The sequence below is a fragment of the Vulpes vulpes genome, chromosome 2 (assembly GCF_048418805.1).
Source record: "Vulpes vulpes isolate BD-2025 chromosome 2, VulVul3, whole genome shotgun sequence".
NCBI classification, from domain to species: Eukaryota; Metazoa; Chordata; class Mammalia; order Carnivora; family Canidae; genus Vulpes; species Vulpes vulpes.
The window spans coordinates 104,938,734-105,155,703 of NC_132781.1; the positions used below are offsets into that span (position 1 = coordinate 104,938,734).

General features: G+C 40.7%; 1 protein-coding gene and 1 pseudogene across 2 annotated transcripts; one reads left to right on the top strand and one right to left on the bottom strand.

The window, feature by feature from the left end:
• The first annotated feature begins 1,010 nt into the window (after positions 1-1,010).
• On the top strand, positions 1,011-198,851 carry RSU1 (Ras suppressor protein 1). 2 transcript variants are annotated; one of them, XM_026016013.2, is made up of 9 exons: positions 1,011-1,275; positions 1,426-1,537; positions 41,598-41,648; positions 59,295-59,415; positions 66,499-66,617; positions 68,271-68,353; positions 68,628-68,742; positions 114,309-114,441; positions 198,283-198,851. In XM_026016013.2, the coding sequence occupies exons 2-9, from the start codon at positions 1,429-1,431 to the stop codon at positions 198,383-198,385; spliced, it is 834 nt and encodes a 277-aa protein (XP_025871798.1). In that variant the 5' UTR covers positions 1,011-1,275; positions 1,426-1,428; the 3' UTR covers positions 198,386-198,851. The 2 variants fall into 2 exon arrangements, with proteins under 2 accessions (XP_025871798.1, XP_025871807.1); XM_026016022.2 differs by lacking the exon at positions 41,598-41,648 and having other exon boundaries at positions 1,102-1,275.
• Positions 17,615-17,953, bottom strand: LOC112933006 (cytochrome c oxidase subunit 7C, mitochondrial pseudogene; annotated as a pseudogene).
• Positions 198,852-216,970: the final 18,119 nt, after the last annotated feature.

The following is a 216,970-nucleotide window of genomic DNA, read 5'->3' on the forward strand; positions in this document are numbered from 1 at the left end:
GGTGCTGGCAATCTCTAACTGGGTGCTAGGAATCCCTAGCTGGGTGTTGACAATTCACAGCTGGGTGCTAGAAATCCAGCTGGGTGCCAGGAATCTACCTGAGTGGTAGCCATCCCCAGCTAGGTGCTAGGAATCCCTAGTAGGGTGCTAGCAATCCCTAGCTGGGTGCTGGCAATCCCTAGCTGGGTGCTAGAAATCCAGCTGGGTGCTAGGAATCTAGCTGGGTGCTAGAAATCCAGCTGGGTGCTAGGAATCCCCAGCTGGGTGCTGGCAATCCCTAGCTGGGTGCTGGCAATCCCTAGCTGGGTGCTAGGAATCTAGCTGGGTGCTAGCAATCCCCAGATGGGTGCTAGGAATCTCCAGCTGGGTGCTGGCAATCCCTAGCTGGGTGCTAGGAATCCCCAGCTGGGTGCTAGGAATCTAGCTGGGTGCTAGCAATCCCCAGCTGGGTGCTGGCAATCCCTAGCTGGGTGCTAGAAATCCAGCTGGGTGCTAGGAATCTAGCTGGGTGCTAGCAATCCCTAGCTGGGTGCTAGGAATCCCCAGCTGGGTGCTGGGAATCCAGCTGGGTGCTAGGAATCTAGCTGCGTGCCGGGAACACAGACCACTGTGCCGTTCTTGCATTCGAGCAGCTCATGATACAGCCTAAGGAACGACTGTGGGGAAGGGATCAGCATAGTGACCTCTGAACACTGAACCACAACTAAAGAGGCAGGACAACCAGGAGCACCTAAGTTCTCGCTTCCCGGGTTCCCAAGTTGAGCGACCACCCTCTCCCCACGGTCCCGCCCCCAGGTTCCCGTTTCCGCCCACAGCTGTCCGCGCTTCGGCGCGCAAACTGCGCCTGCGCCGACGCTGTTGCGCGTGCGCCCAGCCCGGTCCTCTCTGAACGGCAGCCCCGGGCGCATTCCAGGGGGACGGGCTAACCGCGGGGCGGGGCGGAGCCTCGAGGCCAGGCGGCGGACGTGATTGGCCGGCCGCGGTACACGTTCCTTTGTGGGCGGGGCCTCACCCTGGAGCCCCGTCTAGCGAACTGGTCTCCTAATTTGGGAACCGCCAGGCGCGGGCGGGGCGTGGAGCGCAGGGCGGCGGGCTGTGCGCCTGCGCGGAGCTCCGGGACAGGGCGCGGTCCCGGTTCCCGTTCCCGTCCGCGGTCGCTCCGAGCGGGCGCATCTGTTGCTGCTGCAGCGCGCGGGGCGGACGCCTGTGCTTCCCTCCCTCGCCCGCCGGGTCGGCGCCGCGCTCCGCGCTCCGCGCTCCGCGCTCCGCTCCGCGGTGAGTGTGCGGCGTGGCACCCGGGCTCGCCTCCCGGAGCGCCCGGAGCGGTGCGGACGCCCCCCCCCGCCAACCGCCCAGCCCCCGGCCCCCCCAACCCAACCCCCGCCCCCGGCCGTCGCCCACCTACTCTGTTGTCGTTTGCTCCAGAACATGTCCAAGTCCCTGAAAAAGTTGGTGGAGGAGAGTCGGGAGAAGAACCAGCCGGAAGTGGACATGAGTGACCGGGGCATCTCCAACATGCTGGACGTCAACGGCCTGTGTAAGTGCGGGGCCGCGCCCTCCCTGGGCCTGCAGCCTGTGCGCGCTTCCCGGGGAGCCGCCGGCCGCCGGGCTCCACAGCTTCCAGGGCTCTGCACCCCTGCGTGCAACCCTCGCCTGCCGAGAGCTTAGCTCAGAAAGTTTGCAGCCGGGGACCTGGCCCGGCCCGGCCCGGCTGGAAGACGAGCCTCAGAGCCCGGGGTAGGAGTCACCCAGGCAGTAGCTGGTATTTGAGAAGATTTCCCGCGCAGTTTACTGAACACCCACTTTTAAATCGAAAATCGCTTTTGCATCAGGCTTGTTTTCTCCTAATATAGTCACTGACCCTTGAGCAATCGCCACACAGAAGTTCCATGATTAACTCCTCTTATGGCTGGAGTTTGTTAAGCGCATCTCCACTCCTTGCCCTTTCCTGGCTCTTTATTCTTAGTTGAGGCTTTTGTTACCTCCTCGTGCTACTGTGATGTATCCCCTAACTTTTAGCTTCTTGCCTTCAGGTTTGCTGACCCTGTGCTTCAGTCACTGTGTTGCTTTCTAAGGTTATTTTTCTGCAACATATCTTAGCCTGTGACTCACTCCGTTAAACCAGAGATTGCAAACTCAGATGTCTTTTGGGGCAGCTGAGGATGGTCATGAACTTCATCGTGGGTATCCCATCTGAAGAGGGGCAGCTGCCGGACCTGCTGCGCACATGCACACGGTTGTCACCACCTGGGGATGTTGGCCTAGTGTTGCCATAGTTGTTTTCAGGAAGGCAAGAGTTTAGGTTTTTACGTGAAATTTCTTAATTTTTTAGACATTGGCAACTAATTCCAGTACTGAAAAGTGCAGGTGAAATAAAACACTTCTTCAGGCCGAGTGTGGCTTCAGTTTGGACCTTCTCCCTTAAACACTTCTGGTTGTTCATTAGCAACAGTGATGCTCCAAGTTCTTTGGCGTGACATGCGGAGCCTTTGCGAATCTGGCCAAAGCCTACCTTAGTTCCTATCTCATCCGTGCATTTGTTCTTCCCGCCATACTGAACGGATTGCCCTTCTTGAACCAGGGCAGTGTCTTTCAGGTCTTTGTGCCTTAGAAGTATTGTTTTCTTCCTCTCTTTTTCCCCCAGATCCTTTTACTTATCTGTCAAGAATCAGCCCAGATGCCATCGCCCGTGTGAAAACTTCTCTGTTGGTGTCAAGCAAATAGTCACTCCCTCCTCTGTCAAGGTGGACACATGCCTTGCTTCATGGCTCTGCTTACCCAGGATTGTGATCCGTTCTTAATCCAGATGTCTCTCACCCGCATTGGAGACTGGGGGGGAATGTTGCTGTGCATTACTCATAAATGCCTTCTTGGTAGTGGGCCTGGCATACAGTAGGTGCTCAGAAATGTTGGATGGATGGAGTTGCTGAGATTCAGACCAGGATGTGACATTGGAGGAGGAGGAGAGATGTTCAGGAGATCCTAAAAGGTGATGCATTGCTTGTTTGGCATGGAGAGAGCAGAGTCAAATTTACTGTGAATCCGTGGTTTGTGCCCAGGACAAATTGGGTTGGGGCTCTTGATGCATCTCTGCAAAAGGAAAGGGGCTTAGAAATCCTAGACAGTTCGCATTCGGTAACCCTTAGGAAGGTTCCTGCCGTGGAGCTTTAGCTTTTGAACCAATTAGCATGTTACCTTCTTGAGATGAGTTGGCCTCTCTCAAGTGGTGATGGCTTCTTGGTGGCAGCAGCAGAGCTGCGGGCTCTGGGGGCTGGGTTGGCAGCTGCCAACCAGGCTGGATGTGTGCTTGCGCTGCCACTTCTGGCTCTGCCTAGGTTGTGGGGATCATGGGGCGCTCTGCTGTAATGAAGGATGGTGAGTGCAAGCAGGAGGCCTGGCTCCACTGTACTTTTGGCCCCATGGCTTTCTGCTCCTCATCTCTGCAGAGGAACTTCATAGCCTTTGGCTTTGAAAAGAATTCTTTATGTAATATTTATAAGTAAGGATTGTGGCCTCACTATTTTGGTTCACTTGCATTATCTCTTTGAAGCCTTGGCTTTTACTGAAGGAGAAAAGATAGCCACTTGCTTCCTGAGAAAGATGTTTCCGGTGTAATAGTAGGTGGTAAAAAACAAGATCTTTCTTGTGTTCTCCTGGAGAAGTAGCATAAGGAAGAACAAGCCTTCTTCCTGGGTAGTTAGGAGATTGGACCTTCTGCAGCTTCTGTGGTGTGCGTAGACTCAAAGAGTGGCTGCTTTCTGCTGAAATTCCCTCTCTTCTGGACTTCTGGAGCCTGGAAGGTTCCAGGATGCCTTCTGAAGGCCATTCCTCAACTGGGGCTCATTTATTGGTAGTGCACAGAATGCTTACTCTATATATTTTAATATCTCATATGTTGAAATATTTGATGTGATTACATAAACTAGAGCATAAGAATTCCCTCAGTGAATTCTTTACTAGTGAAGTTTTAGCTGTAACCATCAGGTTTTGTGTCTTAGTATGAAGGTGAAACGCAGGGATCAGTCCACTTGCATGGATAGAGAATGGTTATCGTGTCTCAAGCTTTCTCTCCATTATCCTTACTTTGTTTAGAGTCTCAAAAGATAAGAATTAAGTTTTGAAAAGAATATTAGAAGTTTTGTTCTTATTCTAAGCACGTGAATGGTCTTTTTGCTTGGGAGAATTGTGTCATATAAATGCAGCGCTTCACTTTCTCTGAGACAGTAAATGGCCTTTAAAAAATGTTTTCAGGAGTTCAGGTACCAGAAGCTTTCAGATGGGGAAACTTCACAGGCTGGAGATGGATATCAGACCAATTCTACAGTTTTCCATCCAGCCCCACCCCAAGGGGCAGAAGAGTACAGTATTTACCAGCGGGGGTAGCTTTAGAGAAGCTGCTTAACCTTTCTGAGCCTTGAGTCCTCATCGTCAAGGGGAAACGGGAAACCTGAGTACCCACTCCGTAGGATTGGGTTAGCGCTAAGGGCATGTCAAGTGCCCAGCACTGTGCCTGCTACTGGGTGGGCATGTCGTGAGCATTAACTTTACTAGGAACATCCAGACACAGCCCGCCCAGGAAGCCTCAGATGTAACCAGTTCCGACAGTTGATGGTCTGGACCAAGGAGAGCATGGTAATGAGACCGGGTCAGGCACTCGTGTCCTGTGTTGGTGTTTTCTGCGGTGGCTTAATGGATCCTGGCGCGTTTGGCCCTTTGGCCTAGGATTCCTAAAGGTGTAGATTGCTGTAGCTTTGACATTAACCCCTCACTTTATTTTCTTTCCTATTTTTTCCCCCGACACGGCATGACATCTGCCCACACGTTCTCCTTAACGGTTCCAAGAGTGATGGTAGCAATTTTGTTCTCCTTATTGAAGCGATCTCACGGCGGAACTGTGCCACGCTGCAGCTGTCCTCACCTGGGTGATAAAGCTGCTTCTGAAGGGTCTTGTAATCAGCTTCCGTGGGAGCCGAGAATCCCATTAGTAGCCAGGGAGACTTTTTTCATTTCTTTTATTTAAGTCTTTTGTGACTTTTTTTTTTTTTTAATCTCTTCAAGTTTATTGCTCTCTGGATAGTCAAACCTTTATCAGTCTTTTTTTCCCCCTTCAGGTTGGACTAAAATATCTTTCAGATAAATTATAAAAAAAGGAAAAATAAACTACCTTTGAGGCAGCAGTCCTTCTAAAGGACCGGGCAAAATAATCAACAGATGTAATCATGGGTTTTCTGGAAGGGCTGTTTCAAAAGGCCTGTTCAACCTGCAAGTCGTCATCCTGTTAGGAATATACATATATATTAAGGAATTTTTATCAAGATAGACTGTCTTTGAGGAAAGATAAAGGAGCTGCAAGACCCTGTCATGTTGGTGCTGATCTTTAGTAAGACCTTTCCTTTTTTATTTTCCTAAGTTGCACGGATATGCCTGCTTTTGTGCTTTTGAACCTGTAGTATTACCTTGGTCCAGGAAGTGCTTTCTCCTTTCCTCCCCAGACAGTCTCCTCCACCCCTTGTGAATTAGTGGCTGTTGAAGGATGGAATGGCTTACCCAGCCAGGGCTCCGTTCTTGTGTCCCCTCCTCTGAGAAGCTCCCCCAGTGCTAACTGTAACCCACCATCCCATGCAGCCTGGTTTAAGTATCTTTTCGGGAGTGGTGTGCGCACCTCTGTTCCCTCTGGGCTTGGTACAGTGCTTGGAGAATGTTCACTGAAGGAGGATTGCTTGCACTTAGGAGTTGTGGGGAGCTAGGGTGGGGGTGGGAGGCATAGTGGAGAGGACTCCCCCGACCCCACTTCACGGATGCACCCCACCCTCCGCAGAGGGAAGGCCCATGACAATCAGCAGGAACATGATACAAACTGCTCCGCGTTCTAGTTTTGATTTTAGGACCGTATAAACACTGAAAATGTCTCATCTAGATAGGAAATAAAATTAAGAATTGCTGTGCCCCCTTTGGTGTGACCGAACTACTAAATGAGCTTTTATTGTTTTTTAGTCATTTGACATTTCAGCCATGATAGGACATCTCAGCCATGGCCTCTTTTTTTGTAAGCAGCCTTTTTTTTTTTTTTTTTTTTCACTAGGTATGTAACCTTGGGCTGGTCACTTAACTTTTCAGTGCCTTCTGGTCCTCATCTATAAACTGGCAATGATAAATTTATCTGTCAGGCAGCTAGTATGGCATCTGGCATGTCTCAGTCCGCTTGGGCTGCTGTAACAACCATAGACCGGGTGGCTGATAAGCAACAGAAATGTATTCGTTATTGTTCTGGAGGCTAGAAGTCGAAGATCCAAGCACAGGCAGATTCAGTATTTGGTGAGGATTTGCTTCCTTGCTCATGGACCACCGTGTCTTCAGTGTCCTCACAGGGTGAAAGCGGTAAGGGACCCTGCTCAGGTGTCTTTTATGGGATGCTAATTCCATTCCCTGTCCCATTCCCTTATGACCTAGTCACCCCCAAGGGCCCCACCTCATACCATCCCAGATGGGTGGTAGGTTTCAATATATGAATTTTAGGGGGACACAAACTTTCAGTACCATGGCACATATTATTAGTCTTAATATACACTATTACTTGTGTTTTAAAAATCTGTTTTATCAGGACGCCTGGGTGGCTCAGCGGTTGCACATCTGCTTTTAGCTTAGGGTGTGATCCCAGGGTCCTGGGATCAAGTCCTGCATTAGGCTTCCTGCAGGGAGCCTGCTTCTCCCTCTGCCTGTCTCTGCCTCTCTCTCTCTGTGTCTCTCATGAATAAATAAATAAAATCTTTAAATAAAAGTAAAAATCTGTTTTATCTGTGTAAAAAAATGCAAAACAGGATCTCTTTAATTTTTAGAATTCTTGGTAATGCTGCTTCTCCAGTGGCTTTTGCCTGCTCTCTCTCTATTTCATTATGTCTGGGTACCCAGCTCTTCATTCCTCACCTCATTGAGGATCCCTGGGAAGTTAGAAGGGCATGTCTGACGTGACAGGGCCAGGAGGAAGAACAGGGGCCTCACGTGGCAAATTCTGAGCCCTGGACAATGCGGGAGGTGGCTGGGACATTTCATAGGATTTTAGTTGTATGCTTGTGGTTGTTGAGAAGGACAGCCATTAAAAAATGTTGGCCAGGGGATCCTTGGGTGGCTCAGTAGTTTAGCACCTGCCTTTGGCCCAGGGCATGATCCTGGAGTCCCGGGATTGAGTCCCACATGGGGCTCCTTGCGTGGAGCCTGCTTCTCCCTCTGCCTGTATCTCTGCCTCTCTCTCCCTCCCTCCCTCCCTCCCTCCCTCTCTCTCTCTCTCTCTCTCTCTCTCTGTGTCTCTTATGAATAAATAAATAAAATCTTAAAAAAAATGTTGGCCATTTTTCAGTTATTAAGTACAATACCGTATATCCTCCAAAAGCTATTTGTTGTAATTATTATCGTTTGTTTTCAGGATGGGTGCTGTCCAAGCCAAGTCTCTTTGGGAGTTTCCTACATACTGAATCTTTAGATTGTCCATTGATAAATTAGTATTTGCTATGTTAAGAAAACCTATAAGCTGTCTAATGAATCTGAAGTCGTTAGATTTTTATCATCAGAAACTGTAACACCCACTGCTTTGCCATTTACCCAGCTCTTAATTGTGGTAATCAGCGCTAGAATTGGTATGGATATTACGGATAATAATCCTGCTGCCTCTTTCCCTAAATTTACATAAAGCTGGTTCAAAGAAATTTGAACTAGATATATGAAATCTATTACCAAGAAAAAGCTAGGGATGATTTCTTTGCATCACCTTCGCTTCCTTGAATAGCAGGTTTGCACGGGTTGGTTTATTTTTTAATTTTTTAAAAGCAAAAGAACATAAAGGTGTTTGCGAGGAGCAGTCTGTGTAGGTCAGGTACCTGGCCGGCAGGGGTCGGTGTTGAGCCCGTGTGGTTTGCTCGGAGCTTCCTAGGGAGCCTGCGCACCCCATCCCGCCCCACTCTCCCCTCTGCGGCTGCCTGGGCAGTTTTGCTTCCTTTTTCCTCAGGCTCCTCCTTTGGGTGCAGATACCCCGTTTTATGGCACTTCGTGCATGAAGCTCACAAAGACACCTCACCTTTAGGGGCGCCTGGATGGCTCAGAGGCTGAGCATCTGCCTTTGGCTCAGGGCCTGATCCCAGGTCCCTGGATCAAGTCTTGCATTGGGCTCCCCGCAGGGAGCTGCTTCTCCCTCTGCCTGGACTCTCTCTCTCTTTCTCTGTCTCTCATGAATAAAGAAAATCTTAAGAAGAAAGAAAAAAAAAGAAACCTCACCTTTGTTAGGTTCTGTCTGGTTCAGAGTATCTTTAACGTTGGCCTGTATTTTGGGTGTGAGGTATTGGGGAGGCCAGGAAGACACGCAAGGGTAAAGCACTCTCTGCCTTATTAGTGGGCTGGGGGCTTCCTACAAAATACCACAGAGGGGGTGGGAAGGTGGCCTAGGGTTTACTTCTCCCAGCTGGGGCAGGCCTGGACCCCGGGCCCCCTCCCCGGCCTGCAGCCGCCCGCCCTCGTGTGTCCTCGCAGCCTGTGGGCCTTCCCCGCAGCTCCACTCCCCTCTTCTCAGAGGGATGCCAGTTGCTTGGACCACAGTCCACTCTAAGGGCCTCATTTTAACTCCCCCCCCCCCTTAGAAGTCTTGTCCCCGCACACAGTCACATTCTGAGAAGGGGGGGGTTAGGGCTTCTGCATACAGATTATAGGGGCCGGCAGTTCAGCTCTTAACACCTGCCTGAGAGGTTCTGAAGGATACACGGGCGAGTGCGTGTCTGCCCCACGGGTGCTTGTGCTTTTGTAATATGACTGTCTGATGTAGCCGATCACTGTCCGTGTTTTACAGATGGGAAAGCAGAAAGTTCCTTAGAGCCCCAGGGCCCCACAGTTAGCTCAGGAGCTAGTTCAGGGGTTCACATTGAAGTCTGTTTGAGGCTTCTTTTATGTAACCGGGTGCCACGTCGGTTTGCACTCCTAGGGTGCAGCAGGGGGCTGGCTCCCCTGGTAAAGAGTGGTGGTTTTCTTTCGGGGCTGCCTGGGTCCATGGGCCTGACCTCAAGGCCTTCAGTTTGAGGGTTCTTTACAAACCCTGTGCCAAGCAAATAATCGTGTCATTCAGCCAGCCCTGCCAGCTTGGAAACAGGTTTATCATACTGTTGCAGAACTTCTTAATGGTTGAAGAAAGCACTAGAAGCAGCTTACTGTTTTACCTGGTTAGTGTGACCCTCCCCCTTTCTTTATGGTTTTCTGAAAAATCATTAATCATAACTGAATTTAATGATAAGATGTAAGATCTTTTTATACTGTGTACAAGTTCATTTTTTCTGTCCTCAAACAGAGCATTAGCTTAAAATACTTTGAAGTATGGTACGGGAGAGATTGTGTTGGGGGAAACATTGGTTCTCATAATAGAATAAACCTGAATTATGTGAAATGTTAACTTTAGTTATGATCTATCTGTACTTCAGAAAGAACCTTTACATTTACTATATGTCTCTTCCTATTTGTTAATTATTTCTCTGAAGTCAGAATAGTTTAAATTTTATAGCTAAACGGAGTCAGATGAAAGACAAACATCACACCAGGTAATTGGGAAGGGGTCTTGGCCTCGCAGACCAGAGGATGGTAATATGCTTTGCAACCACAGTACACAAAGGATTGTTTTGCAAATGTTCATATGTAAATTGATTTTTTTTCAGAGCTGTAAATATTTAGGCCCTCAGGTTATGAAGAAGATACCTATTTAACCTGTTATATGTTTGTATCCTTCCAATTGGTCATTCTTTATTAGAAGCATTAAAAATAATAATATAATTAAAATATGCTGTATGTACGTAGCATATTAATACACACACAGATGCACAAACACATTCCTTATTGTGTGCCAGGTTATTGTACTAAGCTTTCCTTGTGGATTATTTATTTTTTTTAAGATTATTTTATTTTTGAGGGAGACAGCATGTGCAAGCAGGGGAGGGGCAGCAGGAGAGGGGGAGAGGTAATCTCAAGCAGATTTACCACCAAGCATGGATCCCACAGTTTTGTTATGATTGTTGTCATCATCCTCATTGTACAGTTTATAGCTGAACTTAAGTTAACTGGCTTCCAGTCACACAACTAATAAGAAACAGAGCCAGGATTTGAACTGAGGCAGTCAGACTTTGGGAACTCTGTTCTTAGCTTGCGCTGTCTTGCCCCATGTCTCTAACATTTTTGATGGGCACATGTACAAAGATGAAACAGCTAATTCAGCAAGAGTACACTGAGTGACTACTGACAGTCCAGTCCTGTTCTAGAAGCCATGGTACCTGCTGCCTGTGGGCTAATAATTCTATATTGACATAGGAATGCATTTGGGAATGCTGACATGTCCATGCTCATGCTGATTGGGCCGAGGAAATAGGAACCTTTTTCTTCAAACACTTAGACATTTAAAAAAAAATCCTTTTCAAAAACACTTTATTGAAGCATTCATTTGGATAAGTGCGTATGTCACAGTATAGCGTGGCACATTTTTAAACCGAGAAACAACATGATCAACACCCGGGAAGCCTTGCACCTCCCAGCCATTATCCCCTCAAGGATGAGTGCCGTCCTGATTCTGAAAGCATAGTTTTGCCTGTTTTTTACATCATTAAATGAAAGAGGATTATGTGTGCACACTCTTGAGTGTCTAATTCTCATCATGTGAGATTCATTCATGCTGTAAAGTTGGCTTTCGATCCTAGTGCGTGAGTCCTGCCTCAGTTCCTTCCTTTACTCTGCTGTTGATGGACATTTGGGTCATTTCCAGACAAGGGCGGCTGTGAATAGTGCTGCGCTGAACCTCCGAACTTGTGTCTTTGGGGGAACATACGTGATCATTTCTGTTGGTTACAGACCCAGGAGTGGAATTGTTGGGTCTGGAACATGCTCTTAATGTACTTTTAAAAACGGAAGGCAAGAATCACCAAAATAGGCAAGATACTTGAAACTTCTGTGACAGGCAAAGGGATAATGTTAATGTGTAATGAGCTCTCACAGACCATCCTGGCCAGGCGCTTGGTCCTTCCCAGAAGGCTTGCTCGTACCTCAAACCCCGTCTCTGAGAAGTAGCTTGTTTGTTGAGCAATACCTTCTATCCTACTACCTTGCAAACTTGGCTGCAGATTAGACCCACCTAGGGAACTTCTAAACTTTCTAATGCTTGGGCCACACCCCAGATTCATTAAGTAAGAAGCTCGGAGTGTGGAAACAGGTATCAGAAATTTTGCTTTTTAAAACCTTGTGTTTGCTCCTTGCGCACATAGCTGTGCTGTCATTGTCATTCAATCTCCTACTGTTCATTTCTGGCCTATGGGAGCCTCTTCTAGCTGGCTCTCCCATCCACTTGATGTGGTCTTTCCATTTGAGAGATTGTCGCTGACATCTTCCTTGCCATCAGCAGGACCAGGCAGTTCCCATGTGTCTGTAAATTCCTACCCCAGACATAAATCAGCTCGTCCTCTAAGAAACACTGTTTTTGTTTATCTGTCTTAAGTGGGAAATATTTTAGGTCCCAATCTGGGCTCCAGTGGTACTCCTTACTGCTGTGCTGTTTGTGGTTTTTAGGACTTTTTAAATGGACAGGGCTAAGAAAACCATGTTTTTAAAGATAAAATATCTAATGAGTTCCAGTTCAAATATAGGAACGCAAGGCTTCTCCTTCTTCCACATTACATGTCTGTTGCCTTTCTTCCATGCTGAGATCCTGGTTCTCAGGAATACAGAAAATGATGGAACTAGAATATCTTAGGGTTTCTGATTGACACAGTTGTCAATCCTAAGATTACCACAGATACTGCTGAAAACCGTTGTTTTGTGTATATGCTTGTCCCTTTCCGTTTTTGTTTTTATTAGACTATTTCTTAAGGCAGTCTCCCCTATCATTAACATCTAGCATAAATGTGGTGCTTTATTAAAATTGATGGACCAGTGTCCATATTTATATTAACTGTAGTCCATAGTTTTCTCCGTGTTATAACATTCTATGGGTTTTAACAAATGTATCATGTCATACACGATGGTTTCACTGCCCTAAATATCCCCTGTGCTCTACTTATTTCTCTCTCTCCCTCATTACCTCCCTGCAAACTCTAGGCAACCACTGAAATTTTATGTCTCCGTGTTTTTGTTTTTTTTTCCAGAATGTTATACAGTTGAAATCAGAAAGTATGTAACCTTTACAGAAAGCCTTATTTCCCTCAACGATGTACATTTAAGGTTCCTCTGTGTCTTTTCTTGGCTTGATGGCTCATATCCTTTTATTATCTAAAAAAAATTGAATATAGTTGACATACAATGTTATGTTAGTTTCAGGTGTACACCATGGTGATGCAACTTCTGTGTTCCTTACGCTGTGCTCACCACAAGCATAGCTACCGTCTGTCACCATACACCACTCTTAGGGTATCATGGACTATATTCCCTGTGCTGTACTTTTATTAATTAATTTTATTAATGTTTACTTTATTAATTAATTTTATTAATGTTTACCTTTCTCTGTTCATGTAAGCAATAAACTTAAAAGCTTCTTTCTTTCTTTTGAGAGTGGGAATGGGGTGGGGGAGGGGCAAAGGGAGGGAGATAGAGAGACACACACACACACAATCTTAAGCAGGCTGCACAATCAGCACAGAGCCCGATGTGGGGCTCGATCTCATGACCCTAAGATCATGACCTGAGCCAAAATCAAGAGTCGGATGTTCAAGCGACTGAGTGCTCCCCCTACCCCCCGCCGGTGCCCACCCCCTGTACTGTATCTTTTATCCCTGTGACTTTATTCCATAACTGAGAGGCTGTATCTCCCACTCCCCTGCCCACCCCCTGTACTGTATCTTTTATCCCTGTGACTTTATTCCATAACTGAGAGGCTGTATCTCCCACTCCCCTGCAACTGTCAGTTTATTCTCTATATTTATGGGACTGATCTGCTTTTTGGTTTTTATTCATTTGTTTTTTTACATCTCTTTGTATTATTGGATAATGCTCCATTGTCTACATGTGCCACAGTTTGCTTATCTGTTCACCCACTGAGGGGCATCTTGATTGTTCCAAGTCTGGGCAGTAATGAATAAAGCTGCTCTAAACATCCATGTACAGATTTTCATGTGTTTATAGTTTTTTTAAGTTGTTTGGGTAAATACCAAGGAAGTTGTTCCATCATATGGGAAGAAAGAGTATATTTAGTTTAATAAGAAACTGTGACAAGGTGTTTTCCGAGGTGGCTATACCAGTTTGTGTTCCCTCAAGTGATGTGTGAGAGTTTTTTTCTGTTTCTCCTTGCCAGAATTTGGTGATGTCAGTGATGTGGATTTTAACCATTCTAATAAGTGTGTAGTTTTAATTTCTGATACCGTAATGGCATCTGTTGTAGACAGTATGCTTATTTGCCATTTGTATTATCTTCTTCAATGAGGTGTCTGTTAAGTTCTTTGGCCCTTTTTTAAATTGGATTGTTGTTGTTGAATTTTAAAAGTCATTTGTGCATATTAGATAAGAGTCTTAGATATTTATTTTGTGAGACTTTGGTCCCAGTCTGTGGCTTTTCTTTTCATTTTCTTACCATTATGTTTCACAAAGGAGAAGTTCTAAATTTCAGTGAAGTCTAGCTACCTTTTTGTTTTTGGATAGTGAGTTTAGCATTGTATCTAAAAAGCCATTTCCAAATCTAGGGCCACCTTGATTTTCTCCTATGTTGTATTCTAGAAGTCTTAAGGTTTTGCACTTTACATTTAGATCTGTGATACATTTCGAGTTAACTTTTGTGAAGGTTTAAGTTCTGCGGCTAGATTCCTTTTGATTTTTGCATATGAATGTCTAGTTCTTCAAGCACAGGTGGAAAAAGGATACTTTTTTCCCACTGAATTGCCTTTACTCTTTTGTGAAAGGTTGGTTGACTGTATTTGTGTGGATCTATTTCTGGGCACTCTTCTGCTCCATTGATCCATCTGTTCTTTCACCAATACCACACTGTCTTTATTGCAGTGACTTTATAATACATTTTGAAGTTGGGGAGTGTCAATTTTCTGAGCTTGTTTTTCTTCTTCAGTATTTTATTGGCTATTCTGGTCTTTTGCCTTTCTGTACAAACTTCAGTTGATTTATATCCACAGAATAAACTTGCGGTGATTTTAATTGGGATTACATTGCATCTGTAGATTGGGGATATAGAGTTCTTCATAGTCCTTTATTATTCCTTTTAACATTAATGGGATCAGTAGTGATGACCTTCCTTTAATTTCTGATATTAGTAATTTGTGCTTCTGTGTCTTTTTTCTTTTTTTCCTGGCTAACTTGGCTGGAGGTTTATCAGCAGTATTGATCTTTCAACTCTTGGTCCCAGTGATTTTATCTATTGATGTGTTTTCAGTTTCTTGGTTCCTGCTCTAGTATTTATTTATTTATTTTTTATCTCTTTTCTTCTGTGTGCTTTGGATTTAATTTGTGCTCCTTTTTCTAGTTTCCTAAAATGGAAGCTTAGATTACTTGTTTTAGATGTTCATTCTTTTCTGATATATGCATCAATGCCATAAGCTTCCCAAAAGTGCTGCTTTTGGTGGATTCCACATGTTTTACTAAGTAGTAGTTCATTTTCATTTGTTCAAAATACTTTAAATTTCCCCTGAGATTTCTTCTTTGACCCATGTGTTATTTAGAAGTATGTTGTTAATCTCCACATATTTTAGGATTTTCTGGGTATTTTTCTATTACCATTTTTTTAGTTCAACTTCATTGTGGTCCAAGAGCATACATCATATGATTTCTGTTTTTGTGTTTTTTTGATCTGTGTGTGGAGGGTTGATTGTTTTTTGTTTTTCCTTTCTTATTTTATATATTTATTTTTTATTTATTTATAAAGATTTTTATTTATTTATTCATGAGAGACACATAGAGAGAGAGAGAGAAAGAGGCAGAGTCACAGGCAGAGGGAGAAGCAGGCTCCATGCAGGGAGCCCGACGTGGGACTCAATCCTGGGTCTCCAGGATCAGGCCCTAGGCTGGAAACAGCGCTAAACTGCTGAGCCACCTAGGCTGCCCTTTGTTGTATTTTTTAATTTTATTTTATTAAGTAGGGTTCAGGTCCAGCATGGAGCCCAACTTGGGGCTTGAACTAATAACCCAGAGCTCGAGACCCAATTTTAACCAAGAACCAGACCCTTATCTGACTAACCCAGATGCCCGTGATTTCTTGTTACTTAAAATTTTTAAGAAAGATTTATTATTTTAGAGCACGTGAGCTTGAGTGGGGGAAGGGGGCAGAGGGAGAGAGAATCTGAGAATCCTCAAGCAGACTCCCTGCTGAGTGCAGAGCCCAACACAGGGCTTGATCCCAGGACCCTGAGTGTCCTGAGCCAAAGGTAAGAGCCAGCTGCTTACCTGACTAAGCCAATGAGGTGCCTCTCTCCTTTTTTTGTTAAGGTGTGTTGTATGCTCCAGAAAGGGGTCTGTCATGGTACATGTTCCGTGTGAGCCTAAGAAGAATGTGTATTCTCTTGATGTATTCTACAAATGTCAGGGAGGGTTGATCGATGTTGCTTAGTGTTTCTGCCTGTTGGACCTGTCAGTTACTGATTTGTCCAAGTACCATAGTTGATTCGCCTGTTTCTCCTTGCAGCTCTGTTAGCTTTTACATTATGCATTTTGATGCTCTGTTGTTGGATGCATGCACAATACACTTTAGGTTCCTTCATGTTTTCTCAAATGACATAGCATCATCCTTTTTTATGGCTGTGTAATGATTCATGGGTGTAGGTGTATATATATATGTGTGTGTGTGTGTGTGTGTGTGTGTGTGTATGTGTATGTACACCATGTCTTCCACATCCATTTGTCTATTGATGGGCACTTGGACTGCTTCCATATCTTGACTATTGTAAATAATGCTGCAGTAAACATAGGGGTGCATATATCTTTTTAAATTAGTGAATAGTATCCTCATTCCTCTTTTGTCACTTAGTATATTGCTGTCATTCATTTTATATATCCATAAGCAATAATCAGCCAATACATTGCTGTAATTATAAACAAACTGTTAAAATTAGTCAAGTACCTTGTAAGTGTTCCTACCAGTTGCTGTCTCTAGTGGCTGTTTCTGCTGCTGGGAAGCTGTGATTCTTGACCACCTGTCTCTGCAGTTTTCCATATGGTGGTTTGCCCTCTGACCTCAGTTCTCTAATGTATTGAAGAAGGGTCGCTTATTTTCTGTTTAATCAATGTTTTTCTTGTTGTGAAGATGGAAGTGATGACTTCCAAGTTCTTTATGTGCTGGACTGGATACAGATACAACCAGATACAACTCTGTCATAATTCTTATAATATGGCTCCCTATTTTTAAATTCATGGGCATATCTAAACTTTTAGTGCATATATCCATTATTATACACTCTTTGTTAAACTGTCATCTGCCCTTAGGTATACAGATACCTAGGTATTTTATACTTGTATACATTTACACCACTTCTCAGGCCAGTCTCTCTTGCTATTTTGATTGTCTGAGCCTCATCCCCTCATAGATTTTATAGGAAGGGCCAAAAAATGAATATTTCCAGGGCATTTTGCCTGTTCATGATAGATAAATGTTTGTATCCTTCTTATTTATTTAAAGGTAAGTCAAATTGGATATTAAGACTCACAGTTTCTTTACTGGAGGTTTTTTTTTTTGTGTGTGTGTGTGTTTTTGTTTTGTTTTTGTTTGTTAAGATTTTATTTAGTTGAGAGAGAGAGAGAGAGCAAGAGAGAGAGCAAACACACAAGCAGTGGGGAGGAGCAGAGGGAGAAGCAGGGAGCCTGACTGCGGGCTTGATCCCATGACTCTGGGATCATGACCTCATTGAGCCAAAGGCTCACTCCTCCACTGACTGAGCCACTTCAGGAGCTCCTTTCCTGAAGTATTTCAAATGCATTCTGTTTTCTTCTAGCATAAACTATTACTGTCCAAAAGTCTGATGATAACCTCATTTTATTTCCTATGTAAATAATAGCTCCTTTTTCCAAGATGATGAAAAGAATTTTTATTTCTCCTGTTAAGTCCAGTAATTTTATTTATACCCTATTATGGGTCTTTGTGGGTTATTTCCCAGGTATATGGTGTGTTCTTTATATTTGCACTTTGGAAGTTTTAATCTTTTTATTTCAGGGATTTTTTTTTCAAATCATGGTTTTTAATATATATTTATTTATCTTTTCCTTTTGTGTTTTCTTTAGGCTTTTTTCATGTGTGTTGATCTTGCCTATTTTTAGTGTTTATTATTTTCTCTCAGATCCTCTTTATCTCTTTGTTTTTGGAAATTTCCACTTTCTATTTCTTATAAGCTGTTACCTGTTTTATTTGTTCTTATGTGCCTTTGAATTTCTTCTTTTTAGAGCTCATTTTAATTTAATTTTAATTGAAGTATATAGATATACAATATTAGTTTCAAGTGTACAACATAGTGATTCAACATCTATGTGTATTTCAAAATGATCATGGTAAGTCTAGTTACCATCTGTCACCATACAAAACTGTTACAATCTTACTGACTATATTGTCTATGCTGTACTTTACATCCTTGTGACTTATTTATTTTATAACTGAAAGTTTACACCCTTACTTCCCTTTTTATTTTTAAGATTCATGCCATAAGTTTATTTACAAACATGATGAGTATGTTGAATTCAAGAGTTTGATCCATTTTTCAGAGACTGCACCTCTTAAAATGTTCCTTTTCACATCTGTTTAGTGGATCAATTAAAACATCCTTATTTCTTAAGCAGTTGGTGTCTTACTATAAAAAAAGGTGCAGCAAATCCAGATCCAAAATACAAAGTCATCATAAGTAGTAGCCTCCACTTGTTTTCCACTGAAAATGGCAAATTCTTCCCAGGGCCCTCCTCATAGTGGCTCCTACGGACCACAGAGGTCATGAACCTCCGGATGCTCTGTCCCAACATAGCGCCGCTGAAGGTCCTGCGAGGGACCATTATTGAAGGTCAATAATGCCCATCAGGCAACCACCAATTTGTTCTCTGTATTCGTAACAAGTTTGTTTCTGTTCTGTTGGTTCATTTGTTTCTTAGATTTCATATTTGCAATTGTATGGTATTTAGCCTTCTCTGTCTGACTGATACCCCCCCTTAGCATAATATCCTCTAGGCTCATCCATGTTGATGTAAATGGCACAATTTCATTCTTTTTTTTTTTTTTTTACAATTTCATTTTTTAAAAAAAATTTATTTAGTTGAGAGAGCGAGCGAGCATGAGTTGAGGAAGGGGCAGAGAGAGGAGAAGCCAACTCTCCTGCTAAGCAGGGAACCTGACATGGGGTTTGATCCCAGGACCCCAGGATCATGACCTGAGCTGAAGGCAGATACTTAATCAACTGAGCCACACAGACACCCCTAAAATTCATTTTCTTTATGGGTAAATAATATTCTCTTATATATATTTAGGTCACATCTTCTTTACCATACAATTGCAAATTTATCTGTTGGATACTTAGGTTGCTTTCAAGTCTTGGCTGTTGCACATAATGCTATAATAAACATGGGGGTGCATATACCTTAGTGTTTTAGTTTTTGTTTGGGTAAATACCTGGAATTGGAATTGCTGGGTCATATGATATTTCTATTTTTTATTTTTTGAGAAATTCCTGTACACTTTACTGTAGCAGCTGCATCAGTTTACATTCCCACGGACAGTGAAAGGGGGTTCTCTTTCCTCCACATCCTTGCCTTGCTGTTTTTTTGTCTTCTTGATACTAGCCATTCTGTCAGTTGTGAGGTGATACTTCATTATGGTTTTCATTTGCTTTTCTCTAATGATCAGTAATGTTGAGCATCTTCTCATATGTCTGTTTGCTATCCATATGTCTTATTTCGTGAAAGGTCTATTGTGGACCTCTATCCATTTTTTAAACAGATTGTTTTTAGTATTGAGTTGTAGGAGTTCTCTAATTTGAATATTAACCCTCTATTGAATATATCATTTGCAAATATCTTCTTCCATTCAGTAGCTTACCTTTTTGTTTTGTTGTTTTGTTGATGGCTTCCTTCTTTCTGCAAAAGCCTTTTAGTTTGATGTAGTCCCAATAGCTTATTGTTGCTTTCATTGCCTTTGCCTAGGAAGACAGATCCAGAAGTTGACCGTGTTTTATTTTAGGAGTTTTATGGTTTCATGTCTTATATTTAGGCCTTTAATTATTTTGAATCTATCTTTTTTTTTAATTTTTTTTTTATTATTACTTATGATAGTCACACATAGAGAGAGAGAGGCAGAGACACAGGCAGAGGGAGAAGCAGGCTCCACGCACCAGGAGCCCGACGTGGGATTCGATCCCGGGTCTCCAGGATCGCGCCCTGGGCCAAAGGCAGGTGCTAAACCTCTGCGCCACCCAGGGATCCCTGAATCTATCTTTTATATGGTAAAAAAGTGGTTCAGTTTAATTTTTTTTTGCATGTAGTTCAGTTTTTCCTAATAGCAGTTATTGAAAAGACTGTCTTCCTCGTTGTATATTCTTGTCTACTTCATTGTAAATTATTTGACCATAGAAGCATAAGTTTATTCCTTGGCTTTCTGTTCTGTTTCATTGCTCATTGTGTCTGTTTTCATGCCAGGATCATTCTGTTTTAATCACTATAGCTTTGTAATATAGTGTGAGATCTGGGAGAATGATGACTCCAGCCTTGTTTCTCCTTTTCACGATTGCTTTGGCTCTTTGAAGCCTTTTGTGGCGCCATACAAATTTTTGGATTCTTTGTTTTAGTTCTGATAAAAATGCTATTCTATTTTCATATGGAGTGCATTTGAATCTGTAGATTACCTTGGGTAGAACGGACATTTTAACAATATTCTTCCGGTGCGTGAACAGGGTCTGTTGTTCCATTTATTTGTATTCATTGATGCCTTATAGTTTTTAGAGTACAGGTCTTTCAGCTTCTTGGTGAAATTTATTTCTATGTATTCTGTTTGATGGAATTATAAATGGGATTGTTTTTAAAATTTCGGTTTCTGATCATTATCAGTGTATAGAAATGTAACAGATATATGTATATTAATTTTGTATTCTGCAGCATTGCTAAACCTATTTATTCTAATAGTTTTTTTGGTGTAGTCTTTAGAGTTCTCTATGTTGTGTTATCTGCAAGTAGTGACAGTTTTACTTTTTCTTCACCAAATTTGAATGCCCTTTGTTTTTTCTTACATGATTATTGTAGCTAGGACTTTCCAATACTATGTTAAATAAAAGTGATGAGAGTGGGCATCTTTGTCTTGCTCCAGATCTTTGAAGAAAAGCTTTCAGATTTTCACCTTTGAGTATGATGTTATTTGTGGATTTGTCATATTTGGCCTCTGTTATGCCTTTATTTCCATTTTGTTGAGTTTTTATCATGAATGGGTGTTGAATTTTGGTAAATGATTTTTCTTCCTCTGTTGAGATGATAGGGTTTTTATCCTTTGTTAATGTATTTCAATTAATTTGTAAATAATGAGCCATCCTTGCATGGCTGGAATAAATCTCACTTGATCATTGTGTACAATTTATTTATTGTATTTTGAATTTGTTTTGGTAACACTTTGTTGGGAATTTTGGATCTATGTTCATCAGTTATTGGTACTGATTTCCTTTTTCTGTAGTGTCTTTGGTTTGGTTACGGGAATACTGGCTTTGTAAAGTGAACTTGCAACCATTTCTTCTCTCTCTCTCTCTCTCTCTCTCTCTCTTTTTTGGGAATAGTTTGAGATGGATAGCTACTAACTCTTCTTTAAATAAATGTTTGGTAGAATTTTCCTGAGAAGCTCTTTGTTCCTAAACTTTTGTTTTTGGGAGTTTTTTTGATTACCAATATGATTTTGTTATGAGTTATTGGTTTATTTAGATTTTCTATTTTTTTAATTAAGTGTTTGAATATTGTATAGTTCTAGGAATTTATCCATTTCTTCTATGTTGATTAATTTGTGGGCATATATCAGTTCATAGTAGACTTTTATAATCCTTTGTATTTCTGTGGTGTTGGTTTTAACTTTTTTTCACTTCTGATTTTATTTATTTGGAGCCTCTCTTTTTTTCTTTTTTCTTTTTCTTTTTTGACTCTGGGAAAAGGTTTAACAGATTTTTTAAATCTTTTCAAAAACCAGCTCTTAGATTTACTCATCTTTTCTTTTCTTTTCTTTTTTTTTTTTTTTTTGCTTCCTATTTCCTTTATTTCCACTCTGGCCTTTATAATTTTATTCCTTCCATTAACTTTGGGCTTTGTTGTTTGTTCTTCTAGTTCCTTTAGGTGTAAGGTTATATTGTTTATTTAAAATTTTTCTTGTTTCTTGAGGTACATCTGTATTACTGTGAACTTCCTTCTTAGAACTGCTTTTGTTATGTTCCATAGATTTTTGAATGTTTCCATTTTGTATGTGTCAAGGTATTTTTGGATTTCCTTTTTGATAACTTTGTTGACCTGTTGTTTCTTTAGTAACATATTTAGCTTCCAGTTGTTTGGCTTTTTCCAGTTCTTTTCTTGTAATTGATTTCTTTTCTTTTTTTTTCTTTTTTTGTATATTTTTAAATTGAACTTCGATTTGCCAGCATATAGTATAAATACCCAGTGCCCATCCCATCAAGTGCCCCCCTCAGGGCCCGTCACCTAGTCACCCGAACCCCCCACCCACCACCCTTCCACCCCCCCTTGTTCGTTTCCCAGAGTTAGGACTCTGTCATGTTCTGTCACCCTCTCTGATATTTCCCTCTCATTTTCTCTCCTTTCCCCTATAATCCTTTTCATTATCTTTTATATTCCCTGTATGAACGAAACCATATAATGTTTGTCCTTCTCTGATTGACTTACTTTACTCAGCATCCATACCCTCTAGTTCCATCCATGTCGAAGCAAATGGTGGGTATTTGTCATTTCTAATGGCTGAGTAATATTCCATTGTATACATAGACCACATCTTCTTTATCCACTATCTTTCGATGGACTCCAAGGCTCCTTCCACAGTTTGGCTATTGTGGACATTGCTGCTAGAAACATTGGGGTGCAGGTGTCTCGGTTTTTCACTGCATCTGTATCTTTGGGGTAAATCCCCAGCAGTGCAATTGTTGGGTCGTAGGGCAGTTCTATTTTTAACTCTGAGGAACCTCCATACAGTTTTCCAGAGTGGCTGCACCAGTTCATATTCCCACCAACAGTGCAAGAGGGTTCCCCTTTCTCCACATCCTCTCCAACATTTGTTGTTTCCTGTCTTGTTAATTTTCCCCATTCTCACTGGTGTGAGGTGGTATCTCATTGTGGTTTTGATTTGTATTTCCCTGATGGCCAGTGATGTGCAGCATGTTTCTCATGTGCTTGTTTTGGCCATGTGTGTGTCTTCTTTGGTGAAATTTCTGTTCATGTCTTTTGCCCGTTTCATGATTGGATTGTTTGTTTCTTTGCTATTGAGTTTAATAAGTTCTTTATAGATCTTGGATATTAGCCCTTTATCTGATATGTCATTTGCAAATATCTTTCCCCATTCTGTAGGTTGTCTTTTAGTTTTGTTGACTGTTTCTTTGGCTGCGCAGAAGCTTTTTATCTTGATTAAGTCCTAATAGTTCATTTTTGCTTTTGTTTCCCTTGCCTTACTAGGTATATCTTGCAAGAAGTTGCTGTGGCCAAGTTCAAAAAGGGTGTTGCCTGTGTTCTCTTCTAGGATTTTGATTTCCATCAAAATTGATTTCCATCAAAATTGTCTCACATTTAGATCTTTCATCCATTTTGAGTTTATCTTTGTGTATGGTGTAAGAGAATGGTCTAATTTCATTCTTCTGCACGTGGCTGTCCAATTTTCCCAGCACCCTTTACTGAAGAGACTGTCCTTTTTCCTGCGGATAGTCTTTCCTGCTTTGTTGAATATTAGTTGACCATAGATTGAAGGCCCATTTCTCAGTTCTATATTCTGTTCCATTGATCTATGTGTCTGTTTTTGTGCTAGTACCACACTGTCTTGATGATCGCACCTTTGTAGTACAACTTGAAATCCAGCATTGTGATGCCCCTGGCTTTGGTTGTCTTTTTCAATATTCCCCTGGCTATTCGGGGTCTTTTCTGATTCCACACAAATCTTAAGATTATTTGTTCCAACTCTCTGAAGAAAGTTCAGGGTATTTTGATAGGGATTGCATTGAATGTGTAAATTGCCCTGGGTAGCATAGACATTTTCACAAAATTAATTCTTCCAATCCATGAGCACAGAATATTTTTCCATCCCTTTGTGTCTTCCTCAATTTCTTTCAGAAGTGTTCTGTAGTTTTTAGGGTATAGATCCTTTACCTCTTTAGTTAGGTTTATTCCTAGGTATCTTATGCTTTTGGGTGCAATTGTAAATGGGATTGACTTCTTATTTTCTCTTTCTTCAGTCTCGTTGTTAGTGTATAGAAATGCCACTGACTTCTGGACACTGATTTTGTATCCTGCCACACTGCTGAATTGCTGTATGAGTTCTAGCAGTCTTGGGGTGGATTTTCTTGGGGTGGGTTTTCTAGGTACAGTATCATGTCATCTGTGAAGAGGGTAAGTTTGACAACTTCTTTGCCAATTTGAATGCCTTTTATTTCTTTTTGTTGTCTGATTGCTGAGGCTAGGACGTCCAGTACTATGATGAATAGCAGTGGTGAGAGTGGACATCCCTGTTGTGTTCCTGGTCTTAGGGGAAAGGCTCCCAGTGTTTCCCCATTGAGAATGGTATTTGCTGTGGGCTTTTCATAGGTGGCTTTTAAGGTGCTGAAGAATGTTCCCTCTATCCCTACACTCTGAAGAGTTTTGATCAGGAATGAATGCTGTATTTTGTCAAATGCTTTCTCTGCATCTAATGAGAGGATCATATGGTTCTTGTTTTTTTCTCTTGTTGATATGATCTGTCACGTTGATTGCTTTACGAGTGTTGAACCAACCTTGTATCCCGGGGATAAATCCCACTTGGTCATGGTGAAAAATCTTATTAATGTACTGTTGGATCCTATTGGCTAGTATCTTGTTGAGAATTTTTGCATCTATGTTCATGAGGGATATTGGTCTATAATTCTCCTTTTTGGTGGGGTCTTTGTCTGGTTTTGGAATTAAGGTGATGCTGGCCTCATAGAACGAGTTTGGAAGCATTCCATCCCTTTCTATCTTTCGGAACAGCTTTAGTAGAATACGTATTGTTTCTTCATTAAACGTTTGATAGAATCCCCCTGGGAAACCATCTGGCCCTGGACTTTTATGTCTTGGGAGGTTTTTGATGACTGCTTCAATTTCCTCTCTGGTTATTGGCTTGTTCGGGTTTTCTATTTCTTCCTGTTCCAGTTTTGGTAATTTGTGGTTTTTCAGAAATGCATCCATTTCTTCTAGATTGCCTAATTTATTGGCATGTAGCTGCTCATAGTACGTTTTTAAAATCGTTTGCATTTCCTTGGTATTGGTTGTGATCTCTCCTTTTTCACTCATGATTTGATTAATTTGAGTCTTTTTTCTTTTTAATAAGGCTGACTAATGATTCATGTATCTTATTAATTCTTTCAAAGAACCAACTCCTGGTTTTGTTGATCTGTTCTACAGTTCTTTTGGTCTTTATTTCATTGAGTTCTGCTCAAATCTTCATTAACTTTCTTTTTCTCGTTGGTGTGGGTTTTATTTGCTGTTCTTTTTCCAGTTCCTTTAGGTGTGAGGTTAGCTTGTGTATTTGAGTTTTTTCCAATTTTTTTGAGGGATGCTTGTATTGCGATGTATTTCCCTCTTTTAGGACTGCTTTTGCTGTATCCCAAAGATTTTGAACGGTTATATCTTCATTTTCATTAGTTTCCATGAATCTTTTTAGTTCTTCTCTAATTTCCCGGTTGACCCTTTCATCTTTTAGCAGGATACTCTTTAATCTCTACATGTTTGAATTTCTTCCAAATTTCTTCTTGTGAATGAGTTCAAGTTTCAAAGCATTGGTGGTCTGAGAATATTCAGGGGACAATCCCAATCTTTTGGTATCGGTTAAGACCTGATTTGTGACCCAGTATGTGTTCTATTTTGGAGAAAGTTCCATGTGCACTTGAGAAGAATGTGTATTCAGTTGTGTTTGGATGCAAAGTTCTGTATTTATCTTGAAATCTATCTTGTCCAGTGTATCATTTAAAGCTCTTGTTTCTTTGGTGATGTTGTGCTTAGAAGATCTGTCATTTGTAGAAAGTGCTATTTTGAAGTCTCCTACTATTAGTGTATTATTATCTAAGTATGTCTTTATTTTGGTTGTTAATTGATATATTTGACTGCTCCTACATTAGCGGCATAAATATTCATGATTGTTAGGTCCTCTTGTTGGATGGACCCTTTAAGTGTGATATATTGTCCCTCTTCATCTCTTACTATAGTCTTTGGGATAAACTTTAATTTATCTGATATGAGGATTGCTACCCCAGCTTTCTTGTGAGGACCATTTGAATGGTAAATGGTTCTCCAACCTTTTATTTTCAGGTAGGAGGTGTTCTTAGGTCTCAAATGAGTCTGTTGTAGACAGCAAATAGATGAGTCTTGCTTTTTTATCCAGTCTGAAACCCTGTGTTGATGGGATCATTAAGCCCATTCATGTTCAGAGTAACTATTGAAATATGTGAATTTAGTGTCATCCTAATACCTTTTCAGTCCTCGTTTTTGTGGATTATTTCTTTGGGCTTCCTCTTTCTTATACAGGTTCCCCCTTAATATTTCTTGCAGAGCTGGTTTGGTGGTCACATAATCTTTTAGTTTCTGCCTATCTTGGAACCTCTTTATCTCTCCTCCTATTCTGAATGAGAGCTTTGCTGGATAGAGTATTCTTGGCTGCATGGTCTTCTCATTTAGTACACTGAATATACCCTGCCAGCCCTTTCTGGATATATTCTTCTGTGGAGAAGTCTGCTGTTAATCTACTATTTTTACCCATATAAATTAGGGGTCTCTTGTCTCTCGCTGCTTTAAGGATTTTCTGTTTAACTTTGGAATTTGCAGGATTCACTATTAAATGTCTAGGTGTTGAATGGTTTTTATTGATTTTGGGGGACCTCTCTATCTCCTGGATCTGAATATCTGTTTCCCTCCCCACATGAGGGAAGTTCTCAGCTATGATTTGTTGAAATATGCTTTCTGGTCCTCTGTCCCTCTCAGTGCTCTCTGGAACCCCAATGATATGTAGATTTTTCCTTCTGAAGCTACCATTTATTTCCCTTAACCTTTCCTCATGGTCTTTTAATTGTTTTTCTCTTTTATCCTCTGCTTCCTTCCTTGCCATCAACTGGTCTTCTATGTTGCTCACTCTTTCTTCCACCTTATTAACCCTCATTGTTAGGACCTTCAATTTGGATTGCATCTCATTTAATTGATTTTTAATTTTGGCCTGATGAGATCTAAATTCTGCAGTCATGAAGTCTCTTGAACCCTTTATGCTTTTTTCCAGAGCCACCAGTAGCTTTATAACTGTGCTTCTGAATTGGCTTTCTGACATCAAATTGTAATCCAAATTCTGTAACTCTGTGGCAGAGAGTACTGTTTCTGATTCTTTCTTTGTGGTGAGTTCTTCCTTCTAGTCATTTTGCTCAGTGCAGAGTGGCTGTATAAGGGGGCTGAGTCAAGAATACCAACGACCTGAGTAAATACAACCTAAGTAAATTTCACACAAGATGATTCTGCCAAGGTCAGAGACCAGAAATTGAAAACAAAGATCAGAACGAGATAAAACAAAAGGACCACTAAAGTGAAAAACAATTTTCAAACTAAGTAGTAAAAAATAAAAGGCCAAGAATCCTAAAGAAGAAAAGAGAAAAAAATGAGAAAAAAGCAAAAGTAAAGAGGAAAAAAATGAGAAGAAAAAGAAGGGAGGTGGAGTGGGAGTTGGTGGTGGTGATGAAGTTATAGTGGAGGGAGAATGTAGTCTACCTGAGGGGTCCTAGAGGGTGATCCTCTTGGTTCTGAGTATATGAAGTTCTGTATGTTAGAAGATGCTTGTCCCAAATTTATATAAATCGGAAATACTTGTAGAGAGCCCCACATTGACCACCAAAGCATAAGTGAGATAAAAGGAGCAGAATGGGAATGAAGAGAGAATATAATTTCACAGAATGAATCAGCATGGTATACCACTTAGTTCTGGGTGATGCTGGTCATATTTTAGAAGGTATTAGCTTGTGCCATTGTAGAACAAAATGAGGCAGAGAAAACAAAACACACACACACACACACACACACACACACACACACACACAAAACGTATCTCGTATATCTCCCAAAATTAAGTTGAGTACGTTGAAGGGAATCCAGAAGTGGAAAATGTATCTAGGACCTGTAATTGTAGAAATATGAAAGTCTAAAAGGAAGAAACTTAAAAATGAAGAGGAGGTAAAATATTATAGTTAAGGTGGGAAAAGAGATAAAAAAAAGGAAATTAATAGTCTGATACAAAAACGTGTTATACTGGAAAAAGGAAAAAAGAGGGGGAGGGGTACCCTCTGGTTCTATATACTATAAATCCCTTGACTTCCCCTGGAGCTTTCCAGTGCTGCTCCCTCAAGAACTTGCTCTTGCCCTATCCTTCCACCTTCTGGGGTCTTCTGGGGGAGGGGCTGCTGTGCTGACTCTCAGGTGTGTTCACCTGGGGAGCTGCCCCACCCCCTGCCGGGTGTAGGGCTCAGGGGGAGCTGTTGACCCGGCGAGGCCCCTGTCCCCTGGCAGCCCCTCCTCTCCCAGGCACAGGGTGACACCAGGAGGGACAACCCCACAGGCGGCGGCCAGGTCTCCCCAGCCCTGGAGTCCGCTCCCGCAGTGACCACCGCGGCTCCCAGTCCGCAAGGGCCTGGGTGCTCCCGGGGCGGGGGGGCGCCGATCTGCACAGGTCGGGGCGCTGGAGCATCCTCGCTGTCCTGGGCCCTCCCCACCTCGGCCTGTCCCGGGGGCAGCGCAGGATCCCGGCTGTGTCCCCCGGCGCCCTGGGGTCCGGGGCCTGCGCTGCTGGAGTCGCGCTCCCGGGGAGCCCCCTCCTCCCGGAGCCCCACCTGACCCTCCGGCTGCTCCCCCAGGCCCCGGCGGGGTGCTTGCTCCAGCCCTTTACGGAGATGGGCGGGTGTGGGGGGTGCTCTCCCCTGGTGCCCTGTCCATGACCCCGGAGACTGGAGGCCCCACGGCCCTCCCGCGACCCTCCCCGAGTTCCCTGCTGAGCGCCTTTCCATCCGGGAAGAGTCATGGGGATTGTCAACCTTCCCGCTTCCCAGGGCGGGGCGCCCTGTCCCGAGGCTCTCCCCGGCCTTGGCGGCTCCTGGCGGGCCCTCCCCCACTGGATTCTTTTTTATTTTATTTTTTTCCTCCTTCCTGCTTTGTCAGAAGTGAAAATCCTTCTCTCTGTAGCTGTTCTCTCTTTCAACCTCAGGTCGAATTTGAGGTGTTCAGGATGGTTTGAAAGTTATCTAGGGGAGTTGGTGGGGCCTGGTGCACTGAGGACCCTACTCCTCTGCCATCGTGCCCTGCCTCTGTGTAATTGATTTCTAGTTTTATACTGTTGTGGTTTAAAAAGATGCTTGATACAATTTCATTTTTCTTAAATGTATTGGGACATTTTTTGTGGCTTTACATGTGATCTGTCCTGGAGAATGTGCCATGTGCACGTGTTTTCTGCTGTTTTTGGCTAGATTATTCTATACATACCTGGTAAGTCCATCTGATCTAATGTGTTGTGTAAGGCCAACCTTGTCATTTCTATCTGGATAATCTATCCACTGATGAAGTGGGGTGTTAAAGTCCTCTACAACCATTACTACATATTTGCTTTGTATATTTAGGTGCTGTTGTGTTGGGTGCCTAGATATTTACAGTTGTTATATTCTTGTTTTATTCATCCCTTTTTCTTAACATATTATCCTTTTTGTGTGTCGTGTTGCACTCTATTTTAAAGTCTGTTTTGTCTCGGTATTGTTACCCATGCTTTTCTTTGCATTTCCATTTGCATGGAATATCTTTTTCCATCCTTTTTAGTCTGTGTGTGTCTCCAGGTCTTAAATCAATCTTTTGTTAGCAGCTTATCAATGGGCCATTAAAAAAAAATATCTATTCGGTCACTTTGTCTTTTGACTGGAGCATTTAGTTTATTTACATTTAAAGCAGTTTCTGATAGGTATGTACTTATTGCCATCTTGTTCATTGTTTTCTAATTGTTTTTCTAGTTCTCTTCCTTTTTCCTTTTCTTACTCTCCCTTTGTGATTTGATGACTTTCTTTAGCATTATGTTTGGATTCTTTTCTATTTATTTGTGTACCTAGTATAGGTTTTGGTTTGTGATTACAATGAGGTCTATATGTAACACCCTGTGTATACACCTCATATATTTTAAGTTGATGGTTGTATAACTTTGAACACAGTCTAAAGCACAATGTTTTTTATACTTCCCTTCTAGATTTTATTTTTATTTCATTTTACATGTAAAAATTTTGTGTACTCTTAACTAATTATTGCAGATATAGTTGATCTTACAACTTCTGTGTTTTACCATAAGCTTTATAAGTGGTTGATGCACTGCTTTTATTATATGTTTGCTTTTACCAGTGAGATTTGTTCTTTCATCATTTTCTTAATTCTATTTATAGCCTTTTCTTTTCTGCTTAATGAAGTTCCTTTAACGTTTCTTGTAAAACTAGTTTAGTGGCAATGAAATCCTTTAACTTTTATTTTTGTGGGCTATTCTTTACCTCTGTTTCAATTCTGAATGATAACCTTGTCAAGTATAGTATTCTTAGTTACAGGTTTATTCCTTTCAGCACTGTGATCACATCATGCCACTTTCTTCTGGCCTGCATAGTTTCTCCTGAAAAATCAGCTGAGGGCATAATAAGCTTTCCTTTTTAACTTTTTGCTTCTCTCTTGCAACTCTTAAAATTCTCTCTTTACCTTTATTCATGACATTTTAATTATATGTCTTGGTCTGAGTCTCTTTGGGTTTATCTTGTTTGTGGCTGTCTCTGATACCTGGACCTGGATACCTGTTTCCTTTCCTAGGTTAGGGAAGTTTTCAGCTATTATTTCTTTAGATAACTTTCCTTTTTCTTTCTCACTGTTTCTTCTGGGACCCTTAAAATGGAATGTGTGTATGTACTTCTGTACTGAGAAGTCTCTTAAACTGTTCTGCTTATTTTTTTTTTCTTTTTCTTGGTCAGCTTGGGTGATTTCCAATATTCTCCTTTCTAGGTTACTGATCTGTTTTTTTGCATCCTCTCTTCTGCTGTTGATTCCCCTGAATGTATCTTTCATTTTAGTGATTGTATTCTTCAGCTCAGGATGGTTCTTTTTTATATTTTCTGTCTTAAAGTTTTCACTGTAGTGTTCCTTTTTCTCCAGAGTTTGATGGTTTTCTTTATGACCATTATTTTTAACTCTTTATGGGATAGATTGCTTATCTTCTTTTTGTGCAGTTCTTTTTCTAAGATTTTGTCTTATTCTTTAATTTGGAACATATTCCTCTGCCTTCTCATTTTGTCTATCTCTTGACTGTTTCCCTGAATTAGGTTGATCACTTACATCTCCCTGTCTTGGAGAGAGGCCTTACACAGAAGATGTCATGTTGGGCACAGAAGTGTAATCTCCCTCATTACCAGAATCAGGATTTCCTAGGATATCCCCTTTGGGGGCTGTCTGTGCTCTTCTGTTACCCCTGGACCATCACTGTTGTGGGCATGCTGTTTAGGAGTTTGCTCCCACTGTGGCTGGCTGTGAGGCCACTGGTGGGTGTGGTTGGGATCCCTGCCCCAAGTGGCAGCCACTTTGGCTGGGTCATTGGTTCAGACAGAGGCCATTTGCTGGATGGGTGTAGCAGGTCGGGAACCATTTTGAAGGGGCATCTACAGGGGCAGGTGGGTTGGGTGGGGCTGGTCTGTAGGGAATGCCAAAGCAGAGTAAATTGTGCTAGTTAGGTAGATGGGTAGTATCAGAAATGATGCCCACCAGTGCTGGGCCAGTTTGGCAGGTGGGTAAGAAAAATAGCAACCACAAGTGCTTCCATTTCTTCAAGAACGTTCCTTTAAAAAAAAAAAAAAGTTCCTTTAGCTCCCTGTTTTTCCAGGATACCCCATAAAATTAGTCATAAGTCTTCACATTTGGCCTAGGTACTTTTCCAACTGCTGCTCCTCTGGATCTTGGAGCGAGTGGGTCTGTGTGTGGCTCATTTAAGACCCATGTCTCCAGCTCTCCCATAGTTGAGCTCTCCTGATTTGCAAAGCCAGACATTAAGGGGACCTGTTTTCCTAGTGCAGATGCCCAGAGAGGGGCTGCCTGATGTGGATCTTGAACTTCTCACTCCTCAGGGCGGATCTGTCTGTGATAGTCCCGTGCCAGGGCTGTAGGTCCCAACCAGACTGAGTCCCTGCCTCTCCCTCCATTCTTGATATCATTAGCTATGGATTGGCTGTTGTCATAATCTTCATGTCATTCTCAGAGTTGCTCTGTATTTGTTGGAGAAATGTCATTGGAAGCAGAGAACTACTGCCCAACTAGAGAAATGAGGAATCAGAGAGGTTTCTACCATTGACCCTAGGAAGGAGAAAAATACCTCTGCCTTACCTACCTGTTTATTTGTATGGATAGGTGAAAGTTGAGAATGCACCGTGTTGTCTGAAAAGAAAACCATGCACATTTAATACTGTCCATGTCTTCATTTTTAAAAAGTTTTTGTTTAAATTCCAGTTAACGCACAGTATAATATTAGTTTCAGGTGTACAATATAGTGATTTAGCACTTCCATACACCGCTCAGTGCTGATTATGACAAGTGCATTCCTTAACCCTTGTCACCTGTTTCACCCATCTCCCCCTCCCCCCAGTAACCATCAGTTTGTTCTCTAGAGTCAAGAGTCTGTTTCTTGGTTTGCTTCTCTTTTTTTCCCCTTTGCTGGTTTGTTTTGTTTCTTAAATTCCACATATTATTGAGATTGTATGGTATTTGTTGTTCTCTGACTTACTGTGTTTAGCATTATATTCTCTAGATCCATCTGTCATTCCAAATGGCAAAAATTTCATTCTTTTTTATAGCTGAGTAATATTCCATTATATATGTATATGTGTATTATATATATATGTGTGTGTGTATGTATACCAAACATCTTTATTCATTCATCAGTTGGTGGACGTTTGGCCTGTTTCCATAATTTGGCTATTATAGATAATGCTGCTATAACCATCAGGGTACATTTATTCCTTTGAATTAATGGAATTTTTTTTTTTTTTTTTTTTTTTTTTTTTTTTTTTTGGTATTTTCGAGTAAATACCTAGAAATGCAATTGCTGGATCACAGAGTAATTCTATCTTTAACTTCTTAAGGAACCTCCATACTGTTATCCAGAGTGGTCGAACCAGTTTGCATTCCCACAAATAGTGCAGGAGGGTTCCCCTTTCTCCACATCCTTGCCAACACCTATTATGTTTTGTGTTGTTGATTTTAGCCATTCTTCATTTTGGTAAAAAATAAACTTATGGATTAAACCTCTTTTTTTTTTTTTATCTTTTGGGTGTCTTAAAATGTTGTACAGTTGGCTTCTTGTTGACATGTGTTGGCTTTATCTGGCCAATAAAAACCAGAGTGAGAATTAATCAGCTTTTTCAGGGCACCTGGGTGGTTCAGTCAGTTAAGCGGCTGCCTTTGGCTCAGGTCATGGTCTTGGGGTCTGAGGATCAAGCCCCGCATCAGGCTCTCCTCCTCTCAGCAGGGATCTGCTTCTCCCTCTCTCCATCTGTGCTCGCTCTCTCTCAAATAAATGAATAATTTTTTTTTTAAAGAATTAATCAGCTTTTAGTCTGGAAACAACTTTTAAAGGGGTGTCTTGCTGACTTGCTCTGAATCCATGGCAAGGTTACTTAATCTCCTTGTAACTAATTTTTCTGATCTACAATCAGGAGGGAGGTGGTTGATAGGAGTACTACTCTGCATGGTCACTGTGAGGAATGGATAAGGTGATAAAGTTCCTTTTTTAGTGCTAGACACGTCTTATGCATTTGGGAAACATTTTTGTTATTACCTTATTTTAACAGTTTTGATTATAGTGAATGGCTATAAAGTGCGCAGCAGAGCACATTGATGTACTAGGCATTACGTAAATACTAGTTCATTCGTATATTTTATTTTTGTTTCACAGAATCAAATAATTTAATTCAGCCTTTCATTTTCAAGAAGAGAAGTTGTGTGCTCCAGAACATTCCAGTGATTTACTCAGGATCTCATGGGATTGTGATCTGAATCTCAAACTGCTTAAATCTGGATATTCTTTGCTTTGAGTTGCTTTATATAACTGTCATATTTTATTCAAATAGAATTAAGTCTTCCATTCAGGTTTATACTTCTTATGATGACTGGAATTTCCACCATCTTGAAAAGAATGCTCCATCCAGGGGTGAACATTATTTTCCTAGTTTGGAAAGAGGAAGCTCAAGTTGAAATCTGGAAAACTCATTTGTAGTCTCATTTCTGACTCTAGTTGTCTGTAGAGCTTCAGAAAAACCACTTTACTGCTCTGCGCCATAGTTTCCTTATCTATAAAATGAGAGGCTTCAGTGTTTTGATTTCTAGGATTCTATAACTGATTTCTAAAAATATGCCTTTTTCATATTAAACACATAGCATAGTTTATGCTGGAAAAGCAAAACAAAAGATGGTAGGTAGGTAGGTGGATACAGAGTAAAATTGAGTCTGGACCTTGAAGATTTTACTAGGCCTGAAAAAACTTTCAAGCATTTCCCTTCTCATGGGAGTTTCAAATCAGCTTCTCTCCTGTATATGGCACTTATATTTTGTAATGTGTCAGAGTGTTTTATTGCACGCCCTGATTATTGCAGAGTAATCTTGTTGAGGGTAGTAACTGTGTCTCACTCATACTCTATCCCTGTCCCAGTGCTTCTGTTCAGTCTTGCAAAACAGCCCTAACTATGCGTTTGTCAGTACTGTTCTCCTTGCACCTCAGGAGCGATTAATGACTGCGTGCCACAGGTGGATGGCTGTATTTTTCTCTCTGATTCTCTTGGGCATCTTCACAGATATCATTTTTCTTGGTCTTTTTTCCTGAGGGAGAAACTGTGACGTGATACATTTGAACAGTAATGATGTGGGCTGCATGTTTTTAATAAGCAGTAGGTTGGGTCTGGTACCTTTTGACTTAATGTTTTGGTGGGCACAATAACCCAGCCAGTGACCAGCTCATGGGGTTCTCAATACATGTGAATTCTCTGCTCTTACTTATGTATCAGAAGAGGTATCCCATTTGTTTCAGTGGTCACATAAATTAAATTGCTTTCCATTGAATGAAAGAGAAGGTAATTATGGTTATTAGACTCTTCATCTGCAAATAGTATAATTTAGTCAAATAAACTGATTTCAAAAACTTGCTACTACAGAGTTTTTAACTCACTGCAATAATTAGTTGTGAAGTGAAGGAAAGCTTTCATATCATGGTGACTTTCTTTAAATTATGAACAATTTCGAAAGAAAAAATGTTTTTATGATTCTGGGTGTGTTGATGAATATGATATTTGTATTGTATCTTAGTATCGAACATTTTATTTTCTGTCTTCATGTTGATATATTGGCAAAAGCTGCATATTTAAGAAGATCTGAATCTATGTCTTAATACCAAGGGTGAAATAATTTCAGCCATGCGACACAGGCAGGCATTTTAATCATGCATCATGGAGACGCAAAACCCAAATTGTTGGTCAGCATTACTTTTGGATGCTGACATCTGGATGGCTTCCACATCCCTGTGGAGTCTCTGAATCAGGGTTATTTAGGGCTGTGGCTGTTGCTAGCCTACTGGGGAGCCAGAGTGGAAAAACCATTTGAACCATCCTATACTTCAAGTTCAAATCAATTCTTCTTTTTGGTCTATAACTTTGGGAGGAACTGAATTAGTAGAAGATACTGTTTGTGATGTAGTCCATCGTTGCCCAGAATTTGACTCATGCGCTTGGAGTTGCCAAACAAGGCAGCCCTCCTTGAACATACAGAGGTATAGTGGTTCTTCTAACGCGACAATCTTTGCTACCACAAGAACTGGTGGAAAGGGGTAAACCGTTTGCCTTCTGTTGGTAATGGTGTTTCTCTGCTTGCATTTGGGGCTTGGTCTATGAAATGAACTGGAAGTTACAGTCCAGTTTCTGTGACTAGTTACACAACCTTTGCTTTGGTGCTCAGAGATTGCCAGTTCTGACCTATGGAAAGATTACAGACACCTTCATGTCCTGTGTCATGTTGTGTGTTTTCAGACCTCGTTCTTCTTGGTTCACTCTGGCTGTGTTTCTCCCCCCACCCCACCCCCCAGATGGAAATGTCATTCTGCAAAGCTAGAATTTTTTTTTTTTTTTTTTACCTTCTCTGAAGTACTACCAGAGGAATCATTTGCTTTCTCATTTGCCAAATAGGAAATGGTAGAGACAGTTTCCAGTGTGCCACATCATCGTGATAGATTAGGTTATTTTGAAAAACAAGTCTATAATGTCATTTTAGGGCGCTGTGGATCTCATCATGCATTTTTTTTCTTATGTTGCCTACTTTATGCCGAAAAGAAGGACAAAACCCGAGCTGATTTTAAATAATATCTGCTTCTGTGTGTTATCTAGAAATGATGATTCGTTTTTGTAGGGATGTTTAGTTAGTCCTTTGAGTTCTCTGGATTTATTCCATTAAAATACTGGCTGCCCCCTGCAGTCCTGTACTTTATGTGTTTTCCATCTGTTTGTTCAGGGAAGCCTGGAATTGCCTCCATAACTTCTCGTTTCCATGTCCTGCAGGTCTAGCAGTACTGTATGGTGTACCCTCTGCCCTGAGGCATTTTTGGATGTGTCACTGCATAATAAGTAACGTCTACTGAAGTACCATTACCCTTTCTGATACACTCCTCTTGCGTTCATGGTTCTTTCATACTTTGTGTTTTGGCATTTTTGTGCATGTTCTGTGTTCCCTAAATGAGTGACCATGTAATTTCCCATTCAAACCAGGACATTTTTGAGAGGGACATTCCACATAATCCAATATTTTCCCAGGCTCCCCGGGATGTACAGTAGATATTACTTCATAGAGAATTTCCAGGGTTGAGCCTCTTGGCATTCTGAGTGTGGTGAGTGCCCGAATGAGTCCTTGATTATGTTTCTCGTGAAATGATTCAACTGGCCAGTTCCCCAGTTCCTTCTTTGAGCATTTTCCTGCTGATTCCCTTCTTCGCTGGAGAACAAACAGTCATAAATCATGTGTTACGGTGCCAGCAACCTCACCCTGTCCCTCCTTCCCCGACCAACACCTCCTGTCCAACAGTTTTGTTTCCCACTCTTTATTCTGGCCTGAAACAGTGTTCACCCAGTGACCCTTTCTAAAGACTAGAGGCAGAATGATGGCCAAGGCCCTGTAACCTTTAACTGTGTGTGTCAACACACTTCTGAGTTCTCTGGTTGATTTTTGAAATATATTCTATTTGGAAAATGCCTACGCAAAGCATAGTTTAATATTGCTTTAGGAATTTTAATAACGGTTTGTTCACACTGTTCTGGTGCTGCTCATTCCTGACAGTTTCTGGTGCTGCTCGTTCTTGAAAGTATGTTATTCACATGCTGGAAGATCTCCCAGTGTGTGATGAAGGTTTGCAAGGCGGGTCAGTGGGTACAGCCTGCTTCCATTCTCCCCAACATGTTTGACCATGGCAGCTTTTGTGCTTTTAAATAATCCATTTCTATTTTGGTAGGCACTTTCTCCCTTCTTTTTTAACAGCACGGTTTCCATACAAGACTCACAATGAACTCACCATTGCCAAGTGGAGGGGAGTGGCGGGTTTTATAAATATGATTGTTGCAACTCAGTCTCTGCCTGTACCAGGCTTTGTGATTGATTCTGTGATTTCTGATTCTGTCCAACTGAACTGCCCTCCCCACAGACCCAGCCTGGACTCCTTTGTTGCCCTAAATATTTTCTCAAAGATCTTTTATTAACTTTTTCTTTACTGCTCTAATTTTTCTGCCTCTTACCTACTTTATCATGTAGCTCTGTAACAATAGTGAGAAAGAAAAATACATTCTGGTGGTGTTATCAGGTGAAGCAACAGCTGTGTTTCTCTTTATTCAAACAGAAAAAGAACTTTAAACTTTGTCACTTTCTCTCCTGCTAAATGCTTGCTGAAGGGAACACAAGGAAATGATGGAAAATAACTGGCTTTCCCTAATTAAATCTTTCATCGTGCATGGTAGCTGGAAGAGAGAACAAAAAAAAAAATTTGTTCTAATGAGTTAGTTGTGATATTTTAGGAAGAATTAAGGCAGAGCTGGGAGGATTGTTCATTTTCTCTTGTCATCAGGATTGATTTCTGTGACGCTCTGATGGAGGTCTGTGCCAGTGTGTGAGGCTGCTTGTTGTCTGCCACTTTCAGTTTGCTCCATTTGTTGGTTGTAAAACCCCTGATTAGCTGGCACTTGGGCACCTGGAATATAGACTGCATTTCCCTGCCTCGCTTGCAGAGAGGCCTCATTGTATTCTAAAACTGTGATCCATTGATTGCAAGTACAAGTACCATGTGCAGCTTCTTGGAACTATCCTGAAGGAGGAAGACTTCTTTTTTCAGTCTTCTTGAGAGAAATGCAGATGTGATGGCTAAACTCAGGCAGCCATCTTGAAGCATGAAGTAGGAGCCATGTAATGGTGATGGTTGAGCAACAAAGATATCAGAAGCCTCTGGATCACCTGTGTGTGAGTGAGAGACAGACTCTTACTGTGTGCACCTCTGTTACTGGTTGCTTGCTCTCACATGAAAGGGACCATAATGTTTACACATCTGTGAACCTTTTTCATCTGGTTTGGTATGAGGGTAGCTCTTTGAGATATTTTCCCCCCATATCAGACTGTATTCTTCAGAGATAAAGGAATACTTAGTTGGTGGACAAGAAATCTTAACTCTTACAAATAAAAATGTGCAAGATGTTGTACAGTGTTTAAAATCTTAAACATCATGTGAGAAGCCACCATTGCGACTCTGTCAGAAACCACAAGAATGCTCTCCTCCTTCCCCCTTGCTTTGCGCTTCACCTTCCCTAACAGTTCAGTCCTCAGGCCAGTGAGTGGGACATAAAAGGAGAGATGGTCAGGGTTGGGAGAGCCTGGTGGTCTAGAATGGTGGAATGGGACCCGAGTGGAGTGAGTTGAGCATCTGTACAGTTTGGGGAACCTGGCCTGCAAGGTCCAGCCCAAGCAGGATGAGGAGGGTGTCTCCATGGAGGGGCGGGTGAGCAGGGTAGTCTGAGCAGTATGAAGGTGTCCCAGCTGGAGGGAGGGGCGTGTGTGTGTGGGAGATTGGTTACCACATTGATTCTAAAGCTGGGTGGTTGAAAGGACTCAAGTTCCACAGAGCCTGCTCGCTTAAGGAGTTAATAAAGGCATAGGATCTGGCTTAGCAGGCATAGGAAAGCATGGGTGAGCTTTGGGGGCATCAGAGGCTCAGTGGGGCTGCTCCCCAGAGTCATTTCTCAGTTGCTCAGGACATGTTTATTCTCCAGTTTATGAACTATCAAGATTGTATAAGGAATCTGGGTTTCAGGATAGCCTGGGCAAAAATGTCCACCAGTGTCTTTTATGCCCAACTGGTCGTGTACCTCATAGCTAGGTGTAAGCCGTCAGTCTACACATCCCTAGCCAGTGTAAAACACTCTGACCCTGGAGATTTCCTGGATGTATTCAACTTTAAGCTGAACATCACACATCTCTAGCTAGCTTCCTCATCTTGATCTTGACCAAGAATGAGTACCGAACTTCCAGGTGCCCCTGCAAAGAAGCATAGAGCTATCTCAGTCTAGCTGTAAGAGAACTCTATTTCATGCAGTTATATATAGGGTTATTGATTACATAGTAAGTAGGTTAGAGATAATGCGAGCCAGAATTTTCACTGTTAGAGAAGGGAATTACAAACACAGAGAGGTAAGAAACTGGAGTGAACTGTGTGATGTTGTATTAGAGTTGGATATATTGTTGTGAGCTCAGAGTTTTCAGTAATATAGTGAAATCAGCATAGTGTGTGTGTGTGTGTGTGTGTGTGTGTGTGTATTCTCAAGCTCTGTCCACTGAAAGGAGCTGAGAATACTGAGCCCCAAATAGCAATGAACACATCTGGTGCTCAGATTTTGTCTTATAAATACCATTTTCCACAAAAAGGAACCAGAACTCATTAGAGAAATGGTGATTTCAGGGCTGTGGCTGAAAAAGGACAAGATGAGCTTGAATATCTTGTGCCAGAAAGCAGGGAGGTGTTCAGGGAGCAGTGGGGACCTGTCAGAGGGATAGCATCCGGCTTAGATGGGCTCCCTCTGGCCAGATCAGACCATTTGAACACCAGCATAAATAATAACAGTAGATAATAATCCACTGACTAAAATAGGAAACCACTAAACAATACAGATATAAAGAAAGAATTTGCAATTTCTCAACGGCAACACTGTTGACATTTTGGACCTGATGAACCTGAGTAGCTAAAGCTATGTTTTGCCCAGCTATTCTTACAGAAGCACCAGACTGTTTCTGGGTTTGGAGATAGTTGCAGAGGAGTGAGTGGGCTGTGTCCTGCATTGTAGGATGTGAGGCAGCATCCCTGGCGCCTGCCCCCAGGATGCCTCTGCTCTAGACCAGTGTCGTCTAATGCCTATAGTGTGAGCCACATAGGAAAGTTTCGGTTCTTAGTGGCCATCATTGTTAGACTCAAAAATGTTTCCAGACATTGCCAAATGTATCGAGAGGGTAAAGGTTGCCCTGGGTGGGGATCATGAGACACTTGGCACAGGATCTTTACATAGCTCTGAAATACCCTTCCTTTCTTAACCCCCCTCCTCCCCAAGTGCTTATTAATTACAAAAGGGAAAAGAAGAAATTTGCAGTGGAGAAGCCTGGCAGACATAAACGATCAAGGGAAGATCGTCAGTGACAAGACAAACCGAACTTGTCTGCCACCTGATAGGATGCATTGAGAAGAGTGCCGCATTTTCTTGACATTCCTTCCAAAGATGCTATTTTTTTTTAAGATTTTATTTATTAATTCATGAGAGACATGGAGAGAAAGGCAGAGACACAGGCAGACGGAGAAGCAGGCTCCCCATGGGGAGCCCGATGTGGGACTTGATCCCAGGACCCTGGGATCATGACACGAGCCAAAGGCAGATGCTCAACCACTGAGCCACCCAGGTGCCCACTCCCAAAGATGCTTAACCTCAGTCTAATCATGAATAAACAAATTGACAAATCTGCATGGAGGTCATAATATAGAATAATTTGGCCTGCAGGCAGGCTTCACAGTTACCAAGGTCATGAAAGTCAAGGAAAGAGAAATGCAGACAAGAGGTGACCTAAGAGATCCACTAGCTGCATGTAATGCGGTTCTGAACCAGTTTGTTTTTTTTCTAAAAGAAATGCTTGGGACATTCAGTAAAACTGGGGTGAGGGCTATGAGGATTAGGTGGTAGTGATGTATGTTGAGAAGCTTTTGGCTTGGGTGACTGTGCTGTGGTTCTGTTGGGGGATGCCATCCTCAGAATACCCTGAGTTTATGGGGGCATCAGGCCAGCAGCATGATCTCTCATGGTTCAGGGCAGGAAAACAGGTCTCTGTACTGCATTTTGAATTTTCTATAACTTTGTGATGGTTGGGGGAAAAAAGAAAAGAAACCTACTCAAAAGTAATGGTCAGGAGTGATACACTCATTTTCTTCCCAGCTCACTGGGGTCCAACATGAAGATCCTTCTTGAGAAAAAATTTTGTCTTCTTACTTCTTAGGGAAAAAACTGCTGCATTAATATAATGTTCTTAGAGAAAGAATATTAGAAAAATGTCAGAATCTGTTCAATATGCAAAATGGATATTTGAAACATATTGTTTGAAACAATATGCTGATCATTCTGTGAAGTTTTAGAACCCAAAAAGGGAGACCGGTCACTTTTTTCTCAGACTTTTTTTTTCCTCTTGTGGATCTGTGTATATTTTCTTTCTTTAGAGTTGGAAAAACCATCTTTTAAGCAAGCCTGATCTTGTGCAACTTAAACCTCCATGATATTGTTTGAAACTGGTGAGCAATCTGCAGGTGCTTTGAAATATCAACCAAAATTATTTTAGAGGAAAATTCTTCCCTTTTAGTCACTCAGTAGCATGTAAAAGAATTTCTGGGCTGCCAGTGGACGACACAGGTGAAGCAGTGTGCTGCCTGTTTATGTGATGTGGTCTTTTCTGTCTTCATATGATGTTCTTCTGGTGCAGGTGAGGCATCAGGCCTCTCCACATCCCAGGCCACTTCTGACGGGCACACCTTAATTGAGATGGATCGCTCAGGCTAGGCCAGCGGAGCAGGTCACAGAGCAAAGCTAACTGGCCCTTGTCATATTTGATCCTGCGACATTAATCTCATTAGCTCTAACTTGCTGTGCTAATTGCATAACTTTTCTTAATTTGGCTTAACATTTAACAGATAGTGTTACATGAAACCTTGCTTCTATTTTTGTGAGCGGTAACACTTCAACCTGTGAAGATAATTTAACACTGTACCTTGTAGGAGTGTGGGGATAATTTGGGTACACTTACTGACTGTGTGTGTGTTTTTTTTTCTTTTTCTTTTACAGTCTCCTTATCCCACATCACACAACTGGTCCTCAGCCACAACAAGCTAACAAGTGAGTTAACTTTACCGTTTGTTACAGTTTCTGACTTTTAGGTAATATGGTGATACTGCTGAGTCTTTTGTTTCCTTTAAAGATGCTAATGACGGAAGTTATGTGGGGAAAACCTAGAATGATTTTTGGTGACAGTACAATACATGAGCATATTGTCCTGTATTTTGTACTTTGCTCTGTTTTGAAGATTCTTTCCTCACGTATGTAAGCTGCAGAATGAACGTGATATTGCTTCTCAGGAAATGGTTCCTTTTGGGGGTGGTAAGGGCTCCATTCACCTGAACTACCAGGTGATTTACTAGTGTTTCATGGTAAACAAATAAAACAAAACAAAACTTACTAAAGAATATTGGGAGTAAGCGTCCTTGGCTTTCTTTGTACTTCCTCCTCAAAAGGAGAATATTTAACTGTCGTTATACTTCACTGATTGATGGAGGGGGGGAGCCCTACAAAACTGTGTAAGTTATATAAATCTGCACCTGCATTTTTCACATTTTTTGATTCTGGCTCCCAAGAAGACTTCTCTGGGGTGTGGGTGGTGTCACGGCATGGTTAACATATAGAATTGATAGCTGTTTTTATGAAGATACCTCCTGTGAGTGATAATGGGCCATCTGATTCTTAGAGCTGTGACTTTAAAGATTTTAATAACAGGGACTCACTCTCCTTTCTTATTCCTAATTGACTGTCACTTCTTTGTGCTTGCCATATTTCCTGCAGACTTGAATGATTTTCTAATCATGTGGCAAGAATTTGTTAAGGAGCTTTCTGAGTCCCATGAAATTGAGCTGAATGTCATGTTGAGGGATTTGTCTCGTAAATTTATGTGTGTATGTGCATTATATACAGCTTGAGGCAATGTCACAGAGCTGCTGATTATTGAGAATTAAGAGGGCAGTTAGGGCCTCTGGCGTGCAGGAAACAGGCAGATTTAGTTCATTCTTAGCAAAAAGCACATATTTGTAAGACCAAGGCAGAGTGGCATGATTGTCACATTTGCATAACGGTGGTTACAGAAGCTGAAAGGAAGGGCTCCAAGTCACATGTGATCATTTTTGTAGCAGGTAATATGCCGCCAGTTTCATGGTTTTCATAGCAAATGATCCTATGGTCCACTGAGACCGTAGTCCCAATATAGAGGAGATTTGTAGTTTGTCTTGAAAGCCAGACAGCATAATCCCTGAATTCCCCAAGATTTTGTGATCAGAAGTTCCTGAAACTGTTGCACAGTTCATGAAAATACTTAATTGCCAAGCTTCCCATGGTTAGATTTGCATCATCAGTAGAGCAAAAAAAGCAAAAACAAGAAGCAAAACCTGCTGTATTCCTATTACATCATTAATCGGTCTGTTCTTTTAAAAAAATATATATATATGTAATATTTCAAATTTTTCAACTGTAGTTTATTTCTTTTTACGTGTCCACAAAGATAGAAATCTTAGGGTTGAGTGGATCAGTTTCTTTCTCCAGGCATATAATACTAGATTAATTTAGAGTGGCATAAAAATTGAGTTAAATTGTATCTGCTATTGTTAAAGAGGTTGACTGTGAATGGATTTAAACTTCAAATTTCTCTCTTCCCTGTTTTTTTTCTTTTTCTTTATTTTTCCATTTGAGACACTCTTGACCTAATCCAGTAAACTCTAATTAATCGTCTTGGTAAGTTCTGTTTCAAGCCATGGTGAGTAGTGTCAGTGACATTCGATCTGTTCCACTAAGGTCAAATTAGCATCTTTTACTATTTTTCTGGCATTTAAATGAATGACTTCGCTATGGTTTTTCAAGTATTTATAGTAAATATGTCCATTTGATGGAAATATAAATATGCATTAAATGTAAGTGGCTGAGCACACCCTCCTGTCACTTTGTATTGTAATCAGTGTCTTTCACTTCCTGTTGCTTTTAATAAGGCCTGGCTGACAATGCTGCATTAAAACCAGTGGCACTCAGAAGATAAACCCCTCAGCCCTGTTTTATCTTGCAAAAGTATTTGTGTTTTTCTCATAGTCTGCCAATTACACTGTTGTTTGACGTTTCCACTTGTGTACTTACTGAACGAATGACTAGCGGGCTCAGACGGGGACCTTGATTTGGGGACACCATGTGACTACACATGGAACCAGTATCTGCAGAGCCATTGGGACCGTGTGTCAGCGATTGGACTTCCTTTCCCTGCTGGTGGTTTTGATGTGGGCCGGTCCTCTCAACGTACGAGGGGTAGTTGAGTGAGGCCACAGGAAGCTGGAAGTGGGCAGATGACCCTAAATTCCCCCAAGATTTTGTGAGCAGAAATTCTTAAAGCTTTCTTTATTGGAGTTCATAAAAAATATTTCAAAATTATTAAGCCAGTTGCTAGTAGGGGTTCATCATAACGTAGAGCAGCACCATTTAAATTTAAACCTGGAGTTCCTGGGCAGCTCAGGTGGTTAAACATGTGCCTTCAGCTCAGGTCATGATCATAGGGTCCTAGGATCATGTCCTGCGTGGGGCTGTCTGCTCAGCGGTGAGCCTGCTCCTCCCTCTCTCTCTGCCCCTGCTTGTGCTCTCTTGTTCTCTCTCTAAAATAAATAAATAAAATCTTTAAAAAATAAAAATAAATAAATTTAAACCCCAATTTAAATTGGGTCAGTGTGGATGGGTTTTGGTAGAGTTGGGGTGAGGGGAATCGCTCTGCCTATAACAGCTTTCCTAGATGCACACATCTTCTTGATGTATTTAGACGGAAGGCAGAGCACAGAGTGAATCTTTTCCTTCTTCCTTTTTGCTCTGATGTGGCGGTGCCAGCTGGCAACCTGGCAAAGGTGCTTTCTGACTCAGGGGGAGTGGTTTCAGAGTGAAGATGAGGCTCCTCTGCCGGGGCTGTCCCTTCTGAAACACCGTTCGCTCTGCAAGAACACACAGGTGGTGGAAGGTATGATTTGCTGGACTTTGAGAACCTGCCCCAATCCCCAGGCTCCTGTCTCAGAGAGCCAATGCGGCATGCCAATGCGGCATGTCCTTGTCCTACTGCTCTCTCACCTGCTCTCTCCAAATCTGAAGTTTTCTTGAAAGAAAGTGAGGCCATTTGTTTCTTATGTTTCTTTAACATCTACTGCTGAGCACAGAGTGGCTTCCTAGGAATTGTCTGTATCAGGCAATCATGGTTGATAGGAGGGAGCAGTAGATGATGGGGAGGTCCTGAGAGGAAGCTCCTGGCCTGAGGTGAAGCGGTCTGTGTAGATACTGGACTTTGGGGATTAACTGGTATAAGGACTTGAGTGGAAAAGGCCACCACACACTTCTGTTTCCTACTCATGGGCTCACATCATACATGCTGGACTGTGAGCTGTAGCTCTAAAGAGGGATTACCTTCTGTCCCCAAACTGATGTCTCTGTCAAGTTCCTTGTCTGAGGACCCTTTCATAGTGAGGACTGATGTGCCAGGGTGGCACTCCTCAGGTACATCTGAGAGTCCACAGTTGGGAAAGCTGGTGTCAGGATGAACCATGGTTTCTTCTGCCCCCCAGCAACCCTTATGAGCTTGGCTGAGTCTCACTTCTCCATGAAGCCTCCTTTAGTGCTGATAGGTGTGACAGCTTCTGGGCCTGTTCCTCTTCCACTTAAAGTGAGTTTCATCTATTTAAGGTCTCAAATTATTAACTGATTGCTTCATACAATTCATTGCATTGTAATTTCTTTGAGGTGAGGAGCCCTGTCTGAAGCTATTTTGCATCCCTCTCCTGCAAAACTTCCAAGAGCATGTTGAACGTCAGTTGGGCCCTCAGTTAAGACAGGTTGATTAGTGAATTGGCAGGTGATGAGTTGTGCTCACTAAGAGCAGATGGAGATGACATACCCAGGGGCTTGCTTGCTCTCAGTGTTTTGAAAGAAGGGAACATAGCAGGGATTTCAAAGACTTTTCCTGTGTGGCTGCCCCCATTCCAATGCTTGCTTTTGTGATTACTCTGCCTTTTAAGACCATGTTTGCTGAGTGTTTTCACTTGACTCCGTCAGCTTGTACCTGGCTTTTATCGTGGTTTGGGGGTGTTAGCTATGTAAATGTTTTTCTACTTGTTTTCAGTTTTCAGCATTTCATTTTGAGACAGTCATTTTAAGGCTTTTCCACTAGAGGTCACTGTTGAGACACATATTTTTTTCCCAGGGTTGGTTGGTTTTTTTTTTTCCCCCCTCTTAAAGATGAAAAACCGAATTTGTGTTACCAGATTAAATTTTTTGCAAGCTATTCTGCTCTGTCCAGTAGGGCATGTTGCTGTTGCCATTTATATGGTGCAGTTTGCCATAATTAAGGTAGATCCCTCTATGAGGATATATGTTGTTTTCCTGTTTTGCTCCTATAATTATTATTCTGTCTCACATACTTTTTTTTAGTATTTATTACGGCTACTTTCTCAAGTTAGGCAGGTTTCTTCTTCACCTTGGAAGAATCTTACTGCCTTCTGTAGTATTTTGTATTGGGTATATGTGAGATTTTATTCTTGTTGAAGAAAGTTGAAAAGATATGTGTGTAACCAGATTTTAATTGAAAAATGACCATGTAAAACTCAGGCAAATGTGCATTTTATGCATACTTATATGGATTCTTCTACTAAATGCCACTGTGTAAGGAAGGATACTCTGCTTATGAAATGAATTGCACTGTGAGTCGGTGACAAAACAGTTTCTGGGCATTATTTTTTAATGTGAAACTTTTCTTAATTTTAATAGTAATTTTTTAAAGATTTTATTTATTTATTTATTCATGATAGACATAGGGGGGGGGGCAGAGACACAGGCAGAGGGAGAAGCAGGCTCCATGCAGGGACCCCGAAGCGGGACTCGATCCAAGGACCGCGGGATCACACCCCGGGCCAAAGGCAGGCACCAAACCGCTGAGCCACCCAGGGATCCCCCTTTTCTTAATTTTAAAAACAATTTTATTTCACAGCAAAACCCCCATACAGATATTGCCAGCACCTTGAATGTGACATTAGTGTTTTTCATTTTGTGACCCATGCATTCTGAGGGTTTTGTGCAAGAAATACGAAGGATATCGTTTTGCTTTCTGAAAACACAAAGCGGCCACCTCTTTGTAAACCTTTCTTAGGTGGGGGTCTCTGAATGTGATTGTTCTGTTTTATACTTTGAACTATGATATAAAACCTTTTCTTGAGGATTTAGGGGTTGTGCCTGTAGTTTGAGGTCTTAATGTGACCATATCTTGTCATTTAATGTATCGGAAATGGCTAGTCGGGCAGTAAACCTAAGTTTTATGGCAAAATGTGTTTTATTTTTTGTAACAGACTGTTTCCTATTAGTTATAGCTTATGTATGAATTTGAAATTATAGTGAACAAGAAATGCTAGGGTTTTATTAGCAATTTCAAAAATTTATCAAAGATAATGTTCTAAATACATAGAAGTTAATTAACTATAATGTTTTAAAATTTTATGTACATGTATATATCAATAGAATATTGACCGTAAATGTTGTTATAAATGAATTAAGGAGCATGTTCCACATGATAATATGACGTTCTCAAAATATGCAGATCTGATTATAATGAAGAAAATTAAGCAGATTTTTTAATAAAGTATAACATATTAAACCCCTTTCTATAGAGCTCATAGACTGTTGAGATGAATGAGAAAAATAAACTGTTCTAACTTATAAGAATGACCTTCACCGGTGCTCAACACCTTTCTGTTCTAAAGTCTAGTCCTTCTTTCATAGATTATTTGTCATGCCTTATGCAAAAGTTCCTGTGCATGGCTTGTATGAAATTAAACTGAGGGGAAATATGCAAAATAAATCGTCTCTGTGTCATGAATTTATCTTGTGACAATGTCAAAACAACTTGCTGTTTGCATTTTAAAAGAGTATAAATGTATTTATAATACAGAGGCTTTGATCAATAGCTTATTTTTTTTAATTAGGGCACATTTATCAGTTTGTTACTATGCCATCATTTGAAAGATTGGATTTGAAAAACTATATACGTAGTATTTTTGAGTCTGGCAGCTATTAATTAGACAGTATCTATCAGATGGTACTAGTGGTTAGGTTACCATAAAAAAAATTTACCCGCAGTTGGGAGTTTGTTGTTATTTTGGTTTTAGTAAGTAAACCTGCTAGATCATCACATGCAAGCATCAGTTGGCCCCATAGTCCAGAACCAGCAGGGTCCAAGGGCATTGGGTGAAGTTGGAGAAGCTGTCTCCTGATGCTCAGAGACTTAGCTCAGAGACTCTGGCCCACTGATCCAGCACTATCAACCAAAATGTACCTATTCTAGAATCTCTTTTCTTGGAGTCTTGCTCTACACTAAGAGGAAGCTAGCTAAACTAATGTATTAATTCTTCCACAGTATTTATTATTATTATTATTATTATTTTATTTAGAGAGGGAAATAGAGAGATATGGAGGAAAGGGGAGAGTGAGAGGGGGGGAGAGAGCATCTTAAGCAGACTCCATGCCCAACATGAAGCCAGATGCAGGGTTCAATCACATGAGTCTGAGATCATGACCTGAGCTGAAATCGAGAGTGGGTCACCTAAATGACTGCTCCACCAGGGGTTGGGAGCCCCCTACAGTATGTTTTTTAAACAGAACAACTTTAGTTATGAGAATTTCAGAATGGTGGCAGGCTATGGAGAAAATGATGTGGGGGCAGTTTGACCCTGTCCCTTTCTAAATCATAATTAGCCCCTGAAGGGAAGCTGATCTTGAATATAGAATAATACAGTTCTCAAACAGAATTGGTTTAATTGCAAAAATGTGTATACAAATCATCTATTGACTATTTCTTCTGAACAACGTGTGTGGTGTAGGTGTGTATATGGGTGTAGGTATGTGAGCATACTGTGGATGAGAGTGGGAGATGATATTCTAAGAGGTGCAGTTCCTTGGCATCCTTTTAGAGAAGTCCTTCACATTTCATAACAAACAAACCTTTTTTTAAGGGGGTGCAGCTGTTTCAGTGATCCCTAGAAAAATGTACATAGGTTTTGTGGATCCACAAAAACTATCCACGAGTTCTTTAGGGGTGCATGTAACTCAGGTTTAAAAATCCTGGAGCAGGGATCCCTGGGTGGTGCAGCGGTTTGGCGCCTGCCTTTGGCCCAGGGCGCGATCCTGGAGACCCCGGATCGAATCCCACATCAGGCTCCCGGTGCATGGAGCCTGCTTCTCCTTCCGCCTGTGTCTCTGCCTCTCTCTCTCTGTGACTATCAAAAATAAATAAAAAATTAAAAAAAAATTTATAAAAAAAAATAAATAAAAAAAAAAATAAAAATCCTGGAGCAGAGGGTAGATAACAGTATATTTGGTGTGTAGATATACTGATGCTATTTCATAGAGATATCGGCTGGAAATTTGTACAAAACTTTAAAATGATGATTCTCATTATGTGAAATTCACTCTTGATAGCATTTAAAAAATGTTCAAAAGCTCCATCTACTTTAAGCTGCTGACATGTATATTTTGTTCAATAAGAATTTGTCATCCTGAGTGGAATGCATATATATATATATATATATATATATATATATATAGTTAACCTTAAATATAAAACTTCCCATTATTTTACCAACAAAAAAATGGGTTTATTTGGGAATAGCTGAGAATTGCAGCTTGGGACAGGCAAGCTGTAGCAAAACCATAGGCAAGTGAGAAGAATAAAAGCCTGTGGAGGAGAGAGGGAATTTGGGCATATTGTTTTAAACAGAAATCTCCTTGGAGTAAACTGGGAGCTGGAAGTATGGTGGCTTTTCATTAGCGGACTTGTGACTGTCTCTCATTGGCTGGGCTGTCACCAGGTGGAAGATCGTAAAGTATCTATGGGCAAGGTCCCTCTCTTCCTGTTGGGTCTGCAGTTGACCGTCAGTAGTAGAGCATGAGAGCTGCCCCTGCCAGCCTCCCAAATCCATTTTAGTGAGGTTTCCCTTTACTAATTTTTACGGTATGCACATATTTCAATTTCCATGAAACCTATGAGAATGCCTTTTTCCCATTTCAGTTTTTCTTCTCTTTGCCAGTTAGCTTAATAAGACAAAACACCACTGTGATGCAAGTGACCCACCACTACTTAACAGACTCATCTACCTCCTTCGTAGTTGTTTTTCATTCTGAACCTTGTCTAATTTTTTTGCTGTGCCTTTAGCCTTTTTCTCCTGCCTGTGTATACTCTTTAATAATGAACTGATTCGGGCAGTCCCGGTGGTGCAGTGGTTTAGCGCCGCCTGCGGCCCAGGGCATGATCCTGGAGACCCTGGATCGAGTCCCATGTCAGGCTCCTTGTGTGGAGCCTGCTTCTCCCTCTGCCTGTGTCTCTGCCTCTCTCTCTGTGTCTCTATGAATGAATGAATAAATAAAATCTTTAAAAAAAAATAATGAACTGATTCTTATCTGCAATGCCTGCCTCTCTTCAGATCTTGCTTATCCTTCAGAAAATTGAGATGAATTCTCCTCTTTCCCTACAAAGCCCGCCTGTCCCACCACCTGCTCTATATCGGAAAGTATTAGGGCTGTCCATGGTTTATTAGCCTCTGAAGTGCCAACCTTATGTATATGATGACTTGAGTGTGAAAGGAAGGGGGGCAAGGAACTAGCACTTATTGATACCCTACTCTATATATGGTAGAAGCAGCAGGTCTGAAGTGGTCAAGTAACTAGAGCTGGAGGGTGAGGGGGGGCTCTTTATGGCTTCCAAGCTTCTGCGCTCACCATTGCGCTGCTGCCTTGCTAATGATGTACATGTGCAGTTTATGTATCTCACCCACATTAATCTAGGAGCTAGCTCAGTGGAGGGACCGCTGCCATGGATCTTTACATGTTCAAATAGAAAAGCAGGGAGAATTCCAAAGGATAAAAGACAAAACTGTTATAGTAGAGGGTGTTCTCAAAGCCCTGTGGGGACTGTGTGGATTCTGCTGGTCCTGGGCATTTACCCCCTGCTCCCTTTCTTCCTCCTGTAAATTACTCCCATCCTCAGCATTGAAATACAAGATGAGGCAAGAAGAGAGGTAGCCCAGTGTGGCCTCCTGGTGAAGTCATTCTTAATTGTAGAAGAAGACGTGAACTATTGGCAGAGCGTGTTAATGTGTGTATGTGTGTGAATTTGGTTAGTCTACTGTCTCCCTCTTTATGTTAATAATTGAGGATTGAGTCTATGTGTGTCTGTAATGTCTTACAACGATATTTAAGAGCCCAGATAGCTCTTTCTTATGACACTGAGCTTGCTTTCTGCGTTGATTGACATTGGTTTTTGTTTGTTTTTTAGTGTTCTCCTCTTCCTTCTTGCTGTGTCTCGAAACTTCTTAGGCATTTTTCCAGAGAAGCTCCTCTGCCTTTTGCTTGCCCTTCACTAGATGTCTCTTCCTCCCAGACCATCAAATGCCACTGCCTTTCCTCTTATTGCTGCTCCTGGTTAAAGCTGTTTACTGACATCCTGCCTGGCTGGCAGGGTAGCCCTTCAGTACTGGATGTGATTGCAAAGGTGTGTTCCTGAAAGAATTCAGGGTTCAAGATTGTGTGGACCATTCCTTGGCTCTCTCTGGGCTGTTAATAAAAGATTCACAAATCAAGTAAATTCTGCATCCTCAGAGGAGCAGAAATCCATGCTTGTCAGCTTTTTAGGAGATTTGTTTGGCCTTGCGTTCACATTCTTTATAGCCCAGGGACATATATTTTTGCATGTTTGACTTTGTACTGTAAAATCTGCCTTAATGCTTGCTTGTAACTTTCTTCCCTTTGATTATTCTCATTGTTGCTGGAAGAGTAGGGTCTTTTCTTTTCTTTTTTTTTTTTTTTTTAGTGAATTAAGTCAGGATATTTTTGGTTAGTAAAATTACTTAAGCTGCATAATCTTAAAGCGGCCCATGATGGGGTACAAGTACGTCCTGCTAGGTGTGGGTGCTCAGTAAATACTGTTGTTTAACTGAATGTAGCATTACTGTTGTTATTTATAAAGCTAATAATGATTTGGGGGCTGTTGGCCTTTATTGGGTAGGTGTTTAGATATTTTAGTACTTAATTTTCACCTTGAGGAACATATAGGTCCTTTTACATGAGAACCCGCTTTACTGTTTCATAAACTTTATGCTTTTAAATAACCCATAACTACTGTAATTCACTGTTTTAATAGCTGACTTGGGGGAAACCCCATAAAATCTGTGAAGCTAGTTATTGTTAGTAATACTTATGAAACTTCACATTCTTGTGTAAGATAGAATTAGTTCATCACACACCTTGTGTTTTGGGTCAGAAAACAAAAGTCTGTTAATCACTATAAATACAAATGACTTTTTTTTTCTTTTGCATGTAAAATTCTGAAGAGCATAATTATTTGTATGCGAGACTAAAGAGATGCATCTTTACATTATCATTAAAATGGTAATCATAAAATGGCATTCAAGACTATGATTCCTAATTTGCTGAGAGAATTGACATCTATGTAATGAGTCTAGTCATCACCTCTGTGGTAGGAATAGACTAACGTCTCCAGCTAGTAGAATTGGGCATTAAAGGGGCTGCGCTTTTTTCTCTGACCAGGACTGCCCCAACGTCATACTTCACATAGTTTATGTTCTTTTGGCTTCTTCTCACCTTGTCTAGGCAAGGCATAGGGCAACAATTGTTATTCAGTATTATATTCATTAGATATTGGGGCAAAGAAATCTTTGCTTTCACCCCTTCCTCTTAAGTGGTCTTTCTTCCCTAGGTGTGTGTATAATGAATAATCCCACTCATTTGGATGTTTTCTTGTCGTTTTTGTACTTTTTTGAATAACTTTGTTGTAGCACTGTATCTTAGGGGTCTAGTAACTGGCCTCATTGAACGATCTTCTACCTTCCCTTAGCCTTTTCTGTTAAAGAAATCTTATAAAGCAGCAGAAGCATGCAGAAATCTGACTGAGCTTTTTCATATGTTACAGCACTCAAGTCTCCTGCATTTAATATAAATATGCCAGGTTTGGGGAAGCAGTGCTTTCTGATTTATTTTGCTTTGCTTGATCCCATATGGTGATGTCTTTGGGTGTTGTGGCTGGTGGGTCAGTAGCACTGAGATGTCTCTGGAAATGGGCATGAGATAGTAGCGTTTCACCCATTGCTGGGCTGGGAGTGTGCTCACCACTGGGCCGTGTGCCATGGGCAGTGTTTCCCATTAGGTACCTGCTCTGAGTCTCCCTCTTTGTACACTTGGGGCCTTTTGCAGTTCCTCTCCGGTTTCTCGTGGTGGAGGCAATGGCTGAACCATGAGTTCAGTTTTGCAAAGAGGCATGCAGGCAGCAACCCCTTGGCCTTCATGCCCTAGCCTACGCCTCTCCTTTGCAAGAATCTCTGGATTAAAGAAGCCAGTCTAGGCGCTTCTGCAAAAATAGTTAGGCACAGCGTAATTCTGACTACTCAGAAGTCTGGTGGAGGTGGTGGGAAGGGTTCATGACTCCGGATTTCATGCCTGTGCTTATGATGAAAACCTACATGTGTTCTGAGCAGCTTCTGGCTTCCTGGCAGCCGTGGGTGGTAACGTGGTGCATGGTCTCTTACTGCCCTTTTGTAGCTGAAGAGGGCCCGGCTGTCGGTGCTAACCATATGGCTCCAAAGACCAATGCCTGCCCCACCGGCCTTTCCGTAGGCTGCACGCCGGTGAGCACCAGTCCTTATGTTTTGTAGGGTGCCTGCTGCTCCCAGAGCCTGTCACTTTTTGAGGTTTTGTTTCTTTGCCTCGGGGGCCACAAGATGCTTCTGCTCAAGAATCCCCCGGATCGGCTGCATCCCAGCTGGTCTGCCTGTGCTGTCACGTCCACCCAGTATTCTCCATCTACTTCTCAGTGTTGCGATGGCCAGAAGTATAGCAAAAGGCATCTCTACAAGGATGGCAATTGGTCGTGATGAAGTTGCTGCTGAGTGACTCAATCTGATGAACCAGTTCAGAACCTTTTCTCCATGAACTTTGTTCATACTACTCTGCACTGGCTTCATAAAGATCAGTGTGTGTATAACCGAACCAAATGAGAGTGTGTCCACCCGAAGCACCACCAGTCAGTAAAAATGGACACCGAGCTTTTGCAGTGCAGGAAGATAAGCTCTTTGTTGGTTTGGTGCCATCTCAGAGAACAGGGTCGGGAGGGGGGTGTGCTAATGCCCCAAAGTCCCAAATTCCCCAGTAGCTTACAGGTGAGGATTTTTAAGGGCAAGATTTGGGGCAGGGGTCTTCTGAGAAGGTGGATGCTGTTGAATGGAGGCCCATGAAGTCGTGTGAACAGATATGCTTCATTAGTTCTGGAGCCGCTTCATCCAGTCCCATGGAGGGGTAGTCCATCTCAAAATGGGAATCTGAAAAATCTCTCTTTTTCCATGTTAGAGATTTCAGTAGCATGTGGTACTTATGTGTTGGGGTTGTTTATGTGCTGATCAGCTGCCCATAAGAGCCCAGACTATGTTAGTTTGAATGATAAGCAAGAATTTCTCCCTCTTGGGCCTGGGTTTGTGTGTTCTCCGGCTGGCCCAGCCATGCCTGTGGATGATACGACCTCTAGTTTGTTCTTTCATCGGAACTAATGAGATGGATGCCAGCTGCATGGGGAAGCAAAAGTTGACTGTATGTGGTTGGATTGCAGCCCCAGGATGGGTGGATCAGCCATTTAGAGTTCTTTTGTTTTTTGTTTATTTGTTTTTTTTTTTTTTTTTTGCCCACTTTTCATCAACCCCAAGTCTCAACTTATTGAGGGCCATAGAAGTCTTAATTTGGATCTTACTCAGCATTATTGTGTGGGGTAAGGGACAAATGTATTAGATTAATGATTTTGATGTCACCACTAAATTAAAAGTTTTCTGCACCAAAATGATCTCCAGATCAGCGGCATCAGTATCCCCTGGGAACTTGGAAATGTGGAATCTCACCAAGCCCCATCTCAAACCTACTGAATCTGAAACTCTGAGGTACATGCCCCCCAGTCCATGTTTTGACAAGCCTTTCAGTAATTCTGATATACTCCATAAAGTTTGTGAGCCTTCTGCCCTAGAGCGGCACTATCTAGAACTCTCTGCACTGAAGGGAATGTTCTCTCTGTGCTGTCCAGTATGGTAGGCACTAGCTACTTGCAATGTGGTTTGTGTGACCAAGAGACTGATTTATTAACTTTACTTAATTTCAACTAATCTAGATTTAAATTTATTTCCTTTTTCTCCTTTTTCTGTCTTAATACTTTCATCTAGTTCCCTTATCCCGTGTCCTCCACTCTGGTAATCATAAATCTAATCTTGTTTTCTGAATTTATGTGTGTGTGTGTGTATTTTAAGCTTCCACATTTAAGTGAGATTATACAGGTTTTGTCTGCTTTCAAGATCCATCCGTGTTGTTGTAAACCAGGTTTCCTTTTTTATGGATGAGTAGTATTCCTCTGTAAATACATTACCACATTGCCCTTGTCCTTCCGTTGGTGGACACTTAACATTGCTTCTGTGTCTTGGCTATTGCGAATAAGGTTGCAGTGAACATGGGTGCAGATGTTTCTTGGAGACCGTGATTTCATTTCCTTTGGATAAATACCCAGTAGTGGAATTGCTGGGTCATCCAGTAGTTCTAGTTTTAATTTTTTGAGGAACCTCTATACTATTTTCCATAGTGATTGCACGTTGGAAGCCCAGCTCCGGAGCATACTCTGCTATTTATTTTTGTGTGGATAAACTAAAAGGCTTTTAAAAATAAATTATTGGTTGTGGAATTGTTAATTTTCTATCCCAAAACAGAATGCTCCTAAAGTGAAGGTCTGGTTGCCCTAACAATAGTTTACTGAGGTTTTTCTGTTCGGGGAGGCAGGTGACTGTTGTTAGCTACCGGGTCAGCTGTTTCACACAGTTGGAGTGCTCTGGTCTATCCGGCGTGTCCAGCAAGTGCTTTCTGAGGCTCCCTGCTTGAGGGAGCTTTCCAACGGTTGTTAATGTAGGACATCAGGCAAGGCCCCTTCTGGCCCAGACTTGTGAGCCTGCCCAGGGACTTGGGCTGCTGATTGTGGGGCCGTCCCAAACCTGCAAGGGCTGGTTGCTTAATCTGGCTGGCGCGTGCTTCTCACATGAAACTAGAAGAACATTCCGGCTGTAGACTTAGGAGGCCTTGGAGGGAAAGAGGGTCCTGCTGGGTGTGTCCGGCTGAACAGTTGTAACTGCTTGAAGACAACTTGAGACCAGTCTCTGGCTGTAGCTCCTCTGGTGGCAGGACCACATCTTCATCACCTTTGCTCTGGACAAGAGTGTTCCCGGTGGTCATCTGATCCTGTGATGAAAGCAGAATGTGGCATTGAGGAGCCAGAGAACACCTGAGAGTGGTTGGGGACCTTTCTCTCAACAGTAGCAACTGGAGTCTCAAAATTAAAGCTGTCGCTTTTGACAGAAAATGATACTAAATTCTCTGTCATAAGCAAAGTTCTACATGACTGAGCTTCCTAATTGAGGGCCCCATTTGTTGCATTATTTAAATCCATTTCATTGATTTCCGTCATCCAGCTCTTGTGAGAATCGCAGAATGTTAAAGCCAGGTGGAAGAGAACTCTGAATGGTCCTGGTACAGCCCGGACCCTCGTGTCCACACCCTACACTGCCCTCCCGTTTCCCTTGAGTGCTCAGCTCCTTGTTATCTGTAGCCTGTGTGTATACAGCTGGGGTCACGGTCACAAACAGGACTGATTGATGAAAAGGCATGCTGCAGAGGCGTAATAAGAAATATCTCAATGCTGACTGTTCAGTTGTGTTTTAAAATACTTCATGCAAATGCGTCACGCAGAGATCTTGAAAAATTTCACCAGAGTATTCTGACTGGGGACATATTGCTCCGTTTTTTCCGTAGCAGCTGAATTTGTTCATGTCATATCTGTATATAATTTCGTTATTGCACAGCTCATATTGTTAACCGGATACTTTTTTTTTATGGACAGTTTTTTTTTAATAATAAATTTATTTTTTATTGGTATAATTTGCCAACATACAGAATAACACCCAGTGCTCATCCCGTCAAGTGCCCCCCTCAGTGCCCGTCACCCAGTCACCCCCACCCCCCGCCCACCTCCCCTTCCACCACCCCTAGTTCGTTTCCCAGAGTTAGGAGTCTTCCATGTTCTGTCTCCCTTTCTGATATTTCCCACTTATTTTTCCTCCTTTCCCCTTTATTCCCTTTCACTATTATTTATATTCCCCAAATGAATGAGACCATATAATGTTGTTTATGGACAGTTTTATTTGAATTAGTTTGTTTTCCAAACACTAGACCTGTTTTCATTTATTGACTTTGATACTCTTTCTTTCGTAACTTACTTTGTTGAGATAGCTTGCCTTTCTTACTTCATCCCAGAAGAATTGAAATGTTGAGTGTTAAAAGTGTGGCTTTGTACACATCGTAACCATTCTCTAAATATTGGTTGAAAGAGTGAATGTTATCCCATCTGGCCAGGTCTGAATGTTAATTGCTTCTGATTTTTACTATGGCTAGGAGGGGGGAATTGTTGAGAGAGAATATTAGCCGGGTAATATTTTCCCCTCATAGCTTGAGTGGAGTCTTCAACACAAAATTCACATGCACGTGGAAGGCTGGGAGAGGTTTAGTAAATTGAATGTAGGGTTATTGTTTGTGTCCACAAAACAAAGCCCTAAATCACATTTAGCATAATTTGTGGTTTTAAATTGGACTGATTTAGCAAGAAGAGTGAAATAATCTCTCATCCTGTCAAAAAGGCGATACCTTCAGACCAGCATTTAATTGCATTGGCAAAGTAACTTTGGGAAGGCAGCAGTAATTCTGGCTGCATTATTCTTGGTTTGTGGCTAAATTGAGATCATCATTTTCTCCTGGTTGCACTAACTTTCTTTATTGCTCTTCAAAGTAATCAGATGAATGCCGTGAGAGATGCTTAGTGATAGCTGGAGGGGGAACAAGGGGAAGGGGGTGAGGCCCCCCGAGCAGGCTTGTCCTTGTCTGTAGAGCTGTGCTTCACACACTTGGTGTTGTAGGGAGAGAACAAACAGGTAAGCTGACAACACCCTGAGACTCAGCAGACCCGATGAATTTCTTTGTGACCATTTACCCATAGTGAATACCGTTCATTTGCTGGAAAGTGTGTTACTGACTACACACCTATGAGTGTGCTTTTAAGGCCAAATTGTGCAGGTAGGGCTCATATGCATTCGTGTTGGTATCCAAGAGTACAGTTTCGGGAGGTAATTTCCAGCTGCCTTCATTTCCCATTAAAACCTATCCTTTTATCTCCAGTCCCAATCCAGCCTCTTGAGTAACTAATCCACGCCTTGCTCATTTTCCATCTGGACCACTGCCACCTCCCAAGTGTCTGAATCCAGACTGATTCATATTCTTCACAGTCCCTTCCTCCAGCAAAAGCATTTCCCTTGCCTTTTAACCAAGCCGCCTTCCCTCTAAAAGAAGTCAGGTCACCGATACCTCAGACATTTTAGAAAGCTGAAATTGAGGACTCAGAACTGTAATGAGCAATGTGCCTGTCCTCTTCTGTTCGGAAGGGAGTTCTTGCAATGGCTACCTCCTGAAATATTTTAGATGTCTGTTTGGAATTTTATATATACCTATGTAGTGGCTCTAAGCAGAGGTGCTCCCGGTTTTTTCCCAGTCTTCTGGAATACTCCCCAGAGGGTGCTCTTGGGACCAGAAGTGAATGTACTCACAGAAGGCATGACATGACACTTTCTTATGCTGTACCTAGGGCCCAGATCAGTGGGGTCAGTATCCTGAGTAGGCTTGGTGTTAGAATTGATGTGAACCATGGACAAGCTGATGGCCAATAACAAGTATTTGTAGAAGACTGAATCAATGATGGGGACAGATAAACTACCCTCCTTTGAAAGTCTTTCTGCCACCACTGGAGAGTTAGTACTTGTGAGCTAAAGATGCCATTGGCTTTTATATTGATATTTGTAAGGATATATTCCACAGAAGGAAGATTCTTTTAGGCCCACACTGGCTTATTTTAACCTTTGATCTGCATGCTGGTATTCACATCATGCTACTGAGTTGGTTTTTCATATTTCTATGTAATAACAATGCATTGATCTGTTGCCAGTCTGACTTAAATGCTGTGTGTGTGTGTGTGTGTGTGTGTGTGTGTGTGTGTGTGTGTGTTGATCAAGATGTAAAGGCCAGAAGTCAAAAATCATAAATGAGGTAGGTTGAATATTTCATCACTTAAGGTTGAACTTACATTGTGATTTAGTGTGGTGGTGTTAAGAGAACTGCTCTTCAGATATCAGACTATTGAAACAGCTTGACGAATGTATCATTACCCTGGAAGGATGTGGAGTTTTCAGTCTTTCTTTGGGTGGAGGTGCAAAAAAACCAAGAGAAAGAAAACTGTCATGCTTATGAGACATTGTATGACAATTATAAAAGCATTTATGCTTGGGAATATTCACCAACGGGCTGTTTATGGCACCCTGAAATTCTCTTTTGCCCTTTGAAGAAACATTTTCATTTTTACTCTACTGAGTTACTAACCTAAGAAAAACTTACAAAAAATAAGATGTATATGTGAATCAGATGGTCATATTCGAGTTTCATCTCTCTTTCCTGAGAAAGAAAAACAAAATGTGTTGCTGGCATTCCTTGCGAGGAGCGGGGTTCCTGTATTCACACTCAGCAATTTTGTTTCCGTAGCTGTGCCACCAAACATAGCAGAGCTGAAGAATTTGGAAGTGCTTAACTTTTTTAATAACCAGATTGAGGAGCTGCCCACACAGATCAGCAGCCTTCAAAAGCTCAAACACCTGAACCTGGGGTGAGTATCGGCAAGGAGGGAGTGGTGGGGTGGGCAGGCTCTGGATAGGGGAGGGAGTGGGTTATACTATCACATAGGGGGCCCTGACCTCCAGTTCCTTTCTCTTTTGCAGGTTTTTAACAAAACTTTTATTGTTTCAATACCTCTTCTCAATGGCCTGCATTAGTGGATATCAATTTAAGAAGTAATTGAAAAGCTAATTGTTGGTACAATAAGCGATTTTTTTAAATCATATTTTGTTTCCAACAAAATTTTATTCCAGTTAATGTTAACCAGGAAGGGACTTCCTTGCATAGCATTAACTGCCCAGACCAGTTGTAATATGATTGATTTTTCTCTCTGTATTAAGTACTAATCCTTTACAAAGCACCTTCCTTCTATGGAAGGTGAGTGGGGGATACATTTCCGAACACTACTTCATTTATTCTTAAAATTCTTTTATATATTTGAGAGGTTATAATCCTCTTTCTTTATGTGGAGGTGAAGAGAGGAGGTTTGATTCAGCTGAGGTGGCAGGAACGGCAGCAGTGAATAATAATAATAATACCGTGTATTGCTCTACAGTTTTCAGAGGCCTCATGCTAGTATTTGATCCTCTTGACGATTATGAGGGAGGGCGGGCGGGCAGTATTGCTTTCATGTCATGGAGTGGAAGCTGAGCCCTTTCTGAGAGCTTCAGTTGCCCTAAGGTTGGTGACCGAGCTAGGCAGAGAACCCCATTTCCTGAGGTTCACAGCCGTCTGTCAAGCACCATTGATGCTACCAGAACTTGAGCTTCTGAATTCCAGCTTCACTGTTGTTGCTGTTAGACAGAGCTGCCCACTCATGCTTCATCTGCTGTGTGAAGTCATCTGTTCATTAAATTATAGCCATTAAATGCTCTAGTTTAGTTAGTGATTTACATGGAGTAGTGATAGAAGCCGGCCAGGTATTTATCAATTTAATAGGAAGCAATCATGAAAAAAAAAAAAAAACCCTTATTCATGGAATGATTTGTAGTTGAGCTCATTCTTTCCACAGGGAGTTTGATTAGACACTCATTTTACGTTCACTCTGGTTAAGAGATAATCTTGGAAAGATCCATGAGCATTCTTTTTCCTCATGTCTGAGGGGGAAGTAGAGCTTCCAGAAGGAGGGGAGACATCACTTAAATCAGATGACTTTTATCCCCCTCCAGATATGGAGATTGTACATCCATTTGGCAAAGCAGAAAAGAAAGGATCCTTCATTTATATCTTTGTTTTGAAAATTATTAAGTTCCTAATGCTTAATTTGTGCGTAAGCCAGAAGCTAAAACTAGATGTGTATATTAGACGTACAAAACTCGATACACTCTTGGGGCTTCTGGGTGGCTCAGTCAGTGAAGCGTCTGCCTTTGGTTCAGGTCATGATCTCAGTGTCCTGGGATGGAACCCGGAGTCAGGCTCCCTGCTCAGCGGGGAGTCTGCTTCTCCCTCTCCCTCTGCCCTCCCTTGTGCTCCTCAAGCGCACTCTCACTCTCTCAAATAAATAAGATCTTTTTTAACAAAAGCTTGATACATTCTTACTGTTAATTTGTTGATTCATGTGTTTAACAAGTTATTTATATACAAGGCGCTAGGAGCTGTATGTGGCAACGTGTAGTAAGCAGTATGTAAGGGGTAGCTATTACCACCACCACTACACCATCATCATCGTTTTACTTGATTTATTTCATGACTGTGTAAGTACCTGATCTGTGTCAGGAACCTTGCTTGTGTTGGGGCTCAGTGGTGAAAATGGCAGTCCCTGGCCTTAAGTATTGGGGCAAGAGCTAGCGGTAAAGGAGCATTGACTGCAAATGGCTGGGCCATTGAAGGCAGTGGAGACAGAGACTAGAGCGTTCATTAGCCAACAGGTGAGGTTCTCTGGAGGTTTCCTACAGAGGGCAGTATTCGAGCCGAAACCTGACACATGAAAACAAATTTCTCCTCAGAAGGAGGAGGGAAGGCCTGTGGGAATGACATGAATGAATGAAAAGCTCAGAGTACCACAGGTTCCAGGAATTGCGAGTTGTTGAGTGTCACTGAGTGTAAAGTGTGAGGCAGGGAGCAGTAAGGTAAGAGGTGAGGCCTGACAAAGAAGTAGGGCTGTCAGTGTTTATTTACTGGGTACTTCCTGCCCTCCAAGTTGTGTGCCAAGTGCTGGCCTAGGTAGTAGCCATCCAGTCTCTATGGAGTGTATGTCACAGTTGGGGAAACAGATGTTAAACAAATGTCTGTAATGGCAGGGAAGCAGTGAAGGGCCCTGTGTGCCAAGTGAAGGAGCCCTGGTTTTATCCTGCTGACCAGTGAGGAGTTTTTACAACCAACTAGCAGGTATGAGAAAAAGTTGTTTTTTTTGTGTGAAAGGTCATGTGGAGGGGAGATTAGGGTAGGTAGAGCTAGAGGTCAGGATGGGTTGGAGGTACCTTAGGACAGAGTTATAAAGTGTTTTTTTTTTTTTTATTTTAATCAAAAGCATCTTAGTTCTGTCTTTCTTGTCTTCGGAGCCATCCGCATTTTTTGGCTCTCAGTATTCTATTGATTATGTAAATCCTTCTGTATTTACTTATATAGCCACATAGATGGGGTTGTCAAAGTTTGAACAAAAATTCTTAGTTCTCTGGGAGAGGAATTAATATGAGTTTCAGTAAAGGATATTTCTGTTCTCAAATGGCATCAAGAATTATACCTATATAGCCCTGTTTAAGGCCTATCATAGTGGACTCCTCAGAGTAAGCAGCTCAAATAAAAATTATACACATGGGAGATACTGAAAAACCAAAAACTCAACACCAAAAAACCAAATAATCAATTAAGTAAGCAGAAGACACGAACATTCTTCGTGAAATGTGAAGACATTTCTTCAAAGAAGACATCTAGATGGCCAACAGACACATGAAAAGATGCTCAACATCATTTATCATCAGAGAAATGCAAATCAAAATCACAGTGAGGTATCATCTCACACCTGTTAAAATGGCTAACGTAAAAAACACAAGAAACAAAAGTGTTGGTGAAGATGTGGGAAAAAAAGACCCTCCCTCATGCACTGTTGGTGGGAATGCAGACTGGTGCAGCCTCTGTGGAAAACAATATGGAAGTTCCTCGAAAAGTTAAAAATAGAGCTATACTATGATCCAGGAATCTCACTACTGGGTATTTACCCAAAGAAAACTAAAACACTAATTTGAAAAGATAATATGTGCCCCTATATTTATTGCAGCACTGTTTATCATAGCCAAATTGTGGAAGCAACTCAAGCCTCCTCAGTAGATGAATGAGTGAATGAAGAGTAAGTGGTGTGTGCGCGTGTGTGTGTGTGCATGCGTGCAATAGAATATTGCTCAGCCATAAAGAAGAATAAAATCTTACCACTTGCAACAACATGGATGGATCTAGAGAGTATAATGCTAAGTGATATAAGTCTGTCAGAGAAAGACAAATACTGTATGATTTCACTCGTGGAATTTAAGAAACAAACAAATGATCAAAGAAAAACCGAGACCAACCAAGAAACAGACTCTTCAGTGTAGAGAACAAACAGATGGTTACCAGAGGAGAGGTGGGTGGTGAGTAGGGGGATGGGATGGGTGAAACAGGTGGTGAGGATTAAGGAGTGCATTTGTGATGGGCACAGGGTGATGTGTGGAACTGTTGAATCACTATATTGCATACCTGAAACTAATATAACACTGGATATTAAGTATAGTGGAATTAAAATAAAAATTAAATTAAAAATGTTCTGTTCACACAGAACATTGAGGCCACACATAGGCAGATTCCAAACAGCATGCTCAATCAGAAGTTGCTTTTAAAGTTTTATGTGGTATTTGCTGTTTATTCTCATGATGGGAAAACCTGAAATGATTTTTAGGCCACTGGAATAAGTAAGTTTGCATGATGTTTTTAATACTTTAAATGTGGTTCATTTTATGGAATTCATTTCCACAAAATGTAAAACCACATTGGCTCCTTGTTGGTGATTATTTCTGGGATAATCTGACAGCAGTAGCACCATGGCTAGCTCCTCTGTAATAATCTTTAATCCATTGAGATGCTAGAGCTCATCTCGTGAAATTGAGTTTTCACAAAGTACAGTGTTGAATTTTCAAGAATGTTTTGTGGGGTTTTTTTGTTTTGTTTTGTTTTGTTTTGTTTTTGGCTAAGTGTGAGCAGGTCACTCCGGGTGTGAGAAAAATTGTTAACTTTAGCAAAGATGGTTTTATTGAAACAAGAAGGACCTCTGGAGATCAGAACGTTCCAGAAGGGAGGCATTAAATAAGGGCCTTCCTAGCTTTTGAAAAAGAAAAAAGAAAAAAGATGCTGACCAACCTTTAACTCTCTGGTTTTATAAATTTCTATGTCATACGCAGGCACTTTCCCATTTCCAGAACACCCTAGAAAAATGTTCAGGGGCAGGTGAAAGAATTTATACCACTGTGGCACAAATGAACCATAAGCGACTTTGTGAACCCTGGAAGTGATGTGAGGGCCAACTGGCAGGACACAAACAGGAAACTGCACTTGGCAATTCAGGCTGCCCACAGTGGTCTTCTCTTCTCACAGGGGGTGCTTACCTGCTTGAGGCGGAGGCACAATCTTTCCCAATCACTTCCTGAGAAATAACTGTAGTTATAGCTCTCATTGCTGGAGAACCATCGGTGAGCCACAGATCTTAACTACATGCTTCAGATTTTTCAGCTGTCATCCTCCTGCCGGTCCTGCTAGGAAAGTATCACTGTCCTTATTTTGCCGTTGAAGGAACTGGGTCTCAGAAGCAGACCGCTTGCCTATGGTCACCCAGCCAGTGGCACAGGAGCCGGACGGCTCATCTAATCTGGCTCTAGAGGGCCGGCGCTCTCGGAGGAGCCCCAGGAGCAGCCGTCCCACAGGTGCAGACCCCACAGGTGACCCCACAGTTGCTGGTGTCCAGAGAAGCGGCCTGTAGTCCCTGCTGCTCCTGGCTTGGTCCACAGCCAGCACTACGTCTGGTCCCTCTTGTTGTGAGGGCTTCCTGCTGTCACTGCTGTCAGCTGGTGGGGGCAGGGGGGGGGTTGGGCGGGGCCGGGCTCTGCAGCGTTCTTGACATTTTGGGGAGGATTGGTTTCTCACTTGAGAAAAAGAACTTTCAGTTTGGGAGGTTCTTGCCACCAGGAGGTGGACACTGTCAGGCTCACTCTGGGCTGGAGGTGGGCTGGAAACGCTCCCTCTCGTGTGAGATGCCTCTTCCCTCCAAAGGAGGGCTCACCCAGGCTTTCCTGCACCTTACTTTTCAAAAGTCTCCTACCGTGTTTGGAAAGAAAAACTTCAGTGGTGATTTTCAAAAATGGGTAACTTAGAGCAATGTTTATTTTTTATTTTTTAAAAGATTTTATTTATTTATTCATGAGAGACACACACACACACAGAGAGAGAGAGAGAGAGAGAGAGGCAGAGACACAGGCAGAGGGAGAAGCAGGCTCCATGCAGGGAGCCTGACGTGGGACTCGATCCTGGGTCTCCAGGACCATGCGCTGTACCAAAGGCGGCGCTAAACTGCTGAGCCACCCAGGCTGCCCTAGAGCAATGTTTAAAGAAAGAAACTAATGTGCTTTTCCCACTAGTTCTGATTTTTTTTGAAAATTTTATTTATTTATTCATGAGAGACAGAGAGGCAAAAACCTAGGCAGAGGGAGAAGCAGGCTCCATGTGGGGAGCCTGATGTGGGACTTGATCCCAGGACCCCCGGATCACGACCTGAGCTAAAGGCAGATGCTCAACCACAGAGCCACACAGGTGACCTGTGATTTTTCTTTCAACTTACTCAGCACCTTGCATTAGAGTGCCTTTGCCTCTGTGAGGTGCCAGGTGCTGTCAGACATCTGTCACCCTCTTCAGGTGAGTTCGAAATCCTTGTTACTTCATTCACATCAGCATTAACCAGATCATTGGAAGCGTTGTCCTGCCTGTATTATGTCATAGTTTTGGTGATTCCAGTGAATACTTGATATAAATATGCTTCACAGATTGTAAATTGGTAGAAAATACCAGTTGTTGTCATTACAGCAAATGGTCATGGAAGTTATTTTATTCAGTGTAAAGGTAAGCAATGACTTTTCTACCCAGGGGGTAGAAATTACTTTTCTCTCAGTTTCTCCTTGTGCCATTAGCTCACTCTTGTGCAGCCCAGCCGGTGGGTGGTTGGCAGGTGTGGACAGGATTGCATCTAGTAAGAGAATGCTTGAGGTCTCAGAATTATTTTAGCATCACAGTCCCTCCAACCTTTCAATATCTGCCAGGTTCTATTAGATTAAAAAAAAACCTTTTTTTAAATCCTTTTTTAAGTATGCTCAAAGGGAATCACATTAAGAAGGGTCTTAAAATAAGAAAGTAATAGAAAATATATTTTCCTTAGATTTCATTGGAGGTATGTATATATATTTTATTTCCAGTTATTGTGAAATACAACTGACGTAAAATTTACCACCATAACCGCTGTTAAGTGTACGATTCTGTAGCATTAAGTATATTCACATTGTTGTGTAGCCCGTCTCCAGAAGTTTCTTGTGTAAAACTGAAACTCTATATCCATTAAACAACAACAACTCATTTCCCCCTCCTTCAGGCCCTGGCAGCCACCATTGTGGAGATCATTTTGAATGTTAGTTGCAGGACAAAAAAAAAGTGATTTTTTTTTCTTCCTTTGGGAGGAATAAATGAAATAAAGCCAACATCTAAAAACTACAAAGCTTACTCTTTATCTTTTGATGAGTTATTATTGCTACATGCGTGAGGAAGTTTTTCTCTAGAAGGACAGACACTTTGCTGTGTTTGAGGTTTCTGTGTACCACAGTTACTGAGCATCACCACTGCAGAAAATGAGAAGACGTTTTCAAACGTTCCATGACCATCGAGATTCTCCGACTACAATTACTGTACTGATTAAAAGAACATAAAGTGTTATTGCAGAATTATGGCCTCTTCTGAGCTTTAGTCCTCATACACGGCTCTTAGGCTTGTGACACAGAGGTGATGTGAGTATTGTCTGAACATATGTTTTATGTGTGACGTCTTGGATTTTTTTTTCCCCCTCCAACCACAGCATGAATAGACTAAACACTTTGCCTCGAGGATTTGGCTCTCTCCCAGCTCTTGAGGTCCTTGATTTGACTTACAACAACTTGAATGAAAATTCTCTTCCCGGAAACTTCTTCTACCTTAGTAAGAAACTTTTAATTCTATAAATCTCCTTAAAATGGTACTTTGCGTTCCGAAAGTGAAATTTATTTGCCAGGGCCCAAACTCCAAGAGAAATTATTGGACGTATATATTTTTTTCTTCACACATTTCTTTTGAATATTCCTTCATAGCTCAGCAGTATGTATATTTGATATATAGTTACCTGACACCATTGCGCTCAAGTGGACTTAGTAATGTCATATTAACTTCCGGATAGAGATTATGTACCTAAATGAGATCAAGTCTCACATTTAGCTCAAGAACTTAACTTTCTTTTTAAAGAGCATGCCAAAGAAATATAATAACGAATGTGTCCTCGCATGTTGCTGGTAACTCTTTGTAAACTATTTCCCCAAAGATATTCCAACCAATTATTTATAAAAATGTTCCTTAATAAACCAGTAACAGAATTTTTGACATTTCCAAGCAGGATTCTTGTTTTAAGTCTTTTAAAAGGTACTTTCATTGATGTAGTCTATTTTGTCTGTAGTATGCAATCAAACATCAAGAAATCGTTTTTCACAGATAAACAGACTTTATCTTTTCACCTGTATTCTATGCAACCAAATTTCTGGCTGCAGATACTCCTAAAAATGAGGAAAAATAGATTTTTCCCAGAACTCACGAAATATTTAGGAGAGAGTTGCTTTCCTTAAATGAGTATTCTGTTTCTCCAAATAGTGACACGTATGGCATCCAGAGATTCTGCATTTTCTGAGCTTGTCTCCAAAATTTCTTTTATAACTTTATGCATATTCTCTCTCCCAGACTTTCTCAAACACATGGAGCCAATTCTAAAATATTTTCCTGGGCCATGAAGGAAATTTTGCTGTGTATATTGACATAGAGTTGTGTCAAATTTTAAAACATTAGAATGTAATTGAATACCTGTAAGCAAACAAAATAGACATCTGATGATACTTTTCCTGTTTGGTTAGGGATTTAAAAAGATGCCTTAGAAGTTTCTCATTCCGTAGTTTGGGGGTCATGTTATCACTGTGTGATATTGTGAACAAATTTCTGATTTGAAAAATTCTGATATTCTAAGTTAAGGTTTCTCTGTTTTAAAACTCCATGTCATTATGTTAGCCCCTTATTTTTGTCTTCACTTATTTTTGTTGCTAAGGCTATAGAAATAATTAACAATAATTAGTCTGATTACAGAAACAATGAACTGTGATTATGGTCTTCCTCACCTGAAAGCCTTTTAATTATTTATTTTTAACATACTTGCATTTAAATAACAGCTCTTTTGCTCTGAGCATTGATACAGGTGACCCTGGTTTTCTTGGTTATGCTTCGGATGCAAAGCATAAATGTGAATCAGAAATAATAGAAGAAATATCGCTATCATTTTTGAGAGTGTCTTGAAGCTCTGTGCCAAAAACTGCTGGTGCCCAGAGTTGTTAATTGTGTCAGTCCTCTTGTATATAGATGTTTTCCTGCACACACCAGCCCCACAATAAGCCAGTAAATCTAAGTTTGACCTGCTTCTTATTATTGTGAGCCCTAGGTGTGTCACAGGCTTTTCACCAAGCCCAGGTTATTAATCAAAGCTGACTCCCTTGTATTGATCAGACCTCAAATGGTTGGATTCCGTGCCACCCTGTTTATATATTGCTGTTTAATTTGCAGCCACCCTGCGTGCACTCTATCTAAGTGACAACGATTTTGAAATCCTGCCGCCAGATATTGGGAAGCTCACAAAGTTGCAGATAGTAAGTAATTTATCTAAATTCTTAGAAAATCAATTCAGTTCTGCAGCCCTTGTAAGAGTAGAATCAAGTCAATTTGAGCAGGAGTGTGGTTTGTTTTGCAGGAATCAACCACTCCTCCTGCTCCTGCTTCTCGTTCATCTGCAGGCACTTGTAAATAAATTGAAAGGATTGAGCCTTCAAAGGAGAGAGAGGGCACGGAAAAGGACGAGAGTTTCTGTTGAGCGCCTCTTGACGTGAACACTGTTCTGACAACTCCTTGTTTTCTTACATTTAGCTCAGCCTTAGGGATAACGACCTGATCTCGCTGCCTAAAGAAATCGGGGAGCTTACTCAGCTTAAGGAACTCCACATTCAGGGGAACCGCCTGACCGTTCTGCCCCCAGAACTAGGTAAGGTTGCTGACGAATGATCTCAATTTGGGGTTTAATTAATAACAATGATCCACATGCGCCAATTCTGAACAACCCTCTCTCCTCTTGGCAAACAGCCTCCACTGAGGTGCCTGTTCTGATCGTGTCTATGAGCGTTTGTCCTTGACCAGGGTTCAGCTGCTCGGGGCTTGACCTGTCCTGTGGCCGTGTTCAGCAGCCACATGGCACCCAGGCTTGGAGAAAGTGCTGATGTAGGACCAGCCAGCGTGGCCCCTGCCCGGGGCAGGGAGGAGAGCCCGAGCTGAGCAGTAATGGTCTTGTCTGAGGCTCCTTGTGTGCCAGCTGACGATTCTTAAAAATGTTCTAATCAAACCATCACTCTTTATTTTTTTAAAATCTTTTAATTTTTTTCAATCCCTTGAAAACTCATACTACATAAAGTATTTGTTACAGCTGCGTGAAATACCTTTTCTGGTCATGCCTTTGGTTCTCTTCTGACTCCATTTCCAGGGAGTCATAGATAGGGAATTGTTAAGTGGGTTCCAGCTGGGAATCCCTTGGTCCTGCTCCTGTGGCGGATGCCTCCTAATCCTCTCCCTGCTAATTCACCAGGACCAGAGCGGGCTTCTGACCTCCCTCAAAAGTATCATATCGTTCAAACCTGTTACTCTCTGGCTGAGGATTATTCTACCCCTCTGGAAAGGTTTTATACATTTGCCTCTCTTTGCTCATACAGACTCTCTGTATCCTCTGACTTCTTCATTCCATTGAGCTGTATTGTTTCGCAGGCTATGAATATTGGCTTTTCTGCTTCAAGATACCATAATTTAAAAAGAACACATTTAACCCAGAGTTTTTGGAGCAAGTACCTCAAAGGAGTCTGGTGATATGAAAGAGCGGTGCCAGTTATTGTTAATTGGAATGTAAGCACAAGGAGAGGAGGGTGGGGTTTTGTATTTGCTCCCTGCCCTGTGCCCCATGCTTGCCATGTGCTAGGCTTGAGGTGGGGTGCTTAAGGAATCACTACTGAACGGGTTAATGAAATGAGGGCCTCAGCAAGGTGTTGGGATGGCCATGCACAGCCAGAGCAATCCTTCCAGGTATAGAAGCCACAAGCCACACTTCCAGTGCTCAGGAGCCACATGTGGTGGCTCATGGTTACCCCTTGGGAAACACAAGTACAGAACGTTTCCGTCAGCCAGAATGTTCTGTGGAGCAGTCCTGGTCTAAAGGAAAAGCATTCACGTGATTTCATGGAACAAAGTTTCAGCCCCCCTTAGTCCATCCTCATCAGCAACTTTATAGTTGTAAAAAGCCTAGAGGAGTTTGTTCTGATTTCAAGGACTGCAAAGTAGCTCAGCCCCTCTCTTCATGGACTTACAAGTAGACACATCTCACTTTATTAGGAGGCTACAAAGAAAAGATCTTTGCAAAAGTTGTAAGACACAGAACTCCTTGTCAAAAGAAAATTTGTACAATGATTGTTAATAGTAGGGGTTACTGTTAGTAATACTTGGGAGGCTTTTGCAGAATACAGGTACCTACTTCTTCCCTTACCTACTGAATCAGATTCTCCATGTATGAGACTAATTCTTTTTTTTTTTTTAATTTTATTTATTAGAGAGTGAGTGAGAACGCGCCTGTGTGTACATATGGGTGGGGGAAGGGATAAAGGAAGAAGGAGAGAATCTCAAGCAGACTCTGTTGTATGTGGAGCCCAGTGTGGGGCTCGGTCTCACAAACCTGAGAGCTTGACCTGAGCTTAAATCAAGAGTTGGACACTTTGACTGAGCCACGGAGGTGCCCCAGGACTATTTCTTATGTAGTTTGGAAAAGCTCACTCCATGCTACCTTGGTTATTATGATTAGGAGAAATTTTTTTTAAGTTTATTTTATTTTCTTTTTTCAAGCAAAGAGGCAATGTAGGGCATTATTCAGAGATTTCTGTCAGATGATACTTTGTTAAAAAATAAACCTGGGTGAACACCTACATATGTACTTACATATTTTGAAATCTTAAGTCACTTATGCTATTTAAATACAACATCTAGTCATATTTATCTAACATTTCTGTTACACTCTCCAATAACGAATTATGTATTTTTTTAATTCAAGAGTAGAATTGAGAAAGTTACTAAATGATTTTATTTTTTAAGCCATACCTAGGAAAGCTTAATCTCAGCATCTGCCTCGTGGCAGCTTTCCCTAATTATAGGCGAATACTTAGCTGGAAATAAATGATGAACCCCTGGGAGTTTCTGTTACAAACTAAAGATAAAGACATATGTATTCTTTATTTTTGAATGGCGATTTCTTTTTTAGAATCAAGAATAATATAAATATTAATATAAAAATCACTGTTAGAGTAGCCAGTATGTATTAAGGTCTCCTGTACCAAAGCGCTGTGACAGGTACTTTTCTTTCTATATCTCTAGTAATTGTCATAAGACTCATAAGCCCACTTTTGAAAGGTGAGAAGACGGGAGCTTAGGGACAGCCATAGGGGCACAGCTATCAAGTCATAGAGGCTTGATTTGAACCCTGTCAGCCTATTTTCCGAGTCAGTATTCCTAACCACTGGTAGTGTTCTCATTTCCATTTTTGCCAGCCAAAGGATTCCCAGAAAGCGGTTTCCAAGTGTGAATAAAGCCCAGTGCTGGCTCCCTTCCCCAAGTGGCAGGAGAAGAGCTGCTACAGTGTGGCAGTCACGTGGCCGGCGGGGCTGGTGGTAAGCAGCAGGGCTGTAATAACACTGCAAAATGCAGAAGGGATGCCCTCGGTGACAGTTGCAGTTCCCAGGGCTGGGGCGGTTGTGTTGTCTTGGGGTTCTCCCCATCCTGCAGCCGTCCAGCCACAGTGGGAATGTCTTTGGTTTGACTTGTCCTCGGTAGCTAAGATGAGCCTCTGGAGCTGCCCTGTCTGGCTGACGAGCAGTGCTGGGGACTGATGAGCTTGTGGTGGGTTCTCTCTGTCCCTACAGCATCCCCCTGGCTGCAGGTTTGCTCCTGGGTACATCTTCATGTGTGGATGAGGGTCTCTCTTCTGTATGTTCATATTTTTACGTATTGAAATAAGCGAAGCAAGTGCTTTTGAGATTCCGGTGACATTTCCTTTAAAAAATCAATTTGGAGTTTAACAACTTGAAGCCTTGTTGGTAAGAGTATTTGAACCAAGCAAGGGTATCCAGATGACTTCTGACTTGTCAGGTCTGAAATGTTGAGGGACACAGCAGAATAAAGTCAGGGGCTTGGCTGGAATTTTTTCTATGTAATTATGTTCCTTCACTTCTGTGAGTCCCTGAATAAGTTACTTTACCTGTTGTGTCTGATTCCTAAACAGTAATGCCCTTGATTTGATGTTGGTCCATATGCCTATAATTAGATGCAAACTGGTCTGTCATTCACCCATTCATTTTTTCATTCTCATTCAGATATTCATTAAGTTTCTATGTTAGGCTGGTTCTTGTCTCCAAGGAACTTACTTTCTATTAAAGTAAAATTCACTTATTCATCAACTGCTTGTTGGGCCCCAGCTTTATGCTTATTTCTTGGAGATCTGACAAGGGACGGACTCCCCTGTGATCCTGCAGTGGAGGAGGGCAGATGAGTGGATGGATGGATAGCATATCAGATGATAATGCTCTGCAAAAAAAATTAGCTTGGAAAGGAGTGTCCCAATTGGGGGGGGGGGGCGGATATTACTCTGTTACATAGAGTCAACAGAGAAAGCCTCACTCATAAGTTGGTGTCATTTAAAGCAGAGACCTAAACGAGGGAGGGAGCTTTCCTGGTAGTAGGAACAGCAAGTGCAAAGGTCCTGAGATGGGCCATGTGTTTTAAGGAACAGCATGACTCAATGGCTGGAATGCAGTGAGCAAGGGGAGGGTTGGAAGAGGTGAGCTCATTAGGAAATAGGGACAAGATCACATGGGAATTGCTGGGCATCGTGAGGACTTGGGCTTTTGCTCTGAGTGAGGTGGTGTTGGCAGGCTGAGTAACGGCCCCCAGGTGCCCTCATCCCAGTCACCAGAAGCTGGGCATTTGTTAACTTGCATGGCCAAAAGCACTTTGCCAACGTGATTTAGAATCTTGAGGTGCAGAGATTATCCTGGATTACTGAGGTGAGCCCAGTGTAACCAAATGAGTTTTAGGATGAGGGAGGCAGGAAGGTCAGAGACAGTGGTCGCAGATGTTATGACAGAGTCAAGAGGTTGGAGTGATACATCCAACGTGGAAGGGGCCTTGAGCAAAGAATGTGGGCAGACTTCAGAAGCCAAAAAAACCAAGGAAATGGATTTTCCTTTGAAGCTTCCAGAAGGAATTCAGCCCTTCTGCATTCACCCAGGTGGCGATAATGGTCAGATTCTGGGTCGATTTCAAAGGTAGGATGACCGGGAATTGGTGATGACTCTGGAGAGGAGGAGAGAAGAGGTTGATTCTGAGGCTTTGGGCCTGGGGAGCTAAATGGGCAGGGAAAATAATGGGAAGGGGTCAGAGGAGATGTGGGGGTGGGGAGGCTAGTCATGAGTTGAGTTCGGGTGTCCTGAGTTTGAGATGCCTTCTGGATGTCTCATTGAGAGGGCACCTGGATAGTGGGGTCTGGAATTGGAAGAGAGGTCTGGGCTAGTATATGATTTGGGGCATTATCATCATAAATGTAATGCCACTGAGTGGCGGAGATTCCTTGGGTGTGACTGTGGAAGATAGAGCCCCGAAGCTCTCTGGTTCCTAAACACTAAATAAAGCCTGAAGGACTGGGGATCTTGTTGAGTGGGCCTGCTCCCACGCAGGTATTTGTGGCCAGGACAGGAACTGGGGACTGTGGCTTTCTCCGATTGGCCTCACCGTGGCTCCCCTGTGCTAGTGTAGTGGGCATGCTTCACTTCATAGGACAAGTGTTTTCCTGACATGTGCAGTTAATTCTTCCAGTGAAAGCAGGAAATAGACACAGGTGGGGCTCCTGGGAGTCTCAGTTAAGGGTCTGCCTTCGGCTCAGGTCATGATCTCAGGGTCCTGGGATTGAGTCCCATGTCGGGCTCCCTGCTCAGTGGGGAGTCTACTTCTCCCTCTGCCCCTCTCCCTGCTCGTTCTCTCTCTTTCTCAAATAAATAAATAAAATCTTAAAAAAAAAGAAAAAGAAAAAGGAAATACACACAGGTGAAATCTTCTGCTGAGCCTCTCTGAATCCGAAGGTCTCTTTGGGACCCATATTTTCAGCCACTAGTCAATCTCTTCAAAAGAATAGCAATGTGACTAAGTAAAATTTCACCCGGTTTCCTTTAGTGGAAGAATTAGTGAGTGGAATAGAGAAAAGGCCTCATTGCTAGGGAGGAAAGAAGGGCACATGTCACCAGGCTTGTGAACAGACGGAGTGCCAGAGTGGACAGCACTGGCACATCATGGTGATGTCAGAGCTGGTGGCTCTCTGAGCTGGCCTCTCTTCCATTTTTGCAGTTTCTCTCGCACATGAGCTAGCTGTCGTCTTAGAAACTGAAGATGTGAATTGTGCATTTTTGCATGGTCTCTGCTAAATTGTCCAGTGTTCAGTTACTTGCTCTTGCTGGGATCATTTTTGGTCTCTTGGCTTCTGGACAATCCTGGGAACTCCTCTCCTGCGTTTGTCACCCAGATAATTGCCTTTAGAGAAGGAGAGCACCTTGGTCAGCTAGGCATGCAGCAAAGCAAAGTGTTTTAGATGTTGGAACCTTGTCTATACCAATTTAAGCAGCCCGTGGGAGGGATGTATGCAATGCTACATACACCTGGGGCTAGCTGGCATAGTGTCCTGCTTTGTATGCCAGGAATCAATGGTAGTATTTTTTATTACAGAAATATGAGAAGCATATGTATCCTTTCTAGCACATTTGTGAAGAGTGGAAACAAACACTAATTCCATTCAAAGAGTAAGTGATGTCAGGAATTGAGAATTTCCCTCCAATTACAATTCTGTAGAATGAGCAGAGTGAAGAAAGAGGGGAGATACCAGTCTAAAATCCTTTGTATGGGGGTGCCTGGAAGGCTCAGTCAGTTAAGCATCTGCCTTCGGCTCAGATCATAATCCTGTGTTCTGGGAATTAAATAATAATCCACACCTAGAACTTAGCCCCATGTGAGGAATAAGTACAAATGCTTAGGAAATATTAAGTAACTGAACATAGGTACACAGATGCGTGTGTGTATATATGCGTGTGTACATGTAATACATGCACACATGGTGGATTTTATACTATAAAATTTTGACTATCTAGAGGCTGTTTTTTTGAAACCAGGGCTCATCTCAAACAGTCCAAGCATAGTGGTTGCCAGAGTCCCACCAGTTTGACAGGGAGAAGCGGTTACTGCTGAGCATCTGGCGAGGAAGAATGACTGAGAAGGTCGAAAAGCCAGAGTCTCTGGGGTACACGGATGGCTTGGTTTGTCCTGTGGGTCAAAGAATGGCTGTGTGTTAGCTACCTGTGTGGAAGCTGAGAAGCAGCACAGAAGGTGTCAGGAGAGGTGATGCAAGGCCCGGTGGAACAGTTCCACGTGACAAACACTTGGGGTGCACCGAGAGGCCTGGTAGGAAGTTAGGCTTTCAGTGCCATCCATTCAATTCCAGGGTCACAGTTTTAGTAATAAATGTGTAATTACACAAATTACATTTAGAAGGTGGGATGGAACTCCTGCCATAAGCCATGATAATGATAACTACACCAGGTTAACCAAGGAAAGGACCATTGGCTGCTGCTGCTATTGTTTTTTGTTTTGTTTTATTTTTTAAGATTTGTTTATTTTAGAGTGAGAGAGCAAGCATTAGCAGGAGGGCCGAGGAAAAGGGAGAGAGAGAAATCTCCAGCAGACTGTACTGATTGTAGATCCTGACGTGGAGCTTGACCTCATGACCCTGAGATCATGACCTGAGCTGAAACCAAGAGTTGGTTGGTCGCTCAACTGACTGCACCACCCAAGCACCCCTTGGCTGATTTTGCTTTTAGGATAGCGCGGTGGCCCGGGAGGCAGCGACCCAACGATCTCCTGACGCTACCCAGGGTGTGGTTACCGGGTTATGAAAGTACTTCGGGCCCGGGAGCAGGAGCCAGGCAAGGATAAAGTGGAAGACCTTACTAGTGCTCTGTTCATCTAAGTCTTGCTGCTTCTGGCAGAAGCTGGGGAAGGGATGGTTGTGGGTGATTTTGGTCCTGCCCCCATGTTAAATGTTTGCAAACATTGATCTAAAGGGTTCTAATAAAGAATTGAATTTCAAAAAAAAAAAATTTAGGATATAGTAAGGATATTTTAGGATATTTTAGGATATAGTAAGATATAAAAATACAGCATTTTATGGCGGGGAGGGGGGGGCCTCTGGAATAAATACTAACGAAGATGCATAGCTCCAAAGACTTTATTGTTAGTCTATGATATGGTTGCCAAATGTCATAATACATTAGTTGAAGAGAGCAGTATATAGCGAGTACCTTATGGAAGGTACCTTATGGAATTATAAACTGTGCTACTTGTGCAAAATTGTATTTGGCAGTTGATCATAAACATGTTTTTGAAGTTACTTTTAGGTTAGCTAGAATTACATAAATACCTCAGTTTTTACACAAAATATCATAATTTACAAGAGTTTCATAGACTTTTTTTTTTAAGATTTTATCTATTCATGAGAGACACAAAGAGGGAGGCAGAGACATAGGCAGAGGGACAAACAGGCTCATACAGGGAGCCTGATGTTGGACTCAATCCCAGGACCCCAGGATCAAGACCTGAACCAAATGCAGTTGCTCAACTGCTGAGCCACCCAGGTTCCCCAAGTTTCATAGACTTCAATCTCAGTTCTATAATGTAGGCAAGAAAAGTTCTTTGGCCAAATTTTAATGGTGGCAAAACCAAGGTGTCCAAGGAGATTGTGACTTGACCAAAGCAGCATTGCTGACATGGCCTGATACTGACAAAATTAGATTTTTAGTTCAGATCTTTTGACTTCAAAAATAAGCATTTGTCTAAAGAAAATGTGGTATATATATGTACAGTGGGATATCATACAGCCATAAAAAAGGATGAAATGATGCCATTTGTGACAACATGGATGGAGCTAGAGAGTATTATGCTCAGTGAAAGTAGACTGAGAAAGACACATACCATATGGTTTTACTCATATGTGGAATCTAAAAGAACCAAACAAAAAATAGAATCACATACAGTAAAGTGAAGGTTGCCGGAGGGAAAGAGGTGGGGAGATGGGCAAAATGGGTAAAGGGAATGGGAGATACAGGATTCTGGTTAGGGGATGAATAAATCTTGGGGATCAAAGGCACAGCGTAGTGAATATAGTCAGTGGTATTGTCATAGCACTCTGTGATGACGGATGGGAGCTACGCTTGTGGCAAAGTAGCATAATGTATAGAGATGCTGAATCCCTCTGTTGTACACCTGGAGCTTCATGAAACATTGGGTGCTAACTATACGCAAACAAAATTTTTTTAAAAAAGAAGCTGAAAGGGGTCTTGGGTGGCTCTGTCAGGTAAGTGTCTGCCTTCAGCTCAGATCATGGTCCCAGGGTCCTGGGATCAAGCCCTGAACTGGGCTCCCTGCTCACCGGGGACCCTGCTTCTCTCTTTGCCTGCTGCTCCCCATGCTTGTGCATGCGCTCGCTCTCTCTCTCTCTCTCTCTGTGTCAAACAAATAAATAAAATCTTAAAAAAAAAAAAGGTAAAAAGAACCCTCCCCCAAAAAGTATTCCTCTAAGTAGTTTATCCATAAATGCATTAACACTGAACCAATTAAAAAATCATTTATTATTAGATGACAGATTAGAGTGATTCCAAACAGATGGCTTAATTTTTATTCTTTGAAAAATAAAGAAAAAACGAGGACTAGAAAATCTTTACCAAACTTTCAATTTTGGTTGGAATTATATTACATGCTCTTACATTTTATTTCAACATACTTCACAAGAAATACTTCCTATTCTTTGATTCCCATGGTCTTCGTTGATAATCAAAAATGATTCCTGTCAGTCTCCTACATGATATTTTTTAATAAGTTCCATTTTATATATTTTATTTCAGCGAATTTTTAACCCCAGAAAATGCTCTAAGTGTGGATTTTAAAAATCCTAAGTGAATTATATTTCTGCCTGGTGAGTTATTGCCTTAAAAGGGGTGGGAAGTTACAACACATAAAACGTTTCCATTCTGTATTATAAATTTCAGGAAGCCCAATGTCAGGTTCAGTGTGATTGAACATGTGCATCAATCTGTGTTAACACCAGCTGGTAAGGCATGCCACTGTTTGCAGTGGACCATTCTTTGATTTAATAGGACACTAAATGTATTCTTGCCCTGGGAGAAATGCAGGCGGTACTGAGATTCTAGATTTAATTTTTTTTTTTTTTATTCCAGAGGCATATCTGTAACTACAGTTCCTATCACCTGAATACATATATATTATCTTACATTTATGTAGCATTTCCCTCAAAGCCATCTCCTAGATACTCTATTATTACTGTATTAAAAAAAATAAGCCATGTTACACTAACTTAGACCTGAATGGTAGTTTATGTGTGAATATCTTTTGAGGGGCCCAGGGCTGGGATAGGGGTGAAGTGTGGAGGATGGCGTCCTTTATGCTGGCGACAGCAGAGATTTAGATTTATGTTTATTTGGACCTTTCAGATTGGTCACGTTTTCAACTGAGTATTAATTCTGTGAGTTGACTCCCTGCTGCACAAAAGCATCCGATGGTGCCATTTGTACTTAAACTTTCAGGCAGCAGCACGCATTCTAATATTAATAAACATCCCCATGCTCATTGTCAACATATGTTTAGTGATTTCAGTAGAGCCCAGTACTCTCTGTTTTGCCCTTGTATTTGCCATTCTAAGAAGGATGGCTCTTCTCCTTGGACAGCCCTTATCTACCTTATGTCAGATTCTGACCTCCAGCTCCTTATGCACTGTATTCCTGTAAGCCTTTGGGTTTGGGGCACAGTACAGAAATGAAATAGACATGATCCCTTCCCTCATAAAGGGAATCTTTGAAGGAAACAGTGAAGCAAATAGTTGAAATGACTAATGGAAATTACAACTAATGCTCAAATCTGCTAGACTGCCAGCTCTGGGGGCGCCTGGGTGGCTCAGTGGATGATCCTCGGCATTTAGCTCAGGGCGTGATCCTGGGGTCTTGGGATAGAGTCCTGCATCAGACTCCCTGCGGGCAGCCTGCTTCTCCCTCTGCCTGGGTCTCTGCCTCTCTCTGTGTGTCTCTTATGAATAAATAAATAAAATCTTTAAAAAGAAAAAATAGAATGCCAGCTGTAGTGTTACACTTGAACTCCTATCCTTGAAAGTGTGCCACCGTGCCTTTCTCTTACCTTGGTTGCTCCAAGAGCCTCCTAACTGGTTTTCTTCCTATTTTGCTCCATCCAGTGCATTCTTGATCGCACACTCAAGGTACTTTTATGAAATCACACAGTGGGTTACACATCACTTCTGTGATTAGAATTCTTTAAGGTACCTGTTGAGCTGTAAGACCCCAGATGACCTGGCCTCCATGTTTTTAGGCTGTTCTGGCCCCTCACTCACTCATGGGCTATTCTCAGTGTCTGCTTCCTAGTTCTTTATGATGTTTGCTCTCTGCTTGGAATTGTCATCTACTGCAGAGGTAGTACCTTCAGGTATCAACTCATATGACATTTTTTCTCAGCCCTTTCTTGACCATTCACTGTCCCACCTGTCCCTTCCTGTTATTTTTTACTATGGCATGTTTTTTTTTTTTTCATGCAGAGATCTTTTATTCACCAAATATTTATTCAGCACCAACATTGTGTCATGTGCTATTCTGAGTCCCTTGAGAGAGATCAGTGGGTGGTAAGGGGGAGGAAAGAAAAACCCTGCTTTCTTGTAGGCTTGGATCTATGATCAGCTCAAATTAAATTTTGTGTATGATATAATTTTTTTCATATAAGTAATTTCTCTAGCACTATTAAAGAAAAGAATTTCTTTCTCCTAAAGAATTGCTTTGGTGCTTTGTCAAAAGCTAATTTGCTATATAAATGTGGGTGTATTTCTAGATTGTATATTATGTTCCCTTGTTCTACCTTTATAGCAGTACCACGTTGTCTTGATGGCTGTAGCTTTGTAAGAAGCTTTGAAATCATATAGTGTAAATTATTTTTTTTCAAAATTGTTTTGGCTAGCCTGTGTCCTTTATACATGCATATACATTTTAGAATCAGCCTGCTGGGATTTTGATTGGAATTTGACTGGACTGACAGATCAATTTGGAGAGAATTTGCATCTTAACAATATAGAGCCTTCTGATCTGTGAACATGATATATTTCCCCATTTGTTTAGGTTTTTAAAATTTCTCTTGGCAATGTTATAGTTTTTACTTGCATATATTTTGTTAAATTTATCTTTAAGTATTTTAGGTTTTTGATACTATGTTGAGTGGAATTTTTTAAATTTCATTTTTCATTATTGCTAGCACTTAAAAATACAACAGCTTTGTGTAAATTGACCTTAGTTCCTGTGGTTTTTCTTAATTTTCTTCTAAGTCTGGTAGGGTCTTTGTTGGCTTACTTGTTTTGCCTTTTTTTCCCCTTGTGGCATAGCTCCTAAGATTTTCTACATATATAATCATCTTGTCTCCCCCCAAAACACACTTGTGTTTCTTTTTTTCCAAGTACTATTCTGTATTGTTTTTCTTGTCTTATTACACTGGCTAGACCATCCACTGCAATGTGGAATAGAAGCAGTGAGAATAAATATCCTTGCCTTATCTTGATCTTGAGGGGAGAGTATTCTTGTTCATTGTTAAATAGATATTAGTTAGGGGATCCCTGGGTGGCGCAGCGGTTTGGCGCCTGCCTTTGGCCTAGGGCGCGATCCTGGAGACCCGGGATCGAATCCCACATCAGGCTCCCGGTGCATGGAGCCTGCTTCTCCCTCTGCCTGTGTCTCTGCCTCTCTCTCTCTCTCTCTGTGACTATCATAAATAAATAAAAATTAAAAAAAAATAGATATTAGTTATATGTCTTTAGAAAACACTTTTTAAAAAAATCGGGTTGAAGAAGTTTTCTTTTATTCCTAGCTTTCTTCAAGTTTTTATGAATGGGTATTAAAAATTGCCCAAAACTTTCTTTGCTGCTATTGAGGTAATCATGTGATTTTTGTCCTCTGGTAGGCATCATCCAGGGTGTCTCCTAATGATCACTGTATTCTGGTATTCACACCCTTATGCAGTCTGCTACCATTGGTCTCTGTGACCAGTACAACAGAAATAACGACATGTCACTTGTGAGACTAAATTATAAAAGACACTGCAACTTCTAATTTGTGAATGCTCTCTTGCCCTTTCTCTCTTAAATAAGTTGCTCTTTGGGAAAGCCAGTTGTCATATTATAAACAACCTTAGTGAGTAAACTTGAAAGTGGATCATCCAGCCCTAGTCATTAACTAGCCCCAAGCTGGCAACTTGATTATTTCCTGAAAGTCCCTGATCCAGTATTACCCAGATAAGTCACTCTCAGATTCCTGAGAGTGTTACAATAATAAGCATTATTTGTGGTAAGTTTCAAGGTTTGGAGTACTATGTTATACAGTAGTAGTTAACTAATACATCTCCTTTATTTGCCAGTGTGGCAAATTGTGTTGATTGTTCATGTTAAATTAGTCTTGTAGTTTTGAACTAAAGCCCACTTGGTATTACTGTATTGTCATTTTTTTTTTCTTTTTGGTGAAAGTGTTACTGAAATTTACATGCCATATAATTCACACATTTTAAGTATGCGATTCAGCATTTTTAGTATGTTCAGAGTTGTATAACCATCGCCACAATTTTAGAACATTTGTTTAGTTTAAAGAGAAACTCAGGGCCCATTAGCTATGATTCCACAATTCTCCTGTCTCCCCAAGTTTGGCTCTTATGTTTTGAATTTTGATCCATTTAATTTTTGTATGTAATGTGATAAAGATTCAATTTCATCGTTTTACATGTAGCTTTTCAGTTGTCCCAGCTCCATTTATTGAAAAGACTGTATTTTCCTCATTGAGTGGTCTTGGTATCCTTGTTAATTAATAGTTATTTGGCCATAGATGAATAATTTTGTTTCTAGACATTCAAGTCTGTTTCACTGGTTTATAGGTCTCTCCTATGTAAGTTCTACACTATCTTTAATACTGTTGTCTTTTATTAAGTTCTAAAATTGGGACATAGTAGTTCCAACTTCGTTTTTCTTTCACAAGATTATTTCAGCTATTTTGAGTCCCTTGAGTTTCCATATAAATTCTAGGATCAGCTTATCAATTTTTGCAAAGAAGTAAACGAGTCTTCTGACAGGGATTGCATTGAATCTGGATTATTTTGAAGAATATTACTATCTTAAATTTGAGATCCATGAACGTAAAGTGTTTTTTCATTTATTTAGATCTTCTTTAATTTCATTTAACAATATTTTGTCAACTCTAGAATATATACTTTACGCTTCCTTTGTTAAATTTATTCCTAAACATTTTATTCTTTTTGATGTTATTGTACTAGAATAGTTTTCTTATTTTCACTTGTTCATTGTTAGTATATAAAATACAATTGATTTTTATATTGATCTTGTGTCCTGTAATGATGGTGAACTCATTTATTAGTTTCAGTTTTTACTGGATTCCTTAGAATTTTCTGTATACAAGGTCATGTCATCTGCAATTATAGTTAGTTTATACTTCCTCCATTCCAATGTAGAATGGAATTTTGTTAAATTTTATTCATTTTCTCACCTAATTGCTTTGGCTGCAACCTCTAGAAAAATGTTAAGTATAAGTAACAAGAGCAGACATCTTTATCTTATTCCTCATTTTATTAGGTGGAAAGCTTCTAGTCTTTCCCATTAAATATGTTTTCTGTGAGTTATTCGTAATGACCTTTGTCAGGTATAGGAAGTGCCCTCTGTTCCTTGTTTGTAGGATGCTTTTGTCATGAAAGGGTATTGTTGGATTTTGTTAAATGCTTTCTCTGCATCTATTGAGATAATCATGTGGTTTTCATTTTGTATTTTTGTTTTTATATGTTTCTGGTTTTGATTTGCTTACATTTTCTTGAAAATTTTTTCACAGAATTCAGTTCATGAGGAATATTGGTCTTACTTTTCTATATGTCTTTTTACAGTTTTTGTATCAAGAATATCCTGGTCTCATAAAATTTGTAAAATTGATATTTTTAAATGTCTGAAAGAATTCATTAGAGAACCTCTATGGGTCTTGAGTTTTCTTTGCTAAAAAGTTTTGAATTATGAATTCAGGGTTTTCATAGATATAAGGCTCCTTAGGTGTTTCTTTTTTTTTTTTTTTTTTTTGGTGTTGGTAATTTTGTGTTTCTTCTAAGATGTTCTATAGCATCTATGATGATATTCTCATTTTTATTTATATTAGTAATTTATGTTTCTCTTCTTTGCTTTTGATTGGTCTGGCTTAGGCTTTATCAATTTTATTTCTCTTTAAAAACTGGTGTTGCTTGAATTCCTTTTTTCTTTTGTTTAATGGATTTGCTTTTCTTCTACTCACTTCGAGAATAATTTGCTCTGATTTTTCTAATTTCTTTAGGGGAAAACTTAGATCATTAATTTTCAGTCTTTCCATTCTAATATAACCATATATAGAAGCATAGAGAGTATTTCTCTCTAATCGTTGTTTGAGCTACATGCCATGCAGTTTTGTGTTTTAACTCATTCAATTAAAAATATTTTCCAATTACCTTGTAATTTCTTCCTTGATATGTGGTTTATTTAAAAATTTTACTTATATTTTTATTTTAGAGAAAGAGGAGAGCACGTGTGTGAGGACAGAGAGAGTTTCAAACAGACTCCATGCTGAGCATAGAGCCCAGTTCAGTGTTCATTCTATGACTCTGAAAAACATGACCTGAACCAAAACCAAAAGTCAGATGCTTAACCAACTGAGCCACCCAGGTGCCCTGCCATGTGGTTTATTTAGGGATTATATTTTTCAAGATTTTGCAGTCATTTTAATATTGATTTATAATTTAATTATGATCAAAAATCATAACTTGTATGATTCTCCATTTTAAAAAGTTTATAGACCTATTTTACAGCCCAGCATATTGTCTGTATTGATGAATTTTTCATTATACACACATGAAAATATTATGTATCCTATAGTGTTCTATAAATGTCAGGTTAAATGGGTTGATATGTTAAAACCTCAAGTAACAGTGTTAGAATTTTTTTTAAGTAGGCTATCTTTTAAATAAGTTAAAGAAAGAGAAAAAATCTTTAATATTTACTGACAGACATTTCTAGTGCTTTTTACCCCTTGATATAGAGCTGAGCTTCTATTTGGTAATACTTTCATCCTGAAGAATTTCCTTTTATATTTCTTGTTGTATCATTTGACCACAAATACTCTCAACTTTTTTCATTTGAATTATCTCTATTTTGCCTTCATTTTGAAGAATCTTATTCTAGATACAAAATTATAGATTGACAGTGTTGTATTTTCTTTTCAGCACTTTAAAGGTAGTGTTCTGTTGTCTTCTACTTTGCATTGTTTTGGTGTCATTTTTACCATTGTTGTCTGTATGTAATGTGTCTATTTTTCTATGATTGCTCTTAAAATTTTCTATCTTCATCATTAGTTTTCAGCAGTTTGTCTTCCTGTGGTTTCCTTTGTTTCTACTTCTTGATGGTTTTATAGAATTTTTTTTGGAGTATGGGTTTATAGTATTCATCAGATTAGATAAATGTTATATTTCTGTATTTACCTACTTATTACTTATTAGCTAGCTAGCTCTCATTTCTCTTTCCTCTTCTGGAAGTCAGATTATACTTATGTTAGACTGCCTGATGTCTTCCACAAGTCAACTGCATAAAGCTTTCTTTTATTTCTTTTTTAGACCCTGTCCCCCCTCTTTGTGGTTCAGCTTAGGCAGGTTTTTTTTTTTTTTTTTTTTCCTATGTCTTCCAAGTTAACTGACCTTTCTGTAGTGTCTAATCTTCTGATAAGCCTCTTCAGTGAAATTTTCGTTTCAGATCTTATATCTTTCAGTTCAGGTATATCCATATAGTTCTTGTAATTCCATTTCTCTATTAAACAGTTCCTATTTATTTCCTTATTATATTCATATTTTCCTTCAAATTCTTAAACACATTTTAAGTAAACGTTCTAACATTTTTTTGTCTACTGATGTAATTTCTGAATCTGTTTCTGTTGACTAATTTTTCTCTTGTTTATAGATCACCTATTTCTCTGCATGTCTAGTTTTTTTTTTTTACTATAATTCATAGATATGAATAGTCTATTTTTGAATGCGTAGATGTTATTGTCTCCTTTTGAGTTTCATTTAGGGAGGAAATTAATTTCTTTGTGATCAGTTTAATTTATTTCAAGGCCTCCTTTAAACCTTGGTTAGGGTTGGTCCAGACTAGACTTTCTTTGTAGGCTCCATTAGTCCTTTCCTAAGACCTCTGGGATCTCTTTTGAATGACCAGGGTACATTGCAGTCTCTCCTTTCTGGCCAGTCTGCTCTCTGGCCAGATTCATTTCCAATCTGGAAATGAATATTCTGTATAGCCCTGTGCACACTCCAGTAATTGTTTGGTTTTATCTCCTCTGTATTTTTCCCTTTGTTATTTTGTTTTCATTCTTAGCCTTGAGGAGACTTGCTCTGGACATTGCAGTTATTATTCAGCCAAGTGGTCATGGGAACCCTTGTGCAGTTATCTGGAACTCTTTTACTTTATAGCTTGTTTCTACTATCCGGCCCCACTAGTTCCTGCTACCTGAGTAGCGTCAAACTCTCATCTCTCTCCTTTCACTGAGCAGTGTCGCCATAATGTTTGATCTCCCACTTCCTGCATGACTATCTGAAAATGCTTCCAGGGGAAATGTCAGTTGATAATGGGGTTCCACATACTTATTTTCCTTTTCTTAGGGATGAGTCTGGCACTGCCTCTTGCAGTATCTAGAAGGAATTATATTACACATTTTTTTTTTTTTCTGGTGACTTTATCATGGCTAGAAGCAGAAGTCTGGATTCATTTTTGATAATTTTCAGTGTGAACGAATGGAATAGAATTATTTTTCTGTCTCTTTCTTGTCTGTTTACACAATCTCAAGAAGTGATTTTTACTCAGTTTGTCCTCTCAGCCTTGCACTCACTGGCTAGGTGCTGTAACAGGCATGGAAATATTAAGGTTGTCATCTTCCATAATACTTACAAATGTCAAGATCATTTCCACTTTCATTCTTGGTATTACCCTGTTTTTAACTCCTAGAATATTCTGGGGGGTATTCCTGGTCTTAACTGCTTGCTTGCTTGTTTATATATATATTATTTATATAAATAAAGTAAACTCTCTCCCCAACATGGGGCTCAGACTCACGACCCTGATCAAGAGTTGCATGCTCTACTGAGCCAGCCAAGTGTCCTGGTCTTAACTGCTCTTTGAATTATCTTGTGATCCACTATTATAAGTTAAGACCATTAAATTTGTGACAGCTGCCATAAAAAGTACCACAGAATGGGTAGCTTCAGCAACAGAAATTTATTTTCTCGTGGAGGCTAGAGGTTCCAGATCATGGTATCAGTAGAATTAGTCCCTTCTAAGGGCTGTATGGAAAGGATCTATTCTACACCTCTCTACTAAGCTTATAGATGGCTGCCTCCTCTGTTCTCATGGTGGTTCCTCTCTGCACACACATATCACTCTAGATGTTCAGATTTCCTTTTCCTATAAGTACAGGATTAAAGCCTACCCTAATAACCTCATTTTAGCCAAATGACATCTGTAAAGACCTTCTCTTCAAATATAGTCTCATTCTAAGGGACTAGAAGTTAAGACTTCATGAATTTCAGGGGAGAAGGAACAATTTAGCCCATAGCACCAATAATTTCTCTCATCTCTTTATTTATAACCTTGCTGTAAAACTTGATATCCTGTCATATTTCATTGTTCACCTGCTTATGCCTTTAATCCCTTTTAATTTTTATTTTTTTTTAATTAAGTTTAATTTTTATTTTTTTAAACAGGAGAGGAAGGTCAGGGGGAAAGGGGGAGAGAGAAACTAAGCAGGCTCCATGTGCAACACAGAGCCCAATGTGGGACTCGATGTCAAGACCCTGAGCTCATGATCTGAGCTGCAATCAAGAGTCTGAGCTTAACCGACTGAGCCACCCAGGCGCCCTGCCTTTAGTCTCTTTTATTTTGCAACAATATGTCAGGTTCCCTTAAGCAATCTTTTTAATCTTTTCAAGAATCACTGACCCCCTTCAGACACCAGGGAAACCTATAGAGAGCTGCTCTCCCCAAAATGTATATTTTCACACAGGAAATTTTACATACAAGTGGGGAATTGTAGGATGCCCCCATCCATCCATGCACCCACAAATGTTCCTTTGTTTTAACCCTTCAATTGTAGTTTCTGTTAGCTCACTGTTGGCGTCATTTATGAATCTTCCAGATCGTACTGAGTCACATGCAAATAATGAACATTGACTGAGCCCAGGTACATGAATGGATCGTGCAAAAAGTTATAGCTACAGAAAGAGAAAAGAAATCCATCACTCATGGTCAGCTCTCTCTCAAATCTAGTTCATAGGCTATAGTGGTAGGTGGTCATATATAAACTTTTAGGAGGTGTTGGCTTTTTTCCCTTGCATTTAAAGAAGTTACGTGCCACAATGTGAGGCAGATAAATCATGATTCACTACAACAGCAGCGTTACAGTCAGTTATATAAATTGCCAGTGAAGCACTAAATCTGTCACTTTGTGTGTTCTGACCATTTAACAGTTGGAATAGTGTTGCAAAAGAGGACTGACTGGAAACAAAAGAAGCAAATGCAGTGGCAGATGCAATTAGTAAGATCAATGGTTGGTGCTAAAGGTTCATTGTTTGGTCATTTCGGTTGGCCAAAGGAAGAGGGATTGCTATCCAAAACACTCCACTAGCTATAATCTGCTGGAAGAGAATGCAGAAAAGTTAGTTGCCCAACTTTACAACAGTGTGGAGAATATTTTTCTGCTTACTATGTTCCCAGGACGGTGGCCAGAAGGTCATGCTTCACTTGTTCTTTTCATTCATACTTTTGATTGATGATATAGAACTTTTGCTCACTCAGTATACTTCTTTCTAAAGTAATTTATTATTGTTATTATTATTATATTATTTTTACCTTAGCTGTTCGCTTCTTTAAGAAAAATCTCCTGACCATGTTTGAATCCTTCCTGACCATGTTTTGAGCCTCAATTTATTACAACTCTCTTATTTCAAACTAGAAGATTTTGTGCTGTCAAATGATAACCGCAGAGCTGCATGAACTGTAGCAAACACCACTTTGTTTTTTTTTAAGATTTATTTATTTATTCATTTATTCATTTATTCATTCATTCATTCATTCATGAAAGACAGAGAGAGAGAGAGAGAGAGAGAGAGAGAGAGAGGCAGAGACACAGGCAGAGGGAGAAGCGGGCTCCCTGTAGGGAGCCCGAGTGGGACTTGATCAGGGACTCCAGGATCACGCCCTGAGTCGAAGGCAGACACTCAACCACTGAGCTACCCAGGAGTCCCTCAAACACCACTTTGAATAACAAGTTTTTGTGTTGCTAAGTTTTTTGTAAGTTGGCGTTTCATTGTCTTAGAGCGGTTTTGATAAGTGTGACCCTGAAAATGTGTCAGTAATAGTGATAATGATGATCCTAATAGCTAGATACCTCTTCTAAATCAGATAGTTATTCCTAAATAAGATATACCCATGAGATGGGGTAACTGTTTTGCCCATTTTACAGATGAGGGAACCAAAGGCTAGAGGAGGTGACTTGACAGAGTCAGACTCCAGGCTTTTCACCATTATGTGTGCTGTGTGGCAGTGATTAGGAATCTGCTAAGTGCTTCACAGGTGGGTATTCTCTAACATCTTTGCAAGCTTTGTGAGAGACATAGAGTTCCCTCTTAATGGAGCCAATAACCTAATGAAACCTGAGAAACGGTTTAGGAGCTGTTTAATTGGGACACCAAGCATACCTGCAGGAGGACTGCAGCTCAGACAAAGATCATCATGGCTTCACATGGTCTAAAAAAATGTCATGGGCTTATGGAGCTTAAAGAACAGAAATTTCTCAGCATTCTGGAGACTGGAAAGTCCAAAGTCAAGGTGTTGGCTGATTGGTTTCCATTGAGGACCCTCTTCCTGGTTCGTAGAAAGATATCTTCTTGTAATTTCTTCACGTGGTAGAGAGACAGGTTATCTGTCTGTGTCTCTTCTTATAAGGGTACTAATCTCATTCATGAGGATCTGCCAATGTGACCTGATAATTTGGCAAAGGCCTCACTTCCAAATACCATCACATTAGTGGTTAGGGCTTCAATAATAATAGGACAATCAGCATATAGCAAGTAGAGATGAGAGTTCAGCTGGCCTTTAAAAAAAAAAAAAGATAGCAATGATATATATTAAATTATTAAATTTCTTGCCTTAGGTACACATTTAATCTATTATTTTGCCACTGTTCTTACCTCCTCAATACCTTCATTCATTAACTAATCACAACTCCTGTCTATTTTTCATTTAGTTATGTATTCTGTGACTGGTTAGACAACTCTGAGCATCCCAATGATGAAACTGCTAATGCTGTTCTTTACCATTTAGGTCAGCTGGTTCCTAGAGTTTATGGCATCATGCACTACTTAAGGAACCCGATGAAAGCTGTGGATTCTCTCTAGGAAAAAAAAATGTGTATACATGACCATTGGAACTGGGGTTAAAAATCTCTGTATTCTCTCTCTCCCCTGCCCCTTTAAAGTAAATAAATCTTTAAAGAAAGAAAAGGGGGCGCCTGGGTGGTTCACTTGGTTAGGCGTCTGACTCTTGATTTTGGCTCAGGTCATGATCTCAGGGTTGTGAGATTAAGGTCCAAGTTAGGCTCCGTGCTCAGTAGGGAGTCTGCTGGAGATTCTCTCTCTCTCTCTGCCCTTCCCTCTTCTCACATGCTGTCTTTCTCTCTCTCAAATAAATAAATCTTTAAAAAATCTCTGCCTGGGGACGCCTGGGTGGCTTAGTTGGTTAAGTGTGTCTGCCTCTGGCTCCAGTCACGATCCCGGGGTCCTGGGATTGAGCCCCCGCATTGGGCTTCCTGCTTGACATGTAGCATGTTTCTACCTCTCCCTCTGCTACTTCCCTTGCTTGTGCTCACTTGCTTTCTTGTCAGATAAATATATTTTTTAAAAAGATTTTATTTGAGAGAGTGAGAGAGAGCATAAGCTGTGTGAGAGACAGGTGGAGAAGGCGAGGCAGACAGACTCCTTGCTGAACAGGGAGCCTGTTGCAGAACTCCATCCCAGGACCTTGAGGTCATGACCTGAGCTGAAGGCAGACACTTCACTGACTCAGCCACCCAGGCACCCCTCCTGTTAGATAAATAAATAAAATCTTTAAAAAAGAAAATATCTGCCCTGACCTTACCATATCAACTTAACCACTATTAAAAGGCACATACTTTTCATCTCTCAGTAAGAAAAATTAACAGAAGAACATGTTTTGCAAGAGATGGTAGGTGGCCAACCGTATGAAAATCTAGTCACCATCATTTGTGATCAGAGAAATGCAGGTTAAATTGTATTGCCATTTTTTAATATATCAGTTAACAAAGACTTTAAAATAGAATAATACGGAGTGATGGTGAGGGTTTGGTGAAATGAATATTTTCATACATTGCTGTTGGGTGGTAAATTCGTGTTGTCATACATAACTATATGTGTTGGGCACTGTAGAAGCTCCTCACCTTTTCTAGTAGTATGTTTCTTTCTGGAGATCTGTCCTCAAGAAGTAATCCAGAACTCAGTTAACAAAGACTTTAAAATAGAATAATACAGAGGGATGGATGTGTGTGTGTGTGTGTGTGTGTGTGTGTGTGTGTGTGTGTGTGTTGCCGCAGTATTTATAGTGAAAATTTTGAAGCCACCTTAAAGTCCAACGAGAAAAGAATGGTTAAATAAATGCTGGTAGATTATGGAATAATAAAATGACATGGGAAATGCTAACAACAGCACACCGTAAGGTTGAATCTACAGTGTGATTCTAATTATAGAGAAATGTTTACATAGCTACATTAAAATGAAATTAATCAAAAAGTTTTTGACTAAGATCTTTGTATATTGGGACTCTAGGTTTTTATTTTTCTAGTCCTTTTTTTTAATTCTTCAAAATTTCTACAATGTATTTGTTTAGCTTTATTAACTATTATCAAGTTAGCTTTCTCTGCCCAACAAAGTGCCACAAAACCTAGTGGATTAAGACAAAGCCATTTTATTTGCTCCTACTTCTCTTGGTCTAGACTGTCAGCTGGTATTTCCTTGATTTTCTCATGCATTCAGAGTCAGCTGGGGGTTGGTGGTTGAGGATGCTCTCACTTACATATTTGGGGGCTGGCAGGCTGGCAGCCAAGCACTTGCCAAGTCTCAGCTTGGTTTATATTTGCTAATGTCCCATTGTACAAAGCAAGTCACAAGAGTGAGCCCAGGGTCACTGTGCGAAGGAAGTAAGGGCACTGTCACAGAGGGGGTTATTGTAAACTGTTTTTGCAAGCTATCTTTAAAATTCCATTAAAAAAATTATAAGAGACTCCTCCCTAACCTAAAGTCCTGACTTGATAGCCTCAGAGTCATAGTGTCTTTGCGTTGGTGATGTCATATATGTCACCTGTTTATTCCTTCATGACCATGATGAGTAGGGGAGAGAGCAGTGAACACATAACTGACAAACAGCTGGTTCTTCACTGGTTTTCCAGCCTCCTGTGCCCTGCTCTGCCTTCCCCAGTTGAAGTAGCCAGGAGCTTGGGATTGTCCAATAATTTTTCTTCCTCGTTAACTGAAACTTCCTACCATACACAGAAGACAGCCAGTATCATAGCAATGGCATGGAGGTTAATGGGCTTAACAGAGAAGAATGCCCATATTCGGGGCCTGATAGGAAGTGCAGTTTTGTTTTTATACTTTTGCTAATATTGTTTTATAGCTTCTGTAAGAATGCAAATGCATTTAATTTGCAAATTTTCCGTGTCAAGGTAAAAATGTCTTCTATTACTCTCACTTTGGGTGACAGGGAGGCAACAATTTTTGTAGACATCTTATGAATCGTCTGTTGAGGCATTTTTTAAAAAGTGATGCTGTGAATAGCTGGAAGAGCTAATGTAGTTAAGCACCCGGAATATTTTTTCACAGTGTATTTGTTTCCTGTTGGCGCAGTAGCAGATTGCCACAAATTTATTGCCTTGAAACAATACCAATTTATTTTCTAACGGTTCTGGAGGTCAGACATCTGAAATCAATTTCACGGACCTAAAATCAAGGTGTCAGCAGAGCTGGTTCCTTCAGAAAGCTCAGTGGGAGAATCCAGTTCCTTGCCTTTTTCAGCTGTAGTGTTTGCTGCATTTTTTGCTCTGTGGTCCTCCCATTGGTTGCTTCCTCATTCCTCATAGCAGGACCACTGTAATGATATCAGGCCCACGGCGGGGGTGGGGGGTGGGGTGGGGGTGAGGGGGGCTTCCCATTTTCCAATTTTCCAATTCTTAATCACATCTGCAAAATCCTTTTTGCTATATAAACTGACATTCACAAGTTCTGGGGATTGGGACATGAAGATATTTGGAGGACCATTGTTCCCTATCACACATAGTAATTGTTGTACATGTGAGCTTCATAATACAACTACAATTGTGCATATCATTTCTTTTTAACCCCCTTCTTGGTGGGCCCACCTCGCATCTTCCAGAATCTTGTAAACTGGCTGGTCTGTGTGATATCTCTTGACTTCAGGATCCTAATTCCACTGAGATTTGAGTCTGCGTTTTTGATGATGGGTGTAGGTGCATGTACAGCTTGATTTTCATTATTCATATTGAATAGAAATGAAGTTTGTATTGCCTGCTTCACTCATTCTATGTATTGGTATTATGACTAATAGTTTCTAACACAAAACTATTTTGAAATAGGAGTGTTTCATGACGTATTTTGACAGCAGCAATGTCATGCTTCTAGCCGCTCTGAGAGGAGTAAGTTACAGGACACTAGCTTAATATTCCATACCTGAGTAATCAACCAAAGATGGCATGTCCAGAAATAGCACTAAAATGTCAACCACAAAATGTCTTTAAAATAATCTCATTCAGAAGACATGAATCTTCCTTATTTGCAGTTTTGAAATACCAAAGTTTTTAAAGACAGGGAGTCCTAAGTTATTTCTTTTTCAGAGATGCCAGATGGATGTTGAATTAGGTCCAGTTTTTAGTTTTTCCTCAGTTAATTTTTCAAGTTTGCGGCGGTGTTCTGGATCGTTATCAGTATATTGAGGCGCTTTTCCTCCCCCGGTTCCCCACAGCCCCCCACAGCCCCCCACAGCCTGGCATCAGCGTGGTTGCCTTGGTACCTGTTCCTGAAGGATGTCTGCAGCGAGATTTGGTTGTTTAAATAGCACGACTTGTCATCTAAAAGTAGAAGTCATTAGCACGATGCTGTTTGGCTAGAGGTGTCTTCAGTACTGTTTTTAAATTTTTCTTATTTTATCACTTTACTGTTAATGTTTACACATTTCACCCCTGGAAATTTCAGGGCCTGGTTCACAGTATGTTTCTGGAGTGAAAAATGCAAAAACATTCTCCTGAAGAGTCTCCTGAAACTTGTGCCAGAAACAGTGGCCTGAGTTAGACATACCATGTCTTTTGAAAGATGTGAACTTTGAAATTCCAGCCCTATTATTACCTTGCACGATTAGTAATACTTAGATGTTTATAACTGTAATCCACAGTTGAACAGCCATCTGCTGTGTTTAAGGAAAAGGATTTCTAAACTTCTTGCTAGCTTATGTTTGAACTTTAATTGGTCTTCACGGTGATTGTGAATGTACCAGAAACATTTATTTATCTCAGACAGGGTAGCCTGTGTTTTTGTTTAATGTAAAAATTGAATTGGGTGCTTTGGTAGGATTTGTATCCATTTGTCTCCATTCCGCATATCTCCTCCACATAATTATTACAAAAGATGCAGCCAGGCGCAGCATCTTCACTCTTGCCTCCCAGGTGAGTTGACCTAAAGTCAGAAACTGCTGTCACTGCATGGGTGAGGGTGGCAACATGCTCCTTCAGTGGTGGGCTTCTCTGTAGACACGCCGCCAACTGGCAGCCTGTGTTGGGAGGGATATGCAGTAATTAGTTGCTTGAAACTCTTCCCTCATTAACTCCAGGTAAGTTATTAGGGAAAATGTTCTGGAGTTCAGCGTGATGGTTTTGAACACAAGAAATTAGATTTAGCCATCAGAATATGTCCGCTATTTGTAAAACAGTCGAATCCTAGACAGTTTCTTTCCTCGCGTGGAATCATATTTTGTCATTAAAATAAGATCTCGCGTGAACCTCAAGGCTCACTTGGTCTAGTAGATAGAGATCATAGATAATGAGGTCTGGTTTTTAGGTACATTAAATTTTGGGCTTTTTTTACTTTTTCTTTCTTTGGTGAGGGTAGGGATAGTCAAGGACAAAATGAAGAGACCTCATTTTTTGGTACCAGCTAATTCAATTTGGAAAATAATACACTGTATTGCTATTATGTAGTAATTTATATTCATTATTTTAAATAACTAAAACATTCAAAGGGGTAAAAAAAAATAAATCCACTCAGAATCTCAGCAACTTAACTATTACGTTTCAGTGACCATCACTTGAGAGAAGTCTGTTGATGTGGACAGGAGGATATGTCAAGAGATATAAAGGCAATATATTTATAAGTAAAAAACTTGGGGGAGGGGCAGAGGGAGGGAGAGAATCCCAAGCAGGCTCCCACATCCATTGTGGAGACTGATGTGGGGCTTGATCTCACAACCCTGAAATGATGACCTGAGCTGAAATAGAGAGTTGAATGCTTAACAGACCGAGCCACCCAGATAAAAAAAAAAACAAAAAACAAACAAACAATGTTTTTAAAATGTTAAATTTTATTTAAGAAAGGAAAATCAGGGATCCCTGGGTGGCGCAGCAGTTTGGCGCCTGCCTTTGGCCCAGGGCGCAATCCTGGAGACCCGGGATTGAATCCCACGTCGGGCTCCCAGGGCATGGAGCCTGCTTCTCCCTCTGCCTGTGTCTCTGCCTCTCTCTCTCTCTCTGTGTGACTATCATGAATAAATAAAAATTAAAAAAAAAAAAGAAAGGAAAATCAAATGAAGAAATTATTAAAGTTGTACTAATTGACCAAGAATATCAAGGTATTAATTCCTAAAAGATCACTCTAAGTAAAAATAAAAATTACAGGTAGCATTGAGGCCTCTTATACATAGATGTCAAGCTATACATATGGATACACTTCAGCGTTTTACATATAAATATATGTAACTATCTTTTTAAAAACTATGTTTCAAAATGGGTTGATGGCTTTTTTTTTTTTTTTGTAAGATTTTATTTATTTATTCATGAGAGATACAGAGAGAGGGAGGCAGAGACACAGGCAGAGAGAGAAGCAGACTCCATGCAGGGAGCCTGACGTGGGACTCATCTTGAGCCTCCAGGATCACACCCTGGGCTGAAGGCGGCGCTAAACCACTAAACCACTGGGGCCGCCCCAGAGTTGATAGTTTTTGATTTGTTACTAATTGGCTAGATTTAATGATTAGGTGGTTGTCTTTTAGAGAGGCTGGTTTATGTCCTGACTTCTTGCATACTTGCAAATACCTGCCCTTCATTATTTGATAAATAATTTATTTGTCTGGGTATAAAAACCTTGAGTAACCTTTTCTTTTCCTAGAATTCTGTAGGCATTGTCTTTTGACATTGAATGTTACTAGGGAGACCTCAGAAGGCAGTTTGATTTTTTCATAGTGAGGGACTTGTCTTTTCTTTTAGGCTAGCTTTAGGATTACTTATTTATTTTCTCTCTCCTTCTTTCTTCACTATATTTATAAAAGCATAATATACATAGATAAAAGTCCATATGGCATAAGCTTATAGCTTAGTGGATTATCATTCTGTATAATTTTAAGCATCAACTACACAGGTCAAGTAATAGAAAACCCACAGCATCTTAGAAGTCCCCCTTGGCCTCCTTTTTGCCCCAAGGTAACAACTGTCTTATCTTAACTTCTAATACTATTATTTAGTTTTGCTGGTTTTGAATTTTATATAAAGAGAACTACTTAGTATGTACTCTGGCTTCTTTCATTTGACATTGTGTTTTGAGGTTCATCTGTATTGTTGCATTTGGCTGGATTTCATTCATTTTTGTTACTCCCATGTGATTTATTCATGCATCAGTCCTGTTTCTCTGAGATGTGTATTTGCTTAAAGCAAAATCTCTCCCACTTTTTAGACCTTGCCCTTTGGGGGTCAAGAGTGGAATCAGAGGCTCTCAGAGTGCCTCCTCTCCCTCCTTTCTGCCCCTTCCCCCTCTCAGGGAGTGGAGATGCTTGTTTGCACATCACCCATCAGTTCCTCTTGTGCTGCTTGCTATGGAACAGGGTTATTCTGGGAATATTCACTTCCCCCCCATTTGTCTAGCAGACCCTCACACTTAAGTATCAGCACTTCAAACAAAAGGGCCATTTGATGGGGCATTTAGGTCTGTTACCGTAATCTCTATCATGCTTGAATGCTGAGGAGCTCTGTGTCAGCTACCAACATTCCCTCTCACTTTGGTTGAAATCTCCCAGAATTCAGCTACTGTTCATCATAATTTCTGATAGGAGGCGGTGATGTTTTACTTGTTTCATGTAAGAGCTCATCCTCTCCTTCCTCCCAATGGATTTTAAGAAAGGGGAATACAGAAAAATGCTTTTCCACCATCCCAGTTAACTGGATGGCTCCTAAGTTACCTTAGATTTGAATAAGTATGTTTAAAATCCATGGCTGATCATTCAGATTGACCAGTATGGGAAAACAGTGCCCTTTGGGTGCCATCTCCATTGGTCTTCTTCCTTACCTGCCTTGCATTGAGCCTCCACCATTCCAGGTCCAGCCTCTTGCCAACCTGTCTCTTTCATGACCTACATTAGTTGAGGCTGGTTATCTCAGAAGAGTGCTTTAACCAGTGGGGGTAAATTATAGCATGAGGCCAGCTTTATGTTCCTTTACAGGTTTTTAATATCAGGGAATGGAGAATTATTGTAGGCTGCCTTCAAGTAGGAGCTTAATATTATCATTCATCATCAAATAGCATCTGAAAAGTGCCATTGGAGCTCCTGCTCCTCTGCTTCACTGAACTGTAGTGAGGCGCTTTTTGTTCTGCTGTGTGTAATTTGGTACCAACATGGCAGCCCCCTGAAGATAGAACCATAACTTTTACAAAGGAGCGGCACTTCTTTGAAAAATGTACATAGTTTAAAGATTTAAAGTGGCAGCAACATTTTTGAGGAGGTATTTTCTTCAAAAGGATGAAAAAATACTGGCTATTGTATAATTAAAGAGAAATTTAACCTTCATGTCTGGTTATATTCTTCTTTTTCTGATCTACCAAATGGTACCCATAGTTAAAAAATGCCAGTAAGGGGACGCCTGGGTGGCTCAGCGGTTGACTGTCTGCCTTCCGCCCAGGGTGTGATCCTGGAGTCCCTGGATTGAGTCCCACATTGGGCTCCCTGCATGGAGCCTGCTTCTCCCTCTGTCTGTCTCTCTCTCTCTCTATCATGAATAAATAAATGAAATATTTTTTTAAAAAAATGCCAGTAAGAATAATGAAATCAGAATGCCACACATTTGACTCCCCCAGCTCAAATTGTGTCAATTAATATAAGTTACAGAGTATTTTATATGAATATATATAGTGGTTTGAATTATATATAAGTAGTATGCTCTTCAGAAAGCTTGATTTTTTTTTTTTTTCTAACCTCTGCTTTCTGGAGTATTGTCTATTTGACTCTTCTAAAATGTTAGATGGGCCTGTTTCTTGAAGATACTTAACTTTAATTGGGAATTGTTTTACTTATGAGTTCCACCTTCATGATCTCAAACTAGCTTGTTGTCTCTCCTGAGAATCCAGACCATATACCTGATGTTCTATTTGCACTTTGTGGTCCCACGGGTCCATCACATTGGCCATGCTTGAAACCATGCTCGTCTCTTCCTGAATCGTGTTGAAGTCGGTGATGACCACTCTCCATGTGTTTGCCATAGAAAAGCCTGGGTATCAGTTCTTAAGCTTTTTCAAATCAATTTTCTAAATCAGAAGTTCTCCTCTTCTGTCTTTCTTATTTAACAGAGTAGTAGTAATCACTGTGGTAGTGATAGAGTATATTTCTGTTGTACTTGCTGTGTGCCAGATACTGTTCTGAAAGCTTTACATCTGTTACCCATTCTAATCCCTTCGTAACCCTGAGAGGTGAATACTTACTTTCCTCATCTTTCAGAGGACGGATGCAGCAGGGATACAAAGAGTGTACGTGACTTGCTCAAAGGCTTTTTAGTAAGTGTATCTGGGATTTGGCTGGAAATACATGGAAAGGGATGAGGATTGCCAGAATATTGTTCTTCTATTGCAGTTATTGGTACACTGGCTGTTCTCTGCCCATTTCTCACCCAAGTGTATGAACGTGTTGACATTAAAGAGTTGGTCTTGAATGTAGCCTAATTAATAAAGAACATTTTATAAGTCATTCAACTATCATTAGTAACAGGTTCGCCTGGAACATTGCTTGGGCAGTTGCTGGGGGCTCACTGCCACATACCAAAGTGCCTTTGTGGCAAAGACTGTTGATTGTCTTGCACGGAGTGACTCATCTGTGCAGTCTCTGGAGGTCTGAGCTATGGCTTTCCTGCTTTAACCCTTTCATTGTTTTATACACGTGCAGATAAAGCCCAAGCTCCACAGCATGACTGATAGGGCTCCTGATGGTCCAGTGCCCCTTGCCTGTCTCCATACAAGGCTCCCTTTCTTCCCTGTAATTGTGGTTTTGGCTCTTTGCCTCTGATGATTTCCCGCCTTATCTGAAGACTCCACTAAGATCCAGACTTGTTCCTGATCTCTGCCTCCATGTCTACTCTGTATCTAGTGCCTGTTGTTTTCTGATTATCTCCTTGTTATATTTATTCATTGGAACCACTAGACTACAAGCCCCTTGGTGCCAGTTTCTTCTTTGTGACAAAAACTATACTAAACAAGTGTTTGTTTATGGACAAGTACTTTGATTAATCAAAATCAGGTATGTGGAGCAGACTTTGTGCAGCTCTAGTTACTTGACTATCAGGAGAATGAAGAGTGGGTGTTACAGGCAGCACTGGTCCACACTCTTCTACTCTCCTTACACTGAGATTCATGTGCAGAGCCCTGACACCCAACCTTAGGATGAGCTCTAATCCAGTTTGACTGGTGTCTGTAAGAAGAGAGACAGCAGGGCTGCACACGCAGAGACAGCAGGGCTGTACTTCCACAGGACAAAGACCAATGTGAGCTCATGGTGAGTGAGAAGGCAGTCGTCTGTAAGCTGAGGAGTGAGGCCTCAGGAAAAGCCAAATCCGCCAACAGCTTGATCTTAGACTTCCAGCCTCTAGGCTGGTGAGAAGATAATTTGATGTTGCTTAAGGCACCTAGTCTGTGGTATTTTAGACGGCAGCCCTAGCAAACTACTGCAGTGCCATATAAAATAACTTCTGAAAACCTATGTGATATCTGAAGTTGTGTGTGTGCACATGTTAGGCACATGAAAGAGAATTGTGCTCCTTGGAGTAATTTATTTTTGGCATAGTAGACCTAATAATAGGAGAAACTCCAGTACTATGAGAAAATGTTTAGCAAGAAGTAATGGGAGTTTTCTGCCGAACCTGAATTAACTGTAAAATTCCTAGGACTTTTTCATTCCCTAAATGTTCTCATTGATATTGTACAAATTGTTTTGTGTTGTAAAATCAAGATCATTTATGTAATTCAGCTATTGTCTGTAGTCAGTGAATCTGTGCATTTCTGTTTGATTTGTATTTAGGATTTGTATTTGTAGGTGTATTTCTGAAATACATATATTTACTTGCTGTCTGAGTATTTTATATCTGTTTTATATCACAGTCATGGTTATGTGCTGTTTTAGGCGTAGTCAGCCGTTTTATGCTGACCCCAGCACACTTCAGAGCATGTTTGCCATTGTCACTGTCTTTTTTGTTTTGTTTTTTTTTTTTTTTTTTTGAAAAGGGAAGAGAGAGGAAAGAAGGAAAATGGGCAAGAATAAGCAAACAGACAAACTGGTCCTTTCTGACAACTCACCATGGCATGTAAGGAGCAAAGCTTGGCGTGAATCTCATTGCTGCCATTTGCTGGCTCTGTGGCCTTCAGGAAATGACAGAAGTGTCTCCAAACCTCATTTTCCTTAACTGGGAGGCCCCTTCACCTTTTTCAAGTGCCTTCGAGATCGTGTACAGAAGGCATCCAGCCTAGTCAGTTGTACATAACTACAAAAAGTGTTTTCCTCATTTTCAAATTGTCACTTAGGCCATACATGTTGTTTTCTCTCTGTTGGGGTGAGCTCAAATTGTGCACGCTGATTGTAAACACTGGTAATAGTCCACCGATTGGACACACCTTTGGGGGCTTGCTGCGATGCTGTTGAGTCTTTACCTTCCACTTCCTGGGCAGTCTTTTTCCCTGCCCAGCTCACTGACATCAGCAGTGTTGGTCACCACCACCAAATAGGGCAGCAGAAGGCACACATCACAGTCTGTGGTGGGCTGGGATGAGGTGTAGACCATCAAGTGTGTTATTGCCTTTAAAACTTTTCTCCCAAGTCATGTGAAAGGCACCCTTAGGGGACCACATCTCATCCTACTTGAGAAGTATATCACCGTCATTCATAAGACACCAGGAAAAGAAAAATGTGTAAGACAAAATCCCCATCCTATTTCATAGGGAGGGATGCTGAAAAGGAAACATTTTGGTTATAATTCTAGTTTGGTTACGTGATGGGAGTTACAGACACAGCAGCCGCTGCTACAAGCGGAGCCAGGCACCACACAGAGTGAGACTGTTCATAACAGCTTCTGTGTCCATGGAACTTACAGTGAAGTTGGAGAAACAGACCAAAGGAAAAAAACAAGCAAACAAAATTCTAAAATATAATAAATACTACAAAACAAATAGGCTTTCTGGTAGACCAAAATCACAAGGATCAGATTTCTGTGGAGAAGTACAGACTTGTCTGAAGAGGTGACATTGAATGAGTTCCATTTTGTCAAGAGGCCTAGGGAGAAGGCATGTTGGTCGGTGTAGGAGAAAGGCCACGCCACGTTTGGCCGTGGTCATCCAGTAAGTCACACATTGTTGATGCAAGGGGAGTCTGGACGCCTGTGAATGAATTTGCACGATAGCATTTTTAGGGTACAGGTGTTTAAAAGTTGAAGCCACTCTTCTGACCACTGTGTGGAGCCTACTTTGTTTATCCTAGACTTGAGCATTTACAATTTTAAATTTGCACTATTGAATACAGGGCCCGGCTCTTGATGAAGCCTTGGGCCCCGTTTGCTTGTATTTGCTGATGTCACATTAACTACCAAGCAAAAGTTTTTTCCTTGTGAGCACCTCTTTTAGATATCCAGGTTTTAAAGATTAAATAAAATAATAAATGCAAATAGTTTATAAAAGGTCTCAAGTAGATAGTTTACAACTTTCAGTTGTCATTTTGTTTTTTTAAACAGCTCTTGTCGTTGAAAATAACATTAATTCTAGTTCTCTTTTTTCTGATAACCGTTTTTATGATGATAATGGTTAAGGAATATCAGGGTAGTCTGATATTTGATGGTAGCAAGCTGTAATTTTGAGATTGACCATGCCGTGTAAACTAGTAGCAGTCAGAAGACTTGTTTCAAAGTGCCAATGCCTGGAGCCAAGCCAGAACTTGGCTAATTTGAGCTCTGTTTTTTGGTTAATAAATTGAGTCTCTGAAACACCTTCACACATTGAAAACAATTTTGTATTTGTGTTTGTTGATTGTTTTTTCCCTTGAGTAGAGTATCCTAGTACTTTCCTTTTTTATTGTTTGTTAACTGTGACAGTATTTCATATTTTTAACCCAAGACAGTTGGCTTTCCAAAAATACTGGAAACAAATTCATGATGCAATCATCCTCACCCAAATCCCAAGTTGTGGTGGATCTCTGTTTTCTCTCTGTTATTTATAGTCAATACTTTTTTTTCTTATGTTAGGAATGGTAAATTGTCTAAGTAGATCCTTGGGGAGTAAGGTAGACTTTTTTTTTTTGTTATTGTTTTTTTTTACCATGAGCTGTGGTTATTTCACTTTCACGTTTCTTAAGCCTTATTGTGAATTTTTTCAAAAGATTTTATTTATCTGACAGTGAGAGATTACAAAGCTGGGGGGGGGGGGCGGGGGAGGTGGAGAGGGAAAGAGAGGAAGAGGTTGATAAGCAGCCTCCCTACTGAGCAGGGAGCCAGACCCTGAGTGGGTTGGGGCTTGATCCCAGCACCCTGAAATCATGACCTGAGCTTCGCAAAGGCAGACGTTTAACCGACTGAGCCACCCGGGCACCCCATTATTGTTAAGATTTTTAAATGTATTTATCCGCTTCTCTCTTTGGGCTCTGCTTGACTCTAGATTAGCACCAGAAAGTAAAGTCCTCTTGTTTGAGTTTGAGATGTTTATTTGCCTTGTATCGTTTACACCGAAAAACAGTATAGTTACCTATAAAAGTAGGAACTTACCAGATGTTTGAAATTTTTTCCCACGACTATGGTTTTTCTGTTATAGGATGTCATTTTTGCTTTTATTTCTCAAGTCCTAGGGTAGGGTGAGTGTGTATGTGGGTGTGTACATGCACATGCATATTTATACACATGGAAATCCTGCTTTAAGATAGTTGTGGTTTTCTTTGCATTGTATCTTGGTTCTGAGCCATTATTGTTAAACTCGAAAATAAGTGAAGGTAAATTCATCAAAACTCATTAAAATCGGTTGTTAAAACATTACCTAAAAAACATTTGGCGTTTTACTTTTAGTGTAATTTTGAATTCACTGGAAATTAAATTATAGTTGTGCAGTTTTTCATGTAGATTTAGCATTTGTGTCACTCACGATTCTTAATTATCTTTGTACATATTTTATATGACATAATATCTGCACTCTTACCATCTATAGCCTCTGCAGAGAGTGTAACACATGGCACCGAAGTAATAAAAATGTAAGCTCTAGAGTGAGGAGCAAAGCTGAAACAAGCCATTTTTACATATAACTTAAGTTTAGGTTCTGTGTAGTAGATTGATCCCTTACTTAACCTTTAATAAAATTGGATTCAAGGGTATTTATATATAAATAAAAAAATAAAATTAATTTCGCTTCATACTTCCATATGAGCAAGTACTTGGTAATATATTACAATGACACTTAAACTTCAGTATTAGTCCCTTTGGCTGAAAATGGCCATACTTTTTAGCAACCATTTTTGAGGTCAGCCATTAAAAAGTCAAGTTGCTGCTATTTGAGAGGGTCATTAGGATTAATTTATTATTGTTAAGAAGGTGGGATCATATTCACTGATTGAATCAGTTTATGTTTGTTTGGCCTTTATCTCCTATAGAGTTATCTAAGAAGTCATTTCCTCTCTTCACATAATTTTGAAAATAAAATTTGATAGAAATCTAGATATGTTTAAGACTCCATCCGCACAGACCCTCACAGTCTGCCAACTTCTCTTAATGAGTTCCTGAGTTATACTTGCATCTAGATCTTGATCAGGTTCTAGTAATGTTAGAATATTTTTAACACGTGCAACCTCAGAGTACCTTTACAGGTGTTGAAAAGGGTGAATTAGGGAAGTGCATGTCTATATTAAGGCTGCCTGTTAAAAGTGATCACTCTGTCATCTTAATGAAAGCGTATCAGCCTGAGGCATTCTCTGCCAGTGTTTGTGTGGAAAAAGAAAATACCTGGAGGCAACCAGGCTTTCAACCCTTAAGATAATGTTTCTGATGATAGAATTCTGGACCAGTGAGGGAGGTGAGGGGGTGTATTTCTGTATGTGCCCCCCCCCCCCCCCCGAGCTTTTTAAACCTTGTCAGGTTACTAACTATTCCAACACTGCCTCACTTAGTATGTTTTTGCAGTAGGAGGAGATGTGCATCCTGTCTTGGAAAGACCAAGGGCTTTGCAAGAACCAGATAAATTGGCCTTTGAATCCCAGCTCTGCCTTATACTAGTTGTGTGCCCCTAACCTCCCTGTTAGTTTTTGCTTTTTTAAAATGAGAAAATAATACTTTCTATGCAAGATTGTAGTGAGTGCTTAAGGTAATGTAGGCAGAGTTCTTGAGGCAATGTCTGGTGTCTGGTATGTTCTAAATGCTTGGTAAATAATAGCGATTATAATTACATTGACAAAGATGATAATGGTAAGCATTCACTGGTGGAGTTTTTTTTTATATCTTTAATAAACTTAGTAATAATATCTAAAAGTTCAACAGATTTCAGTACTCAGGATTTAATTTTTTTTCTGCTTTATTTAAAATTTTAAAAACCTATTAAGAAAAACCTTTGATCAGTTTTTTTAACTTATTGGGGAATAATTGACAGATATAACTGTATATATTTAAAGCGTACAACATGATGATTTGGTATACCTATGCATTAATAGAGTTATTACTAAGATTATGGTTATAAATAAACTGATTTTTTGAAGTGTGATCTCTGCACCAGAAGCATCATCTACCCCTAAAATCTGGTTAGAAATGGGAACTCTTGGGCCTTACCCAAGTCTTCCTAAATATTTATTTATTTTTTATATAGCTTTAACCTACTTTGTTTTTCATTTTAATTCAGTCTAGTTAACATACAGTGTTATATTAGTTACAGGTGTACAACATAGTGATTCAGCAATTCTGTATGTTACTCAGAGCTCACCTTGATGCATGTATTCTTAATCCCCTTCACCCATCCCCCGCCTACTTCCCCTCCAGTAACCATCTGTTTGTTCTCTATGGTTAAGAGTTGGCTTTTTGGTTAGTCTCTGTTTTTCTTTGTTTTGTTTCTTAAATTCCACATGAGTGAAATCATATAGTATTTGCTTTTTTCTGACTGACTTATTTTATTTATACTCTCTAGCTCCATCCATGTTGGCACAAATGGCAAGATTTCATTCTTTTTTATGCCTGAGTAATATTCCATTATACACACACGCACACACACACACCTCTCTCTCTCTCTCTCTCTCACACACACACACACACATACACACGCCACATCTTTTTTATCCATTCATCTCTTGGTGGACGCTTGGGCTGCTTCTATATTTTAGCTATTATAAATACTGTAATAAACATAGGGGTGGGGATCCCTGGGTGGCGCAGGGGTTTGGCGCCTGCCTTTGGCCCAGGGCGCGATCCTGGGGACCCGGGATCGAATCGACCCGGGATCGAATTGACCCGGGATCGAATTTTGATCGGGCTCCCGGTGCATGGAGCCTGCTTCTCCCTCCGCCTATGTCTCTGCCTCTCTCTCTCTCTCTCTTTCTCTCTCTCTCTCTCTCTCTCTCTCTGTGACTATCATAAATAAATAAAAATTTAAAAAACAACAACATAGGGGTGGATATATCTTTTGAAATTAGTGTTTTAGTAGTCTTTGGGTAAATAACCCAGTAGTGTGATTACAAGATCATAGAGTAGTTCTATTTTTAACTTTTTAAGGAACCTCCATACTATTTTCCAGAGTGCCTGTACCAGTTTGCATCCCCACCAACAGTGCACAAGGATTCCTTTTTCTCCATATCCTCATCAACAACCTGTTGTTTTTTGTGTCCCCCAAGTCTTGCTAAATCTTACAAAAATTCTGTACGTTTTAACAAGGCCTCCAGGGAATTGTATATACACTCAAGTTTGAGAACCACTGCTTCTGTGTTTCTCAAGTGAGAAACACAGAAAAGGGTAACTTTTTTGATACTACCATTCAGAAGTGACTACTGTTAGAATTCTGAGCATATTTCCCTCCTGTCTTTTCTCTTTTCTTGTGTGTATGTACTTAACTGTATTTTTTCTAGTCTTTTTCCTGTGTATACATGTAAATACTTACGCTTTTTAAAAAAACATGCCATACTATGAGTTTTATAGCCTATTGTGTTCAGCTCAATATTAAGTCATAACTATTACTCCATGTCATTAAATTTTACTTGAAAACATTTTTAATCATATGGCCACATAATATGAGAGCTTATAATTTATTAAGCAACCCCTTAGACATTTGAGTTGTTTCCAGATGTTGAGGAGGAACATAAGCAACACCGAATTGAAAATTTTGTATTCATAAATCACTGGGGATATCTGTGATCATTTCCTTAGCATAAATTTATTAGTAGGATGGAATTACTGGGTCAAACAGTATGAACATTTTTATAGCTCTTAATATGTATTATCAAATTACCTTTCTGTAAAGAGGTGCCATTTTCTACTCAGACCAGCCATGTAGAGAGGTATCTAATCCTCAAACCTTGGCTAACCCTGGGAATTACAGTCTTTTGAATATATACCAATTTGATAGGAGGATGTTTGCAAACTTCAAGTGAACGGGATATGATTTGATGTCTTTCTTGTCTTTGCATTTACTTACACTTTTGTGTTCATAAGCATGAACTGGAGATACGGTCTTAGATTTCGTCTCTTATGTGTTAAGAGTGTTAATTTCTGAAGTTTACTCTTCTTAAACAGCCTGCCCCTTACTTCTTAAAGACTTCATAAGTTTCATTTAAAGGGAGCTGCAGCTCTTCTAAAGGTGTACTATAGAACAAAAATAATTGGGCAACGTGGATGTGATGGTAAGCTCATGTACTTTGAGCTTTAGGGTGTAATCTGGAAGTAGAGGGCCTTAAAGAAGAGAACAACAAATTGTTTCTGTCTGTAGTATCACAAATCAAGTAGGAAATGCTATTATTAATCCTCAATCTTGCTAGTGAGGGAATTGTTGAAGGAACCTTAGAATGTTAAGTAAATGCTAAACTAGCTGGAAAAAAAAAATTTTTAGCAATACCATGGCCATTCTGTATACGTTCCTCTTAAACAGCTTTTTTGATACCTTTATCAATCCAATAAAAAGTTATGGCACTGAAACTTACTGAACATACAATTTAGTTTATGTTGCATTAAACCAGTGACTTCTGGAGTCTCCAGAGGGAGCTCAAGCCCCCTTCGTGCTGACATTTCTAGCCTCGATGGTGGTCATAAGGATGTCCTGAATGACGGTATTTGGGAGGCTTGAGCATCAGGAGGACTGTGAATGTCCTCGTGCACTCTGGGAACTGATGCCAGGAGGGTGCCTCAGACTGCAGCTGTGTAGGAATCTTTCAGTCTTCCAGGAAAGTAAATCAGTGTTCCTAAAGTTTATCTTAACCCTCCTTTTGATTCCAGACATTTGAGAAGCTTATGAACAGGGCCTCTCCCTCATAAGAGTGTCACCATATAAATAATACTGACTTACTACACATTCAGTTTGGGGAGGTTACAAATTCCATGAGCAAACCTGTTTGAGGCAAATTGTTTTCAAGTACATATTCTTACTCCTTTGCAGGTTTCACTTAATAATAATGAGAAGAATATTTTATATTTATATAGTGATATCCAGTTTATAGAACCATTTTATACACATTCTGGTGCTCTCCAGAGTCTGATCAATTGGTACTATTATCCCCACTGGGCAGCCAAGGAAACCAAAGCTCGGAAAAACAAAGCACAAAGATTTACCCAGAGTGTCGCGGTCACAAAGTTGATGAATGTTACTTGGGATCAGGAGCTGGGTCTTCTGGCCAGATCCTCTGGGCTTTTGTCTACACTTGATAACATTACATAATAAAAGGAAAATCTGGCAAGCAAAAATGAGAACACCTCCCATTTGAAAGAATGATTAGGAAATCCTACATGAACAGCATGTTTAAAACATGAATTTTTTTTTATTTAACATCCAATGGAGACTTGCAAGATTGAAGCAACTATGGGTGTGCATTGGGGCTGCCACTGCTCTTTTGTTGGGTGCTCGTATTTACAAGTGCCTGAGTGACCCTTTTTTCCATCTGACCCTGGAACACAGATATCAAATAACCAAGAAAAGCATCAGAGAGAAACCTGCATTAACGCTATTTTTCTTCATTGGTAAAAACAGGGCTTCTGAACCCTTTAAGACAGGCATACACATAAATCAGATGCCACTTTTGTTGGAGCCATTTGTCAGGATATTATTTTTATTTTTTTATTTAAATTGTACTCTTCCCTGGACTAGATCAGAAGAGCAACTGTTTATTTAAGTGTGTATCATAAAGCAGCAATGCGTTGGGTATATTAAATGAACAGAATGCCTATTTTAAAAATATGTTGCCAGAAAGGCTAAGCAGACAATTGCCAGAATGACAGGGTGGCCTCAAATTCCCCACAGAATAAATTTGAGGGCTGTCATGAGACATCTCAGCTTACTCTGATTGCATTGATGATGCACGAAAGAGAAACAGCTTCAGACCTAGATTCTCAATCCAGTTAGGGCTTTATAGACCATCTATAAAGCATGGTGTTTGCTGCAATAGGATGATGCTGTTTTAAATAAGATGCTTTCGTTTGTGCTAATTCATATGCTTCATGTATTTTGAATTGGTTTTTGGCATTTCCTTTTAGTGCACTTTATTATTTTTTAATTATAATAACCCATATTTGTAAGCACATGGAATTCTTGGGAGAGAAAATAAATAGTTTACCCTTTGCTCTGCTGGTTCAGATTCCTGTCCTGCCTTAACCATCTCTCTTAGGGGAAACCCACATTAACAATTTGATGTATGTGCCCTCTTCTTTTTTTTTTTTTTTTTCACATAAACATTTACTCAGGCATATACATGGGATTTTTTTTGTTTTTGTTTTTTCAAAAAATTAAATCATAGCAAATTTAGAATACTCTTAATTTTATTATTACAGCATAGACCTCTTTCTAGGTGAATGCATGCAAGTAAATCTATTCCATTCATTTTGAACATTGTAAGGCTAGAACATATATTATTCTGCTCACCTGTTGGTAAACATTCTGCTTGTTTCCAGTGTTTCATTACTACAAACATTTACTGTAACAACATAATAAGCATTATGTTATCCTTATGATCATTTTCTACTCAGTAAAGTGTTTGGCTAAAGAAGTGTGAATGTAGGAGGAACCTTCTATCTTCAGTTTGTTAACTGTAATCATGTACTTCTGCAATTAGCTGTGTGATATCTAGTAATAAGAATTACAGAGATTTATGTGTAGAATATCTCTTTATGTATGGAGCGGCCTAAATGTAGCTTCTATTTTGTGTTGGAGTCATTTGTGGTTCGCTTCTGTGTATGCACTCACTGAGGAGCAGAGGTGATATTTCAGCTGTCATAATGTCCCATCTAGACCCCTTCCAGAGCAAATCAGTTACCTGCATTTGGGCAAATCTAGTACACTAATGATGTGTACTAGTTTTACACATGGTTTGCTAGTTTTACCTTGTTAGACCATGGCCTTAGATTTCTGTGAGTGAGCTCCTGGCTTTGAGAGTGCATTAATTTAAAAAGCACTCTGTGGTATTTTGGAATTATGAAGGGAGGGAATGCTGCTTTGATGACGTGAAAAATTTGCCCAGATCCTTTGGATTGCTTAATATATGATAAATAATGTTTACTGGCCACATGTTTCAGGATTTGGAGTACTCAGGAAGAATCCTTAACAAGGCGATTATGAAAATAACCGATTTCCATAAGTGAAAATGACCATGTTTATTAATGGAGCCGCAATTGCCTATTGCCTTCCATCCCATTTATAACCAGCAAGGACAATTGTTTTTGCGTGATTTAGTGTTTACAAAATTACGGTCGCACGGCAAAGCTTACCGTACTAGAGGCTCTGGAAAGAAGCATATGTGGTCCTTTTTGCAGGTAATAAAATGGAAAATCCAATTTGCAATTGCAGAATGCGGCCCTGAGTGATATATGATCTTCATAGCCACATCGGTCAGGGGGTCACCGCTAATCACGGCGCTGGCTGGCTTCCCCTGTGGCCTGGGCCTTCCCACTGAAGAGGGAGCAGCGTGAATCTATGTCTGGGAGCCAGCCAGCGTGTCTGTAGATGCACCACTTTCTAGCTTATTAGATCCTCTTTGTCACAGCGCTTAATCCTGCTGCCTGCTCCTTGTTAGAACACCACCGGAGCGCCGCTCAGGCTTCTAATAAAGGAGCCGGGTGAGGGCACCTAACTAGACGCACCGAAGCGTGCGGCAGTTCGGGGGATTGCATCCTGACAGCGGGGTGAGATGCTTCCTGCATGTTATTACTGGAGAGGGAACCTACCTCCGACAGCTGACAGATGAGCTCTGCTGAGGCAAGGGTAACTTGTTGCTGGGCCAAGATGAGACGGGTGTCATCTTTTCACACAGTATAATGGCCCAGCTTTACTCTAATTATATTAACCCCCTTCTGAAACTGCTGCATCCCGGGCCGGAGACAAATCGCCAGCCGGGAGGCAGCCGCCGCAGCCAGGCAAGAAGGACTGTATTCTCCGCCGGTGACATTAGGTGCAAAAACAAAAGAAGCATGTTCTATTCCGCCAAGCCTGGTTATCACTCTGAAGAGTCAGTGCCCGGCTTGGCTTGTGCGATTTCCATCTCCGTCACCTGCAAAGAGCTGCCAGCTTTAAGGCTGGCCACGGACGTTACACATGGTTTTCACAGTTCTTTGTTACAAAGAAAGCACGGTGTTGACCACAGAGCTATCGTTTGGGGGGGGGGGGTCCCCCCCCCCCCCCCCCCCCCAGGGAACCTGGATCGCTCTTCTCTACTGGCCTCCCAGTCCTGGTAGCCCTGTGAAGACCTGGGAACCCGATCGACTGGCTTTGCTCTGTACCAAAATAAACAGACGGTGCTGGGCGAGGGCAACCCTGTCCCCTGCCCCCTCCCCCTTTAGCTAGAATGCACAGGTGAGTGTGAAGTGAGAGCAATGGAAATGCTCGTGAAGATCTGTCCCATGGTCCTTTGTGTGTACACCGACTTTCACACTCCTTTTCCTCGAAGGGTATGTATCTAGCCGGATCCAGGTCTCTTACTTAGCAGACGTCGTTAGCAGTCCCCTCTGCCTCTTCTGTCTCCATTGACAGTGCTTAAATAGAGACATTGCTAGGGATTGACAGATCTCCGAGGGGTTAGAGGCTTCAGACAAAAGGGCCCAGAGAACACGGCTGACCTTTCTTGGCATTATTCCCCTAGCTCTGTCTTCCATGTGTGGCAGTCAGGGAGCGAAGAACTTTAGTACGTGATTTTCAGAGGATTACCTCTGAGAAGGCTGCAGGCTTCGTGAGAGGCTGTTAATAAGTTAACAAGAGGCCATGTACATTCCCAAGTGGGTATGTACATTGTAGGTGGTAGGAAGTAGGCACTTCTTTCCCACAGAAATATGTACCCAGACCTCAGGTTCAAAGATGATCCATTCTAATGTGCTTTCCTCGGAGTATACCTCTGCTTTTGATTCTTGGGGCAACGTTTGGATGTTGGTGGAAGGGAGCTTCCTTCCACCCTGATACACCCCAGGAAGGTAGTCCTCTTTCTCTTAACCATCCCATGGACATCATTCATCCCTGAGCAAATTTGGAATAGCTGAGGATTGCCTGGAGGGGCAGGCCGTCCTTCCTAGAGCCTTACCCTGGTCAGGGTGTTCTCACAGTGACCCCAGGGCCCTGAAAATACAGCACAGTGAAAAGTGCTCTGTACTTCTTGTTGCCTCCTCTCCTTCTCCCACTCTTCTTCCACGCAGTATAGTATCCCTGTGATCCCAGTCTGAACCAAATGTTAAAAGGAAAGCAATCCACTTGAGTTAACTCGTGGAAATGTATAAATGATGGGGAGTCCTAGATGTTCATCAGGTTGAATTGTACCCATTAGGAATTCAGACTATTTTTCAGTAGGATAAACAATTTTGGGGAACAGGGAGGAAAGATCTTTAGGTCAGAGTAGCCACTAATGTAGATCCCTTTGCTTAAGAATTGCTCTGCTTCCCTATGCAATTCATGCTTTTCATGGCTTTTCTTTCTTTCTTTCTTTCTTTCTTTCTTTCTTTCTTTCTTTCTTTCTTTCTTTCTCTTTCTTTTCTTTTCTTTTCTTTTCTTTTCTTTTCTTTTCTTTTCTTTTCTTTCCCACTTTGGAATATAGATTTTTCCATGATTTATTTTTTGTAGTTGATTTCATGCTGATGTCAGTGGGCAGGCGTTAGAGGCAGGAAGATATGTAAGCATAATTTGTTTATTGGTGAATACTTTAAGAGAGGTGATCACCTCTGGTATGTCCAGCCTCAACTTAGTGAATGGTTACACCACGGTTTCTGTTGCCTGGCATGTGGGCCCTTCCCTCAATGACCATGCTTCCTAAGAACAGTGGACAATGTATTCACTGCATTTAGAACAGAACACTTAAGAAATACAGAATTGTTGTTTGGAATTATTTTTAAATGGAAGACTTTTTTTTTCTGACATTAAATTCATTTTTAGGAAAAGTAGAAATTGGAAAAAAAATTATGAGAGAATGATATGGAAGAGAGGACAAGGACTTAGAGTGTAGCAAATGAGTTCCTAAAAGAAGATAAGAATTACGGAGAAATTTAAACAAGACATCAATTTTATCCTGGGAAAGCTAAAACCCCTCCCCAAGTGAAGATAAAAACCAAATAGCCCAGTGCCTACAGGGTCACACCGAAGTAAGATACCCAGCTTAGTAGAGAATTTGTGCAACTCTGGGATTTTCATGATTTAGAAAATAAAGCCCATTAATTTACCAAATGATTTAATATCTGACTAATGATGTTTAACCATTAAGATGAGGAAATTGACAATATTGATAATCTTGGAGAGAAATTTATCTGCTTATTTTTGTACTTAACATCAACAGATTCTAAGGAGCTTTGGAAAGATCATGATGAATTACTCACTCATAATATTTGGTAATATCTGTTTTCTTTAAAAGCATTTTATTAGGTTGTAATTACTTTTATATTGGTCTTCTCTTCCTCCCCCCCCCCCAACAGTTACAAGTTCATATAACAAAAAGAAGACAGATTGAGACTCTCAATTATTTTGTTTTAAGAAGAAATATTAATTACATCATCTTCCCAGTAAAAATATTTGTGCATTTCCGAAGCTCAGATCAGCTAGGAAATTATGTGCTTTGTAGTATACTTCCATTCCAGAATCGGTTTTCCCTATCTTGAGTTATCAGTTATGGCAAAATTGGCAAGTAGAGTTGCAAAACAGGACAAACATGGTACTTTGGATGTATCTTGGGAAGAATAATTGTTTATATAGCATTGACCTGTAGATTGGGAAAGTCTGCAAAAGGACTTCCTCAGTAGACTTTTAGGGAAAGGCCTTTGGTGAGTCTCCTGCCAGGTAAACTGCATCCATCTCTGCTCCGTGACTGCACTGTCCTAGTCTCTTGCATAGGCAAGTGTGCGTTGGAAAGCCTTTTCATACACAGCTTCTTCCACTTTTGAGTATACCAAGCAAACACAAGAAAGCAACTGATTACTAACATGATATTCAAATGGGTGGCACTTGGCACTTGGCTTTTTTATGCTACCTTCCCTAACTCATCCTTGGTTGATTGAGGTTGTATAACCTGATAACTTCACCAGACATTGGAGAAAGAATCTGAGATTTGGAGTGAGAGCCTTGGGGTTCACATCCCCAATCTTAAGTTTTCCGATTTTGGAGACATTACTTAATTTTGCCATATTTCCATTTTTTCACCTATAAAGTGATGTCAATTACTGACTTTAGGGGATTGCCCGAGAATCAGATGAAGAAGTCCTTATTAAACGTAATTGGTCAGGCAGCTCTGGTGGCCCAGTGGTTCAGCACTGCCTTCCGCCCAGGGCGTGATCTTGGAGACTTGGGATCGAGTCCCGCGTCGGGCTCCCTACATGAAGCCTGCTTCTCCCTCTGCCTGTGTCTCTGCCTCTCTCTCTCTCTCTCTCTCAGTGTGTGTGTGTGTGTGTGTGTGTGTGTGTGTGTCTCATGAATTAATAAATAAAATCTTAAAAAAAAAAAAGGTAATTGTTCAACTGATAAGGACACTATAGATGTGAGTTTCTAGCATTACCATGTTAATGAGATTCATTTAGGGCTGAATCTGTGATGTGCCTATGATACTGAGTGATGCAATAGTATTTTACCTGGGCAGCATTCTTCTTTACTCATGTTCTACTTTGATGACTAGTGGTTTTGATTGGATTATATTTAGATCAGAATGGACAAGTGGTGATGTACATTGTCAAGTAGAATTTCAGGATGTTCTGAGATGATCATTCCTTTCTATCTTGGATTGTTTTCTTCTCTGTAACAAATACATAGAAAAAAACCATATGCTGCATTTGCAAAAATCCCTTCCAAGTTTACTTCCCTCTTCCCTTCCTTCCTTATTTCTTGGGCCAGGGTACTTCAGCTAACATTGCTTTCATTTCAGTGAGGACTTGAAGTTACAGATTTTTAAAAAAATCAATACAGATGACCCAAGAGATACTTGAGGTTGTACCATAGTTACTGGGTATGACTTCTTAGGCCTGATTTGTGTTGGGTGAAATGAACTTCACCTTTTCTTCTTTCCTTCTGTCATTTCAGGAAACTTGGATTTAACTGGCCAGAAGCAAGTGTTCAAAGCAGAGAATAATCCCTGGGTTACCCCAATTGCTGACCAGTTCCAGCTTGGCGTGTCCCATGTTTTTGAATATATCCGTTCTGAGACGTACAAGTAGTAAGTAGACTATGATTCTCTAAAATAGTAGACTCTCATTTTATAGTATTTGTAATTACCTCATTTAAAAAAAAACTATCATATGATGTCATATTGGCAGTTAGCTTATAGTATTTTTAAATGTTTTATTAATAACCATGTGTAGTAATTGTCTCTGTTTTTTATAGATTAATTGACATTTTCGAAGGGAATTTATGCCAAATTTGTTTAGAAAAATTTTAAGGTATTAAATTGGTTGAATATTCATGGCATTCAACGAAATTCATCAGACACTTGAAGATCAGCACATACTTTTTTTCTCCGTGGAATGCAAAGAATAGCAAATGTTATGAACAAAATTGTTAAGTGGTTTATTTATAGAATCAGGAGAGACTAGTAGGAAAGCATCATTCTATTCTTTAGAAGCTCTTACTGTATCTAGGAAGATGATAATCTCCCTAAGAGAAGGAAAGGCAGAAAAAGAGAAGGGGAAATCAGCTAGCTTAAATCACAGCATCAGAATCCCTCAAGCCCTTGCCCTGGGTCCAGGGCAGCTTGTAGGGTGCCAGCCCCGAAACCTAAGTGTCTCCACCTGTTTCTTCCTCGTCGTGTCAGGGTGTCTTCCACCCCCTACTTGCTCTGTTGTTATTACATCTTCTGACATTATTTTCCCTTCATCCCACACCCACCCCCAAATTAAAATGATCATTAATCCCTATGCTTCCATAATCTTTAATTCTGAAATCTGGTCTCCTCTCTTTTAAGCAAATGTAGAAGAGTTTTGGGGGAAAAAAAATCCATAGTCCAGTTTAATCCGATTTTGTGTGCAGCCCCAACCTTTGAGAATCTAACATCCCAGCTAGTAGAGGGGAGCTCGAGGATCATTAAAGGCCACATTCAGTTAAGAATTTGCTTTTTTGGAATCAGAACAGAGCCCCCTCTGTCCCCCCCCGCCCCTCTCCCCCCCCCCACACACATCAACACAGGCTTCACTGCATCTGTGCAGGGATAGTGGGTGTCAGGATGAACCAACAAAGCAGAATCCTGGCTTGCCAATGGGCAGCTGTGGTTCTGGAGCCACCTCCCATTTACCATGTTCCTGGTCACACATGCAGAACCTCTTATAATCCTATTTCCAACGGGCAGATCACAGAGAAGATGAGCTATGAAGAACAATGGCATTTGAACTAAGACATAGCATATCTTCCTATATGAAAGCAGCTTAAAGCATGGTTTAGATTTCTTCTAAGATAATACTGTGACATTTGCAATATATCTGAAGACTTACCTTAAGGGTAAAATGAGAGAAGTGTAAGATGTGTTTTATTGTTTCCTGAGCCACATAGTTATGTGCCACTGTATAGTTTCTCCTTTTTTTAAAAAAAAAAAAAAAAGATTTTATTTATTTATTCATGAGAGACACAGAGAGAGAGAGAGAGAGAGAGAGAGAGAGAGAGAGGCAGAGACACAGACACAGACACAGAGGGAGAAGAAGCAGGCTCCATGCAGGGAGCCCGATGTGGGACTCAATCCAGGGTCTCCAGGATCATACCCTGGGCTGAAGGTGGTGCTAAACTGCTGAGCCATCGGGCTGCCCTATAGTTTCTTTAAATATGAGTATAGCTCAGCCTTGGAAATTAGTTCTTTATGAAAACGTGTGAAAATTAATTGCAAATTGGCAGCTTATTGTTCATTTTGTTCCTTTTAAATTGTCAATCATTGCTATCAGCTACTTTAGATGAGAATCTAATTTTTTGTTAGTAAATGGGAGTCTCCATAGATCTTGGTTTGTAGATTATCTTTTTAGAAAATCATTGTATACGTTTTAACATACAGAAAAATATACAAACAAGCTTTTATTGACTTAGAACTAGGGAAAATACTCTGTTTTTTATTCTGGCCAACGATCTTTTATCCATTAATTCATAATTTATAGTGTATTAGAATACATTGTGTATAAAAGTGCTTCTAATTTTAGTTTCATTTTAAAAGACTAAGTTGTGAATTTATATTCCCTCGCAGTCGTTATTAGTCATGCAACTAATCACCATTATATACAAACTATTATATATTATAAACTATTTCTGGTTATTTGAGCAAGGTTAGTATTTTGGATGAATGAGGCTCATTGCTTTGATTGAGTTAATTGGTAGGTTATTTGAAAGAGAATATATGGTGGGACATTTTAATTGGTAACATACTTGTCTGTAGCCCTGTCTCTCTTATCAGCATGTTAGTTTTGAGGATCAGAGTAATCTAAGCAATTTGCCTACTAGCTTCCTTTTTGATTTCCTCATGGAGACTGATGCTATCTTTTACACAGTGAGATAGACCATTCAAAAGCTTAAGTAAGCATAGGAGAGTCGTTGACCCCTTTCGAGGGGAACAGTTAGTACCCTGTTCATTGCTTGTAGAGGAGTCTTTATGAGCCTTTGTGAGGAGGATACACTTGACATGACCTCCTCAAGGGCAGGGACCTTTGGCGAATTCCCCCAGAGTTCTCAGGAGGAAAGCGCTAGCCTCTCTCTTTTTCAGTTTTCTGGCCTTGGCTCACCCTGTCGTAGTAGCTGTGTTCATTCCTTTACCAAACATACTAGCCAAACAGGTGGATGATTAATTAAGACAGACAGGAAGTGAGACTCTTAGTTTAAAAAAAAATACACAAAAATGCCACCATCATGTTTCACAGAGCTTTAACATGTAAAGTTTCTCTTTTATATGAATGGCTCTACATGACTATAGCCTCATGTAACCAGAACCCAACTTAATTCTTTATAATTCTTTAATTTTTTTAAGCAGCCATATCCTAATGAGAGGACAGTTAGCTTGAAGCTGTGTATGTGATGATTTTTAAAGAAGCATGGCACTCACTTTTTTCTGAAAAAGCCAGTTTCATATTCAGTTTCTTTCTTTCTTTCTTTCTTTCTTTCTTTCTTTCTTTCTTTCTTTCTTTCTTTCTTTCTTTTCGGTATTCTCTTCTAAAAGGTGCAGTTTCTACTTCCCCTTTCCTTGCCTCTTTTTTCTATAAGCCCTATATACCCCTTCCAATAAAAAACCTTTTTTTATAGATTGATCTTCAGACTACCATGAAAGCATATTTTAATTTTGCTTTGGCACCTAAATTGCCGATGAATCTCCTTCCCTTTTTTCCTTTTTTCTAACTAAATGACCCATTACCTAAGTGAGATCAGTAAAGAACTTACTGGCATGTTTCCTTTTTGTCCACATCTGTGGTCGACTTTCACAGTGACCTTCATGTTCCAGGCACATCCTCAGAGGCCTTCTGAGTCTAGAGCAGCGACAGGCAGAGAAGATGGATTATCTGATTTTCAGGCTCTAATGGACTTCAAGAGGGGACGTGGACATTTGAAATAAAACAGTGAAATCAGTGTTCAGGAAGAATTAAAATCCTCCGAGATGATTTAACATGGTGAAGATAGGAACTTGTGCGCTTGAGCACAAGGAGTGTGGGTAGGTATGGCCGGGAGCATGTCGCGTGTCGTTATTCAGGTGCTTGTTCTGTTGAGTACACTTTGGGCATTCATCATGTCCTCCTCATCATTTCTCAGGTGGGGCCTACTCTTTGTTCATTTATCATACGTTCAGCAAAGGGAACATATTGGCTGGTGTCATTGCATTCCCATTCATTATGTTACTCCCTCTGTTCAAGTACAATCATTTGCTCGGGTTGTTGAGGAGCAAACTGTAGAGTGGGTTACCATTTTCAGGCTGTTGCTGAGCTATCTGGTCACCTCTTAACTCTGTATTGGGTGGTGGTTTTCTCCTTGTGTGACCTCTTTTATTTCTGTGAAGCAGAATTATGATAGAATAGTCACGACTTGTTAAGTTTCCAGAAGGTAGATTTTTTTTCCCCCCTAGGAGGAGAAGTCAGATTAGAGTCAGGATCCTTGACAAGATTCTTTGTGAAAGGGAGTAACTCACACTTTTCACATTTCCATCAAGGAGGGTGGCTAGGAACCGCAAGCCATTTTAAAAGCTGACAAGTTAACTCTTAACAAAAGAAGAGGTTTGACAAATGTTAGGCTGAAAATGTGGTGGTTGAAAGAGGCATTTGGAAAACAGGCATCCTCATGAAGGCTGCAATTTGCAAAGCATGGCAGTCCTAAAGCCTCATTTCCAGGGTGGCATAACTCAGAGGATGCTTCCCTGTCATTCTTCCTGTCCTGTGACTTGCCTTTGTCTCTAGGGAAAGGCACCACACTCACTTACATTTTTATTTTCTTCTTTAATCTTGAGTGAAGACTGGCCATACTATTATTCATGCCAGTTAGTGGAAACATTTTAACAAAGCAATACTTGGTGGACGTGGGCAGTGATGAGAAAAATGCTGGCAATTTCTTTTCACTGGACATCTAACAAAGTAAGTCATCCTGTTTGATTTGTAAGGAGGGATACTTTTATCTGCTGGTTATTGTTTGTGAACTTATTTGTTCAGTTAAAACTAATAATTTTTTTTTTCTGTACTGCATGCAAGCCTGCGTATAGTCTGTGGTGGATATAAAACAACTAGCTTATTAGTTGTTATTAAACAACTAGCATATCCTCTAATGGGGACTGAGTCAGTGACCTAGAAGACCCTTGAATAACAGATATATCTGGCCTACCAAAAGGCCAGAGCATTTCAAACCGAGTAGGTGATCTCATTCATTTTGAGACAGTCCTTTCTGGAAGGAAATCCCATCTAAGAAAACTCTCCAAACCTTATTATTTTCTGCTGAAGTATAAATGGATGCCCAGAACTAGCAGATGGTTTTATAAATATCACAGAAGGATGAAGGAGAGGGTTAAACTTCCAGGACCTTTCTAGTACTTACTGAATTTTACATAGTGACATAGGAAGGCAGGAAAAATGTAGAATTTTCTTTCATTACTGTATCTGAAAATAGCTCAAATTAAGCCAGAGAAAAACAGTATTTCTGGATAGTAGACATGAAAATGAAGAACCAGCTTTTTTTCCCCCCTGAAGCTTTGGACATGAAAGATTGTTTTTATTGTTAAAAGTTGACTGTGTATTGGGTTCCTGGTAATTTATATTTCCTTTATAGATGTTACATATGTATATTTTGGTTCTTTCTTGAGTTAATAAATGTATTATCACATTTCCTCTGTAATACAAAAAATACAATTCAAATTTCTGACATCTCTGGATCTATTTGCATGCAAATATGTTACATTTTACCTAACATTGCTAAGAAACAGCAAAGAGGAAAGGGAAACCCATAAGGTATATTTTGGGTAGTAGTATCATGTTCCGTGTTGACTTTCATTGGTAAAATTACACAGCAATCCTTTTTCTCCCATTTGTATGTTACCAGCACAAGGAGTTGAGACTTATTTATTCCACTGAGTAGATGTAAGTCAGAAATTAAAATCAGGACATAATATCAGCTGTCAATCTTTGGCACCGTCACTCACCTGTTGCTCTGTGTAGCCAATAGCTGTTCATTACCCTGGTAAGTTAATACCTCCCTCTTAAGGTAACAGGAAGAAAACAGAACTTGTGAGGAAGAGTACATAACAATTTTGTCTCCCTTTCAAGTTTTTGGGTTGATTACTTAATGTAATTTACATTTGAAAGGATCTTTGCTTTTCTGCTGTTATGTTAACCTGTTGAGCGCTATTATTCAGGTATACTTCAAAGGTAATTAGTATTTTTCCGTTTTCTTTGTGCATGTTCACAATTTTTTCAAAGCATCAAGTTTTTGTTTGCCTTTCAAAGCTTTATTTTTCTATAATTTTATAGCTCATGCAAAAGAGGTTGAGTTTTTTAAATGGGAGGTGCTTCCTGTTTGACATTGCCAGTGTACCTGGATTCCGAGAGAGAGTAGGGAACCTCTGCCCCTAAACCTATATAGGTCTAAGATCAACCCTGCCACGGTTTAAAAACCAGCTGCAGGGGGGGCTACCTGGTATTCCTGAAGGTATCTAGGAAACCTCATCTTTATAGATATCCTTGCATGTTTTTTACTCTGACTTAGATATACATGCAGACTTGGAGAAACTTCCCTCTCATACCCATGCTCACTGTGGTCCTCCAGTGGGGTCATGCTGCTGCCACACTATGCTGGCCTGCCAGCTCTGTGGGGATGGGCCCCATCAGGTTTAATCAATGAGCAGAAGCTCTGTCCATCCTTCTGCAATTTATTCAGGGACTAGTGTGCTTCTCATTAAAAAAATGTGAATACATTTAGAATAAATGGGAAAAAACCCACAACTTTCACATCAAAAGGAGAAGAATGAATGATGTTTATTCTGAACCTCATTCTTTTACGTAATATGACTTTAAAGAGCAGAATAATCATGTCCTCCCTCCCCACCCCTTCTCTCAACTTGTATGTTGACTGTCAAGCTTGCATTAAGCCTGTCTTGTATAGCTGGACTATAATGTACATTGTGATTTGTTACAGTATCAATTTAAGGTAAATAGAATATAGATAATTTTTTCTTCTTGACACAAGAAAATCAACATAGGCTAGAGTCAGCCTGCCCTCTAAAAAGGAAATGTGTCAGGTTACTTCCTCTTCAAGAGCTACTAAGAGTTCCATTGTTAGATGATATTCACTTGATAGAATCATATTGAACTATTGAGTATTGATCTCCTCAATGAAATGAAATTGATCAGCCCTGCATATTGACAACTTTTTTTTTAAACTCCCAGTAATCTTAAAGTTCAATGCTTGATGCCTTCTCTCCAGCTAAGATGAGTTATTGCCTACATTTGCAGTTTTTATTTGAGAGATAAATTAATAAGCAGCACTTCTTTAATAAAAGAAACCCTGTAATTTCTATTTTCTACATAGTGATATCTTGTTTTATCACATACTTCGTATTTATTGAGATCTGGTCTCTTATTCTGGTAGAGAATTATTGGAGGGTTTTGAGGGGTTTTTAATTTTTGGCACTTCATGGTTCTTCTATATTGTCAGGTATTCTGGCTTAGAATGTATATTATGAAAGGAGTTTCAGTCAGCTTTATCAAATAAAAAGCTCAGCTGTGAGTTCTGTTCATAGGCATTTGTTGGTGTTCCATTTTACTTGTCAACCACTAAGGAAACAACATTTCATACTTTATCCAGTTGTGTTTGTATATTATTTCACAGGTATTTTTAAGATTCATAGTATAAAAAGTTTGCAGTCAGGAAATGCTATTACCACTATGATAGTTAATTTTTAAGTTGTCTCACTTGGAACATAGGCTGTTCCGCCACCTTCAGATTGTACATACTTTTGATTCTCCATCCACTTAGCTAATGTATATTTAAAGAAAAATAATCACTGAGATTTTGGTTGTTTTATATGTCAGGTTTATCAGTAAGCACGTGGCTTTTTCTTTTCCTTCCTGCTGATACCTAGTTTTGTCCAATTTTGGCTGTCTGAGCCACCTAGCAGAAATGTATTCTGTTACAGTTCTAGAATTCTGAAAGTCTGGTAGTCTGACATCAGGGGGTCAGTGGAGTTGGTTTTATTCCGACAAAAAGATCTGTTCCAGGCCGTTCTCCTTGGCCTGCAGATGGCCGTTCCCTCCATGTGTCTCTACACGTTACTTCCATGCTTGTTCATCATTGTTTACATCCAAATTTCCCATTTTTATAGGGACATGAACGTAGTCATGTTCTGAGGTGCTGGGAGACGAAGGCTTCAGCAAATGAGTTTGAGAGCAGATAGAGATACAGTTAAACCTATAACACTGTGGTTACTCAGATACCCAGAAATAGTATCCAGTCCTCTCCATTTGTTGCATCTCTCTACTCTTTTCCTCCACAGCCCCTATAACTTCATGATAGGCATGTTTTCTTTATTAGTGAATAGGTTTAAATGACCCTGTGAGGCTTGATCCCCTCCCCTCCCCCAGGCCTCTCCTAATATGCTTGGCTTTTCGACTTAGATGTTCCTCCAAAGCATGCAGATTGACTCTTGCTTGATTTTAGGGACACGGGATAGGTTTTGTTTCTGGCAGAGGAGTTTTTTTTTGTTTTTGTTTTTGTTTTGTTTTGTTTTGTTTTTTATTTCTAGTCTTTTAACAGTGGACCACATTAAAACAGAAACTGGTTAGGATTTAAAGGGCATTTGGGAATGAAAGGCACCTGTCAAAGCCCCCTGCTGTAGTCATATTTGGCTAGAGAATTCAAGAAGGGAGGGTTACAGGGAGCACCAACTGCTGGACTCCATGCTATTTTGTCCACAAGAATCTTCTGGAAGGAATAAGAGACAGAGGGCCTTTGTGCCTCCTGTCTGCTTCCTGCCATGGGACCCACACTAGTAGGTCAGGGATCTTCTCCCTGGAACTTTGTGATTCTGATTTGTAGCTATTGGCATCTTACTCCATAAAGCGTCGAGATTTCCTGTCTCATCACAAGAGTTCCCAGTTACCACATCTGGAGCTGTATGACTTTCATTTTTCTTACCTTATCTTCGGAGATCTCTAAAGTTTTAATGGGTAAGATTGAGACTACTAAGAACAGGGCAGAGAATTCTGTTCTCATGTAATTAAAGCTGGTTTGCTTTCCCAGCAGAGAGAGAGAGAGAGAAAGAGAGAGATCACAGATGGAGTGCGTATTTTCATGCGGTGCTCCGTGGCATAAAGACACAGGCATACTGTGCTGTGAAGCTCTGAGGAAAAAGAAGGGAAAGAAGCTGTTCTACTGGTGCTAGAGCTGGGCTTCTGGTCTCAGCTGTCGGTGGCACACGGCCTCTTCACACCCACGCTCAGCTTCCCCATCTCAAAGGGAGTGATTCCAACTAGCTCATCTCAAAGTTGCCCCAGTAATGATTTCTAATTCTGATTTTTTTTTCTGGGATACGTGTTTTATTATCTATATTAGTTCATTATTTTTTTAAAATTTAACCTAATTCCCGAATTTGCCCACATACAGATTTACTTCATTGATTTTTTTTTTAAGGCAACGAAAGATGATGATGACCCTGAATATAAATTGTCACAGAAAAATGGATAGAAGATAAAATTACCAGATCAACCTTTTTATTCTATATTTTATGGAATACTTAATATATGTTTGGCAGTAACTTATTCGTACACATGAATTCCTGACACTTTCGATTCTTCAGACTTATTAATCAGTGTAGTCAGCACCAGAACAATTTTATGAGACTTACCAGTCATCAAAAATTTATTATCAGATAAATCAAAGAAACAACGAGCATCTTAATAGGGTAAAGAAAGTGGCATGTAAAGGATCGTTTAAGACTGTGCTTTTTGTTGGTTGTGTGTTATATTTACAACCAGTATCAGAGAACTTACTCATAATTTCATGCAAAGGGTCAGCTGGGTGATGGTTATCTTCTTAGGTGAAACCTCTTCTCTTTTTTTCCAGTAGAATGTTTTGGGTCTAACTGGAAGACTGAAGAATAGGAAACATCATATTCGAATGTGAAGCATATAGCATTCATTGTAAAATAGGATCTACATTTTCTTTGGAATTCTGTTACAATTGTCCCTCAAAGTTAGGAATTATCGAGCTTAGTCCTTTCCTCCGGGATGAGATTGCTAAGCTTGACTCTTTGACATGGCATGCGGAGACAGTGGTAGATTGCCTCTGTTGTGGATGGGCTCCATGTCTACCTTCTGAGCAATGAGACACAGCCTTCTGTCTCCTATACTCTTGGCACTGTTTTCCCATTTTGAAGGTATCACAAAAGACTTGAATCTCCATCATGTGAGATGAGCTGTTTGGACGGGAGTTTTTCCATCACCTGAGCCCTGTACTGAGTGTTACTAGACTCTCACTAGTTTCTAGGATGGAAGGATCATGGCACTGGGCCAAGGAAGGGCTAATCTGGCACCGTGGAGCTTCTAGACAGATCCACTGATAATGGACCCGAAGGACAAAAGCTGGGTTATATCCCATCAGAGATGGAACCTGCTTGCTACCTCACATCTCCTTAAGTGCTGCTTTCTCAGCCTGGAATGTTCCTTCTTCCCATATTTAACGTGTTGAAAGCCAAGTATTCTTCAAGTTATCAAATATGGCTTTCTATTTGCCCATATCCTCCAAAACCCTTTTATCATCTTTGTTTAGAGCCTTTACTTCTCCTTCGCGATTTCAATAATAATAGTGATCAGTTCTTGAGTATTGACCATGTGACAGACTTTGTGCTAAACTCATTACAAATGGTATTTATCATTTTATAACACAGTATTTATTTCTGTGAATACTACCGTTATTTGGTGTGTAAAGGGAGCTGAGTACATGTTTTTTTTCCCTTAAGAGGCTGTAATCTTTTTGAGAGCAATACTCAAGATTCCTGCAAGCCTGGGCTTCTTCGCATGTGGCATGACCTCCATGTCTTATATAAATGACCTGTCTCATGCAGCAGAGCCTCTTAGAGGTTGCCTTGATTTCTGGAAGAAATTTAAAAAGAAAAAACAAAAAATATTCTGGCATCTAGAATGGACCAAGTTACAGTTTTTTGTTTGTTTGTTTTTGCTATGTGTGGTAAACAATAGTCGAAACATTAAAATGCATTCTCAGTATATAGTATTAAGTGAAGACTATGCCCTTACACTAGTCTTTTCCTTTGTATAGATCTCTATTTTTAACCACACTACTTCCATATTAGAAATGAAGTCACTATGGGGCACTTGGGTGGCTCAGCCAGTTGAGCATCTGCCTTCAGCTCAGCTCATGATCCCGGGGTCCTGTGATCAAGCCCCACATCAACCTCCCTGCTCTCCAGGGAGTCTGCTTCTCCCTCTGCCCTTACCCCTGTTAATGCTTTTCTCTCTCTAATAAATAAATAAAATCTTTTTAAAAAATCATTTTTTAACCACAAATAAATGAATTGTGTTTGAAAGTGAGCCCTTCCTGTCTGTGAATCCATAGGCACCATAGTCATATTGTGTGGCTTCTCTTTGTCTGTCAAGGGAGGTGTTTCATGGTGTCTGGAGTGTGTGGTTATATTCTAAATGTTTGGACCATTTCTGAGAGAGACACACTTGTACCCATATGGGTGATTATCTCTAGGGAAGGAAACTGGATGACTAAAGGCTGGGAGGGCAGGACAAAATGTCCTCACTGTTTAACCTTTGTACCTGTTGAATATTCTATTTTTTACCTATATTTACTATTTAATATAATGTTTAAAAACCAAAGAACCATAGGGCCCTTGAAGTTAAGAAACCACAAAGAATGTACCCATATGTAGGCATACCTCATTTTATTGGACTTTGCTTTATTGTGCTTCCCAGATGATGCGTTTTTTTACACATTGAAGGTTTATAGCAGCGAGCTGTGTCAAGTGAATCTGTTGGTGTCATTTTTCCAATAGTGTTTGCTCACTTCTTATCTTTGTGTCACGTTTTCGTTAATTCTCAAAGTATTTCGAGCATTTTCATTGCTGTGTTTCTTTTTTAAAAACCTTTTTTTTAAAGATTTTATTTATTCATGAGAGAGACAGAGAGAGAAGCAGAAGGAGAAGTAGGCAGGGTGCCTGATGCAGGACTTGATCCCGGGACTCCAGGATCACGACCTGAGCCAAAGGCAGGTGCTCAGCCACTAAGCCATCCAGGTGCCCCCATTATTTTATATTTCTTACTACGGCGATCTGTGGTCAGGATCTTTGATGTTGCTAGTGTAATTGTTTGGGTTACCACAAATTGTGCTTAAGTAAGACAGGAAACTTAATTGGTGGGTGTTGTTTGTTTTGGCTCTTCCACCAACTGGCCATTGTCCTCTCTCCTGCTCCTCAGCCTCCCATCCCTGAGCCACAACTGCAGATGGGGTGGAAATAGCTAGAATTAGAAGCGGAATCTGAAGATGGGACTGAATTATTACAATCTCATGGTACAACTTGAACAGAGGAGTTGCTTCTTATGGATGAGCAAAGAAAGTGGTTCCCTGAGGGGGAATCTGGTGAAGATGCTCTAAAGATTGTTGAAGGGACAACAAAGGATTTAAAATATTAGATAAACTTAGTGGATAGAGAAGTTGCAGGGTTTGAGAGGATTGATTTAATTTTTGAAAATAGTTCTTCTGTGGGTACAGTGCTCAAACAGCATCATGTGAAACAGAAATGTTGTTTGAGAAAGGAGGATTCAGTTGAAGTGGCTTCATTTCTCTCTCTCTCTTTTAAGGTTCTATTTATTTATTTGAGAGAGAGTGTGTGTGTGTGCACAAGCAGGGGAAGATGGAGAGAGAGAATCTCAAGCAGGCTCAGTGCTGAGTACGGAGCCCAACACAGGACTCGATTTCACAACCCTGAAATCATGACCTGAGCCAAAATTATGAGTCGGTGCTTAGCTGACTGAGACACCCAGGTACCCCTATTGCTGTCTTATTCTAAGAAATTGCCATAGTCACTCCAATATTGTGCAGCCACCACCTGATCGACCAGTCAGCAGCCATCAGTGTTGGAGCAAGACCCTCCACCAGCCAAAACATGATGACTTGCTGAAAGCTCACCTGTTGGTCAGCATTTTTTAAGCAAAAATATGTATTTAGACATAGTACTGTAGCACACTTAATAAACTATAGTATAACGTCAACATAACTTTTACATGTGCTGGGAGACCAAAAACTTCATGTGCCTCACTTTATTGAAATAAATAAATTTTTGCTTTATGGTGGAGGTTTGGACCCAAACCCTCAGTATGTCTGAGGAACTTATGCCTTAATTGGTTTTGTCTCCTGGGATGGCTCTTTTCATTCATTGGACGAGATTGAGTGGGAAGCCTTCTTACCAGGTACACTGTTTAATCAGGTGTACCCAAAACCTTAAAGTGTCCAGAATCTTAGAAAGATACTTTATAAATGAGAGCTTGAAAGAAGGTTTCTCACTTAATGTAGCGATTATGCCTAGTCTCGGCTTAAGTACTGTGAAATCTTAGGGTTTTTATAATACGTCTCATATAAAATCAGGCTTTCCTGTATCCTCAGAAGAATCTGTACCAAAAAATGATCATTTACAAAGAGGAAACAGTAGAGTAAGGGAGAAAAAAAACACCAAAATGTGTTTTTGTGTTGAGTATTTTTAAATAGGGGTATTTTCCCACCTAAGAGTTTAAGTGATTAAAAAGTAAGTTTTTCTGTATTTGAAAGGTCATGAGGGTTTGAAAAGAGGAAGAATGGGTGTTGGAAGAATTCACTGTGTATGAGAGGATGAGATTGGACTTGAGGTTCCCATACAAGAGAGAGGGATTTTTTTGTTTTAATTTTTCTCTCAATTTTTTTGGCTGTAAGCTAAGATGATGTGTGCATTTCAGACTGTTTATATGAGATTATGAGCATTTTTAATCTGTTCTTGTGCATTCTCAATAGAAACTGTGTGAGTGGTGATCTTTTAATAGACTATGTCTTGCAACTAGCGAATTTATTTTGGTACTAAATTCTAGATAATTCCTAAGGAATGTAAATTTTGTTAATAACAATTTTTGTTTTGAAATACTTAAAATCTTGGAACTGTATTTTTTTTTTTTAGTTTTCTGAAGCAGACTTCTTTATTTTTATAAGTTTAATTACCTAGATCAACAAGGAAAATACTGGTTGTTACATTGATGGAACAAAAATATTCTTTATTATTTCTATACTGGAACGTGGTTAGAAAAAGAAATCATGGCATATGGGAAAATGCTCCTTCAAGACCACCATGTGAAAACATTATACAGAAAGACTTTGGTCTTATTGTGGTTGAAATGCTAAAAATCTTGAGCAGTTTTTACTAGAAAAATTCAGAATATGATTAAGTCCAGTATCCTCTCCTACTTACTCCATTTCTTTTATTCATGGACTAACATCCAGGTGGATTTGTAGTGAGGGAAGTTGCCTCCATGACACTGTGGAGAGAGAGAATTGGCATTCATTGACTTCCTTGCTATGGTTGAGGCCCTGATGGGTTCCTAATAGGCTTCATCTCCTATCATTTCATGACTCCATGAGACCTAGGTATTCACCTGGCTTTCATATGAGAAGCCACAGAATTGCAGATGAAATAAAATGACCAGGGTTTACCAGAGTGGTAGAGCTAGACATCAAGCTCCATCAGTCTTATTCAAAAGCACTATAATCTTGTATTCTACTTGCTTTTGAGTAATGTCTAGGAAGAAAAAGAGGAAACATTGAGATTATGTTGATATTCTCATAGGGGCGTTCATGTGTGATGCTTCATGGTACAATAATAAACCTTTGGCTTCTGTGATTCTTAAATCAAGCCCAGCCCCCTGTAGGGCCATCTCCCCATCCTGCGGTTGAAGGCACAGCTAACAACATGCAGGTGTCCTGAAAGCCTGTCTTCCTCCTCCTACCCTGATTCTGATCAAACATCCATCCATCCACCTGTGTGTGTGGTCCAAAAACCACAAGTCCATTTCCTCACCAGCTACCACCCTCTGGTTCAGTGGGTATGCATTCTTCCACTGTGGGCTACACATTTATATTGTTTCATAGTTGGACTTTAGTCAGTTGATACATATTCAGAAGCCTCTCTCTACTGTACTTTATATTATTTATCTCTTTGGGCATCAATGAAGATTCCTGCCTTCCTCAGCTCATACCAGTGACTGAAATCAGATCAGGGAGCACCTGGGTGGTTTCTGCCTTTGGCTCAGGTCATGATCCCGGGATCCTGGGATCACATCCTGCATCAGGCTCCCTACAGGGAGCCTGCTTCTCCCTCTGCCTATGTCTCTGCCTCTCTCTGTGTGTCTCTCATGAATGAATAAATAAAATCTTAAAAAAAAAAAAAAAGAAGAAAGAAAGAAATCAGATCATCTAGGACAGTCCTTCCCAAGTTTTCCACATGATTTCTTGTTGGTGTCTTAGTTTTCTTGTTAGCCCTGGTCCCAGTCAACAAAGTCAACAAAGAACTGACTTTTCTCCAAGGAGTCTTGGTTCTCTTAAGTGGAAAACAATATTAGAACATAAAAACTGAGTACAGAAGTACATATTTTCTGCACAAGCATCAAGGGTAGAGTGACAGATCTGTCAGCCACTTGAAGTGACAAAGCATAAAGATTACCTATATTCAGAGGAGCATGGATTCTTGTTGATGGGTCCAGTTTACCTGAATCATTAGGTGTGTTTTGGCTTTATTATTGGAGTTTATTAATCAGTTCCCCCTTTGGCAAGTTATACATACTAAATCATGTGTATTTATGTGATTAGTGATCCCACATTTGTATGTCTTCATTGTCTTTTCTTTCTGGCCCTGGTCTCACATGTTCTGGAATTAACTGCTAAGTGTTTAAGTTTAGGAAATCTTGTCACTGTCCCCAGAGCACCTAACAAGAAAAATAAATAGTAACTTCCTTCTAGGTTTTATACTAAAGAAACCAAAAGTGGAGGCCACTCAGTAAATACAAAGGTGTAGATCACCTAGTTTCTAGATAGAATCCCATTTGGGTTAAGAGATAGTAACCCTGAAGCAAGGAAAACGTACCAGTTCAACTTTTTGGAGTTACGTGTGTTCCCTCTTCGTTTGTCTTTTAGCACAAATAGTTTTGACCCTTATGCTCAATTTCCTAATGACATTTGGCTTGTTCTCCATCCCATTCAGGTTTTTGCTCAGATGTCATCATAACAAAACACTCACCTCTCTATCTAAAACAGATCCCACCACCCAACCCTGCCTGTATTTTATCTGTTCTCTTAATGGAGATTCTCTCAGGAACTGAGACTCCTCTTTTGTGCACTGTTGTGTCACTAGGAGCCTTAGACAGTGCCTGGCACCTGCTCAGCTCTCAAAAATACTTGATGAATGAGAGTTGTTGTTCTTTCAAGTATACGTTGTAGCCTGCAGGTTCAGCATTTCTGCTTGAGGAACATTTTTAAAAACCTTCTGTCGTGCATCCATTACACATTTTTAAGTGTTTCCCTTTTTCTTCTCGTGTCTGAGTTGCTAAGATTTCGTGATATTATTAGTGTCGCTTCCATCACCATAAATGTTTCTCTAATGTTTCCAAGGCTGCAGCCTTCCCTAGCCAGCTCTTCCCCATCAAATCTAGTAGCTCTTTTTAGCTAGGCTTTGAAAGAAACCCCACACATGGAATTTTAGAGGGTAACATGGAAAAAAAATACCAGAGCCATTAAAGGAGGGTAATTGACCTAGACTCAACCTGTTTTTGTTCCTGTTTTTGAATCACCCAGCCTCCGCCCTCTAACAGATACCTCTGTGGGAATTGCGGGGGAACCTGGCTATTGGTCGCTGAGCAGCACCCTACGGTGCAGATGTGACTGTCATCCTCCATCATGATGTGTGAGCGAATCTGTAGAAGGTGAATTGGCAGGCTTTGAGCTAGAGTCATTGCTTAGAAATAAATAGCAAAGCAGAGGGGAGGGAATTGGAGGTAGTTCTTCCTCCCTCCTCCCCCCGAGCCCTCAAAATAAGATTCGTTGACAAGTCAGAAAAACCACTTAGAGCTGAGGCTCTGAACCTAAAAACCTAGATGTGAAAGGGTATAGGGAATCCCTCACTAGTCACTCAGCTTTGAGGGAACCAGAGCATTCCTCATCAGCTGCACTGAGGAGCCATATTCCGCAGTAGGTTGCCTGCTAATTGCTGATCTCCCTCACTTGACCCATTGAACCCATTGAACTCAGGAGCTGCCCAACAAGGGTGAGGAGTGGGGATGCTTAAGAAAATATTTGGCTTGTCTGCCCACAGAAAGCTCCTGTCAATACACTGCTTTCAAAATTGATACCAAGTTTTCTCACAGATTGCATTAATTTTGTATATCTCAAACAGGCCAAATTTCTTGTGTATCTCCAGGTCAAATTTTTATTGTTAACAAGAGACGAAAGATGACATTTTTTGCCTTGCATTTTTCCTAGGATATGGCAAAAATGTGACTTCATTTTAGTTATGTGCACCACAAAAAAAAAAAAAAAAAAAAAGAAAAGAAAAGAAAAAAAAAGAGTCCATGAATGCATGGAAGAATCATAACCACTCTATTTACATCACACTCAAATGCCTGCTTTTGAAAATCAATGTAGCTGCGTCCATTACAAAAGAGAACTAGAGGCTGTCCAGCAGCCAGGTTCACGCAGCCTCTGGGCTCGGAGCCTCGCCAGCTTCTGCAGGTGCACACTTGTGCCAGTGGAACCTGGAGACTCTAGAGACGCGTTTCCAAGAACTCAAAGGGCTTCTGAATACCCCCCAAAGGAAATGTAAAGAGCAGTGCAATGTCTCTTGGTAGTTATGGGAAGGAACCCAGGAAGAGGAGGGCTTAGTCACAGCATCAAGCAGGTATAGCTCTGAAGAATAAGTGAGGTCCAGGAAGCATGCAAGAGACCAGGGAGTATGAGCACTGGCTCTGAAGGCGGGCTCCCGGGGTTCAAATCTCACTCCTAACCTTTTGCTAGGTCTGTGACACTGGGCCAATTTGAATCTTTTAAAAATTTAACATCTTGATTGAAGAGCAGTTGTCATACAATAAACTACATATGTAAGGTATAGAATTTAATACATTTTGCCATGGGTATATACTTGTAAATTAGTCCCCAGAATCAGGACAGTGAACCTATTTGTCATACCCAAAAGTTTGCTTGTACCCCTGTCTTTTTTTTTTTTTTATGATAGTCACAGAGAGAGAGAGAGAGAGAGAGAGAGAGAGAGGGGCAGAGACACAGGCAGAGGGAGAAGCAGGCTCCATGCACCGGGAGCCCGACGTGGGACTCGATCCCAGGTCTCCAGGATCGCGCCCTGGGCCAAAGGCAGGCGCTAAACCGCTGCGCCACGCAGGGATCCCCTGTACCCCTGTCTTAACCTCTCCCTCTTGCCCCTCACTCCTTTTACCCCATCTCCAGGCAACCAACCACTGGTCTTCCTAACTTTACTATTTGTGTTTTGTAAAGTCTTCTATATAAATGTATGATGTGTGCCCTTTTTAAAAAGCTGGCTCTTTTCATTCAGCATCACGATTTTGAGATTAGTTGTTGCATGTGGCAATAGTTCATTTCTTTTTACTGCTCAGTAGTCCATTGAGTGGGTATACCACAATTCGTTTGTCCAGCTGCCTATTGGAGGATGCTTGGGTGGTTTGCAGTTTGGGAGTATTACAAATAAAGTTTTGATGAGCTTTTGTGTGCAACTCTTTGATTGGGCATGTGCTCTCCTTATTCCTGTGGAGTGGAACAGATGAATCATATGGTAAGTATAGATTTACCTTAAGTAACTGCCAAACTGTTTTCAAAGTGATAGTATCATTTTATATACCAAAGGGTGGTGTCTGATCCCAGTCACTCCATATCCTCATCAACCCTTGCTGTGGCCAGTTTGTTTGTTTACTTTTATCCATTCCAGTAGGTTCCCATTATAGTGATGACTGGTGATGTTGAGCATTAGACATCTCTGTATCTTCTTTAGTGAAATTTTTGTTCAGATTTTTCGTTTTTTAATAGTTCATTATATTGCTTTGAGATTCTTTATATGTTTTAGATACAAATCCTTTATTGGTTGTATACTTTGCAGAGCTTTTCTACTTTTCTGTGATTTGTCTTTTTATCCTCTTAGCAGTGTCTTTTGAAAAATAAAACTGTAATTTTTTTAAGTCTAGTTAATTAATTTGTTCTTTTATGAATTGTGCTTTTGGTGTCATATTTAAGTATTCTTTGCCTAATCTAAGTTAGTAAGATTTTCTCCTTTGTTTTAGTCCAGAAGACTTATAATTTTAGGTTTTGCATTTAGTATTATAATGTATTTTGAATTAATCTCTTATATGGTGTGAGATGTGGATCAAAGTTTATAATTTTGCATTTGAATACCCAGTATTTTCTGCACCATTTGGGTGCAGATTGGTTGATTGTGTTAAGTTTTCTGTATGGTTACTGATTTTCTGTCTACTTACCCTGTTAACTATGGAGAGAGGAATATAAGTCTCTGACTATAATTATGAATTTGTCTATTTCTCTTTTCAGTTCTATCAGTTTTGTTTCATGTAGTTTCAGGTCCTGTAATTAGATTTATAAATATTTAGGATTGTTTATGTCCTCTTGATTGACCTTTTTCATTATGAAGTGAGTTTATTTAGCCATAATAATATTCTGGCCAGAAATCAGCTTTGTCAAATAATAATGTAGCTATTCCATCTCTATTTTGATTAATATTATCATGGTATATCATTTTCCTTTTTTTAAAAACATATTTATATCTATATATTTAAAGTGGGTTTCTTAAGGGCAGCATATAGTTTAGACCCATTTTTTTTTCATCTCCATTGACAGTCTCTTTTAATTGGAGTATGTTAATCATTTACACTTAATGTGACTAGCAACATAGATAGGTTTGAGTCTGCCCCCTTAGTGTGTATTTTTTTGTCCTATCCCATCTGTTTCTTCCCACTTTTATTTTTTTGTGCCTTTGGATTATATATATTTTTAGGACATCATTGGGTCTCCTTTGTTGCTTTATTACCTATAATCTTTCATTCTTTAATTTTAGGGTGTGCTTTAGTGTTTGTAATTTACATCTTCACAGCGTTTCACAGTGACATATCACTTCACATAGAGTGGGAAAACTTTACATTACTGTACTTTGATCTTTCATCTCCTAGGCTTTATGCTTCTGTTGCCATTCGTTTTACTTCAGTATTCTGAACTCCACATTACATTTCTATCTATCAGTGAAATATCTTTGTAGCAATCTAAATAGAAATAAAGCATTTTGTTACATCTACCAATTTTAGTGCTCTCTATTCCTTTGTATAGGTCCTTCTATCTAGTATGATTTTCCTTTTATTGGAAGTGCTTCCTTTAGCTTTTCTTACCATGTGGATTTGCCAGGTACACATTTTTTCACATCTCATATATCTCTAAAACTCTTTATTCCACATTATTATTTGAATGATATTTTCACTGGTGTACAATCTTGGATGGACCATCTCTGTCTCTCAGTACTTCAAAGGTTTTATTCCACTCTTACTTGAATTGTTCCTGACAAGAAATCTGCTGTACTTCTTGTGTTCCTTTGTATGTTGCCCTCACCAGCGCCCCCAGCGTGGCCGCTTTTAAGATTCTCTCCTTAGCACTGGTTTTGAGCAGTTTGGTCTTAATATATCTTTGTGTGGTTTTCCTTACTTTCTTTGGTACTTGGGGTTTGCTGAGCTTATTGGATTTGTAGGTTTATGGTTTTTACCATATCTAAAAATTTTCAGCTATTATTTTTACAGATATTTTTTACTCAGCATGCTACCTCCCCATCCTAGTCTCCTATACTTGCCTCTCTTTTCAGGACTCTGTTTCTGCATGTTTTAGCCCCTTGTATGTGTTCCACAACTAACTTACGTTCTGCTCATTTGCTTAATCTTGTTTTCTCTCTGAGTGTCATTTTAGATCTTTTTTTATTACTTTGAATTAAGATTCCATAATTATCTTATACATTATAGTCTTCATCTTATGATAATTTGAATCTTTTTTATATCTTAGAAAAGTCAGAATACTAATTAACTCTTGTGGAAATGGAGGAGGTACCAGAGAGAGTGGACCAACCTTGTGCTCATTCTCATCCTGGGTAATGGTTACAGAATTGTTAATTTTTAAATTCTTGTTAAATGAACTTACATAGTTAAATGAACTTGGATTTTATGCACTTTTTGGTAATCGTTCTATTTCTGCAGTTTAAAAACTGTTTTAAATGACTTCAAAATATAGTGGTTTGGTTTTACATTCTATTGGACTAAAGTCCAATGGCAAAAAGGACTAGAAAAAATTATCTTTACAGATACATTATTAGTAATAACATTTTCATTGTTTCTGAATGATTATTATAGTATAAAGCAAAGAGTAATTATGGTAATGTCATTAGGGACTAATATTTTCAGCAAAAGAGAAAGACAAAAAAATTAGAGAACTTAAAGCCTATAATCATAAATTAGAATTGAAAGTTAATAGTAAGAACTCCTCTTACTGTTCCCTCCTTAGTTGGCAGACGAGTGTCTAGTTAAAAGAGGGGTCCTGGGAAGACTTAGCCAAAAGAAAGATCAACTGTAGCTGTTGATCTTTTTTCCCTTTAAAAAAAAAATATTTTTTTTTGTTCTGTCCATCAAAGAAACCTAGAAAAAAAAAAAAAAGACCAACACACTTAGCAGTACTGCTCTTGGCTCTGAATTGTTGCCTTTAAATACCATTTCCCTCTAAAAGAACTCTGGGATCTTAAAAAAAATAAAAAGGTTAATTCCAGGTCTTTTATCAGGAGAATATACAGCTGAGCTGTAGTACCCTGTCAATGTAGAAAGCAAGGAAGCCATGAGAGATTGTGCCAGAAGAAGTTGAGCTGCCAGGTTGAAGAGGCAGAGCACCCACTGGCCAAATTTGGGACAGTTTCGGTATCAATAAGGATAATAACTAGAGTTTATTGAGACATTTAAATGTTTTTAGAAAATCTCATTTAAATAAGATGTAAAATATTTTTTTGATAATCAGGAAATTTGAATACTGGATATTTGATGATATTAAAGAATTTTTAGGTTTGGTCATAAATGGTGATTATATATTTAAATATTTGTGAATGAAGTAATATAATTTCTCCCATTTGCCTCAGAATAATGTGGTAGAGTTGAAAGGGGGAAGTAGAAGTGAAAATGAGTGAAATAGAACATGCCCTGAGTAGATAGGTTTTGGAGCTGGATGGGTGGTGGGTACATGGGGATTTACTTTATTCTCTTGATTCTTGAGTATGGGTAGAATTTTTCCAAATAAAGTTGAAAATACTCTAAATAAAAGAAAGACGAGTGCCTATATCATAGAATTTGTTGTGGAGATAGTTCCTGCTAAGCTCTATATTACATTACTTGACCTTAAAAAAGAAAATAAAAATAGCTCAGATCCCATGTCCTTCACCCCAGTTTTCCCCCCCTTAGCTATAAAAGATTCTTTCATTTCTGTCCACAGTTTGGAGCTAAAAGATCCCTGCAGAGCTATCCATGGTGCTGACCAGTGCTGACCAACAGAACATGGGAGAAAAGGGGGCAGTCAAGGCAGGAGGGAATGAAAGATAAGTTTGATTTTATATACCCTGAATTTGAGGTTTCTGAATAACCCTAAATGGAGAGAGATCTATTAGGGAAGAGGTTTTATGGTCCTAGAATTTAGGAAGCCAATTTAGGCTGGAGCTACAGTTGATCTTTCTTTTGGCTAAGTCTTCCCCAGACCCCTTTCTTTTAACTAGATACTGGTCTGCCAACTAAGGAGGGAAATTTCATCATAAATATATATAATGTTACGCCAACAGTTTGGTAAATATAAACCTAAACTTAAACATCCAGACATATTTATATACAGCAGTCCTTTTAATAAGACATAGCTGCCTGGAATCATGTCTATGGATGATCCTCCTGGAAGAGAAAATTGACTTTACAGTTAGAGAAATGTAAACCACCTTCACAGGTAGAAAACAAGGTTACTGCAGTGTGATTCCTTTTATTTACAGATGTAAGAAAGTTAATAATGAGGGAGATCAGAACAAGGAGAATAGAAAGGAGATAAAGTGGGACTGTTCTTAAAATTTACATCTGAGGCCTTTTTGGCTGCAGTTAGAACTAGGGAAATGAGTAAAATGTGTTCCGCTAAAGTCTATTTCCAATGGTTTGTTTTACTGTGTTCAAATTTTGTGAAGCATAAAGATCATGGAATCACAGTGATTATCTAATTTCCCTTCTTATTTTTTACATGATGAAATTGAATCCTCAAGTGATTCAATGATTTAAGATAGCCTAGCTAGTTAATATCATAGTATGTTTATTGGACCTTTTTAAGTGCCTGAAACATTTTTTCTACCCAGCACCCATCCTCTCGCACTGACTGGTTAATTCCCACTATTGTGGAGATTTTAGGTTTTATTTTATGTACTTCTTTTAGGCTTAGATTTTATCTGAGGAGTCTGCCCTCACCACTGCCCTCACCCCTCAATGAGGTCAAATAGTTATAATAGCAGAAAGGAACCACAGCTGTTCATTGGATGCTTGCTATTTAATCATTATAGCAACTCTGTGAGGTAGGTACTGTAATCAGCATTTTACAGAGGGAGGAACTGAAATACAGAGACACTAGCTAACTTGCCCAGGAATAGAATTATATGTGCCAGCACGAAAATACAAACAGTCTTACTCAAAATCTTGGCTCAGCTCACCACACCTATTGTCACGATACTCTACCACTTATTAATCTTGTAATGCTATATTTACTTGTAGGATTATATATATCTTTTCCTGCTGTATTGGTAACCTTCAGGAGGACAGTGATCATAGATCTTTTGATTCATCATTTTTCTTAGCTTCTAAATGCCTAACATCTAGCAGGCTCATTGTATATATTTTTTCATATGTAACGTAGACTTAATAATACTGTATTTTTTTTTTTTATTTATGATAGTCACAGAGAGAGAGAGAGAGAGAGAGAGAGAGGCAGAGACACAGGCAGAGGGAGAAGCAGGCTCCATGCACCGGGAGCCTGACGTGGGATTCGATCCCGGGTCTCCAGGATCGCGCCCTGGGCCAAAGGCAGGTGCCAAACCGCTGCGCCACCCAGGGATCCCATAATACTGTATTTTTATAGTATGGTTCTAATTGCATTGTACTGTAGTACAGCTGCATATGATACTGTAGTATAATTGCATTGTTATAAGAACTAAGAAAATGCACACAGGATGCACACTAATTCATGTCCATTGGTAAGTACTCATTAACAGAGGGATTTTAAGTATAATAAACAGGCTTAGAGGTGACTTAGCTTAAGACCACAAGGCAGAGTCTCACCCAGTATTCAAGGCTCTTAACTTTTATTCCCTTTTGTTCCCTATACTGAATATAGTTATAAAAGTGAATCTGGGAAAATGTATTGCTTTCCAGAGCTGATTTCTTAACTAGATAAATGGCTAAAGTATAAGCTTCATTCTTGCTAAGCGTTGGTTTCATTCTTGAGACCAAGACAGATCCAGGGTCTTTATGATACTCTGGCAGTTAACATAACTATCTGAACCAGTCTCTTGGGCACAGACCATTAGGAAAGGCTAAAGCAAATATTTTCAAATTAACATGTAATTTGAAGGTGTTGTTGTTCATGTCCTCATTCAATTACAGCAGAAAGTGAGTACTTGCTTCTTTGGTCTTTAAGATGTATTTGCTTCTCCATGTATTCCATGGCATCATGTATATATTTTGTGTGGTGCAGATAGGATTTATTATTTCAAATCATATCCTTGAACTTAGTTCAGCAGTATTATCTCTAGGGTATACAGATGCATTTGGCAAGTGATCAGCAATGTATTCTGGTATGCAAGAACCTAGCTGTAGAATGAAAATCGAGTTATAAATCAATCTATAAAATAGTCACAGATAAAATGGTGAAGAGACCAGAATTAATCTTAAGAAAGCACAAGACAAAATGCAGATATCCTAAAATCAAAAATAGTAGTATTCATGAAAGTGACAATCAATTATTTAATTCCAAGGACAGACACATTATAGTCTAAAAATATATTTCAGATTCAAAATTGACTAGCTATTTTATGTGGCACAACACCAGCTTTGCATATTTATTAAAATTATTCATAACTGCGTAGCTGCCCAGATGAACTGTTGAGTTCTTGTTTCTTGATTCAATATATTATCTTGTCCATTTTATCATGGCACTGTAATAGAAATTTGTCTAAATTTTAGAATGATCCATGGAATATTTTCAGTATCAGCATCTCCCAAATACATATTTTATCATTTCTGTTTTGCCTAATGTGATCTTTTACATAGCTTTAGAAGAAATCATCTGTCTCTATAGGAGAATTACAAGTTTTATTTCTTTAGGGAATATATTTCAAACAGAAATCTTGAATACAAAAAGGTATTGTATCATCAGTCTTTAGGTATCAAAAGATTCCTATTACTGAAAATCTGAATAGGATGTGAATTTTTCAGAGTAGTAGAGAAATAGTACAAGTTCATAATCTTTATGTAGATTTTATGGAGAACTGGGTTTGCTTTAGGTATTGTTTGTTGAGTAGTGTGTGTTGCTGTGGTCAATGTGACAGTATATTTGAGATGATGAATTCTGGAGTCATACTGCCTTCATTTCATATCCTAAGTCCACCACTTATTTTTTTTTTTAATTTTTTTTTTAATTTTTATTTATTTATGATAGGCACACAGTGAGAGAGAGAGAGAGAGAGGCAGAGACACAGGCAGAGGGAGAAGCAGGCTCCATGCACCGGGAGCCTGATGTGGGATTCGATCCCGGGTCTCCAGGATCGCGCCCTGGGCCAAAGGCAGGCGCTAAACCGCTGCGCCACCCAGGGATCCCAAACCACTTATTATTTATTTACTTATTTATTTAAGATTTTATTTATTTATTCACGAGAGAGACAGAGAGAGAGAGGCAGAGACATAGGCAGAGGGAGAAGCAGCTTCCCACAGGGAGCCTGATCCGGGACTCCATCCCAGGACTCCGGAATCATGACCTGAACCAAAGGCAGATGCTCAGCCACTGAGCTATCCAGGTACCCCTGTTTTATTTAACTTTTTGAGCACTGATTATCTCTTCTGTAAAATTGAATAATAGTATCTACCTTATAGGGTTGTTAAAGAAGATTCTATGGGATAATGCATGTAGAGTACTGAGAGCTGTGTTGGACACATAGTAAACACTCAATAAATGTCAGTAAATAAATAGTGTTCATGATAATACGATATGGAATGCCACGAAGTGTGGGCTACAATCTTAGCAAGAATATGCATAAAGAATAGTAATCTTCAATAATATCTCTAAATTGGTAAAAATTAGGAGATGATATTAGGAAAGAAGAATAAAACCTTTTAAAGCTAGAATATTAATTATGCTAGAGTTCAGAGAAGCCTCAGACAATCTGGTTTAATTTCATGTCTCTTTGTATGGGTGAAAAGCACAGCTGTAAAAGTGGCCTCCCCAGGACTACCCAGCTAGGAGAGCAGACTCTAACCCAAGTCCTCTGGCTCAAAGTTGAGTTCTCCATCTGTTTTTAAATGCTGGCTTATCCACAGGAACATTCATTGAACCTGTCCTAGATGTCATTGTTTTATATATGTAACTTCTTATGCACTATATAACACCTCCTTGCTCATCTTGGTTTGGTGTTCTAATGGTTGTTAATCCTCTAGAAATAGCTTCCCATACACCCGAGAGTCATGGAGAAAACAATGAACTATCCCAGAGCTAGCACCATCTGTGTTCAGCGACTGTGAGCAGCTCTATCTGAATGCCTCAGTGGGACAATAGCGATAGCCCTGGGAAAAGGGAATGTCTGCGCAGTTGTGGAGAATTTCCCTGGAGATCTCATAAACTGCTAACATGAAAATGAATCCTTTCTTCCTTATAAATCAGAGTCTTGTGTTATAGGAGATGTATTAGATGCTTCTGAGCTGTTATATTTTAGTGGGTTCTATAAAATTCTCAATAAAGGAAAGGTCAGTGTTTGTACCATAAACAGCATTCATGAAGGCATATTTAACCCCCATCCCTTTCGGGATTCCTGGAGTGTGTAGTACTCGAACTTGCTCTCTTTCCAAACGCCCCCACTGCCCACAACCTCCCAGAACGACCCCACTGCCCACCTGGGCATTCTTTTTCTTTGAGCCACCAACCGCCTTGGCTCTGAGACCCAGCCCTTCATGATAGGAGAAAATGAAAAGGGGTAATTTCACCTCATTAACAGCGCAGGCTTAGGCCCCTGCCATGGCGCTGGGCTGTGCTTTCATGTTTGTGGTTGAAGTAAAAAGATCATAGGCACACCTGTTTGTGGGGCATGCGGAGTGGAGTCTGTCTTGTGTGTTTTCATGGGTACCATGTGTGGGACTAAGAAAGACCATCAGGTGACCTTTGCACACTGACGACACAGGTAGTTGTGCGGGGTGAGTGGCGATGTCTGTGACCTTTCTAGTTGTCAGCGAAGCTCTGGCCGCCAGCCTCCTGTGCCGCTCCCACAACAGGGCTGCTAATGGTCCCGCACTGGCTCTGCAGAGCCGTGTTGAGGCTTAATTGAGGAATATTTTTAACCCATTATCAAAAGCATTAGGAGGAAATGTTCAAAGACTCTCTCAATGCAGCTTGCAGCTCCTTCCATTTAAGAAAGTAGATCCCCAAATAAGCAAATTATGACCTGAAATGTAATCTGTCTTTATTTTCAACCCCTTCATCTTCCCAAGATAAAGACTCTTCTCTCTGAGGGCATGAAAAGGAGCAGAACAAGCTAGACTGTTACAAATGAGTGTACCTCCTAGCACACATGAACATACAGTGCCCCTTGCTTAGAACAGGGTGACTTCAAATGGACCATCCTGACTGAATTTTTTGGAAGGAGAGTGAACATGTATGCTAGCCTTGTCATGGCACCAGGAGGGGTGGCTGACAGGTAGGTACTCAGTGGTGTACAGACCACAGGGAGTGAGAGCAACAGCCCGAAGAACCTGAGTGAGCTTTTCATCACATCATGACTTCTGGCTCCTTTCTTTTTTTCTAGTGAATAAATATGCTTTCATCCTCTCAAACTTAGAGTGTTTGAAGGAGTGCTGAGCAATGCCCCTCACATTATTACCACAGCTGACATTTTAGTCATGGATTATAGTCAAATTTAATCTTAACTTTAACTCCACAGAATAGTCGTTTGCTTGATTTCTTTGATTATTTTGTATTTTAATTTCATCATGGCAAGAAAAAGTACTTCCAGTTTTCGCTTTAATTAAATAAGTATGAGTTAGCATACAAACTATCAGAGAATGTCTAATTGAAGCTTCTTTGCTTTAAACATAGAATTTCAACAGGATTTTCATTTATTAATTCTTCTTTTCTGTCTTTTCTGATTTTTTTTAATGTCCAGTAACCAAAAACAGATCTAAAGCTATGACAAAAAAAGTCGCCAAAATTAAGATTCCTGAGAGTCTATTCAGAGTTCAGACAGGTTAGAACATGTATATGAAGGATGGTTTAAAAAGTGGCAGTGTAATTTTATTAGGAAAGTGAATATGGAGAAGTCATTGTGGAATCAGTAAGAAGCCAAACTATATTATTCTACAAAAATTTAAGGTATCTTCTTTTTCAAGTACGTGGTAGTAGTTTATGGCATCTCTTAAAGATTGAAATACAGGGATTTCCATCAAAAATTCATTCAAAAAATTCACAAATGTTTCTCAAAGAAAAGGGCGACCTGTGGGTACATGGGTTAAAAATGTTCAGTGAAAATGCTTTATCTTAACCCTGTGAACATACAAATGTCAGTCTGATAAATGTAGTATCAGATGATACCAGCTGTATGAGGGCTACAGAATGCTTTTGGTCTAAATTTTGTAGTTTACGAAAAGCTGTTATTTCAAAATCTCTCTTGCCTCCTTGTATGGTCAGCTAATTTTAAGCATCTGTAAAAGGCATTTGCAAAATGGAAAAGATGCCCATTTTTTTGGCTGTGTGGGCAAAAAAGAAAATATGGAAATGATTGTGTATGGGAATCAGATATCCTAAAAGCCTTTTCACCAGGAAAGACTAGATGCAGAATAAAATCAGAGAAACTTACTTTTTAGTTGTTTTGTTGAACTTGGAAGAGAGTAAGGAGCAAAAAGTCTGTGTAGTAATTGGAAACCAAAGGAGTAGGTGACAAGGCCAGGACTGCGCTATCGCAGTACCTGTGTAAGGAATTCACAGCTTAGCTGCCTTGGGGAAAAAGAGACCAGGAGGTCTGGGTAATGTTGGAAGGCCAAACAGGAAACTCTGTCGCAGAACTAGAACATTCGTGGAAGGTGTACCCTCAGTGGAAGTGAGAGCTGAGGGTGGGGGGGTGGGGTGGGGAGGAAGCTCTGCAGGAAAGGGAGCAGAGGAGGAAAACTGTTTTTGCTGTTGCTCCAAGTGAAGGAAAAAATAGTAATCATTGTATTCATCATCTCCTCTGACAATTTGCTACTACAAGCTTATTTTTGGATGAGTCTGGGTTATAAATTTATAGTTCTCGCAGGGTCATGGAAACCCTAACCTAAAAAATTTAACAAGTTTCCAGGTTGGCAGAACCTTCTGGCAGCTGGTAGATAGAAGCATAAGTCCTCTCTGGAGGAAAGCATTAACAGTCCACTTTCCTCAAAGTTCCTACATATTTAGTGTATACAGGATTACTGTAAGAAATACCACACACTCAACAAAGCAATCCAGTAATTACCAGATGGGGCATAACACAAGCCATGTGTCACCAATGTCAACCAAAACTATAAACGGGTTAGGTCTCCCATGCCTAAGGACACTGGACACCAGAATGCTGAGTCTTGAATATAAAACAAATGCATGGGAAGAACATAAAGAAAAAGTCGAGCAAGGGATGAAGGACCATCAGAAATGTTCAGAAAGGGATCCCCGGGTGGCGCAGTGGTTTAGTGCCTGCCTTTGGCCCAGGGTGCGATCCTGGAGATCTGGGATTGAATCCCATGTCAGGCTCCTGGTGCATGGAGCCTGCTTCTCCCTCTGCCTGTGTCTCTGCCTCTCTCTCTCTCTCTGTGTGTGACTATCATTAAAAAAAAAAAAAAAAAAAAGTTCAGAAAGATTTGAAATGGAAGCAAATAGAATTACAGGAAAGAAACAGAATCATCAGAAATAAAAGCACAGTAGTTTGGTTAAATAGAGGATTATGCACAGCTGAAGAGAGAATGAATGGATTGGAAGATCACGAAGGACAACCCCCAACATGAAGCGCAGAGACAAAGGAGGTAAGAAATAGTCGAGAGTAAAATGTAGGGATGATAGAAGAAAAAGATGGAACATAAGTCAATGTGAACTCCAAATGTTAAAATGTTGAAAATTGGAAGGAAGTCAAGAATTGAAGGGTCTTTGAAACTTCATCATAATAACAATTTAATGAATAATGAAAATTTTGTTTTTATTTTAATAAATTAGCTTGCTACAATTTCATGGTTGTGATTTGAAGATTCGAGGCTTCTGGGCCACACAGAAAAAAGACTTTATTGCTCACAGCGCAGTAAGCAACCTGAGCTATATGTCAAGGCAATTCTCCGTGCTCCCCAAGTCACGTGGGGATGATGCAGACTGTGCCATGCAAGAAGTCTGAGTCACATCGAGGGACCTCAGTCTTTTTAAAGGGACTATAAGCAGATCTGCTCTTTGCCAGCAGAGAGAGACATATTTTATCTCCAGGAAAGTAAGCAGTTTCTCAGCTCCAGAGGGGGAGTCTCTTATCTTCTAATGTTGTTTGCCATACAAACATCTTTGCAAAGCTAACCAAGAACCAAAGCTGTGTGCATGTGCTCACAAAACATGCAGAAAAGTGAGTCCTGTTTTTTTTTTTTTTCCTCCCAGTAGTGGAGAGCTCATTTGTTTAAGGTGTAAAGACAGAATTTTCCAGAAATGTTCAAAGTTTGGAATGCTCATATAGCAGGAACACACTGTACTTCAAGCAACACAGATACATATTTAGACATATCATGGTGGAACATCAGGATATTAGAGACAAAAGAGGAGACATTAAAAGCAACCAGAGAGTAAAGATAGTTCAAATTGACTGGCTAGTTCTGGTTTCTTGTTTGGAAAAGCGAAGCATTGAAAATAACCAAGATCTTCCTGAGGAAAAACCAGAAAGATGAGAGATGAGATGTCTTGCCTGACAGAGACCAAGGTCTGTTATCAGCCCACAGTAATCAAGACTCTGGAATTAGCTATTAGTATAGATAGAGAAACCCCTGGAACTGTATAGAAAGCCCATACATAATACGCGCATGTGCAGATACTTGCTTGATGACAGAATGAGTGTTGTAGATCTAGGGGAAGAGGGTGAACTGTTTCATTAACGATGCATTAACAGTGGAGGAAGAGAAATGAAACCAGATTGTGACATATAAAGAAAATCAGTTCCAGGTAGATTAAATATTTGAATCTTTAAAGTCATGAAACCAGGTTTTGTTTTTTTTTTTTAAATTTATTTACGATAGTCACACACAGAGAGAGAGAGAGAGAGAGAGAGAGAGAAGAGGCAGAGACATAGGCAGAGGGAGAAGCAGAGAAGCAGGTTCCATGCACCAGGAGCCTCACGTGGGATTCAATCTAGGGTCTCTAGGATTGCGCCCTGAGCCAAAGGCAGGCGCCAAATCGCTGCGCCACCCAGGGATCCCCTGAAACCAAGTTTTAAAAGGAAAGTAAAACTATGGAATTTTAAATGAACAACAAAAAAAAAAAAAAAGAAGAAGAAGAAGAAGAAGAAAAAGAAAGAGAGAGCCTCTCTGGGAGTTTCAGGAAGAAACTGGGAACAGAGGTGATGTTGCCAAATGCTCCCTAGCTGTATGTCTGGATCCACATGTATCACACTGTATCACACACATCATCATGATGGAATACTGTTAATGAAGATGAGGCTGCAAATTTAGGACCTGCAGCAAAGCCAGGGGATGGAAAGTTTGTGGACATAATTTCTTTAGCTGAGGGTGACCGCAGGGGAGACTTGGTACTCTGGGGGCTGACCCAGGCCTCACAGCAGACACAGGGTCTGTCCCTGTGCTCTGGCACTGAGGCATGCAAACACAAAGCCAGCCAAAAGATCCTTTCTGAAACCTTAAGACCTAAGGATAGTGGCCTTAGTGGTCTTTTGTAAATGAGGCCACCAGGCCTCCTGCTCTCAGACTCTGTATTCAGCTTAGTTTAATGTAGATCGGAAATTAGCTTTTTCATAAAATAAAAAAAACACAGAATAAAAAAAAAGTGGAGGATTTCTTATACCGCACCCCCCCCCCCAAAAAACATAAACTGCAAGAGAAAAAGTTGGTAAATTCAACTATATTAAAATAAATGTTCACTTTATCAGCAGGGTATCTTTAACAAATTAAACAGACAAGCCACAGTGGGAGAAGTAATCTGCAGCACATATCACTGATGATAGATGGATTAGAATCTAAAACTGTTAAAAAAAAAATACATGAATAAAATAACAGAGTAGGTAAGAGGTATGAATAAACATTTCAAAGAAAAAGAAACATGAACGGTTAAGAAACTGGAAATAATCGGCCTCATTAGTAATCAGAGAACTGCAAATTAAAACCACAGTGATACCATTTTATATCTACCAGTTTGGCAAGATTAAAATTTGGAACAGTACTGTTTGTGGGGAAGGATGAGAATAGCAGGGATTCTCATGTACTTATCATCTCATTCCCTTTAAAGACCGAGGCAGCCAAATCCAGTCTGACATTCCTCGCGTTGTATCACATGTGAGGAGAAAAGTCACTTAACACAAAAGTTACTCTACTTTCTTAATAAACACCAGGTTATCTTTGAAGCCAAATATTCTCTGGTCAAACCTTGAACATGGGAACAGACTTGGTTTATATTTTCAAGGATAAAGAAAGATCTTCTGAGAAAGATGTACAATGTACCAGATGACACCAGTTTTATTTTGTTTTTTTTTTTAAATCTCAGCCCCCAAGTTTAGATAATTCTAAATGGTTTTATTTCTGTTGCAATTGAAGTTGACAAGTTGGCATGCAAAATGAAAAATCAAAACCCAAGATACACACGATTAGAGGAAAGGAAAAGACATAAACCACTAAAACCCCTTGTGTGTTTGAGATGAAATGATAGCATAAAACCCAATTACCCACTAGAAGAAGAATCCAGTGGATAATCACGCTGTTGCTTAGCGTGGGTCAAGGAGGACTTCAGACTTTGATGAGCACGAGTTCAAGAACTCTCTGTGGGGTGGTCCTGGGGCCACTGGAGGAAATTGTGGGAGAGGAAGAATGAAAATTCTCCAGACTCTTTAGGCACGCACACGTAAAAGTCTCACTGAGAAGAGTAAGCTCTAGAATTGTTGACTGAATTGCTCTTGTTGTTGAGTATGATTAAGATGTGTGGCAGTATTAAAAACTGACCCCTCAAGCTCCCACAAAGCTAAAGATCCAACCTAGCATAACTACTTGGGGAGCGTTGCCCACTTCTTTCAACTGTTAGCTTTTAATTAACTTTCAGTCTCCAGTGAGGTCTGTGTGTATATACTCTTATTATCTAGCAGCAGCCTCTTTATCAAAAAGTTCTTAATCCATGAATTAAACTAGATTATCAGGTTAGTTACCAGGCTAGCCAGAGGAGCTCCAGGAAGTTCTGAAAATTACCATTTTGGGGAGAAATTTCCCAGCTCAGATTAGAATACTTGTCAAACTTGGTGGCAGGAGACTAGGTCTGAATCAATATTTCTGCCCGGAAGTCACATAACCTCTGAGAGATTAATGTGGTTAGTGTTGGACTCTGTATTCTCCATCAGCTAAGTATGTGCACTTGTCATTCATATTTTGTTTTTAGCTTGTAACACTGACAGAAAAACCACTGTGGAATAAAGAACCAGTTTCCTGAGTGTATGAAGCTATATTGTATTTGCATATTTCCAGGATTTAAAGTGAAGGGTATTTTTCCTTGAAACATTATTTGTTTGTTCTATTTTTGTGATACTGAAAAACATCATTGATAGCTATTAACATGTCTGTCTCTCATTTTGTTTTTGTTGATTCTAATTTTGTTGATTAAATAGTACAAGAAATGAGGATTTTTTTTTATTAAATGACCTATTCCAAAAAGTTTTTTCTGTAAAAACCCTGAGTAAAATTTGTCACTTTTGTCAAAGCCACTTTTCTTTTATCTTACATAATGTGTTTATGGAAGTACATTGTAAGCCAATTCTGTGAGATCAGGTAAGTCATTGTGGTTCTACCTCCGTTAACCCAAAAACATGGTTGGGCATATACTCTGTACGCTTGGTTGACCAAAGATGTATGATGGAAAGGAATTCGGGAGTTACTAAGAACTCACTTGTTGAAACACATTGATTTTCATAATAACTCCACCCGACAGCTACTGGCCAAAGCCTTGAAAGAAATGGGATTCTTCAGCTTGGCTCATTCACCTTATTTCGCCTTATTTTGTACATGATTATAATCCCCTTAACAAATAACCAAGCAAACAAAAACTTAACCTCATTTATAATAGCAGTGATTGGAAGTGATTGGAAGTACCCCACAACCCGTGATTGGGGAAGTCATGATGCAGCAGTATGATTGAATGCTTATATAGCCATTTAACGCTCTGTAAGACTAATGGTTTTGGAGAATTTTCATAATAAATAACAAATTTAAAAGGCAGACTATATACTCTACCTATATTTACATGCAAAAAGAAAGCTTTGGAGGATACACTTTAAATACCAGTAGTTTTGTCAAGTGTTAGGATTGCATGTGGTATTTGTTCTTTCTTTGTACTTTCTATTAATGATTTTTTTCTAACTACATGCATTTTAAAAAGAAAGCTTTGGAGGATACACTTTAAATACTAGTAGTTTTGTCAAGTGTTAGGATTGCATGTGGTATTTGCTCTTTCTTTGTACTTTCTATTAATGATTTTTTTCTAACTACATGCAACTTATCATTTTAAGTAACAACATGTAAATGTTCTAACAAAATTTCATAACTAAAAAATATTAAGTAAAAAAATGAAACATTTTCTCTTTTATTATAGCACTATTCAAAATAATTATTATAGAATTGTTATGTATGTATTATGATACATATATACAAAATTATATATAATTATATAACTATTACACTTGTATCCCCTATCTTCTCCTGGTAAGCCCTTCATGTAAATTATCTTCGGGATAATTTATGAAGTCAAAAGAAAATATAATTATTCCCACTTCATAGATCAGCAAACTGAGGCTTTGATCAATTAAGTTTTTTGCCCCCAGTGATGCAGCTACTGAGTAACAGAGCCCACCGTTGAACCAAAATCTGAGGCCTAAGCCCATGTTCTTAAGCACTGCGCTTTCAGTGTTTCACTTTTTTTTTGGTGGTTATATATTAGCAGTGCTTTTGCCTTTATTGTTCTATGACTGGTCTTCCATTTCTCATTGTGGAAGAAGATACAAACTTCATTTGAGAGAAAATTTTAAGGGTTATCACAGTTGAATTGGGTGGTTCACCCCTATGTTATATTCGCAAATATCCATTGACTAATTATTAGATTGTATTTTGCACATTTTATGGTAAAACGCAAAATACACGTTTCTATTTAGGAAGGAAAAACTGTATATGAGTTTTATCAGTGATGGTGATTTTGAAATCTACACTAACGGATTTGCTTCATTTTGGTGTGTGTGTGTGTGTGTGTGTTAAGTTTGGAGTAAGCACAGTGAGCCACCTAGAGCAAACCATTCATGCTTCGAGGTCTTCCTATGACCCTCTGAGGCTGGGCAACTGATGTTACCAGAGGGCAGATGGAAGGAAGGCCAGTACTAATGCAGAATCTCATATGTTTAGGAACCCAGGAGGGGATGTACATAAGAACATTATTTCCAGGACCAGCCAAGGCACCCTTCAGCCCTCATGTCACATTTGAGCCTCAGTGAACTTTTATGGACACCCTTTGAAGAGTGCCGTTCTTTCCCACTCTCTAAGATTTCTGAAAGTGCATCTCAGTAATTAATCCACAGGAAATGGGCTCTTGTTTGGCATTGTCTTCTTCCTGCTTTTCTGAAATCAAGCCAACTAACTTCAAGTCATAATAAAAGTTGTGCTAAGAGAATGAAATTATACTCAACATACCCAGTCAGAGAGCTTTTTAGGCTGTTAAGCATTTAGTTGATACATATTTGCATATCCGAGTATAATGTTGCAGATTTTTAAACCATTGAATGAATGAATATTTAAGAAAAAGAACTCATGATTGTTTTAGTTCATGCGCATAGTTTCCAGCACATTTATACTCGCCCATCCTGTGTGGAGGCGAGGCGGAAAGCCTCATCACAACTATATGAAGCTAACAGTGGTTCTTATTTTTATGTTTTACACACCACACACAATATGCACACAGAGTATTGTTTTGTGAGATGAGTTATGTGTAGGAGTCTGAGAGATCTATTTGTATCCTGGCTCTGTCCTAATTGTGTATCCTTAGGCATATCCGTGAACTCTTCTGTACATCTCATTGGCTCTAAAAATGGAGATGCTGTTCATAGCCTAGTTTATTAAACAAATGCTTTTTTATTAAATATAGATGATATATGTCAGGTTATGCAGATATGAGGCATCATTACTTCTCTTTTTTCACTTGCTCCCATGAGCACTATTTGAGTCTTTGGAAAGATTTTTTTTTTTTCTTCTTTTTCCTTGGTGACTCCAAGTTTAATGGTTTGTCTCTGGTCTACTCCTATTTTTTCCGCTAGATTTTCTCAGCTCTCCCTTTTATACTTTTTAAGAAATATTTTTAAAAAAATTAACAGAAGACTCTTCATTTTGCATCGAAGGCAATAAAATAAATATATGTTTGGAAGACCTAAGTTTTTTTTTTTTTAATTGAAGCTATGTACACAGTACATGCAGACTATAAGTATGTATTTCCCTGAGTTTTGAGAAATGAATATATCACATATTGAGCACCCATGTTGAGATAAAGAATATTCCCATCACAGTGGGAAGTTTGGCAAAAGCTTTTCTCTGTTTGGGTCTGGTTCCTTTCTCCAGATTCTTTCTTGATTTTCTTGCTTTGGGGCAGGTACTATCACCTCCTTATGTTGTCTTTGCCTCTCCCATAGCCTCAGAACAGACTTCCTAAATTACTCCTTTTGCTGATGACACACTTTTTGAATGAGACACAGTTTACTTTTTCTGTATGAATGCTCCTGGTTTTTCCTCGCCTGATGTCTCTCTTGCCATTACTAAATTCTGCCGGCAATATATTTTATGCTTTAACACCACTAGGATTCAGCCTCCAAAGGGGTCACGTAAGTACTAAGAAGTGTTCCATGTCCAGCGTTTTCGGTATTGTCTCTGACATTATCTGACCCCTGCCATTACTCAGAATTTACATAGTTCTTGTGTACATAAGTCTTTCTACCCCTCAACAAGTTAGTAAAATGTACTAAAAATCTGGGTGATGGTCAATTGTAGGAAGTTCAGCTCGGCGGCAGACCAGTTATTCCTGTGCACTGGAAATATTTTGCTTATTTGCCTCATTTTTTTGTCCTGCAAAAACATGATGTTTCTTAATTAGTGCAGAACTCTCCATGTTGTGTTTTAAGTCCTTTATCTGTGAGTTTTTTAAAAGCCTTCCTTGAATATAAAGGATAGCCATAAGTAAAGTTTTTAAAAGTATTATTTAAAAGTTGCCAGCCATAATTATGTTATTATTTTTTGAATCAGTGACTAAACTAATACTTTTGGAATAATATGGCAAATGAGCTTTGCTTATTGGAACTATTCTAAAAAGATCTAAAGCATGTTTGTTCCACCTTCTCTGTGTATTTACACCTCTTCGATTTTGCTTTATGAGTAGCAAAAGCAAACTGTCACTATTTGCTGTAAATTGAAGCTTTTAATAACTATGTCTGTTCTACAACATTTGTCAGCTTTGAATATTCTGTCAGTAGAAAATAAAAATAGCAGGGAAACTCAGCAGCCGTGACATGGAGAATTTATCTGCTTATGCTAAAGGAAGGTAAAAATATATATATAATCTTGAAGGGTGAGCATTTGGCATTTTTCCTTTAAATGATGTAAATTTGAACTGGCTCTTCCTCGAATAAATTTTAGATGAAAAGTTGGCAAAATAAATGAATAAGTTTAATCACTAAACACAGAGCACCTTCTTAACCTAGAAACAATAGAGCACCTTTTTAATCCAGAAAAAAAGAGAATAAAGAGGTTATTTCAGATCAATGATTCAATCATATATGCCTTTTTTGACATAAGCTTGAAAAATAAATTTTGTAAGTACATCAAAAGAAACATAGTGCAGTAGTAAAAACTTTGACGCATATAGCGCTTAAATTTTTAAACTATTTCATAGTAAAAATTCATGTGCAGAGGACCATCTTGGATATGTGACAATAAAAAATTAATTTATCTAATAAAGATGATTCAAGTAAATCAAATCTAAATAAATTCCATAGTTCACATTTTTGTTCGTAAATCATGTGTGTCACTTATAAATATTAAAAACATGAGTGAAAAAAAAAACATGAGTGAACTATATATTATGAAAAATTCACTGCTTTCTCTTTTTTGGATAAAAACAAGGTCTTTCAGGACTTCTTATTGCTGATTGTCAGTTTGTTCATTTAGATTCAGTTCTTGCCTTTGGGCCTCTTTTTTTTCTGTACTTGTCTGTAAGCCTTCTCAAAAGATACCTTTATCATTATTGTTATCAGTAGCAGTGGACATTCACGAAGCACCTACTGTGTGCCATGTTTGATAAACATTGACAGTAGGTCAGTATTTTGAGAAGGAAGAAAAATATTGCTAAAATCATGTTTAGCTGTGCTACTATACAGTCTTTATTTAAACCTCTGTTGTAACAGAAAGGTGATTAATGAGACACCATGAGCCTGCTTATTATCCTGTCAACCTTGTGATGTGCCTGCAAATACAAAGGATCTTTAAAATAACCATACTGAGCAAAGGAGATGGTCTCTGCTTTTACAGAGTGGACATGCCTGCATGTTTTAATTTATTTTGGTATTAGTGTTATTCCATTATTACAGACTGCGCCTGAGGGAAAAAGCAAGTTAATTATTGTCACGTGTAATGAGATAATTGCATATGTGTAACTTGACAAAGCACCCTACAGGTGTGTTACTCTGCGATGAGAAATGGCTACTTCTAAGTCATCCTGTGTAGGGAGTGGAGTTGGAAAAGAGTTTTAGATAGCAGAATGTGTTTTGTTTTTTTTAAACAGAAGTCCTAAAGTAGTGGTAAATACTGTAAGAGTTTCTGATGGTGTCACATTGGGAATTTATCACTGTGTGTGAATGGCTTTGTTTTTTTCCAATAAATGCCCTTATGTCTTACAAAATTTCATCTCAACCAAGATGAAGGAGTGATTGCCAGTAAAATTTGAGCTATTAGTCAAACATTAATGATCTGTGGAGAGAGTTGTGCTTCCTCCTGAGAAGGATTTTCATACTGAATTCAGTGAAGAATTCAGGTGTGGTCTGTCCAGCCCCCTACAAAAGTCACCTGCTTCTGAACAACTTGGTAGGAAGGAGAGGCTAGTTCTATTCTCATTGACATTTTCTGTGTCCTGATTTGGGAGATAGTGGTAAAAAGCCTTTTGATTTAGTTTTCTTTCTTTTTGTGCCTCTCTCCCATATAGCAAAGTTAAAATTTTTGTTTTTGTCTTCTTTTATTAGCTCTGATTTTAAGTACCTCTTAGGATTTACAAAGCTCTGTCTTGGGTTCTTTCAGGTACTGTACTTCTTTTTAAATACTGATAAGATTCTTCCCTTTGAATTTGCTTTTTCTTTTTAATTTGGTTAATTGATTTGGATAAATAAGTTATCCCAGTTGTTTGGATACTGAAGGAATAAGATGCATATCTCAGAGAGGGAGGGTGATTTAATTCCCAGTGTTCACACACGCTGAATATTGTGCCTTCATGATTCACAAGGACCCCTTCTAATCTCTGTTCTGTTAGGGTGTTTGTCTTGCTTATGAATAAATTTGAGTGAAAAAGCTTTTTAAGTTAAATCTGCATTGATGGTTCAAAAAATAAATTAAAAATAAAAATGAGATTAAGTCTTTGATTTAGGAGGTTCATAAAGTTCTTGTGGTATTTTTTTAAAGAAATATTTAAATGGATTTCCCTTAACTATTTAAAAGTCTGAAGACAGAGTCTCCTTTTATAGGACACCTAGTGAAAGAGGAAGAGGAGCTCACTACCTCCTCATAAATATATGGAGTCTAAAAGCCCTCTGCCGTAATTGATGCTTTTATACTTTGTGACTTGGACAAAGTCAACACTTTTTACTCCACTGTTTCCTGTTTTTAATAGGTTAAGTAAAACTAGTAACTAGAAAACAATATCTTGCTTTTCAACAGTAATTTTGGAAACTCTTGTTATACATCTTCTGTATCGAATAACACGTACATTTAATTCTCTGTAAGCCACTGCTTTTAAGCATAAGAGTGAATCGTTGAATTTCCTGTTCAATCTCAGAAAAGAAAATGAATGTTTGTTGTTTATTTTGGCCATCTGCATACTTGCCTCCCTCACTGTTGTCTCCTTCTTGCTTCCTTAAGTTGTAAACTTGACTAATTGGAGATTGCAGCTTCTACTCCAAGTAGCTCCAGTCAGAGGCTCGTAACAAGCTTTGACATCTCCTCACAGGCAGTATGAAGGAGAAAAGCAATAAGCAGGATATCCGGAGAGTGAGCAAATTGGTTGAGCATCTGAGAAATCAGATTAGCTGACCCTGAGAGTTCTAACTGTCGTTAACCTGTCTTGGTTTCCCCCAAAATGATCAGCCTTTGAGAGACTGAAGAAAAGAACAATCCAGAGAAGACCTCAATCAGAAGCAAGTACTTAGTTTGGTGGCCATTACAGTTCTTGGTTGCGTGCCAGGCAAGGACTAGTCAGATGCCAAGGAGCTCCCGTGTCATTGCTTCCTTCCTGGCTTTGTTGAGAGAGAATTCACAAATCGTAAAACTCACCCATTCACAGTGTACAAGTCAGTAACTTTTAGTATATTCATCCAGTTTGCATCCAGACTGTTCTCCAAGGGTGTGCACCATTTTACATTCCCACCAGCACTGTGGGAGAGCTCTAGTGTCTCCACGTCCTGGCTGTCATATGTTGTTATGTGTCCTTTTGATTACAGCCACCCCAGTGGATGGGAAATGGTACTATAGTTTTAGTTGGATTTCAGTAATGGCCATGATGTCGAGCATGTTTTCATGTGCTTATTTACAGGTTTTCATGTTGTGAGTTACATTATCCCACAAACTGTTACCCATCACCGTAGTACCTGATGAAACTACTCCTCAGAAGTACCTACTAATGTGTGCCGTGACTGTACTAACCCCCAAAGCTGAGCAGAGTTTTGGGCTCTGCCACAGTGGCATGCCAGGGTAGAAGGAAGGACAAACTTGTTAACAAATATATGAAATAAAGTCTTTGGGGAGCTATGATGGAAGGAAGTGTGGGCAGAGAAGTGGGAACATGACGGTGAGTTTACTTCTGCTAGGGAGGAGTTTGATCAAGAGAGAAAAACATGGCAGAGGCGGTATTGGTTATGCTGTGAACAGTTCAGTCTCAGGCATTGGACTGAGAAGGGGGCTCTAAGCATGAAAAGACACAGCTCCTGACTATATTAAGAGCAATCAGCGGACATTGTGGATCTTGATTCTTGACTGTCAAAATGCTGTGGACCACATTTTCATATAGCACTGCTGAGCTGGTGTCTTTCTCCCTTACTATAACCCTCATGATTGAGGAAAGTGCTTCCTCATATCAGTTATGATGGGGCAAGATATCACTAAGCAGCTGAACAAGAGCTGTGTCCAGTTGGTCCAAAAGCAGCTTTTTTTAGTACTATTGTTTCTGAACGCACATGAGAATCCCTTTTCGGCCCCTATTGATAGCTGGAAAAACAAATTCATTTTAGAAAAGTATGTGATTTGTAATCTTAAATTTAGGAAATATAAGTGACCTCACTAGCTAGGTCTTTTGCATGTGTAAGATGATGTGTTTTTGTAAAGTGTACTACTATTTGCCCTAGTTTATTTTCAGGATTTGTTTTGTTTTCTTGTTCTCTTTTTTGAAAGCGTTTATAATGGTTTTGGAGAAAAAGATCAGCTTCTGTACTAAATCTCACCTAGAACACTTCTGCCTCTTAAAGATACTTCAAGATTGTCTTCGAAAGATGTACGGGAGAAGTGACACTCAGCATCCCTGACGAGTTCAAGTCCTCATTTATGTTTACTAAATTTGCAACTCTGACATGATATTTTAGAAAGCCATATAACATGTTTTTGCCAATTGGTTCTGATGTTTGATGGCTTAAGGAGAAATAGATTTGTGTCTCGAACTTCTGGAGCCTTTCCAACATTGCTTTTTTTCCCCCTGAAAGCGAGTGCTAAGAAATCAGCGCTACTAAATATTGAAACACAATTTCCTTGGTTTTATTTTCCTGTAGATAAAATGAGATTAGGAACAGGGAATTTTCTGGAATGCTTTCATGGAAAAATAGGCTCTTGCAAAAATGCCATGAAATAATTGAAGCTCAATTATTTGTAGTAATTTTTTTTAAGTATTTATTTATTTATTCATGAGAGACACACAGAGGCAGAGACATAGAGGGAGAAGCAGGCTCCTTGCAGGGAGCCCAATGTGGGACCCAATCCCAGACCCTGGGATCACACCTAAGCTGAAGGCAGATGCTCAACTGCTGAGCCACCAAGGCGTCCCTGTACTAATATTTTCTTAAATACAATTAAATATATATCATATTACATATTTTTGCTTAAAATCACTATTAATATCGATGAGAAAACTTTTATTCCTGGTGCCTTCTGCTGTGGAGAAGAACTACAGTTCACCATAGATATTCCTTTTCCTCTTTTGGCAGACCCATTTAGCATGTACAAATTGGAACTCTGCACTCCATATAGCAGTTAGTCAAGGCCTTGGGGATCCACAGAGTCTGGTTCAGACCTAGTATCACTGCTTGAGCAAGTTCTTTCACTTCTCATCCATCCCTATGCCTTCTTTTATAACATGTAAAACCAGAATATATCTATATCCTAGGACTGCCCTGAGGAGTGGATAAGATCACACATGGCAAGCCTGGGGCAGAGCAGCTGGCACTGGGACCTCCCCCCACATTGTATAACCTACAATTGCTTATCACTAGTGAAAATCTCCTTAGCGGAGAAAGGTCAGTGTTAACATTCATATCCATTAGGCTGTCCAGAAACATTTTGGTTGTGGTAATAACTTGGAAAACATGAACTTCCTGGGACACCTGGGTGGCTTAGTGGTTGAGCATCTGCCTTCAGCTCAAGGCATGATCCTGGAGTGCTAGGATCGAGTCCCATATCAGGCTCACCATAGTGAGCCTGCTTCTCCCTCTGCCTATATCTTTGCCTCTCTCTGTGTGTCTCTCTTGAATAAATAAATCTTAAAGAGAGAGAGAGAGAGAGAGAGAGAGAGAGAGAGAGAGAACATGAATTTCCTGTATAATTTGTAAGTCATCTTCACCCAGGTGTATAGCAGGCATGTGGTTGATAAATGCCACAGCTTATATTTATTGAGGACAGGGCTGTGCGAGGCCCAGTTCCAGACAAGAGGTGGGAAGTGATGGGGGCACCTGGGTGGCTCAGTGATTGAGCATCTGCCTTTAGCTCAGAGCATGATCCCGGAGTCCTGGGATCGAGTCCCATATCAGGCTCCTTGCATGGAGCCTGCTTCTCTCTCTGCCTGTGTCTCTGCCTCTCTCTGTGTCTCTCATTAATAAATAAATAAAATCTTAAAAAAAAAAAAAGAGGTGGGAAGTGATAGGCTACACTTGTGTTTTCTAATTCAGCTAAATAGCCCTGTCAGGGTTACCTCCATTGTGTAGATTTGGAAATTGAGGCACAGAGACGGTAGGGGACTTTCCCAAGATTACATGGTTAACATAGGTGGCACCAGGATCAGTAGTGAAAAAGGTAATTTTGTGTATTATCACTTCTGTAGAAGTGAATGATGATGCAGAAGTTGTCTAATTCTTGGAAGGTGGTGGAGTAAGGTAACAGGAATTTACCATTTTTTGCATAATGAAAGTAATTTCTGCATCTTCAAGTGTCCACACAAAAGCCACTCTGAAGTAAAGGGTGGCCATCATTTTTAAGGCAGTCATGCTAGTTCTCTTCTCAGTAACAGATTACATCTGTTACCTTTTTCCACAAATCATCGTTATGTGTTTGATGTTGTCCAGACAAATCTATATGATTCACATGGCAGGATGTTACTGGACTTGCTTCTTAAACCGTATTCTGATTCTTAAATAAAGCAGTTCGATACAGATCCTTAACTGTCCTTCATGGTACTATATCTGAATAGCCATTCTATTTTTGTAAATCCTTTCAGGCTTTTTTTTTTTTTTCTCCTGAGTAAATTAAACAATAAACACATGCATTGACCAAAATGAACCTATTACCTTTTCACCTTTTAGAACATCGATGAATTTTTGTTTGGGCTTGTTATTTAAAGAATAAGCATGAGATTTTTCTGTGCATTTATTATGTCCCAGAAACTAGACTTTTACAAAGTAAAGGATAAATATTTAAAATATTGAGGCTAACAAGGAATCCTATGTAAATTCAAAATGGAGAATTCACAAGGATTTTGTTCTGTGTGGTGGTTAGTCTTTTGGAAAAAGGTTTAAGGTTAGTGCTTTTACATAATCAATTGTTATTTCAGGGTCCTTGAAGAGGTTATCTGTATGATTAGAAAAGAATGTTACAGAATGGGTTTAAAGAATAATCTAATTTTATATAACACTGACATCCCTCCAAAGCCAAGCCTGATGTTTCTTTGTTTACTTCCTATATGAAAGCATGCCATCCTGTTTATAATCAGTGGCCAGAAAATTTAAGACGAAAGTAGCTCTTCCTCAGCATATAGCAGACAGTCTGTGAAAAATCACTGATGAGAAAAATTAGAGACCCAGATGGTATGGCTAGTCTTGGATTTCTGTTGTCAACCAGAGTTCATAGTCAGAGGCTGGTTGGTATTGATGCTGTTTCCACCTTTTCTACCAATTTCTCGCCAGATCTTTGGATCTCCGCAGAGCAGCAGCTGATTGTTCTGCAGCTCTTCTGGATTATTCAGTAGTTTGCCAAGTCACCTATTACTGTGTCCTTTGCTTCTTTCCTTCCTCCCCTACCTGCCTGCATTTGCACACCTCTCTGCTTTTTTTGTTAACTTTATGAAAGAGTGAATGTCAGCGTACTTCTGTCACTAGGTAATCTGTGAAATGATCGAGAAAGGAAAAGTTAGACCAAAATCACACTAATATCCATGAGCAACTCCATACAGATCCAAGTCCTTGCTCTTTGATTGTATTAATAAAGATGTGTTCACAGCAACCCATAGCATATATAGGAGTGTGTGTAAGTAGCCTTGTTTAATTCATCCCTACACTTTGAGGGAAAAAATACTTAATAACATAAACAATTTGCTGGTGGCAGGTCATCTTGTCAGGTGATTGGCTCTGTGGCTCTACAGAGCCCTGATTTTAATGGTGGGAAGGGAAGTAGAAGTCTTCTTGCTTGTTATTAATGCGGTGAGGGGACCCATCGTTCAGCTCCCTTGCTTCGGTGGCATTGATTGAGCACCTGTTCTACATTCAGACAGGCCCTCTGCTGAGGGACTCATGTGTGAAGATAGATATTGTCCCCTGACCATATGAACTGTACAGTGCAATAGGGGAGTCACTCCCTAATCTAAACAGTCTCATAAATAGATACGTATTATAAAAATGTAGTTAAGTATGGAAAAGGAAAAACACAGTATTGTGTTCTAAGAGCTTGTACCTGGGAACCTGATAGCCCAACAAAACTGAAAAGTGGCAGGAGCTAACAAGCTAACAATGAGAAGGATAAGGGGAGTCCAGCAGCAAGCAGAAGGGCACCCCTGGCAGTGAAAGTTGCACATGCAAAGGCCCTGTGGCAGAAGAAGGCAAGGCTCTTTTGAGGAATTGACTATGCTCGTAGCACAGAGAGTGGTCCCAGGTGAAGTCAGTGCTGGGCAGGAACCACCCCATGCTAGTTGGTAGCTCACTTGGAGGATTTTTATCCCAGAGTGAAGGGAAATGGCAAGTGTGAACAGGTGGGAATTTGATCCCATTTGCTTTGGAAAGGTCACTTTAGACTATAAGTGAAGGGGCCAGCGGAAGTGGACGGCTTGTTGGGCCATCTCTGGTGCCTAGGTATGAGACATGGATGGTAGAGCTTGGACCAGGGGCTGAAGGAGAGGTTGAGAAAGTTATTTAGGGGAAGAATTTGGGAACATGCATGTGATGATTGGATAAGAGGAAGGGTGAAGTGTCCAGGGCTGTTTTGAGGGGTTGTGTTCTCACTTCAGGCAAAATAAATTCAGGATCTAAAATTAAAAGTGGAGTTCAAAATAACCAGAATCCAACAAGCAGCGTGTTGTGTTCTTCCTCCAACCTCCCCTTCCTCACCCCCCCCCTCTTTCCTTCCTCCCCTACCTCCCTCTTTCCTAATTTGTACCTTTCTGATGTACTCAGGCAAAAAGATGGGCTGCTAGGAAAGCAACTTTGGTTTCTAACTTTGCAGATCCCCAATGCCAGATCTGTTCCTATTAATACGAAATGGGGATTTGATATGAATTTTTCCTAAAAATATATTGTCTTATTTATGTTAAAAACATACAGCTTCAGAGCACTTACTTTAAACTCTCTGACTATAAAACGTGAGCTGGCTAGGTTGTTTCTAGGTGCTAAAACCAAACGTCTGCATGAATTGCAGTGTTGCTGTAAATATTTCCAGGCACAGACAGGTAGATGCAATAGGAAAAACCTGAGCAAATTCTGAGGATGCCAATATTGTCACAAAGTCTCCATGCAGAATGAAGTTGTTTGACAAAGTGTTTCCCTGGTGATTTGGCTGCAGATGAAAATGTCTTCAGCAATAAAATTCCGTGCTTGAGCCTCAGCTCTGTGCACCCATCAGTCAGCAAATGACATATCAAGGATCTTTTTTGCTGTATTAGTTAATATGTTGGCAGAAATATGTGAAACATTGTTATTCCCCTCAATTTCTGTGCCTGAATGGTTTTTTCCCTACCTTTAAACAAACATTAATTTTACCAAAATATTTTCCAGCCATAAATCTGTGGACTAATCAATAGGATTACATTAGAACAGAGCTAAAAAGTTGTTTTATTACAAGGGTTTTCTTAGTTACCAATACCAGAAGACATATACTAGCAAGAGCTGCTGTTTTGCCATCCTTCTCGAATCGTTCTGGGGAAATTTAAGGGTTCATAAGGCAATTAGTGATGAAGCATATTTTAATTATAGGATCTGGATAAGCTGCGTACAGCTTTATGAATTAATACATTATTGTTTAATAGGTCACAGTCACGTGTGACTTTAATCACACTTCTTGTAGCCCCAGTTTTATTAGCAGGCGTGTTTTATAACTTAATAATTTATACATAATGAGTTCAGAAGTTCCATTTGCATGATATCAGAGAAATAATTTACCCCATCCGTTAGCACTCATAAACAGCAGCAGAGTCCTGCAGGATCACAACCGAATAACTGTCCAAGATCATTTTACATTAAAGGGTACTTTTAATAATGAGACCATTTTGTACGGCATTATGTTATTTCTGTGGAAGCCAAGTCTGGCTTTAAATGAAGTGATTTAAGAAGCAGGAGAGAAGATGAATCACAATCATTTCACCTATATTTAATAAGCATGATTATCCTGTGAGGTCTGCATCCGTTCTTGCAGTTGGGAAAACCGTAAGGGATTGGATTCATGCATGTTGCAGAATTTCCTTGTCCAACCCTGCCCCTCCACCCCAGTTCCTCCCGGCTTTCAGTACGTGTCAGAAGCTGTTAAATGGACTGCATTGAGCTGCGTGTATCTTAATGGCATGTGTGTCATACTTGAGCTTTGGCTTTGCAAAGCTGCCCTGCATCCTCGCCTCGGGGTTCCCACTGTCATCTCAGGGAAGGTACAGTCTTCTCGCCTCCAGAGCTACCTCTCCAAGAGCCCCTGTGGGAATACCTGCGGCCCCTGTCCTTGCACAGAAGCCAGGAAACTCACACTCATTGATTGACTACTTTACAGCAGGCACGGGGCTAGTTTATGCTTGTCATTTTCATCAAGATTTTATTTTAAATCACAGACCCACTGGGGGCCTCACTTGTGGAGAATCTTTTGAGGCCACAAAGTGATATTGGAGAATCTTCAGGCTGGGGTGATCTGTGTATGTTGCAAGGATATTAATAGGCCCACAAAAGGGTGTTATGTTCAAATAAGCTTAGAAAACTTTGGGGAAAAACCCTTTGAGAATAGCAAGTGTTCGTCTTTGACGTCCAGAGAGAGCATAGATGGTATAGCATTTCCCAAACTGTATTGACCATAGAAAAAAATTTTTGGAAGTGTTTGACCCTCAGTTTCTTTCTCTATGAAGTAATAAATAAACGTGTATAAAACATATAAGAAGTATATAAAGTTAAACAAAATTCAAGCAAATAAATTTGAAAATCTAATTGGTTTTATTGAACCATTCATCAATCAGGCAGGGTTCCATCTATCAAGTGGAAGGGAGAAAGGAGCCCTGAGAGCTTTAAAAAAAAAAAAAAACTTTTAAAGGCACAGAGAGGGAATTTAAAAAGGGGGGGGTGGAATTTATTAGCAAAGAATACATTGTTGGGGCAAAGTTACCCTCCTCAGGACAGCAAAAGGGGTCTCTCAGTAAATTTTCTAGTATTTGCCAGGAAATTCCATATTGATTCCTTAACGGTTCCATACCTAGAAGGTTGAAACTGCAGTTAGGTTAGGTGTTAGGTATTGATTTGCTGACTTAAGGGCTTAACCTAAGTGGTGCCATTTTAGGCCTGTTTTTGTTTTTGTTTTCGTTTTAGCATTAATTACACTGTTGTGTCCACAACCTAAGTTTTGTCAGGGTGGAAGGAATAATGTATGATCATGTGATTTTCAAGCTGTGAAGTGCCATAAAAATATAACTGATTATGATTGTTTTTTCCTTTCATCTTTTTTGGAAATAGAGTGTCAGAGACGTGATGTGCCAAATTCTTTAATTGTTCAGATTCTTGTGATCTGGATACTGTTCTTTGTGTCTTTTATTCTTCCTGCCCAACTCTTTTCTGTGCTGGGGAAATCTCTCCTCTGTTTGAGGGTCCACATCACTTACTGCAAAAAATGATCTTTAGCAAGTGGTTGATCTGAGTGTGAATTTTAAGTGATGTTTCTAGTTGTGTTTAGAGTATCTTTTGACCGTTCACTGTCAGTTATTAATAATGCCTAATACGACTTTTCTTTATAGTAATGCAACCCTAGAATTATATTCCCCCACTCAGCTTTTCCAGATTGATCTAAACTTCAAATAAAGGGAGGTGGGGAAGAAAGGGAGTAAAAGTCAGCAAATCCCTTGCTGTGCAGACAGGTAGACAGCCTGCACTACGGGAAACCTGCTTGTGGCTCCAGCTGCCTGATTTTTTTCTCTTTAACAAGTTTATGCTCACAGTTGCATGTTTGTAAATGTTTATTGAATTAATAAGTAACTTTGCGTACCATAAATGCTATTTTGATTTCATGTGGAGGCAAGATTGAATTTCTTCATGGTTTGATCCGGTGCTATTGATTCTCTTATGGCGATTTGGAGAACAGAGCTCGCTGATGGTCTCAGCGAGCTAATTTGTTGATAATGTAATTTATTGATAATGCTTTAGTTGCAGGAAGTAGAAGGAATGTGTTCCACTCAATACAAAGCATGGTATTCTTTTGTTATTCATTTATTCACTCAACCAAGATTTATAGTGCCTATTACTGGTGCTGGGTCCAATGGGGAATAAAATACAATACCTGTCCTGGTGAAGTTTGCATTCTAGTGGGGAGAGAGAGTCAGTGAACGAATGTTAGATGGTGACAAGAGGCAGAGGGTGGGAAGTGTCACAGAAGGCCTCAGAGACCTGATGTATGTGCAAAAATTGAAAAGAGCAGTGGTCCAGGCGGGGGCAGGGGGGCACAGGTGCACCCACCCAGGAAAACATAGCAAGGCCACTGTGAGGTTCAAGAGGTGACAATGACAAGAGTTTGGGTTTTGTTCTCAATGAGACAGGAGGCCATGGGTATGTTTTGAGCAGAAGAGTGACAAGATCTGGTTAATCTTTTAGAAGGAGCACTGGTCCCGGGGAATGAAAAGGGAGGCAGAGAAAACAGTTTGGAGGCAATTGCAGGAACCTGAGCAGGAGGTGGTGGTGGGTTGGCTGAGATGGGACATTAGATGTGTATTTGAAAGAGAGAGGCTGATAGAATTTGCTGGTGAGTTGGAGGTGGGATGGGAAGAATGAAGTTGGTGTTGTCCAAATGGAATTCTCGGAGAGGAGTGGATTTGAGAGGGGCAGTTTGGGAGGTGTTAAGGGGGTGGTTGGCAAGTGGGTCGTCATCATCCGGAGACAGGACTGTGATCTGGCTGGAGATACAAGCGTGAGAGTCCGGGGTGTTGGGAGTCTAGAGGAGATCATCTAGGGAGTATGAAAAGAAGAAATCCAGAGACTAAGCCCCAGAACCCCTGGCGTTTAAGAGGCAGTAGAAAGGCTATCAAAGCCAGTACAGGAAACAGAGAGGGAGCCCTCAGTCATAAAGTGAGGCAAGAGAGCATAGTGTCCCAAAAATCACACGAATTAGTGGCCTCCGGAAGGTGAAATTGATCAGTTTTGCCCATTGCCATATATAATTGAATGAGGTTGAGGTTGCCCTTTGGAGTTAACAATGCAGGGGTCTTATCAAACCTCAGAGCTTGTTTTGGTACCAAAGGGGTTGGATTAGGAAGCTTAGCTTGGAATGGGTTAAACACAGATAAATCTTTGGAGAGTTCACTCCAAGTGAAGGCAGGGATGATGGGCAGTCACTAGAGGAGGATGTTGAGTCAAGACAGGCAGGAATAAAGTGTGTGTGGTATTAATGTGAATAGTTAGCAGAGCGAAGGAAATCGATGATGTAGGAGAGAGGACAGTTGCTAGAGCAGTGTCATTGTGTGGGCAGAAGGGGTGGGGATCTGGGATGCAAGTGGAGGGGTTGGCCTTGGCTGGGGGTCCAGGCAGTTCATGCAGAGTAATCACAGGAGGCACGATGTGCCCATGCCAATGCCAGTACGTTGGCGGACCAATGCTGGGACTGGGTGGCATTTCTCTTTGCAACGTTTCAATACTCTCAGTGAACTAGGGAGCAAGGTTCTCAGCTGAGAGGGAGGATGGGTGAGGAAGTATTGTCATATTTGAGGTTTGGAAGAAGAAGATATAAAATTGGCTAGCAGAGGGAGAAAGAATATATTGAAAAAATGAGCTAAGAGGGCCAGGAGTACAAAGGACCTGGTGATAATCCAAGAAAACTGAACTTTCCTCTTTCTGCTTGCTGCATTGGGACAACTTGCCCAGAATATCTGCAGATGCAACTAATATTCCACTGTATAAATACACCTCAATTTGTTTATCCATTGACCTCTTATTGCACATTAATATTGTTTCCAGTTTGAGGTTATATGGATACAGCTGCTCTGAACATTTTTGTACAAGTCTTTATACGGACATATGTTTTCATTTCCCCTGGGTAGGTTCCTAGAAGCAGAATCACTGGGTCGTAGAATTGACATATATTTAACTTGGTAAGAAACTGCCAGTTTTCTGAAGTGGCTGTTCTGCAAAAGTAAGCAGGCAAATGCTTCACCCTGTTGGGTAGAAAATAAGTTTATAGTAAATGGAAAGTGCAGAGTAGTAGAAATTCATTGTCTTGGCTTAGTCATTAGTGAATCTTAGTAAAGTCCCTGAACTATTAGAGACTCAATTCCCCCCAAAAGCTATGTGGAGGATACAAAGTAGGTCATCTATAAGGTCCCTTTCAGATCCCACATTCTGTGAATTTTGCTGAAATGCAACCACATAGTTGTAAACAGATAGCCACGTATCTGCGTATTTTTATTCTGTGGGAGTTGAGCTGCATTTAAAGTGCTGGACACAGGAAGAAAATCTCGAACATAAGGTGCAGGAGGCAAAAGGACTGGGCTCGTATGAAGCACACAGTTGCATGTGAAAATGACATATTCTTTAAAAGAAAACATTGTGTGGCGATAGAGAATTCAACTCAGAGTTTTATATTAAAAAGTTGTGTACCTATGGATAGCTCCCATTTTGTCTTTTTTTTTTTAAAGATTTTATTTATTTATTTGAGAGATTGAGAGCAGGAGCTAGAGAGAGGGAGGAGCAGGTTCCCTGCTGAGCAAGGAGCCCAATGCAGAGGCTCAATCCCAGGACCCCGAGATCATGATCTGTGTCAAAGGCAGATGCTTAACCGACTGAGCCATCCAGGTGCACGTCCCAAGTTGTGTTTTCATTAGGACGTATATATTGGGAGGTACAGTTGGGTGGTTGAAGAACAAACTGCTCGCACGTACACTGTTTGGATTGGCGCGGCTTGCTTTGAAATGGAAGCAATGCAACATCGGCCCCTGTTACTACTGCAGGACCACTGGACAGGTGTTCTGTTCACCTGGGTGTTTTCCAGCCAAGAGCAGAGAATGTTTGTTTCTGTTTCTTGACAGCAACAGGAGACCCCATCGCCATCTTGCTCTATGTCTTGTGTGTAAATGGATCTGCATGTACATGGCTGCACATCTCTGAGCCATCTTGGCATTCCGTCCCCATACTTCAGCTCTGCACAGTGAAGAGAATGCTTCGGCAAAGACTGAGGAGTCATGGTTCACATGGTTGAAACTGTCTGATAAATAGAGGATGCTAGAAAAGACAGATTGGACATCAGTGTGAGATCCCATACATCTGCAATCTGTCTTTCAGGTTAATGAGAATTAGAGGTGGGGAGGGAAAAACCAGTTGGAGAGAGCTCCAAGCCAGTGGGGAATCTTGACTAAGCTGTGATTGGTTGTAGAGGCAAATGTCCGGTTGGTGCCCCTCACCCAGGAGGGTCCTGGAGTTGAGATCGTCATCCACTCAGGGCAGGATTTTGCCCTCTCCTTGTCACAGCTTTCTGAGAAGGGATTCTGAAGGGTCTGAGTTCTGAAAGGTATTCAGAGGGGATCTTGGATTGGCACGTTCGAGGTCAGGCCAAACTCCTGTTTTGTGCAGAGTCCCTTCCACAACATCCTTGGCCTGATTGGTATTCTCGCCTCTCCTTGAATACCTAGAGTGACCTGGAACTCAACTAACTTAGCACAGTTACTATAGAACATGTGCTTTTCGGGACATTTCTGAGCCATGGGACCTTTCTTCCATGACGTGAGGAAAGAATCTGAAAACAAAAGCAAATGCACAGCTACCATGGGGAGGGAGCTCCGGCTGGTTGTGTTTCTCTCCCTAGGTGGGAATGGATTGTGGACACAATAGGCATTTTACATCTGTTCTTTTTTGGTGGCCCCAAATAAGCTCAAGTAAGCATTCTTTTCCCAAGTTGGGGACCATCATATCTTAAGTGGCCCTGATTTGTTACATTTGTTACATTGATGTATAAAGGTGACTCCTAGGGCACCTGGGTGGCTCAGTGGTTGAGCATCTCCCTTTGGCTCAGGTTGTGATCCCAAGATCCTGGGATTGAGTCCCATATTGGGCTCCCCACAGGGTGTCTGCTTCTCCTTCTGCCTATGTCTCCACCTCTCTCTTTCTCTGTCTCTCATGAATAAGTAAGTGAAATCTTAAAAAAAAAAAAAAAAAAAAAAAACTCCTTTTTCACATTGGGCTTACGTTCTTCATAGCCATTCAAAAGTCCATGTATTTGTAATGCTAACACAGTGATTTTCAATCAGGACTGTTTTGTTCCCCAAGGGACATTTGACAATGACTAGAGCCATCACTAATGTCGACACATCTGATATGGGGGATGCTACTGGTATCTACTGAGTAGAGAGAGGCCAGGGATGCTACCAAACATCCTACAGTGCACTGGACAGTCATGCCTAACAAAGAATTATCTGGTCCAAAGTGTCTTTGCAGGGGGATTGAGAAACTCTGGTCTAGAGGAGCCAGTGTTTCCAGCCAACCAGTAGTACCTCCCCATCGTAGCCAGCCCAGTTAAGAGTTTTGTGCTGTGGCACACAGCATTGTTAGTATCTAGGGAGACTGAAGGGTTTTAATTTCATGAGCAAAAGAGCTTCTTCATTTATTTATATCCTTTATGGTTCTTACAGAAGAGTTATAGTAGGACCAAGCAGTTGGCCATAGAAAGAGCTCATGGAGAATCAGTCATTGGTGGTTTGGTTATAATATGATGCTTGGCAGCACGGTTGTTCTCTTGCTTTTATTGGCAACCTAACTCGGAGTGGAAGATACCTTTGAATCCTAAACAAGGACTTACTTTAAAAAGCCTCTTGGGTTTTGTTTTTGTTTTTGTTTTTGTTTTTTTTAGATAAATCCAACTTATCACTAATAAACCAAGGAGGTGTATGGTTACCTCCAATTAAAAGAAGAGTGAGCAGTCAGGATCAAAGAGATTTAAAAGGCTTTGTGTTTTCAGGAGTTTATTCATACGTTTCAGAAAGCAATTTGTTTGCCATAGTTTACCTAGTTTTCTAAATCTGGTTTATTGTTTATTATTCGGTGGGGGATTTTTTTTTGTTGTTGGTTTTGTTTATGTGGTAGGGGACACAAAGGGGAAAGTGTTTTGAGAGGAAATCATGTGCATGTGTTTTTCATGTCATGAGAAGGCAAAGTCAATGTCAGGGCAGGTTTTGATATGTAATAGTAGTAGAACAGACATAAGCATTGAATAATTTCCCATCCACCCTTTTTGGGGTAGAACCCATGCTGAGAGAGGACGCAGAAGAGCTTGTCAGTCAAGGCAGCAGCTAATTAGATTAGCTCCAGTGCCTCTCTGGACCACTTCCAGAAGCACACACCCTGTCACACTTGCCATAAGTGTCAGTTCAGGCTCCCTCTTCCCAGTTCCTTTGACTCAGTCCAAACCACACTTGAAATTGGATGGGGTGTCCTCTGTGTGCTGGATTCCCTGTGCTAGGGATGAGGTACTGGAATGGGAACAGGAAGCACACATTGTTTAGGAGCATGAAAGTAGGGTCAAGGAAAGGTTCCCTGGGCCCACAATGACTATAACTCAGGGAAATAATAGAATAGTAGAATACCAGTGGTGTAAGCAGAGGACGATGGGATTCTGAATTATGCCACCGGGTAAAGCACAATCTTTGACCATTTTCACTTTTAAAGGAAAATTAAAATTAATGAGCTGTCTTTGAAGGAGTGGTGGACCGTTTGGAATTTGGAGGTGTTCTGGAAATCCTCCTTTGGTAGTGATTTATTTATGGTTAAAAAAAAAAATCACCCTCCTATGTTTCCTTTTATTGTGAGGCTCATGGAAGCACAGGGCCAGCCAAGGTCCCAGTGGTGCCCACCACTGGGCAAGTGCACTCTCCGAAGAGTGACCGCTCCCCACCGTGCAGGCAGGACCCAGCACCGATGTGCCCTGGGCTTGTTTGAGGCTTAAATCATCTCAGTGCTCTGACTTCTCTCTGGAGACACAGTCTAAACTGTCCCCCGCCAATCATGGCATTGCAGCTTTCATGCAAAAGCTTGTCTTCTGATCCTCACCCATGGAACATGACAGTTTTCTGTGTGATGGCCGAATTAATTATCAGAAATGGTTTGTTGGCAGACAGTTGGATGCTAATTATTATTGGAACCTCTGGGCCCTTACACCCAAATCTTCTGATGTTTGGTGGTGGTGGTAAAAATGAAAAACAGTAAAATATGAAAGGATTTCTTTTTGGGGGGAGGTGAGAGGAACAACCCAAAGCGAGGCAAATCAGGCCAGGCAGCTTTGATTGAGTTAACTGGGCTCTGAGCTACAGCGACTCACCCTGTGGTTGTAAGGAAAGGATTGAAGAAGTGATTAATTAATTGTTACTTTCTCGTAAAGGAGGATTTGAGATCGGATATTTCAATGCAAAGTCAAAAACTGGCATTGATTAAATTTGAGGTGACATTTGGGGAGGTGTTCTCAGAATGTCTAAATTTGATTATCTAATTTGACTTCACACTGTTTCCCAGGTTTGTGAAATCTTTCTAGCAGGTTCCACCTGGGAAGTATTATTTTCAATTAAATGGATCATGACCACTGGAGAAAGAATCATGAAATGCACCTGTGGCGTGGGGTCATGTTGTGAACAAAGCTGCCCAGCTCACAAAGGGATGTTTTGGGAGTCCGTCTGTGCCGAGAAGGGCTTTGGGTATCATTTCATTCTTTCTCATCATCAGTTACGTTAATGAGGTGTAGAGATGAAGGCAGGTGCGTACTTCATGGAGCTGTGTGACGCATGGTGGATGCTGTCACTGGCTCTCACTGGGCACAAGCGAGGAGGAGGCCATCGGACCCTTGATCACTGGAAGGGGATGATAACCTATTGGGAGAGCGTAAAAAGGCAATCAGGTGTTAGTGAGAAAAGTGGAGAAAACAAGAACAGGAAACTTGTTAATCATTTCATATAGGGATGGGAATGGGCTGGCTTTCTTTAGCAAAGCTGATGATATAATACAAGCAGTATTCTGGTATAAATTCTCGAATAATCCTTATTGAATAAGTAAACAAAGGACACCCTTAAGTACTTCTGGGGGGAGTTCCCTGGATTTTTTTTTAAAGAAGGTCTTTTCCTCAAGGAAAGTTAAGTGACTCCCAATTTCTTGCTAAATTAGGTGGCTGACCTATAATGACAACCTAAAAACTAAGTTTAGTCTAATTCATGTTGCATCTCAGCAATCATCAGATAAGGTTGTCTGGCAGTAGCATAAACTTACTTGCCTTTAGGTTTTACTCGAGGAAGCATCAGTACAGTGCATCCCCACTCATGAACCACTCTTAGCCCAGAAAATGCACAGGGGGCAAAGGCAGGTGCCTAAAAATAAACTGCTTTGTTCCGTGGCAGAACAGGGTGTGGTTGAGGACGTGATTGTGTCAGAAGGGGCTATTTTAAAGTCCCTGAAATCTTTCTCCACTTCCACTTTCAGTTGAATTTCCTGAAACTTTTTCTTCCAAGGTATAAAGGCAAGGTAAGATGAACAGGAAGTTTAAGGGAATTATACTCATTACATCTCATTTCTCTCTGCCTTTTCCAGCTTTTTCTTGATGATTTTAATTCTTAACCATGCAGCAATTCAGTGACCTCAATTCTCCCTCTCATGAGCCAGAGAGGAGAGTCCTGTGTGTCTCAAGAGACTCAGAGCCTCCTATCTTTCCCAGTTACACTCATGGGTTGCTGTGCTCCAGCAGAGCTCTACCTGGCTCAGGTAAAGATTGGCACTTGGGCTCTGTGGGAAGAGGGAAGAGGATCGGGGCCAAGCCAACAGCATGAACACCTGGATTTGTTCATGAGTTTCTTCATTTATTCACATGCTTATTCACTCACTGGTTCACGGAAACTTGGGGAGCGTTATAGAAAGCTGGGAACCATGCCCATCATTGTGAGGAAAGCATGGGCCCCACTCTCGGGTTCAGTTCCCAAATGCACATTCTAACAACGATGTGTCATTACCGAGGCATGCAGAAGCCAAGTTAATACAGCCCAAGAGCTGGATTTCCAACTAGGGGTGTTCCTTTTATAAATGGACACAAGAATTACCATTTTGCACAGCCTGGCTTTTGAATATTAGGAAGTTACTAACATCAACAATTTAATCTGTTAAACTGTTTAAACTCTTAAACTGTTAATCGGGTATCTCTGGCTTCTGTCAACTTGAGAACTTATGGGTGACTTTGGATAGGGTGATGCTGCCTGGTACCCGGGCTTCAAGGAGGCTCTGAGCGCATTTCTGCCACCAACCACCTGTCATCTTGGTCAAGTCATTTGCCCCAGCCACATCCCAGTTTCTCATCTATGAAACAACTTGCTTAACCAAAGTGAATTTAGGTCATACTCATTTTTTATCTATATATATTTTTTATTTTAATGAGTAAAAGAGTGATCCTAAAGTTTAATTAGTCTAATTGTGCTACTAAAATGGAAAAGAAAACCAAACAAAATTATTTTTTTTTTCCATTTGGGACAAGTCAAATTTCAAGGATACCATCATCTCTGCTGCCTGAGGTTAGAGGCAGTATTTCTAAGTAATTTCTAATTACCTAGTAAGTAATTAGATGTGTTCAGCCTAACAGACGTGATCTTATTCATTCTTCACAGCTTTAAGAGGGAGGTTCTGTTAGTTTTCTTCCACACTTAACGATGTATACACTGTCCCTGTTTGCAGATATGGAGTTAGAAACCCAGCAAGACCGGGTAACTTGTCTGGGGTACACATCAGTGAATGTTCAGATGGGGTTTGAATACAGAGCTTCTATATGACTCACATAATGTTCTGATCAGCTTCCTAGCCACTCCATGTATCACAGAGGAGGGGTCCAGTAACCAGTAGGTACAAGATGGGTAGAACAAGATGGAACCTTTTAATGTGATCACTTTGAAGACTTGTACTCAGTTAGCTCTTTCTTTTTTCCCCATTAGTGTACTTTGTTTCACTATGCACAGAGGCTGTGGTGTTCTAGATCAGTGTTGCCAATGGATCTCGTTTTGAACCCTTGCTAATTAAAATAATGACCTGATGACTGGCCCCTTCATACTCAAGTGTGGTCTCCTGAGCAGTGATCATCTGGTAATTGGTCAGAAATGCAGGATTTTGGGCCCCACCCCAGACCCTCTGAATCAGAATCCACGCCAGCCCTGGTTCCCTAGGTGATTGCTGTGCACAGTGAAGTTTGGGAGCTTTGCTTGTCTGGCAGGACCCCTAGTGAACCCTATGCTACTTGGCAGACGAACACAGTTGAGTATCACATCACGGTAACCACACTAATAGTATTGTGGCCAAGAGTGAAGCGTTTGAGGAATATGTATAAAGTAACTGAAGAATGTGACAGCCGGGAGGAAGGAACATGACCTGAATGCAAGAGAAGCTGTAAAAAGAAATTTTTTTTTTCCAATGGACCTTGCTTCTTATGTGGTTGAGGAAGAAAGGGTTGTTGGTTTTCCCCCCCCTTTTTGTTTTTACTTTGGAAAAACAAAACAAAACATGTCAGGATGCCTGGAAGTTCAAACGGTAAAGTCCAGCTAGTAAAAAGTGAAATTAATGAAACGAGAGAAGGCTAAAACTTAGTCACAAACCAGACTTCTCAAGGTTACTATGTGGAGCTAATTGCAGCACTCCCTGTCCCTTTGTTTTGCCCCTAAACGTTCGTATTTCTTATAAAACATCTCCATAGTGAAAAATCATATGTGTCGTATAAAATAATTACTCATATCTATCATTAAGAATAAACACACAGCAGGCAGCAGTGAATGCCTTTCCTACCTGTCTCATTGTGGCTGTTTTGTAAATGCACAAAATGTTATAGAACATGCAAGAGAGATGTAAAATTTCTTGTAATCAGTGGATTCTACCTAACAAGTGAAAATTGAAGCTTAGCTCATTTGGAGGCAGTTATATCATGTGTGCAGTGAGGTTTTTAAGATTTGTATTGAACAAATTAAGTATTATGTACAAAACAAACGGATTATACTCTAAATCGAATCTACTGTGAAATGTGAGCATGTAAATGTGCTAATACGTGTGTGTACATAATGTGTTCCGATAGGGAGGAAGATTATTACTAACTCCTTGTTTTGATAGTGTGTTGATATTTTACAGAAGGTTAAAGCAAATGAAGTGTTGCAAGGATTTCCAAAACTATCCATCGTAACTTCTAGGATCATGTTCTCCAAATTGCTAATTAATGTAAAGGCAGCTTCATATATTGAGATGTTTAATCAATTGGCAGATTGTTGTCAATAAATATGTGTCTTAAGTGGTTTGTAATAGACAGGCTAATGAAGTACCCTCTGTGAGTGTCAGAGCTATTGGGAAAAGTCTCTCTCCCTCCTGGGCGCCTTGCCATATGTTATTAGTTTCCCCGTGAGCCGGGAAGAATGCCCTTCACCATTGCCAATCTCACCTCTGGATCGAGTAGCCGGAGAACCAGAAAGTGAATTCCATTTCTTAGGAGCAGTTAGTTAAGCAGCATTAAGTAGAAAGGGTGCCTCCTGGTAACATTAGTGATATTAAAAGTAACTAATGTTTCTTGAGCAATTACTACATGCTAGGCTCTGATTCAGTTACCACGTTTAACTTCACAGCAGCCCTATGTGAAAGGGCACTGTTTCTCATCTCTTTCAGATCCTTTTGTGACCATCGCTTTGGTCACGCCACTCCAGTCCTGAAGTGGATTTGTAAATAAATAATTAAACATGTAGTTTTTAAAGAAGTATTCTCATTTTCCAACTGTAACATAATGGGGAAATAAAAGGAGGATGGTTTATTACTGAATACATTCAATATGCAAAGGTTATATATATATATATATAAACACTTGCTACTGGCTACACTAGAGAATGGGAAGTTGTAGTCAGGTGTTTGCACCTGTGCCTGGAAATCCTCTCTGTGAATCTGGCAGCTCTAACTGCAGGCTGATAGAGTTATGACAGATTAACTACTCAGATGCTCTAAGTGGTCTCAGTGTCAGGGATGTGACTTTCCAAGATGGTTAAGAATTCTTAGCAAAGCTGCAGAAACATAGTAAAATACAGCCTCATCTCAATTTGCACAAATGTTGCATTGCTGGAATGTCCAGGATACATTGATACTGGCCAGAAAATACTTTGTGCACCTCAATAAAATAAACAGGTTCTAGGGTTTCCACCCACATAAGTGTCCCATGGACATTGAGAACTCCTGTAGTAGCCCTGGAGACCATTCTATAAACGTAGTAGATCTGGCGTTATTGGAAGACATGGCATCTCAAACCTTCATCCAGTAAATGCCACAGTAGTCCTCCAGCCAAACATCCCCACCAATTTTTAGAAAGTCTTCGGGGGTCATGGCCACTCCAAGAAGGAAGGATACCCTGCTTTTAGCTGTCTTTCACTAGTGAAACACAATAGTCTCCCCAAAGGCATAGGAAATAGGAGAGTTGGGAGCTAGACTGTTCCCCTGGACTCCGGGGTCCTTGCATGTATACCCATGTTGAAACACAGGTAGGCTTTGTGGTTTCTCAGAATTGTGATGTGAGATTTATTGAAAACCCCCTTGCTGGCTATCTCCTGTGTCCAGGTGTCTTGGTGCATGATCGAATGTTCACAACAAACCTGCCATGTAATTCTGGCTTTTCCCTTTTCGTAAATTGGGAAGCTTGAGTCTGAGCCTCTTCTCCAAGGTTACTGGGATGATGAGAAACTGGGTTTCACCTTCATTTTAACTTTAAAGAACAGGCTCCTACCCCTGTCAGGAGGAGGGAGCATGTGCATCCTGTTGATACCGTTCACCCACCTCTTCTTGACATTCTTTTACTTTCTCATTACCTGATAAGTAAGGTGACCAAATAGATTATTGGCCAGAAGAGGACACTTTTGAAGGTGAAAGCAGACACTGTTATACTAGGACACGGATGTGGGTCACTCAGTGGTTCCCCCTTTCGGGGCTGGAAGAAAGGAAAGCTCACCAGTTCATCCCTGATGATCACACACAACTCTGTGTGCTTCCCAGTCAGAGCATACCGGGGGCTCTGTTCTCACTGGAACTCTGTTTTGTGACTGTGTGACCACAGTGACTGTGTGACCATCTTGAAAGGGAGAGTACCTTTCTCTCTTTTGGGTTCTTTTCCAGTTTATAAAGTCCACATTCCAGCCTTCCCGAGAGTACAGGAGGCCTGGACAGGCAAGCCTTGAATACTGCCCCTCAGAGCCATCACGAAAATAGGTTGTGGGGGGGCAGGCCTGAGGACCCCACTCTGGACCCCCAAGGGACAGAAGCTCTTTGTAGGCAGCGAGTGGGGCCGAGAGCAGCTTCTTGCATGGAGCCCCATCTACCTCCTCTGAGAAGCAGAAGAGAAGCCTCCCTTCCGCTTATGCGTAAAGCTTGTGCTAAAGGAGTACAGTGACTAATTCTGCCTGAATTTCCCCCAAGCTTTTGTACTTGTCTTTGTTTATTATATTAATAAATACTATGCAGCTAATGTTCCCATCTGGCAGGGCAGAGAAAAGAGCATAAAAATGAAGTCGTGGTTGCAGCTCTTAAATACTAATGAAGGTGCTATCTACTTGGCATGGTGGAAAGGTGGGTCTTTATTTTAGAGTTCTTAATTAAGAACTGCCAAGTGACTAATATTAATTAGGAAGCCAGCTGTATCCTTCAGTTGCATGGTATATTTCTTCTTAGGAACCTGGGAAGGAAGTAAATCTGAGCCTCTTTTAATCAATCAGCACACAGGCAATTATGTATTAAGTATACTTTGTGTGTACGGGACCAGGACACATGGGCAGAGATTTATAAGATACTGTCTTGGCCTGCAGGGTCTCCAGGGCTTGAGGAGTGTGCCCAAGCACAGAGCCCATGTCAGGACAGTGAAGCACATTGCTTCGGGTGCAGAACAGGAAGCAGTATCCTCCCTTTGCCAGGGTCTCAGGGGCAAGCCAGTGCCCTGAGCATCGTGTCCCCAGTTACAGTGGCAGTGGCATGGACAAAAAGGCTGAGGACCAGCTGGCAGACAACAGTCATGGGTAGAAACAGGATGGCTACAGCTGGGCTCTGAAGAGGAGTAGATGATTTCTAATGGTTGGGGACCCCTTGGGCAGGCCCAGAGGAAAAAGTAGAGGGAGTAGGCCGGCAGGACCAGAGGGAAGTCATGGGCAGCACCGAGGCACGTGTGCTCCGGCTCTTCAGCACCTAGTCTGTCCACCAGCTATTACAAGGGTGATGCTCATGGAGCTGCTCCTACCTGCACACGCGCCCGGGCGTGCTCTCCTGCAGATTCCCGATGCCCTGAGTTAGGGTCCTGGGGAGGTGGTCGAAGCAGAGACTCAGTGCACTGTATCCCTGGCGTGACCACTCAGCCCCTTATTAAATAATGCCTGGAACGAGGGGCTGGATAGGAAGCACCTTCAAATCCCTGTCCGTGTTTCTGCGTTCTAAGTGTCTCTTGACATTGATGCGTTAATATCCACTGAGTTCTAGTTCCTTGATTCACTAGCAATTGAAGAAGGATTTTATGAAGATTACGTTGTAATGGTCTTTCTCCTGACTTTGCCTGACAGAGTGTTCGTTTTTGCAGTGTTTTCAAGCTCGAATTGTAGTCCAGTTTGCAATTCTCTCTTCATTTCATACCTAGAAGTTCAGATTGCGGAGTCGAATCTGTAAGCCGACACCTTTGTGAAAGCACTTGACCTAGTGCTGCTGTGGTGGGTGTAGGGGTCTCGAAGCAGAAATTTGAAAGTCTCCACCCTGCTTCCCTGACTCTCTTAGCACTTCCTTTACACGATCCTAGAAGAGCTCTCGGTCAGGAATTCTTAACTCTGAGCCTGAGACATGGTCACTGATAAGGCTTATCCTCTCTAGTTGTGGGCTCCTCTTAGGGGGCTGAGTGTGGTAGGCTTCTCCCTCACACGATGCCACTGAACTTAGACATTTTCTGTCTCTTCTAACCGAGTGCTTATTTCCATCCAGGTCACACCTGCATGTGTGAACATCCTCTAGCCCTAGTTATAACAGCCTTTTTTCCTATATCCAGGTATCCAGAATAGTCCTTTTCCCAACTAAGAAAACACTTTCACTGAGCGCTTTCCAGAATCCTACCTGTTGCTTTTGATCAAGTCCCAATCAGTTCCTGGCTTTGGGATGTTGCCCTGATAGCGTGGTTCCAAAATCTCTGATATTACTAAAAGCACAGTTCCCTTCAGAAAAAAAGAAACCTTGGAAATAGTTGGTCTGTGCTGTTCTTTCCATTACGTCACTTGGGGAATTTTACTAACCTCATGTCATCTTAGCCTCGAATCAATCTGTGAAAGAGCTACCTATGAATGGTATTTACACACAGAATAAAATGTGTATGGAAACACTCTTCTCTAGGAGAGTGACTTTCGCCATATCCAGATTAGCACCTGTGTTGTTATAAGGTTTAATAGTTGTCCTTAAATCAATTCATAGTCTTAAGTTTATTTGTAAATGAAACGATTTTGCAGTGTTCTAGATGATAACATGGCATCACTTAATAAAAATACATACTTAGTGATTAAAATTTTAAGCTTGCATCTATACGAGCTCAGTCCTCTCTCAGAACACCTTTGCAAGACATAGCTTGGGGGAGATGTTGTATCCGAGGGGGCTGAGATGGGGTTAGGGAAACAGACACACATCCTGGCTTTAGTATTCAGTAAGGGCTTCAGGTTGAATTTTACTTGGAAGTTGTGTTTACACCAGGATCTTTCAACCTCAGTAATTGGCTTTCAGGCTAGATAATTCTTTATTGTTGGAGACTGTCCTGTGCATTATAAGATATTTAGCAGCATCCCTGGCCTCTCATCACTAGATGCCAGTCCCACACCCCCAGGTGTGTCTAGATGTGTCTAGACACTGCCAAACAGGCCTCTGTTGGAGGGTGAAATCCTGTGTGGTTGAGTACCACTGTGTTATATAAAAATCATTATGTTACTTTTACTGTTGTTGTCTTGCATTATCACTTGGTTAGGTGTGCATTTTAAAATATACTGCAAGTTTTGAGACCATAGGTTTAGCATTTTTACATCTGGACCCTTAACTCCCCTATCCTCAAAATGGAAATGGCCCTGGCCTCTCGTGAGACCTGCTCAGGCACACCTCATCCCTTCGCTGTAAGGGCAGGTTGGCTGTCCCCAGTGGGTGTCGGTTCCTAAAGGACTCCCCTTGGTAAAAGAAAGACAAGGTCTTCCCTCCCTTCCTCCTGTGTTTCTGACTGATTGCACATATGCTTCTTTATGGGACATGACTTCATGAGTTATAGCATCACTGAAGTTTAGCTAGGTTAGATGACTTGCCCAAAACCACACTGCTAAAGATACTGTTCTGCTAAAACAATATTGAGGGGCGCCTGGGTGGCTCAGTGGGTTAAGCATCTGCCTTTGGCTCAGATCATGATCCTGTGGTCGTGGGATCGAGCCTCACATCGGGCTCCCTGCTCAGTGGGGAGTCTGCTTTTCACTCTCCCTCTGCCGCCCCTCCCCTGCTTGTTCTCTCTCTCTCTCTCTCTCTCTCTCTCTGTCTCTGTCTCTCAAATAAAATCTTTTAAAAAACCACAAACAATATTGGAAGCAGTCTGTCCCCAAAACAAATAAATGTTCGCCTTAATGTTGAAATGCGGTATGATTCACGGGTAGCTCGTCAGTGTTTGTGTTTATGATTATGTGACAAATACTGATGCAGTAACATCTGTTTAAAATTATAAACTAGAGATGCGCCCCGCTGGCTCAGTCTGTAGAACATGCGACTCTTAATCTCAAGGTTGTGAGTTCAAGCCTCACATTACATGTAGAGATTATTCAAACATAAAAAAATCTTTAAAAAAATGAAAATATATGCTTAATTAGAACATACACTATGATTACTATTTATGAAAATGCTAGCAGAGATTATTATGTTGAAGTAGGAGACTTCTGGCAGTTTTCTTTTGAACCCAGTTCTGATTTCTAAATGGATTGTATTATATTTCTTTTCCTTTTAAAAATGAAGGAAGATGCAGGTTACTGTCAGAGTTACTCTTACTCCACAGTTCCGGCCAGGGAATGTCCATATTCGGCACATTACAAATAAATGTTGGTGTGCCCCTATGTCTGGGGTCAGCAGACTTTGAGAGCGGATATGCTCTACCCTGGGGCAGTGGACTGGCCTGCTACCTTTTATTGAAGGAAACACGCAGGAGACTTCCTTGGGCTACCCAGCCAAAATACAGACTGAGGGAAAGCAGACAGCGGGGCTGCTCCCTGTGTTTGTTGCTACTGTTTCCTAATACGAATGGGTCTGGGATGCGTCGAAGCCTTACCTGCAAACCAAAGGGCAGGGACTCGCTGCATGCCTAGGGTAGTTTACTCTGAGTGTCAGCGGCTACTCACATTGCTGTCGTGGGAGGGTAATTCATTATGGACCATGTCACCATCAGCTTTTTCATGAGCAAGGACTTGTAACCAGAACCAGATTGGCAAGGCTGTGAAGTAAAGACATGGATGGCCTCGTTCCATATGCCAAAGTCCATAATGCTAGCCGGCAGCATGCGTAGAACATTTTTTTAAACAACATGAGTGTTGTCTCACGTATTATTTTTATTGAAGCACCCTTCCATCTAAGTGCATCCATTCATTCTTCATTTCTTAGTATTTGATAAGAGAGAGACGTGCTATGAATAGACTCTGTGGGTAACAGTCAATTCCTTTATGTTCAAGGGGAACCTATATTCAGGTGCCAGGTACCCGACACTTGGTCACACCGAGAATGCCCATTTCAGATATGAGTAAACTGAGGCTCAGGCAGGTTCCATATGGCAATATATTCCTTAGTGATTCCTCTTGAATGGAGGGTAAATCTACCGCACCAGCGTAAGCGAGCCTTCTTTTTAGCTTCTGGGGCAGATAGTTGTATTTGTCCAATGCTGCTTCCTAATTTAATATCTGCTAAAATTTTCTGACGCTTTTGCTTGTTTACTGTTTCCATGTGTTACACCTAATGTGAAGTTGAGATTTGGGTTTATTAACTGCTCAGCATGATTATCTCCCTCAAGTATAGGAAAACTTCGTTTACCAATTTTGTCCTTCTTGTTTATAATGTTAGTGTACATATGGCTTATCTCCACTTTAAAGGAATTAACTTCCTAGCCCATATCCTGAACTATTATTTTTTGGCCTTGATTCGGTGCCCACCTTCTGCACAACTACAAAATTCCCAAGGAATATGACCTGGCATGGGATTGATTGACGTGTGTTTATACTACATGTGATCTTCATATGCATCAATAGGTAGTCTTCTGTACTCGCCAGAAGCACTCTATCGTATCTGGGGGAAAAAAGTTTTTAATGTTTTTAAAGAGCTGTAGACATTTTAATAAAAGCTTCCTCTCAGCTTTTGTCTGATGTGTATCAGGAGAAAAGTACAGTAAAAGAGAATACGGCATTCCTGTAGCCTGCCTGTCTGAATACATTTCAGCTCATTGAGCTAGATTTCCTTGAAAAGGGAACATTCTCAGCCAAGTCTGCCCTGAAAAGATACCCAGAGTGGCAAACCCAGAACTTTGGTGCCTGCAGGTGCCATTTTTTTTAATCCTTAATGTTTTAAATTATTCTCAGGCACCATGGCAAACAGCATCAAACCTAATGGCCTAATGAAAAGTGCAGATGCCCACTCTCAGAGGGGTTGGACAGAAGCATCAGGCTCAGTAAGAGTGGTCAGGCCCGCAAGTGTCCGTGGCCAAAAAATCCAACCCACGTGGTCTCCAAGCCCTTGTGCTGGTGACCTCTGGAACACGGCAGTGACGTGGTCTCTCTGAGGACTCCCACCCTGCTCGTAGGCAAGTCAGTCCAAGAGCATGAAGCACAGAGGCATATGGAAATTCCATTCTCAAGCTTAATATACCAACATGCAAAATGAATTTTTCATACTGGGTTTTGCAGATAGGGAAAACTTCCAGCTTTCCCTCGCTGGTGTGCCTTTTGGAGATACTGCCCTTTAAAGCAGCCAGAGGGGGGGGGGGTATGACTGCAATGTAAGCAGAGTGGTGTTTGCAAGTGAGAGCTATGTGAAAGGCAATGATGATTTTGGAAACATTATTCTGGGTGTCGAACTGAACAAAGAGTCATTACTGGAGGAAAAAAAAAAAATACCCAGAAACACTTTAATAGTCTCTCGGATTTGGGCCCAGAGAACCATACTGTGAATTGAGTGGAAGATAAATAGAGAGGAAAATAGCAAATTAAGAGGACAAATAACCAGGAAGGGGAGGGCGCCCGCTGGCATCGGCGAGGAGAACATATAACCGGCGTCTGATGCATTTCCTTAAGAATCAGTGTGTTTGCAAATTGCTTCGTTGCATCTTAGCAGAATCTAATCTGAGTAACGAAGAGCTGACTAGCGAACATAGTTGGATGAATTCCCTCAGCACTCCTGAAATATAACAGAGCAAGGAACAGTATAATGAAAAATAACAGAGAGAGTAGCTAGGGGCTTAACTTATGATCAGTGTTCATTACAACAAATGACACTTTCACTGCAGAGTTACCATAAAGATTATTGACTCTTACGTAATGTGGTTCCCATCTGAATAGATCTGAGAACAGCTCAGCCTGTGAATGAGAGAGCTGGAGCAAGAGGAGGACAACGATGTATTCCATACCCTTATTCATTTCTTCACTTAGTCCCGGGGAGCCGCCCATTCAGAGCCCCAGAAAGAGCAAAAGCTGGTGAACCTTCTTGCAGGAAGATTCTCTGTGATTCTCTTTGACTAGCATGTTATGTGTTACGTTCAATGAAGACCAGGCTCAGAAAGTGACTAAGCTTGTTAGTAGTTTCTTTTTTTCTTTCTTTTTTTTTTTTTTAGATTTATTTATTTATTTGAGAGAGAGGAGATAGAGAGAGGGGAGGAGGAGGGGGGGCAAAGGGAGAGGAAAGAAAGAATGCCAAGTAGACTCCTCACTGAGCACAGAGCTAGACACAGGGCTCCATCCCATGACCCGTGAGGTCATGACTGGAGCCAAAACCAAGAGTCAGATGCTTAACCGACTGAGCCACCTGGGTGCCCCAGCGTGTTAGTAGTTTCATGTTGGAGGTCCTCACCTGATGTTCTTTTGCAATTTGCTGTTTTCTTCAAGCATGCATTTTACAGCACTTTAAAAAATCTCTCTTTGGAAAAAAACTGTGTTTTTGTGTAAAAGTTTCAGCGCACAACCCAAGGGCGTTTGGCAGCTTAGCCTTCAACCATGGTTGGAATGGACAGCCCCAGTTCAGACCACAGCGTGCCTAACAGCCTTGGATTACTGAGCACCTGCCCGGTACCTGCTAAACACTTTGTTACTCCATCCTGCTAGTGACCCTGTGAGGTCTGTACTGGTACTTTTCATTTCCACTTTCCAGATGAGCAGGCATGTTCAGAGAGGGTAGGTAAGGTTGCCAAGGTTACTCAGCTGCCATCTGTTACAACTGAACTTCATAACCAGGTCTAACTGTCAGCCAGACATTTTAATTCCCACGCAGAGGCTGAGAAAGATACTCTTTCTCTCACTCTCTCTCGTGGGTGCGCCCTCTCTCTCTCTCTCTGGAAGAGCTGGCCGGATTTGGAAACCACACAGATCAGGGCTCGGACCCTTCCTTTTTCATTTGTTAGAAATCTTGCAGAACTGACCTAACATCTCTTAAGAGCTATTATAATGCAAGAATGGCTCATGTTTAATGTGTGGCGAGACACAGTGATAAGCTTTTTATATGATTTCTTCATGCATTCCTCAAAACTGTAGGCAGTGTAGGTCTGATTCTGATTCCTGTTTTATAGATTGAAGGACTGAGGCTTAGCGTAGTCTAGGCTGCACAGCTACTAAGCCTGTCCAGTTATGTTCAGCCAGCATAATGTGGCTCATTGTGGGCAGTTTCTTTTTTTTTTTTTTAATATTTTTTTATTTATTTATGATAGAGAGAGAGAGAGAGAGGCAGAGACATAGGCAGAGGGAGAAGCAGGCTCCAAGCACCGGGAGCCTGACGTGGGATTCGATCCCGGGTCTCCAGGATCGAGCCCTGGGCCAAAGGCAGGCGCCAAACTGCTGCGCCACCCAGGGATCCCCATTGTGGGCAGTTTCAAAGTTGATCCTGTACAGCATCCCCCATAAGAGAGGGCCACCATCAGTGTTAGCCAAAGACAAAGGTGACAGCCCCCAGGTAATATGGGAGGCGCAAAGAGAGCAAGGGAACCCAAAGAGACTAGTGGGTGAGGGGCTGTGTCGTTGCAAGGAAAGCAGCAGAGTGGCATTTGGAAACAAGTCAACAATTATCAAAAGAATAATAAAGGCATCCCTGGGAGCTCAAGAGTAGACAGGTCTTTGGATCCCACCCTTCCTTTAGTTTTCAATTTCTTATTGATGAGTTTTATGGAAAAAATACTTTGGTGAGGAATGGAGAATTTAAAAATGCTATTGGCCACGGGATAACCAGCAGATTTACTCTTCATCCCCAATCTCTTCTAAGCGCCCAGTTCTCTCCTTTATAACAGGCATGATTGCGGTGCCCCGCCTCGTGACCATCAGCAATGAGCTTCTGTAGACCTCGCTGTGGCCAGAGGTCAGAGATGAACAGGGAGACAGAGCGAGCAGGGTGACGTGCCAGGATCTAGAATTCGTATCTGCCACTTAGCCAGGAGCACAGCTGAGTGAGAAAGTCTGGCTTGTGTGGGAAATGGCACTACCCTGTGGGCACATGTGGCCTACTGCTGCTTCCTCTTGAGCCCCTGCTAGTGGAGGCTTCAGGGATAGTGCAGCCTGGTCCCCTGTGGGCTGAGGACCTTCAGCTCTTAAAGCTGTCTTCATGTTTTCTTGCTTTGGGGAAAGAGAAGGGTTGACTGCACCATTCTCCAACCAAGTAGCGTCCGTGGGCTTTGGGTGTTACTTGTTTTGGCCTGAAGACTTTTCCAGGCTCATACTGAGAACCATTATAAATAATTAAACGTAGTGGAAAAACCTCTAGCTAAGTGGATTACTTAAAAAAAAAAAATTCTGTTGTGTATGTCTGTGTCCATCCATGCTTCCTTTTTCTGAAGTGCAAAAACTAACCAAGTGCTAAGAAAGAGTCCCATCAGCTTTCAGAATACCTTTGATCTTATACAAGGAATGGCTTGATTGCACTTTATGCATGTGGTCTCTATCTGTTGTGCATCATGGTAACCACAAACAGCATGTGGCTCTTGAGCTCTTATAGCATGTCTGATTGGGATGTGCTGTAAAATACTCACTGGATTTCAAAGACACTTAGTACAGAAAAAAAAAATCATTAAACTTATATATTTTGTAAGTCATTTGTCTTTAAGGATAAAATAGAGCATTAATCATATTTATTTTGATTACATGTTGAAATGACCATATTTTAGATATATTAGGTTAAATAAAATTGATTAAAGTTGATTTCACTGGTTTACTTCGACTTGGCTTAATGTGGCTACTAGAAAATTGGAAGTTGCTTTTGTGGATTTTATATTTTAGAGCTATTCTCTAGATCTGTGAAAGTATGGAGTATGTCTCTACAAATTAGAAGTACTAATATGTGTTTAAAAATAAGATTTTAAAAATAGCTTTCTGGAATATTGATGTAGTCATTCAGTGTAGGAAGTACTGCTGGCTAAGAGGGGCTTTTGCCATTCCAAGGGAAATATATTGGGCAGAAATCTTGATTAGCAGCTATTCAGGGATGAATATTTTTTCCCTGGGAACGAATAGGTCGGTTTGAATCAATTGATGCAGAACAGTGTTTGTTAGTATTTGAAATAACTCTTGTACACCCATTTCTTTGTCATTTTTCACCCACCTGTCATCCCGTTGGCCACATCATAACCACAATCACCACATATCCTGGAAACCATAAGAAAAGAGCAGCCCTGGGCAGTATTCCACAGATACCCTGGTCCTCTGGCATCACCACCTCCTGCTTTGACTTTCACCATCTGTATTTAGAATGCTCTCACACCTTCCAGGAGTGTTTTGTGGGTGAGATTCCTAGATGAAACACTTGAGGTTCTTGGCTGAGGTCTGTTGTGACAAGCGTGAGCTCTTCCTCCCCACCCACAGCCACAGTTTTGCTCTGAGTCTACATGGCCTGTTGGGGGCATCAAAGAACTAAAGCTTGAGCCCAAGAGAGAGTCTTAGCCTCCTCTTGATACATTCCCAGGGTCCTCACCCAGTTTTATGCTAATGAATGGATCCTGTATCAGGTACTTTTTTAACATCAAGCATACTCACAAACACTTTCGTTTTTAACCTTGTTGCACTTGAAGACCATAAATTTCCCTGAGACTCATATAAAAATCTGATTTACAAAATCTAGGAGGACGAGTGGATGATATATATATATTAAACCTGCTGAATATCTCAGACTAAAAGTCACTTTTAAATGCCCCCATTCCTTTTTGGAGTATGTTTTCTCCACAAAACTCAGAAACATGAAAGGGTGACCAAAGAAGGGTGGGATCTAAAGCCTTGTCTCCTGTTGGGCTCCCATACGTGTCTTCTCTGTTACCCTTTTGACAGTTGGTGGCTTGTTCTCAAATACCGCTTTGTTTCTTGGCCACCCAGAGCTGGTCTTCTCCCCTCCTGCTGGCCTGTCCTTACTCTTGGCCAGTAGTTCAAAGATTGGTATCAGGAATGGATGAAAAGCACAGTTCAACTTGGTAGGCTATGTTCCAGGGGTGGGGTTGACTACTTGTAGAGAGAGCTCGGTTTATGTGAGGGGGGATTCCACTTTGCCAGGGAAATAGCCTGGAGTAATGAGTATAGTTTACTGGTCTGCAGCTTCCACTTCCTGAAGTCCCCTTGGTGAGAGAGAGAGCCTCACAGATAAAGCACTGTTGAGTGTCACGTCCACCTGTATGTGGATGGATCCTTTCTGGGTTTTATTTTTAAGTTTTTATTTTTAATTTTTTATCTCTTCATCTATAAGTGGAACATGACTCGCCTCACAGAAAATCCATGCACAGGAAAGAGGGACAGATAATACAGTGCTAAGATCCCAAGCATCATGCCTTAATCTGACCCGAACATAAAAGGAACCTCAGAGATGTGAGCCCTGTAAGGTTTCATTTAACGCAGTGAAGGGTTAGACCAGTTAATAACAGCAAAGTGCTTTCACAAGTTTCTTGTGTGGAGTGTGGCAGCAGATTACCCAAATACCAGATGAATTCCAAAGCCTTCTGAATCCAGTTCAAGTGTTATTTGTCCTGCCTCTGGAACCTAGAGGCTTGTACTTACATTTGAGGAGATGGCTAGCTTTTCCATTGACCTGGCCATGAGTGCCCTGCCATGGTCAAATCACCAGGCCACCTGGGCAGAGAGAAACTGAGGAAGGAGCATTCTCAGGAACAGAGTCCAAATTGTTAACCACAAAAAAAAGGAGGAGGAATAATAACCTCTAAGTCTGCTTTTACTAAGTGTCCTTAACTGAAAAACAGATGAAAGAAAAAGCGAAGCTTCTCTGTTTTGACGCTCATGTTCCTGGTTCTGTGACATTAGCCCTTCATTTTTAATATCATTTATATCTGAAGCTGTGTGGCTTCTTTCATTCATGTGATAATTGCTTGAGGTTTAAATGAGTTGATACATGGAAAATGCCACAGAAGCTTCATGCAAAAATGCTAACATGCAGTAAGTGCTAGATGAGTTTTGCTGTTGTCATCACCAGCTTATCACTTGAGAGGTCATGAACAACCTTGAGCTGTTCGTGCAGGAACCATGTATCATCAGAAAGACTCTTATCTTTTTATGATCAGAAAAATTTATTCTGATTTTTAGTTTGTTCAAAGGAAAGGGGAGGGAACCCCACTGGTTTTTAACTTAATTCTCTTCTAAAACCAATTATTGTCTTCAACTAGTTCTTACTAATATCAGATAGGATTAATATTCGCTAAAAGCCCACTGTACTTTCAAGGAGTTTATGGAAAGCTCTGGGAAAGAGAGTCTCCACAAAAAGATGACAGACTGGGCTCCCAAAAGTCTGCACAAAATGGTGCTATCGAACATTTACTGCATTTCCAGCCTCACGGGCAGCCTTCCCATCTCAGAAATCCTGTAGAAACAAAGGAAAACACATAGAAAACTGATGTACAAACCAAGATTCCATATCAGAGGATAACTGTCCCCAAAGACTAGAACACTTGCTTTGGCCTGTATGGCACATACTCTTCCAGTAGTCAGTTCTAAATGGGAAGTTGATGCACAGTCACTCGAAGAGCTTGGAACCGAGAAAATTGGGAAATACATACATTGGCTAAGGTAGTCTTACAGTCTACCAATAAATGTTTATTGGGTGACTAGTGGGTGGCAGATAGTGAAGAAACAAAATGATGAAGACCGTCCCTGTTTCAGAGGCACCGATGATCCAGTTGGGAAGCTGTCTACATAGTTAGATACTTTCAGTATATCCCAGTGATGCATGCATTTATTCAGTCAGTCAACAAATGTTCATTCCATGCCCATGGCATGCTGGATGCACATGATACTAAACAAGACAGACAAGGTTCCTGCTCTCTCATAGTTAGCCTTCTATCAGGGGAGGCAGGAAAGAACAGGTGATCAAATAAATAAAATAATTACATTGTGACTATCATTGTTAAGGACATGAATGTGATTAAAGTTGGGTGATGTGAGCAAAAGGACCTCTCTCGGGCTTTCACAGGGGAAGTAGGCAAGATTGATGCGTCCGTCAGGACCCAGCATCCCTTTGGTTGCAGGAAACACTAAGAGAAGTGGAGATTATTGGGTAATACAGTAGACTTCAGGCATGACGTGACATAAGGGCTCAATGTCATTGGACCCCATCCCTCTTCATTGTCTGGTTCTGCTTTGTCTGGGCCGGTTTCTCTCCCAGGCAGGTGCCCTCTCCCAAGACATCAACATAGCTGAAGCAGGTCTGGGCTCCTCACTGAAATAAATGGAAAACAAAGGACTAATCTTGCCAGCAGTCTTTCTTTAGTTGACTTAACTTGGCCACAGGCTCACAGAAGAACTAGTCATTGTGCTCCCGGACCAAGGGAAAGGCTTTAGACTGAGCCATGTTCTGACATTAAAGCCAAGGCAGTATAGCCATTCACCTCCAAGGCATTATATCTCTGTGGGCGGCCCTCCCCTCATCTGCAACATGGGGGTGGCCATAGGGCTTGTCTCCAAGATACCACGAGAAAAGCATCCCAAGCAGAGTAAATAGCAAGTATAAACCTCAGAAGTGGACAGGGGCCTGATGTGTTTGCCCACATGCTGGGAGTGGGGAAGATGGAGGGTAGAGGTGGAGGAGGGGAGAGAGCTGGCAGGTGCAGCTCGAGGTTTGAAGGGTTGGGAGAGCCAACCATGTTTGTTTTCTCTGCTTCCTCTTGAAGACATAGCCCCAGGAGGTCGTGCACAGAACTCCCAGCCTGGGTCCTTACCACCTTACTTGGAGATGGGGGATGGGAAGGGGAGGTGCTTCAATGCCCACTGCCAGCATTTACCCTGTTGTTTGTATTGCTGACTGAGACCATGACTTGTGAGGGACAGATTCTCTCTCCAGCTTTGTTAATACCACCGGTCAGCTTACCATCAAGACACCCTGGCCTAGGAGTAGAGCTGGTGTTATCCAGGGTGACTTTTCAGGTTGGCGCTTTGATCCATTTTGCGTCGATGTTATCATTGAACATCTAGCTGGATGGTGTCACTGCCTTTACATTCAAGATTTTGGGTGATGCCTCACTCTTGGCCCAACTGAAGGAATCTCTCCAGTCAAGTCTGTTTGGCAGGATATGAAATTTGAAGTAGGTTATATAATCTCAACAAATTATGTCTATGTCGCATTAATAACCAGCTATCCATGTTAAGGGATCTGTTAGAGAATTACTTATCATGTAGGTTTTGATAGCCAGATTCAATTTAGTGAATTTTAATAATAGTGTTTTTTTTAAGAATACTTTTTGAAGGGGGTGAATTGCACATATGAAAAGAATTCCTCACTCCCTTATATTTACGGTTACGTTGTATATCTGTGTGTACATCACATATCTCTTTTTAATCTCTGCAAATGTTAAGTACTAGATCAAAAAATAATTCTTTTCATAAAACATATTCGGTCCAGGTTTGAAGTCGATTAAGGAAGCTTGTTTGGGAAACTTACAAATGCCCTTAGACTTGTTTCCTCTTGCCTTTTACTTTATTCTGGAAATTGCAACATTTAGCACTTCACCGTTTAATTTAAAAGGATTACCTATTTTCTTAAATGCTTAAGGAGGGAAGCAAGTTGCAGTTATTGATTCTTCTCCGCATGTATTCCGTGAAAGCTGGATTTGCTCCTTCCCCAGGGAGCATACCCCCTGAACTGCATGCTTGCTGGTGACAGCTCGGACCTCTGATACATAACCAAAGACCTTGCCTAATATCCTTGCAACTGCTCGGGGAATTTTTATTAAGTAAAAGCATCATTAGAGTAGACAGGATGATGAAGTTTAATGAGCATCTTTTGTGCATGAGATTGTTAGTTTTGCTCTGCAGAATCCTCATTTCTCCCCTCCGTTGGGGCAGTGAGTCTAGGATGTACGGGGCATTTTAAAATCTGCTTTATATTTCTTATTTTTGTATAGCTTAATATCTGTCTTAGGCCATCTGCAAATTCCTCTTGGCTATTTTCATGGATTTCAAATGCATGTTTCATATTTGGCTTTACACTGTGTGTTGGGGATGCAGAAGAGCATTTGAGCAGAGAGTTGTAATGGAGAAAAACGTGAGAGACAGACTGCCGTTAGTGAGCTGCGTGGAACCGTCTCGTGGAGGTCTGATCTCAAAAAAATCGTTGCCTTTTGAATTAATGAGATTTCTCCCAGGAATATGATAACTATTAATTTTTTTCCTTCTCTAAGATTCAGCAATTTCTGTGCTAAGGTTCTGTCACCAGCCCCTCATAGCTGCTAGATAGGATAAATAAAGATATTGCAAGATGCTTATTAATAATCTAGGCTTCACACTTTGTCCGCAGCTTTATTTGTGGAGATTTTAAATTTAGCATCCCACCATAAGATTACAGATTATAAACAGAATTATTTCTCTCCATTATTGTCACTGGCCATATAACTTGGATTTTCAAATTGGTTCTTTTCTTGGTCTGTATAAGGACTTTCCATGGAAACACCCAAAACAACAGGAGGGAGGCATATGACATGAGCAAATGACTTAAGAACAGCATATTGTACCTCTCATATACCTGGCATTCTGAAACAAAATATTTACATAGCGCACAATGTGCTTCTAGCAGTGCCTTGAGTATACAGACTACAAAAGAAGTGAACTCTGCAGTCTCCACCCTCAAGAAAATGGTAGGCTTATTAAGAAGACAAATCTGAGAAATCTAAAAGAAGCAGGGAGACAAGATAATTCAGTGCATTAAGAGCTCGAACTTTGGAGTAATTGTCTGGGTTCGATTTGGGCCTAAACTTGCTAAGCCTCGGTTTCCTCCTTTGAAAAATGAAGAAAAGCTCCTTCTTCCTTCAATTGTAGTGACAGTGAATGCCGAATGACTGGTAGCCGAAACTGTAACATGTCATTATCACGGCACTCTGCCAGTACTTCGAAACAACAAGCCAAGAGCGGGAACCTGTGTTATCATCAAGGACTTAACGGTGAAATCCTGATAAATCCCATAGTGTTTCGTGAAGGCAGAAATTGGGTTGGGGGCGAAAGCTCTGAGAAGCCTAAAAATATGGATAGGATCTGAATGGCAGAAAAGGACCCAGGCAGGCGTCCCAGACAATAGTAACACAGATCAGCAAGAAACAGGCGAAAAGGAGTGCCGCCTGGCCGGACGGGCTAATTCCAGGTATCAGATCGATTTAGCACCATTTTATTTTTCAAACACACGAATGAGCCCAAGCCAGTCTGACTGCTGAAGCACTTGCAAGGTAGACCATGTGCACATATTCCCATTTTCCCTTGAAGGTAACATTCTGGAAAGAGAAGGGACTCTGAGGCCAGTCAGGTACTAGGCGGCAGAGCTCACCCTCGGTTCCTCGTGACTGCACCCTGCCTTCCTCCGCACCAGCCTTACTGTGCTCAGGTGTGCTAGAGGACGGAGCGATGAGTTTGGCTGAGCTAAGCATTACATGACACATTCTGTGGCTGCTTTATGTCACCACCAGTCTAGGCACATGACCCGGTGAGCAGTGGATGCCGTTTTCCACGGGTAAACCCAGGAAAGATGATCCTGCCTGTTGTGGGACACAATGGAGGAGGGAAGTGACCCATTATAATAATCTTAATGCCCATTTGATGGGTCCTATGTTAGGGTAGGAGAAAAAGAATAGATAAAAATCATAAGTTGATGAAAATCAGAATAAGCACCATAAAGTGACTAATTAATCCACTGAGTTATGACCCTGAGAAGCTGTTGAAAGCTGTGTTTTCCTTCTGAAAAAACATGAGTTTTTTTTTTTTTTTAATAAGATTGTATTTATTTGAGAGAGAGTGTGTGTAAGTGAGAGAGCAAGAAGGAACGGGGGAAAGGCAGAGGGAGAAGGAGAAGCGGACTCCGCACTGAGCAGGAAGCCCCAACGTGGGTCTCAGTCTCAGGATTCAGGGTCATGACCTGAGCCAAAGGCAGATGTTAACCGACTGAGTCATCGATGTGCCTCAAAACACATAGAGCTTTGCTTGGAGTTTCAGATATTTCCCTGGTCCCAGGCTGAGAATTTCAGACGAAGCACCACTCAGACTTGATTTATGTGATCACCGAAAAAAAGAGGCAGATGTCAAAACGACTTCAATGTTTTGATCCTCAGGATCTGGAGACATAGAGGGACAAGGGACAGGCCTGTGGGAGGTCGGGGTAGGGAACTGTTCTGTGCTCCATTCAGTTGGGTTTAATAGCTTGGCGTCCAAGCGGGAATAAGGCATAGCAGGGCCCGAAGATGGCAGTGGCTCAGGGAGTGGGGGCTGAAGGTGCTGCTCAGAGGTAGTCACTGAGGCTGTCAAGTTAGATGTCCCCTCTATGGAAGAGAAAACAAAGATAGAAGCAGAATCAGGAGGACTGACGATGTGTCCAAAGGAGACACTAAGACCCAAGATGATGCATTGCCAGCTGAGAGGGGAAATTTTCACAAGGAATGGGATGGACCCGCTGTGGTCTTCTGCTGTAGCCCTGAAGGGGTCAAGGGTCTTGAAGACAGCCTTGGATCCAGAAGAAACCAGAAGACTCCTTTAGATTTTTTCCCCACAATGAAAATGTCCCTAATCAATAAAATTTACCTATTAGTAAGAGAAAATCATGCGTAATCACACTCCCTAAGATTAGTTGCACACTTTATTCTGATTCTGGTGGGCTGCAGATTTTTTTTGTTTTTGTTTTGTTTGTTTTGTTTTGTTTTGTTGCTGCAGTCCTCAATGTCAGTGGGCAGTAGCGTTCAGTCGCTTAAAGTGGCTCGTGCGCAGGCAGCTTTCACAGGATGCATCTGAATTGATCAGTCGGATGACCCCGGCTGCCCATGGAATCATTTCACAAGGCTTCCTCCCGAGGTGGCCTTCAGCAGGAATTCAGTGGGCGGCTGCTCAGGGCAGGGCCCACTCCCGCACAGAGGAGAACAGAGAGCCCCAGGAGGAGGCTGGGGGTTGCTGGCTTGCTCATCTCCCACAGCGGAGAGCAGCCCGAGACACCTCGCCTTTCAGATTCTCTTCAGTGACGGAAGCAGGCTCTTCAGACTCCTGTGCATAACAGAACCTTGCCTGTCACTTTGGATTGTTCTTTGTTGGTTTTTTCCCCACCCCTTAATCATCTTTCAGTTACCCTCTGTCTACCTCCAATGTCAGGGGAGAGAAGAGTTTCTAAGACTCCATGGCATCGGGTGCCTCCACTTTATGGGTTGAACTTTTTGTTTGCCAGCAGCTGCCGCACTGCTGGTGACCTTCAGCCACTCCCTTTGTTGCCACTCTCAAGTTGGCGGGGCCAGATTACTGGGCCCCCGGAAGCCTCCTCCCTCTTCAGGCACATAAGGGCAAAGCCACATTCCTGACTCTGTTAGGTGCTCAAAGGCAACATGAAAGAAACTGGCCAGCTTAGCCCAGCTTGGACCCTTGTGAAAGGTGAAAGGTGTCAGCTGCCGTTCTGGAACATCTGCTGAGTACCTGCACAGACAGGTCCTCCCATATCTGGTTTACTCTTCGCCCAAGCCCTACAAGGTAGCTAGCTGCTTTCCCAGAGCCACAGGTCATTGAGGGCGAGCAGGGTGCCGCAATGCAGAGGTGAGGGAAGCCCCAGAACTGTTGTCTGGGGACTCCCAGGGCAGGGCGCTGTGAGCTCCTGGAGGGCAGGACACAGGCCGCTAAGGAAACAGGCTGGTTTGGGAAGGACCTTGTGCCAGGGTCTGAGGGATGACTGGGATCTTCCCAGGTGGAGGTGGAAGCAGATGGAGCAAGAGAGCCTGTCTTCACTAAGACTGAGGGGAGACGTTTGTCATGCGAATGCAGGGAGGATATGGGATCTGGAGGACAAAAGCCATCCTGAAGGCTGTGACTGTATTAGTCATGTTTCTTATCTTCTTTTATGCTGTTTTGACATCTTGGAGGTCTTGCTGGCTAGGGAGAGACTGGCCTTTCCAGGGCTAGCTTAATTCCTAGAGATAACAACCAACTAACCTGCCAGCCTGTCTTTGATACATAAACCACCCAATCCAAACGACCTCGACCACCTCCATCCTGGAACTCCCACACACACACCAGGCCAGTATTTCCCCTGCCCTAAACCACCCCAGGGCCCGATCCCATACAACTGGAGACCACCCTGATCTCCAGTGCCTGGAAATTATTCAAACTGTCCAACCCTAAATACACTCAAACCCACCCATCCCTTCCCATGAAACCACCAAGAAGGACCTGGGTCCTGCTCCCTGCTTTGTTCCTTCTGTCTCCTAACTGACCCTGGTACTTCCTCTCCTCACTGGCCTGTGTGGCGGGGCATGCCCCCTCCTCTTGGGAAACTGCTTTCAATGGCATTGGCCTCTCCACATCTCATGCAGTCAGTCACCTCTAGAAGTTAAATCTTGGGTGCATTCAAAACATCCGCCAGGGCATTAGCTTCAGAGAAGAGCAGGCAGGGACCATCCCGTCCAACTATAGCGGAGAGGAGACCATTTGCCTACTGTTCTCTCTTCTTCTGGTAGAAACAGCACCCTTTTTCCTTTGGGGCACACTTTTTTTTAAAACTCAGTTTTTAAACTTTTCCTTCTTTTCAATGACCTGCTGCCCCCAAGAAAGTCTCCCTTTTTTTTTTTCTGCCAAAGGTAAGCAGATGCCTCACTTCTCTGCCCTGTGGAACCCAGAAAGGTTCATGTACTATATCATCAGTTCCTTGTTGTTGTTGTTATAACAAAGTGCTGTGAACTTGGTGCGTGAAAACAAAGCAAATATATCCTCTTACAGTTCTAGAGGTCAGAAGTCTGAAATCAAGATGTCTGCAGGGTTGCAGCCTTCTGGAAGCTCCAGAGAAGGCCCTTCTTTGCCTCTCTAGTTTCTAGAGGCTGCCTGCATTTCTTGCTGGAAGCCCCCTTCCCTCCGGTCTTCAAAGCCAGCATGTAACAGGTTTATATCTGACTCTCACCTTCCTGCCTCCCTCTTAGGAGGACCCTTGTGATGACACTGAGCCCACCCAGAAGATGCAGTGTAGTCTTCCCAGCTCAAGAGCCTCAATCAGTCACCTCCACAGAGTCCCTTTGTGATATTATATGTTCACAGGTGTCAGGGGGCATTACTCTGCTTCCACACTTCCTTACCAAATGGAAACCCCCCAGCTAATCACTGGTAGAGCCGGGAACAGCACCCCAACTCAGACTTCGGAACCTAAAATGCTCATCATTAACTGCTGTGCCCCAGTGATGTCTCCATGTGGGAACGGCCACCGGGGAAAGCCCCACTCTCACCTGCCTGCACAGCTGGAGGGTAAGGGATCGGTGGAGGGCACAGCAGCATCTGGGCCTTGCCAGTGACTTACTGAGGAAGGGAGGAGGTGCCTTTAGCTCTGCCCTCGTTGCTTTCTCCCAAGAGGATTAAAATCTTCCAGGGATGCTTGGGGATTTGGCATTGATAGAAAATACATGCTATTTTTTTTTTCAGAGGAAAGAGCCCTAAAGAAGTAATCATATAATTATCTTTATTTAATCCCTCCAACTACAACCCCACATCGGTCCTGATTTTCAGCAAGCATCCACTGATCACTTCCAGGAGGCATACCAGGTGCTAGGCTTATTTAACTACTGCAACCACCATTCTAAGAAAATAGCATGGTTTTTGTTTTGTTTTGTTTTGTTTTGTTTTAACAAAAGAAGAAACTGAGGCACTGCGAGAGGGATGTGAGGGATGCTAATGATTTGCCCAGAGTCAGCAGCTTCGTAAGTTGCAAGAGGGGGATTTAAACACCAAGTCCCGGAATGCCATCTCTGATCTGGCCCCTTTGTGGTGACTTGCTGTGTAGCCCAGGAGGTCCAAGCACAGTGGGGCCTGACTATAAAAAAGGCAGACATGGAAACATTGGACCTTTCTAGTCGCTTCCTAATCAAAGGAGCCTTGCTGAGTTCCAGACGGCTTTTGCACCCCCTTCTGAAATGACTTGGCTGGATTACCACCATCAGGCCCAGCGGAACCCCCGCCTCTTCTCGGAAGGCCTCCGTGCCCACCTTGGCTCTTGCTCCTTCAGGATGTGACACGTGGGCCCCTGTCAGATCTTCTTTTCCCTCCTCTGACGTCTTATTTGTGTCGCTCTTGCCGGATTTCCCAGCTCACGCGCTGTGGAGCTGTATTTCTGCAGAGTTTTGTAACTCTTAAAGTTGGATGCTATCTGTGAGGAAGAACAGGGATATTTTTTCCCTTCCAGGGGTCAGGGTTGGGGAAATAGAGGAGAGCTGCCTGAGGCCGGAAAGAAGCTGGGAATGCACAGACCAGAGTCAGGCATTTGCTGTGTGCTGGAGGAGCTTGCAGAGCAGAGGCCTCTGGGGACACCACCCTGCTGTGTTAGCAAGAAGGAAGCTGTGTCCTCGGAGCGGAGGAAGGGCCGGGGCCGTTACAGGGGAAAGCATGTTTCACGGCATGTGTTGCTAAAGCCGAGGAGATTAATGGAGGGGTCTGCTTTGGCTGCTTCTTTAACTGTTTGACACATCTGGGAGAGAGGCTGCAGGGGTGAGGTGGGGGGGGGGGTCCCCAGATGATAGAGAACAGTCTTGCCCTCGCAAGATGCTTAATCACCTCTGTGGAGCCCCTTTTGCCATGTAAGCAGATAGTCACAGGTTCCCAGGGTTGAGACAGCAACTGCAGGAGCCCTAGGTTAGCTGAAATTACCTCTCCAGGGGTTCCTTTCCTGGGATCCAGGACTCAGACTTCAGGGGGATCAGTGGCCCTTTTTAAAGCGTAGGGGATAGGGCCTTACATGGATTTAAAGATCCATTTTCCTGGGTGACAACCCTCCTGGGGACAGAGGTGTTTCTCCGATGGGGGCACAGGGTGGCTCACTGTCAGGCTGTGCTACCTCCTTAACCCGGGAGATGGTCCCTCCTTTACCTGGAGACATTCCCAGCACCTGGCCAGACCTACATCCTGTGGCTCGTAGGTCAGTGCCACCAGCTCCACAGTCTGCATTCTGAACTCCATGTGAGCAGAGACCTATCTTTGTGGCCATGTTGGTAGATCCTGCTCATAACTCTTCTGGGGAGACTTGGAAGCCTCTGGAGAAGATAGACCACACTGTCACCTATCAGCTTCCCCTACTGCTTGACCAGCTGGCCAGCCCTGTGTGCATGGTCCATCCTTTGGCCCACCAACCACGGTGTCAGTGTCCTCAAGCATCCATGTATGCCACCAGTTTGCCTGGCAAGGTGCAACTGTCAAGAGAGGTAGGAGTTCCTTAAGTGGACTCTAGAACAAGGGACATCCTGTCCCAGGAGGTTAGTCTTTGTGTCATCCCCCCCTGCAGGTGGCACAGGGCGATTGCAACCAGCCAATCAGGGGTTGCCTTTCCTCTGGAAGAACAGAAACACACTCCAGGCTCTCTCTGGGACATAGTAATATCAATAAGAGGAGTTAAGTTTGAGCTGAATTTATTTTAGGGCGGCTTTTAATTTTGTTTAATCAGAATTACTCATAAATTATCGATTAATTACTATCTGCTGTTGGGTTCAATCCTCTCAGCCACAAGCTAGCTTCACTCTGCGATGAATGCCATCCACGGTAATTGTCGGGTACTTTGTCAACATTTAATCAGCGGCACTTATTAACGTGGCATTGATGTGTGGTCGCCACCCCAGCGCTATCAATCACGTGTGAGCAGCTGGAGCAGGCCTGGACACCACTGCTCCCTGTCACATTATCCAGCCCCTGGGCTTTTCTGGCTGGGCATGGTGTTCACTTCTCACTAAATGGACACTGTGTCTCTTCAGTTTGACCCGGCTTTTGTCATCGTCCTAAACATATCGACTTACACACTCATAGCCATTCGAGCTTCATGCTGGAACAGCTGGGCTGGGTATTGCCGGTTCTCAGTCCCAGATCTTTCTCTGGTGTCCTCGCACTCCGCCCAGCAAATGTGAAATTCCAGGACACCTGTCCAGAACTGACCTCATCATGTGCTGTGTGCTGCGTGTGAGAGTTTATATTCTTCACTAGAACGTGTGACCTGGACAAAGCAGGAGTGATCTTTCAGTTTTCTTTGGCTTCCTGAATATTTCTGGAAATTAGTCTGTTCTTTAATGCCCTGCTAATAAAAACTTGTCCTGTGTTAACAAACTGGATCTCACCCTTTCTCCCTCTCTCTTTGCAGCCTGTACGGCAGACACATGCAAGCAAACCCAGAACCGCCAAAGAAAAATAATGACAAATCGAAAAAGATCAGCCGGAAACCACTGACAGCCAAGAACAAATAACGGGTTGGCCTGGGCTGGACTTCTGGTTGCCTTTCTCATTATCACTCACGCTCCCCGCCACCGTGTCCCACAAGTAAATGCCGTGTGTGTGCTGCTTTCTCTCCTCCTAGCACTTACCACTTTACCTTCCAAATGCTTTTGGTAGGTGGTAGACTTTTATGAATTCTTAAAGCTGTTTCCATTTGTTTGCTTAAAAATGCCACAGGCAGGAAACAAAGCTCTAATTCAACTGCAAATTCCATAGTAGGCACGGGAGTTCCGTTCCCTGAATAGATGTTCACAAAGTTGCATATTATCAAAAGAATAATTAAAATCATGTGATCACTTAAATGTCACAGTTAACACTTGTTCATTCTTGTGTTCATTCACATGACTTGTTATTTTACTTTGTTCTAAGCTTTCTATAAACATTGGGATATTGTGTTAAATCACAAATAATTTTTAATAAAATCTTGAATTTGTATCACACGTTGCTTCTTGAATAAAAAAGGGTCTCATCTTAGGCTACACACATTTTTGTTTTTTGGGGTTTTTTTTCCCACCCAAATTATCCCGTCTGGATTGTATTGGTTGTAGATGGTAAACTCTGAAGCGTTCTGGGGAGAGAAATGCAAAATTACATCAGAGTTGGTTTCTTCTCACATTGATTTGTCAAGTTGTTTTTTTTTTTTTTTTTTCCTTTGAAGACTGTTTCTAAATTAGGAAGAAGCAGAAAAACAAATCTCTGGGAAACTCTGCCAAAGGATTTTGGAAAGCAGCATTTCTTAGCTGAAGAAATGGTGACTTCTGCCAGTGGCTGGTAGACAAAAGTTGTGAAACGGAGAGAGAAAAACTCAAGTATGTTTCTTGTCACTGCAGAAAATCTGCTCATAGCACAGCATTCTTCTGCGTGACTTCGATGGTGCCAACACAGTTGTGTGAACATGCACACCCCACCCCACTCCCAGGGTAGAAACTGCAGCTGCAGAGTCATTAAACAATCAATTGTGTAGCATCTGTGATAGGCAGCTTTGTTCTTACCAACAGTAATATGAATGTAAGTGAATATAAACCCAAGCAGCATCCTTGTGCTAAGAGGGCTGCCAACACCCAGTGCCTTAACAAAAGGACTGTGGGGACGTAACATCCTCAGATGGATTGTGGTCTGCTTTCGCCTGCATCTTCTCCTTTCTGTGTCACAGTAGAACCACCAAGACCAGGATCACTGGAACATGGAAAAAGCCAGAATCAAAACACAACAACAACAAAATCCTGATTTGCGTGGGAGATGGGCTTTGCATTGAATGAGAAAGACCACCGATCAAGATCTACACTTTCTGAAAAAGTTCCTGGTAGACCATTCCTGTGGACTAAGGAATCCCCCCAGGTGCCACCTCCTGTTTGGGGTTAGGGTCGACTTAGTTTCTCTAGTGCAACCTTTGCCTCAGCCTGGATTTTTTAGATTGGTTTTTAGCTCATGAAATTGCAGGAAGAAGAACAATGACTCTGCTGTTGTTGAGGAAAGACTTTGTCTAAAATTGAACCAGCACCAAAGCATTAGTAAAAATATCACAATATACTCTGAGGAAAAATTTCTTTAAAAGATGAACACTCTTGATAGAAATATGGGCAATACACATAAATTCACAGAGAGGAAGTATCTCTAAGGAATGTGAAAAAACGTCCAAACTCACTAGTAATCAAAAAAGTACAAATCAAACCAAAAATAAAAATGTGTAACAATGAGAAATGTGCAAATATTTTTTTTAAGGCAGTAGTTAGTGGTGGGGAGTAACACGAGACAAACATTCTTATACACTGCTATTGGGAACATAAATTTCTCTCAGAGAAGGTGGTATAGCAATTTGACAGTATGTAGCAAAATCTTAAAATTTTGTGTACTCTGACCCAGAAATTTTATTTCTAGGAATTTATCCTGAGGACATTATCAGAGATGCACACAGAGAGCTATATTTGAAAATTGCCCTTATAGCTTTTTACACAGTGGAAACATGGGGAAAAGCAAAGAGCCACCACGGGAAGAAGGGTTAACAGCAGAGTGTTTACATGACAAACTTTTATGAAGACATTAAACTTTACGGAACAATATCTAAGGGCAGAAGGGAGATAATCCTATCATCCAGTTAAGTAAAAAAGTAAACTTTAAAAAACTATATGGTCCTCCCTGTGTAAAAAGGAAATTGTGTTTGTAATATGTGCAGAAAAATTAAATGGACCAGGATTTTATGCCTGGTAAATCGTCTCTCTCTGGTGGGTTAAGATTTTTTTTTAATTTTATTTTTTGAAATTTGTTCTAATTTTTATTAAGTTTTTAACTTTAATTCCAGTATAGTTAGCATACAGTGTTGTATTAGTTTCAGCTGTACAATGTGGTGATTCAACAATTCTGTACGTTACTCAGTGCTCATCATAAGTGTCTCTTATTCCCCTTCACCTATTTTTTATTATAAATACTTGTTCTTTAAATTTTCCATAGTGATTATCTATACTTTTGTAATCAGAAAATATTAAGTATTTGTTTTCAAAATGAAATGGGTATATTATGCAATCCAGAAAGTAATATATATTTGAATTCAAGCATAATATAAAATCTCAGGGTGGTGGGTTTCTTTTTCTTTTTTTGACACTAAAGTAGGTTTTTTTGTGTTTTCATACATATTTTAGTTACTTGGTGCCCTGATTAACATCTTATCCACAGTTCAAAGGGTGTTTTTTTTTTATAACCCAGTTTTACTGAGATACAGTTGACATACAGCACTGTGTATTCTTAAAGTGTACAGCATCATGATTTGACTCACATATATTGTGAAATGATTACCACAATAATTCAGCATTCATCATTTCATATCGATTAAAAAATGTATATTTCTCCTTGTGATGAGAACTCAGGATTTACTCTCCTAACTTTCAAATATACCATACAGCAGTGTTAACTAGAGCCGTCATGTTGTACATTCTATGCCCAGGACTTAGCTTATAACTGGAAGTTTGTATCTTTTGACCCTCTTCATCTAGTTCTCCCTCCCTACACCTGCCCTTGGTAACCTCAAAATCTGATATATTTTTCTGTGAGTTTTGTTTGGTTTGGTTTTTTTAGATTCCACAAGTTAATGAGATCACATAGTGTTTATTTTTCTCCATTTAATTTCACCTAGCATAATGCCCTTAAAGTCCATCCATGTTGTCACAAATGACAGGATTTTCTTCTTTTTTATGGCTGAGGAATATTCCACACAGTAGTATTCCTGTGTGTATATACCACATTTTCTCTATCCATTTATCTATCAGGGGACACCTGTTACTTTCATGTCTTGGCTGTTGTAAATAATGCTGCTGTGAACAAGGGGGTCAGATGTCTCTTCATAGTGTTTTCTTTAGATAGAAGAATTAATGGATAGCTCTATTTTTAATTTTTTGAGGAACCTCTATACTGTTTTCCATAGTGGCTGCATCAATGTATGCTCCTACCAGCCCTCCACAAGGGTTCCTTTTCTTCCCATTCTTACCAGTGTTCTCTTTCACCTTCTTAATGATAGCCATTCTAACAGATGTGAGATGATCTTGTCGTTTTGACTTGTATTTCTCTACTGGTTAGTGATGTTGAGCATCTTTTCTGTTGGCCATTTGTGTATCTTCTTTGGAAAAATGTCTCTTCAGTTTCTTTGCCCGTTTTTTAAAAAGATTTATTTATTCATGAGAGACACACAGAGAGAGAGGCAGAGACATAGGCAGAGGGAGAAGCAAGCTCCTCTCAAGAAGCCCAATGTGGGACTCAATCCCGGATCCTGGGATCATGCCTTGAGTAGAAGGCAGACATTCAACTGCTGAGCCACTGAGGTGTCCCTCTTTGCCCATTTTTTAATTAGATTTTTTTGTTGTTGTTATTGAGGTGTATGAATTCTTTATGTATTTTGTATATTAACCTCTTATCAGATACATGGTTTGAAAATATTTTCCCCATTCTGTAGGTTGTCTTTTCATTTTGTTGTTTGTTTCTTATCCTGTGCAGAAGTGCTTAAGCTTGATATAGTTCCACTTGTATATTTTTTAATTTTGTGGCTTGTGCGTTAGGTGTCAAATCCAAAAAAATCATTGCCAAGGCCCATGTCAAGAAGCTTTTTTCCTATATTGTCTTCTAGGAGTTTCAGGGTTTCTTGCCTTACATTTAAGTCTTTAATTCATTTTCAGTAGTGTAAAATAAGGGTCTAGTTTTATTCTTTTACATGTGGATATCTAATTTTCCCAGCACCATTTACTGAAGAGAACATGTTCTCTACTGGGTGCTCTTGGACTCCTTGTCAAGTATCACTTGACCATATATGCATGGGTTTATTTCTGGGCTCTTGATTCTGTTCCATTGGTCTATGTATCTGTTTTTATGTCAGCGCCACACTGTTTTGATTAGCTTAGCTTTATGTAATTATTATAGCTTTATAATAGAGCTTGAAATCAGGATGTATGATGCCTACCATTTTGTTCTTCTTTCTCAGGATTGCTTTAGCTATTGGGGTCTTTTGTGGTTCCATATATATTTTAGGATTTTCTTTCTTCTGCTTCTGTAAATAATGTCGTTGGAATCCTGACAGGGATTTCATTGAATCTATAGATGACTTTTGGTAGTATGGACATTTAACAATAAAAATTCTTTCAGTCCATGAACATGAGACCTTTACATTTATTTGTATCGTCTTTGGTTTTTCTCTTCAATGTCTTACGGTTTTCAGAGTAGACATTTTTTATCTCCTTAAATTTATTCCTCAGTATTATTTTTGATGCTTCTGTAAATGGGATCAATTTCCTTAATTTTGCATGTTAATCTTGTATACCGCAACCTTACTGAATTCATTGATTAGATCTAACAGTATTTTGGATGAGTTTTTTTAGGGTTTTCTATATATAAGATCATGTCATCTACAAGGAGAGCCAGTTTTACTTCTTCCTTTTCAGTATTGATACCTTTTATTTCTTTTACCTGATTGCTCTGGCTAGGACTTCCAGTATTATATTGAATATGAGTGGTAAGAATGGGTACACTTGTTCTTAATCTTAGAGAAAAAGCTTTTAACTTTCTATCATGGAGTATGATGTTAGCTGTAGGTTTTTCATATATACCCTTTATTATGTTGAATATGTTCTCTCTATACCTAATATGTTAAGAGTTTTTATAATGATTGGATGTTGAATAATGTCAAATACTCTTTTGTGTCTATTGAAATGATTATATCATTTTTTCATTCTATTAATATGATATATCATTTATTGATTTGTGTATTTTGAACCATCCTTGCATCCCAAAGATAAATCCCACTTGATCACAGTGAATGATCCTTTTAATGTGCTGCTGAATTTAGTTTGCTAATACTTTATTGAGAATTTTTCATCCATATTCATCAGAGATACTGGCTTATAGTTTTCTTGTAGTGTCCTTTCTGGCTTTGTTATCAGGGTATTGCTGACCTAGTAAAATGAATTTGAGAGTACTCCCTCCTCTTTGATTTTTTGAAAGAGTTTGAGAAGGATTTGTGTTAATTCTTTTTTAAGTATTTGGTAATTCACCAGCAAAGCCATAAGGTTTTGGGCTTTTCTTTGTGAGATTTTTGATTACTGATTTAGTCTCCTTGCTAATAATTGGTCTGTTTAGATTTTCTATTTCTTCCTGTTTCAGTCTTGGTAGGTTGCATTTTTTTGAGAATATTTCCATTTCTTCTAGGTTATCTAATTTGTTGGCATATAGTTCATAGTAGCTCCTTTGACCTTTTGTATTTCTGTGGTTTCAGTTGCAATGTCTCTCATTTATAATTTTGCTGATTTGGGTCCTTTGATTTTTTTTCCTCGTTATCTGGCTACAGGTTTGTCAAATTTATTCTTTCAAAGAATCAACTCTATGGTTTTTTTTTTTTTAAACTGTAAGCTTATGCATCTTTTCTATTGCTCTCCTCTATCAGTTATTTCTGCTCTGATCTTTATTATTTCCTTCCTTCTGCTAACTTTGGGTTTAATTCTTGTTTTTCTAGTCCTTGAGGTATAGAGTTAGGTGCTTTATTTGAAACCTTTTTCAATGTAGGTATTTATTCATATGTATTTCCCTCCTAAATATGGTTTTGCTGCATCTCAGAAAGGTTGGTATGTTGTGTTTCCATTTTCATTTGGTTCAAAATACTTGGTTTCCCCTTTGACCCATCAGTTGTTCAGGAGACTGTTGTTTAATTTCCATTTATATATGAGTTTCCCAGTTTTCCTCCTATTACTTCTAGTTTCATACCATTATGGTCAGAGAAGATAATTTATTCTAGTCTTCTTTAACTTGCTAAGACTTAAGACACTTTACACTTTTTGGTTGCCTAACACATGGTCTATCCTAGAAAATGTTCCATTGAACCTAATAAGAGTGTGTACTCTGCTGTTGACTGATAAAATGTTCTGTATATGTTTGTTAGGTCCATTTGGTTTATAGTATTGTTCAAATCTCCTGTTACCTTATTGATGCTATCTGGATGACCTATCCACTGTTAAGAATGCAGTATTAAAATCCCCAAATATTATTGTATTGCTGTTTTTTTTTCCCTTTTAGCAGTTAGCTTTTGCTTTATATATTTAGGTGCTCCATTGTTGGGCACATGAATGTTTACATTTTTTAAATCTTCATGATGAATTGATCCCTTTATGATTTTATGGTGGCCTTTTTTTTTCTTTTTTTACCATTTTTAGTTTAAAGTCAGTTTTGTCTGCTCTTGGGTTTTCTCTCTGATGTTTTGTACAGGAACAGTTGTTGTTCTTGTGAAGGGGAGCGATGTCAGGAGCATCGATGTTGCCATGTTGGTGATGTCAGTCTCTCCAAAAGGTAGCTTTTTAACAAAAATAACCTGACCTTTTTAGTGCAATGATGAGATCATTTGTTGCTGTAAGTGCCTTGCAGTCTCTGAAGGTAGCCTCTACTCCAGTGCTCCAAAGCCTATATGGGAGCCCATGGATATTTTTTTTTATTCCTTGGACTTTTCTTTATGTAAGACACTGGCCTAGCCTATATGCTGGATACCTTAGATAATGTGCAAAATATTTCCGTGTATATAATTGCATTTGGTCCTTGCAGCTACTTTATGCAATAAGCAGGACAGGATTGTTTAGGAATAAGTTGTATAATGAATCTTAGATCTAGAAAAGAAGTGTTTCTCTTTCTTGGCTAGAAGTTTAGTCTTCTGTTTATCATGAATCCATTGAATTTTTTTTTTCCAGTTAAGATAGGAGCAAGTAGAAAAGGTAGAAGCAGGAAGAAAGGGTTAGGGTTGAAGAGAGATTCATGGTTAAATTTTTTTTCCTGCAGAGTTACAGAGACTTGATCATCTTACTGTGCATTTTGAATCTCTGAGAAGGAGCTAAGGTACGTAGGGTCATTTGACAGACTCACTCTTTCACTAATCATGGCACCACACTTATAATTGGTGGAACTCATATAGTCTTTGTTGGATCAGCAACTGGCCTAATCACATCAGATTGACTCTGTTGAATAGAAACTATTTAGAAACCACTTAACATAGGTGAATCCTCACTGTGATAATGTGGAATAGTTATAGATGAAAATTATATTAATCTAGAAGGAATTCGATTTTCTTAGTCATTGTGTCAATATTAATTCCTAGAAATATAGAACAGAAGTTGACTCTAACTTTCTATGTTTTTACTTTTACTTATACTCATGTTAATATATGAAATAACTTGTATTCAATTGCAAATTAAGTTTCCAGTAGAACTTTATAATCAAAATATCGCACATGTATGCTTCAGAAATTCTTCTGGGCTCTGCTCCCAAAATATAACCAGAAATGCGGACATCACACCATCTTCTTCTACACTGGTCCAGGTACTCTGACTTCTCACCTGGATTATTACAATATCCTACAGTTGGGCTTGTGGCTTTTGCTTCTGCTGTCTTACCTCTGTTCGGCAGTGATCCTTTTAACACAGAAATCAGAACACAATTCTGCTCAGAATCCTCCAGTGGTGTTTTCCACTAACCATGGCCTGCAAGACCATGTGTGATCTGCCTTTCCTTTTTCACTTGTCTCACTTGCTTTATCCCAGCCTCACTGGCTTCAAGGTTCTTACTTTAGGGCCTTTGTGCCTTCAATTCCTTTTCCTAGAATGTTCTCCCAAATACAACCTTTGACCAACTTTAAATCTTTTTAAAAAGTCACTTTTGTCGATAAGTCCTACCTTGATCACTCTTTTCTAAATTGCAGTTTATTTTGGGGCGCCTGGGTGGCTCAGTAGGTTAAGCGGCTGCCTTTGGCTCACATCATGATCTCTGGGTCCTGGGATCGAGCCCCATGTTGTCCCTGCTCAGCATGGAGTCTGCTTATCCCTCTCCCTCTGCACCCCCTCCACCCACTCAGGCTCTCTCTCAAATAAATAAAATCTTAAAAAGAAAATTATAGTTTATTTTGTACCTGTCTTCAACCCCCCCCCCCCCCCAGTATGTAGGGTTGTCATCCCTAGAATGTCCATGAGGCTATTTGTAAGTAGCCAAATACTTTATTAGCCCTTCATGAAAATGTCCCCTGACCATTCCATTAACTGTTACATTCCCACACTTAGACCGATGCCTAGTATACATTAGGAGCTCTGTAAATGTTTGTTTAATTGAATTTAATACTATTGTCATTTGGATAATATAAGGCTAACACTAAAGGAAAAAGATGGGAGGGACGCCTGGGTGGCTCAGCGATTGAGCATCTGCCTTTGGCACAGGGCATGATCTTGGGATCCTGGGATCTGGTCCCATATTGGGATCCCCACAGGAAGCCTGCTTCTCCCTCTGCCTATGTCTCTGCCTCTCTCTCTCTTTCAGGAATAAATAAGATCTTTAAAAAAAAAAAGGAAGGGGATAATCTTAGACATTCCTGTGGAATTTTCTGTTTCATACTTTGAGTCTATTTCATTTATTTTTCTCAAAACTGCATAAGGGAAATAGAATCTCTGAATACTAATTGGTGAGACATTATTCAACCCTATAGAAGTTCAAACAAACTTTTACCTGAATTTTTGGTTTCTCTTGTGTTGATCCAACTGTTGCATATTTGATTATTTAAAACCTTCTTCAAATAACCATCGATTTCTTCTGTAGCAGCTTGAACCGAACAGCATTCTACCTGCATTACGACTTTGCATTTAATTTACATTTAAGTTATATTTAATTTGGGGGAAGGGCCCCAAAGCAAAATCCAAGTGCTCTGGTCAATGTGAGTCAATTTCAAAAGAACCTGTGGATGTTCACCAAAATACACTTCTCTAGGAAGGCAAGTTTCAAGACAGCAGAACCAGCAGCCAAAGCACTAATCCTTCTATCCTGGACACTTTGTGACCTCAAATTAGGCATTGATCATTCATGTGTATATTTCTTCATCCGTAATATCATACAATTATTTTATATGTTTACATATGTACATATACTCTGTGTATGTGTCACTGCCCTTATATACATATATACATATATACATATATATGCATATATGTGGATGTCTGTCACTTATCATCCCATCAATAATAATAGGAGACCGTGTGGTTTTTAGAAATGTCAGATTTGTACCAGCACTGCATATAAATATTTTTGCGGTATTGCCTCTTACCTCACACTCATTTTGTACTCATTTCATACATAATAGAGTGTGGTAAGTTGCCATTGCCTGGTTTCCTCCTGAAACCATTATTTTGTGTGACTAATAGCACTTATTTCCTGGGGGACTTCCGTGTCTCAGACTCTGTGTGTTTTTCATTCTTCCTCGCTAGTTATTGTCATTCTTTAGAAAATGTAACCTCAGAGAAACAAGAGAGCTAAGGGCCCAAAGCTCACGAGTGGTGGAGCAAGGATGTGGGACAAGATTCTTTTGATTCCTAGAGCAGATGTCCTTTCCTCCGTCTGACATTACCACTCTGCTGTCAAGCAAGACTCCCTTAGACTCTCTAAAAGGCACAGTTTCCCTTCACATCATCTCTCAAATTGGAATCTCTGCTTTTGGTTTCTTGAAATGTTCATTCTATTAACACATGTAAGTGAGTACATGGTGACAGCAAGGTTAGTGAAGCATTATCTCACTTCTGTAAATGCCGACTTTTGGGTTCCACTCCCTCCGTTCTCGGTGCTTGGTAAGGTGGCAGCGTCTCTCTCTGATGACCAAGAGATGTAGTGACCAAAACAGATAAGCCCCACTCCTGAAAACAGCTCTGGCCTTGTCTTGTCCAGAAATGCAGCGCTTCACATACTATTCCACAAAGAACTGTTTTACTCTGAAGGGGATTCTCTCGCATGACCCATCCGAGGAGCATTCCCTCCTGAAATAGGGGGCAAGTTTCTTTGGGTTTTGATTCCAAGCAGCCTGGGCCTGGCATGATCAGACCACCTGTGACTTTGTAGCAGCTCAGAGACAGAGGAGAGAACCCACCTGCTTCACCCCGCTGCCCTCCTACCTAGTAGAGCACCTAGAGCATATTGGGCATTTGGATGCTGTTGGATGAATAAATGCAATTTCCACAGGATAGTTGAAATATCTTGCTGCTGTTTTATGTAAGCGTTTATACTAATTTTATAAGTGGAGAGGTCATATCTCATAATGGGATAGAGACTTTCTGAAAAATCAGGCAATACCTCTAATAAGTTTGCAGGGCCAGAGTGAATGAAGTGAATAGGGTCGTGCAAGAATGCCATGTTATCTGCTGGGGATTTACCCCAAAGATACAGATGCAATGAAACACCGGGACACCTGCACCCCGATGTTTCTAGCAGCAATGTCCACAATAGCCAAACTGTGGAAGGAGCCTCGGTGTCCATCGAAAGATGAATGGATAAAGAAGATGTGGTCTGTGTATACAATGGAATATTACTCAGCCATTAGAAACGACAAATACCCACCGTTTGCATTGACGTGGAGGGACCTCAAGGGTATTGTGCTGAGTGAAATAAATCCATCGGAGAAGGACAAACATATGGTCTCATTCATTTGGGGAATATAAATAATAGTGAAAGGGAATAGAAGGGAAGGGAGAAGAAATGTGTGGGAAATATCAGAAAGGGAGACAGAACATAAAGACTCCTAACTCTGGGAAACGGACTAGGGGGGGGTGGGCACTGAGGGGGGCACTTGACGGGATGAGCACTGAGTGTTATCCTATATGTTGGCAAATTGAACACCAATAAAAAATTATAATAAATGCCGTGTAATCAGGAAGGTGTCTAATTAGGAAAGTTGCTCATTACCTACTATTTACTGATCAGGTCAGCTCCTTATATCGGAGTGGGGCAAGCTGTTGGTATGCTGACAGTACGCACAGTTCCTGGAGGTCAAGGTTTCTGCTCTCCTGCCTCAGAGAGCATCCCAGTGTCCACATTCACAGGACTAACTTTATCTGTCTCCAGAGGTGTCATCTTCTTGATGCTTCTGCTGCCCAGTGTCACTCTGATATTGGTATTTTCTCTGTACGAGTATTGTCAGCAATGCTGGTTCATCCCTGCCCTTCCACTGGCTAACAGTTGAAAGTAGGGAAAGCAGTTATCCATTCATAACTCCCCCAGAGCACCACCCAAAATATCCCTGCCACACCAGGCGGGCAGTCTCGCTGCTTGTGTGGGCTGATGTATCTGTCACTTGTGCAACCGGGATTTTAACAAAGAGCCACTTCTTAAATCACAATGCAGTGTGAGACCAATGTTTCCATCAGGGGAGGCCCTGCCTGGAGATGAGGTCTTAGCTCCAAGATAGTCCAACCATTTAAAACTGCAGTGTAGGATGGAGCTTTGTTGTTGCCGTTTTGTAAGGATTAGCAATGGAAAAGATTTGGGTAAAAGGCAGTAAAAACCACAGTTGATCTAAAAATAAGCAGCGTGAGAATGTGGTGGTTTCAATGTAGGTGCGTGGGGTGGAGGGTGCACATGAAGAAGCTCAGGTTCCGTGGGCTGGGAAGAGGCTGCAGTCGGAGGGAGCCACCACATTCATGTTAATGGAAATGTTCAGTTGGACACTGGCTGTGGCTTCCCTTGGTCACAGGCCATCTGCCTTGAGTACTAAGCTGAATTGTTAGGATCTCCCCAAAATCCATGTCCACCTGGAACTTTAGAATGTTGACGCTATTTGGAAATACAGTCTTTGAAGATGTAATTAAGTTAAAACAAAGTCATACTAGATGAGGTAGGTTTGCCCTAAATCCAGTGGTGTCTTTATGAGAAAGCCATGTAATGACCTGGAGGGGACATACATGGGCAAAGGCCGTGAGACAATGGAGACGGAGATTGGGTGATACAGCCACAAGGCAAGAAATGCCATGGTTGCCAGCAACATCAGAAACTGTAAAAGGCAAAGAATTAATGTTCCCTCGAGCCTTCAGACAGCATGTAGCCATGCTGACACCTTGATTTTGGACTTCTTGCCTCCAGAACTGTGGTAGAGCAAATTTCTGTTGGTTTAATCCAGCAAGTTGGTGGTATTTTGCTACAGCAGCCTTAGGAAATGAATATAGGTGTGGGGAACCAGCACAGACCTGGGCTGCTTCTCTGGAAGAGGCCACTGGGGACCACAAAAGAGAACGTGGGACCAGCAATGATTGCCTCGCTGATGGAAATGGAGAAACCATAGCGAACCAGGGCTGTGTGTGGTTTTCATTCTGTTGTTGGCTGACCCAGAACGGGGCGTGGCCAACCTCCCAGGGTCTAGGTATCAGCCTGGACCATGAGTCCCAGCAGAGCTTTAGGAAGACATCTTACCCCATTCTTGACTATGCATCCAATTCCCCAGTTAAGGTCCTGAATGAGTCCTGTTTTATCAGGTAGCTTTTACTGCTGCAAAAAAAAGGCTAAAAATGTCATGTCTTTTGAGGAAAGGAAAACTTTTTTTGGTTACCTCATTAAAGAAATCTCATTTCTTTAGAGGTGTTGGGTGACATTCTGTATTCATGCTTATGTTCTAATCTAGAGCTATAAACAAAGACAAAAAGAATCAATATGAAAAGATTTTTTTTTTTTCTGAGCTGGCTACATTATTTTTTCTTTGTTGCCTAGGTGAGGCTTATTTTATATAGTTTGATGCACAAGATAAAAAGCTCTCATCCAGTTGCCCCCTAAAAACTTTCATAATGGGTTTGTGATAATAGAAGTGATTCATTAATTCCAAATTCCTCAAAGAGCATTTATCAGATATATGTGGAATATGTGCTTATTCTCACAGATTATCTCTGGAAGAAGATCTATATAAAACACAGCAGCAGTTGCTTCTGAGGATAGAAACTGGGGACTTCCTTTTCACTCTCTACTTTTAAAAAAAACTACATGTATTAAATATTTAGGATAAGTAAATAAAAATTTAATTTTAACATGCCAATTGTTCTTCTAAAATAATTTTTAAAATAAATGTTTATCGAGCATGCATTATGTATAGACTGTGTTAGTTCTAGAATATACAGTTTTAATGCAGATACAATCCCTGGAAATTAATCATCTAGTCTAATGGGAGAAATTATAAATTAATAATCACACAAATAATTATATAATTAGAAACTTGATAATCCTCGGAAATAGAAGAATTTGGAGCTATGAGAAAGAATAATGCCAGGGACCAAATATGATTACAGCATCACCAAAACCCAGAGAGAATAATGTTTTATCTGGAAGAAGGTAGAATTTAACCAGACGAAGGAAAGGGGGCTCAAGTTGAAGCCTTGTGCAGAACAGGAACTTGATAGATTTCTCAAACTGTAAGGAGGCCATAGTGGCTGGAGATGAACAAAGAGGTAGGAAGATGAACAGAGACCAGATCACACAGGATTTTCATCACTTCAGCAGGTGTTCATCAAATGCATAACACTTATGCCTTGTGCTGTCCCAGCACTGGAAACACAGCAGTAATTAAGCCACAAGGTTGTTGTTTTTTTTTTCCAGCCATCTTATGGAGTATTTCATTATGAGCCCAAAGGGAATCCATAGAAGAATTTAAAGTAGAGAATTCATATGATCTGATGTAGATATTTAGAAGACCACTTCAGAAAACTGGAAAACAGATATATCAGAGTACTTTGGCACATCAGTACCTGGGTGATAAGCTTTGTCAGACCACTTTGCAGGAAGCCAAAGGTTAACAATACCAGTATTTATTTTGCTGACCTTAGCAAAATGGCATCCATTCTATTCCCCGGTAATGGCGTGTCCATTCTGAAAAAGCCTTTAATAGAAAACCAAAAGTTGAGGAGGTGGTAATGAACCTGTTTGTTTTGACCAGAAACTTTTATTTTTTTTAATTTTTATTTATTTATGATAGTCACAGAGAGAGAGAGAGAGGCAGAGACACAGGCGGAGGAAGAAGCAGGCTCCATGCACTGGGAGCCTGATGTGGGATTCGATCCCGGGTCTCCAGGATCGTGCCCCGGGCCAAAGGCAGGCGCCAAACCGCTGCGCCACCCAGGGATCCCCGACCAGAAACTTTTAAATAATAAACTTTATTTCACCTTGAAGAGCAAGTAGCACAGATTGTTTTTCCATTGCACGATCATTTAGCAAATTGTCATAAACTCAGGGCTGTGTAGTGACAGAAGAGCAACACTAGGCACCAAATCATCACCCTCGATCAATTAAGGATATTTCTGTTGTAACTTTTTGCCATCCTACTCTTCATAGAGCACTAGCACAACCCTTCTAGCTGCCCATTGATTTTTTTTCTTGATGATTTCTGGCTGCAAGAGAACAGAGATCCCCAACTTTATAAAGTAGAGATCGTATATAAGCATCGTAAAAGAGTTCTAACTGCATTTACATTTTGCACGTTTTCTCAAGAAATGCTTCCTTGCACATAGTTAACAACTTATGCCATTTTATATGGAGAGATACCAGTTCCCTACTCAGCCAACTTAGTTTGATCAAAGCTTTTGGGAAGTAAAATATTGCTGTCCTATCTGCATGTCCACTCATAAAAAAAAATCATAGCATGAAAACCGGATGTCAGAGAACCTTGGGGAACTCATCCAGGCAAAGTTTTTGGAGAGCATCCTGCCCTACCCCTGAATTTAGCAGATGAGAAAACTGAAACCTAGAGAAGTCAATTGACTTCAGAAATTCAAGTCTTGCAGCATATTAGCTGCCAAATCAGGACAAGAATCTGGATGTCCAGACATAATTGAGGGATCATGAAATAAAACACTAAAAGAGAAGACTAGGCACAGACTGACAGAAGATGTGCTAATGTGGTCTGTCCACAGAAATTGCATCATCACCATACATAAGTGTGCCTCACTCCCCTCTTCCAAAGAGTGAGAATGATGCCGTGATGTAGGACTGATGTTTGGGCAGTGCTTAGAGTTACTGAAGGCAAATCATCAATAGCCTAAGAACAAGACATAACAGTTACTCTGTCCTTCTGCAAAACTGTGCCACCACCACGTCTGGAGGTAAACTCCCCAGGTCAAATCGCACTTGGCTCAGAGGCTATGGGGCAAAAGCCTGCATATCTGGAATAGGATACAGCAGAGTATTTATTTATTTGGATAATCCCAGACATTTGTTGAGGGCAGGGGTAAGATAACCCCCAAAAGCAAAAACAAACCCCCATCATTCATTATCTGAGAAAAAGAAGCAAATCTCTTCCAACGATGAGCATGGTTGGTTGGAAAAATTTAGAGAAAGATCAAGTATAATCAAATGCTGGTGAAATGAACTGGTAATTTCATACACATCTTGACTTCCTAAAGCGGAGAACTTATAGTTGAGTAAAAATCTGTCAACCCAACTCAACAGAGACATATACTGTCAGCGGATCTCTCTAGGCCATCCTGTTTATGTTGGGACTAGATTTCCTTCCTGAAGTAACAAAGAGGTGGAAAACAAAGAGGACTAGCTCTCATTTTACCAGGTACCTAATAGCACCTGGATCTTTGTGTGCTATTTCACCTAAATTTAAATAATCCCAGCATAATATGGTAGGTCGATGATAGGTTTGCATATCTCAGCCCATTCCTCTTTTTCACTGTTGCAGGATGGCCTCAACATAAAACCTACCTGAAATGCACAGAAACATCTTATTGTAGCTCTGTCTCCCCTGAGCTCTCTTCTAGCCCTTGGCACCCCATCCCTCCTCCAAGAGAAGGAGCCCTAAGCAGCTCTTCCTAAGCAAGAGGGAGCTTGAGTAAACGAAAAATAAAGAGTGACCAGAATGAATAAGCATCTAGAAAGATGTTCGAGTGGAAACTGTTGAGTAGGCTGGTCTGTGGGCATCAGAAGCCTAGCACTACTAGAATAACACTGAGAGAGAGACAAGGGTGGCAGAGAGATGGTCATGAAAAATCTGCCTATCAATAAAATAATTTGGGTAATTAACACCTGGCATCACGGGAGACACGTTTTCATTCAGTATTATTTGAAGTAACAGGAAATAATAATTAGGTCTCCTTCATCGCACCTCCATTCTGGACATGCAAATTAGGTTAAATTATTTTTGGTTTCCAGCCACATCACCCGCAATCCTCCTTTTAAGGATGCACAGCCCTTTACAAGTGCAATGTTAATCCTCCTCCGGGAATATATAGCAAAGCAGTGGATTTCCAGAAAGTTTAAAATGGTACAAGTTTTTAGAATGATGTTGTCTACCATAATTTTATGCCTAGATCTGCGTGTAGCACAAGTTGGTTGTTAAGCGTCAGTAAAGGCTAGAGCTAAATTCCAGAACTTAAAAAGGTGCCTAGGGGGTGGGATCTGAAGCATAGAGAGTCACAAAAGGGTACTGCACTCCATTGAGGGGGTTTATATTACGGAAGAGTCTGTTATAGATGTGAATCTATTGCTGTATTTCAAAGGCTGTGTTTCTTGAAACATTTTAATGTCCTCCCTCAGTTGGAATCATCTGTGTCCAAAATAACAAATGGTCCCATACTTCCCCCCCTCTGTACCTCAGGAGGCTTGTTGGGTTTGGGGTTTTTTTGTTTTTTTTTTTTTTTGGTGGTTTTTTTTTTTTTTTTTGATGTAGATGGAAATTGGTGTGGAAATCATGAGGGAGGTCCAGAGAAGACTCAAAGCAGCCATTCAAAGCTGCCAACAAACCCTAGACCCCCTCTAAATTGCTATTTCCATGTCACAGAATTTTTTTTCATTTTAAAAACATTCTGAGATATTTTCATGGTGCTGTGGCTAACCATTTTTAGTCAGTTAAAAAAAATGCCTTTATCACCTCCCACCAGGAAGCTCATGGAACACACTGTTGGAGATGCTAAAACTTTTTTTCATTTCTCCTTACAAAATATTAATGGTAAGCAGTAGAAAAGAAAGTATTTAATTCGGTTTTCCGAAAGCTTAGTTCAAAATTACGAATTGTACCTGTAAGTGTGAATAAGGCATCTGTGAGTAATTACAATTAGCAAACCTGATTGTTTTCACTGAATAACAGGTTAGGTGCCCAGCCCTTCATTTCACCAAGCAGGTGCAGAGAATGCGCTATGCTAGGGGAAGCAGCTCAGGGTCGGGGGGCTCAGATTTGCAAAATGAAAAAGCTCTGGTTCGAGAACACTCATGGGTTTGGTGGAAGAGAAAGGGGAAGGAAGACAGGGCTGGGCTAGAGGAAGGAGCTGAGAGCAGACTGCCTCTCAGCTTGGCCATAATGAAAAAGCGTGTGGTCCTGCTGAGGAGCAGGAGGGAGAGGCCCTGTTAGGTCCCCCCTCGGCCTAGCCCTGTCTCCAGAAATGAAACCCAGGGCTCTCTTCCATCCATCTTCCCTCCAGGCCAAGGACAGAGTTATAGATGTGAATCTATACGTGGCACCAGATGAAAGGAGGACAGACCGTGCAGACTGGTCTCAGGGTTTCCCTCAAGCAGCTGAGAACACTCGTTCAACTTTTAATAGCTTACACATTCTTTCCCACATGCACCCAGAATTTATAAATAGGTAAAAAATAAAAGTATTAGGCTTTGTTTAACACTGTGGTCTCAATTCCAGGCACCATCTCTTGGCCATTGGGCTTCTCCCTCATGTTGGGAACAAATGCAAATAAATAAATGAGGATTTTTTTTTGTTTTTATTAGAAAGAATAAGGAAATAAGTGAGATGAAGCTGGAGGGAAGAAATAAAAGAGATGAAACCAGGGGAAGATAACATAATTCTTTATAAAAAAAAAAAAGAATTCCATTTATGGAAAGTTTCCCACAATGGCTTTCACCTCCAAGTGGATGATAAATCCATTCATAGGGAAAGAGAATTTGCTAACAAGAAGGGACATCTGATGCATGCTACACTTGGCCAAATTTCTATTTCCCCACTTATTTCCTCTCTCTTAAAGAAGAAATATTCCCTCTCTTTTAAAAAGACAGGTTGGGCACCTAGGTGGCTCAGTGGTTGAGCATCTGCCTTTGGCTCAGGTCATGATCCCGGGGTCCTGGGATCAAGTCCCACATTGGGCTCCCCTCACCGAGCCTGCTTTTCCCTCTGCTTGTGTCTCTGCCTCTCTCTGTGTCTCATGAATAAATAAATAAAATCTTTAAAAAATAATAAAAAATATAAGGGTCTTTTTTAAAGCACTAGTAAATAAAGACCCCAAAGCTAAAGCTCATTGATGAATGGCAGTATAGATTGA

Coding starts and splice junctions, on each gene's coding strand:
- RSU1 (XM_026016013.2), top strand. CDS start 1,429: ATGTCCAAGTCCCTGAAAAAGTTGGTGGAGGAGAGTCGGGAGAAGAAC. Junction 1,538..41,597: donor GCTGGACGTCAACGGCCTGT/GTAAGTGCGGGG, acceptor TTTCTTTTACAG/TCTCCTTATCCCACATCACA. Junction 68,743..114,308: donor CGTTCTGCCCCCAGAACTAG/GTAAGGTTGCTG, acceptor CTGTCATTTCAG/GAAACTTGGATTTAACTGGC.